At 42.4% G+C, this 288,358-nt stretch overlaps 4 protein-coding genes across 6 annotated transcripts in view; 3 read left to right on the top strand and 1 right to left on the bottom strand.

Annotated features, from left to right (window-relative positions):
• The first annotated feature begins 66,848 nt into the window (after positions 1 to 66,848).
• On the top strand, positions 66,849 to 117,838 carry CMC1 (C-X9-C motif containing 1). The gene is made up of 4 exons (XM_035128761.2): positions 66,849 to 67,006; positions 74,143 to 74,235; positions 111,473 to 111,563; positions 112,903 to 117,838. The coding sequence occupies exons 1-4, from the start codon at positions 66,982 to 66,984 to the stop codon at positions 113,015 to 113,017; spliced, it is 324 nt and encodes a 107-aa protein (XP_034984652.1). The 5' UTR covers positions 66,849 to 66,981; the 3' UTR covers positions 113,018 to 117,838.
• Positions 115,187 to 135,306, bottom strand: AZI2 (5-azacytidine induced 2). 3 transcript variants are annotated; one of them, XM_035128758.2, is made up of 8 exons: positions 135,009 to 135,306; positions 131,830 to 132,059; positions 130,759 to 130,884; positions 129,256 to 129,355; positions 126,470 to 126,618; positions 123,879 to 123,943; positions 118,501 to 118,622; positions 115,187 to 116,936 (listed from the first exon to the last, which is right to left on the bottom strand). In XM_035128758.2, exons 1-8 carry the CDS (start codon positions 135,046 to 135,048, stop codon positions 116,575 to 116,577), a joined length of 1,194 nt encoding a protein of 397 aa, XP_034984649.1. In that variant the 5' UTR covers positions 135,049 to 135,306; the 3' UTR covers positions 115,187 to 116,574. The 3 variants fall into 3 exon arrangements, with proteins under 3 accessions (XP_034984649.1, XP_034984650.1, XP_060136638.1); XM_035128759.2 differs by having other exon boundaries at positions 135,030 to 135,306; XM_060280655.1 differs by lacking the exon at positions 130,759 to 130,884.
• Positions 135,307 to 138,741: 3,435 nt separating this feature from the next.
• On the top strand, positions 138,742 to 185,019 carry ZCWPW2 (zinc finger CW-type and PWWP domain containing 2). The gene is made up of 8 exons (XM_060281055.1): positions 138,742 to 139,028; positions 140,063 to 140,222; positions 167,462 to 167,576; positions 168,791 to 168,849; positions 170,579 to 170,640; positions 172,812 to 172,879; positions 181,833 to 181,948; positions 184,160 to 185,019. Exons 1-8 carry the CDS (start codon positions 138,742 to 138,744, stop codon positions 184,331 to 184,333), a joined length of 1,041 nt encoding a protein of 346 aa, XP_060137038.1. The 3' UTR covers positions 184,334 to 185,019.
• A 21,770-nt stretch (positions 185,020 to 206,789) lies between these two features.
• RBMS3 (RNA binding motif single stranded interacting protein 3) overlaps positions 206,790 to 288,358 on the top strand; it is a 746,746-nt gene continuing 665,177 nt past the window's right edge. Inside the window, exon 1 of the mRNA XM_035130054.2 lies at positions 206,790 to 207,754. Coding sequence (XP_034985945.2) covers positions 207,437 to 207,754 — 318 coding nt within the window. The 5' untranslated portion in view covers positions 206,790 to 207,436. The remainder of the gene's footprint in view (positions 207,755 to 288,358) is intronic.

The following is a 288,358-nucleotide window of genomic DNA, read 5'->3' as shown; positions in this document are numbered from 1 at the left end:
TTGACATCTGATGGGAGGGCATTCCACAGAGCGGGTGCCACTACCGAGAAGGCCCTCTGCTTAGTTCCCTGTAACCTCACTTCTCGCAGTGAGGTAACCGCATGTCATATCCACCTAGTCAAACTGAGGGCCTCCTTTTCAAGGGGAAGAACAGCAATGGAAGAAAAAGGATTTTGTTTGAAGGACGATTTGATTGCCATTATGTATTATTTATTTCCCAGCTCTCCTAAGGACTTTTCAGTGTGGCTTAGAAAAGTGCAACGATACCAAAAAGCAACAACCATTAAATACAAAAAGCAGCAGCAATCAATTATATGGAAAAGCAGCATTTAAAAGTCATACTTATAAAAACAACTAAGAAACAAGTTTTTTAAAAAATTATAATAGTAACCAACAGAGGTAATTATACATGGCAACCAAGACAGTGCCAAAACCAGGTCCAGACCCTGATTGAAATGGTTCTAGAGAATCAGTTTCCTCCCAGATGGCCTGGATCTGGTCAGCGACAATCCACTCAATAACCTTACCCAGGAAGGGGAGATTAGTCACTGACCAGTAGTTACTTAGATTTTCTAAGAGCAGGAAGGATTTCTTAAGGAGTGGTTTTACCACTGCCACCTTCAAGTAGGCAGGGCCCACCCCCTCTAGCAGGGAGGCATTACCGTGTTTCCCACATTTTAAGACACCGTCTTATATTTATTTTACTCAAGAAAATAAGCCTATGGCTTATTTTCGGTGGGGTGTCTTATTTTTTTTAATTAAGCAATCTACATTTTGACCTTTGGAGCTGGGCGCGCGTCATACTTTTTCACCGGTGAGCGTGGTCAGAGCCAGGAGCGCGCCCAGCGCTGCCCGCGCTCCTCCTGGGGCCGCCATGCTCAACTCCCGTGCCCAGCCAACCCAGAGACCCTCTCCTCATTGCCGCCAATGCCGTGGGGCATTTCTTTTCATAGAATCATATGATTCTATGCCTCTCTTCAGGAGGAGGAGGCAGACGCCCGGAACCGGCTGCTGCAGCTGGGCCAGGCGGAGGCGAGGCCGCTGCTTGCCCCTGGGGGCTGCGGAGGCGGCTGGGCGGGGACAGCCGGACCCCAGCCGGGTAGCAGCAGCAGCGGGAGGACGAGCATGGTGCTGCTGCTGGCCACGGCAGGAGGAAGCAGGTGTCCGAAAGCGGCGGCTGCTGCAGCCCCGACAGAGCGCGCAGCAGCGCCGCTCGTCCCGGGGCAGCGGGACCCAGCAGCAGCGCCGTCCTCATCCTCCCGCTGCTGTTGCTGCTGCTGCCGGGCCAGCTGCTCGCCTCGTTCCTGGGGGTCGCAGAGGAGGCTGGGCGGGGACAGCCGGACCCCAGCCAGGTAGCAGCAGCAGCGGGAGGACGAGTATGGTGCTGCTGCTGGCCACGGCAGGAGGAAGCAGGCGCCCGAAAGCGGCGGCTGCTGCAGCCCCGACAGAGTGCGCAGCAGCGCCGCTCGTCCCGGGGCAGCGGGACCCAGCAGCAGCGCCGTCCTCATCCTCCCGCTGCTGTTGCTGCTGCTGCCGGGCCAGGTGGAAGCAAGCCGCTGCTCGCCTTGTTCCTGGGGGTTGCAGAGGAGGCTGGGCGGGGACAGCTGGAGCCCAGTCACGCAGCAGCGGAAGGACGAGGACAGCACTGCTGCTGGGTCCCGCTACCTCGGGAGGAGTGGCACTGCTGCGCGCTCTGTCGGGGCTGCAGTAGCCGCCGCCTTCGGGCGCCTGCTTCCTTGCCGCGGCCAGCAGCACCGTACTCCACCTCCCGCTGCTGCTGCTGCTGCCCGGCTGGGCTCCGGCTGTCCCTGCCCAGCTGCCTCCGCAGCCCCCAGGGGCGAGTAGTGGCCTCGCCTCCGCCGGGCCCAGCTGCAGCAGCCGGTTCTGGGTGTCTGCCTCCTCCTCCCAAAAAGAGGCAGACGTCCTCCTCCTCCTGCGGCCAGTGTGCTGTGTCCCACTGGCTGTCTGGGCGCCAGCGGTCTCACTCCGCGCAGCGCGGAGGTATGGCTTATTTTCAGGGGGTGTCTTCTATTTAACAAATACTTTAAAAGCCTGCTATGGCTTACTATATGACTACGCCTTAAAAAGGGGGAAACACGGTATTCACCTCTCTGGCTCAGGCGGCTGTCCCCTCCCTGATAGTTCTTTTCAGCCAAATTATCTGAGTTCCAGAGTCCAGAGTTCAAGTGGCCGTCCTGACCAATTCAAGCACCTTGCCTGCATTCTTGAGCCTTACCAACTGAAACTCATCCAACACAACAGGATTAGACAGTGTTCTGGATACCCACTGAGCTTCACCTGCTGTAATAGCAGGAGCCAAGGTCCCAGTGGATGCAAGCAATTTTATCTTCAAAATGCTTTGCAAACAAGTCACAGTGAGCTATGGTCAGTTTTTTTGCTAACATATATATTTATATTCACACTTTACCCTAGGATATATATCTCCATATACATACACTTGACTGGAAAACCGCACTCCAAAATTTGTAGAAGTGTGAATTTTGAAGGAAGGCTATGTTTTGGTTCACTTATTCTGAATTTGGTAGGCTCAAATGTTAACTGAATTAAACTTCTCTATCCCTATTTAAGACATTATTATTAATTTCCAGTTATTTATTTATTTGTGGGGAAACACATTCAATATTTTCTTCATCTGTCTCTTACTATTGGAAGAAAATAAAAAGCTGGCCAATCTGAATCTTTCAACCATTAGCAAAACCCTTTCTTTTCCACCAAGCTTTATGTGGCAATGGAGCATATTGGGTTTTTTTTTTTAAAAAAAGCATGTTGCCATAGTCTTTTTCAGTGATTTTAAGAAAAGTATTTTCTTTTGAGTTGTTTTTTTTAATATGATTTTATCTCTGTATGACCTTTATGGTGAAACAGGTTTCACTTACAACAGCTCATGTAAAAAAGATCAAAATAAAAATACGGTAGTAGTCTAAAATATACCATTTCATTCTTCATTTGTTCTTTATAAAATACCAGTGTGGTGTATCATTATATGGACTGTCCCTAACAGGCCTAGCACAAGGGATTCAGAAATAAACTGCCCTGTGAACTGCCCTGAGACCTCCAGGTATAGGGCAGTATATAAATTCAATAAATAATAATGAGGAGGAGGAGGAGGAGGAGGAGGAGGAGGAGGAAGAAGAAGAAGAAGAAGAAGAAGAAGAAGAAGAAGAAGAAGAAGAAGAAGAAGAAGAAGAAGAAGAAGAAGAAGAAGAAGAAGAAGAAGAAAGTGAAAGTATTATACAGTCTGAAACCAATAGGGCCTGTAGCACCCTCAACAGGGCAGAGGGTGTTCTATAGATCACAATTAAGATGGCCTATTTTGTTTCATAGAGATTGGGGGTCTTTAACCCACATTTCAAAGATGATCACTCATACAAAGTCAATCTGTACAGTAGACACTAGTGAAGATGCCAGGAAGACAAGAACAGAAGATGAGCCTGTGTCAGGGGCTGGAGGAATGGGAAATGAGCCCTTGGTCTGATCGGCTCCTCTCAGAAGAGGAGGAGGAGTGGGAAGTTTTGCCCTCCCTGTCTCCAGCAGCCTCAGGGGGAGAGGGAGACAGGGATGAATGAAGAAATCCCGAGTTATGAGATGGGGGGGGGGAGAGTTAGAATGCAGACAGCGGAGACCTCCCTGGAGAGTGTGGGAGACCCTCCTAGTCCAAAGACTCGCAGGTCCCTCCGCATTCAAGGACAGAGAGAATGTGGAGGGGTATGACTCCTGTGACTTTCCGTAGGTTTCCAGGATGTTGTGGGAGACGGAAAAGGAGGGACTCAGAGTAGCCAATGTCTCCTATGTGTGGAGACATGGATCTTTTGTCTTGCAACCAAATGACTGAAAAAAAAGCCATAAAATACGAACTGTTTGTTCTTCTTGACTCTAAGGCTACCAGGGGAGGAGAGGATATTCCATGCCTGACAGCCTGCTAGATCGGCCATTGGCCCTTCTAATCACATCCTCTTCTCACGGTGGCTAGCCTGTGGGAAGCCTGCAAGCAGGACAACAGCACAACAGTTCTCTGCCCACCTGCAATCTCCAGCAACTGGTATGCAGAGGCATTATACTGAGCAGAAGTAGAACATAGTCATTGGGGCTAGTAGCCTTGCCCTCCATGAACTAAATGTAACTGGAGACTGGTGAATCCTGATACAAAAGCTTCCATAACTGCTGCATAAGGCTTCATGGACAGAACATTTCCTTCCTCTGTTCCTACTTCCCCCTTGTGTCTTAAAAATGCAAGAAAGAGAAACAAATCAAAGCCCAGCCCAGCCTAGCCTTCAACGTGCCTAAAACCATACACACACTTTCCTGAAGACGGTACCAGCCAGTTGCCTCTTTTGTTGACTCCTTCCCCATTCATTTCGGATGACAGCTTTCAGTAAACACCATACAATGCCACAGTGCGACATTAGCTTTAGCAACATGTTGATGGAGGGCCAGTAACATCTTTATGCCCAGGAGATATCCAACAGGAAATTGTTTAAACCTCACACATATCCTGAAAGGCCTTTTCATACCGAGTGCCCCAAGACTGCCCGGGCGTCACCACCTTTCTGCACCGAACCCTCTCCGGCACGGTTACAATACTTTAATGCCGAAGTGCAGGAGGCTCTGGGGTGACCGTTGAGTGCACTCGGATTTTACAGACTGTCATATGGCGAGATAGTGGTGGGTTTTGATGCTGTCACCTATTCAGTCAGCCCAGATGAACTAGAATCACCATTTCAGTTATATCATAGCTCGGGGCGAGAACATGTCACCCTCTTTATTTCCAGCTCAGAACAAGCTGCTTAGGCAGATGCTAACTGTGGTCCTCCCTGCCATGTTCTGTAGAGTGGCCTTTGTCTGGGTTAATTGAGCCCCCACTCCATTTAATAGGCTGTTGAAGCCTTATTGAAACAGAGCTAGTGCCGCAGGTTAAATACATTGCCGTGCTCTTGTTAATCCCCTCATTAACAGAGCTGTAAAGCTTGTTGAGAGCTGTGAGTTTGCATATATTAACAGAGAGTTCTTCACTCAAGAGCTATCAATAAAATAACAAAGCCAGTTTGCAAATAGTGAAACCAACAGTGACACAAAGCTAGATACCTTAAAAGAAATAAACAGCTTAATAACTGATAAATCTTATTTTTCACATGAGTGGGATTAAAGCAAAGGCACCTGACAGATTTGGCGTTTTTTTATTGGCTGAAGATACAGTATAGATTCTTAAATGGGTTGAGCTGGTTGAAATGAAAGAGAGAGAGAGAGAGAGAGAGAGAGAGAGAGAGAGAGAGAGAGAGAGAGAGCAAAGGAGAAATCTATTATTTCTCCATCACTGCATACTGGTCAATGAGCCATTTGGGTAGAGCCAGACTTACAAGAAGCCACCAAAAGCAAATGCATGTTCCAAATAAAACTTGAGAGAATCTGAAACACAAGAATCCTCTGAGATTTGAAGCAGCAAAATAAAGGACATGCAGACTTAAGGAAGGAGTTGAGTTGCAATAATTACAGCAGGCTGCCAATTCACCAGTAGGCGGAGCAGAAGGGGCTCCACAAACGTGTGTCCGGGGGGTGGGGGGTGGGACAGCTTATGGCAACTGTGGAGCAGGTGTGTAGAGAACTAATTTGCCAAACTTAAACAAAGAAACCCCATAAAGTTCCAATTCCCACGAGCTGCTTCGCTGTGATATGCTTCCCATGCTGACCTGGGAACATGTGTCTGAAGGAATCACATTGGTAGAAATGGGAACCTCTGATGGGGTTCATTTCCCACATGAGTATCACCTGGCTAGAAAGGGGAGAGTTAGTTTTGAAATGGGAAGGAACCACATTGTCGTCCTGGGTCATGACATCGCTTCATTTCCCTATTCCTAAGGAAAGCTGCTGCACAACTGAGCATGAAGGAGAAGAGGAGGAGTAGGAGTAGTAGTTTGGATTTGATATCCCGCTTTATCACTAACCGAAGGAGTCTCAAAGCGGCTAACAATCTCTTTTCCCTTCATCCCGCACAACAAACACTCTGTGAGGTGCGTGAGGCTGAGAGACTTCAGAGAAGTGTGACTAGCCCAAGGTCACCCAGCAGCTGCATGTGGAGGAGCGGGAAGCAAACCTGGTTCAGCAGATTACGAGTCCACCGCTCTTAACCAATACACCATCCTGGCTCCCTATTCATGTGCATGAATTGGCTGATAAAACTAACAAGTGACCATCTGTGGAACAGTTAAAACAAGATGGGAGCATTTAATTTGAACATGGGTGGAAACGCTATAAAAAACCCCACTCAGTTTATGATGCTAAGTACCATTGCAGAATCAGCGAGATCATTTATTTATTTAAATAATTTACATACCGCTTAATTGCAACCGTATCTAAGTGGTACATTAAGAAATACAATACAGAAAAGATAAAAAATCACTTAAAAGTATAAAATTAGATATCAATTAATACTCCTGCTGGAATATAACAATTCTACAGTAGGTGCCTGACGTTCAAGGGGGAGAGGGCCTGTCTGACCTTAACTGGAAGGGCAATGCAATGCAATACTACATACTGTGTACTGTAGTCAGCAAACTGGATGCCACGGGGAAGTGCATAAATGACAGAATTCAACACAATACAGTCCACTGGAGAAAGGCTATGCCAACGTCAAATTTACATAGCATAGTTAAACCTTGGAACTTGCTCCCACAGTGATGGCCACCAGCTTTGTGCATGACATGTGTGTGTGCGCGCGCGTGCCCACGTGCATGCATGAATAGAAAAGTAGCATACAAATAAAAGGAATGAACGTATGAACTTGGATGGCTATGAAAGGGGGTAAGGCAAATCCATGGAGGAGGATGTTATGAATGGCTGCTACCCATGTTGTTGGCTATGAACTACCTCCAGCATTGGAAGATGTTTTGCACTCGGGTCTTGCTTATGGGCTTCCCATAGGCACCTAGTCACCCACTGCAAGAAAAGGATGGTGGTCTAATCTAGCAGGGCTCTTTTTATGTTTGTCTTTAAACTATCAACATGGTAAAGGTAAAGGTAAAGGGACCCCTGACCATTAGGTCCAGTCGTGACCGACTCTGGGGTTGCGTGCTCATCTCGCATTATTGGCCAAGGGAGCCGGCGTATAGCTTCCAGGTCATGTGGCCAGCATGACAAAGCCGCTTCTGGCAAACCAGAGCAGCACATGGAAACGCCGTTTACCTTCCCGCTGTAGCGGTTCCTATTTATCTACCGTGTTTCCCACATTTTAAGACACCGTCTTATATTTATTTTACTTATATTTATTTTACTTATATTTATTTTACTCGGTGGGGTGTCTTATTTTTTTTAATTAAGCAATCTACATTTTGACCTTTGGAGCTGGGCGCGCGTCATACTTTTTCACCGGTGAGCGTGGTCAGAGCCAGGAGCGCGCCCAGCGCTGCCCGCGCTCCTCCTGGGGCCGCCATGCTCAACTCCCGTGCCCAGCCAACCCAGAGACCCTCTCCTCATTGCCGCCAATGCCGTGGGGCATTTCTTTTCATAGAATCATATGATTCTATGCCTCTCTTCAGGAGGAGGAGGCAGACGCCCGGAACCGGCTGCTGCAGCTGGGCCAGGCGGAGGCGAGGCCGCTGCTTGCCCCTGGGGGCTGCGGAGGCGGCTGGGCGGGGACAGCCGGACCCCAGCCGGGTAGCAGCAGCAGCGGGAGGACGAGCATGGTGCTGCTGCTGGCCACGGCAGGAGGAAGCAGGTGTCCGAAAGCGGCGGCTGCTGCAGCCCCGACAGAGCGCGCAGCAGCGCCGCTCGTCCCGGGGCAGCGGGACCCAGCAGCAGCGCCGTCCTCATCCTCCCGCTGCTGTTGCTGCTGCTGCCGGGCCAGCTGCTCGCCTCGTTCCTGGGGGTCGCAGAGGAGGCTGGGCGGGGACAGCCGGACCCCAGCCAGGTAGCAGCAGCAGCGGGAGGACGAGTATGGTGCTGCTGCTGGCCACGGCAGGAGGAAGCAGGCGCCCGAAAGCGGCGGCTGCTGCAGCCCCGACAGAGTGCGCAGCAGCGCCGCTCGTCCCGGGGCAGCGGGACCCAGCAGCAGCGCCGTCCTCATCCTCCCGCTGCTGTTGCTGCTGCTGCCGGGCCAGGTGGAAGCAAGCCGCTGCTCGCCTTGTTCCTGGGGGTTGCAGAGGAGGCTGGGCGGGGACAGCTGGAGCCCAGTCACGCAGCAGCGGAAGGACGAGGACAGCACTGCTGCTGGGTCCCGCTACCTCGGGAGGAGTGGCACTGCTGCGCGCTCTGTCGGGGCTGCAGTAGCCGCCGCCTTCGGGCGCCTGCTTCCTTGCCGCGGCCAGCAGCACCGTACTCCACCTCCCGCTGCTGCTGCTGCTGCCCGGCTGGGCTCCGGCTGTCCCTGCCCAGCTGCCTCCGCAGCCCCCAGGGGCGAGTAGTGGCCTCGCCTCCGCCGGGCCCAGCTGCAGCAGCCGGTTCTGGGTGTCTGCCTCCTCCTCCCAAAAAGAGGCAGACGTCCTCCTCCTCCTGCGGCCAGTGTGCTGTGTCCCACTGGCTGTCTGGGCGCCAGCGGTCTCACTCCGCGCAGCGCGGAGGTATGGCTTATTTTCAGGGGGTGTCTTCTATTTAACAAATACTTTAAAAGCCTGCTATGGCTTACTATATGACTACGCCTTAAAAAGGGGGAAACACGGTACTTGCATTTTGACGTGCTTTCGAACTGCTAGGTTGGCAGGAGCTGGGACCAAGCAACGGGAGCTCACCCCGTCACAGGGATTCGAACCGCCGACCTTCTGATCAGCAAGCCCTAGGTTCAGTGGTTTAACCCACTGCAACATGGTAGCTTATAAAATAAAAGATGTGCCTGATTATTTCCATGCGACTGAAACAGATTCCTCTATAAGCTCAACATTTTTTTGACCTGCATCTGATTTATACGAACTAAGTAGCCACACAGCAAACACATGACACAAGGCGACCAAGAGGCTATAGTAATACAAGGTTACTATGTAAATGAACAGACATGACACCAAGGGTGCCAACCTGAAAAAAGGGGGGGAGTCTCACCTCACATAATTGAACACAAGATGCAGCACACCCACAATTTGAATGGCAATGCCCATTGACTTGGGTGGGGGCAGACCCCTCAAATATTTTATTGGGCCCCCCAAATAAAACGGTTGGCTCCTGTGCATGCCACGTGAGAGATAATTTCTAGTCTTACTAGGTAACTTTGCTATTATTTTATCACCCTTTCCCCCCATCTCCTCATGCTTAGATATATAGATAGATAATTTATTACAGTCGGAGACCAGCATATAAAACACACTTGGGGGTACAATCCCAGAAGGAACACACAAACATTTAAAACATTGAACAACAGTAAATTTAAAATTTATAAATGCGGTAAGTGTATAGACACTAAAAGCTTTGAGATAAGCTACCGCAGAGAAATGACCCGGAATCACCCGAGGGACCGAGTTTGGGGATTTTCTTGATGAACTAGTTTGGATCGGGGTGGGTGGGTGGTGGTCTGCGCCTACAGATCTGTACACAGAATCTGGTGACCACCCGGGTCGTCTTTTGATCTTTGCCTAGCAGGGGAAGATCAAAATTTTACCAGCAGGGGATCAATGGTCTCACTACATGCCTCTTCATAAAAGGGAAATCTAAAAAAGAAGTGCCCTGGGCTTCCTATCTCCCCCAATGAACAGGCACAAATTCTCTGAGCATATGGGACTTTTTAAACGGATCCTTCCAGGACCGTTGAGGGCAAAGCCGAGCTTCTGGTGAGAGCAAAAGCCCTTCTTGCATTTTTGGATACTAGAAAGAAGAGATTATGCTGCCGGTGCGGCTATATCTCTCTCGATTTCTCCAGTTTTATAGTTGGGGCACCTTGAGCAATCCTGTTGTCTCTTGGTGTCTATGATTTTTTGCCTAACCATAGCTTTTCCTTGGCTCAACCCCAGACTTAGAAGAGCTTGAGGGGCAAAAGCAAAACCCAGTTTCTGAAGGGTGTTCAGGACTGCTGTCTGCCAGCCTGACTGGAACTGTTCGCAGAGGATCAGTGGGGCTATTCCTCGGGGGAGCAGATTCAATGACAGCCATTTGTAGATTGATGTTAGGCAGATATAAGCCTCCACTCTCATCATCCCCGTTTCTAGTCTGACCCATGTGTTTGAGCATCCTACGAGAGCTCTAAGAAGTTTGGATTGAACTCTCTCAAGGGGGGAGAAAGCAGAGGAAGGCGGGCCCAGAAAGGATCCATAGAGGAGCTGTGCCCACATTTTGGCTTTGGATAATTTTAGGGCTGCGGGGACTCTCCTCATTCTCTCCCCCCCTTTTTATACCCATCACAAATTATCCCAGTGTTTTTGCTAAATTTGGATCTTGTCTGCACCAATAATGTGTACTTAACACATTTAGCCAGTGCTGGACTTCTGGTGCTATGAACTAATAGTAATACTTGTTGTGGCACTGGCAGAATACGCTTCAGCTTGAAATCCCCTCAGCCTAAACTTATGTAACTCTGTTATAAAAACTGCAACTAGAATAATTTGTCCTTGAGCTTGTTCTTCCCCTCCTCCCTCTCATTCTTTTTTCCTTGTGTGCCATGTATTTTAAAATTGTGAGCCTGAGGGCAGAGACCATTTCTTAGAACTGATTTTTGTAAGGCTGCTCTGAGAGCCTTTTTTTCTTTTTGGCTTAAATATTTCTGACGTATAGAAGTTACATGTGTTTCATCTCTTTTTAGATGATGTTGATTTTAATAATCTTTTTAGTAATGTTTTTAGATAACCTTTAAAAACTGCTTTCATTGGTAATTGTAATGTTTTGTTTTTGTAAACCACTTAGAGGGGTTCTGTTTTGTTTTGTTTACAGCAGTATATAAATGTTAAAAAATGAACAAACAAACAAACAAATGGTGAGGTATAAATGTCGTAATTTAAAAAAATAACCAAATGAATAACCTTTTGCGGTAGATTTTCATGCATCACTGAGTTTTGCCTTTTCAAAGTCAATAGCCAGATCCAAAAGTGGGTGTCCATAATTTGAGGCACTGGAATAAGAAATTGGTACAAAACGGATCAGTATGAAGTGCAGGCTTCTTGTCAGCCTGCCTGCTAGTGTTCTAAAGAACATCAACATCCAGGAGGAAGATGCAGAAACACAAGAGGAAATGGACTTTAGCTCAGTGGTGGAAGCAGATTGTCCCAGGTACAGTTCTTGGAATCACTACGTAGGGCTGGGAAAGACCTCTGTCTGAAAACTTAGAGCTACTGCCAGTTTGTGAAGACAATAGTAAGCTAGATAGAGAAATAGTCAGAGTTAATATAAGGCATCTTCCTTTGTTCTTAAGAAGAATCAAACAGATCCACCACCCCACGTTGGATTCCCAATGTATACTTCCTTCTCATACTGTAAATATGTTTAAAATGCAGTATGTAATTTAAAAGCATAGTTTCTTAAATGGGATGAAACTTTATTTGAGCCAGGGCTTCAAACACACTATGCAGCCAGGATGATGTTTATTTCCTGGCCATCAGGTTTTAAAGATGTCAGGAAGATTCTTTTGGTTAAATATTGGAAAAGAACAGTTCTAAGAAGGACGGACCATAAAAGCCTTAGGTTTTCAATACCGATATGCCAGTTGCCAGATTTGATACAAAATCCATGTTGACCACACATGCAGGATGAGGTCACTGCAGGTTATTTTCTTTGTCACTTGCTGCGAAAGCTATACAATGATCCATATTGATTGCAGGGCTCCCTCAAAAGAGAGAATAAAGTTGGAATTCTAGCTGACAAGTCCAAACTTCTCCCACTGAGTCAAGAGCGGCCGCTGACTTTGTGGCTTGATGGTTCTAATTGCCTGCGGCCAGGTTCGGCTCCAAAAGCCCAAGGCCCCAGCAGACCCTGTTGCATCAGCTTGATGCAAAACATGACAAGGCCTTGACTCCCCGTCTCTCCATTTCACTTGAGCAAATGTGTTAATAGAGCTAACGCCATCTTATTTTCTCACCTTGGTTCAATAGGAGGTGACCAGGCAGTGAATGTGAGGCTACATTGGAATGAGGAGGACTGGTGAGGTGAGGGTCATAGAGGAGGCAAGGTGCAGAAGTTCAGCAGCCTGCTTGCTGGGAGCACCAACACACTGCAGGTTGTTTCCCCCTCCTCGCCACCCCCAGTCATGGATATTTTATGGTGAATTCTGCCTCAGTTTTCCAGACCCATTCCACCTTGCCTCCTAGCTTTTCTACTTCTACATTCCTCATATTTTAAGCTAATAAGAATAATACTGTTTGCCAACCCTGAAGTACTCTGAGCATGTGCAGCTTTGCATTGTGAATTCACTGAAATAATAGCAGCTACAGGAAAAACATGGAGTTTACATCTTTTGCCCTGATACTTAAACATACTTTGGAAATAAAAACACTACTTTTGCCCTAGATAATGACAGTGCAAAAGTTGCCACCAATGACAGGTGTTGAAGTAAAAATAATCAAATGAGGATCTTGAACTGTGTGCTTGCTTAGTCACCTACCCCATCTAGAGAATTCGTTTTTTTTTAATAAGGAGAAAAATATAACGCCTGTCCTGCAGTTTTCAAAGGGTTGTGATCCCTCATTAGGAAAAGGATCATGCAGATGTAAAATTATATCCCAACTTAAAAACTAAGATCTTGGTATCTAGGAATCAGATCACTGAGAATAGGCTGTAAAGGTAACACACCCATAAGAAAAAAATTCAGAGATATAGGCCCAGATCTCAACAAGTAGCAGAGCTTCTGAACCCCCAATTTCCATATGCAGTGCATCAAGTTTCTGGATGAGTAGGGGGAATTTTCAGAAATAGCACAGTGCAAAGAATCGCTGGAGGGAAACTGAAAGAGTGCCATTTCAGGTTATCAGCAGGGAGGCGGGTGGCACTGTGGTCTAAACCGCTGAGCCTCTTGGGCTTGCTGATCAGAAGGTTGGCGGTTTGAATCCCCGTGGCGGGGTGAGCTCCCGTTGCTCTGTCCCAGCTCCTGGCAACCTAGCAGTTCGAAAGCACACCGGTGCAAATAGATAAATAGGTACCACTGTGGTGGGAAGTAAACGACATTTCCTTGCGCTCTGGTTTCCATCATGGTGTTCTGTTGCGCCAGAAGTGGTTTAGTCATGCTGGCCACATGACCCGGAAAGCTGTCTGTGGACAAATGCTGGTTTCCTTGGCCTGAAAGCGAGATGGGGGCCACAACTCCACAGTCGCCTTTGACTGGATTTAACAGTCCAGGGGTCCTTTACCTTTTTACCTATACCAGGACCAGAGGGTGCACAGCTCTGAATATTAGTTGCCGGAGAACAACAATGGCAGAGGACTCTTGCACCCATGTCCTGCTTGTGGGTTTTCCCAATAGGTATCTGGTTAATTGTATGATCAGACTATATAGATCTGATCTAGCAGGGTTTTACTTATGTTCAGCTTTGGTTGGAGGGCAGACCACGATGCAGAGGGAAGAGTTAACTTCGCTCTCTGGGTGCAAGAGCCCTGATACTGATTGTCCTCCCTTACTGCTGTTTTTTTATTAAAAAAAATATATTTGTTGACTACAACTTTATGTAATTTGGGGCCCTTTGACTCACAGCTAAGTGCAATGCATTCCTGAAAATATTCAACTTATTTGACCATTTATTCCAATGCTTCACATTTTCATTTGGACAATGTACTGTAAACTGTTCAATATATGCGAGGTCCCTTTTAGAAACCCTGGCATACCATGTGCTGAATCCAGCTGTCCTTATTCAGTGTTAGGAAGTCAAAACTCTGCAAACTTCACTTTGGTTGTGTTTCAAGGGAAGTCGGGGGTGGGGGAGAAACATGCTTATCTGAGTCACTTACAATCATCAAGTTTCCCAGAGATCCAGGTTAGAAAACTAAAATGCTTTTAACAGCTGTGTCCTATGGCCAGACTGCCAGTCTCTACATACCATGCCTGCCCTGTGGAGGGAAGCAGGGACTTCAACTTTTTGGCTCTGTCTTCCATTGTTTGCCTTTTGCTGTCACTTGGCGCCTGCCACAGCTGTTACTAAAGATGGCATCTAATGTTGACATCAGGCATAGGGGAGATAGAAAAGACTTCGACTGTATGTGCTCAGTCAGCGGGAGGGAAAAAGCAGCGACACAAGCAACCTATGCCCTCTGTCCCAAACAATGGGCAATTTTTAGCAGTGGGCAATGGTGAACAGATGTTGAAAGGTGCTAAAATGAAATATTCCCCCTTTCCTTCTTATTTTATTCTAGGTCCAGCTCTCCTGCTAAATGAAAAGGTTATGTAAAGAAAAGATTTCAGCTCTGCAAAGAGAAGCAGACCACACTAATAGAGGTTCTTTATTGACCTCTTAAAGTATGCCATAAGAGGTAACCCCTTTGCAAAGGCTTTTTTCTTCTGGGGGAGGTAGTAGTGCTGGTGGCTTGTGTATTTTTCACTAAAGGACCGGGAAGGCTAAGAGGTCCAAATGCAGAGCTTCCCATCCATTCTTCACACATTCCAGTAGCTCTCAACCATTCCATGTAGAATCATAGAATTGGAAAGGATCTCAAAGGAACCTGGTCGACCTCCCTGCCAATTCAACAAACATCCACCATTCCTGATAGGTGAGTATCTAGCCTCTGCTTAAAAACCTCTACAAAAAAAGGACAGTCCGCCACTTTCAAAGGCATCCTGTTCCACTGTCAAACAACTTAAGCTGTCAGCAAGTTCTTCTCCAATTCTTGTAATTGGAACACATTGGTGTGGGTTTTGAAAAAGGGGAAATAAATTTGGTCCACCAGCTACATGACAGCACTTCACGTATGTGAAGATGACTTTCTTATAACCTCTTAATTGCCTCTTCTCCAACTAACCATATCCGATTCTTTCAACCTTTCTTCATAGGACTTGGTCTCCGGCTCATTGACTTTGTCAACATCATCTGAATATGTTCCAGTTTATTCACATCCTTCTTAGATGGTAGTGCTCAGAACTAGATGATCAGGGTGAAGTCCGACCAAAGCAGAATACAATGGTCCCATAATTTCTTGTGATGTGGACACTATACTTCTGTTCACATAAACTACTGTTGTAGTATATACTTTTGGCTGTTGCATCTCACTGCTGACTCATTTTTTTAGGTTATCATCTGGTCTTCCTTCTGCCATGATAATATTGGATCCCTTTTCTGTCTATCACCAGCGAAACATTGTGATATACTGATATATCACAATGTCTGAAATAAGGACGGTGCTATGTAGAGGCATTGGCTGACTTCACTTTTCCCCCTGCATTATAATTTTGGCATAGTGCACATGCACAAACCATCATTCATATTGCCAGCTCAAAAATTATGAAACCAGTATCATGACATGGACTTCAAACTGGTTTGGGACAATTTATCGATATATCACCCAGCCATACACAACACTATATTGGTTTTGGTATGCTCATTGGTTTTTTACATGGCACCATGCTGTCTTCAAGGATTTTATCATCTTCCATCACAGAACTTAGCTTGAAGTCCTCCTGATCAAGTTTGCAAGGCTGTTGCCAAACACATTCTCCCCAATCCTTGTGAGGAGCAACCTATCTCTCACCAGAAGTTCTTCATCATTGCAGAACAGATCGTGATCCAATCCAAATCATTCCTGATGTTTTCTGCATAGTTAGTCGACGTCTTCTGCATAGTTAGTCATTCACTTCGAGTATTTGCCTCTTCATTCCTAGGTCAAAGCCTTCTGCAGGAAAAAGTGATGAAAAAAAAATACTTGTGTCCCAAGGTCCTTCAGCTTCTTATGCAAAGCTTCACTTGCAGTGCACTCAGAGCTGTGTCTGGGAGTATCGTTTATTCCTGCACTGATTAGCAGGAAGGGATATTAGTCACTAGGCTTTATGAGCCTGGCCACATTTCCCATCATATCCTGGATACATGCAGCAGGGAAATGACATATATTCTGTGAAAACATGTCAGAACACCACACCGCTGTCTCTACTTCTCTTAAGAGGTATACTTATTCTCAGCCACACGCCTATCCCGTGGCTATAACCTATGACCACAGCTAATGGCCAATTTGAAAGTCACAGCTCTCTATACTATCATATTTTATTTGTTTTTATTCATGCAATTTCTATGCTGCTTAATACTTCAATGAAGAATCGAAGCTACAGCATTATAAAAATCACAATAACTACAATTAAAATTTCGCGTTTTAAAACAGCAGAAAACTATTCAGTCAGATCCTCTTAGCAGGAGGATCAAAAGGTCAAAAGGAGCAATTAGCACATTGTTATTATGCAATGATATTATAATCTTCCTCGTCCCCCAAAAGAAATTGCCTATTTCATTTTGCTTCGTGAGCATTCCGCCTCCCCTTTTAGTATGTACGGTGCTATACAGTTACAAGCCAGTCACGATACAGTCCCAAATAGGATTCCCGACAATTATCGTTTACAAACCAATTAGAATCTATTTGTTAGAGGAACTCCCATTTGCTGTTAGCTTCCCTGGCTGTCTCTAAAGTTCCCTGAAGCACAAATTCTCTGTCGGATAATTTGGGCAATAATTCTGAAGGAGCACTAAAAAAAGAAGCAAACTGAACTGCTTTTCTAATTTGGGGGCAAGATTAAACTGCTGATACTATTATGTCACAGGAACTTAGTCTGCAATCTTATACACACTTACCTAGAAGCAAGTCCCATTGAGCTCAAAGGGGCTTTATTTATTGTATCGTATTTAAATTACTTTTTATGCCACTTTTCAGGATTATAGAGACTCCCAAAGGAGCTTACAATGAAAGATCGCACCAAAACAATAAAGCATTATTAACTACACAGTTAAAATCTGTACACAATTTAACTCATTGAATATAAAACAGATAAGCAGCAGATACTTTATAAAACCACAAGAGCAGGTAACCTCATTTCTGGCACAGGATCCAATTCAATATTCCACAACTGGCAATCCCAGTTCACCTTAACCAACAGCTCTTGTCTGGTTTAACAAACACCAAACAATGTATGCATAACTCTGCATACATTGAGGCTACTTTTGCTGTGGCTAGGCAGAGACCAATGGTGATAAACTGGTCATTCTCTGGTTTCAGCCTGGTGTTCAAATTGTAGCTGATGTACTCATTGGTTCTATCAGGTCTCAATCACCCAGCAGACTAATCAAACTATACAGTAGACTGGTTCCTCACTTGGAAACTACTGCCAGTATGGAATGCAGCAGGCCACATTCTGTAGAAGGGACATGGCACATTCTATAGAAGGGACATAGAAGGGACATGGCAACATGGGTGGCTCTGTGGTCTACTCTAAACCACTGAGCCTCTTGGGGTTGCTGATCAGAAGATCGGAAGTTTGAATCCCCGTGACGGGGTGAGCTCCCGTTGCTCTGTCCCAGCTCCTGCCAGCCTAGCAGTTTGGAAGCATGCCAGTGCAAGTAGATAAATAGGTACCACTATGGCAGGAAGGTAAACAGTGTTTCTGTGCGCTCTGGTTTGCGTCCCGGTGTCCAGTTGCGCCAGAAGCAGTTTAGTGATGCTGGCCACATGACCCGGATAGCTGCCTGTGGACAAACGCTGGCTCCCTCGGCCTGAAAGCGAGACAAATGGCACAGCTCCATAGTTGCCTTTGACAGGATGTAACCGTCCAGAGCTCCTATACCTTTACCGTACATCTATAGGCTGGTGGGATCATATAAGTCCTGTGATTAGATAATCACACTTATAGCCTAGCAGGATGCAATTCAAGGTATAATGTTAACTAATAAAGTTTTTGCTAGCCTGTGTCAATCATATCACTGGACTAAGAAAACCATTCATTACATGAACCCGCTCATCTCCTAATATCGCCTGATGAAACCATGTTTCAAGTGGCATTTATTTGGGTTGTTTCACTAGCAGCATTTCGAGCAGGGCTGTCTTTGTGCTGTCTCTGTAGCGCAACAAATTTGAAATTAATTCCTGTATATGTCTTTTATTTACAAGAGGATTTCTAAACTGCCAACTCATAAGGAACTATCACGGTGGCGCATGACAAAAGTTTTAAAATATCATAAAATACAGAACGAATGGCCAACTCTCAATCAAATGAATTCTATGAAAAGCTTTGGTGAAATAGATATAAGTTTAGTACATGCTTAAATATTAAATTGGTAGGCACCTTTATGAGTTCAGTAAGAACAGTGTTGCGGTTTAATGATACCCACCAGAAGCGTCTAGGAAGGCTTTTAAATAAAAGTATATTACAATGGGGACCCAGGTGGCGCTGTGGTTAAACCACTGAGCCTAGGGCTTGCTGATCAGAAGGTCGGCGGTTCGAATCCCTGTGACGGGGTGAGCTCCCGTTGCTTGGTCCCAGCTCCTGCCAACCTAGCAGTTCGAAAGCACGTCAAAATGCAAGTAGATAAATAGGAACCGCTACAGCGGGAAGGTAAACGGCATTTCCATGTGCTGCTCTGGTTCGCCAGAAGCGGCTTTGTCATGCTGGCCACATGACCTGGAAGCTATACGCCGGCTCCCTTGGCCAATAATGCGAGATGAGCGCGCAACCCCAGAGTCGGTCTCGACTGGACCTAATGGTCAGGGGTCCCTTTACCTTTACCTTTTTATATTACAATATTGATGAGAATTTCAAATATCATATTTTTATATGTAACAATAATTTGTACATATTCAGAAGAATATAAGAGTCCTGCTGGATCAGATCCCAAGCTCCTTGTTCTTCTATATAATCTCATTTCTTTACTGTAGTGGCAAATGATTGTCAGTCTGCCTTCTGCCATTTCAAGGGCAGGAGTAAAAGTGATTTTTTAACATCAGCCACTCCTCTCAATGGATCTAATCAAACTTGTCACTCTTATGAAGACTGACAGGGCCAGAAACTAGACTGCTGAACTGCAGCCTGCTAGGTTTTAGCTATTCCGTTGGTAGGAGGGTGGATTTTTAAGGCTGGATTTTGAACTGATCTCTGTTTGATATACTGTACAACGCTTGCTGAGCTGTGCTCTATATTGGTGTTTTGATCAAACCAGTCAAGTATACATTGAATTGAAAACACATTAAATTTATATTTGAGTTAATTTAAATAAGGAGCTTGTTTATACACTGGCAAACAACCAGGTATGTACACAAGCAGAGCGTGCTGACTGCTCATGGATTTCCCTTCCTTGCCTATTGAGTTGCCAATTTCATTTTCAGATTATTAAAACATTAAAGTTGGGTTGTGCCTTGGTTCAGGACTTTTGGCAAAAAGTTTTTGCTCAGTTCAACTGCACTCAGCACTGGACTTGCTCTCTTATCTTCTGATATCTAAATAAATCAGTCCTGCATAAAGAGCTGGTAATGTGCTTGTTAACTGTGGCTCATGTAGAGATAACATACTGCAGGAATAGGAAAGAATGACTTTCTTTGTGAGGCAGTATGGTAAGATTTGGCAAATGACATTAGCCATTTAAAAAAAACAAAAAAACCGAAAGTAATCTGGACAGGGGCAAAATAAAACAGGATACATTTCTGAGCGCATGGTTGTATCTCACCTTTTATGTTAACTCTGCTCATAGCAAGGTACAGGCTCCAATCTTCCATAAATCTTTTTGGAGTCTTCTACTTAGGGCTTTTGTTTTCATACCCTGATGGTTGTGTCCCAGCATATGTAAATATGGTATTCTAAAATGTGTAAAGCATTAAGATCCACAAGGTTCAATTTATTGTATAATTGCTTTGTATAATATAGAAAAATCATTAAAATCAATAAAAATGTTTCTAAAAGGTTTGGTTTTTTTAAGCACATGGTGCTATATGTTCTACAGTCCAGCATGGGCATTGCACCGGCAGTCATGAGTGCAAGGGATCCTTAAAAACGAATAGCAGCGGGGGTGGGTGTCATTCGGAAGGAAGAGCACTAACTGAGGAGGGGCAGTCTTTCAAGTGATTCTCTGACAGCTCGAAACATAGCTTTTTTTTCTTTTTTAGGAAGGAAGCCACTTAATCTTTTACACCAATAGCAAATTTTACATCTCTCATCACATCTGGACTTTTAAATGAATATATTTTTGAGTTGTTTCCAGCGTTACAAATCCGTAACCTAAGAGAACACATAGGTGGAAATAATCATCACATATCAGGTAAACATCTAGCTATAGCAAAAGTAGTCTCCAAAGAGCAGTATCAAAGACCTAATTAAAAGCATAAGAATGATACAAAAGACTATTGCCCAAATACTGTATAAGAGGCTAAGGAAAACTACTGCGCTGCCTGATGAAAATCGTACGCAAACACACCAAAAGTAGAAAAATTTACAAAGAGCTTAGCCTGAATCAATCCAGATCATCAGTAACCCATACAGATAATTGCAATAGAGTTAAACCTCTAAATAGGCTTTCCCCAGTGTGGTTTGCTCCAGATGTTGCTGGACTTCCCAGCCAGCATGGCCAATTGTCAGGGAAGATGGGGTCCAGCAAAACCTGGAGAACTGCAGGTTAGCCACCCTTGTTTACAATTGTCCCTCCTCCAAGAAGGATCTTAACCAATGTAAATAAAGCCTTGCCTTTTTCTGAGTGCCATGGGATGATCTAATTTTAGGGCCCTTTAAAATATAAGGGTCTGAACCAACATATATAAAGCTGGAGGTTCTAAATCTGTCAAGGGCTCGAAACACCCACCCACACCCACCTTCCTTTTCTTTCTTTCTCCACCCCCCTCCTCCTCCCCAACTCCTCAGCTGTGGCGCAGCACCTGCCATTAGCTGTGGTGGCTCCTAATTTCATATTGTCTGACAGTAGCAGTTGGACCGAGGTAGAGCCAGCCAGACCGAGAGGCAGACTCCCTGCTTCCACAAAGCTGAATTTAATAAGATGAGAACAGTATGCCAAGATGGTGAGCTCCCTTCTTAGCACTTATCATGACACTAGTCACTCAGCGGGGCCCTTATTGCAGCAGTAATCTGGGTGAAGCTGGCAGAGCGTCCCGCTTACAAGTTCAATATAATAGAACAGCAGGGCCCTGGGAGGGGGGCTGGCAGCGCAGCTTAACAAACTTAAAGCCTATTACGCCATGCTTGAGGAGGGAAGAGAAAATGGCTCGCAAAAATGTTATGCGCCAAGTGGAAAACCTGGAACTGCCAAGTGCGGCACCATGCAAAAGCCCCGTCCACTCCGGTGCATTTGGGAAGTGTGCAAGCAATTAGCAAAACCAACGGAAACGCCTATAATGTGGACTGGAAATGCAAATTTCTCCCATTCTTTTCTTGGCTTTTGAATGTTAAGGCACACTTTAAAACAGCCGTTGAAAAAGCAGCTTGTTGCTCATCTGCAGCTAGGAATTGCCAAGCCCTCACAAATAAAAAGGTGGGTTTATGGAGCTTTCCCATTCCTGCTCCGTCTGCATCATGCCCAACGTAGCAAACAGGAGTCCCCTTTCGGCTTTGCTGTGAGTAGGAAAGCAACATATGTCCACAGACAATGCTGCAAAACCCCCTGTGCTGTTGTATTTTTGCTCTCCCATTCCTCCCTCCAATGGCAATGGCTAGGGCCAGCCTTACCATCAGGCACAGTGAGATACCGTAACTGTTTGAGGCAGCATAAGCTGAGGTGGTGGAGCAGGGATGCGCAGCAAAGTGTTAAGAGTTCAAACTTGAGTGTGCTATAAAGCCAGCCTGGCTGCCCTGCCTCCTAAGTAAACCTTCTGCCCTCCAATGCAGTAGAGGACGATGTCCTGCTGCTGGTGTTGAAGGAAGATTCAACTGCAGATGCAATTGTCCTCTGTACATGGAATTGGTGTGTGTGTGTGTGTGTGTGTGTGTGTGTGTTCCATCTTGGGCTTATCCACACTTACCTGTCCTCCGCTCTTTCCAGGCACAATCTGCAATTTAAAAGATCCTTAGTAGCCAGGTTTCTGCAACATGCAATGAGGATTTGTGACTGTTACGCAACAGCATTTTACTTGTTAGATGCAGATTTTGCCGAGGGATTGTATTGTACTGAACCTTTCGGAATTTTGTCTATATGCCAATAAAGGTTTGAGATTGAAAATTTATAGATATGTGTCTTAGGACCCCCCCTGCCCTACTTTTTTTTTTTGCCCCAGTGGAGCAAATATCAATTTGTGGAACACTGGGATAGACGTTGCTCTGATTCAGCTTTAAAGAGTGGGGTTTTGCAGGGGAAGCTGGGGGCAAACAAATCCAAAGCACGCACACAGACTCAAAGTGTTAAAGCACAGACCTCTGCCTGAAAAGAGGTAAGTGTGGATAAGCCCCTTACAAGAAGAAAAGGTTTTGGGCCAGCCTTGGCAATGATGTGAGAAGCCAGTATCAGCTTTAAACTTCCAGGCTTGTGGAAGCATCCGGTATTGTGAAAGAGGAGATTTCTAGGAGACTTACTGGTGGCATTTGCTGGTGGCTCTGTGGGAGGTAGCCCTGAGTCCTTGTAAATTGAGCTTTCCCCCTCTACAGACACCTGAATCCAAACCACTTCCTCCAAACAGGGAAAGCAAGCCTCCCTCAGTTGCACTTGACATGAAGCTCTCTAGTGCAGCTGAAAGGAGTCAGGCTACCTGTCAACTACTGTATGTTCAGCTGATCAGCACTGACAGGGTAACTATCAGAAACTCTCTTTAAGCTTCTTCCTTCGCAGGAGAGGAGGGGAAATGATACCACACAGAGCCTTCTCTACCAATTACATTTCTATGGACTGCGTGGTCTTAACCCATCCACATGCTAAATAGCAGGAATATGCATTGTTAGATTTGACTGCATATTTCCCACAATCGTATGTGGGGCAAGTGGGCATGAAAGTCTCATCAGAGCAGTGTCTCCAAAAAGAGAGGATGGAAGAAGAATCAGGTGTAACACAACTTCTATTTCACTGGCATGAAAAGTCTGGAAAGGGAGAATAAGGCCATTTCTTCAGATATGTTACCAGGAAGAAGAAGAAAATAACAGGAGAAGGGCAGGCATTAATCTCAAGTGAAGATTAATGGAACTAATTCATTCTGTTCTGATTTAAAACTTTCTTCAGCAGATCTTATACTTTTGTCATGGAACATTCCCATCCTATTTATTCTCTGGGTTTGTAGAGTAAGAGGAACAGAGAAGAAATGCCCAGTGCATTTTACGAGGCAGTGCATTGTACAGGCAAACAGCCTACTACATGGAGAGATGATCTGGTGACCTCCATGTGCAAGTGTTCCATTTGTAGGCACTGGCCTAGCCCTAGATGTTATCCCTCCCCTTAAACTCATCACACTTTGTCACAGGTGGGATGGATGCTCTCAAGTTATTCATGGCAATCTTACCCAGCCAAAGTAAGATGTTTTGGTCAATATTTCAGAATGCAACAGAAGTGAAACAAGAAAGTTGGATACTTTAATTATATTAACTAAATATAAAGGACCAAAGGCTTAAAATAAAGTAGTGGGAAATAAACTAATTAAACGCAGAATAAATTATTGCTGGATCAGACCAAAGGTCCATCTAGATCTGCAGCTTAATTTCATGAAGGTGGGGAAATCTGGGGGGCTGAGGAAGTTGAAATGCTGAAATGGATAGGGTGAGACAAGAAGGAAGGCGGGGGGGAGCTATCAGTTCAGACCTTTGACAAGATTGATTTACCCTTTCCACAGCAGTGTACTGGACAACACACACACACACACACACAGTCGTTTCTTGGTTGTCGAATGGAATCCATTTCAGAAGTCCATTCGACGTCCGAAAACCAAGGCACGGCTTCCAATTGGCTGCAGGAGCTTCCTGCACTCAATTGAAAGCCGCGGAAGCTGCGTCAGGCGTTCAGGTTCCAAAGAACGTTCGCAAACCGAAACACTCATTTCTGGGTTTGCGGTGTCGGGGAGCCAAAGTGTTTGAGTTGCAAGGCGTTCATCAACCAAGGTACGAGTGTATGTGTATCTCTATTAGACCAGCATTCTATTAGGAACAAAGACCAACTATGTGCTAATGAGAGCTTACAGCATGCATGATATGATGGCAGTAGTCTTCCTTACTCTCACGTATCTGGTAAATATTACTTTGAATATGGTGGTTCCATTCCTATCAGTTATAGCCAAAGTTTTATATATATACTATGTAGATCATATGTCAATTTTTGCAAATAATGGGAGTGGGGAATAAGCCTAATTTTTTTCCATTCTACATTAACTGTATTTGAACTCGAAAACATACCCCTAACTGCTGACAAAGAAATGGAAAGTGTATGCTTTCATTATCAATCAGGCAGTAACTTGAAAGCCAAACACCAACAAACAAATTGGCAGCTGGCACCGCAATGTGAAGTGTTAGCCATATGGTGCTCACAAACTAAAATATTTATTTGATTTGTCTTCAAGTGCCTAAGATGGCAGCAAGTGTTTAAAGATGAGGGCATTTTAGGATTCATATTTCTCTGAGTTGGGGCATGCGTCTCTTCCTCAGAAATCCATTTTGCACAACCTAGGGAATGAGTTCTCCTTTCCGATGTGTTATCTTCACTGAAGACAACAGTCTCAGAAGGTTTGGAGTCATTTTCATGTCTTGCTGCAACATGAGCCAAATGGCAGGCTCAGTTTGGTGTGCCCCATTTAAATTATCTGGCAAAGAACTGTGCTCTCTTTTCTTCTTTTTGTGCCAGTGTTTACAGCCCTGCTACCAAAAGAAACAAGGTGCTTCTAAAGGAATTTAATTTGTTGTTGAAGGATTCAATCATTCAATCAATCTTTATTGCGGTCAAAGACCGGGCAGCAAAATTGACAACAGCAACATACGCTTCTTCAGCATCAAGAGGTGAACATAAGTAGAAATTCCCTATAAACTCATTTATATTAAAAAAAATATCACTCCTTCAACTAAAATCTGTGTTCCAAAGTTTAAAATCAGTGCTCATTCATTGGCCATCACTGCCACTGTTGTTGAAGGACATGAACTATGTTAGCAATGGTTCTAGCAGCTCTCTCATGGCCTTGCGTGAAGCCCTTTTATGCACAGAGGAGCATGGGAAACTGCCTTATAAACTGAGTCATACCACTGGTCCACCTACCTTAGTGTTGTCTACAGCATCTTTCCGAGGTTGGAGACAGTGGAGACTCCCAGACCTACGTGGAGATTGAACCTGGGACCTTTGGCATGCAAAACAGATCTTCTGCCACTGAGCTATGGCCCTTCCCAAGTTGCCATTAGTAATTTTGAGCAATGAAGTTATTTGGCAGATCCTGTTTGTACCCCTGATGCACTGCGATACTGCCACTGAATGACTGCACACAAGGGGGTGGCAATTCTCCAGTCCAGAGCATTCCGTTAAGAAAACCTGCTGCTCTACTTTACGGCATCCAACATCTAAAACCACTGGCTTCAAACCATTAATTAGTCAATCCAGTTGAGAAACTGAAAATTTTATTTGTTTTACTGTAAGCGCAAGTGGAATTATTATTATTATTATTATTATTATTATTAGGGAGAGGTTGTAATAGAGCACAGGTTTGTGTCCAGAAAGCCATTGTTTCATTTAGTATTACACACGTGTGTAGGAAAAAGGTTTTAGGTTCAGTTCCCAGCATCTGCGCTTACAGCTAGGAAAGACCCTGTCTAAATTGATGGAGAGCCTCTGCCTGTCTGTGTATATACAGTGGTACCTCGGTTTTCCAACATAATCTGTTCCAGAAGTCCGTTCGAGTTCCGAAACGTTTGAAAACCCAAAACTGAAAGTGGAAGCCTCAAAACAGAAAACTCAAAACTTCTGAGTTCAACTTTTGAGGCATGTTCAAAAACCAAGGCACTTGCTTCCAGGTTTTAGGCGTTTGAGTTCTGAAACGTTCGACTATGGAGGCGTTCAAAAACCACTGTAATACTAAGCTAGATGGACCAATGTTCCTAACTGGAGGTGGACTGAGGGCTCCAATTTCAGTGCAATTCTATTGACACAACTAGAACAATTTGGGGAAACAGCTAGACACATTTGAGGAAACAGCTAGCTAGACTATCTCAATCATTCCTTATGCTGTGATATTGCCCAGTATTGGTCAAACAAAGACAAACAACAAGTGCTCGCCAACCCCTAAATGGTCTGGCTCTCAATGACAGATTGCTGGCTAGTAGTTTTCCTTTCGTTATTTTCTGCAACATGTCTATGTTGGTTTCGCCTTTGTGTGCCAAAGTGGCCAACTTTCTTAATACTTCTGCACAATGTTCTTTAGTGACTGGCCCTTCAATAAGGGTAATTTTAAAAATCCACAGGAAACGTCCCATCACATATGTAAAACAGAAATGCAGAACCTGTGTCCCTTCGGATTGTGATATAACTTCCATAATCCATGACCATTAGTGATACTGACTGGAGCTGATAAGATTTGGAGTCCTACAATATTTGGAAGGCCACAAGATCCTCATCCCTGATGTAAAAGATCCTATTTGCAAAATTATATGTTTTTTATGATTCTTCCATTTTCTATCGTATATAAAACAACATTCATGCACAACAAAAATGGCATAAGTTCAAAGTTGTTTTCTACAGTGTTACATGGAAAATTAGGTTAAGAATATAATACATAGTGGATCCAACATTTCACATCTAAATCTACTTAATTTTTCACTTGCATGCAAGACTGATGAATATTAAAAGTCTAGTGTTCACAGTGTGGAAAAAGAAAAAGGTCAAAATAGGCTTAGGTCAAAATTGAGACTTAGCTTTAGCACAGTTGTAAAACTGCTTTTATGAGAGAGAAAATACTGCATATTTTATACTGCATATTAATAGTTATGTAGAATTATGCCTGAGGGTTCGCCTGCTATGTGGAAGTGCTTTAATTCATTTCTTAAAGGGTTTCTGAAATTATATGCAAAATTCAATCTTTCTCACAGATTTTCTGCTGCTTCTGCTTCTAGTATGAACCACAATTGGACAAATAAACCCACAGAGGAAGTATGTGAATTAACATCGAAAGAAAGGGGAAGCATGAAGCACAACATACTTGCCATTTGTTAGACCCCACCCATACATCTTAGAACAGCCATCTCCAGCCTGGTTCTCTCCAAATATTTGGAACTTCATTCCCATCATCCTCATGCTGGCTGGGGCTGATAAGAGTTGGTCCAACAACATCAGGAGGGCATCAGGTTGGGAATACTGTTTTAGACTATTAACCGCATCCAAGATGGCGGACGGAGCTCTATTCGTAAGTAGAAACATTCGTAAGTAGAGTTATTCGTAAGTAGAGGTACCACTGTACTAGCTTTTGGCTGCTCTTCAAGCTAGAACGTAAACCAGATGCATAGGGCACAAATGGTAAGGAAATGCCATTACGTTTTGCGCTTTACTCTTACAAATAGAATATTAGGCGGCATGTTTGTGGCTTGGCAATGATTTCTTTCCCACTACAAGTGGGAGTAATGCATGAATTAATGCTTTCACACACAAAGGTTTCACTATAGAGAAAACAAACCTATCCAGGAGGAGAGTTCTAGCCTAGGCTTTTCCTTTACATTTGCAACTCCGCCCTATGTGTCAGGAGTCATGACACTATGGATGTCTACTCAGAAATAAGTTCTATTAAATCCAATTGCAGCCTTAATTTTCTATGTACAGGGATTGTTTTGTGTATGTGTTTTTTGTATGTGTTCAGGCATGCATCAACAGCAAACTGAGGTTGTGGCCCTGTAGATGCTGTTGGAATCCAACTCTCATCCCTAACTATTGACCATGCTGATAGGAGCTGATGGAAGTTATACTTCCAAGAGGGTACCATGTTGACTATTGAGCTGGTGAAAGGTGACAAGATGCAAAGGAGAACAGGAGTCCTGTACTTTTAATAGTTGCACAGAGGAGGGAGTTTTGGCAAGTGAATCTTTACTTGCACATGTCATATGAAAAGCTACACCGCCAGAAATTCTCTGTTCTGCACAAGTATTAAAGAAAAAGGAGGCCATCTTCCTATGTGTCTGGTTTTTCCTTTTACACTCTTTCTGCCCCTTCTGTTAAATCTCTTCCCATAAAAATATGCATTCCTCTTTAGGTTAAGAAACACATGAGCCATGCAGATCCCAATGTGTCAGTTGCAGAATAATAATAATAATAATAATATAAAAGGCAACAATGACATTTCACACATTGGCCAAAGGCCCAAATTAATGAAATACACAACCCCTACCACCTGACTTCTCCCAAATTTAGCCAAATCATGCCCCAAGAGCCTTCTATGAACAGTAGCAAAAGGAAGTGCAGGCCCCTTCTGGACCCCTCTGCAATATGAGCACTGCACCAGCATGAGTCAATCATCTTTTTAGCAACCAAGCATGAAACAAATCCAATGCAGCACAAGAAAATGATCGTGTCTGGGAACAAAATTGCAAATGTTTTCCCACAATTTTTTTTGGGTTTCATTTCATTAATTGCATAAATCATCACACCCTCTCTAGGTGTTTTGGCACTATGCTGGAGGTGTAAACCAAGGAAGGGCAGTGCTAACCACTTCCCCACAGATGTATGCAGAAGACATCTACTGCAGACAGCAAGGCTGCATGGTCAGCATTAATCACTTTCAATTAGACACCAACCACATCATTTATGATGCTTTAATTCAACCCAGTGTACTAACGGACATGAGCACACCTATTTTCAGGGGTATTTTAAAAGCTTCCAATTAATCTCTCACAGACAATTGTTCATTTGGAGAGTGGGTTTAATGTGAGCTACCTGCTGCACAGGTATCTGAAGGATAATTGGTTTATATAACACTTGCACTGTCAAGTCTTCATAAGACTGTGTAAGCCTCCCAGACTGTGAACCAAAGGAAAGGAGAATTTGCTGCTGTTGCCATGCCTTTTAACTGTCAACTCTGGAAACTTGGGGTACCACCAGTGGTTCAATAGAGTGCTGACAGTCTTCTCTCTAAGGGCTTTCAAAATAGTGAGTCTTGGCATCTGATAATGACCAAAACTGCTTTTTTATTCCCAAAGGGACCGATCATGAGACAAGAAGAATTGCCAGGTGTGCATGGATTTACAACAGAAACTGAGGTCACCTCTAGGCTGTGAGTATTTAGCAAGAGGAGATCAAGCACATACCTGAAATTTAGATTAAAGTGCTCTTTCAACCTAGTGCAGCAAATCAACTTTTTTCTTTCAATGACTTTTTGTGGTTAGGAAAGCTATGGGAAAATCCACTGAAAAGTGCGGGATGAACAAATGGTTAACAGGGAAAGATATAAACATTGCACAAGCAAATTGGGGTGAATGCTCATTGTCATATAACCTCCCTGCAAAATATCCAGAATGACGGCTCAATAAAGAGCAGACATCATGTAACCTCTGCATGAGCTTTGTGCAAACAAATCAGGGCGAATGCTCAATGTACAGGCCACTTGGAGGAGCCCTGAGTGGGTTCAGCCAGCCAGCAAAGCTAACCAGGCTAGAAAGCCAGCTATAATGACCAGAAGTGGCATGGCAGCTAATCTTCATGCACAGCAAATGGTTCTGCAGCACAGAAGGGCAACCCACAGAAAGACACATCAAGGAAAAAGGAGCCAGTCAGCCAAGTGCTGTATGGAAGATCACCAAGTGATCCAGGGTTGCCAGCATCTCTCCTTTGTTAGGATAATCAAGCATCCCTCCTACCTGGGTAACCCCACTATGGTCAAGGACATTACTCAAGTTTGCCGCTTAGCGGTGCTGCAGAGAGAGACGCCCTAACAACCTCACTAACCACGGACTCTTCCAGATTGGTGGGTTTTTTACAGGTGTATTCTGCAACATGTCATGACACAGCAATGGCATATTAGGAGGGGATTTATAATAGACCGTCCAGTGTGGCGCTTTATTAGTTCTTCTGTGGTGTCCCCCCAAATTACCACATTATTGCTATCCAGAGGGGGAATCTTGCACCATAGTGCAACAAAAGTGGGACAAAAAGAGCCCCATAACATTTGTGGTATAAAACATTACAGGATTTCAGTAGGAAGCAGTTTGGAAATGAAGCAGTATGTCCTCCCTGAAACTTTTGCAGGCACAAACTATCGAAAGCAGCGTAGTGTATTGTTAATTTATGAAATTTATGAAATCAGACTTGCTACATTCAGTGTTATACATGGTAACTCTACCAAGAATAAATGGCTCTGTATACAGATGCCCCTTTATTGCCTTTTACATTTCATACGCTTTGAACCTTTTTAATGCAGCCTACTTTCATATTCTTAAATAATTTCTTCTCAGTCTGAAAAGCAGTGCTTTATTTCATGCAATTAGATATCTTCGTTGTTATGGATAAACACCTACGGCTTGATTCATAAAGGAAAGGCTTACATGCGTGCAATAAAATGCTGTACACACACCACATTGTTGTGCGGCATAGACCCTTGGGCATTTCCCTCTAGATTCACAATGAAACTTGGTTATGGAAGGGAATTGCATATGTGAGTCGAATGGGCTTGAGGCAGCAGCTCAGCTTTATCCAGGAAACATGAAAAGGCTTCAGGGAAACATCATCCCTTGGTGATCATAAAAGCAGCACTTGCCAGCTTCCATGTGGAATATCCTTAGAACCTTGTTCACAAGCTCAGAAAGAATGGAGAGACAAAGCTGAGTGGTTCTGGTACCCAAAGGGATTTCAAATACAGGGCTGCCAAGCACAGGGGCCCAGATTCTTCAGGTAGAGAAAACTGGGCATAAATGCAGGGGTTTACAATCACATCCCTCAGAGGCCAGTTTCAGTGGCCAGATTCAGGCTTTCAGAATAATTCACTCAAGTTGCAATCCACAACTGACTGAAATCACTGGGAAATGGCTGTGCACGTTAAGAGGCAGCCACAAAATTCCAAAGCATTGGATACATTTCATATGAATAGTTTAATTTTACATAGGCTCATGAAGCACCGGCTGATCAAATCACACCGATTAACCAGTCACATTCATTAGTTACAGATGAAACATCTTTAAACCAGTTCACACAAGACATTCCTCATTTTCTATTTTAGTGTTTATTATTTTAACTTAGATACTTAAAGTAAGGTGAACGCAGTGCATGTTCTTACTTTTTATGAAACTTATTTAGGTTCTGTAGGAGAGGCTTTTTATTCCACAAAATATTCTCTGTCTTTAAGCCTGCAGCTGTATTTTTTGCTTTCCACCCAGTTAGATAAGGGGAGGAAGGGGCTGCCCGCTAATTAGTTTTTAACACAGTTTCAGTATGCACTGTAAAAAAGGCCCACGTTATAAAAGGTCTTATAATCACCTTGCTTTGGGGTTTTTTATGTTAATGATGATCACCTTGTTTTAGCTTATTATGATTATTTATATTTTATATTGATTTTGAATTGTAAAGATTTCAAAATGCATCAGAAACATTATCTCTTCTCGACAAACTTATAATGAGTCAGTTTCATCAGCCCTATATAAAAGATGATGTGAACTGAGGGTGACAGGACCTCACCGGGAACCAGTGGGGTGAAGTGGGGACTCAAGCTCAGCCATGGAGCACACTGGGTAAGCATGGGGCAGTGTTAAGAACTGCTAGATGTGTGTGAAACATCTCCATGTGATGAACCGTAGGTTCTCAGTGAAGTAACTTCAGGTGCTGAATTGATCTTGCCTACCCAGGCTGGCCAGTTTGTTCTGCTGGATAGGAAAAAGTATCAGAGAGCCTCCTGCACCAGTTGAGACTTGCTCAAAGCAATGAAGTCTTTCTGAGCTTTGGTATGCTCCTGTATTCTTTATTACACTTCAGTTTCTGATTTCTGGCTTGTTCTTAGATCCTTCCTCCTGGTTCATCTTCCAGTTCTGACCATGGTACAATCCTCACTGTGTCTACTGAATCAAACAGGGCTTACTTTCAGGTAAACTGTGTTAGGACTGTAGTCTTATTCTTTGGTGCTGATTACTGGTTTAACTCAGACTGCTGTCTATGACCCAGGCCAATACCCACTACTATTTCTCAATATATGCCATCTTGAACTCATTGAACAAACATAAATAGTTGTTTGCCTAAGCCTTTGGCTACCTAACAAGTTTGCAGCTGAAACATTATTTAAGCCAAGACTCATACATCACACTTAAGAGCCTCTACACTACAATAAGACTCTACAATAAGAGTCCAAAGGGATATCTTTGTTTTGTACCTTGTTTCGTGTGAGAAAAATGAAACCAATCCAAATATGTGGTTCTGCTTGCTCAACCTCTTTCACAAGTGGAAGCATGACCACTGTGATATAATTTATGGGTAATAGCACAATGTGGACTTTTTGAACAAGTTCCTCCACAAGTGTTTATAGTGGTGGTAGCCAACCTAGTGCCCTCCAGATACTTGCGGCTGCAGTTCCCAATGGCCCAGTCAGAATGGCCAGTGGTGGGGGGTGATGCAAAGGAAGAGAGGGGCAAACATGTGAGCCTAAGGCTTCTTCAGCCTTGTTCTATGTCATGCTCGTAATGCTAAACCATGGTTTAGTGTTGTATACAAATCAGCCTAATATAATGGGAAGTGCACACAATATTGCTTTTACTTTTTTATTGGCCATGCATCTCACGTTGGCACTTCTAAAATATTCTGAACATCATTTTTTTATCTCCATGTTTATGCTATTAGGCCATTCTTCTGCATTATGTCTGATTATGAAAGGTGTATTCCATATTTCAGAATTCATTATTATCTCCCTGCTATCTATCCATCTGCTTATTTTAGCAACCTCTTCCTCACTGTTGGGTTTGGTATAGACTTCCCATCCCTTTGCCTACTGCTTTAAACTCTCCCCCATAGTTCTGTCTATCCTCTCAGTAAGTACATTTGTGACCCTTCTGTTCACATGGAAACTTTCCCACCTGTACAGCCACCATCTGTTCGAAAATGCCCCAGCAATCTGAAGGGGATGGAGAAAATTATCCTCTACTGAACAAAAAAGCTGATTGAAATCTTCCTGGGCTCCAAAGATTTCATAATTCTTCTCAAAAAATAAAATATTTTGATTACTGCAAGCATTTCCTATAAATATTTATCAGAACATCTACCAACTTGTTCCATCTTTTTGCAAGTTAGATTCCTTAGTTGTTATATTTTCAAAACCTGGATATTTTTTACTTATGCTACATTATCTGCAGCTTGTTTCGTCTACTTTTTTCCTCAGTTGCATGGATTCATGTACTGTGCCTGCATGAATGATAAGGCGTAGCTATGGTTTAACTGCATCATCCAACAGCCTACAAAGAGAAGACAACAAGGCAGATTTCACAATGCCACTGGTTACCTTATGCCTGGATAGGGTTGCCAGACTCAATAAAGGACAGGACTTTTGTGCCTTTAATTGCCCTGCTCTCTTTTGAGTCTGGAAACCTTAAAGAGCAGACCCTTTGTTTAATTTCCAAGCAAAGGGTTTGCTGGTTTCTCTTTAAGGTTTCCAGACTCAAAAGAGAGCAGGGCAATTAAAGGCACAGAAGTCCTGTCCTCTATTGAGTCTGGCAACCCTATGCCTGGAGTATGCAAATCAGCTGTTCACTCCATTATCATTTCAAGGGTTTTATTAGTCACTGTCTAGACATATGGTTTCTGAATGCTACTGCAACCCTAACAGTCTACTTCAGGAGTAGGTGTTCCTCTGTCCGACTCAAATTCCTATCAGCCCCAGCCAGCATGGCCAGTGGTCAGGGATGATTGGTACTGGAGTCTAGCAACACCTGGAGGATGTATGTTAGCCACTGGTTTACTTGCTCAGAGGAAAGCAGCGAATAACATTGCAATTCCTTTTCCTTTATCTATATCCACCTAGAGGTAAGCAGAACTGAGTTCAATGTGGCTTACACCCAGGTAAATAAGTATAGGATTTCCTCTCTTTTTTTGAAACCTAAAAACCTAAAAATGCATAACAAATCTGACATGCACTGACCTTGATGGGTTCTAAAAACTGTTTCTGTTCACTCAACCCTCCCCAAACCAGCAACATCAGTAAGACACATTATTTTCATATAAATTTTGTAATACTGTATATTTTAAATACCTTAAATTTATATTGAATACATGTGGTTTTCAATTCGTACAAAGCTTAGGGTAAGTGTAATATAAAGCGGCAGAGAAATGTTTTTATTCAAATTGAAATAAAAAAATAAAATTGTGCAGAAAGGTACTTGAAATTCACACACTTTGATGAGTTCTCAGATCTCAGAACTGAAACTGAGCAGCAAGAAGAAACTGCCCTACTGACAAAGCAGAGCAATGCCACCTTCTGGAGTTGCATGGACCTATACAAATGGGATAAAAGTCATTTCTGCACTATGAAATAAAGGTTTATTAAAGATATGAAGATAGTAAAGTACCATATACAACTGTCTATTGTTTAGTAGTTTCTGAATGCCGTGGAATAAATTATAATAAAATTCAGTTTCTCTAACATTAAAGGAAGGGTCTCAAGTGCTTCAAGTGACATGAAAAGCTAGCAGTAAAGAAAACTGAAACATCACATGTATAGAACTTACTTTCAGATGTGAAGGGAGAAGGATGATGTATCTGTTTCCCCCTCTTCTTCTTCTTCATCATCATCATCATCATCATCATCACCTAAGGTGGGGGGAATGGGAGTTGTTATTTTAGACCATGAAGAAAAAACTCAGCAATTCAAAACAAACAAAAATTGCTACACATATATCTATTAATTCTCCTTAAATACATAATGCCGAAGGGCTATGAGGTTTCTTTTTTTTCTTTTTTCTTTATAGTATTTTAAAAGGTGCATTGGAGATTGTAGAACATCAAACATCTGAAATGTGAGATCGGTAAAGGGATATGTGATTTTTGTAAGTGCTCCTTGTTATTGTGATGTGCGAGGTAAGAGAGCTGCAGCTTTGTTTATCTGGCCCCTGCACAATATTGTCAGGATGCATTTCCATTTTCCAAGTGACTGCTGCCACTGTGCCACAATCTGTGCTTATTTCTCAAGCAGCTAAACCCTTTGACACTGTGGTTTTTAATTAAAATTACATTAAAGTTAATCAGCCAGAAAGAGGTTTCTGTAGAAGGCAGGTTTGATTGCAACCTGCAAAGGGCATCGAGGCTGCCAACTCGCTAAAGATGTGGCGGCAGATGCCAAGCTGTTTGTGCAAGCCCAACCCTAGTTACTGAGATGCTGGAAGAGGTCACTTCTGTTTTCACCTTTATGAACAACTTTCACACAACGGGTTCCTCCTAAGAAATGTTGACCATGCCATGAGAACCGAAACGGAGGCCAAGAGACTAGTAGTCATCTTCTTTTCCTTTGTTAAATGGGTTGTTTTTCCTTTGTTAAAGGGCTGACTAGAAGAAAAAGATTAAAACTAATGCTTAAGCAGAGGTGAAGAACCTGAAGCCTTCCAGATGCTATTGTATTATAGTTCCCATCACCCCAGACCATTGGCCATGATTTGGAGCTGAAGGGAGTCCATCTGGAGAGCCATGGCTTCCCTATCTCTGATCTGTGAAAAATATCTAGTGTGATTGAAGGGGTAGAGTGCCAGGCTAGGTTCATGAAAATGTGGGTTCAAATCCTCACTCAGTCATAAAATACACTGGGGTGCCATCTCTGCACTATATATTTAAAACCCTATCATACTACTTTAAACAGGATGACTTTCCCCAAAGCAGTGTAGTGTGTTCACAGGATTATTTTGAGGAAAGCCATGACTGAGTAAAATGCTTATGAACTACTTTAAATGTATAGTGCAGATGGGGCCAAAGAGACCTTGAACTGGTGACTCTCCATCTAACCTACCTCACTGGATCGGTGCGAGTACAAAAGGGGAGATCATGTATGCTATTTCCTTGTAGAAGAGCAAGACAGAAGATAAGTGTGTAAATAAAGTATATTGTATAGTAGCAAGAGACTTGATATTTGCATCTGTTTGTGCCACATTTGTGTGTGTGTGCGTGTGCACGCACACCCCCACACACCATAAAGTATCTATTGATGAAATTTCCTGTAGAGTAACATTAAATCCTGCAAAGGTAATATCACTCCACAATAGCAGAGACATTTTATTTGTAATTAAAGAGGTACCGGTATGTGGTGTGGGTTTGTCTGCCTCTTGAGGCATCATCATCAACCTTGGCATAAGGGCTCCCAATGTGCAGGTGGTGGACTTTGTCATCGTTTGGATGCCAGCCACTATTTTGAATCAAGATGGTGGATTGAAACATCACTTTGGCATGATCCATTTTGGCGTGATGGGTCCAAACTCACAAATGACAGCATTCACTTAAAAAACAGCATTTTTGGGTCTCTAAAAATTCCCAGGCAGCCCTGGGCACTCCCCACTGGCATCAGATAAAAAAGTCTTCAGTAATAAATCCATATCAGCTTATTATTGATTTTGCTCTGATTTTTGGGCTTATTATTGATTTATTTACTGTCTAGACTAGTCTAACTGGATCCCAATCAAGGTGTAATCACTGGTCCCTTTTTTGAATACCAGTTCACGGAGTTGGGCTCTCAGTGGTTTACTGACAACTCAGGAATGTTGGGAAATGCTTGGTAAAAAAAAAGTTTAAATATTAACTTTGTGACTTCTGGTATTTTCTACTATGTTTTAGCACCAAATGTTGCTTTAAATTCTCCTCACCACCCACCTATCCCCTGGTGTGAAAGATCGGTGTTCTAAGTAGTTTTCCTGCTGCCCTTGAAAAATATTGTGGTTAGCCTTTCCAATGCCCCCTGAATTTGTGCATGAAACAAAGAAGCACTTGGATTGGCTTATCCATTGTACTTCCTACATCACTACTGATTAGGTAACATGTAAGTCTATGGTCTTAGAAAGCACTGCTAATAACAAGGCCAGTGGAAGTGATGATATTCCAGCTGAACTATTTAAAATTTTAAAAGATGATGCTGTTAAAGTGCTACACCCAATATGGCAGCAAGTTTGGAAAACTCAGCAATGGCCAGAGGATTGGAGAAGATCAGTCTACATCCCAATTCCAAAGAAGGGCAGTGCCAAAGAATGCTCCAACTACCGCACAATTGCACTCATTTCACACGCTAGCAAGGTTATGCTCAAAATTCTACAAGGCAGGCTTAGGCAGTATGTGGACCGAGAACTCCCAGAAGTGCAAGCTGGATTTCGAAAGGGCAGAGGAACCAGAGACCAAATAGCAAACATGCGCTGGATTATGGAGAAAGCTAGAGAGTTCCAGAAAAACGTCTACTTCTGCTTCATTGACTATGCAAAAGCCTTTGACTGTGTCGACCACAGCAAACTATGGCAAGTTCTTAAAGAAATGGGAGTGCCTGATCACCTCATCTGTCTCCTGAGAAATCTCTATGTGGGACAAGAAGCTACAGTTAGAACTGGATATGGAACAACTGATTGGTTCAAAATTGGGAAAGGAGTACGACAAGGTTGTATATTGTCTCCCTGCTTATTTAACTTATATGCAGAATTCATCATGCGAAAGGCTGGACTAGATGAATCCCAAGCCGGAATTAAGATTGCCGGAAGAAATATCAACAACCTCAGATATGCAGATGACACAACCTTGATGGCAGAAAGCGAGGAGGAATTAAAGAACCTTTTAATGAGGGTGAAAGAGGAGAGCGCAAAATATGGTCTGAAGCTAAACATCAAAAAAACCAAGATCATGGCCACCGGTCCCATCACCTCCTGGCAAATAGAAGGGGAAGAAATGGAGGCAGTGAGAGATTTTACTTTCTTGGGCTCCTTGATCACTGCAGATGGTGACAGCAGTCACGAAATTAAAAGACGCCTGCTTCTTGGGAGAAAAGCAATGACAAACCTAGACAGCATCTTAAAAAGCAGAGACATCAACTTGCCGACAAAGGTCCGTATAGTTAAAGCTATGGTTTTCCCAGTAGTGATGTATGGAAGTGAGAGCTGGACCATAAAGAAGGCTGATCGCCGAAGAATTGATGCTTTTGAATTATGGTGCTGGAGGAGACTCTTGAGAGTCCCATGGACTGCTAGAAGATCAAACCTATCCATTCTTAAGGAAATCAGCCCTGAGTGCTCCCTGGAAGGACAGATCGTGAAGCTGAGGCTCCAATACTTTGGCCACCTCATGAGAAGAGAAGAATCCTTGGAAAAGACCCTGATGTTGGGAAAGATTGAGGGCACTAGGAGAAGGGGACGACAGAGGACAAGATTGTTGGACAGTGTTCTCGAAGCTACGAACATGAGTTTGACCAAACTGCGGGAGGCAGTGCAAGACAGGAGTGCCTGGCGTGCTATGGTCCATGGGGTCACGAAGAGTCGGACACGACTAAAAGACTAAACAACAACAAGTCTATGGTACCAGATGGGACTGTCAAAACACTTGGCCACTGTACTCAATGGGTTAACTGATGACATGCAATGTACTTAATCTGGCGAAAGCATTTCAAGGTTGGATAATACTTCCCCTCAGATTACCACTTGGTCAATTAGCAACCTTTAGGATAGAGCCCTGTCCGTGTATCCTTTTCTTATCCTGTCAGCTTTCCTTAGCCATTCACCAGTAAAATGGGCCTGCAACTAAAACCGCCCCCTCCCTACCTTCCCCCAGCTAGGGTAGCTGAAAGACCAGTTCCTTATCCCTCACAGAAACTTTCCTGTCGGCAATGAAACAGCAGTTATGTCACACCAGCTCAAAAGGCAAATGCGAAGGGACTGCTCAAGTATAAGATGTTGTCTGGTGAAAAAGAGAGAGATGGGGGTAGCTCATTTGACAGAGCTGTTCACACTTTTCCTGCACAGCTGGGAGACATTAGCTTGATTTCCCGAGATTGGTGTGTTTTCTAGCACGGTGAGCTAAAAGCAAAAATAAAATTAGAAAAAAACAGTACATATATATACACACGCACACACACTGAGAGAGAGAGAGAGGCGGACAGAGAAAGAGAACTGAGTATTTTTTGAGAGAGAGAGATATTTACCTTATGATGTTTTCAAAATCCTGCTTACAGTATATTCCAGCAACCAACCACTTCTGCTTTTAGATTAAGGATTGCATTCAACCAACTTTTACTCAAAGCAGAGCCAGAAGAACCATTGGAAATAATGGCCATGACTAACAAAGCTCCATTGTCTCCAATAAAGTTAGAATTTCATATCACAGTGGGTAGGAGATAGGCAAGCAACGGCATCCTACTTCTGTCGAGGTGTGGCAGCATGGCTCTGACTGCAAGGACCAAGCTGGTTTTGATCAATGCATATGGCTAGATTCCTGTATACAGTATACCCTGTATATATTTAGCAATGTTGTTAAGCTATTGAATTTTCAAAAGCATTAGGCACTCTCAGCATTACATGGCAAAACTGTGCTTGAACTGCATATAATTTGAGAGCACAGATGAGGGAAATCACATGATTCAATATTTTGCTATTCCTTACACGTAGAAAATGAAATGTCAAGGGAGAGCGACTTTGACCTTCTCCCTGGCCATGTTTTTTATAAAACACATTCAAAAAGTATTAAAGCTCTTTCAAGTTTTCTTTGACGGATGCCCTCCTCCAAATCTGAAATAACACATTTATGATGTGATGAAATGTTTGTACATATCAGGCCTAATCATCTTCTGCAAGGCAGAACAATCTGTCCATCAGTATGTAGCCCCATGAAAGAGGACAAGGAGACTTAGAGTGGAGTTTAAATGATGTTCACTAGTCTATCCCTGCCTTTTCTCCAGCAATGAATTTTTGACACAAGGAATCAGAGGATGGTAATATGAGCCGTTAAAAACAATGGGAATATGGTCACACCCTAGTGGCACAGCTTCATAAAACCTTCTCCTATTATTTATATAATAAAAGATGAGTGAAAATAAAATTAACTGTAGTTTCCTTCTTTATGACACGATATATTTTCTAGCCTTATGAGCAAACACCTAAACACATTTTTTTTTAAATCCAAACCTATGCAGGTAAAGAAATGAAAAAAATAAGGTCATCATGCATCAGCAGTTTCTGACATATTTTCAGTTCTTTCCTTGAAAATTCAACTGCTCGTTAATTTCGCCATTCTGCAGTATTATATGATGATGGCTCAATGTGTGATTATAGGTGCAAAATGCTCTGCAAGGGGGTGGGGAGTCTTGTTGACTTGATATATTTAACAGTGATACTCATTTTAAGTCTTAATAGGCAAATGCTCTCCTAATTCAGGCTGTATTTTGAGGGACTGCTATTTTTCTCTCTACTTTTGAGTTTCCATTTACGGTCATCTTTCAACAGTTCCTAGAAATATAGATATATAAGAGAACTGAAGTTTATCACCAGAAAATATTAAAAGCATGGTAGATAAGGCAACCAATCCGCTAGCCATGGTGACTCTGCTCTGCCTTCACAGTCACGGGAGGCAATGCTTTTATGAATACCAGTTGCTGGAAACCACAGGAAGGGAGACTGTTCTTGTCTTTGGGTCCTCCTTGAGGGTTTGCTACAAGAATCTAGTTAGCCACTGTGAGAACAGGATGCTGGTCTGTATGGGACACTAGCTGATCCAGCAGGTAACTACCAATCAGTGAGCTTGACATCAAGACCAGGAAAGATCCTAGAGCACTTAGAAAATGCTGTTATTTCTAAGACCCAGCATGGGCTTGTCAAAAACAAGTCATGCTAGGGGAATCTCATTTATTATTTTGTTGTTGTTGTTGATAGAGTTAAAAGCCTGGTGGATCAAGGGAATGGTGCAGACGTAGTATATCTTGAATTCAGGAAGGCTTTCGACAAAGTTCCCCATTACATTCTTGCAGAGAAGCTGGTAAAATGTGGGCTGGATAAGGTACCGTAACTGTTAGGTGCATATGTAGCTGGTTGACTGACCAAACTCAAAGAGTGAAAGAGTGCTCACTAATTGTTCCTTATCATCCTGGAAAAATGTGACAAGTGGGGTGCTGAAGGTTTCTGTCCTGGGCTAGTTGTTTTCAATGACTTGGATGAAGGTATTGAGGGGGTGCTCATCAAATTTGCTGATGATACTGGGAGGGTTAGCTAATGCCGCAGAAGACAGAATCAGGATTCAAGATGACCTTAACAGATTGGAGAACTCGGCATGGGTGTAACCAAGCCGGGGGGCGGGGGGGCAGCTGCCCCCCCCATCAAGTCAAACAATAGAAATACTTATCTAACTGATCTATCACGTCAGTTCTGCCCCCACCAAAAGTCCTGCCCCCCTAACAAAGTCCTGTCCCTCAAACAAAAATCTTGGCTACACCCATGGAACTGGGTCCCAACTAACAAAATGAATTCCAATAGGGTCAAATGTAAGGTTCTACATTTAGGCAGGTCCCACCTGTGAAATAATGCCCCCCAAAACCCCACACTTCTGATTATGAGTAGAATGGATGGTATCACCATCACGGGGCAAATGAGATGCATTTTAAATAAAAGCACACATTCTACTCATGTAAAAACACCAGGCAGGCCCCACAAATAACCCAGAGATGCATTTTAAATAAAAGGACATATTCTACTCATGTAAAAACACGCTGATTCCTGGACCATCCATGGGCCGGATTTAGAAGGCGATTGGGCCGAATCCGGCCCCCGGACCTTAGTTTGCTTACCCATGTTTTAAATCTTCATGCTGTTTGTTGAAAATTGGCATTTGTTATATGGTATTAAAAGTACAGAACAGAGCGATCTTGCCACATTAATGACAATGGTGATCATAGCACAGGAAACAGACTTAAATGAAAGAACAATGAAAGTCTCCCCCCCCTCTCTCTCTGAATCAATACAGACAGTAATCCAGGTCTATATCTTTCATATTAGCTGAGAGCTCTGGGTGTGATGACCCAGACCTGAACCCTGTTCTCTGCAATCCATACGTATCATTTATTCCACACACAAATTGGTTCATGGACTTGCACATAGAGGCGTGACTCATCTCATAATGCTCAATCACAGCAGGAGAAGAGATAGGAGAAGAGAACAGAGGGATTGGAGAACAGAGAGAGGGAGAGGGAGAGGGAGAGGGAGAGGGAGAGGGAGGGAGAGAGAGAGAGAGAGAGAGAGAGAGAGAGAGAGAGAGAGAGAGAGAGAGAGAGAGAGAGATCCCTTGTGGCATAGCCACTTTGATGGTAGGCCAAGTAGAGACATCTTCACTTCTGTCACAGAACAGTACACATTGCAACTGACTATGCTTCAGGGTTGCAATCAAAATGGTTTGGTAGGACTGTTATCCTTGCATTGATCCCAGGGAACAAAAGCTACAAAAAGGTAGTAGGGTTTTGGTTTTTTTAGGCCCTACAGGTGAAGTGCACCGGTCATCTCTTCCAGGAATAACTTGTTAAGGCACCGGTGTAATGTCCTATTGATGTTCCCACTGATCCTAGTCAACATGGACAGGGATGATGGGAATTGGAGCCAACAACATCTGGAAAACAACACACTGGCTCTGTTAATGTATACAATATTTCTACTTCAGTAAGGCAGGTGGAGGTTGGTCATGCGTCTTGCCTTCGGGACAGTCCTCTGTTTGAAGGGTTATCAGCAAACTATCTGAAAGAGTCCTCTATTTTAAGTGCTGCACAGTAGAAGTCTTTTTTTTTTTAGATAAAGACTCGTTGGAAAGGGTAAGCAGGTGCCTGGAACAAACAGTTAGCACTTCCACAGTTAAACAGAGCAGGTCACATGCTCCAAGTATTGTATTGTATTATATGCAGTTTTTCAGCTTAATTGCTTGTTATGTCAACCGTATTTATTATTTTGTAAACTGCTTTGAGACTTGTATAAAGCAGTATGTGTGTGTGTGTTAGCTAGCTAGCTAGGTAGACATAAAACTCCTCCTCCCTATCATGAGATGCTGTGAATTTCTATTTTAAAATTACATCTAAATTTACATCTATTCACATAAATCGGTTTACGCAATTTTAATATGAAATTTTGGTCCTCTTTTCATTTGGTGATGCATAATTTTCTGCCCTAGATGGAAGTCTTCAACATGAAAACCTATAGCTGTTGCCAAAATCATCTTTACTTTTACTGTGACTTTCTTGAAAGCACAGGTGTCAGGATGCAAAAGAAATTCAAACGGTCAATTTTGATTATAGCTGGATGTGACAAAATAATTTTAAAAGAAAAAAAGCTATGTTTTCCTTTGTTGAGGAACTTTAGTCTCATAACCACACACTCCATGACAAAATAGAAAGGCAGTCAATATACTGAAAACTAGTTTCAAGCCCTTATTTACACAAAACCTTAATACATACCCACCCTGCACCTTAGTCAACTAACTAAGTAAATTATCAGGACTGAGCACAGTAGCCTTATTGTTTCATATTGTAATCACTAAATATGCAATTTTTGTGTGTTACGGTATCAAAATAAGGTTATAGATCAGTTTTATATTTATTTGAAAAGGGGAAAGCTAGAAAGGAGGGAAATAATTGATTTTATCTGTCATCATACTTAACGTCCCCAAGGAATGGATTTGGTGATATCAATATAAATTCGCAGCACTTGGCTTCCCCTGTACTGACTCTAAATTTCATGTCTGAACATGGCTTTCCCCAAGTGATTGCTTGATTAAAGTGCTGTGGCTTATAATTATAATTTATAACTCATTTAACAGACAATATTAGTTAATCCCCAAGAATGTGATGGGAATCTATGAAGACCGTGTCCCCATCCAGCACTGCTGCATTTCTCAGGCAGCCTTGCTGAAATGAATCAGATGTTTATGATGTTTCGTGGATTATTTCCATGCTGTACCATCACCATCACCACAGAGATGTAGGAAGCTTCTTTATCTCGAGTCAGACCATTAATTCATCTAGCTCAGTAATACTAGCAGGAAGCAGCCCTTCAAGGTTTTGCACAGCCCTGCCTGGAGATGTCACAAACTGAACCTGGGACTTTTTGAATTTTCTACCCTTGTGGACAGCCCCAGGCACTCTTAGACCTTAACCAGACAGATAGGTTTCGGAGAGCTAGGCCCACATTAAAAGTACTTACCTATCATCATTACCATTACCATTATTGAATTTTATGAACACCACATACAAATTAGATATAGTGGTACCTCGGTATACGAACTTAATCTATTCCGGAAGTCCATTCTTAAATCAAATCCGTTCTTAAACCGAGGTGCGCTTTCCCTAATGAGGCCTCCCTATGCAAGTGCCCTTCCACCGTTCGGATTCTGTTCTTAGACAAAGGTAAAGTTCTCAAACCAAGACACTATTTCCAGTTTTGCAGAGTTTGTAAACCAAATCGTTCTTAAACTGGACTGTTCTTAAACCGAGGTACCACTGTACTCCCAATGGTCTACAGTAGCGGATCATTAACCTTTTTAGGACTGATGATTTCTAATTTTTAATTTGTAGGGAAGATACACATTAGGTAACAGATGTTTGGTGAACATTGGCTTGAAGACACTAGTACGTAACAAAGATTGTCATTAACTTTAAGCTGAGTTGTTGTTGTTTTTATTTATGTCCATTAATTTATTTCAAAAGTTCTGAAACATCACATTGTTTTAATTAGCTAATGAGAGACGACAAAATTTGTATTTCTGACAAGGAAGACACCTTAGGGGCACTGGAAAGAAACCACATTTGTTTTCTGAGAGTCTCGTGCAATTGATGTCACACTGTCATTTTATGCTATCTCAGCCTCCTACTGCGAAGCAAACAGATTTGATTTTGGTCCATTTTGAAGTGCATTGTTTTATGACAAATTTCGAAGCTGAAGTGGTAAAATAATGTGTAATTTATATGAGGCACTTTTTTAAAAATTAATGTTTTATTTTAAAAGGTAAAGGTAAAGGACCCCTGACAGTTAAGTCCAGTCGTGAACGGCGCTCATCTCGCGGCACTCATCTCGCTTTACTGGCCGACGGAGCCGACGTTTGTCCGCAGACAGTTTTTCCGGTTCATGTGGCCAGCAGGACTAAGCTGCTTCTGGCAAAACCAGAGCAGCGCACAGAAATGCCATTTACCTTCCCGCCAGAGCGGTACCTATTTATCTACTTGCACTTTGACGGGCTTTCGAACTGCTAGGTTGGCAGGAGCAGGGACCGAGCAACGAGAGTTCACCCCGTTGCAGGGATTTGAACCGCCTACCTTCTGATCAGCAAGCCCTAGGCTCAGTGGTTTAGACCACAGCACCACTGATGTCCCCACGGATTATTAAAGTTATTAGCAAATGTTCCCACATGGTGGCATTGCATATGGAATTGTAATGATAAATAATGGTTAGATCTGAGTAGGTGGGCAAGTGTCAAGGGCAAACTTCCCTTCTTCCTTTGGTTTTGCCCCTGTTTTTCTTTCTCTCATTTTACTGCTCCCCTTAGTGTTCTTTGTCCGGGACCTGCCATCTTTCATTCCATTGGCTTTCTATCTGTTGCTTCCTCTGCCCCCTCCCTTCAGGCCTCTGCCACCTCAACTCCCCTTGGATGTGTTGTTGTTGTTGTTTTTTAAGATCTGTGTAATCAAACTGGTGCCTGATGACTCCCTAAGAACAAAAAGCCACAAATTAATGCTACTATGCTCACCCCACTTCTCTGAGAAGTTTGAGGGTGCAGAACTTAGCCGGGTTTGCTTTTCTTTTGACTGAAATCACTGGAGGCTTACTGGTGTTTTGGAATATTTGCCTTCATTTGCAAATACTTTGGTTGAACATTAGGTGGAAAACACTTCAAAGCCCACTGCCCCTAAACCAGGTCTGCAGGGAGACAGCCGGCACCCCAAATTGCTTATATCTCATAGAGTCCAAAAGTCAGCTCTCTGTGACTTTATCCCCCTCTCTCTCAAATTGCTGTTTGTCTTCACACGTGGCAACTAGATCACAGCAGGTGTGAGGTATCTCTCTTTCAGGCATTTCCCTAGGCACTTAAGCCCTGTGTGCACATTATAGCTCCTGTGTTGATGGACATGGGACAAGGAGTGGGACTTTACCCAGCAGTTCAGCCCTCTAACACCCACCCTGTCTGTAAGGAGGTGCCTTTACTCATACAGTTACGCACACAAAGGTTTCCATGGGAACTGGAGCCCAGTTTCCATGAAAGCCTTCATGCAAAGGCCCCTTCCCTACAGACATTTTTACGCTATACATACAGACATCAGGGGAGGTGGGCTTATTATTATTATTAATTGGATTTATATACCGCCCTATACCCAGGGGTCTCAGGGTGGTTCACAGAATAAAATCAAAATATAAAACCACAAAATACCCAATGAGAATAAAAACAACAACCCAATAGCTCCCTCCCACAAAAAACCCACACATTTTAAAAGGGCATAGGATGTAAATTGAATCAACCAAAGGTCTGTTTCAAAAGGAACGTTTTTGCCTGGTGCTTAAAGGTGTGCGATGAAGGCACCAGGCAAACGTCCCTGGGGAGAGTGTTCCACAGACGAGCCACTGCAGAGAAGGTCCGTTCTGGTTAGGATCTGGTTAGGTTTATATGGAAAGAGGTGGTCGTTGAGGTATTGCAGTCCTGAGCCGTTTAAGGCTTTATAGGTCAAAACCAGCACTTTGAATTGGGCCAGGAAACTAATTGGTAGCCAGTGCAGTCGGACCAGGATCTGTGTAATATGCTCTGACTGTCTTGCTCCGGTGAGCAACCTGGCCGCTAAATTCTGCACTAGCTGAAGTTTCCGAACCGTCTTCAAAGGCAGCCCCACGTATAACGCATTGCAGTAATCTAACCTTGAGGTTACCAGAGCATAGACAACAGCAGGGGTAGAGCACACGATCTCAGAGAGAGGGGCTACTTGCTACCTCCATGCCTTGCATCACTGTTCATCAGCACAGGAGCTATGTCACCAGAAGCACGCTGGGCTCCGTTAACCCTCTCCTGTCTAAACCATACCAATTCCTGTCCTGAGACTGCTGAGGCATGCTGAATCAAAAAGAGGTTTCATTTCTATCCTTGGCTCTCCTTGTACTACTTACCTGGCAGCCAAATCTGAGGAAGAGTACAAGGAACCATAGCTCACTGCAGTGAAAAGATTCACAATAGCAGGACTGAGAAAGGCTTGCCTAAGAAATATCTGCCACAACCCTGGAAGATCAGTATCGTTAATCTAGGGTCTTGTTCTTCTTCTTGTTGTTGTTAAAAGCAGCCATGGGGGTGGAATGGGATCATAGTGCTTGGGAAGGCTTAACCCCTTTTCCTGGACTATTTCTCAGTCAATTAAAACTGCCTGCCAACTGCTATTTTCCATGCAGGGCACCTATATGTTTTGTCCCCTGGGAAAACAGATTTAAATTTGGAAAATTGTACAGGAATTTATAACAGCCCCTCCAGAACTGCAGTACCAATCCCAATTGCCCTCTGCCTTCCATGACTACTATTAACAAGGAAAAAAGAAAACCCAGAAAGATCCCATTCATGAATTTCTTATACTGTACCGTATCTACCTTGGTCTCAATATAACATCCTGCTTAAAGGCACCTGATGTGATGATATCCCAAGTGAGCTTTTAATCAGGCACTTCCCAGACCATGCTTTTGCACATTAAGTACTTTTTAAAAAATGTTTATATTTATATCTTGCATTTCCCTAATGGTGGTTTTTTTTACTTTAAAAAAGTCTCCAGTAGTGCCAATGGAGGTTTCCTTTGAAATGCAGCCAGCTGTTTTGGGTGGGGGGGATAATTTTATCAGGACTATGGGTAAAATGGAAATAATTAAACTTTATCCTTCCCCTTCCCATCCCCAAGGCTGCTCAAGATCTTCCTCCGCTGTGCCCCGCCAAACAGATGCTATTTACATACAGGGAAAAATGAATATTGATTGCATTCATACAATTAACATAATGTCTAGTTTGGTTGTTAGTTATTGACCAAGTAGATTATAGCATCTAGCCTGCCCAAGCCAGTCAAATAGTTTGCAAGGTACGTGTGGTTTCACATACGGGGGGGGGGGATGGGACTGGTCAGGGCAGCTGGGTGCTTAGCATGCAGGTAGGTCACTACAGCTAATTCTATCCATCCTTCAACCAAGCACCCCTCCTGCTCAATAGCAGCAGAGCTCACAATGGATAGCAGACATCAAAATAGCACAGAGCTATAAAAGATTCCCCCCCTTCGTCCTCCTTTTATCTCGTTTCCCTTTCAGATTTGTTTTTTCCCTTTTCTTTCATGCCCTACAAGAGCAGTATTAAATGCTGAATCAGACAATGCGTGAGGACAAAGTACTTCTCGGATAATTAGACTGAGCCTCAAATACCTGGCCTGTACACATCTTTGTATACCAAGCGGATCTGAGCCCCCAGTGATTCAGGGCCAAGGGTGGGAGCAGCAGCCTGTAAGAGGAGACTGTGTGTGACTCTTCTTGCTAAAACTGTACATCGCTAGTGCATATTTCATCCATGTTTCAAGGTCGCCAAAGAGATCAGAGGTCCAAACCACTTAGAACTTCTCCATGCATAGAGTGCTAGGAGCCAGCCAGCTGTCATAATTATAAATTTAAGCAGACCTACTGATGGTGCCTGCCTCTATAATGGATTCAAAGACATGAATAAAACTCCTTAATTTTCAAGTATTTCGTTTTTTAAAAATTAATATTTGAAAAGGGGAGAAAGTAGCTTGTTAAGAAATAAGATTTCTAAGGTTTCAGCTCTTGCATTGAGGGATACAGCTTGGTGGCCTCTCTTATTATAAATGTTCTAGTACCCATCTGATGCCCACTTATTTATGGATTTTAGACTAAAAGCTCTTTTTTTGCCAGTTTTCTTCACAAGCACTTATCTCAACATCCTCATTAGATGGTTTTTCTCTTTTCTTTTTTTCCAGGGCCTATCCATGCCCTCGGTACTTCTTTTTGTTCCATTCTGCAAAAGAAATGGCTTTAAATGATCACTCTCCACCAGTTCCAACTTTTTCCCCCTTTGTAATTAGCTTTATTTGAAGGCCAGGAAAGTAAAAGGACCAGAAGGATTTTTTTCTCTCTCTTTCTAAAACCCTCACCGTTGAACAAAAGAGATGATGTTCTTTACTTCAGCCATATGCTGTATGAAGCATGTGCATAGTGGGTCAGCATGTCTCCGTTTTGAAAATTAGTTTTTAAAAAGTCTGGTCCTAATAAAGTCTGCATAAGATGTAAATGGCTATGTGAGAAACTTCCTCTGGATCAGAAATGAGAATTTGAACCACTATAAGTCATCATCCTTGCCACCATCTATGGAAAGCTACCTAAGTAAATGAATTCGAAGAGAAGAATATGCCTCAAAAAAGGGCAAAATGTAGGAATAGATTATCTTATAAACTATCTTCATGCCCCAATCATTAAACACTGTGCTCGTTTATCCTCCCTTTCTTGGAGATGGAGAAAAGCTGTGCCTGGACTGACAAAAGGGGGACAAGTCACAGGGACATGCTTTTTAAGCACTTTTCTAAGCAATAGTGCCTTATGAATGTGGTGGGTGGGAGCAAGCCACAAGTGGGAATCGGTTTCATAGAGGGTCTATATCAGGAGTGGCAGTGCTGACTATGGCTGATGGGATTTGCAATCCGGTAAGATCTGGAGGGCCACAGGTCCCTATGGCCATGGAATATGCATAAATGGAAAATAAATAGAGGAATTTAGGGCCCTTGTGAAATTCAGCTCCTTTGGAATGGATGTCCATTTACTTACCCATGACATGTTCTTTGCTATCATTTGTGGGTATGCTAGCTTAATTTCCCTCTCCCCTGATAACATTTGTGTAACTCCTTCTAATAAAGTGTCTTCATGTACAATCTTTGTCCTCATAATATGTAAACATATTTGTTGAACACAGTCTACATGTCTTTCCTTCAGGTGGGCATAATACAGTCATACCTCAGTTTAAGTATGCTTCGGTTTGAGTACTTTCAGTTTAAGTACTCCGCAGACCCGTCTGGAATGGATGAATCCACTTTCCATTACTTTCAATGGGAAAGTTCGCTTCAGGTTAAGTACGCTTCAGGTTAAATACTCCGTGGACCATCTGGAACGGATTAATCCACTTTCCATTACTTTCATTGGGAAAGTTCACTTCAGGTTAAGTACGCTTCAGGTTAAGTACAGACTTCACTTAAACCGAGGTACACTGTATTCTATACCTTATAGAATACTTATAATTTCTTATAGAACATTATCTCATTTCTTTGCTTAGTAGAGTTATAAGCCTGGTAGATCAAAGGATTGCTGTGGATAGTGTATCTTGATCTTTTGACAAAGTCCCCCATGATATTCTTGCAGAGAGTATATTGGTAAAATGTGGGCTGGACAAGGTAACTGTTAGGTGGATTTATAGTTGGTTGACTGACTGAAGCCAAAGAGTGCTCAATAATGCTTCCTTGTCATCCTGGAAAAAACGTGACAAGTGGGGTGCTGCAGAGTTCTGTCCAGGGCTTGTTGTTTTTCAGTGTCTTTATAAATGGCTTGGAAGAAGGTGTTGAAGGGATGCTAATCAAATTTGGGAGGGGTAGCTAACGCCACAGAAGACAGAATCAGAATTCAATATGACTTTAACAAATTGGAGAAACGGCCAAAAATTAACAAAATGGATTTCAAGGGGGACAAATGTCAGGTTCTTCACTTAGGCAGGAATAGCTAGCTGCACAAATATAAAATGGGGTACAACTGGCTTACCTGTGAAAATAATCTAGGGTCTTAGTAGACCACAAGCTCAACATGAGTTAACAGGGTGATGCAGCAGCAAAAAAAGCTAATGCTATTCTAAGATGCATCAACAGAAATAGTGTCTAGATCAAGAGAAGTTGTACTGCTCTATTCTGCCTTGGTCAGATCACACCTGGATTACAGTGTGCAGAGGAGGGTGGACAAGATGATAAAGAGTCTTGAAAGCCAGCCCCTTGAGGAATGATTGAGGAAACTGGGTGTGCTTAGCGTGGGAAAGAGGAGATATGAAATATCTAAAGGGCTGTCACATGGAAGATGGAGCAAGCTTGTTTTCTCCTGCTCCAGAGGCTAGGACTAGAACCAATGGCTTCAAGTTACAAAAAGGGGAGATTCTGATGCAACATCGGGGGGGGGGGATTCTGATAGTAAGAGCTGTTCAGCAGTGGAACATACTCCCTCAGAAGGTGGTGGACGCTTGTTACTTTAAAGCAGAGGTTAGATGGCCATCTGTCATGGATGCTTTAGTTGAGATTCTTGCATTGTGGGGGGGGTTGGACTAGATGACCCTTGGGATCCCTTCCAACTTTATGATTCTATTGTTATGCGGGAAAATGTGAGAAGCACGGCTGGAGAAGAAGAGAAGTCAGTGGAAAGGAAGGGCAGTAAATTTGGAACATGTGACTGACCTTCACCACTTCCGTTTGGACTGTGCTATTGCCAAGGACATCAACGAAGAGCAGCAACGCAAAGCTGGCTAGAGAGTCTTGCCTGTGATAGATGTCTTTCAGCATTGAAGCTTCCTTGCTGATATGGCTTTTCAAGGCATGGCCAATGAAGGCTGACTCTGAAGGGACACAACCAATGGAGATCACCTCTTTGGGAAGCCACAAGGGGACAGAGGCACGATCCTCTGGATTATTTTGGAAGTTGATCGCAAGGTTCCTGAATGAGACAGGAACCAGGGGTGGAGAACTCCTGTAGTTAGAGGCTAAGGGGCCTGGAAATATGAAAGTGGGGAGTTTACTGTCTTGTGTGGAGGGCCCAGCTAAACATCTACCTGGCACTTTAAAGCAGCATTTTATAGTGCCTTTTGTTGAGGTCAGTACTTCATCATAGCACTGGTGCATTATTTGGCTGCTGTATCATAGTAAAGGTAAAGGGACCCCTGACCATTAGGTCCTGTTGTGGACGACTCTGGGGTTGCGGCGCTCATCTTGCTTTACTGGTTGAGGGAGCTGGCATACAGCTTCCGGGTCATGTGGCCAGCATGACTAAGCCGCTTCTGGTGAACCAGAGCAGTGCACAGAAATGCCACTTACCTTCCCGCCTATTTATCTACTTGCACTTTGATGTGCTTTTGAACTGCTAGGTTGGCAGGAGCAGGGACCGAACAACGGGAGATCACCCTGTCGCGGGGATTCAAACCACCAACCTTCTGATCGGCAAGCCCTAGGTTCTGTGGTTTAACCCACAGCGCCACCCGCATCCCTTTTGTATCATAGTAACTTAACTAATTAAATATATACTGCTCTTCATCATCAAATTTCAGAATGGTTTACATAACCTAAAACAGCACTAAATTAAAATAACAAATACAACAATCCAAATAACAAACATGTTATTAAAAGCTAGATATTAAGATCAGTAATGCAAGTCTTTAACAGGCACTGAAACACAACTAAGGTTATCAAGAAAACCTTTGGGTACTCTTACAACCAGCACTGGGTTTTCTATTTATATTTATAAGAATATTTATCAACTGTCAACCTGTCAACAGATAAAAACATGGCAGTGGACAATAAAGGAATTAAAATATCATAAGATTATAAAAAAGCATAAAATGCAGAACAATAGTGCAGAACAGAAATGCAGAATAATGAGTGACCATCATTATTATTATTATTATTATTATTATTATTATTATTATTATTATGTTTCGTGGAGAGAATGTGGAGGGAATAATATGTTGGGTGATGCCAGAGGGGAGGGTGGCAGGGCCACCCCTATTGAAGTCACCATGACCCGGGGGGGGGGGACTGGAAGTGCTGGAGGTGTTGATCCTGGCTGCTCTAACGTTGCTATCTGGGCTGGTGCTGCTGCTCTTTACTGCCAGTGTGATCCTTAGTAAGATCTACTGCCTAAATGCCCTCCCCTAGAAGTCATCAAGAGCTCTGCCATGTCTGAGAGGGCACTATGTTTTATAAAATAAATATCAAAAACAATTAAAAAAATACCCACAGCAGTCTCTTGCCATTTCATGACCTTAGCTTTCTTTAACATTTACTTACGATTGAACATACCTACATCCAGCCAGGCTTTTATAGCAGTGTTATTGGCCACCCCCAGCAACAGTGTTTTTGTTCCCAACTTGGGTCTTGCAGGAGCATCACAAATATAGATACAGGGTGAGTCTTTTAAAAGAGGCCCCGTGGAACATGTGTACTCTGTATCCACGGGGCCTCTTTTAAAGAACTCACCCTGTACTGTATATAAATTGCATTTGGGTAATGTATCTTGGAGATGAGTGGAATTAAAAGTGCACATAATCACACACAAAATATAGCTTCAGCTTATGGTGGGTGATTATAAAAACAGGAAGGAAGGATAAGACTGAAAAGTTTTGGATAAAATCACAGCCACTATTCACTCTCACTTTATCCACAGTGCAGACACCTAAAAGGTTTACCTCCAGCCTTTCTCGCAGTGCATAAAATATAATTTAAAATGCTGCCGGGGATCCTAAGGGCATTCCAGCACTGCTGGCAAGCACTCCTCCTACCCTAGTAGAGAAATACTCCTCCTACCCTAGTAGGAGAACATAACAATGTTCTTAAAAAATTAAAAATTTAAAGGAATCTGAATATATGCCCCACTGTCAATTCTCTGGGTTGGCATCATGTTATTCTCCAGCGCTCCATCAGCATGGATTCATGGTGAATTGTCTGCATAGCCTGTGGAAAAGCTGTTTGTGCATACAAGGCACAGCATATAAATTAAGATTACACTTGCTTTGGGTTTGTTCTAGGAAAGATACGCTCTCAAAGAGCGCCTCTCAGCATGGAGATAGTGAGGGAAGGGCATAGCAAAATGTATGTATCTCTTGATGTATATTTTGTCTCAAGCAACAGTGCAATTCAAAAGGACAGTACAGTAATGCTTTAAACCCCTCTATAGTAGGCCCAGGTTGCATTCAGTATATGTGTAAATAAACCTTCTATCATAGAGACCCTTGGTAAAGTGCATGACCCCAGGAATCTCACACTGCTGTGGAAACTGGGATGGCATATAACAAAATGCTATGCTAAACTACGGTTTAGCTTTACAAAACCTGAATCTCTCATGCTCTCCCTCTCCTTCTCTTCTGACACAGTCATGAGGCAGAGATTCGAAACTTCAACTTCAGTTTTAGATCAATTGTAGTTCAATACTGTTCATACGCCCTAAAGTGTGGTTCAACTGAATTATGGCTAGTTGAAACAAGTCAACTTCATAAACTATGATTTGAAGTTGGCTTGTTTCCACTAACCATAGTTATGATAAACCACAGTTTCTTCAAGCTCAGACTATATGGCAAATTGTGTTTAAACTAAAATGGAAGAAAAAGCTTTCCAATAACTCACAGCAATGTCAGAGAAGGGGAGAGCATGTAAGCCTGATATGCAAACCAGCCAAATGTGGTGCTAATCCACAGAATTTCCTTGTTCATGGGATTAAAAAGTAACATACAGAAGACTAGAAATCCTGTTTCTTAAATTTCTCTGAGCAGACATGTGTTAGAGATTAAAGCACTGGACATTCTGAAGACATTCTTACTTACCAACCCAACAGCTCACATAGAAGCACCAGTCACTCATTTTTTAGTTTGCATTACAAAATTACTTACTTGCATAGGCATCAAATGGATCATCTTCTGCTTTCCCACATAGCATATCTATCTGAGAGTACATCTATCAAAACAGCTTCAGACTGTGTGGGGAAAAGCATGTGCGCGACACACACACACACACACACACACACACACTTTTTTGGAAGGCAAATTACTTCTAAGCAAAATACGGCAATCTCATTTTAGACATATCTACAAATGTCCCCGACACTTTTTGCTGATATAAGAACAGGGCTTGACAATCCAGTGTATTTATCCAAACTAAAATAGCCACTCGTCTGTGCTTTAGGGCCATTTTCTGTCACGCCAGCATGACAGCACTAAGTGTTTAGTTGGAATAAGTGGTTCCATGTCCTTTGATAATACAACATGGTTCCAGCATTCTGTTCACTACAATTTCAGCTCCATCAGGGGTGGCACAAGGCCCCTTAGTATTCCCAGAGATTTTCAAACTCATGGCACATGTGCTCTTTTATGCACTCAAGTCGTCTGGTCCATTTGGATTGGGATCATGAGGGAATACAATTAGCCAGCCACTTTCTTTACACCGCCTCGCCTGCCAGTCTGTTTTGAGCCTTAGTTATTTTGATTCCCCCCCTCCCCTTTTTTGATCTCAGCAACCCCATATTCCACACTGCACCAGACCAGAACAGAGTAGCCAGATTTGTTATGCTACCGGTAGAACTATTCTCAACTCAAAGCATATTCCGATTACATAAGCATCATAAAAGCACTCTATTATGTTTGTAAATAAGACTCAAATATGAAATTCTGCCAGTAAAGAAGAAACTCGTGGAGTGAATTTTGCTCTCAGTTCTACTAATTCAAACTCTCATGGAAACGTCTCAAAGGACAAAGCACTTCCCACTACAGTGAGTAGAGAAAGCTGATCACATAGAACCTAAGTTCAGACAACACAACAACACACACCAAGGAGTTGACATCATGTAAGTGCTGTTGCTTTCAGTAGAACTTTCAAGGCTGAAGCTGTGCATAGGATTGCAGTTGTATGCCCTATAGTATGTTTTGCAAATGAAGAACATTTTGATTTCTCTTTGGGTGACCTTGAAAAAAGGGTACATCTTCATATACGGTATGAGGCTGGTAAACTAATATATTGTTGCTCTTACAGAAACCAACCTAAATACAATGGATTTAAAAAACGGGACTAGTGCTTTAGATTAGAGAAGGGATGTTAAAATAACTCATCTAGGAAGATCACATGCACCATGCCGGTCTAATAGAATTTAACTTTGATTGGCATTACTTTAGATTCCAAGGTAACATTATCATTTGAGTCAGGGTGGAGAAAGTTTCGGCTTCAAATTTGGAAAGTGAGTGGGACCATCTGCTGGTCAATCACATTATGTCATTGTGATACCACATGACTGACAGGTGGGCAGGCCACCCACCTGTCAAAATCTCCTCTGTGGTTTTGCAAAGTGCCCTTTGAACCAGCCTCTACCTGCCGGTGACTCACAAGGTGTTCATCGTAAAAGAACAGAACAGTGCCAGAGAGGGATGGGCATTAATTCAAGTGACTATCCAGATTCCAGACGAAGCGTATGACCTGAAGCTAGACCACAATTCTGGATTGTGTCCTAAAGCAGAAGAATTATTCTAAGGATACTTAATCCCTACAATTGTTAAAGGAAAAGTGCTATGCAAGAAACATATTCCCATTCAGTAGCTTCAAAATTCAAAACCTGCCCACCATTCACCCCAGGCATTGAAATGCATAAAAAGTTACTGACCTTGCAGAGTTTCTGTGGATAAATCAAAGCCTCAACTAGCAATAATGCAGAAGGATTCAAGTACATGCTGAAGTGTTTGGCAGATGGAGAATGAATATAGCAAAATGAAGTGACAGAAGCCACAAATCTTTATGAAACAGAGAACACTGGCTGAAGAGGAGGCATTATCAGAGCATGTGCAGAGTGCCTCAGCTTCAGTTTGTGCATTTTTGTTTTTGTTTTGTTTTGTTTATGCTTTGTTGTAAACACCAACAAAAACTGAAAAAAACGATACATCTATGACACTTGTTACAACAAATACAAAATAAACAAAAAATAAAATTATTTTTTTGACAGTAAATCTTCTTAAGATACATCTAACTTCCCATCTTCTCCATGCTTCTTTTAATATTTACAAACTTATTGCATAAATCTATCTGTTCATTTTATATTAAAGTATTATTCTCTTATATCTTTGTTTCTTATTTAGTACAACTACAGAAGTTATTTGAAAGCTGCGACTGAGTTCATGCTACCACAATTGATCTTAAGATATGATTTGAAAATCTCCCATTTTGCGATAAATACTTGTCTTGACTTATCTTTCATTTTTTCAGATAGTTGGGCTAGCTCTGCATATTCGGCTAGTTTTTGTAATCATTCTGACCTGGAAGGGATTTTATCACTTTTCCATTTAGTCGCTATTAAGATTCTCGCTGCGACTATGGTGTATAAAAAAACTTCTTTTACATTCTTAGGAATGTCTGATCCCATAATTCCGGGTAGAAATGCTTCTGGTATTTTTTAAAATGAAACACTTAACATTTTTAAAAGTTTTATAGATGTCGTCCCAAAAGTTCTTAAGTTTTTTACATAGCCACCACATGTGAAACATAGTACCAGTTTCTACTCCACATCTCCAACAAGTACTAGATACATTTTTGTACATTTTTGAAAGCTTCCATGGCATCAAATACCAACGGTATTCCATTTTTTTAAAGTTCTCCCTCAAAGTATAACACGCTGTAAATTTCCAATTTACTTTCCATAAATTTCCCCACTTTTTCATTTCTATATTATACCCAAAATCCTGGGCCCATTTGATCATGGCGGCTTTCACCTCCTCCTCCTCGACTTCCCAGTCAAGGAGGAGTCGGTACACCTTTGAAAGAGTTTTCATTTTGGAGTTGACCAAATCCATTTCTAAGCTAGATATTTCTGGTGCAAATCCCTTTTTCTTATCTGTTTTAAATATTTTAAATAATTATTTTCATTACTTGGTTTCTTTATTATCAATTTGTGCATTTCTTGGCTTCAAAGCAGGTGTGTGTTTCTATGAGCACACCTGTTTTACCCAGAATTAAGTACTATGAAATATGCTGTTCTAAGGCAACAGGGTGTTTTTTTCTTGTTTTTTTACAATAAAGGTTTTGTGGCAGTGATGATCTTTGTGAATTTTATTATAGTGGATTGGAATTACTTGACTTTAAAATGTATGGGTTAAAATCTAGACGTTGCTCCATAATCTGATGTTACATTTCAGACAATGATGAAACTCAGGCATCCACAAGCTTATGCCTCATCATGGGAATTGATTCATCGCACTGTAATCAGTCTTTTGGTTCTTATCTGAATACAGATTAAGATGCTGAAAAAGATTTACATCTTTGTGCTGTAGACAGAATGCACAAGAAAAATAGATTTGACTAGTGATAGGGTTTAGCCTCAGTACCAATTACTCAAAAAGGTGACCTGTAAAAGATTATTTCTAAACAGGACTGATGCCATTTCCTTTTCTTTTTTAAGAATGGAAAAGAAGTCTAGAAATAATGCAAACCTTTCCTTTCTCTTCCCATTCTTTACAACAGCAATGTCAAGTTATGGCCTCTCTTAATTTTGTTATAGACCCCTAAATAGCTAAAATGTTTTCCTCAAGTACCCATAGACCTCAGTATCCATATACCCTGAATGCAACCATTACTGTTTTATTGTTTGAATGCATTGTAAACCACCCTGGCATCTTGTTTTTAATAAATGTTTATGACCTGGTCAAAGAAAAGATTCACAAACATGGCCTTTTGCCTGTTATCATGGTTTATGAAAAGGTTAAGCGAGGACAGTGTTTAGGTAACTAGAAAAGAATGTGATGCAAGAGCCATACTGTGAGGTAAGATGCCATGGCAACAGAAAAAGAAACAAGAGAAGAATATGGTCCACAAATCATTTAAATCAGCCTGTGCTGTAATACTGATGTTAGCATCTGAGGCAATACTTTTCCTTCCAGAGTCTAGACCAGAGGTCGGCAACCTCCGGCCCATGAAGGCTGTTCCGCCCCGTGAACTGAGCTGCCCGCTCAGCGAGTCCCCCGCATGCTGCGCTAAACCGGCACAGCGCAGCGTGGGGACTTGCCAAGCGGTGCAGAAATGGTGTCTGCACATGTTCTGCGTAGAAGCGGTTTTCGGTGTCTGCGCAGACGCAGAAGCGATTTCCGGCACTGCGGACATGCGCAGATGCCATTTCCGGTGTCGCGCTGCGCCCATCTGGGCCATGGACGTTTGTGGGAACGATCCGGCCCATGGCCGGATAACCTTGCCAACACCTGGTCTAGACCATGATAGGTAAAGGTAAAGGGACCCCTGACCATTAGGTCCAGTCATGACCGACTCTGGGGTTGCACGCTCATCTCGCATTATTGGCCGAGGGAGCTGGCGTATAGCTTCCAGGTCATGTGGCCAGCATGACAAAGCCGCTTCTGGCAAACCAGAGCAGCACATGGAAACGCCGTTTACCTTCCCGCTGTAGCGGTTCCTATTTATCTACTTGCATTTTGACGTGCTTTCGAACTGCTAGGTTGGCAGGAGCTGGGACCAAGCAACGGGAGCTCACCCCGTCACAGGGATTCGAACCGCCAACCTTCTGATCAGCAAGCCCTAGGCCCAGTGGTTTAACCACAGCGCCACCTGGGTCCCCAGACCATGATAGACTACTTTTAAAATAATGATCAGCATAAAACATAGCTTGGCAATCTTACGCTTGTGAACTCATTCCTTCACCCATGTTCTAAAATTTTCTCCCTTACTTCTTAATCTGTGATAACTGCAGCTTGTGCCGGTATCTGATAAACTGTAGCCTGATGTGGCATCTCTATTGGGCAAACCACAGTTGCCATAAAGCAACCTTCCCTAACCTGGTGCCTTCCAGATTGTTTTTGACTACAACTCCCATCAGCACCAGCTAGCCCAGTTGTGCTGACTGGGGCTGATGGGAGTTGTAGTCCAAACCATCTAGAAAGCAACAGTTTCGGGGAAGCTGCCACAAACCATAGTTTGCCTTCAAACTGGAATTGGAAACCTAATTCAGACAATGATTTTCAATGTTGGTTTTCTGAAGAACTGAATTTTGCCTAATTTTGATGTCATGAGATACTATTGTTATCACAAAGAATGGATCAGGGAACTGGAGCATACAACGACATGAGGCAAGTCCCAGGCACAGTCCTATAGTCAAACTAAACCATGATCTCTTTCATTTCAGCATGGGTCACAATCAGGTATTATGAGGTAGTTCACACGGTCTTTGTTCCAGTCAGCCAATCACTGGGCACAGAAGTGTCTGCTCATTTGAATAACTAGCCTTATATAAGAGTTTACCTCCAATGTAGGTTCAAGCATTTGCAGGCAGGCAGTTAGACAGGCAGACAAGCAGTCTTGCAGTCTTGGTGTATGAAACAGAATGGCTTCACGGAGACAAATGCGTAGGAGGCCACGGCCACGACCACGGTACAGGGGGAAGGCCAGGAGAAGGCACACAGTCCGAAAGAGAACTATAAGGTCTGTGAAAAGATACAAAAGGCAGAAACCAAGAATTAGAACTGCCTCCAAGTTGCCAAGGACGATCTGTCGTAACAAGTTCCGAATGACCAGAGATGCTTGGGGCATGTTGCACTCCTATGTAGACGGCATCTACAGGAAAGTGTCCGGGGAAGCTGAACGCCTAAGGAGAAAGGAGCGACGCCCCTCCATAATTTCCTCCGATGTGCAAACTGCCTTGAGGCAAGTCATGCCAAGAAAATACACCAGGCGAATTGCCGTAAGCAAGACTCGTTAGAAAAAGTATCCTTTCCCTTCTCTATGGCTGGCTTATTAAGGCTAAGAACAGAAAAGAGAAAGGGAAAGTACGGACACCAGCCTGAGAGAATTTACAATCTTCTGCCTGCCTAAAAAAGATTGAACACGGCCTTCAAACTGCCAAGGAATCCTGTAATCTACCACATTTTTTCTAAACCAGCCTCACTACCAACTATTGTTTGAAGATGAAGAAGAATCTGGGAGAGACCAGGCCCATCACTACAACAACAATGGCACCCTAATAAAATCAACCTTCTGTTTAGGTATTTTCTGTTATGCGTGGAAGCAACTATCAGACTATGAAATACCAAAGACTTTCCATCTTTGTGAATCTGAGTCAGCAGAGAGAGATCAAGCATACTTAGAAATGAAAAGACTATGTGAGGTGTTTCCTGAAGGGGCATTTCCCTTGCAATAAAACAGGATTAGCAGGATTGTTCATTGCACGTCTCTTTTTTTATAATGGGGTCTGAAACTCTGTGTGTGTCAGGGTTGGGGAATAATTTAAGGAGAAAGAGTTTTATTGAATCGGGGAATCATGATGGAAGATAGGCCATCACTGAGGGTAACAGAGGAATCACCTGATAAGACCTGACTTTCACATTCTTTTTTTCTGATGTGAAAATAGCAAGGTTGTAACATGGTGGTTATGTAAAACAGCTTTCAAAGTTAGGTCTCATGAACTAAGGGTTATTATGAATTTGACAAAAATTAAAGGGTTCTCCTAAGCATCAACAGGCTGCATATGGTCTTCATGGTGCCATATGCTGAAAGTTCCATGGTGCCATATGCTGAGACTGCAACAACTGAAGACGGTAATTGGAATCTTTAGTTTACAAAAAGGTGGGCAACCAGTAGGTCAGATTCTCACTCCATAGGCCAACTTTCACAAGTTGACACAATAGCCCACCTGACATTATTATGACATCAGATGATTGAGAGATGGCTTGTCCCACCCACCTGTCAAACCCCATTGGCTAGAGCAAGTGTGGGGAACCTTTGGCCCAACAGTTGTTGCTGAACTACAATTCCCATCATCCCTGGTCATTGGCCATGCTTACTGGGGATGATGGGAGCTGTAGTTCAGCAACATATGGTACAGAGCTTCACAAGCACCTGACAGCCAGCTGGTTGTCACATGCTTAGGAATATAATCAAGCAATTTCCTTTGAAACCACTGCCTAAACAGAGCTTGGTGCTTCTGGAACAAGGCATACTTACCCTGCTCATTAACTCACTTTAAGTTATTATTCCTTTTTTGGCACATTAGTATGTGCCCCTACCCTGATGATGTCACATATGATGTCATGTGAGCATGGTTTAAGAAAAACTGCCTCACAGACCAGAAGGGGAGGGGCTGGTGAGTCAAATGTGGCTCACCAGCCAAAGGTTCCCCATCCTTGATTCAGAGCATATTATAAACTCGCAAACCCATGCCACCATACTGGTAAGAAAACAACTCTCATTTCCTGGGTTATATTTTCTTGTTAAAGAAAACATAGTACAGTATGAGAAAGTTTAGCAGACATGGAAGTGATATTCCCCCCCCAAAATAGCCTAAATCAAAGTTGAAAGGCTTTTTTTCAAATTAAGTTATTTACTTGCTTCCTGGCTGATGAAGCCTCTAAGCCTTAGAATCCCAAACAGGGTGTTAGATTCCCAGGAACTCCTGCCCACAAATGTGTTTAAAAATTTACATGAGCAGCCAGTTTTGATAATACACTTTTATTGTGTATGCTCCAAAAGTATTCCTAGAGGAGACACTATCAGAAGACGCCCATAATCAGTAAATGCTGTAATTCTGAGTAAATGGTGCCCGATATTGAACCATTGAAGTTGGTCCTGGCTCCTGGTAATTTCAGCTAAAGGTTCCACCATGCCAATAAGTACTTATCATGATACAATGCTAAAAACAGATAGCATGTGTACAGACGTGTTTGCTAAACCTGAATAACCACCACCACATCATCTTATATCCCACCCATCTGACTGGGTTACCCCAGCCCCTCAGACCAGCTTCCAATAAATTATAAAGGGCCAAACAAAACATCAAACATTAAAAACTTCCTGAAACAGGGCTGCCTTCAGATGTCTATGAAAAGTTGTATAATTGTTTAACTCTTTAACATATGATGGGAGGGCATTCCACAGGGCTGGCGCCACTACTGAAAAGGCTCTCTGCCTGGTTCCTTGAAACTTTGCTCCTGGGAATTACAGGGACAGAGCTACCTAAACTGTATAGAAATTTATTTATGTATCCTACTACAGCAGCAAGAATGCTACTTGCCCCAAAGTAGAAAGAAGCAGAAGTCCTAGCAAAAGAAGAACGGATACAAAAACTTATGGAATATGCAGAAATGGCGAAACTTACCGGAAAAATAAGAAATCAAGATAACAAACTTTTTATAAACGAATGGAAATGGTTTATTGAATATTTACAGATAAGTTGCAAATAGATAAAAACATTAGCAGGATTATTGTAATAACCTGCAGTTTCATAAGAGTATACCGTATATTTAAAGTAGATGAGCAAATTAAATGAATTTGGGTATGCAGAAGATATTAAAAAATAAATTTAAGGAACCAAAGAAAGAGGAGGAAGGAAGTCAAACTCTGAAATGTTAAATTGATTGTAAAACTAATGAAATGTGTAAACTTGAAAAGTATAAATAAAAACTTAAAAAGAAAAGAAACTTTGTTTCTCACAATGAAGGAACTGCTAGAAGGCCCTCAGAGCTGGACCTCAGTGTCTGGACTGAATGGTGGGAATGGAGACACTCATCCAGGTATCCATAAACAACTTAAGCCCAGCACCGGGGATGGGGAACCTGTGGCTGGAGCACTTCCATCATCCCTGCGCATTGGCAGGGTTGTTTGGGGAGTTGTGGGTCCGACAGCATCTGAAGGCAGGCTCCCCATCCCTGACCCACATTATTAAGCAACTGCACCCTCTCCATTGCTGATGCCTGTTCTAGCCCTCCCCTCCCCGTTCTTATTTTTCTGCCCCACGTCTCCAAAAATAACCAACTGGTTGGGTCTAGTCACCATTTTAATCTCCCACAATGCCCCTGGCATGTTATCTCTCTGGGGCTGTGCTACACCCCTATGCAGTGCTTTTTTGGGGGGGTATGCAGGGGTACACATACCCCCTAAACATTTGGGAATCTAAGTTTGATTGAGGGGCAGTATTTCAATGAGTAGGAAAATGTGAGTTCCCCTAAACATTTTTTTAAAAGCACTGCCCCTATGGAAAGGACACATCAAAGAGGTCATGCTCTATACTTCAATAGGCGCAGACTCACCTCAGCTCCGCTGCATATCAGGCTTTCTTCCACAAATGTTGCTTCATATTTTACATTTTCACCCCTGGCCCGAATTCTTCCCAGCCCCAAGTCCCTTTAGCAGACATCTTCTACAAAGCGTTGTGCGTCCTTCAGAGCATCCGGCGTCTCCATTTTCTCAGTCCCGGCTCCTCAGGAATAAGTCCCAAACACTGGGAACAGCCAGTTCCTCCCAGAGCTGCCTCAGGGAAGGCTTTCCCTCAAAGAGATCCTCTGACTCCATGTCCGGGGCAGGATTGAACCCACGGCTCCTCCTAGACAACCACGGGGAGGAGCAAAGTCTGTTGACACCCCACTCTAACCACATTCAGTGGGGCTTGTGAAATAGCCTGAAGAACACACACACACCCCACAGGGAAACAAGAAGAACTTTTCTCAAATCTCTGTAGAGACTCCTTATTTAGGCACCCATTCTTCCCCCCCATGTCTCCACCAGGCTTCATTCAGCTCCCTGGGACATTTTATATACCCTCTTTGTCTCCCTTCCCTTCAGCCGAAGGCACTGCAGCTGGGTTCCTTCCCAGCCACCAGGCAAGCCGATGGAGAAGGCACAGGAACCAGTGAAGCCCTCATAGTCCATCACAGGGGCATTGTGGGGGATTTGCATGGCAAGTAGGCCCAGATTTCCCATGCTGCTTAGCAGGCATCCCCAAACTGTGGCCCTCCAGATTTTTTCGCCTACAACTCCCATGATCCCTAGCTAACAGGACCAGTGATCGGGGAAGATGGGAATTGTAGTCCAAAACATCTGGAGAGCCGAAGTTTGGGGATGCCTGCCTTCTTAGAGCATGCTGTCAATGCCAGTTGCCTCCACATGAGCCCACATGGGTGAACTAACGAAGGACGGGGGCCAGCAAAGAGTGGTTGGGAAAATAATGATCAAATTGTGATCAATATATCAGAAAAATGCTATTGCTTCTCCAAAGACTCTCAGCTTTTTAATGCCATTAAACAGTTCAGTTCTGCTGCGTATTTAAAGCCTGTTCACATGTCATTAGGACAGAATGTGTTTCATAAAAACAGCCTGGGGGGGGCAACCCTTAAACACAGTTCAACAAACTGTCCAGAGTGGTTTGAATATATTTTATTATTGTTATTATTTTGATAACTGAACCTTTGAACAGATTATAAGTTCTCCTTTATCTCAGAAGCAAAAGGTGTGGAGACTTCTGAAATAGATAATTAATCTCCATTGCTATCTATAGTTTCATAGTTAACACTGTCTTGCTTGAAGTGTAAAAACACATTCACACTTTAGAAAATGGATGATTAACTAATCAAATGACAATATGAATGGTAGACAAACAGAGAAATGACTGCAAGCAGGAGCTATTTATGCTCAGCCACATTTTGTGCAATGGAAAATATATTCTTTGTCATTGCACTGCACTTTTCAGACATCTCAGGCGGTTCCTAAAACTTTTTTTTTTGTACATGTGTGTGCACCTTTGTGCATGTGCTAGGAAACTCATTCTGGCCCAATGCAGACCTAATTTGGGAAAGATCTCTCTTCAGCCATCTTTTCACAATTTAACAAACTACAGTACTACAATTCTCACAGTGCAATCCCATGCACAGTTACTCTCTGTTCGATATAATTTGCTCCCTCCTAAGTACTGTATTAGGGACCCAGGTGGTGCAGTGGGTTAAACCACTGAGCCTAGGGCTTGCTGATCAGAAGGTCGGCGGTTCGAATCCCTGTGATGGGGTGAGCTCCCGTTGCTTGGTCCCAGCTCCTGCCAACCTAGCAGTTCGAAAGCACGTCAAAATGCAAGTAGATAAATAGGAACCGCTACAGCGGGAAGGTAAACGGCGTTTCCATGTGTTGCTCTGGTTTGCCAGAAGCGGCTTTGTCATGCTGGCCACATGACCTGGAAGCTATACGCCGGCTCCCTTGGCCAATAATGCGAGATGAGCGCGCAACCCCAGAGTCGGTCACGACTGGACCTAATGGTCAGGGGTCCCTTTACCTTTAAGTACTGTATATAGATTTTTAAGGGACACAGGTGGCACTGTGGTCCAAACCTCTTGGACCGCTTGCCAATCGTAAGGTCAGCAGTTTGAACCTGCGTGGCAGTGTGTGCTCCCGTTGCTCTGTCCCAGTTTCTGACAACCTAGCAGTTTGAAAGCACACCAGTGCAAGTAGATGAATAAGTACCACTGTGTGGTAAGGTAAACAGCATTTCTGTGCGCTCTGGCATTTGTCACAATCCTCCGTGCGCCAGAAGCGGTTGAGTCATGCTGGCCACATGACCCGGAAAGCTGTCTGTGGACAAACGCCGGCTACCTCGGCTTGAAAAGCAAAATGAGCTCCGCACCCCATGGTCGCCTTTGACTGGACTTAACCATCCAGGGGTCCTTTACCTTTTACCATACTGTATATTTTTAGGATTGCAGCCTTAACACTCTTTAACTTCTGTACCTTAATAGAGAAGTGAAAATGAAGGGACTCTTGACACAGGGGTCACAATGACCTAACTAGTTTTTGTGAACAATGCAGGGGTAAACCTGCCCTACCCCACCCCAATCCAAAAAAAAAGACTGCTGGATAAACTAAAGAGAAATCTCATGGGGCCAAAGCCCCAGCACTGCTCCTTAAACATGAAGTCATAATACAAGAGTGGGCCATGTTCTTCTCAATAACCCCCTAAATAATTGAGGCTATCCTCAGATACAGTACTCATGGCTGTTAAGAATCTAATAGAGCAGCAAAACCCAACCAGACTGACCCCCCCAAACTATAATATTATATTATATTCGGGTCTGTGAAAGGTGTTACGTTATGAAAGCATGTCAATACTTTAGTAATTGTTGAGCTGATAGGTTTGGTTATAATGCCTGCCTCTTTTCAACGTTCACATTGGTCTATCTCTTTGATTATTAGTTGCTCTCCCTTCTATTAATGGATGTATTTATTAAAAGACTTGTGTGTGTAATAAAAGTATGGGTGTTTGTTTTGCCTTCCTTGCCTCACAGGGAACAGTCCCAACAGCCCCCTTCCCAACTGGGTTTAAGATGCTCTGCAGGCGATAATCTTGTCACGATGATGTCACTATCGCTTTATCCTCCGAAGCTCCTCCCATTAAGAAGCCGGTCTAGAAGACGCCCCAATAGGTAGACCCCGCCTTTTCCTTTGCCAGCCTTCAACGCGCACGCGCCTCCCCACGCAGTTCGTTCTCCTCCTTCTCTTCCGCTTCCTGCTCTCGCCCTCCCTCTCTTCGACGCGTGCGCCGTAGTGCCGTTAGGCCGACGGGTCGCGCGCTGGAGCTTCGAATTCCGCAGCCGGCGCATGCGCCGAGAGAGTGGGTGGCTTTAAAACACAAACCCAAGGTTGAGGGACTGTGACCATGTTGTTGCTGCCGCCGCGACTTCTGTAGCTACTGAGGTGCTTCCCTCCCTGCCCCTAAAGCAAGGAAGCTGGTACATGGAGTCTGCCCCTGGTGCAGCAGGTAGGGGCGGTTGCTACCCCCTCCTCTTGACGTGCCCGGGACACGTGCAAGGGGGTTAGGCTGAGCCAGTCCAGACCCGTGAACTTGCTCCTTAGTTCACGTGTTCACGGGTTTATTACCGACTCAAGGGCTCCCAGCCTTCGCGTGCTCTTAGTTCCCTTCATTACTGTAATGAAATGGGTGTAGTTGCTTGACTTGCCTGACTTAGAAGATGATTGTTGAGATTCCTGCACTGCAGGGGGGTTAGACTAGATTCCCCCCCCCCGGGAATCCCTCCCAACTCTACAGTTATGTGATGAATGCCTCGGAAGGTTGTTCCACTTTAAATTTAGATGAATGAAGAACACTCAACATTACCTCTACAAAATAGCCTGGTAGTGCAGTGTGTCATTTCAGGGGTCAAAACTTAATTTTTGCAAACTTCTTCAGTGAAGGGTCTTAAAAGTATGGGGGGGTTAAGTGGGGGGATTCAAATCTGCTATTATTATTATTATTGTGACAGAACAGCATTTAGCTTGGTAAATCTACGTTTGGTGAAGAAGCACATAAACTGCTTTTGGAAAACCAAAGAACTCAGTTTTACCTTCTGAAAATGTCAGGCAATGCTACATAATAGCAATAAATAATAATAATAAATAATATATAATATAACTGCAATCATTTGTCAGTCATTTTTAATTATTTCTATGCAGTTTTACACACATTTTACTTACCAAGCAAAGCTAAATTATATTAATTTAAACAAAACATCTTTTGAATTCCCAAGTCATGTTACAACTTTTAAGCCCTCCTCATTTTTGGAGTTTGAAAGTTGAAAAATTCAACATGCTTTACTAGTAAGGGCCTTCTTGGTTAGTGGTATATTGGTTGTGGATTACGCTCCACAGAAAGATTTTTCTGTCTCCTAACTTGTTCTTCTGATGACGGACACAGACCTTTTTGTTTCCCCAAGCTTTTTAGATACTATTTTAATCCTTTCATAGCACCTTAAAGACCAACGTTTTATTTTGGTATGAGCTTTCGTGTGCATGCACACTTCATGAGATATGCACACGAAAGCTCATACCAAAATAAAAACTTAGTTGGTCTTTAAGGTGCTACTGAAGGAATTTTTTTATTTTGTTTCGACTCAGACCAACACGGCTACCTACCTGTAACTATTTTAATCCTGCTATCTGTTTTATACTGTTTTCACTATTTTATGGGTTTTGGCCTCTCTCACACACTAGTATTTATATTTTAACTGACTTAATCTTTTTCAAAACCACCTTGGGAATGTAATTGTAGTGTAGCATTAAAATAAATATAATACATACTAAGGTACGCTTAGTAGTATTATCTTTTGTAATGCAGATAGTGGGACTGAGGCTAGAGAAAGCTGCTTACCTAGTGAGTTCGTGGCAAAGGTAAGATTTGAACCAGAGACTTCCTGATTTGTATAGCCCAGCTACGCTATACCAATTCTCAGGTGTTCTAATCTAGATTGTGTTGGTGCTAAAAGGGTACAGTGAACTTGTCATTGTATTTCAGGACTAGCTTGATCCTTTTCAACTTATTTCTTAGGATTCATAGGGACATGTTATTTGTGCTTTAGTAGTGGCTTTTGACTACAATTCTTGCTTCTATGATACCATTACTGCTAGTTATAGTTTGTACAAAGTTAGCATGTAGGCAAAAACACCTGGGAACATAGGAAGTTGCATTTCAGTAGAGCCAGTTTGTCTGTCTTTTGCCTGTAGGTTTGTTTATGGCATTTATAAGTTATCCTGTAACAAGTTTTCAGGATAGGGCTGTTTTTTGTGTTGTTTGTTTAAATTTTCTCATTCATTTGCAACTGGTGTAGATAATCTTTAACTTGCATAACACCATAATCTTAACCTTTCCTATAGTTTCATAACTTGATGGTTTTGCTATATAAACCAATTGCACCATTTGTTCCTATGTAAATAGCTTCAGGAAGGCAATTTTAATCTTGACCATGGGGTTTGGGTTTGGGTGGAAGTTAAACTCCTCATGCAGAGGTCTCGCCTACTGTACCTCACCCCAGCTTCTATTTACCTTTTAAAAAAACTGACACATGATTTGCATTCACACAAAAAAGTTGCCTCTAGCTTTACTCTCAAATTGGCCTGTTAAAAATTGAGATGATTAGCCTACATCTATGGGACTCACAAGGGACACGGGTGGTGCTGAATCCCCGCGACAAGGTGAGCTCCCGTTGTTCGGTCCCAGCTCCTGCCCACCTAGCAGTTCGAAAGCACGTCAAGTGCAAGTAGATAAATAGGTACCGGTCCGGTGGGAAGGTAAACGGCGTTTCCGTATGCTGCTCTGGTTTGCCAGAAACGACAAACGCCAGCTGCCTTGGCCTATAGAGCGAGATGAGCGCCACAACCCCAGAGTCGTTCGCGGCTGGACCTAATGGTCAGGGGTACCTTTATCTTTTATGGGACTGACAAACAAACTCCTATGGGTTTGCTTTCTATGGAAGTAATATATCCCAGGATAATGGCTGAGTAGCAGACCTCACAATTGGTCATCAGTTTTTCTTCACTCTTGAATCTCCAAAATTTATTAGCAGCTCTTAGATGCCTATACAATATGCCTCACATTTGCCAACTTTTCTGTGTCTTTTGACCAGGGAAGTCTTGAGCAGGTCGGGCGCCCTGGCGCTGAGGGGCGAAGATCGCTCCGGCGCCCCCGCCCTCGCAGGGTGCAGCATGGTTTCCGCGCGGCTTTGTCGTGCAGCGCTACACCTACCAGCCCGGCGCCCTGGCACACCGCACCACCGGGACTCTACCTAGAGCCGGCCCTGCTTTTGACTCCCTTTGTATTTCAGTTCTGTCTCGGATTATTTTTACTGACATGAGGAATCATCTTGTTTATATCTTAGAGAATACGGATCAAAATGTATTGTACCCACTCTTGTCTAAAGCTTGATTTGTTGGCTTTAAAACAATCAAGGCAGTTGACACCAAACTTAAATATGGTTAATACTATAGTATTTGAAACTGGTTTCAAGACACTGGCTAATAGCAAACCCAGGCTAGCATTAACTGTGGCTAAGATTAGTGCCCAAGTTTTAACCATGTTTAACATGGGGTGGGGAAACGACCACAGAAGAGGGGCGTCAATACAGTATGTAAGTCCGAGGCCTGCTTCTGACTCCTTACACCAACACTCTAGTTGTGAACCACCCTGAGATCTACGGGTATAAGGCAGTATACCAATATAATAAATAATAATAAAAAAGCATAGACCGGGTTCAGCAGCACTAGCTGCACTCCTTTCTATTCTTCCCATCCAGAATCCAGCTACATGTTTTATGTTCATCGCTTAGCTCTCATGTTTATTTGTTTTGTTTCTCCCCCCCCCTACTACAACAGTGTCATACCGGGGGGTGCAAACCTTCTCTCTCATGTTTTCACCTTTGCTAGAAAAACACTTTTTTATTTTTGAGGAGTTCTACATGCCCGGTTCTGTCAAGGCACATTCTCACCTGTGGTTGGTGATGTGCTAATAAGTGTATGACTGATACATGGTTGCTGGAGATCTTCCTCCTGGGACTATTCTTTCCAGCAGCAATATGTGCTGAAAATGTTGTGCTTGGCTTTGGCAATGTTAAACTCTTTAAGTGACTGCCATTGCCACTTTACCTTCGCTGTCATGTATATCTATCTTTGCTTGAGGTTACAATGAAAGTGGTGACGGTGGTGTACTTATCATACAGAGAGAAAGACGCTTTGCATTTAAGAAAGTTGAAGAACTTGTACTTTGCAAGCCAAAACACTCAGTCTGAAATTCCCTGTAATTTGCTTGGTTTTATGACTTTAATGCTGCAGTCCTTGGCATACATTCTTAGGAAACAAGTCCTGGTAGGGAGCTCTCATTGCTCAATGTGTCATTTCCCCTTCCCCTGCTGGAGTTTGTTTTAGGGTGCTCAGGCTCGCTGTATTGATTAGCATTAGAATATGTTGGGGAAAGCTACTTTTGCTTCTCAAGCTTTTACCAGCCTGTGACAAATCTGGACATGCGTTTCCAGTTCAGCCCACAATTGATCAGTTCGAAAAGAAGTCAGAGGTTAAGTATAGTGTGCCACTCTAGGGCATATGATAGGATGCTATGTAAGTAAGGTGGTTAAACTTGGCCTTCTACATGCATGGCTCAGAGTGGATTTGTTTGGGGTGGGTGGGTGTTTTAAAAAAATTTGGCAAAAGGCAAGAAGAGAATGCATGGCTGTAAAATGTAGTTTCTGTGCAACAATATTTTCTCTGAAGCTCCTATAATTCCCAGGGGATGTCTGATCTGCCATCTCTCAGCAGTTAAGCTGGCTATTCTGAGATGACTGTAGATAAAACAGGTCAGATGAAACTACTTGCAGAAACAACAACTCTCCCCCTTCTCTACTGATTATATTGTTTTGTATCTGAATTAGTCAGCATATGTAGTTGCGCTCTCCCTCTGTTCATGTTTTTACTTTTATATTTCCCCAAAATTTTACAGAACCTGATCCCCAAACTACAAGAATATAAGCATTGTGACTTTTTTTTTCCTTTTTAGCAAACATGCTTGTCAGTATTCTCATAATCCAGTACTGCTATATTGCAAGAACACATGAGCCCCAAAGCAAAATGTAAGATAACAGATTCAGCCAGTGAAAAAGGTGAAAATTGACTTCAAGGTGATGATAGAATAGTGAGAAGTTAAAGCTTTGAAATTTTCCCCTGGTGTTGTCATCCTTACTCTCTCTCTTAATTTGAATTGATGCGAATCTAAGGTAGTACAACCTCAACATTTGAAACTTATGGAAAACACAAATGTATACAATTTTCTGGGCTATTTTTAGAACCCAAACTACATAAAAGCAGCTAAAGGAACTACTAAAGGAACCAATCCTGCGTATGTTTCAGTTGCTGGGAAATTTCCCTGAATTCAGCGGGGCTTACTCCCAGGAAACTGTGCATAGGATTGTACCAAGCTGCATAGTGGTTAATAGAATGAGAGTTTCACGGTTCTAATAAGCCACTCATATGTAGCAATCTCTGCCTCCCATCAACTTCTGGCCTGTTTTATCAGAATGCTGTTTGCAGGTTTTTCTTTGTCAAGGAGAAGAGCTAAAGTCCCCTAATATGCAACCTTTTTTTCAGGTACAACTGCTAAACCCTTTCTTCTTCTTTAGTTAACTTTTTTTTTAGAAAGTTTTCAACATAAAATACAATAAAGGTCAAAGTAGATAAAGAAAAGAGGAAACAAAAAAAGAATTAAAGGCCCTTCATCACAATTATATCATATCCTTTATCCATACACAGAAAGGTAGATCCTCGCAGCTCCCACCTGGGAGCCTGTTTCTTCCCCCAGCCTCCCACCCTGGGAGGCCCTGCCTCTCAAACAGGGACCACCACCTTCCAACTTACCTTCCTGTGGAACAAGGTACGAGGGCTAAATTGATGTTTGGAATGATTAATGGACTGGGTGAAGGTTGCTAAGCTGAAGCTCAGTCCTGAAAAGACAGTATTGACGGGTAGTTCGTATGTTTTGGAAGTTGGTGTTCAGCCTGCTCTGAATGGGATTGCACTCCCTTTAAAGTAGGGGTGGTGCCTAACCTGTGGCCCACCAGATGTTGCAGGACTGCACATCCCCACCATTCCTGACCATTGGCCATGCTGGCTGGCACTTATGGGCACCAGAGTCCAACAACATTTGGAACACCACTGGTCTTAAGGATCAGGCCTGCAGTCTGAAATGCTGATTGCTCCAACTCTGCCATTGGAGACTTCATGGCATGCCTCACCTTTTACCCGGTTAAGGAAGTATACCAGCTGCAACGCCACCTAGGTAGAGATAGCCTGGCCACAGTCACCCATAGCTTGGCAACCTCCAAATTAGATTAGTGCGGTGCATTATTAAACCTTTGAATACATTTCAGAACATGTAGTGAGTTCATCTTACTGCTGCCAACTGGCCCCAAAGGGAGCACATCATGTCACATTTGAAACAAGCTCACCATTCTGTCAGTCAGTTTCTGTGCACAAACTGAAAATGCTTTAAAACAATGCTTTGCATGTGTCATATTAGCTATAGCAGGGGTGGGGAACCCGTCGCTCTCAATATGTTTGTGGACTACAACTCCCATCACCCCGGCCAATGCATGTGATAGTTTGAGGCTGATGGGAGTTGGAGTCCCAACTGCAGCTGGAGGGGTCATAGATTCTCCCCCCTGAGCTAAAGTGATGGAAAGGTTATTGCTCCTGGATCTCATATTGTGAAGCTATCTGCTGTTCTTTATTCCTATAAATATGAATGTTATAATAATGCTTTTTCTGTGTGATTGGTTCATATTCCTAAAACCTGCTTATGAATATATTGCCATGAGCCAGTGTGGTCAACTAGTTAGATTAGTGCAGGCATCCCCAAACTCGGCCCTCCAGATGTTTTGGGACTACAACTCCCATCATCCCTGACCACTGGTCCTGTTAGCTAGGGATGATGGGAGTTGTAGTCCCAAAAAAACCGGGAGAGCCGAGTTTGCCTATGCCTGGATTAGTGGAATAAGGCTATGGAGAATGGAATTCAGATACTGGTCACTGAACAGCCTTGGACATGTTAGCCCTTCAGAGGATAAGATGGGAATGACCCTGGTGTGTCAGACTTCTTAGCCATATTGTTTGCAAATACAGCAAATGAAAGTATTGGGTGGGAGTCAAATAAGTTGTTCTGTGCTTGGAATGAGATCCACTCACAGGGCAGGACTTCCCCTTCTGCTCCCCCCACATACCACTGGATGCTGCCTAAATCATTTTGGGGTTTTCTCTCAGTCCTCTACAGCAGAAAATTATGTGGGAAGACATGCAGGAGAAGGAGGGGGTGGGAATTGTACAAGCAGACCTTCTATGTTGAATTCCACCCATTGTCATCTTCAGTGTTACCTTGACATATTTGCCAGTGGAAACCCAGCCAGATGGGCGGGGTATAAATAATAAATTATTGTTAATTGTTGATAGGATGTTATTATACATTGATACATGTGTTTTGTTTCAGAACTCTGAATGTATTAACATCCCTTCTAAACAGCATTCTTGTTCTTTCAGTTCACCTGCGACTTGCCATCTAAACATAGAAATGTTTTTGTTCTCTTGCAGAGGAGCCCCAGCTCAGGCACGTAGAAAAGGATGTTTTGATTCCAAAAATGATGAGAGAGAAGGCCAGGGAACTATGTTCTGATAAAGTGCAAGGTGAGAGTGAAATTCATCAAAATACGAAATCTAATCACTTATGTGACCTGAATCTTATCATTTTCCAAGCTGTCACAGGAGCAGTGAACATAGGTGTGTGATTTGTATCTCTCTTCTTTATTGCATGCTCAGTACTATGCAGTGTAGAATGCTGGGCTGAAATAATTTGCTGAAAAGAGTTTGCTGCAACGCGGGCACCATACTGAAGACAGGAAGCATTCTGTACTTTTCTTTGGGACGGATAAATACAGGATCATAACAATGACTGCAACACAAAATAGATGAAAACAAATTAGGCATACTGTTTAATCTATCTGAGGCTGAACCCAGTGATTAACATCAATGGCAAATATTCTCATTTAATTTGCACTGAAGGGCCAGGATATTGTTCCCAGCTACTTTGATTGCCAGAAGTCTGGAAATCTGTGAGCATGTGCACTTGCTTACAAACTCCTAAACAGCTTGTTTCCTTGTAGTGTCTTTTCTGCCTTTCCTTTTAGTGTCTGTATAACAACACAACGACATATTTGCAGAGAAGTGACATTATAATTTTTGAAGTTGTCAGATGCTTCAATCCACCTGGAATCATTAACCCAGTTCTATACTACAACTCTCATTGAGGCAAACACATAATGGTCAGGTACCTTAGAAGAAGCTGATTGGGGTTATCCAGTATTATGCCATCTAAAATTCAATTGGAGTGGTCTTGAGAATGCTGTTGTACGCGGCATTGCACCCATGAATGTCAGGCCATGAAAGATCCTCCTTCACAGGCATTGATAATATATAATCTTTGGATTGAAGGTGGAGGAGATTCCAGTGGCTGCCGGGAATGTATCTCCCTTTGCAGAAAGCAAGCTGGAAGCTCTTTAAGAGCAGGAACCTGCTTATATTTTGCCTCTTTGAATTCTGTAAGGAGCCATATACACAGACAGACCTGTATAAAATGATAATAACTGGCAGAGATCTAAAATAATAAAGTCTGTATTTTTCTTTGTTGCCTTTAGTTAACACTGAGCTTTATACAAGTTAAATTTGTTTTATAATAGTGCATGGCTTTTGAGGGAACGAGAAAATGGCATAAGACTCTCACCTCTGCATTCAGCTAAACTGCCAACGTGCAGAGCAACTCCCCATATGTTTTGGAATTACAGGGGAAAGAGGTGTGATGTTGTGAAAATTGCAAAATAACCTAAGTCCTGTGAACAGGAGAAAAATAGAGAGGCTGAAAGCATTCACTCAGGGGAAGTAGGTCATATAACTGGGGGTAGTTCCTGTACTTCCAGACGTCGTAGCTGTTACCTTGGGTATGCAGATCAGCATAAAGGACAATCAGTGGTTTGAGACCTTAAAACTATTTCAAGTATTTATCATTGAAACGTTTGACACTTAAAGAACTTGGGAACATGATTCTCTGTGGTGTTAGCGTATGAAGGATAGAAATAGCTCTGTACTACAATACTTTTAATATGAGATGTAGCCAAATAAATTGTGTGTGCATTGGATAATTCATTTGATTTGTCAGAAGAAAAGCCAGTAACACACTTTTGAGAGTTGCGCCATGTTTAACAGAAAGCAAAAGAACAATCATGTTTCTATTGAAATTGCATATTCAAGACCCTGTTACAATTCATGGACTTTTTGGCTTAACATCTGTGGTGTGTTTTTTCAAGGTTACCCAGACAAAGTAAGATTGTATTCTGTTGTTTGATGCACAATAAATATTGCCAGGTTAAGCACTTAAGGATAACTGAAAATAGAATCTGTGAAAGAATAACTAAAATAAACTAAAATAATTGTATATTTTGGGTATGAAAATATATTGTGCATATAAGATTTTTCCTAAATATTTAGTTTTTATCCTGGTGTATGAGTATCATGTTTAGCATACCATATTGAATATAAATCCCAATTATACTCATCAGTAGGAGCTTATCCATTGACTTTGATAAGATAAAGATTTCCAGAGGGGCAGCCATGTTTATCTATTTATTTATTTATTATTATTATTTTATATCACCCTAGTCTCTTGCAGCAAAAAACAACAGTTTTGTGGTACCTTAAAGACTATGACATTTTCTGGTGGCATAAAATATTGGTAGGTGGTATAGAGAATGGTATTCTGGAGTTAGCTGCTGCCTTGTGGGGCATCTTTGGGAGAAGAAAAGGCTAAGGAGTAAGACCTACAGAAATCCAGAGTGGAGTCCCTAAGACGGTTGGATGGTATCTTGTATGCCTCCTTCCAGGAACTCCTGCAGCCAAGCTGGTGCCAATTCTGCTTTCCTCTACTCTGCTCTGCTCTGCTCTGCTTTCCTTTGGACCACACCAGTGAGGCCGAGAGGGCAGCCCAGGACCTCTGTACACACTGCCCAGGCTTGTGTCCTGAGGAGGTCACTTCACTGCAGCTAGCACAGTGATTTGACTTTACACCTGGAGGTGTTCTCCATTGTCTCTCAAGACAGATGGATGCCAATCTCTCTCTCTCTCTCTCTCTCTCTCTCTCTCTCTCTCTCTCTCTCTCTCTGTGTGTGTGTGTGTGTGTACACACATACTTTCTCTAGTCATCAAGACTTCATCCTAAAATTATTACCCCAATATGCTGCTGACATCATGAAGGGAACTTATTAGGAGAATGTGTAGCTTTGAAGTAAGCTACCTCCCTCTTCCCTGAAAACCTGTTCCCTAAGAGTTAGGTGACCCTTGGTAAATAATGTGTTGCCGAGGGGGAAGTTGGGCAGAAATTGACCCTCTGTGTGTGAGTAAAACAGCAACTTAAGATCCAAGCCATTGTATAGGTAAAGGTACCCCTGACCGTTAGGTCCAGTCGCGGACGACTCTGGGGGTCGCACACTCATCTCGCTCTATAGGCCGAGGGAGCCGGTGTTTGTCCACAGATAGCTTCCGGGTCATGTGGCCAGCATGACTAAGCCGCTTCTGGCGAACCTGAGCAGTGCACGGAAACACTGTTTACCTTCCTGCCGGAGCGGTACCTATTTCTACTTGCGCTTGACGTGCTTTTGAACTGCTAGGTGGGCAGGAGCTGGAACCGAACAACGGGAGCTTACCCCATCGCGGGGATTCAAACCGACCTTCCGATTGGCAAGCCCTAGGCTCTGTGGTTTAGACCACAGCACCACCTGCGTCCCTAAGCCATTGCGTGTTCCATACCAAATACAGTGGAACCTTGGTTGTCGAATGTAATCCGTTCCGGAAGACAGTTCAACTTCCGAAACGTTCGACAACCAGGACGCAATGGGCGGTTGGCAGTTTCAATGGAGAAACGTGCCTCAGAAGCCATTCGACTTCCAAGGTGCATTCGAAAACAGAAGCATTCACTTCCAGATTTTCTGCGTTCGGGTTCCGAATCATTCAGCTTCTGAGGTGCTCGAAAACCAAGGTTCCACTCTACTGGTTGGTTTCATGTGACAATAACACGAATGTATGTATGAATGCTTCATCGACTATGCAAAAGCCTTTGACTGTGTCGGCCACAGCAAACTAGGCAAATTCTTAAAGAAATGGGAGTGCCTGATCACCTCATCTGTCTCCTGAGAAATCTCTATGTGGGACAAGAAGCTACAGTTAGAACTGGATATGGAACAACTGACTGGTTCAAAATTGGGAAAGGAGTACGACAAGGTTGTATATTGTCTCCCTGCTTATTTAACTTATATGCAGAATTCATCATGCGAAAGGCTGGACTAGATGAATCCCAAGCCGGAATTAAGATTGCCGGAAGAAATATCAACAACCTCAGATATGCAGATGACACAACCTTGATGGCAGAAAGTGAGGAGGAATTAAAGAACATTTTAATGAGGGTGAAAGAGGAGAGCGCAAAATATGGTTTGAAGCTCAACATCAAAAAAACTAAGATCATGGCCACTGGTCCCACCACCTCCTGGCAAATAGAAGGGGAAGAAATGGAGGCAGTGAGAGATTTTACTTTCCTGGGCTCCTTGATCACTGCAGATGGTGACAGCAGTCACGAAATTAAAAGACGCCTGCTTCTTGGGAGAAAAGCAATGAGAAACCTAGACAACATCTTAAAAAGCAGAGACATCACCTTGCCTACAAAGGTCCGTATAATTAAAGCTATGGTTTTCCCAGTAGTGATGTATGGAAGTGAGAGCTGGATCATAAAGAAGGCTGATCGCCGAAGAATTGATGCTTTTGAATTTTGGTGCTGGAGGAGACTCTTGACAGTCCCATGGACTGCTAGAAGATCAAACCTATCCATTCTGAAGTAAATCAACCCTGAGTGCTCACTGGAAGGACAGATCCTGAAGCTGAGGCTACAATACTTTGGCCACCTCATGAGAAGAGAAGAATCCTTGGAAAAGACCCTGATGTTGGGAAAGATGGAGGGCACTAGGAGAAGGGGACGACAGAGGACAAGATGGTTGGACAGTGTTCTTGAAGCTACAAACATGAGTTTGACCAAACTTCGGGAGGCAGTGGAAGACAGGAGAGCCTGGCGTGCTATGGTCCATGGGGTCACAAAGAGTCGGACACGACTAAACGACAACAACAAATGCATGAATGTATGCTGTCTCTAACACTGATTTTGCTGTTACATTGAAAAGTTGCATTCTTATTCCCCACTGCATTACAATCTGTTATGAAAGCTATGGAATATTGAATATAGGTGTTCATATAATTGTGATACATTGTTAAATCCACAGTATTCCAAGTTTGCACTTCCACATATGTTACTTGATTGTGTTGCCTAGGTGTGACTAAAACACAAACAAGGAGAACTCCCTTTCTGTATCCTTTTATTAATCTGATTACTCTGCTGTAAACAGTCTTTTCATTTTCTCCCTTAACATCAGAGATTAAGCGCTATTGAGTTACAAGCTCTATAATGTATTGAGCCAACTTTGTTTACAGGGTCTGTCTCAGATTTAGACTCTCAATTCAAGTATGTGTAATGTGTACATTAACTATTTTCTTTTTAAACGAGCATTTCAGTGCAAGAATGTTCAGATTCCACTTAGGTACAATCCTTGGTGCACTCCACACTAGTGAGTATGCAAACATGGTCTCACCTTTTCCTGTGCTAGGCTCACTTTCACTAAAGCCTGAATACCCAGGTTACAACAATGATTGTGCATGTTTTCGATAAAGTGCTGAAATAAGCATGTTTTCGATAAAGTGGGGAAATAGGAGTTTGTGTATCTCTACACCTGATGACTCTTTGGAGACTTTCGCATGCGCACAGTCTTCTGTGGCCTGCCTTCTGAAGGAGAGAGATCAGAAGCTCATTACGCCTGTTTTCAGTCCACTGGCTTCTGTTGCCATGCAGACTCTGTTGGAGGCACTGATGAAGACCTGTAAAGCCCAGCACCCCGTCCTCCCGCCCTGTGATCGACCATGATGATATTTAAGCTCAGCCAGCAATATTATCATAGATAGGGAGCGGGTGGCGCTGTGGTCCAAAACATTGAGCCCCTTGGGCTTGCTGATCAGAAGGTTGGCGGTTCGAATCCGTGCCACGGGGTGAACTCAATCTAGCAGTTCAAAAGCACACCAGTGAAAGTAGATAAATAGGTACCACTGCAGCGGGAAGGTAAACGGCATTTCTGTGCGCTTTGGCACTTGTCACGGTCTTCCTTGTACCAGTAGCGGTATAGTCATGCTGGCCACATGACCCGGAAAGCTGTCTGTAGACAAAACGCCAGCTCCCTTAGCCTGAAAAGTGAGATGAGTGCCACACCTCATAGTCGCCTTTGACTGGATTTCACTGTCCAAGGGTCATTTCCCTTTTTTTATCTACACAGAATCAGAGAGTTGAAAGGTACCACACGGTTCATCTAGACTACCAAGATAGCGCTCAAACCTTTGACCCTGAGGTTAAGAATGCCATGCTGTACTCACTGGCTGATTCGAAAAAAATACTGGGGAAGCTTTAGGTTGTACTGATCCATATTATTTGTAGGCATTCATTCAGGCCAGCCTTTGCTTAAATTAACTTGTAATATTTTCCATTTGATGGGGTAAATAAAATGAGAAGAGAGAGAGCAAATTAGGTGAGAAAACAAAAAACAAAAAAAATCTTTTTTGCTTGGGGTTCCTGCTAACTAGAAAGTCTGGATAGTTAATGAAGGAAGACAATTTTGAAATTGTAGTCACCTGATATCATCTGGAACAGAGTAAGAGATCTCGGAATGCTGGGAATCATTTTAAACACATGGCAAACAATGCTAATGTTGGACAGTCATTCCCTAGGTTACCCAAAATATACATTATTTTCTTCTTGGGTTTTATCCTTAATAATTGGTTATTGACATTTGGGGTTTTTTTTAAAGAAAATCATGATGGGATTCAAAAGGGGAGTTTATTTCTATTGTTATTAGGTCTTCGTTGATGAAATGGCCACATTTTAATAAAAGCAAGTGTATTCTGAATATTTAAAGTGTGCAGTTGTGATAGTCATAGACCTAAAGATTGCAGAATAACCCCATACAGTTACAAGTACTTGGCCAAGCCGAACAGCTATACAGTACTGTAATTAGGAAAGTATTCTGGCAAAGGCTGTTTCCAAATGCCACCATTCTTCCTCTCCCCAGGGACTGCATTGATACTTAGTAAAGTTGATGGGATGAAACACCACTTCGGGCTTTCCTAAAGTAGAGTAAGGCCAATGTCAACCATTGTTTTAGTAATACACACTTAATCAACAGTCCACTAGTAGCTGGGATCTTATCTGTCCCTCTAGGGGCCACCTGCACCAGAGCATGACCCTTGCACCTGACACATCAAGCTCCATAAAAGGAGAGCAATTCCAAATCCTTGGGCATATGTTGGCACTGCCTGTTTAAATGCCCAAGGACACCTGAAAAAAAACACCACTTTATAAATGTCTTGTGTTCTCTCATCAGAAACACAGATAAGGAGATGTGTGAAATACTTAGTAGCATCATGCTGGGATAGGTTTATGCCCATCACTTATACTCTCTATTAATTAAAAAAAAAGGGCCAGGTTCTATTAACTGAACATAATATGTGTCGGAGGCTAAGATAGAGGAAATGTCTTGGCACAAGTACATGGGGATCTAAAGTGCCGTTAACACAGTTTGATGCAAGGACTTGAGGTGCTAAGAGAGCCAGAGTAATATAGTTTAGAGTGTCGGGCTAGGAACTGGGGAAGCTTGAGTTCAAATCCCCACTTAACCATGAGGGTCACTGGATAGTACTGGACCACTCACTATCTTTCAGCCTAGCCTACCTTGTATGGTCATTGTAGGGAAAGAATGGGAAGTGGAGAGCACCACATAAAGGTAAAAGGTAAAGGACCCTGGATGGTTACGTCAAGTCAAAGGCAACTATGGGGTTGCGGCGTTCATCTTGCTTTCAGGCTGAGGGAGCTGGCGTTTGTCCACAGATAGCTTTCCAGGTCATGTGGCCAGCATGCCTAAACTGATTCTGGCGCAGTGGGACACCATGAGGGAAACCAGAGCGCATGTAAATGCCGATTACCTTCTTGCCGCAGTGGTACCTCTTTATCTACTTGCACTGTTGTGCTTTCAAACTGCTAGGTTGGCAGGAGCTGGGACAGAGCAACGGGAACTCACCCTGTCGCAGGGATTCTAACCGTCCACCTTCTGATTGGCAAGCCCAAGAGGCTCAGTGGTTTAGACCACAGTGCCACCTGCGTCCCTAGAGCACTATTGGTATGTATGCATGCCACCTTGAGCTCCTTAGAAGGAGATAAATTTAATGGATAAATATTTTGAGAGCTTGAGATACTAGTGCATTAGCAAGCTGCTTAAAAATAAATAAATAAAAAACACCCTGTAAATTCACTTCCACATTTACTGTTACTTTGGTTTCTCATTTCTTCAGTACAGTAAGGCCACTGTTTACGTGCATTTAACTTGTGCCCATTCAGCTTCACGTGGTTGGCAAAATAGTTTTAGAAAGCGGGCAGGTGTCCAGGGTAAAAATACATTGGCAATCCCATCTGCCATTGAACCCACTGTGCTTTGACTAGTATGTGATTTTGGCTTTAGATGTGATCCCCCAAATGTAACCCCCATGTAAGTTGCGGGCTTACTGCATTGCAAAATGCTCAACTGATACCAGTACTTTTTTTTTTAACCAAACAATGTATTGCAGATTTCCTCTTTTAATTTTCAGAGTATGCTTTTAATCAAATGCTGCTGGTGGCATCACTATTATTCTTTTGTTTCATTCTAATTCTGTTTTCATAAAGTATGGGATAAAAGAGTGGAGAAAGATGCACATGACTGGCATGAGCCCAAGTGAGACGCATGCTTGTGCTATGAGTATAAGTTTTCCTGAATCTCATTTTGTTGTGTTTTCTTGTCTAGAGATCTTGGTTTGTCACAGACTCTGGTCAGTTTCAAAGCTAACCAATTTCAAGCCATGGTTTATGAAGCTGGCTTGTTAAACTGACAGCATGTTTGGCTATACACTAAATATTTCACATGTAGCCGTTTGAACTCCCCACCAGTAGAGTAGCTTCATGCTACATATCTGCATTTATCATTGCATCATGCAATCCAGGGAGCATGGTGAAATAAACTCGTATAACCACATCTCATCTTACGAGTAGACAATGGTATGTGCTAAAGCTTCAGTGTGCATTCTTCGATACAATATTGTAATGTGTGAAGCATCCTAGAGAAACTGTGTGAAAACTACACTTCAGACAGAATTCCTTATGCTGTGGGTGATATCACCTTCTGCATTAAACAGTTATACAGTATGTTGCTACAGTTCATTTGGATATTTGTGTTCATTGATGGAGAAAACCTAGATACTCATAGGCCAGTATTAGGGATCCCAAGGAAAGTTGGTTGAAATGAAAGGTGTGGCTGAGCAGAGACTTTCCCTGTTTGGTTTTTCCATGTCATTTCAACCCAGCTGATCGCAAGAAATGGGTCAGGCAGCTAACATTAACACTGCGACTGCATGTATTTTTTTTTCCTTAAAGGGAATGGAACAGCTTTTGCAAGGACAAAGAGAAATGAAATCACTTTCAGTGAAAGAAAGAGGCCTCATTATAGCCACCAACAGCAGTTATTGACAGCTACACTTCCTATTAACAAGGAGCATTTAAGAGTTTGGCTGTTGGATCTTTGGACTTGATCTAATTTGCTAGCATTAATTAGTTTCTTTTGAGCACAGACACTTGGTGCTCACAGCTATAGATTTAGATGACTAATTAGGACAGAAAATTGAACAGAATGGGGTAAGGCATTAACCTTCAACCATTACCAGCTGGGGCTCTTTTAAAGACGACAAAGTCCAAATGCTTCCTATTCATATAAGGAGTATCCTAATGAATATCAATTTCAGCCAGGTTGCCTTATTCCTATCAGCACTGTCTTAAATTTTATATTACCTTCAATAAAGTTTTAATTGCATCTCTCTCATTATCCAGATTTTTAGTGTAATGTCCAAAGAAGGCAAGCATGATGGCAGATTAACTTATATCTCCTCAATTATCTCTCATTTTGGTTCTTTAAACAATTGACATTGGTCTAGGGCTTTAACCAAGACTTGAATAATTTGGGGTCAATATGCCATTACTATCTTAATCATTATAATGTAGGTAGTTAAGCCATCAAGTTAAAACATCGCCATTAACTGAGAGGTGTTTAATCCTGACACATTCCCTGAATATATTTGCATTAATATCCACAGCAAGAACTCTGATACAACCAACTCCTGAGGCTTAAACAGTAGCTTGCTAATTAAGTACATCTTTATCATTAGCTATTCTAATGATATGCGAGCAGTGTGGTGATGTGTTAACAGGTTCAGGAGCAGGAATATTCTTTGGGCCCATAAACAACATGCATCCTATGCATGCTTACTTGAAAGTAAGTCTTCATTGAGTCCCATAGGTAAATCATAAGATTGGTTTGTAAGAACTGACAGTCTCATATCCATAGAAGAACAATACTGTGTCCTTTAAGAGAGAAAGTATTGAAAAGCTTCTCAGTTTCCCCAGTGAGAAGAGCTTGTGTGTTTTAGATGACACTAATGCTGGTACCCAGGTGGCGCTGTGGGTTAAACCACTGAGCCTAGGGCTTCCTGATCAGAAGGTCAGCAGTTCGAATCCCTGTGACGGGGTGAGCTCCTGTTGCTTGGTCCCAGCTCCTGCCAACCTAGCAGTTCGAAAGCACATCAAAATGCAAGTAGATAAATAGGAACCGCTACAGCGGGAAGGTAAACGGCGTTTCCATGTGCTGCTCTGGTTTGCCAGAAGCGGCTTTGTCATGCTGGCCACATGACCTGGAAGCTATACGCCGGCTCCCTCAGCCAATAATGCGAGATGAGCGCGCAACCCCAGAGTCGGTCACGACTGGACCTAATGGTCAGGGGTCCCTTTACCTTTTAATGCTGGTAGATTCTTCCACACTGGGGGGAAGTTCAAACTTTCTCTGTTTCTTATTCAGTAACATCTTTGGAAAATTGTTGCTGACATGTAACACTGCTTTTCTGGGATGACTTCTGGAATATAATCTAGGCCAGTGTTTCCCAACCAGTGTGCCTCCAGAAGTTTTGGGACTACAACTCCCATCATTCCTGACCACTGGTCTTGCTAGCTAGGGATGATGGGAGTTGTAGTTCCATATCTGGAGGGCCAAGTTTTGCCACCACTGATCTAGGCTGTTCCTTGTGTCCTGTGTATTGCCGCCATTATGATCTTTCTAGGAGATAAATGGGTTTTAGTCCTGGTAAGAAGGGAAGCAGGGTTTCAGTCAAGGTAGGAACTTCATCGATGCTCCATAGTGTTTCAGTGGATGGAGAAAAACTGGTGGCCAGGTTCAGAGTGCTTTTAAAAGGGGTGAAAATCTTTGACTTTCATATAATGGTCATCATGCTGAGATGACCACCATCACTGTGTCATCTAGGTTTTAGAGTTAGACACTGGTCACTGCTTCATCTCTGGTTTTAAAATCCCCAAACGTGCCACAGCTTGTAACCTTTATTTTTGACTCAAATATGTATTTTCCTCTGATTTCTCTTTACTTTCACTGATGTTGATTAATGCTCGTGGTTCTTGCACAAGGCTTTACTGTTAAGGTGCTTGGCCTTTCAATTGATGGTTAGGACGAAAATTGAGCTTCATACATAGAATTATATTGCTAAATCCATTAAGAATGTGATGCAAAGAGAGGTAGCTCAATTTTTTTTTTTAAAAAAAACCACATTAAAAGGGCTATACGTTGATTTAATAAATAAGCAGTGGCTCAAAAGGGTGGGGGGGCTGAGAAGCGTAAGGATTGAAGGCACTACTTTCAAAGGATGGTGGATGAATGGGGGAAATTGCTCCTCCCCATTCTCTCTACAGTGTCTCATTTACATTGACATCTTCCTGAGGCACCAAAATACTTCCAACAAATACTGACACAGAGATACTTTTCTGATGCTGTATTCAGGTTGCGCTCCTTCCTCCTTGGAGACCTCTCCCAAGCCCTCTTCAGATGCTGAGAATCAAGTAATTAAGCAGGGGTGCGATAAGGCAACAAAAGCATACAAATTCACATCCTCCCCATTTGGTCACTGTCTCCAAGTTGGAGGGTGACTTTCTGAAGCAGAGAGCTTACTCCTGCAGGCCTTCTGTGGTTGTAGAACCCTGGAAAATCTACAGCAGGCATCCCCAAACTGCGGCCCTCCAGTTGTTTTGGCCTACAACTCCCATGATCCCTAGCTAACAGGACCAGTGGTTGGGGAAGATGGGAATTGTAGTCCAAAACATCTGGAGGGCCAAAGTTTGGGGATGCCTGATCTACAGGTTGTCCAAAGTTCATTCTAACCAGAGTAAACCTATTGAAATAAATAGACATGACTAACGTGGGTCCATTAATTTCAGTGGGCTTACTCTAAGTAGAACTTGGCTGGCTACAACCCTAAGCATAATCATCACTTTGGTTGCTTTGTTACGTGATTACTTCACACAGTTTCTGAATGCCTGAAGAATCACTCCAATCTACTGTCTCCCTGCCCCTTAAAGCGTTTAAGGCAGGGGTAGGCAACCTAAAGCCCATGGGCAGGATGCGGTCCAATCACCTTCTCAATCCGGCCCACGGACGGTCCGGGAATCAGCATGTTTTTACATGAGTCGAATGCGTCCTTTTATTTAAAATGCATCTCTGGGTAGTTTGTGTGGCCTGCCTAGTGTTTTTTACATGAGTAGAATGTGTACTCAGGTGTACTTAAAATGCATCTCTGGGTTATTTGTAGGGCAATTTGTAGGACCCCTGGTTTAAGGTGTGCAGTATCTGGCAGTGCTTTATTGTAAAACTTTGCACAATACAGTACCTTTTTTTTTAGTCCAGTGATGATATTTATTGGCTAGCATAGCTATATTTGAGGATCTTATTAAATTATATTTGTGTCTTCTTTCCAGACAGCATGCAGTGCTGTTTTAGCTTTTTATAGCTTTTAGATGCCCTCGCTATTGTGTGTAAGAGGTTGTCTTTGTCGGTGTGTACTTAGCAGTGTGTAAACGCAATAGCTTTTTAAAAATTGTGTGTAGGTAGGGGTGGGAATTCTGATTACGTGTGCTTGTCGCTACACTCCTTCATGTGCTCTGTATCCACACATGCTGATCCCAGCTTGCATAGGATTCGCTTTCATGACTTGTACAGCATGGCACCGCAATGTACAGACCACAGCTCTGTGGGTTTGTCTCTGTACAGATGTCATAATCGAAATGTAGATGTTGTGGGTGGAGTTAGCGGAATCATCACAATTCTCAACTCCCCAGTGAACAGTTGCCCAGAGCTACTGCCACAGAATCATCTGGTTGAACCCCCTTTCAGGCCTACCATGCCGGAAAAGAAAATTCAGTTGTGTGTAAATATACAATGCTCTCTTTCCCCATCACCCCATCTCTAGATTTTTCTGTTTTGACTTCCGCTGCGGAGAGATGAACAAATCCTTGCATACACTCTTGTGCTAACTCACTAGTGGAGACGCAAATTCTCTTTTTCCTTTTCTCTCTTCATCCCTACACCAAAGATTGAAGGGTTCTGAACTGGAGGCTTTACATATGCAGAGCACATGCTCTACCGCTGAGTTATATAGACATTCTTTGTTGCTTCCACTCTTGCAAAATATTTAGAAGTTGTCTTAATAAACCATAAAATCTGCTCAAAAAAAGGCATTTGGAACATGGAGGCAGCATCTGCTGATTCCCCAGTCCTCTCCCCGCCTCCCCAAATGTATCACTTGGTTACTTGTTTACACTAGTTAGTCTGTCATTGGTGGTGGTTTGAGGATTTTACTTGGTTTTGTTTCAGAGCAATTAATATTGCACTTCTAAGTGAGAATAGAAATATCTGCAAATACTGTGGCATATGTCACTTCGACACTCTAAAAATAATATAGCAGTGACATGTTGCTAGGATAGCTGCATATGAATGTGTATTGTTGATGAATGCTTGCAACAGTAATATGAAAATAAGAAGAAAGGGGGGCTTCTTTCTCCTGTTTTGGCAATGACATATGCTTTGCAGTCAAGAAATCTGCTTTATAACTGCTACATATGCCTGACATTAAAGAAATCTGCAGAAGCTGCTTCAGCCCCCCCCCCAAACTTGTTTCATTCTACATTGTGGACTAATGCAGTTATCTGTGTGTTTGTACATAAATAAATTTCACCAGGAAGGTCCTACTATGTTTTCTGTACATATGTGTAAATATTTATATAGAGTATAAATTATTAACACTGCCCTAAGGTTACTTTCACACTAGAAATAGGTTGTTTTTCTACTGTTGAATCTGACGCATCTTTTCGTGGAAATTATTTATTTTAGTGTTGGAAAACTGCTTCTGCTTTTGATCCAAAGAGCTACCCATTTAAGTAATCCTTGTTTTACATTCAAAGCTAGCAGTCAATTGAATGGCTTTCCAACAAATGGTGTCAGTGGACCTAATAAAGGAACCATTATTTCTCTCCAGTTGTCAACAGTTTAAGCAGCCCTCCTAACCCCACCTACTGTACCTGGGGGTAAGCCACATTGAATTTTAATTCTTTGCGGACCTCAGACTGTGCTATTAGACTATGTGCCTTCAGAATTAAAAAGAATCACACTTTCTAAATTACAAAATTCCAAGTTTTTAACCAACAAAGTCCTGCAGCACCTTAAGATTGGATGAATTTGTACTGTGGTTCATGAAAGTTTGCTGTAATAAAATCTAGTCGAAACAAAAGAAAAAAAAATCCTTCCAGTAGCACCTTAGAGACCAACTAAGTTTGTCATTGGTGTGAGCTTTCGTGTGCATGCACCCGAAAGCTCATACCAATGACAAACTTAGTTGGTCTCTAAGGTGCTACTGGAAGGATTTTTTTTCTTTTGTTTCGACTACGTTAGACCAACACGGCTACCTACCTGTAATAAAATCTGTTAGCCTTTAAGGTGCCACAAGACTCTTGGTTGGTTTTGCCGCAAAGGACCAACATGGCTGCCTTTCTGATAAGCTGTAAATGCACTTCAACTACATAAATAAGTTTAGTATTAACCTATAACTGTAGATACTGCAAACAATAACATGCCTATCAAGCTCAGACTCTCTGCACTATAACTGATGGCACTATTCCTCTCCAATACATGCTTAAATCTTTTCTTTGCCCACATACATGGGGCAGGTGTAGAAGAATGAGATTTGACATGCCTGAAGCAAACCACTCAACCAGACCTAGCCTAGCGAAAAATACAGTGTACCTTTTGGGTTATTGGCTTACAGGACATGCATGTTAACCAAACATTAACACATGGTCTTGGACCACCAGGAAACTGGTGCACATTCCTCAATAAATCTTGTTGAATCTCTGCACACTTGGCTTTAAATAAGGCAGCAGGGGTTGGGAACTTGGGGGGGGGGGGTTCCTCCCACCCTGGATGTTGTCGGGTTCCAGTTCCTATCGCCTCCAGCATGCATGGGCAGTGGCAAGGCATTATGGAAGTTGCAGTCCAACAGCATTTGGAAAGCCAGTTCATTGTCCCTGGTTTTATCCTATAAAACGGCTCCAGAGATGCCCATGCCAATCTAATTGTAGTTGCTTGTAAGAGTAAACAAGAAGCATAGAATCATAGAATTGTAGTGTTGAGAGAGGTCCCGTCTAGTCCAACCCTCTGCAATGCAGCAATCTCAAGTAACGCATCCATGACAGATAGACATCCAACCTCTGCTTAGAAACCTCCAAGGAAGGAGAGCCCACCAGATTGCAAGGGAGTCTGTTCCACTGTCCCAACAGCTCTTACTATCAGAAAGTTCTTCCTCAGAATCTGCTTCCTTGTAACTTGAAGCCATTGGTTTTAGTCCTGGCCTCTAGTGCAGCTATAGGCAAACTCCGGCCCTCCAGATGTTTTGAGACTACAATTCCCATCATCCCTGACCACTGGTGCTGTTAGCTAGGGGTGATGGGAGTTATAGTCCCAAAACATCTGGAGGGCTGAGTTTGCCTATGCCTGCTCTAGTGTAAGAAAAACACTGGGGCCTCATTTGATTAGTAAAATTTTGGGGCAGTGCTTGCTTGTGTGTTATGCTCCAGAATCAGCCCCTCCATTCAGTGTGTTCAGTTAAGAATGTCAGTTAAGAGGGACCAGCTGCCTCTTCTTGCTTCTTGCCTCAGACTTGCCTCATGTTATTGCATTTCATTTCATGTTGCTGTATTTAGTTTCTCTCATTACATTATTTTGTTACAGTATTATTAAAGCTTAGTTTACCTTTACGTGAGCCACTTTTTTCCCTCAAAGAAAAAGAAACTGCTGAAGAATGGTGGAATATCCCAAAGTTGGGTGAGTAAGGGAATATTCCCAGTTTGCCAGGAGCATTGATTTTGTTAATCATCCTCCCAACTCCACAACGTCTAGAGCAGGAGAAAGCAAGCTTGCTCCATCTTCCATGTGGCAGCCCTTTAGATATTTGAAGGTGGCTATCGTATCTCCTCTCAGTCTCCTCTTTTCCAGATGCCTTCGACTGTTCCTCATAAGGCTTGGTTTCCAGACCCTTGATCATCTTGGTCACCCTCCACTGAACATGTTCCAGCTTGTTAATATCCTTCTTAAATTGTGGCCCCCAGAACTGGATATAGTATTTCAGGTGTGGTCTGACCAAGGCAGAATAGAGTGGTGCTATTACTTCCATTGATCTGGACACTACACTTTTGTTGATGCAGCCTAGCATAGCAGTAGTTTTTCTACATGTACTTTAATTCCTAATATTTAAAGTGGTGCCAATCAGCTTTTTGTCAAATGGAAAATACTTCTCTTTAGCCAGCTTTTAGAACTACATTTTTAGAACTAGATTTTGCTGAGCAACTGAAAAGGGAAAAATAGTCAGTAAATTGGTAGCACTTTTTGTCAGTCCATATGGCTTCCTGTCTAAATCAGCTGCTGCTACTCACTGACAAAGTAGGTTTCTTTATTGAAACCTATGAAGTGTCCTGTAACTAAGCCCTTTACTTCATTTAATCTTTGTATGATATTCTAAGGTCTGTTCCTTTTTTAAAAAATAAAATAAAAATATTTCCATGCATTTTCAGTCTTAACATTACACTGTGCATTCCAGCACAGAATAAATGGAGTGAGTTTTGCAGTTAGTTGCACAGAAACTTCAGAGTCATTCCTTCATCACACTTTATTCGTCAGTTTATCCATCCCAATGATATCTGGAACATCTACAATTGCTGCTGTTGACGCAGCTTTCTAATGGTGAACTAATATGGTCTTACCAGCAACAACAAAAATAGTTTGCAGTGATAACTTAATAGCCTGAAAGGCGAATAGTGCAAAAGAAAAATAGTCCTTTTTTAAAGTCTTGCACCAGTTATTTGAAAAAATACCACTTGTATTTAGCTTTCTAAACATTTGCTTCATTGTGTCATTTCCAACACCTAAAAATATATTAAAAATAAAATGGGAAGACTGTTGGTTGCTTAATTTCTACTGTACAAATTAGGTGACTTTGAGGGAAATAGTCTGATCAATATATTCCACCATTTTCTGTAATGGAAGCTATTTCATAAATTCCATGCCAAAAAATAGTCACTCTGTCTCAGTCACTAGTTTTAACTACTTCTTACTTCTCTTTCATTCCAACTCTTTTTTCCTATTTTAAAATTGTTCACCCCCTAATGATTTTAGGCAGTTCACTTCTCAACCCTATACATGTCTACTCAGAAGTAAGTTCTATTGAGTTCAGTTGGGCTGGTTTCCAGAAAAACACATGTAGACTTGGAAATAAAGCATTGGTGAAATTTAAGACATTTGGGTTGGGGGGGGGCTTTTAAAAATAATTAAGGAACTGATTGTTTAGGCCTACTCTGAAACTTAGTTGCCCTCTAGAGGTTTTCATATAGCAGTACAGTGGAACATATATTGTTCATTTGTCTTTTTTAAAGCGAGAGAGAGAACCGTCACAGTTTAAGGAGATAAGATTTATATAAAATAAAATGGACACACACTCATTTAGCTGTGTTAGGAGGTATTAGTAGCTTTTTATTTTGACAACCTGGAAATACTCTTTTATCAATCTTCATGCTAGTTTGGAAGTGCTGAAGGATCATGTTTCAAGTATTTATAATGTGCTCTTCACCTGATGGGCTCATGTGCGTGCATACTTCGTGTATGTCTCAGATAGGTATCATTTCCATTGTCCTTTTAATGCCTGTTGGAGCCCTTCCTTTTTTTTTAGCAAGTGGAAAGATACATCCCAGACTGTATCTTCATTGGCCTAGAGATGGTGTTTAATATATGAAATTGTGTGGCTGTTTTTATTGTGCAGTTGCTTTCAGATATTTTATGCGAAGGGATTAATAAATGTGTTTTTATGCTTATTGCATCATCTTTTTAAGTGTGATGCTTCATTAGTGTAGAAAAACATGTGGTTGAAGATTTCTTTTTAATCCCAGTACAGTGGTACCTCGGGTATTGGTTTCTTTTTGTTCTTATTGTGTATTTTGTGTTTTTTATATTGTAGTTTTATGCTGTGAACCACCCTGAGGTCTGTGGATGAACAGCAGTATACAAATTTAATAAATAATAATAATATGTGGAGAGCTTCTGTTTCAACTAAATCAGTGATGGGGAACCTTTTGAGCTTGGTGTGTCAAAATTCGCCAAAAAACCCGAGCATAATTCAGGTGGTGTGTCACTTCGAGGAAAAAAACCATAATTTTGCAATCAGGGTGGATTTGATTTAAATCAAACTGATTTAAATCACGATTTAAATCACGATTTAAATCACTAGTCAGTAAGGCTTGATTTAAATCACAGTTGATTTAAATCATAAAGACTAATTCTTGCTGGTATAACTTTATTATGCAAGTAGATGAAGATTTTTAGAATAACAACTTTTCATATTAGTTTTTTTATCCCCAGTTTAATAGGTTAATCATTCATATTTGGACAACTTTACTGTTGTACTTAGGAAGGAGAAAAATAATCATTACCTTAATAATAACAATTTAAATAGATTTATTCAACTGAAACAATAACATTTCAGCAAATGTTATTTGCTTAAACAAACATCCATGTTTGTTAACTAATTTGGCTAAACAAAAACAATATATATATATTTTAAGAAACTTAGACTGTCAGCCCAGCCTACACATGAAAAACTTAAATACTGTCCAAACAATCAGAAAAATATTGTTTCTATTCTATTCACTGAACTTCTTGAAACTTAGCACTGAAGGGGTTGCTTCTGTATTCATAGGTTTGTAGAACAATAGGATTAAGGTCTTTTTCTCAACTCTGTTCATGTTATAACATTTTTGCTGTGAAGAAGAGGCATGTGATCTCTGTTGAGTCAAATTCAGTTTTGAGAACTGCAAAAGTAAACCAAGCACCTGTGATAGTATCTTGTAGGCAGAGAAACTGCCCAATAATCTTACAAAAACCTCTGGAAGAGGTGAATGGATTAATGGAATTTATTTACCCCATAAATTAAACATATACAACCTTATACTACATAATTAAAAAAACTAATCTTTATTTCATGATGGAATAACCTTTGGATGGTAATATTCTTTCCTCAAAAAGCATTTTATTTAAAAAAATCCAATTTAAAGCAAAAAAATCGATTTAAATCAAAAAAATCCGATTTAAATCAAAAAAATCCGATTTTTTTGATTTTTTAAAAAAAATCATTGATTTTTATCCACCCTGTTTGCAATATTTATAGTTTAAATAACAAAAATGTATAATTGTTTCCCCTTTAAAAAAGGAAAAGGGGGAGAGAAAAAATATTAAAGTTTTTTTTTTAAAAAAAATATTTAAAAAGGGGGAAAAATAAGGCAAAACCCAGAGGTCTTTCCCAGTGGGACTCTGGGCTCAGGCCTTCCTCCAATGGGTCTGCCGCTGGGGAGGTGGGCTAGGGTTGGGCCTGTGCCTCCTTGTGGCCCTCTTTAGCCCACCTCTCTCCTCAGTCGGCTATGCTTGTGCAGTGGCGGGGCAACAGGGAAGGGGTTTCAGTTTACTGTATTTGGGTGTCTCTTCTCTCTTCCCGGGGTGGTGGCAGTGGTGGCAGCAGCGAGGTCAGGGTTCTTCTCCCTCCTCCAAGGGCCCCCTCCTCTCCCTTGAGGCGGGGGCGACGGGGACGGCAACGGAGCGAGCGGACCCCTGTTCTCCCTCCTTACTGCGGGGGCAGTGGCAGCAGGGCTTCCTTTTTCCTCCTCCGGCCTCCGGAGTGCCTTCTACCTACTAAATGGTAGAAGAGGCTCTGTCTTCCACCTTTTCTATTGAAAAGAAAGCCTTCTGTCATGAAAAGTAGTAAAAGATGTCAATGAAACATGGAGTTATATGCCACAGAGTGGTGGCTTTAGCATGAGTTTGGAATACAAAAGCCTCTGTATAGATAAACTATTTTAAAGGCATCGGTTAAATATACAGTAATCTGCTTTATCCCCATCTGGTGGTGAAAAGAGGTGTGTTCACCACCAAGCATCTCATGGGTTCCCCCCCCCCCCGCCTTGCATACGGACACAGCCTTTTGAAGACCAATTTAGGCTGCAGTTAGAAGCCTTAGTGCTACAAACTGTCTCCGTTTTAGATTCTATATTACACTCGCTGTTGCCCAACTGTAGGGCACTTGATCCTACAGGATATGGGGAAACTGAGACTGAGGCTATGTTGCCGTGTTGGAGTTTGACACAGGTTAACGTAGCAATAAGCACTGATGGGAGATAGCTGTAGGGGAACTTTGTGTGTGTTCTAGTTCTGCCTCTTCCAGACCCTGGTGCTATGATGCTTGATGTCAAGAATTCTTACTATGGAAACAGGAAACAAATCTACTGGTGCTTTTGAAAGGGACCAGCCTAATAGGCGAAAAAGGTATGTTTGTCACAAAATATAGACCTCTTTCTTGACAAAGCCTGCTTCATTTTTACAGGTATTGGGACGTGAGAAAGGAAAAGTCTATAAAATGAGTATTTTTGGAGAATGATATCCCCAGTGGGCTTGTTTAGCCTACTAAAAAGGAGGGCACGAGGGAAGAGGGCATGTTCACACATTCTCTAAAAACATTGGAGGGCTAAATGCATTGGAATGTGGCAACTTTGTTTATGTTAGTAATTTTGAAGAGAGGCCACCTGTAGTCAGTTCTTAGCTGATGCAAGGATTCAATGAGGGTACTTTTCCTCAGCACTTACCCACAGGCACTTGACGAAACCAGCTCTCGTAGGTCTAATATTGTGGTGCCAAAAACCAGTTGGTTTTAAGATACAGCAGGGCACGTTTTCTGAGGGATTTCAGTATCTCTCAAACTGTGTTGTGGTCCCTTTGGCTGTCAGAAATGTCTCCAACTTCCAGTGTGTGGGACAAAGGTGGCCACAAGACAAATACAGTCGTACCTTAGAAGTCAAATGGAATCTGTTCCAGAAGTCCGTTTGATTTCCGAAACATTTGGAAACCAACGGGCGGCTTCTGATTGGAAGCCGCGGAAGCACCGTCAGATGTTGGGTTCCAAAAGAACATTTGCAAACCGGAACAATCACTTCTGGGTTTGCGGCATTTGGGAGCCAAAACGTTTGACTCACAAGGCGTTCCAAAACCAAGGTATGACTGTAGTCCAAAAGAACATTTTTTGTTCACGTACACATTATACAGGTATTATAAGAGGCACAGCAAGAAACTAGCAGGGAGTGGACAGCATGGCTGGGTTAGGCAGGTGAATAATGTCTCCCTGCAAGAAGGCGTGATCCCTGCCTCAGAAAACCCTCCTGGGATTCGGAAAATCGTAAGTAATTGCCAGCCATTTGCCAAGCTCCCCTTCTTGGGCAACTTCCTCAAGTGGGTGGCTGTGGACCAATTCCTAGTGCTCTTGGAGGAAACTGATTTTCCAGATCCATTTCAATCAGGATTTAGGCCCAGTTAGGCACAGAAACTGCTTTGGTCACCCTGTATAATGACCTCTATTGGTAGAGAAACAGGGAAAATGTGTCCTTGTTAATTCTTCTCAACCTCTCAATTATTCTCAACAGGCCTTTTCTGCAGTGGCTCCCAGCTTGTAGAATGGTCTCCGCTGGGAGGCTCGCCTGGCACCTTCATTACATAACTTTAGGCGCCAGGCAAAAACATTTCTCTGGCTAATTAAACCATCTGTGGCCTTTTAAACTGTGTGTATGTGGGGGGGGGAGGTAATTGTTTTGATTTGTTATCATGGTATGTATTTTAGTGTTTTTATAATTTTATAATTTAATGTTTCTATAATGCCCTGTGACCTTCGAATGAAATTTAATAAATAAATATCGCTCATTTTTTTGCTACGTCTTTCTCCAATCAGTCTCTGCTTCTGCTGCCTTTTGCTTGCTGTTGTGTGTTCTGAACCCACAGCACAGTATCTTGTTATACACTTCTGTTTCTTCAGCGAGGGTTGCAGTTGTAAATGATTGCATTAGATTGATCTCCATTATATTTTTAGTTTCAGAGTTGATGTTGCTCATTAACCTGGATTAGATCTGCAGACGTGCACCTTGGAGAGGGAAACTTGGTGCTGTCAGATGCTTGACAGCGCCAGTCACCTGCACAGAATTAATCTACGGAACCTGGGTCTGTGATCTCATATTTCAGTTGAAATTTCTCCTTGAGTCAATGTTGCTTTCCCTGTAATCTTTTCATAAACGTTACGCTTGTCCCTCTGCCTGACATTTCTTTAGGGCCTACCCCAGAGGCACCCCAAACAACGCATATCTAACTGCCTGGGCTAGTCTGGATTTGAAGCAGGAAGAAGAATGGACTCTTTGCTGCCTGCTGTTCACTGTTCTGAGATTAGTGTGCAGGCTTTGTGTGTAAATGAGGAAGGGCCTTGAAGCTAGTGAGAGATGACTAGCAAATGCAGTTCTGTTAAAAGATAAAATGGTGTGAAATGCCAGGAGTCTGCTTTTTCTGAAGCATTTTGCATTGAAAAGAGAGCAGGAAAGTCTGTAGCTGGGGACCACCTTCTAATAGGACCCCTTCCATCCCCTTAGTCCCCTAAGAAGTGTTGCATGGTATAGGAGCTTACCTGAATTTGCCTGGTGCTAACGCGGGTGGCGCTGTGGTCTAAACCACTGAGCCTAGGGTTTGCCGAATCCCCGCGATGGGGTGAGCTCCCATTGTTCGGTCCCAGCTCCTGCCAACCTAGCAGTTTGAAAGCATGTCATACTGCAAGTAGATAAATAGGTACCGCTCCGGCGGGAAGGTAAATGCATCTAGTGTGCAAATGCCTCTAGTATTGCTTTTTCAACAGTGACATGGATGGCTCTGTTTTGAAGGAGAAGAAAGTACCATATGTTGTAAATGTTCAGGAGCCCTTAAGCTGGGGGACCTGGCAATCAGCAAGTAAATGACACTCGAAAAGAAACTGAAGACTTGGAACCAACCCTTTTTCTAGTTCCCCTATTGTTCTCTCTGTGTTGGTGTAACTCTCCTTGTACGGTATGTGTTAGCTGAAAGTCACTGAGGATGGTGTGCTTGTGAGTTTTCCCCAACCTTGCTGTGCTGCACACATAAAATGTGTGGTTCTTTCTGTGGGTAAATGCCAGGATCTGTCCAGGTCTTCTTAGGCCCCTATGCCTGGGCAGGACGTCTGGAACACCTTCAGCATACACCCGGGAATCATGGACTCATAACTGGGCTTTATGAGCACCAAATCAGCAGTAAACAGCAGAAGCATTTGTAGAGGTTTCAAAACATTCCTCATTTATTTCTATTAACTACTGCATATTTACAGATCTGGCTTTGTGAATGTTACAGCCTCTCACTTAGCCATCTTGTCTACAGAAGATATTAAACTGCACACAGCACACAGCAGAGAGCAGAGTCAGGAATGAAAAACAACAAAGTAACAATTCCTAACTGTTCCCTCCCAACAGCAGATATCACCAGATTTTCAGAATGGGAGGGGTGAAAATGCTCACAACCTCCCCCTTTTCATTCTGACCATTATGAAAATCTAGCACAAAAGCAATTTCTTTACATATATACCAAGTTGTTCCTTATTAACAGCTTTAGTCAAAGCATCAGCAGGTATTTCTTTCCCTGGCATATATGAGACTTTTACAACTCCTTTCTGAATGCATTCTCTGGCACGGTGCAATTTGATTAGCAAATGTTTTGTTCTTTGCTTGCACCCTTCTGAATGGATTAGTTCTATGCAGGCTTTGTTGTCCTGATAAACTTGAACTGGACAACAAATTTTTACTCTCATATCCTCACATAGTTGCAACAACCACTCTACATTCATGAGGGAAAAATTTAAAGCGTTGAGTTCTGCTTCACATGAACTCATGCTTATTGTTGCCTGTTTCTTACAAGACCAATCAAATAGGCACTGATTGTACAAATAACACACACCTGAGGTGCTCTTGCCATCAGTTGTATCACTACCAAAACTGGCATCGGCATAGATCTCAAGACCTCCAGATTTTTGGCTAGTAAGCTTCAACCTGTAATGCATAGTGCCTTTTAAATACCTAACTATGCGTTTCAGTGCCTTCCAGTCTTGCACTGTAGGTTGATTTACATATCTGCTGAGCAAATTTACGCTAACAGCAATGTCTGGTCTTGTGCACCTTGCTATAAAACTAAGTTTACCCAAAACACTTCTGAACAATGTAGTGTCAGGAAAAACATTAGCATTAGTATCATGTTGGTACCCTGTGACCATGGGGGTGTCTACAGAATTGGCATCTGTCAGATTTAATTTTTCAATCACATCATTTATCTTACGTGATTGATGCAGCAAAACATCACCTTGCTTATTTCTCTCTACTTCCAGTGAGAGATAATTGCTGACTTCCCCTAGGTCTTTCATATCAAAATGCTTTTGCAGTTTTGCAAGAGTGGTTTTGTAAATATTTGCATCCTTCCAGAAAAACAAAATATCATCCACAAAACAAATGCAGTACAATTTGTGCTGGTTAGATTCTTTAACAAAAACACAAGAATCAGCCTTTCCTTGCTGGAAACCTAAGGAAAACAGCACTTCTGTCAGCTTAGTGTGCCAGCATCGAGCACTTTGTTTTAGACCATACAGGGATTTTTTTAATTTACACACCATTCCCTTTTTTATCTGCACTCCGTCTGGCGGTGACATGTAAATACTCTCATTGAGAATTCCGTACAAAAACGCAGTATTTACGTCGTGATGAGATATGGTCATGCCCTCTTCTGCAGCAATTTTCATCAACAGCCTAACTGTCTCAAATTTGACTGTCGGTGAATATGTCTCATGATAGTCCTGATCAGGAACTTGAGAAAAACCACGTGCAACTAATCTGGCTTTATATCTGACCACTTTACCAGTCTGATCAGTCTTGGTTTTGTAAATCCACCTGCTGTCTACAAGTTTCATGCCTGGTTCTACTGGAACCAATTCCCACGTGTCATTTTGCTTTAGGGAATTCAATTCAGCTTTCATGGCATTAAGCCAAGGTTCGGCATCTTTTTCAGGTAAATTTTGAACCTCTTTGTAGTTAGTTGGTTCAAAAACTGAGTTTGGATTGCTAGTGGCAGCCATATCTGAAATAGCAGCTTTAGCAAATTCTTTAGAAAATCGTTTAGGTGCTTGTCCCTTGGTAGTTCTCTCAGATCTACGCAATACTCTGGGATCCTCTGGGTCTGGTTCCTCCTCCTTGGGAGAATGGTGACCTGTATCTGGCAAAGATTCTACCTCTAGATCAGTGTGAGACCCATCTGATTTCTTAAAAGAGGTCTTTTCATTCTGATCATCTGTATCAGTGTCAGAATCTGTGCTACCATCAGCATCAATTACAGGTTTTGCCTCTTTGTTAATTGGTTTAACCACCTCATCATCTGAAATGGGATGACATTGAAAAATGCCAACTTTGTCCCATTTTGGATTACAATCCATGCTTCTGGTCAGCCTAATTGTGTTTGTGTCTGTCATCAGCACACGATAGGAACCTTTTTCATAACCTAGAAAAATGCCATGTTGACCAGATTTGCTCAGTTTGTCACCTTGCAGAGTGTGCACCCAAACTTCAGAACCGAAAATTTTTAAATGTTTTACAAACGGTTTCCTTTTGAACAGCATTTCGTATGGGGTGCAATCAATGGCTGATTGATACCTGCGGTTGTAAATATAGGTGAAACACGATAGAGCTTCAGCCCAGAAGGGGTTGGGTAGGCCTGAATCATGCAACAGAGTTTTAATTCCTTGTTGCAAGGTCTGGTTTACTCTTTCACATAAACCATTCTGCCATGGAGATCTGGGCGTGGCAGTCATGTGCTCTATGCCCTGTTCAGCAGTAAAGTTTTCAAACTGTTCTGAACAAAATTCTCCACCCCTGTCAGTAAAAAGACAACGTACATGCTCATCGTGAACATTCCTGAGCCATGCACAAAATTTTTGAAACTTGGAGAAGGCTTCAGACTTCTTTTGTAACATATAGACCCAAACATATCTAGAATAGGCATCTATCAGAACCAAAAAATAACATGAGTTTCCTCTAGAGAGTGCTAGAGGTCCAACCAAGTCTGCATGCACAATCTCATAAGGTTTCTTAACCTCCCTCCCAGATTTTGTACCTTTGGGAGCTTGCTTAATTTTGTTCTCTGCACATGAGACACATTTCATATGATAAGGACACTTTTGAACTTTCATGCCCTCAACCATATTTTGCATTTTACCTACTGCCTGGAAATGCAAATGACCAAACAAACGATGATAATCATGAATACAATGGTTATGCAATTTCTCATTCTTATCTACTGATATATTACAGCATGCCTTTTCAGTTTCTTTAGTTGCTCCAGCAGCTGTACCTGTAACAAAAGGCAATACATATAAACCATCAACACACTTAGCATAAAGAATGAGTTTGTTATCTCGAAGAATTTCACACCGAGAGTTTGCAAACACCACTTTAAATCCTTGAGCGTCTAGCTGAGAAACACTCAAGAGATTATCCTGCAAATGAGGAGCATACATAACATTTTTAACTGTTGCATTAAGGCTCTGCAAAGAAACCGTTCCCTGAGCCAAACTTTTAATAGTCGTTCCATCCGCTTGATGAATTGCTCCTCCCTGTTTCTCAAGATGAAGAAAGAGATTTTTATCATTGGCCACGTGCCTTGTGGCTCCTGAGTCGACAACAAAAACAGAACGTGTGAGTTGATTAGAACTGCGTGAGATCAAAGCCTTTGATGCAGCTGGCCCTTGGGGTTTTCGGCCTCCTCCCCTTTTGCCTTTGAAGTTGCTCTTCTTCTTTGAAGAGTTTTTACACTGATTTTTAAAATGGCCGACCTCTCCGCAAGAAAAACAGCGGCGCATTTTAAGAGCTTTTGCAACACTTTCACTTTCCCCTGTTGAAGGCTTGTAAGCATTTCCAACAGCCTTGTCCCTGCTTTCTCTAGCAGTCTGTCTGCGATCCCACTCATTCAAGAGCACGCTAGACACATAATCTTCTGTTAGACGGTCATTGGGCAAAGACGACAATTGAGCAGCTACAGCATCATAAGATTCATCCAAACTGTTTATGATAAGCATTGCAAAAACAGCTTCTGAAATATTTAAGTCTCGCTGGACAAGATCCTGTCTGAGACGTTTTAATTGGGCTAGATGGCTGGGCAAATCACCATCTTTCTGCAATTCCAGCCTACACAGCTTTTTAAAGAAAAGCACACTGGATCCTGCATTTTGTCTTAGATGCATATCTCGAAGTTTATTCCAAACAGCCCGTGCAGTCTGCTGGTTCTCCAAGTTGACCAACAACTGGTCCTGGACACTCAGAATAATTGTCCCCCTGGCTCTCATGTCTGCCTCATGCCATGCTGGCCATCCATCATCATCCTCATTAGGGGGGTCATCTTCTATAATATGGTAAAGCTTTTCCCTTTGTAAAAGTGCTTTCATTTTGACCTGCCACGTAGGATAGGTCTCTGGTGTAAGGAGAGGAAAAGATAGAGACATCTGGCCAGAATGTGCAGAAGCCATGCCTGTGTTTTGTTAACAGCAAGACACTTCCCTTCATGCACCCCAAATACTCTTGACTCTCTCAGCAACTTCTCTCCCCACTCAGCACAATTAACAGGCAAACTGGAAAAGCGTCTCTGCTGTCTTCTTGGCAGCCAGCAACATACCTTTCTGTAAATCAAACAGCAGCTTGAAAAACAGCTTCAGCTCACAGCTCAACTCCGATGTGCAGCATCAGATGGAAATGGATCAGAAACATCCAATTATCCAACCATCAATAGCCATCTGCAACCACCAGTCTGCTACCAGCAACCATCCGCCTGCTACCATATGTGGGTAAATGCCAGGATCTGTCCAGGTCTTCTTAGGCCCCTATGCCTGGGCAGGACGTCTGGAACACCTTCAGCATACACCCGGGAATCATGGACTCATAACTGGGCTTTATGAGCACCAAATCAGCAGTAAACAGCAGAAGCATTTGTAGAGGTTTCAAAACATTCCTCATTTATTTCTATTAACTACTGCATATTTACAGATCTGGCTTTGTGAATGTTACAGCCTCTCACTTAGCCATCTTGTCTACAGAAGATATTAAACTGCACACAGCACACAGCAGAGAGCAGAGTCAGGAATGAAAAACAACAAAGTAACAATTCCTAACTGTTCCCTCCCAACAGCAGATATCACCAGATTTTCAGAATGGGAGGGGTGAAAATGCTCACACTTTCTACACCTGGGGAAGGCAATACAGGGTTGTACAGCTGTCTTGGACTACAGTTCCCATCAGCCCCAGCCAACATGTTGAGGAATGATGAGAACTGTAGTCCACAACATTTGGAGAACATAATCCTGGGTACTCCTGCCCTAGAGTGACTAGTACTGTGCCATTTAATTGCAGCTGCTGCTCTAGTGCTGCAAGCTGGTACAGTGGTACCTTGGTTCTCAAACTTAATCCATTCCGGAAGTCCGTTCCAAAACCAAGGTGCACTTTCCCATAGAAAGTAATGCAAAATGGATTAATCTGTTCCAGACGTTTAAAAACAACCCCTAAAACAGCAATTTAACATGAATTTTACTATCTTAACAAGATCATTGATCCATAAAATGAAAGCAATAAACAATGTACTGCAGTCAATCAATCAATCAGTAGTTGAACTGGGTTCCACACAAAAACAAAACAAAAAAGGCGCAAAACAAAAATGTAAAATAACTAACAAAAACAGACAGACCTCAGCGTAACTCTCAAAACGGAAGTGTGGCACTCAAAACGGGGCATGTTCAGCTTCTGAAAAAAGTTCGCAAACCGGAACACTTACTTCCGGGTTTGCAGTGTTTGGGTTCCAAGTTGTTTGAGTACCAAGGCATTTGAGAACCAAGGTACCACTGTATTTGCTGGTCAGGGGCTTCAGTGTAGTATATGTAGTAGGATTGGCCTACAATAGCCTATAGCTCAGAATACCCCAGTTTACCAGAAGGAAATAAAGTGTCTGCGTTGTGGAGTAAGGTTAGATTGTTTGAGCAGGATTTGATTTTTAGTAGGCTTTTGATCTTTCTTTCTCCTGTCCTCCTAGAGTTTCCCACACATGTGCCAATTTCTGAAATGGTTCTGTTAAGGAAGATGTGCTGGGTTTGTTATAGGGACTTTGTTGGAGGTAGGATCATTATTTAATATGGGATTATGAACATAGTATGGCAGGCATGAACGCGAAGGCAAATGGATGTTCAGATCTGACAAATGAGGTAAATTTTTAGAGAATAAGAGTTTATGCTATGTCAATCTTCTGCTTGCCCTATAATTACTTCTTTCCATCTCGTCATATTCGGATTTAATCTTGTTTTTTTCTATATGTCCTTGCTCAAATTAGAATAATTCTTTAATCAGCTCTGTTATGCATGCCATAGTGGGCCAAGCTGGGAAAAGCCACTCCTGGCACACGGCGATGTGTGTATTTTATTTGTTGCTATAATTTAAAAGTAAAATAAGAAATATTGATTTCTACTTGACTGGAGAGATGATTTAGTTTGAATATCAGTCTGATCTTAATCAGGTGAGAATTAATTGAGTTGGAGGTATTAGATATTCAGTGATGTTAACCGAACCGTGATCAATCTACAGAGAAGCTGCCTTTTGTACTGTGTCAGAAATATCAAATAGCTCACACACGACAATTCAGAACAGTCTTTTCATGTTTGCCGTACCTTCTACTTGCCTCATTAAATGCACCCGTAAATCCATTCCTTGCACAATGTGTAATCTTCAAAATAACAAGTTAATAAATCACAATTTAATACAAAGTCAAAGACATAACTTTGTTTTTATTTTATTTTTTAAAAATCAGCATGTTTATAGCTTCAGTCATTAAGTGTGAGCCTTTGTATGTCTTACAAAATGCATGATTTCAAATACCCAATACTTTGTAGCACCTAATCACTCCAGATTCTCTCTCCCCACCCCCAAATTGAATCGTACAGCAAAAAAGAATGATGTGAATCTTAGGGGATATACTTTTTTTCCTTTCCTTTTTTTCTTTTTGGTTCAAAAGGGGGGGGGCTAACTTTAAGCTTGTTCTGGTGCATGGTAGATTTTCTTATTTTAAGAGTGTGATAGCAATATCATAAGTGTTGAAGAAAATATAAATGGTGAGGTAACACCTCCATAGGACCAGCTCTTAAGTAGTAAAATTGTAAACCCTTTATATATAAACCACAGAGGCAGGTCCTAAGATCGCCAGTGTTACTTTGGCAGTGGTTTACTTGCTAAGTGTATAGGGGAGAATTACAATTAAATAATAAATCTGAGTGGGACACTTGCTTATTGCATTATGAACATTTTAAAATTTGATATATTTCTCTAGTGTGAACAGCAGCAAAACTTTTATTAGCAAAGTAGCTGAGAATGGTACTATTCTCCATTGGTGTACTTCCATAGACTATTTGAACTTTCCCAAAATGAATGCATATCCTGGTTAGTTCCAGGAAGGCCGTTCTACAAGGTTTGTTTATAAGTTGTTTGATGTTCTTTTAAACTATACAGCCTGCCTCAGTTAAATAAATAAATAAATAATATAAAATAAAATAAAAATTGCATAAGGGAATAACAACACTGACCTACTTTACAAGGCTGGTGCAGGGATTGTTGGAGATGTTACATTTTGAATATTCTCAGAAGTAATAATGCTAGTTGGCATGAAGTAATTTGACATGAGACTAGCATCAGTTTTCTTGTTTCAAAAACAACATTGTTGTTGTTGTTTAGTCGTTTAGTCGTGTCCGACTCTTCGTGACCCCATGGACCATAGCACGCCAGGCACTCCTGTCTTGCACTGCCTCCCGCAATTTGGTCAAACTCATGTTCGTAGCTTCAAGAACACTGTCCAGCCATCTCGTCCTCTGTCGTCCCCTTCTCCTAGTGCCCTCAATCTTTCCCAACATCAGGGTCTTTTCCAAGGATTCTTCTCTTCTCATGAGGTGGCCAAAGTATTGGAGCCTCAGCTTCACGATCTGTCCTTCCAGGGAGAACTCAGGGCTGATTTCCTTCAGAATGGATAGGTTTGATCTTCTTGCAGTCCATGGGACTCTCAAGAGTCTTCTCCAGCACCATAATTCAAAAGCATCAATTATTCGGCGATCAGCCTTCTTTATGGTCCAGCTCTCACTTCCACAAAATTGACACACCAAAATAACCAACAGTGGGATAACTTTTGGCATATTAAATATTATAGGACTTTTTAAAAGGCATCAGTTTTAAAAGGCATACACAACAACCACTTTTTGAGCTTTCCTGGCCTGTGAATCTTGCCTTCTTTAAATAAACAAAACACCATCCACTCTGTAGTTGTGCACTGAACCTCCTTCTTGTAGAAACCTGAGTGCTATAAAGTGGGATGCTTGGCTGCAAAGATGCCTATTAACTTGATAGGTTTGGTCAAGCCACACACACCTGCTGAATTGGCTCATTAGCTGTAAAACAGCGAACACTACCCATACCTTTGCAGGGTGGATGGTTCTCTGTGAGGGCAAATAGTATAGCTCTATTAAAGCACATTAATTGCAATATATACACAGTGCCATCTTCAAATACCTAAAGGGCTGTCACATGGAAGATGGAGCAATCCTGATTTCTCCTGCTGTGGAGGCTAGGACATGAACCAATGGCTTCAAGCTACAAGAATGGAGATTCTGACTAAACATCAGGAAGAACTTTCTTACAGTAAGAACTATTCAATGGTGTAACAGACTTTCATGAGAGGTAGTGGACTCTCCTTGGAGATTTTTAAGCAGAGGTTGTCATGTATGATCTAGTTTAGATCCTGTCATGCAGGGGGCTGCAATAGATGTCCCTTAGGGTCCCTATGATTTTATAATTTACTTCAGTAAGTGACTGACTAGTTGCCATGGAAGCTCAAAATGATTCAAACACTAGAATTAACCAGATTACTTGGTGGGGCAGATATATGTAGATTCAAAACTAATGATTCCTAAGTTCACATAATATAAGTGTTACAGTATACAAATTTAATAAATAAGAATACTGTAAATAAAAAAATGATGTTAATCTCTAAATATATATATATAAATGTAAAAAGGACATGTGGGTGTGTTTCCACTTTTCACCAAAACCGCTTGACCGATTGAGGTGAAATTTTGACACAACATCACATGCAAATTTCCGAAGGATATAGGAAAGTTTGCTAAGACAGATGTCACACCTCTGCCATGTAACCCCCCCCCAAAAAAAAACCTGTTCCAGAACGCACCACTCAGCCAAAAGTGCATGCTGGGAAAAGAACCAGGTTGCAAACCAGCGCCCTCTAGCGGTGGCTACACTGGTAGCGCACCTATAAAATCTTCCCTCTCAACAGCACCTCGGCTCCTGTTTACATACTAGGCCGAAGCCTTTACAGACTAGGCCGAATGGAGGTAGTGACTCGCCTGGATGGGGGTTGGAGGGAGGAGGGGACGAGATAGGTCAGGACACGGTGGGACCAGTCACAGGGATGAGCCGAGGGTGGGAGGAAGAGGGGGCGTGATACGTCATGGGTCAGGACAGGGTGGGGGGAATCACAGGGATGTGCCAGCGTAAACAGAACACACGTAAAACAGGGGGACTCTGCAGGTGAGGGGAGTCTGAAGGGGGACTGAGTCTCCATTTAACAGACTGAGCCACAGCAACGTGTGGCAGTGCCAGCTAGTATCTACATAAAAATAACACGTAGCTTTTTTCTTCTGTTTAGCTATTACTCTTCTAAACATAGCTCTACACCCATGAAGGCTGGAAAAGCAATTTGGGGTTTGTTTTTTTTAATGAGAAGCAACGTTTCTAAACCAATAAGCCACACAAACGTGCAGCCATACAGAAGCTGCATGTTTTTCACATCTGCTATATGGTAGCTTAAAAAACAAAAATAAAACCACAGCAAGCTAAGTTTCATTATTTTGCTACAAACCTTGTGGGTGGTTGTTCTTTCTTTAAGAGTAGGCTCAAAAATAAAAACGATGGTTTATGGATTATTGGATAGCCTTGTCCCTCCTTTTCTTGCAGTGCGAGACTAGACTTGAAAGGCCAACTGTTCCTCACTCAGCATGCAGTATATGTCAGCAGATTGCCGCCTGATTGTGAAAAGGGTAGTGCCCTCCAGTTATTATCTCAATTGGTAGCTTGTGGAAAATACTGTGAAAACATGGGGAACGCAATATTCATCTTTGGTCTGTCCTCCAAGTAGATGAGCCTTCTATTGACAACATGGGAAATAAGTAAAGCTGAACAGGGAGTAGGGGTTGATTTCCTGTAACTTAATCTTAATATTTGGGAGTTGTATACACCTGGTATTCTGTTTGATTTCTGAATCAATTTTATCCCCCTCCCTCAAAGTGGATTTCAATTATAGCTTTTCTGAATTTTCTGCATGGAGAAGAGAAGCTTCAAAATCGGTTAATAAAAGTGAGAGGTGCAGCGCTTTTAGACTTGAATCTAGTTAACATTTGTGTAGCTAGCCTGAGGTAGCTTCTCTCCCCACCCCCCTCGTATTTGCGGGATTTAAAAGGGTTTGGGATACAGAAGCCAGCAATTAAGCTGTGTGATACATCTGCATGGTAGGATTCTTATATCCCCGTGCCTGCTCTCCCTCCCCATTTCTTTTCCTTTTTAGTTAGCATTAACAACATTAAAACCATATAGCTGGAAGCAGTTTTATCACTTTGTAATGATGCTTCCTGTGTGCGTAGCCATGGCTGTGTGTAGCTCAGGCAAGGCTGCTCAGAAGCTGGGGTGTGCTCTCTGTAGCAGTTCAGTCTCCGTTCACTAGGACATCACACCTTTAACCAACTGAAGCTGGTGAGCTAACAAGTGAGAGGGACCTCCTGTTGTCTTCGGCTTTTATTTTATTTTGTGTGCATGTGGGTGTATTTTACTTCACAGCTTTCAGGGGGAATGATTGCAAAAGGAAGAAGAAAAGCTGGCCAGTGCCAGTGGGAAAGCAGAAATCCAATTGCTACCAAATGTTGGTACCAAATGTTAAGCTTAAGAATCCCTTCAACATTTTTTCCAACTTATTATATCCACTGTGTTTATATGAAATGAGAGAAACAGTGTATATCTATGATACACATTATATTTTAAGAGCCAGCGTATAAGATGTGAAAAGCAGGGCTTCAACATTTTTAGGTATCTAGATTCCTTAGTCTTGCTTTTGGTTACCAGCACAGAACTTTGACATGTCTAAATGCAGAGCACACTCCTGTAGGATTGTCACCGAAGAAAATACATTTTACTTTTGACAATGCAATCCCAAACTGTTTACTCCAAAGTAAGACCTACTACACTGAATGGGGTTTACAACCAGGTAAAGCATATATAGCATAACAGCCTGAGTTTATTAACTCATTCATTCATCAGTTGAATTTGCATATACATAAGAACAACAGTACTGAAGAAAGAAGAATCATTTATTTCTTTTTTGGGATGATTTGCATATGATCGTAGCAGGCACTATTTTATTATGTAAGCCACTTAGAGATATTTTGATTAAGCAGCATATAACATCTTAGAGGCATTCCTTATTGTAGGATTCCCCCCCCCCCGAATGATGTTGGCCTACAACTCAATATTAATCCCTTACTATTTATTGGTCATGCTGTCTGGGGCTAATGGAGGACTTGGGAGTTCAATGACATCTAAAGGTCCACAGGTTTCAGATCCCTGCCTTACTGTGTGTGAGAGAGAAATGTCCTGTAACCCGGTGCTTGCCATTTTCAGTGTTTATGCAGACATGTAATTTTTTTAAATAGATCTTATTAACCCAATGCCCAATTAAGCAGGTTAACATTGTTCATTGATCAGAAGTGCTCTTTATTTAAACTATCCCCATAAACACCAGAGCTCTCATTTATATTCCTTATTCAACACTGATCAGAACTATTGCAAGCCCACTAGGAGATGGAGTATGTTGGCGTTCCTTTTTCAGGAATTTCCTAGAGGATAAATAATAACACTCTTGCCATCTGAGCACTTCTGGCTTCATAGAAGATGCCAGGAGTGCTTTTTTGCACACCAGAAGTCCTGGGTGACAACCATACGAGAGCTGGTCACCTTCTGGGTTTTGCATATGGCAAAATACATGTGTGTGTTTATCGCACGTCATGAGACACAATGGGCTTTCAGACACGGAGGTTGTATCTGCAAAAGAAAACAGGCTTGCGTGAAGTGGTCCATCGGAATCAGCGGTGCAAAATGCTAATCAAAGTCTAGCTGTGTTATCACACGGGCCCTGACTTGTTGAAAGCAGTATGAAAAGGAGAAGGGTTTCACCTCCTGAATTTGTTACAGAATAAATACTGTTTCATAAATAGTTTAGTAGTATTGAAGATCCCTCCCAAGTATGAGCAGTGTTAATTTGTTACACAGTGCGAAGGCGGGGGGGGGGGGTTGCCTAATTACAACCTTGTTGCTAAACAAGTGAGAAAGACCTTACAAAAAGCTCAAGGCAGCAGGCCAGGAGTGGCTAAGCTTGAAGATCAGAGCGGTCACTGAGTGAGAAAATACTTCTCTGCGAAGGCTTATTTTATTCTCGACTAATACAATCAGGCATTATCGGTGACTTGGACAGCTTCCCAATGCAAATTTTAATGGCTGGAATAATTTGATGCATTTGGAGAGTAGCGATAAAACAGCCTTAAAAAAAACAACCATCAGAACAGTGGGGCCCTTCTCTCCTCCCCTTGTGCTCCTGCACTTGTGGGCTTCCCCTGGGCATCTGGTTAGCCACTGTGAGAACAGGATGCTGGACTGGATAGGCCATTGGCCTTATGCAGCAGGGCCCTTATGTCCATATGTTTTCAGTGCACCAATGTAGTGATGGCAGAGTTGCTAGTCATTTGAAGCTGAGCAGCACCATGGGTTGATCATCAGGCAGCCTTGAGACCTGCAGCTACTGCTGGAAGATAAAATCCCTCTTGAGCAAAGTTTGGCTCCTTCCCTTTTCAGCATGGAAAAGTGATATTATTTAGTGAGACTATGTAACGGATAATATCTGGCCGGGCTTCTTGGGAAGGGTTAGAGAAACCTTGGAGTTTCCCCCATGTGCTCTAGTAAGGACGTAAAGTTGTATGGGGAGGGGGATAGGTAAAGAGCGGAAACCTTGTTTAGCAAGCTTAGAGTGATGGCAGGGTATTACAGTACTGTGCACAGGGTTTTAAAATGCCCACAGCTAGTCCCTTTCAAGCCCTCTTCCACTACTACCCTAGCAGAAGCTAGCACAATCAAAAGGTCAGGCTGTGTGCATGTATAGCCTACAGTGTGTTTATTATTCATCCAGACTAAGGAAGATTTTATACCAAACCCATTTGACATAGAACAGCTGGTTTATTGGGGCAATGTGGACTGCTTTGTTTCGGCCCCAATATAAATGTTGCTTTTTGTTTTGTTTTCTTGAACTATTTTGGGACAGGTACAGTAAGTTTAGTCCATTTTGTATGGAATATTACATCACTTTGTAATAGGAGCAAGTTTGTTGTAACAGTTAAATTGAGTAAATTCATGGTGCAAAGATGGAGAAGAGTAATTTACTAGCAAATGAAGGTGGGGTGGGTGTGTTGTTGTTGCTGTTTTAAACACTTCTACATGCTGTACTGTGGAACAGTCCTTGAGATTGTGCATTGGCAAAACTGCTTGTTTGAAAATTATCTAAATCTTCCTACACATAAAGGGGTTGCCTATTGGGCAAAATGTTATGTAATATGTATAGTACTGAAGGAGGAGATGGTATTCAATTTTTTTTCTTGAATACACTGGGCATAGGCATTATCATCAGATTCTCCCTTCATCCCTCACCATTGGCCATGCTGACAGGGGCTGGTGGAAGTTGAACTTCCAACATCTGAAGGGTCACAGGTTTATCACCTCTGATGTAAAACTCTATTCCTAAATCAAGCCAACATCCCTGGAATCCAATACTGTCTCTAATACTGTGGCCAGTCAATAGCGCAAAAACACTCCATTACCAGTATTGAAGAGGTACCATTGGAATATTCTGCTTTAGTGCACAAAGCAGTTTTCAAACAAGTGACATTCCACACGTTCAGACTGATAGTTGTGTGATAGGCCTCTACCACAATTACTTATGCATTCCAAGCATTTATTTGCATAGACTCTGGTAATGCTTTTAGATGGACTACCTGTCATTTTCCAGAAACTTAAGTATACTACTGTGCTGATTGTGTACTTTGCTGCAGTGAAGTCGTTTTAGACTACTGATCAAGAGCAAGGGTCACAACCTATTTACACGTGACACGTTATTCAGTATAACCCCAATTGTCCCAAATTTTGTTTCAGCCTTCACCAAATGTTGCCAAGAGTCAGGCATTCTGATGGTGGTAAAATGCAGAGAAGAAAATGCAGCCCTGAAAGAATGCGTCACTGGCTAGTAAGTACAAAGCATGGAGATAAGTCCACACCAAGCAATAAGTTAAAGGAAGTGTAATTTAATACCTCTTGCTGTGTGTGTTTGAGTGAGCTCTAGAAGCTGACAAGATAGATAATCTTAGTCTCAATAGGTAGTATTTGATACACAATCTAGATGTATCTATACTAGCATAACCAGTGCTCTTTTTTTGTAACAAATGAGTTGCAAGTACTCTTATATTAAGTGTCAGGTGTGCCAGCACAAAATGGCTGCCATGGCAAGCAAAAAAAAAGTTACTCCATACTATTGAGTACTTTAAAAAAATGCACCTTCTGTCATAAGACCCAGTCCTATGATGAAAAGTTTAGGCTGGAGAAGAGATGATTAAGAGGTGATATGACAACCATTTTCATTTATTTGAAGGGATGCAATGTAAGATGCAACTGTATGTTGCTTCAGGGTGTAGGAACTGAACCAATGAGTTCACATTACAAGAAAGGTTTATTTGACTAAACATTCAGAAGAACTTCCTGTCAAGTGTGAGAACTGCCACTTTCAACAGTCAGAGAGACTTGCTTGGAAAGTGATGGAGCCTTCCTGCTGTAAGTTTCTAGGCAGTTTTAAGAACAAAGCAGCTATTGTGAAATGCATCCTTCTGCTCTGAGGTTGCCTGTTTTGTTAAGGGGGCGCAGGGTTAAATCCAATGTTGTGTGAGCCTTAGTTCCCAACAGCGCCTTCATCTCCCCCCCACCTGCACATGCCTAACCCTTGTGAGGGTGTAATGGAGGGTTGCAAGGTGTAATGGAGGGTTGCAAGGCAGAGAAACTGAAGTTCCATTTTGCAAGTGCACAGACCCTAGAATTTCTCTCGTACTCCTCTTTTTGTACGAGTTGGGACCATATATTGCATTCTACACCCCTCCCCCATCATTTGTAGTAAGATGAAAAGAGAAGGTCCAATTGCGAAGTATTAGAAGGAAGGTGATTCTCTCTCTCTCTCTCTCTCTCTCACACACACACACAAACACTCACACACACACACTCACACACACACCCTTGCAGGCAATTCAACAAGAACTATCAAATTGTGGTTGTGGGGTGTAGGTATCAATGCGGTCTCCTACACACATTTCACACATCTCTGCAACAGCAGGCTAATGAGTTAGTTGCCTTCTCTTAAAAATGAGCAAGAAGTAAACATCAGCTGTGGTTGCACACTCACATAGAATACCTACCACAGAATCAGTATCGCTGTTGTTGCTTTCCCTGCACCATTTCCTACATGTTTTTAAGTAGATTAGTAACTAAAATCGAGTCGAAAAACTGTTAGACCTAATGAACGCATTTTGCCTGTCTTCTAGCTACAATGATCCATCGTTTTATGAAGAATGCAAGGCTGAATATTTGAAGCAAAGGGAAGAGTTCAGAGAAACAGGAAATCGTCGAAAGCAGCAGAGGCTTCCTACAAGCATGTAGTCAAAGTCTTAAATGTTCTGGCTTACACTTAAACTTTATATACCTTTGATATCATGGAATTGAATAGATCTTAAAATCACTTTTCCTTAACCCACTTGCTGAAATAAATGGAGCTTGTATGCTATCATATTGTAATACAGGAAGCCAAGAAAGCATGATCCTCTGCTTAAAAACCTCAAAAGAAAAGTTGACCAAATCAAATTTAAATCAAAACTTTCCTAAGTTATTTTTATTTTTTAAAAAACCTCCTGCAACTAACCCATTTGCAGAGACATCTCTTTCAACACTTCTGGGAATTTCCAACTTTCACACCTACTTCCATATTGATCAGACTGGCTGGATTTGTGTACGAGGAGGCAGCCTTTAGACTTTCTATGGTACCTCAAGGCAAAAAGCCAGAGCAGGAAGCCTTTGGTTTTTTAAAAAGTAGAAAATGCTTAAAGGGGGCAGAGCCTTATTTGTCTAATTGAAGACCTTGCTAAAACAGCAATGCATGAATGCTTCACAAACTCACAAGTTCCCAAGTGATTTTAAAACTCAAAAGTTTTGCTTGGGAAGGGAGGGAGAACTGTGAGAAGCAACTGAATGGCAAATTCAGATTACAGCCATTCTTCCCCTTCTAAAAGCTAAAAGTTTCCCTCCTTAAATTAGCCCCATATTTTTTATTGCTGTATCCCACAGCAGTGTAAAAAGCCATAGGAAGTTGCCCTTAGGCTAAGCTTGTCCACCCACCCACTGTTATCTATGTGAAACAGCAGCAGATGCCAAGGGGGGTGCCTTCCAGCTGTTAGTGGACTACAACTTCCACCAGCCTTAGCCAACATGGCAAATGGTCAAGAATGGATGGAATGTGCAGGCCAGTAACATTAAAGGGCACTGCATTGGCTATCCGTGCTCCAGGGTTTCTTACAGGATCCTTCCCAACTTTATAGCCTGGAGATTGAGTGTGGCATTTTCTGCATGCAAACACTTTATACTATTGGACTTCTGCAGGTTAGGACTCATGTAGCACAAATCATGTAAAGTAGGCTCAAGGATTCCTTGGTATGGTAACACCTAGACTAGAGTATCAATGTGTGGAATGGGAAGGTGAAAGAGAAAGAATAACCACTTCAATGAGTAGCTCACCTAAAGAAACTGAGCTGGTTAATGTTCTTACTACATCATGGCACCTCATAAAACATACAAGTCTCCTCCCACTTAGGAATTCATTTACCTACACAATGTATTTAGATGACTATCGCTATGCACAGTAAGGGAGCAACAAGCAGCCCAGCAAGAAAAATAAAAATCTACGAAGAGATTGCTGAGGTGTAGAATTATGCACCAGATATTACAAGTTTCATTCATGCATCTTGCAGTTGTGGACATTTCTGAGGTACAAAAGCTACGTAGCAGTCAAAAAAATAATGACTACTTGCATCAATTTATAGAAAGCCATTTTCAAAGAAAAATAATTTATTTAAAAATACGACCATTTCTCCAGTACATTGTTTAAAATGTTAACTGTGTCAGTGTGCTGGACAGTGATACTTATTCAAGGCCCTGTAACCCCAAGAAGCAGCCTTGAAAAACACATCAGAGCTCTGCAGCCACATGAGAAATGGCTTTTGCTGCTTTGTTATTACACAGGTAGTTGGTTCTATCAGCTAAAGTCTAGTGACTTGGATTTATTTTATGCATATTGGATTCTGTTCTATTACTCTCCAGGAGATTGTACTCCCTTGAGTCAGCTATGTTCATTGGTCAGAATAAATTCCAGCATCTGACACCATTTCCATTAATCACAGACAAGCCAGGTTATGTGAGCGAGATAAGAGTATCGGGTGAATGGTATGTACCTTATTTATGTATGCCGTTCACTAACACAGTAGAAGTCATCCTTTCTCCCTCTTCCACAGATAAAACTCTCTCCAGTATGAGACAAAGAATAAATATTTAAACTGCAATGCAAGGAAGGGAAGACTTAGCCACGTTTCTTTTTTCAGAAAATCACTGATATGCTTGCACTGCTCTGGAACACAGCACCCAGGCAAGTGATTTTTATCATTTAAGAACATGCATCTTAAATGGGGTGAATAACCTTTTTTTCTTCTCTCTCCCCCCCCCCCCCGGTGTATCTGTCAGGGGCCATAGGCCAAAAGCAGGCAGGTCCAGAGTCAATACTGGGTGTGGTTACACTTTTCCTCTCCACTCAGCAGGTTACTCTACCAGATGATATGAACATCAGCAGAGGGCTTTTGGAATTGGGCCAAGGCTTGCAGGTTGCTCACTCCTGATCTCTTGGGTCCAATGCAGATTTTACTTTTCCCTAGTCATGTTTCAAGTCCCAAGTTGGGAAGGAAGGAGGAGGGTGGCATAATGCATTAATTTGTAACCGTTGAAATGATCAGATGAGATTCTGGCACAGAACTAGGGAAACCTCGGAGCTGATATCTCAACTGTGTTGTCAGCCCTCACCAGCCCTTTCCAGCATGAGAGAATCTTACTCCACTGCATCTCAAAAGGCCAAAGAGGAAAAATTATTGCTTGGAAACCTGGACATTAACAGGCTCTGAAAGCATCCACTATTCTCTACTTGGAAACAAATCAATAATGATTAATAGGTTTTGCCACAAAATATTAATTTCAGCTAATCAGTAATATAAGGTAGGGACCAGGAACTTAAGAATTATTTGACTGGCAATAGTTAGAATATTGAGTGACTATGTACATACAGGTAATGTTTCTGACACTTCAATGCACCTTATGAATATAGGACATAAATTTTATCATAGATTAAATGCATTTATCATATTACAGTTCTTCCTGCTTAAGGCGCCTGGAGGTTTCTACATCAAAGCAGTCAGTGAGCTTAGGAGTCATAAAGCAAAGTTTTTGGTAACTGGCAGATAGGCACCCGAACGGTCACTGCATTTTGGCTAGGATCATACCAGAACACCACTATCTATGAAGGAAGGATTTGCCATTAAGTTTTTAAAGATTTCTACTCCATTTCTACTACCTCAGATTCTTCACTGCAAGGCTAAAGATGATACACAGCTGAGACAGCAAATCTACTCATTTGGCTTATTGTTTTAGTCACAATCACTTCAATCATTTACCTCTTCTTCCCAGCGCACATCACAGAGTATGGAACAAAAACCAGACGCTGTTTCAGAACTGGAAGTAAAACCTACATCACATTCCATTGTTTACCTGAGAGGCCTGAAGGAAGAGACAGTGTCAAAAAAGGAGAGGGGGAAGGACATTCTCGAAGCTTTGTAGAAATGTCTGAAGATACTGTATTTTTAAGCAACATTCACACAATTAGCTGCAATGTACAGCTTTTGTTTTACTCTGAGGCTTAATACTCTAGTAATTTGCAGGAGTGCAATCCGAAGACTGGCTTGTGACTCGTGTATTCTAGGCCTTACACCATATACCATTTCTTTTGATGTATATGGCCTGCTTTCAAAATTAGACAAGGGAAGAGTAAAATCACCCTCCTTCCCATTAGCTACTTTCCTCTTACGTCTATGGGAGCCCATTCGGAGCTAAATCAAGTTCCACAGTTCTTAGCTCTTGTGCAGGCAGTTTTGGTTACAGTGATCCAAACTGTTCTCTGGAAAGTTTAAGTGAGACGCTCTGTTTTTCGTTTCCCAAAACACTGTCTCACTAGGTTTTGGAGGGCTTGGGAAGACCCAAGAATTATCTTCCAGAGAGCTCTTTCCGTACGAATTAGGTTCCTGAAATGGAGAGTCGTGAACTGGGATAAGTCTCTCGTCAGTGCACGAGGGGGAAGACACAGCATTGCTGAAAATGTGGTCGCTCGGCGGAAGTAGCCTCTTTTTGTACACAGCTCCAGAAACAGCTAAATAAAGATCTGTGGTGTCCCTTTCAAGGTCTTCAATACACTGAACAGGAGCACGCGATGGCACTGTGGAAACAGCAGAAAATACCTAATTAACACAAGAGACACTCAAAACTGATACAATTATACTTCATTTCAGTAGTCAAAAGCCAATTACTCATAATGCATTTCTTAACTTCTGTCCATTCATTTGGCTTTACTGCAACTTAGTTCTTCAAGAACCTCAATACCCCATTGTTTAACTCGTTGAGAATTAAGTACCGGTACATCACCTACATAGGAGAATAAATCCAATCTTCTCATTGAATGGGACTTCTGGGGTTGACAGAGTAAAGGAAATGGCAGCTTCTTGTTGTGGTTTCTTGAGGGCTGCTTGTTCCTCTCCAGGCTGGGTCCCGTACGTCTTCCTGCTTAGTGAACACACTCACCAGTTCAGCTATAAAAGTGTGTGCGTGAGGAAGAAATGCTAAAAAGGAGGGTGACAGGAGAAAAGCTCACCCTCTCCTCTACTTTAACAGTCCAGCCCTCTGCTGCTCCCCTCACATCTAGATAAATAAGCAAAAAGGGGGGGAGCCTTAAAGCAGCAGAGCATGGGATGTAGAGTAGGGGGTGGGTTTTGGTTCCATCCCTGTAGGTTAACAGTTAACACTCAACCCCGGCTTTATAGCTGAACCAATGAGCCTGCACCAATTAGCTGGTCCAACGTTGCATGGAAATAGGTGACTGCTTATGTTCTTGAGCAGGGATGACAAAGCTGTGCTCTCCAGATGTCGACTCCCAATTTCCATTGCCACCCAAACAGGAAGGCCCATAGACCAGGGATGATGTGAGTTATAGTCCAGCAAAAAACATAAGCGCATCTATGGTGGAATTTAATGTTCTGCTCTTCCAAGTGATCCACAAAGAACAATACCCTCTCCTCCCCCTGAGCACTATTCTAGGGGTTCTGTACCCGCAAAAATAAAAATTGGGGGAGCACAGGGAGAAGAGAGGAAATCCCTGTGGAGCAAGTGGACGTCCTTGCACAGGGCTTCCCCTGACATGGCTGGTTAGGTGAACTTCACGCCTAAATTGTAGAAGTGCTTTCTGGGTCAAGGTTTGACTGTGTATAAAGCAGCCCTGAGGATTAATGAATTGTCCTAGTAAACAGCTAAGGAAAATGTAGCATGCATTTTCTTTTGGGGCGAGGGGGTCCACCTCACCTGCTTTGGTTTTGTTTTAAGAGAACACTATTTGTACAAGAATGCATTTGAAAAATGAAATGTCTGTTGTTGCTTTTTCCAATATGAAGTACTTGTGGTAAAAAAAGGTCAAATGCAACTAAACTTCACACCTCAGCCTTGTACAAATAAGCAACACTTGACCGAGGAAAAAAGCCACACGGGGAGAGAAAAACCACATTTTTTTAAAAAAAAAAACCATCAGCAACACCTTTATGTGTTAAGTTGACCATTATGAGACGGAAGTCAAGGGAGAAAACGGGGAGGTAGGCACAATAACAAAAAGGGGGTTTCTGAGCTTCAACTGATGAGGTTTTGAAAAGAAGTAATAGGATGCTGTATTTCAAAATGATGCAGCTTAGGTCAGCAACTTGCATTTCCAAGACCTCATCCTGCAAACTCTGACTTGCCTTTCTTGGTTGCAGATGGGATCAGTTTCAGTTTTCTGAGCATTTCCGCTTGCACTTCCGTCACCAGATGCAGATTAGACATCTCCCGCTTCAACTCCCAGTACGCTTGCTGAACGTTTTCACTGAAACATTTTAGAAGTTACAACATTTCAGCTTTGCTATATGCCTCAGTTCCTGTACTACTATGAACTACAAAAAGCTGCTCTAAACAAAAGTAGTTGGGGGGGGGATCTCACAGCACTATTTCCATGTAAACAATTGTACTCAAAATTATTCAACCCCCACTGCAAATCAGGTTTATTATCAAAATTTACAGACTTTCAGCTGTTGGCAATGAGCAAATCAAACAAAAGCAACGGAAATAGCTCAGGAAATAGCTGGATATAGCAAGTTTTAAAATCTAACAATCTAATCTAATGATTCAAATTCCTGAAATAGCCAGGCTAGTTTCCTAGTGTGATAATGGCCCTCTATGGGTTGTTAAGGTAACAAAGCAAGTGGCGCTGTGCCAGATGACAAATGGATGAGTCCCCCTCCCTCAACATGCTGGTAGTTAGGAAAGACAAAGGCCAGAGTTGAGGGGTGTGTGGGTGTAAGCTAGGAGCTGAAGGAAGAAGCAGGTTGAAGCCTCTGAGAGGGAGATATGCCTGATTTCTGCTCACATCCAAGGCTGTGACTACGGGTGTAGCAAGACCCGCTTGGGGTGTTAATGCTGTGATACTGTCAATCAGAAGCTCAGGTTGTATATATGTGTAAACCATATATCATAAAGACGGGGGAGCGGGTGGCACTGTGGACTAAACCACTGAGCCTCTTGGGCTTGCCAATTGGAAGGCTGGAAGTTTGAATCCCTGTGACGGGATGAGCTCCCACTGCTCTGTCCCAGCTCCTGCCGACCTAGCAGTTTGAAAGCACGCCAGTGCAAGTAGACGAATAGGTACCGCTGCGGCGGGAAGGTAAATGGCGTTTCCATGCGCTCTGGCTAAACAGAAGCACTCCTTTTGCAGGAGAGGGATACATCCCAACAAGTAATTAACTGAGTGATATTTAACCAAGTCATACTCCTAGTATGTCTTAAATCCACTAATTTCAATGGTTCCCCTCCAAGTATGACTAACATTGTATCACCTGCTAACTTTGAAGTGGTGTTTGGCATTACAAATCCCATGCAGAAAGAAAGCCTTATTCATGAATGGAAGAACACCTAGTTTCTGTGAAAAATGCAATTTGTAGCTTCTTGCAGAGTACTTTCAAGCACAAGACGTTGCTCTTGTACAGACTATGACAGTCTGAACCCTAGATAAAACATTGCTCTGCTTCAGACTGCCCAGCAAAAAAAAAAATCAGTCTCCGCATAACAACTCAGTTGCTTCTTATATTACAAAAAGGCAAGAACTCTGTTCCAATGTGGATCGGGTCATATATGTCTATCATCTGGCAGAAGCCCCCCCACACTCTTTGTGTAAAGAGTTCCCCCATAAATACAGGAAACTGCTTTCACCGGTCTTTAGGAAGATAACAGATCGGCCACACTCAATGCGGACAGAGTTCTCGAGAAGCAGCATTTCATGTACGGTAATTACAAGTATCTCCTTCAACCCAGAAATGATAGAACAGAAGTCAAGAAGCACGTAATAATAGGCAAATACACAGGTTTACAGTCAAGTAGAGACCACGCTTAGTTGCAATGTTTGATGACCAGTCTAAGCAAACAGCGCGCCCAACTGCTAGCTTAACTTAGCTGCTAACCCTGTATTTCTTTGTTGAAGCAAGACTTTTAAAAAGCAGGATGCTGTCACACAAGGGAAACATCTTGAATATTCTTTTCTCTCACTGATGGACTTACGTTCCAACTGTGTATCAATATCCCTTAAAACTCTCAATTACTGCACAGTTTTCAGTTACTGTAGTTCTCTCCAAACTAGGAGCAGCATAATGAGTTCTGCTGCTGTGCTTTGTATGGGTGGATATATTATACCCCAGAATCCAAATCTCAACTGAAAAATGAAGGTGCAGAATTCTGGCTTGAGACTGGGGGGGGGGGGGAAACCAAGCAGGAATCCTGACACTGCAAACAAGCTGAAAGGTATACAAAACTTTCTAGAGAGGTAATAAGGGGAGGTCAGGTGTTATATCCTGTATACACCTATTTTTTCTCAGTCGCACCAACAAACAGAAGCTAATAAGATGCAAACTTTTGTATGTTGCTTTTCTTTAAAGCTATTGCAGTGTCATTCAGTGTTACTCAGTTTTGCTTTAGTTGAGATATATTAAAGTGCAGTGTGTGTTTTTTTTTGCTTACGACTACCATCATTGTGATAAAAGCAATTATTAAGAATTCGCCACCACAAATTCTATGAATCGAGTCAAAATACGGTAATTCCTGTTGGCAATGAAGTCGCCCAGCCCTATCTGCAGAAGTGCTTCGCTGCCGATAAGCAACAATTCATATTCAAAGAATCTCTTGTGTCACTGACAAGTGACAAATATTTCACAAGAATATTAGGTAAGTGAATATTGACATTAATATTAAAGCAAAGGGTACTTGCTGAAAGAAACATTTCAAAGAACTTCCTCTAGGTGTGAAAAGAGCTGTGGACTTGTTTTCACAGTCGATGTGAATTACATAAAATAGTTGGATTTTTAACATAAAAGTCTGTATGTGCTAATTTACATACTAGGCTGTTACCAGAGAGATGCTTTTAAAAAACTTCTTTTAATAGAGTGAAGGGCTAAAAAGTGTCACTTAGCAAATTACCTATTTGAACATTGTTCTGGAGAAGCAAAAACCTTAGCTGGCTAGCTCATTAAGTCGAATAAAGGATATACCATATGGGTTATTAACATAGTGGAGGCCAAATGAACTGCCTTTCCTTCCATTTTTCCCAATGCAAGCTACGAAATAGCTACCATGTCCTCTTCTAACCAAGTCCTACTTCTCCCTCATGTGGAAAACAAGGAAAATGCATTTCTGAGGACTGAAAACATAAATAAGAATCTTACTCCTTTTCTCAATATTTAGAGGAAGAAATGGGGCTTGGTTAGAAGAGGCTTAACTACATCAACTGTACTTTGAAGAGGGAGAGAAGGTCCCAGATTGGGCTGTGTGTGCTCTCTATACAAATTGTCTCCAGGACAACTGCTACAAGAGTAGGAGCAGGCAGTGCAGACTGTAGGTTATTTCTGTTCTGCAGCTGTACCGGTTTCTCTTGCAGTTTCCACCCGGACAATGTGATGGACGTTTGCTAGGCAAGAAGCAAATGCTGAAAAACAGGACAGCCCTGTGCAGCATTCCAAATAAGTGTTTCAAGTAACACGTTACCATATAAAGTCTTACAGAAAGAGCAATTTAGCAATACGGTAGGGACAATGTGATGGATTCCCTTAATTTCACAATGCCTGCATTATTTCTTCCAACGTGCTTCAAGTTTGGTTTCATGCACATTCAGTGTTGACTGCAAGCGCTAGAGAAAAGCCACTCTTTCTCATAAGCCACCTGAACTCTGACTTGAGTTTTGTGAAGATGTTTCACATCAAACTAGATCTGATGTTGCAAGAGGGCCAAAGAAGAACACAGCAAATGCTTAGGAAGGTTGCACCACAAAGGACTTCAACTTGCACTTAGGAGTGGAACCTCAGGGAGGTGCCTTCAACTGCAAATAGGATTTTTGGATCCTTTTAATGTGATCCACTATATAACTCTACTGGTTGGATTCCCTTGTACTGTATCAGATATGCTGCAACCAGTTTATCATTTGCCTTCAAAATCTGAGCCATTGAGTTTTATGCAATGTAGTGCTATGGTAAACAATCCACTAACGCACAGATTTCTCCCTGCACAATGGGACATTTCCTCCCCACACATCACCTAAATTTGTTCTGGGGAAAACCGCATGTGTTAACAATAAACCTTGCACCAGCACAAACTATGTAGTTGCATCCTGTCCATTGCTCATAACTGGGTAGGTTTTCCACAATTAACAACTTATTTTATCAACACAGATTGCTTGTTTATTTTAAGATACTTCTACTCCACATCTTTTGATCAATAAAAATCTCAGTATGCAATGGAAGAGAACACAGCAGCAGCCAATGAAGAATGAGAAAAGCACAGCACTTAATGTACTGTAAATATGAAATGTAATTATTTTCACTCATCATCTACACAGGGGTGCCAAAACTTTTTTCAAAGAGGGCTGGATTTGATGAAGTGAACGTGCGTGAGAGCCAACCAAAGTTGACCATTTTGAGGATTGAAGTTGTTGAGTTTTTTGGGGGATTTTACCCCAGGAAATAAACTGCCACAGGGGCCGGATTAAACCGACCGGCAGGCCGGATTAGGCCCCTGAAATGGATTTTGGACATGCCTGATCTACAGGCTTATCAGGATCACAGTGACACAAGCCTCCTTGGGGAGAGAATTTACAGCCTCGGTGCTGCCACTGAAAAGGCATGTTCCATATAATTGCCTACTGTACTTATGATGTCAAGAAAACACAGAGCAATACCTCCGTAGATTTCTTGAGTGATTGGTTAGGCTCCTATGAGAGAACACTATGCTAAGGTTATCTGGTCCCGGACTGCTCGGGGCTTTCAAAAGGGACAAAATCTGCACTTTGAATTCAGCCAAAATCAACTACAGTGGTACACCTCTACTTACGAATTTAATGCGTTCCGAACACACATTTGTAAGTCGGAAAAATCAAATCCCATGGGAATGCATTGGGAGAAAAAATTCGTAAGTCGAAGCAACCCTATCTAAAAATTCGTAAGTAGAAAAAATCCTATCTAAACCGCATCCAAGATGGCGGACGGAGCTCCATTTGTAAGTAGAAAAATTCGTAAGTAGAGTTATTTGTAAGTAGAGGTACCACTGTATAAGCCAATAAAGCCATCTCAAAATGCATGTTACATGCTTCAGATACTCCTCCCCTGCTTTTGCATACAGTGGTACCTCAGTTTGCGAATGCAATCCGTTCCGCGGAGGTGTTTGCTCGCCGAGGCATTCGCTTGCCAAAGGCATGCTTCTGCGCAGACGCGAAGCGCCGATAGAGATCGCGGCTGCGCATCCGACGCTGCGGAACCCGGATGTAAACACTTCCGGGTCTGCGGCGTTCGTAAACAGAGGTAGTCGTAAACCGAGGTTCCACTGTAATGGGTGAACTGTCAGTTCTGAATACTCTTCAAAGGTAGCCCCACTATGAACTACTTTAACATGCCCTACCTGGATGTCACTAGGGTATGACTGTGTTCATACCTTCCCCAATTTAGCATGTCTTCAAAGTAGTGCCTTCTTTGGACTTAAGTAATCTCACTTAGAACTAACACAGAGGTGACTAACCTAACAAAGTTAAAACAAGTTCATGGGATCTACATACCTATGAATGCTTATCTGCTGTTGGATACACTCTCCATTTGTTAAACTTCCTTCCTGGGATACAACCTGGGGGGAAACAAAACACTTGGCTTTGAAAAAAGAATGGGAAAAGTCTGCCTTGAAGTAAAAGGAAAAGAAAGGTTTAAAAGCAAAGTTGGAAAGCTTAGCAGGCAGCGGTAAGGTAGGCTTTCAATGACATTTTGAATCAACCAAGTGTTGATACTTCATTGACTCCACCACAGTGATACTAAGTGGCATGGGACTTATTAACATGGCAAAGTAGAGTACAGTATTGGAAGCTTCAAAGTCCTGTAACAAGCACTTTTGAGGATAAAGCTGGTCCCCTCCATGCCAACCTAGAAGCTATTGTGATAGAGTTCTGGTAAACATGTTATTAGAGGCAAGAAAGCTTCCTTCAAAAAAGGTATTGTCCAAACGAAGAGAACGAAAAGGAACATATTTTAGTAGCATATGTTAGAAGTATGATAACATGGCATATAGAAGAACAAGCATTACTGAATCTGAGCTGTCATGGCTTCTACAAGGGCATGTAATTTCTCAAGAACCTATTAGGGTTCTTTGAGAGGATCAACAAGCATACAAATAGCAGTGAGCTGGTTGACACAGTGTACTTGATTTAAAAAAGAAAATGATGTAGCTCAACCAGGATTTCTAAAAGGAGAGGTCCTCTTGTGGCTCACAAATTGGTTAAGTTGCAGAAAACAGAGTAGAAATAAATGGGCAGTTCTCCGAATGAAGAAATTAGAAAGTGGAGTCCCTCCAAGGATCAGTATTCAGACATGTCCTTTTTAAGTTGCTCATAAACAGGAGAGAGCAGTGAGATGGACAGGTTAAAGCAAAAAGAATTTCAGAGGGACCTCTACAAATTTAGAAAACGGGTGGGAAATGGAAAATGCAATTCAATGTAAGAAGTATAAAGTGATGCCGGTTGGGACAAAAAATATTAATTCCACATATATGCCCGGCAGGTCTGAACTGGTGGTGACTGACTAGGAATGAGGGTGTCAAAGCAGACAACATGAGGAAGACATCAACCTAGTGGGTGGCAGCTGTTCAAAAAGGCAAATTCCGCACTAGGGATCATTAAGAAATGAATTGAAAAGGAAATGTTATCAAAGAAATGTATGGAGCAGCTGCATTTGTAATAGTACTGTAAATAGAATTTTTAAAAAGTATTTTTAATGGGATAAGTAATGTATGTTGACTTCCCTTCCAACTTGTGTTTGATATTCAATAGATCTGGTGTGCAGGGGTGGGGTGACAGGGCGGCGGGAACAATTCTAGTCCTTGACCCTGTCAAGGTTAGTTACACCACTAGAGTCACATGTGAGTAGGGCTCATTTGATTACTATCATAAAAAAGGATCACTCACACAGGCTAATCACATTAGATAAACTACATGTGCAAAAATCCTTATTCAGAAGCTGGTGACAGATGCAGTTATCCATTCTGAATTTTCTTCCAACCAGCGGTTTCATTCTAAAAAAATCAGAACTTCCTAGCTGTCAATAGTGCTTGCATTTAGCTTCAATATAATCATAGTGATTATAGGGTGAACTTGCTTGAGTCATACTACACTTACAGATGGGAGTTTACCGAAGTAGAATAGTGTGACTGTGTAACAAGAACCCACACGTAATGAAATTACGTTTCAATCAGCTTCTACAGGGAAACAACTGGAAGAAAGGATTATTTATGAATAATCCCACCCAAATCAGCAGAACCCACAAATAAGCACCATAAATTACATGCTCGGTTCAGCAAATTTTAAGCAATGGGATTGAAAAGGAGCCAGTTTTGATATCTGGAGGGCTAGCTAACAGGAATTCAAGCCAACATCTTGTGCTTAGCTCCATCTAGTGGAGCTTCTTGAAATTTGCAATCTAGTTTCTGTTATGTGAGAGACATTTATGTTAAACCAAGTTGTCATGTTAAACCAAAATAATGGTAGATGTAATCAGCAGATTCACAGATTAGCCATCAAACAAAACCAAAGTGAGAGACAGGGCCATGACATTCTATTTGCCTTCCCTCCCAGGCTGTTGGCAATTTTGCGGCTTTAAAACCAATTGAGACTGCAACTTGAGGTAGCACCTGCTAATGTGTGTAGTTATCTAGGCATGAGGAGGCCAGAAAGATCAGCATCAAAACAGAGCTGAGTAGCATATCCATTGCATTCCCCTCATGCAGATAACTAAGTACTAAGGAGGAAAATACACTACCTGTATAGTTGTATGAACACATGTTTCGCAGATAACTGGCAAGAATTTTTTAAAAATGAACAAACCATTAGTTCTGCAAATGCAAATAACTCTGGGAGGGTGAGAGAGGGCTTGCTCAATCACATGCCAAACCTCTTTTGAAAAGACTTCAAAAGCAGTCTGGCATGGAAGTCAGCTGTTCCCAGAAGCTGAAAATCTCACCAAGTCTTTTAAAGCTTTTAGGTGTGCTTCACAACAACTGCCTCAGCCCCGGCCAATACCTTTATAATAGTTTTCCACAGCAGAAGGGCATCAACATTAAATTTTACATTTTCACATCTCCGCAACAGAAGCCATAACGCACTAGTACCTTCTGAATAGATTTCTGTAGTTCTTTTCTAAGATCATTGCATTCTTCCCTCAGCTTCTCCAAATCCTGTTCCAAACTGTGCACTTTTAGGGCATTATTCAGCTTGTCTATTTCCCAACTCGATGGGGTAGAGTTCAGGCTCTTCATCACTGCAAAGAAATATTAAAAAAAACACTTATTATTCAGTCAGAACATAATCAGACATTAAGAATGGTGGGGTTGGATTCAAAGCAAAGGCTCAAAATTCAAACCTCGGACATTTTTAGATTTAATTAGAGTGATCACATTATTAAGAAACATGTGGCACTGAAATAATTCACAGATGTTCATATGTACAACAAACACCATGTATTACGTTATGGGTCTTTTGTAATATGCTATAGGCTGTATATGTGGCTCATTTCATGCGGTTTTGACCTCTGGAGGCATTCATTACTTGGGATAAGGATACCCAAATAATAATGAAATAAATAAATAAATAAATTACTTTATTTATACCCCTGCCATCTTTCTGGGTTTCCCTAGCCACTCTGAGTGGCTTCCAACAAAATATTAAATATACAATAAAACATCAAACATTAAAAAGTTCCCTGAACAGGGCTGCCTTCAGATGTCTTCTAAAAGTCAGATAGTTGTTTATTGCCTTGACATCTGATGGGAGGGTGTTCCACAGGGCAGGCACCACTACCGAGAAGGCCCTCTACCTGGTTCCTTGTAACATCACTTCTCGAAGTGAGAGAACTGACAGAAAGCCCTTGGAGCTGGACCTCAATGTCCGGGCAGAACGATGGGGGTGGAGATGCTCTCAAAGAACATTCTATCTATGTGTGCCATCATTCACCCAAGAACCTTCTTTGGATGCACCAAACCTCTGAGGCATAGATTGCAGGGGAAAGGATATACACGGTGCTGGCACAACCATGAAATGCTCTTCCAGGTAGCCTCACCTGGCACATACATCAGTGTCATTTTGGCGCAAAGCAAGCATCTTATTTTACCATGCTTTTTAATCCTGCAGACAAGCTCCTATGCTGCTTGGTTATAATCTCTCTAATACATTTATGGCATTTTATGTTCGTGTACTAATGGCTTCTGTTTTTTTACTGTAATGTTAATGTTTTGTAAGCCACCCTGGGAACTCACTGAAGGGCTGGGAGTAAAAATCAAGACTTTTGAAAACAACGTATTTTTCTGAAAGGGCTTTGGAATGTGACTTTTTAAAAAATAAACAATGTTTGTTTGCCATGTTTACCGACGGTTTGACCAATTTTATGATTACACCTGTGCTGCATTTTGATGTTGCACAACACTTTACTATTTTTCCTAGGCAAGTGGTGTTAGTTTTGACAAGGTGTAGTAAGATGTGGAGGGAAGATTTCAATGTGCAAGAAGCGGCAGTTAGATCAATGCAAACATATGGCAGAAGTACTGTACATTCTTGCATTGCATTCTTTCAGCTGCTACGGTGCCTATAGCACAAACATGTGATCTCCTTGCATAATCGGTCCACATCAGCAACTTGTGTGCACGGCTGATGTAAACATAAAAGGAAACGCAAAAGGTTTCTTCCCATTGCCAGAGGTCATCTCAGGAGGTATTTCTGGGAATTCCCAGATATGCACATGTACTTCCTGTATGAAAATACACTGTCAATGCTAAGTGGAGCATGCAAAGGGTGTTGCTATACTAATGTAACACCCGGTGGGATTGCCAAAGGATTAATATGGCTAACAACACAGACCCCGCTCCTTGTTAACCTGGCAGACCAAGATACATCGTGAAATGTGGCATTGCTGCAGATTTTTTTTAAAAAAGGGAGACCTTGGGGCCTGTAACGGCAGGAAAGCGCTCTCTCTTTCTCTGTGTGTGTGTGTGTATATATATATATATATAACTGTAAATATATAATTCGAAAAGTTGTATGCCTTTTGTCTGTTCTTTATGCATTTGGATACTCCTCAAGCTACTGAAACCAAATTTTGTATGATGGTTTCTAGTATCAGTGTTTTCATCTGTTTGGCTACAACCGGCTGTCGTTCTGAATCAAGATGGCAGACTGAACCTGACCAAACTGCCCTGATTTTAACAACTTATTTTTTAAAACATAATTATTTTGGGGTTTCTCAGAGTTCCCAAAAAGCGCACACACACACACACACACACACACACCCTAGCCTTCCCACCATTGTGAAGCAATGCATTACTTGGCAAAGTTAACAGCCAAGATTATGAACCAGGCAATGGGCCTTCTCGGTAGTGGCGCCCGCCCTGTGGAACGCCCTCCCACTAGATGTTAAGGAAATGAACAACTATCTTGACTTTTAGAAAACATCTGAACGCAGCCCTGAAGTTGCTCTTGTAATTATAAATGGGGGCTACAATATCAAGGACTGCTTTGTTTGGCTGTTTTACTGTCAATTTAGCGCTGGCTTTTGATGTTAGCGCTGTTATAAGTAGAGATTTTACAAAGTTTTACACAATATTCAGCTTTGTATTTTTAACTATGTCGCTCAAAATGTTGATTATAAATCTTTCAAAATAAAACGCATAAATGAAACTGACATGAGCAGCAAATGCAGACCCATCCTCTCCCTCACACATCCATAATTGTCTAAGAATGAACACCATAATGTTTTGCTTCTGAACAGTAATGTGTAATAATATTCCTTTATGCAAATTGTACACATTAGCAGAAATGCATGCATACTGGCCACAGGCCTTTGTATACGGAGGTACAGCTTCGTAGTCTAGCACAAAAATTTTACACTCTGAGAGACAAGGAGCACCTTGTTGAGTTTCCACTTCAGTTCTGAGCTGCAGGAGCTCCACTTCTTTGGACTGCAACTGCTCATTCAAATGTTTCAGGGATTCGGTGTTCTCTTTCATCTAGTTCGGAGAAGGAACACATTGCCAGGATTTAGTCTGTCCAGCTTTCCAATCAATAATAAAAATCCATACATGCCTAACTCTTAGAACTAAATGCTAGCTAGCTCTACTTCATGAAGAATTGGCCAAGCTGTCAGATGCTTGGTTTCTAAAGCACCGAAGTCAAGATCAGATATAAATGCCACAACCCTTCAGAGTATGAAATACAGCACTTTTTCTTTAGGCACAATACCAGATCCTGTGGCTATGAGGTAAGGCTCTCCAACTGAGATCAATTAGTTAGCAGGTTTTCCAAATTAACTACCCCTTTTCTTTGTTTGTTATTCTTTGCTTTTATCTGTTCTCTGCCTTCTCTGCACCACATGGGGTTTTTCTCTCCAGTTGTCACTGGCTGCACACTGCATCTCGGGAAGGATTCTGTAATCTGAAACTTCTGTAGCATTTCCTTTAATAGTGAACACAGGTGGTTGAGTGTTGACAGAGTTGGAGCCAAACGTGCCCACTCAAAGAAGACTGAGACATGAGAATAGCTGAGTGACTCCTGAAGAATGCAGAAGTAAAAACACGGACACACAAAATTAAAACCAAAAGGTTGCCAAAGAAGAAAAGGAAAAAGGAAAACTTTTTAAAAGGACCAAGCATGCTCAGTGGCCTCCAGTAAGCAGAGATGGCTGAGTGTCAACTGGAAAAGAAAATAGTACAGTACATCAGAAAGGGAGGGTAAGCAGGGAAGAGTGATCTGGTACTCCCCCAATGTTGTTGGGCTACAACTCCCATCATCCCGGACTTTTGCCCATGCTGGGTGGGGCTGTTGTGCAAGGGGGGATGATTGGGTTGTCTTTTTTATTATATACAGTCATACCTTGGTTGTCGAACGGAATCCGTTCCGGAAGTCTGTTCGACTTCCAAAAACCAAGGCGTGACTTCCGATTGGCTGCAGGAGCTTCCTGCACTCAAGCAGAAGCCGCGTGGGAGGGTCAGCTTCCAAAGAACATTTGCAAACCGGAACACTCACTTCCGGGTTTGTGGCGTTTGGGAGAGAAAACGTTCGAGTCGCAAGGTGTTTGGGATCCAAGATACGACTGCATTTTGTAGGGGGTTTTTATATTGTGTTTTTAAGTTGCAAACCACCCCAAGAGCTACAGGTAAAGGGTAGTATACAAATTGAATAAGCAACAGCATCATCTTTAAAAACAACATTAACATCTGGAGGGCCACAAACTCCCTACCCAGCTTAGTATCACAGAATCGCAGAGCTGAGAGTTATCCGGTCCAACCCCCTGTAATGCAGGAATCATGAGGGAGAGCGTATCTGGCTAGAAACCTAACATCAAAGTCACAATATCCTTTTATAAACCGCACTCACATAGTATCTTTCTTTTAACCTACTGCAAAGCACGTACCATTTTATCCAGTTTACTTTTCAGATTATCCCGTTCAATACAAGCCTCTCGATATGCTTGGTAGGCTTTGTTAACCTGCTCACGGCCTACGGAGCTTGTGCTTTCTTCCAAATGGGAGCCAAGAACCTAGACGATTAGAGGAAAATGCCAAAATTACATCTTTCCTAGCTTTGTTACTCGAAGAGCATCAAATTTACGGTAAGTACTTCAAGTGAAAGAAATTAACTGGCAGCCAGTAAACATGGGTCATTGTACACAGCATCTGCTTTGCATACAGAGCAGCTCAGGTTCAATCCCCAGTATCTCCAGGTACAGCTAGGGGAGAACCCGCTCTGAAATCCCAGAGAGCTGCTGCCAGTCAAAGTAGACAGAACTGGGCTGCATAAACCAATGGTCTGACTCAGCAGAAGACAGCTTCTTGCAATATGGTGCATAATTTTTTTATTAAGAAGTCTCCTACCATCCCCTTTGTGTTCAATTATCCTACTCGTTGCTAAAGAACAACAACCAGGTACTAATTACGGTATAATCATACCAGAAAAGTAATGTTTTGCTATTGAAACGTTTGGCAATTACTATTTTCACAAGAGGAGACTCTTGAGAGTCCCATGGACTGCAAGAAGATCAAACCTATCCATTCTGAAGGAAATCAGCCCCGAGTGCTCACTGGAAGGACAGATCCTGAAGCTGAGGCTCCAATACTTTGGCCACCTCATGAGAAAATAAGACTCCCTGGAAATGACCCTGATGTTGGGAAAGATTGAGAGCACAACAAGAAGGGTACAAGAGAGGACGAGATAGTTGGACAGTGTTCTCGAAGCTACAAACGTGAGTCTGACCAAACTGCGGGAGGCAGTGGAAGACAGGAGTGCCTGGCATGCTCTGGACACGACTAAACAACAACAAATTTTCACATTTAAGTGCACAGGGAAATCCTAGCCATGTCTACAATGGGTTCCATAGGAATCCCTCCCAGCTAAGTGTGCATAGCACCGCAGCCTTAAGGTACCTTATCATTCCCCCCCCCCCCAAAAAAGGCATGTTTCTGTGAATTGGTAAACAGTTACTTACCTTTTCTTCTAACACTCTTACTCTTTTCTTTAAGAGGGAGTTCTCCCTTTCTGTCTCTTTCAGTCGTTTTTTGATATCTTCATAAGCAGTGACAAGTGCAAAATGTGAAGCAACAGACTCTTCGCCTGAATACACGGGAGTAGGAATTTCTCCATCTTGCTTAGGATGAGTGTCTGCTTTTTCATGGTTCAAAATATAAATGTCATCTTCGGCTAGTTCATCCATGGCAGCTGAATAATAAAAAAAAAAGCATAATGTTATGAAGCATCCTAAGTATATATCACAAGCATTTAATATCTTTCACATTGGAAGAAATGCTGCAGAGCATTTGTTATAGTTTAGCCTCTACCACAAAATGTCACCTCAAGCTTAGAATAATTTTCCCACTATAAAATTATGAAGTGGTTCTCAGATGACAGTAAAGTACTGATGATAAAAATGGCTATTTGATTGTTTTTTTTATCAAAAACATATTGGAAGGGATCCTTCCACAAAACCTCCATTAATATGCTATAATACAGTGGGCAAGCAGGAGTGGGCATTTGAAAGTGAGCCTACAGCTTAGAATCCATACAGCATCAATACACACTTCAAATGAAATTTGATTCTAAACCTGCTAGTTGATTCCCCCTCTCCCTACGGATTTAGTGTTTATTATTTTTCACTCTTGGCGAGTTACATCTAGCTTTGATTCAGTTTGAATGCATATTTTGAAATCCACTCATGGTGTTGAAATGCCTATTTTAAAGTTTAGAAGAGAAAGAGAGGGCCCAGGGAATTTCCTTTTGGTGCAACTTCCTTTTGGTGAGATCAGAGCATAATTTAAACACATACATAAACCACAGCCTCCTCCTTTCATGAAAAAATAAAATAAGCTAATGAAAAATGTTAGGTACTAACATTTAGTACCTAACTTCTAAAACAGGAAGTTCAGCAAGAAAGCTTCGGTTTCAAACCTGTCTTAGTAAATAAAGTGTTCGAATCATATGTTTACAGTGCTCTTAGACAAGAGATGCAAGAATGCTGTTTGGTGGAAAGGAAGGTAGCTCAGCTGGTTAGAGCGTGGTGCTGGTAACACCAAGGTTGCAGGTTCGATCACTGTATGGGACAGCTGCATATTTCTGCACTGCAGGGAATTGGATTAGATTATCCTCAGGGTCCCTTCCAACTCTACAGTTCTAGGATCTCAGAATTTTAAGTTGAAAAGAAGGACTCTTTGGAAATATTTATCTGAGAAATGGGATTCTGCACAACATACGTAACAATAATGTTATGAAGACTTTACAGTGCAGTTGTTGATGAGGTCTCTGGATTATACCTCATTCAAAAGTTCTAAAGTTATATCATGGCCTGGAGAAGCAAAGCTTGGGAACAAGTGTCTTTAAAAAAAAATCTTCTAATGATCGTACTGTTTACATAAGAACTTCTTCAAGTAAACATTCCCGGAGTAAGAGCCAAGTCTTAGAGAAAAAATATATCCTCACCAAATCCCTTCGGCTACTTGCGCCCATGTCAAAGTCTCAAGTCCTTTCCCATTTTATATAGGTGTTGAGTTTTCTGAACAGTATATGGTGCATGGGCTAGCTCCAACTTTCTTCCCTTTTTTTTTTGGCAAGGGTGCCAACTTGATCTAGTAAAACTCCATATCTTTCTTAGGTGGGAGGTTGGAGAGGAAAAATGAACACACAGCTGAGAAACCATCCCAGAGTCTCCTGCAACTTCACAAGCAACCGTAAAGCAAGTCACTTGATTCAAGGATAGACGCAAAGCAGTCGGAACTAGGAGCAGAGGTCAGTAGTTTTGGAAAGAAACCTTGACAGTTGCTTTGACCCATTAAGGCACGAGAGAGAAGATGACAGTGTTCTTTGGGCATGGACTGTGGGCAAAGACTTCTCCACTGATCTCCAATTCCTCGTGCCACAGAGCTATTATCAGACAATGAGAGGGGCATGGAGCTATAGATCCAGGAAGAAACATTGTAGACTGTTTTACAGAATTGTTTTTTCCTATGTATGTAAATATTTCAAGGCAAGGAAAGCAAGTGTTGTGAGTCACATTAAAAGTTTAATTCAACATATTGAATAACTTAGTGAAACACTTCTTTTAAGTTGATTTACATGTCCTTTAAAACATGTTGTGTGTTGGGGGTTATTGTTTTGTTTTTGCTCCTGTTTTTATTAGATCTTTTTTAGGTGAATGGCCGAGATCTTTGGGTGAAGGGCAATATACACCTCTATATTCACACACACACAGCAGGCAGTCACCATCACAAAATTTGTCCCAGCTTCCCAGTCTGTAGCAAAAACAAGCACATTTCTTCAGCAAGATGTGAAATGGCTTCTGCTTCCCATTTCAAACAAGATCTAGAAAGGTTCCAGATTCTTAAGGCCAACATATGAGATGGGACATTTGTCAGAGCTGCAACACTTCACATGACCCAGCATTTATTTAAGACACACAGGTCTTACCAAGGTGCTGCACTACAAACAATACCAAGGTGCTGCACTACAAACTTACCGTAGGATCCTTCTGCTCGTGGTTCTCAACGTGGGGCACACGCCCCACAGGGGGCCAATTTGATATTTAAGAGGGGCAATTCGAGAACGAATTATTAACAGTGGCTTCCTCCACGTGAATAGGAGTTCACTTTTTGAATAATAAGCATTATATGTCGGGGGGAGGGTGCAATCGGGATTTTAGAGATGCTTAGGTGAGGCATGCCCAAAAAATAGTTGGGAACCACCGTTCTAAACCTTTTAAACTCTCTACACACATCGGCAGCACATTCGGGGTGAAAAGGCTAGGTGAGAGGTTCACCGACATGCTAGTTTCCTCCATTCGCTTGTTTTGTAGAGGGCCGCTTAGGTTGCCTGCCGTCCGAGAAACAAACCATGGAGCGTTTACCTTCCATTCAACATGACGGGGCTTAGTTTAAATGTGAATTCTATGAGCCACCCCCTCTCCCACCCCCCTTACGGTTTGCAGCAGTTGCAACCAGACACGGGTTTGTCCTGCCCCGTCTCGTGAGAAACAGGCCACAATCCTGGTGGTGGGCGATGCGAATTGCGGGGGAAGGGGACGAGGATACCACCCTCCCCCACACACACCAGGTATATCCGGGGGAGGGACGGGGGGGGGAACGAGGCGAGGCGCGCCGTGAGGGAGGAAAGGGGTATTACCTGCAGCCAGCGAAGGGTTACCTGCGGACAGCAAACTCATCGCGGGCCTTTGCCAGGGCTCCCTCCCTCAGCAGCTCGACGTGGCCCTCGCTCCGAAGCCCCAGAAACTCTTCCTCCTCCGCCGCCGCCGCCTCGCAACGGTCATCGTTCTCCGGCCAGCCTCAGAGTGGAAGCAGTAACAGCAGCGGCCGCGGAAGAAGCAGCGGCAGCAGCCAATAGCGGAAGCGCCCGCAGAAGTCCTTTTCTCTTTCCCTTTCCCTTCGCCGCCTCCCTCGATGCAGCGCCGGCTTCCGCCCTCTCTCGCCCGCCTCACGTGATCCCTCACAACTGCCGCCGCCGTCCCACCTCCGCGCTGGAAACCAAAGCCTCGCGACGGTCCGAGCAAAGAAGCGAGTCACGCCGGGATTTGTAGTCCTTGCGCGGGGGTTAAACAGACGGCGAAGGGCGCTGTTCCCAGCGTGCAGCGCGGGCGCGCGGAGCATGGCGGGATTTGTAGTGCCGAGTTTCTGTCAGAGCCTCGTCTCTGGGGAAGTTGTGTCGTGAGGGGACGCTGTTTCTCGTCTCTTAATGCAACGGCCGCGTGCACCCTGACCTTGGAGTGCGTCTCACTGGAATGAGTGGGGCTTACTCGCGAGTAGGCATGCATAGGTCTGTAGTGCCAGGATGCTTCCAGACAAAGGGCTTGGATGCTTGTTTTTGTTTTATTTTTAAAACACTTCTTTATAATGATTTGTAGTCGAGAGGATTTCAAAAGGCGTAAATATTATTTGCAGCAAGACAACATTTTAATAATAATAATAATAATAATAATAATAATAATAATAATAATAGGCATAGTGCTTGGGAGACCATGGTGCAAGTCTCCCCTCAGCCATAAAGCTTGCTAGGTGACCTTGGGCCAGTCACCATTTCTCAGCCTAGCCTACCTCCCAAGGTTGTTGTGAGGATTGAAATAGAGAGGAGGAGGAGGCAAACCTTGAGCTCCTTGGGAGAAAAGGCAGCGTAGAAATGTAATGAACACCAACACCCATAGCACTCACGGGTCAATGCCCAGGAAAATGCTTGGGCAAACTAGTGTTTCTCTCTCATATTATATATATATATATATACACACACACACACACACACACACACACACACACTGTATTTATTTATTTATTTATTTATTTGGTTTTTCAGATTAAAGTTCTACTATCACATATCCAACATACAACATAAAAACAAGATTCCAAAGAATCTCCTGGACTTCCCTCCTCCCCTTTGTGGGTCCTATTGTAAATCATTTCCTCCTGCATCTTTTATAATAATCTGAATCTTTTACATCCCCATTATGTCCAAAATTCACCATTAAACTACAAGTGTTATTCCAATCCTACTAACAATTTAAGCTGCTTACAATGATTTTTAAGATAAATTATAAGTTTTCCCCATTCCTTATTTAAATTATTTTGGACTTCTGATTGTTCTGGTCAAAAAAAAGAAAAGGGCAAACTAGTGTGTTTTAAGCATGGGCTAGAAACACTATGTAGTTGTTGGAGCTAACCTTACCTTGGCTAGGAGAGTATTTCACAAGGTAGCTTCCACCACAGAAAAGGCTCTCCTGGTTTCCATAGTTTGGTGCACAATCAGAAAAGTGTCAGCTGAAGATATTGGTGAACGGTGGCAGGTCTATATAAAAGAAGGTGTTCTCTCATGTAACATGACCCAAGTTACTACAAGTGAGCCATTCAGATGCCACAAACAGGCCATTGGCATACTATTAAAAATAATAATAGTGGCTTTTATTTTGATGCTGAGGATGCATGGAAGTTGTAAAAAACTTACATGTGTGAGCAGCACCAGTAAATGGTGCACCCTAAATCACCCGAGTTCCCAGGATAAAAACCCTTCTAGAAACTCCTGAAATCACCTGGCTTGTTTTAAACCAGTCTTCCACAAGCTGATGTTTTCCAGGTCTATTGGAATCCGTCCCAGCCATCGTAAAAACTTCCAAACATGTCGGCTTGGTCATGTGGGAGGGGGGGGCAATTGAGCCCAAGGCTTGCAGCTTATTCATGTTAATGCTATACTTGTCATATTGCAGCAAGAGATCTTGGCTGGATCATCTGTGCAACCAAGTTCCACACAAGGAAGTCAATCAGGCAGGTGGTCGCTGCAGAAAACCATTTCCCAAGCCCTAAACTCGACATGTTTTCTGAGCATAAGGCTGGCAAGGCCCCTTGTGCTGCAGTTCCCAAGCACCTGGCAACCGGCTGGGTGGGACAACTTACCTGCCAGTTGCCAGATGTCAATATGACATCAGATGACTGGCAGGTGAGTTGACTGCCCACCTGTCAAAGTTGACCCGCAGGGATGGGGACAGATGACAATGTGGCCCACCAGGCCAAAACCAAGGCTTAGCACGGTATTTTAATATAACCAGTGAGTTGAAAAGTACAGCTTGAATTTGCAGCTTGCAGATTGACAACCTAAATACACTCCTAAGAGAGAATTTATTTATTTTTTGGTATAGAATGTTCATTCCCCTCTTTTGTGGTATTGAAATGGTAGACAAAATATGAAAGTGATACACCTCTTGCCCACCAGTTTTTGAGTTTCGCAGTCTCTCTTCACTGAGCTGTGGTCTCTGTACCAGTCATTTGTACTCATTTTGTCTCAGCTGGGACTTCACCTGCTTTACTACTACCAGTATCTCTAGTCTCTTGTGTCCTAGCTTTCTGCTAACCAAGGATTCCACTTTCTCTGGCTAGAACCTCATATAATGACCCTGTTTCTATAATCCTTTTTGGCCTACAATAGTCATGGTTTTTAGTGAGCAATGGCCACACAGGCATCAGTATGTAATGAAGATCAATCCCTGCAGATCACCGTTTGCTAAGGCAAGGGCGAGGACCCTCTGTGGTTCTCCAGATATTTGAGTTCAATATCTGGAGTTCAACTCCCATGAGCCACAGCCAGTGTGGCCAATGGTCAGGGACTATGGGAATTGTAGTCCAAAACATCTGCCATAGATCGGAGAAGTCTAGTGATACCTTAAAGGCAAACAAATTTTATTATGGCATAAGCTGTCATAGACTAGAGCCCACTTCATCAGATGCATGGAGCAATGCTCCCCCATTTACCATATGCATATAAAACATGATTGCAAAGGAAGGGAAAACGTAAAGGTTGGGGTTAAATGGCAATATAATGCAAATACTAGACAACTGAGTTAGAGATTATATGCAAAATGACTTTTCACAGAAACAGTAAGTAATTGGTTGTTATAACAACCAACAGCCTGTGGAGGGTTGCAGGATTTTCATCCTTGTGCTAAGGGAAGGAAGGTGTCGGTGCAGTCATTTACTATTCACAGTCTTCATTTCTAGGAATGGTATAGTGATGAAGGGTTGTTGGCATTTAATTTTGGTATCTACTTTGTTCTTTTAAAGTTCACCCCTTCCTCACCCCTTTCACATAATTTTTCTTCATAAATGTTTTGACTAGTAGATGTTCTAGTTTACCCTGGAAATAGGTCGATATGTGCTAATTTTCTGCAGTTTCCATCAAGCTCCAGTCAACAATCACTTGCTTTTGAGAGCTTAGCTAGGGCTTTATGATTAACGGAGTTTAATAGTAGCTATTTGTTTTGGGGCTTTTGGATTTGTGTTAATTTGATCCTGTTCTATTCTTTATATTTCAGGCACAAGTATTCATCAAGTGGTGACCTGTAAGAGTGAAGATCCTATATTATATGGATTCTATAACAGAACCTAATTTTTATTTAGATAAAGTATGGGTGCAGTGTGAGAACAGCAACTGTTTAAAATGGAGACTCTTACCACGTGATGATGCAACGCATATTGCTCCTAATGAACCATGGTATTGTTATATGAATCCTGATCCTTGGTTTAACAACTGTTCTGTTTCTGAAGAACATTTTCCAGGGGAGTCTCAGTTTCAAAAACATGGATTAAAATATGTGTATTCAAAGCTTCCCCTAGGAAGCTTAGTTTTGGTGAAAATTTACCCATGGCCAAGGTAAGGTTTTAAAAAGTTAACATTTAATTGCAGGTAACACAGATTCGCTGTATATTTTGAATGCAGTAGTCTGAGAAGACATAAAAACAAATCCTAGCCTTGAAGAATGGGGGACAAAACAATTTTCCATTCTACTCCAGTTATTCTGTTCTGATATTGTCTCAGGAGGCCTAGTTAAAAAGTATACCAAAACAGTATGCTTCAGAAAGAAATAGGAGAAAGTGGAAAACAAGTTTGTTTGTTTGTTTGTTTTTAAAAAAGATTGTTCATGATAAGCACAAGCAAATCTTACCTCCAAACTTGTGACAAGAACAGGGAAAGCAAGTAGAGGAGCAATCCTAAACTCCCCATAAGGCTGGCTAAAGAGTCATAGGAAGTGACAGAAATGCTGCTCCACCAGCAGAAAGGGCGTTGTGCCAGCAGGTCAGCCCTGGAGGTTCCACGCCAGTGTACCTGTGGAAAGTTCCATGGGTGTAAATGTATCACTAGCTTTGTTCCCACTAGTGGTGGGCTCCAAAATGGGGTATTCCAACAGCTTGTCAGGCATGGGCTTGGACCTGGATGACTTAAGTATTCCTCATTCTCCCAACATGCTCCCAAAGTGAGCATTTAACTATGACAGTTGAGGAGCTGGCATGGTTATTTTAGGATTTCATTTTATTTTTTTACAACATTATGAAAGCATCCATGTACACACAGCTCCTGCCTGGCCATGCCAAACTAGCAGACTGTGGATTTGTGAATGCTGTACTTCAGATCCCCATCAAGTACATAGGATTGCTCTGCAATGTGCCTTTACAGTATTTTGAAAGACAAGTTATTAAAGATCTCTGTGCTGGTGTGTGAGTGTGTGTGTGTGTGTGTGTGTGTGTGAGAGAGAGAGAGAGAGAGAGAGAGAGAGAGAGAGAGAGAGAGAGAGAGAGAGAGAGAAGTTGCCAGTTATTGATGTTTCTGAGTAAAAAAAAATTCAGAGCATATGTATTATATGCTTTTTCTTTCCCTGAACTGATTTTTTAAAAACATTTTATTTTAAGATGGCCTGCCATTCTTTGTCCTGATCCTACTAATGGACAGTATGTAACATACGACTCGGATGGAGATGTTGAAAGTCATCATGTAGAATTCCTGGGAAAACCCCATTCTAGGATCTGGGCTGCTATAAAAAACATTAGCATTTATCCTAGCTCATTTAAGGTAGGAGCTTTTAAAACTGTATTTTTTTCTTATTGATCATAACTTTAAAACTACATACAGTAATACATATCTTATAGGTATGAACTTCCCCCATAACTTTAAAAAAAACAACACCTAATAGAAGCAGAATGTTGGGATGCTGAAAATTTAGAATTGTCAACAAATTCTTTAGGGTTATACAGAACACCCAGAAGCATTACCTCTAACTTATAGATTCTAATGTACGGCAGCTGACACCTACCACTTGAATGGTCAGCAATGTAATTTTTTGAAATAACTAGTTTTTATTTCTTTATTTATTGCTTGCTTTATTCTAGGCATTTGTACCCCGACAGCTGATGAATTATTAGGCCAAAATTCCACCAATCCTCTCTTTGAGGTAGCTGGAGAAATGAATTTGGTTTCTCCCTTTCTCCAAAGGATGGTTGATATTGTTGGAAATGACTTCACCACCCATATGTTAAATAATACACAGATTCAAACTTGCAAGAATCACAGTTCTGTTTGGTGGCTGTAGATTTAGTTTAAAAATTCCATGTACTTCTGTATGGAAAACGTTCTGCTTTTATAAACCTTAAGAAATCTATGTAAATGGCATACGTATATTGAGCTAATAATGTGAAGCCTGTTGGGCCTGATTTACCTGGTGGGGTCTGTAAATATACCAAATTCTAAATTGGTCTAAAGAAAATTGCCACAGGTGCAGCAACTTTCACGAAAACTACAGATGCACTTTATTCAGGAGTGCCAAGGAAGGCAATCTTTCACTGGTTTGGTGAGGTTCTGAGCAGCGTTTAAAAGGTTATTAAGATTCTCATGTCCCATCGTTGAGGGCTTTGGCAGCAACTGTGGGCAAAAAAAGGAAGATAGGATATGCACAGGTTGATTTTTGAAGCAGAGTTTTTGCCAGGATTACAACAGTATATAGAGAAGCTACATACTGGGTGCTCTGTGCAATGCCTATTTGCAGTATTTAGTTATGAAATATGACAGGGGTGCAATGGTTTGGCAAGTGTTTGTCAACCTTTAGAAATCTGAGACATATTTGGAAACCTGAGATGATTCCCTGTAACAAGATTGCTCTAGCATTGCAGTCAGGCTCTGGTGCTTCATAAGGCAATACAGGACTAAGACGTGGGGCATTTTTGCTGATCCTAGAACTTCATCCTCACCATCTGGATTTGGCTTAAAAGACCAAGGAAAAGTATGGGAGCATGGAGGGTAAGTTGTAAGTAAGCACAATTTGTGATATTGCATTACATCAGTATGGTGTGCATCCATTATGTGGTATATCAGCCTTCCAGTTTCCTAGCTTTGTGGAGCCAACATGAGAGAGCCTTAAATCTGGTCCTAAACTGGATTTTAAAAATAATGATGATGAAGAAGAAATAGTAACAGACAGAGTCACAGTAATGTGGTACTCTTGTAACCCCAGACAAACATTTATTTCAAGCTCATACTGTGGCAAGAAGTTGAAGCGGAGGAGAGCAACCAGCCTTAGCTTGCAGTTTGTCTAGATAAATTCTAAAACTGGAGAATTACAGTTCATTCACTACCTTTAATGCACAAGATTTGACTTTTGGAATTCAGAACATGCTTTGCTCATCTAGGCCAACAGCAGATAGATGTCCCAATTATATAACTTTATTCCAACGGAGATTAGGCAATCCTCATCTCTTGTTAACTTTAAATTAGCTTAAAGACGCAGGTTTATTTCATTTTATGTAAAAAAAATTATATACCACCCTTTGCTAAAAGGCCACAGGGTGCTTTACTGCACAGTATCATGTTAGCATAATTTAGATACATAAAATAATGTCCACAAAATACAAAAAAAGAGTTATATAACTGCTTCATAATAATAAATACATAGTTGGCCACAGTGTTTAATTATTCACAATGTCAACACAGCAAGAATCCACAACTCAACCCCTCCCTGCAAAATACAAGAGTCTAATAACATATTGTTATTTACCCATCTCGGGTTCAACTGTAAAATATAACATGTTTAACAACAGTAGTATAACTATAGAAAAGCCTTTTAACCTAAGATATTGAATGCGGTTCTTCTGGGCTGTTCTGCTAGACAAATGCCTCACAAGACGAATTTTTCGCAAGACGAATGCGTTTTGCGATTTCAATGGAGACTCGCAAGACGAAGTTTCCTATGGCGCGCTTCGCAAGACGAATTTTTCGTCCCATAGGGTGCCTCGCAAGACAATTTTTTAAATTCATCTTGCGAGGCACCCTATGGGAAACCGCACTTCAATGTGTTCCTAACGAATTTTTCGCTATACGAAACGACTCACGGGACGAATTAAATTAGTCTTGCGAGGCACCACTGTATGTGGCTTTTTGTTTCGGTATGCTGGACTAAATGGTTTTGGGATGGAATTGGATACATTAAACTGTTTAAAATAATGTTGCTGATGGATTTTATGGACATGTATTTGTTTATGGTTGTAAACTGTCAGGGGGACTCCCTACAGGGAGCCTCCCCCGGTCATCCTGACCAGCACTTCGCCCAGCAACAGCGCTAGCAGCGGGTCAGGAGGAGAGAATGAGGAATGGAGTGGTATGGAGGGAGGGCTCAGTGAGGTGTCCGAGCCCTGGCAACGCTCTGGGGAACAGAGCGGGCAGGAAGGGCTCAGAGACGCGTCAGAGCCTTGGCAGCGCTCTGGTCGAAGGAAAGCGGGTGAGGGACTCAGTGAGACATTGGAGCCCAGGTATCGCCCCAGCCAGCAAGAGGGGAGACCTCTCCTTCCGGTGCCCGAATTGAGGCACACGCCCACATGTAGGGCTAAGGGGCGGCATTTCGGGGTGCCCAGGCTTTTATGCTGGCCCCGAAGCAGACGGAAGCCATTGCCAGATTCTGAAAGTGACTAGGTGGTCATGTTTTCTGCTTTCTCTGCACTGTAAATAGTATGCACAATAAAACTCTTAAAGACAGCACGGACTGGAGCATCATTACTCGAGAGTAGCCGCAACAACCCCCTGACATAAACCATTTGGGGAAACAATCTTGCCTAAAAAGCAGTCTAAACGTCTATAAAATAAAGGATGAATTAATCTGTCAACATGTAATGGTGCTGGTTGCTTTCTCATGAGTAAGGCACTCCAAACTCTGTGTCTGGTATTTACAGAGTTTTATCATATACATATGTACAAGACAGAGCATCAAAATGCATGACCGTTCAGTCCGAGTCAGAAACCGGAAGTGCCGCATGGCCGGACTTCCGCCAGCAAAACACCCTTGGTGCCTTGAATCTCCTTCTCTCCTCGTGACGCTTCTCCCCTCTACACTGCTGGGGTGATGGGGCTAGTGGAGCACTCCTCCCCCCTGAGCTGCTCAGCTGTTGAGCCGGCGCTGTCTCCCCCGAAGCCTCCCCTTCCCCAGGGCTCTGGTCTGACACTCCAACCCCCCCCCCCGGACACCTTGCACTCTCAGCATCCCTAAGCTGCTGCTCTGCTTCCTCTTGCTCTGCACCACTTTCCAGAGGATGTTGCAAGGCGCTAACATCCCGGGCTGCTTCCACCTCAGAGAGCCCTGGTCCCACCTTCCTGGACTCTCCGCTGACCCCTGGTGGTCCCCTGACACAACATACCTTTACTAACAGTTTTGAGCAAGTTAGCTGTCTACCAACAGATGGATTTTCCATACACATGCTAGCTCATTAATAGGGTGTCTATTTTGCATTTACGGATTTGGTTTCTACTAGTCACAAGGGCTATATGTTAGCTTCAGGATCAGAGGCTGTGTATACATTTTGTTTCCTCATTTGCACATTGTTGTACATGTTAGAACAGTTGCATATGTTTCCACATCACCTGCTGTAAGTCCGCATCTGTGGCTGGAGAGGGTTTTGAGGAATATATTTCAATATATTTCCGGAGTCCCAATTCAATTTATGTGGTTAGTTGCATCACAGTTGGGAAGTTTTGATTGTAACCACTTTCCCATTCAATCTGATGAAAAAACTGTAATGGTTTTAAGTTGATTTCACCACTCACTTGTGTTGAGCGATTGTGGTGTGATGTTCTTTTACCTCCTTAATATTCAGCTGTCAGCAATGGTTTCCAAATAGCAAATGTCAAGATCCATTCACTTTTTTATGTTATCAAAGTTAAGTGTTAGTTTTGGTACAACATAAAAATGCTGCTCAAATCTTTTCTTTTGCTCCTTTTAGTGTGGGTAAAGTTTCTTCCTATTTATTGTATGAACTCTTCTGTAGCTAAATCTCCTGCCAATCATTTAGTAGTTTGATAAAACGCCCTTAAATCTCCTCTTATTTCTGCCATTTCCACTTCAAATGCCTGCCTATCAATAAATGCTCTTCTGTCCTCTGATTGATCTTTTAAACTCCATCATATTTTTTTCTTTATTCTTCCTTTCATTCTCTACTTTCTTTTTATGTGACATTGCAAATCTACTCCTTTCTTCTTCGCTTACCAAATTCAAGGACAGTCACTGTTGACTAAAGAAATGACTGATGACTGTTCTCAGGCCTTTTCCATGTCATTATCTGAGAGACGGAAAAGCCTGAAAGCAGATATACACAGTCAGTCTTTATTTGGCTGTTGTCATACTGTCTCCACTCAAGGCCATAATCTTATAGCTCTATTTGCAGGAAGTAAATGTGGCTTAGCTTCAGCTGCACCAGCTTACAGTCTTTGTCCAACCTTTCTTGGAACATGCACTAGGCTAATGATCTATTGGTTTCACAAATTTGTGTATTCATAAGCCATATTTTAGGACAGGAATGCCCAACCTCTGGAAATGCAGGTTCACATTAAGAATTATGTAGAAGAGGGAATTTCAGCAGATGCAAGTTGTACTGCCATAGCACTGCAGGTGTTTGAAAAGCTTTGTCGCTTGAAATGCCCCAATGCTAAAATGCTTGTTATCACTGCTTTTAAAAGTTTCCTGGCTTTCTTTAGGCAGCTACACCAAAAGCTGGATATGAATACAGTAATGTGTGTGTGTGTGCGTGTGTGCGCGCGCGTGTGTGTATGTGTATTGGCGGCACAACATTTGACCTCTGCCGTAACCCTCTCTCTGAATCCTATTTTCAGGACATTCCTCTTTGGGAGAGCTTTTTGATTATGTATTATAGGGAAATGGTTGTGATTCTCTGTCTCAACATGTAATAAACAGATGACTTAACGGCCAGCTAGGTATGGGTTGGGGGTAAGCTTCTACTGTTGAAGGAATACTCTAGCTCAGGCATCTCCAAACTTTGGCCCTCCAGATGTTTTGGACTACAATTCCCATCACCCCTGACCACTGGTCCTGTTAGCTAGGGATCATGGGAGTTGTAGGCCAAAACATCTGGAGGGCCGCATTTTGGGGATGCCTGCTCTAGCTGAATGGGTAACCATAAACAATTATAGGTAGGTAGCCATGTTGGTCTGCCATAGTCAAAACAAAATTTTAAAAATCCTTCCAGTAGCACCTTAGAGACCAACTACCGTGTTTCCCCCTTTTTAAGACACCGTCTTATAACTTTTTTCCCCTCAAAAAACACAGGGTGGCTTACTTTCGGTGGGATGTCTTATTTTTTATTACCGGTACGGTTTTTACGGTTCAGGGCGCTGGCTCAGGGCGCTGCTGGGCTGTCTTGAGTGCTCGGCGCTGCAGCAGCCCCCAGTTCCGGGTGGCGGGGTGGCAGGCGTCTTTGGCCGGGCCAGGCAGAGGCCGCTGGCTCATGCGCTCCGCCTGCCGCTGCAGGGCGCTCCAAGCTCCTTGGCCGGGCCAGGCAAGGAAGAAGCAGTGAGCCCAGCAGTGGCGGCAAGCACGGAAGCGGCAGGGATGGCGGTGGACGAGAAGGCAGAGCGCGGGGCTGCAGCCAGCAAGGCGGGGGCGCGATCAGCTGTTAAGCGGAGCTCTTGGAGCGCCTCTTCATAGCTGATCGCGCTCCTGCAGTGCTGGCTGCATGGAGTGACTCTGTGAGTGGAGGTGCCTGTGGAGGTTGGTTTCCGCGGCACGGAAGTATGGCTTATTTTCGGGGTATGTCTTGTATTTCTCAAATACTTAAAAACCCTGCCATGGCTTACTTTATGACTACGTATTAAAAAGGGGGAAACAGGGTAATACCAATGACAAACTTAGTTGGTCTCTAAGGTGCTACTGGAAGGAATTTTTATATTTTGCGGCTTCCGATTCGTTGCGCTGGTGAAGTTGGACGCAGGGACTTCGTGCTCTGAAGTCCCTGGCTTCGTGGAGGGGGGGGAAGTCCGCAGAGCGAGCGGACTCCCCGAAAAAACACCGGGTAGAGAGTCCCGGTGACATAGTGCCCAGCTGTTTGCTCCGGACGCGAATCCTCTGCTGCCCGAGAGCTCAGTAGAGCAATCGAGAGCCAGCAGAGTGGAGTCGCGGGAGCCATTTTTGGGTTTCATCTTACCTCCTTGAAGTGAAGCTCCGAGTCCTCAGCCTGCAAGCGGCGGATTCTTCCAAGGAAATAAAAGACTTCTTCAAAGTAAGTCAAATCTCCATTCGGATCTTAAAAATTTTAAATTTGAAGATAGGAAGAGATTCTAAAGTAACGGAAGCCGATCTCTTCCAAATGGACAATCGGGAGGCGCATTAAATATTCCCAAGCCGAAAAGGGAAAACTTCTTTCAAGATTGCGGACCCGAGAGAAAGAAAGACTTTTCCAAACCTCCCCAGCCCCCGGTGTCGTTGCCCCTTGAGGTTCAGCAGCAACAAGGGGGAGGACGCTTTGACAGCTGTCAAAAGCTGTCAAATTGTTAAAGGACTAAGAAAGACGATTTTATTCCTGTGAATTGGAAAAATTGATTCAAAAGGTTTTAAAAGGATTTAAGTGGACTGTAAATTTGAAATCTGATGAGGTTAAAGACAAAGGATAAGAACAGCCAAGATGGAGCCGACAACGTGGTAGAGAGGAATTTTCCAGTACCCTTCTGCCCTTATCTCTGGTCTGCCTGTGGTCAAGTGAACTATGAAAACAAAATTCTCTCGAGCTTTCCAGGAGGCTGTGCTGGGCTATCTACAAACATGGGAAGATATTTACAAGGAAAGGCAATGCTTCAATCCAACAGAAAAGGAGAATGAGGTGCAAGAGCAAGATTTAGAGGACAATTTTGATTATGAGATTGTGTGTGAGGAGCAACAATTTGAGGATAATTTGGAGACTGATTCAGACCATAAAAATATGTGTTTGATGATGAAAAACAAAGATCAGAACAAAGAGATGAGGCCGACAAGGAGAAGCAAAGTGAAGAGAAGATTGATGGAAGTGAAAATCCTGGAGAGACTGAAATGTTGAATGGTGTTAGTGAAGGGAGGGAAAGGCAGAAAGAGGGAGGAGCAGAGGTCTGGAAGTGGATGTGGGAAAGAATTGGTGTGGGGTAAAAATTTTAGTTTAAGGTACTTTTTTTGGTTTATGAACAACGGTGTCGGAATCTTGGCCTGTTAAAGGATATGCTGATCCAATTGGGAGGGGGGACATTGGGGGGGGGAAGGAGAGATTTTTATAGTTTAAGGTTAAGAGCTTTCTGGAGGGAGTAAAAAGAATGGCTGAGGAAATGTGCTTAGAGTTTGTTTTTGAATAATTTTGGTGATCAGGAGGTGTTTGGGTGGAAAACTGCCTGTCTCCCCCTTCTTACTCTTGGTACCCAGTGGCAGGGGGTGCCTTGAGGGGAGAGGGAAGGGTGGAGGGAAACCCAGACACAAAAATGGAACCTTTTGACTGCTGGACTCCTCGGGCTACCCCAGTGGCAGGGGGGGGGGGCTCAGAGGGGGACAGCATGAAGAAGGAGGAGGATTGTATTAATATTATAAGAATAAGATTCTGAATTGGATTAGAAAACCCGCCATAACTATGTAAAGAGGTTGGGAAATCCAGGAGGAGGAGAGTCGTGGAAGCCATTAATATTTTTCCTTTTTCCTTTTTTCCCCCTCTTCTTTCCTTCCCCCCCCTTTTTTATATTTTTGCTTTTTTTTTTCCTTTTTTCCTTGTTTTTCTTTTTTCCAGTACAGTGAAGAAATAGCTGGGGGATAAGCCAATCCCCAGAGATCCTCCGCCTTTGTCCTCTCAGTGGCAGGGGGGGATGAGGGGGGAGGAAGGAGGGGGGAGGTCAAACCCAGCTTAAAATGGACCCCTTTGTTCCCCAATACCCATGGGGCTCACTGGTGGCAGAGGTGGGCTTGTGGGTGGAGGGAAAATGAAGGGACAGAGTTTATGTTGTATACTTTGTATGTGTTTTCTTTTTCTAAAAATTAATAAAAATTATTTTTTTTAAAAAAGGAATTTTTATATTTTGCATAAACAATTATACTTTTGCAGCAGAATTCTGAAATATATTGCTCCAGAATTAATAGCACAGGTAACAGCTTATTATTTTATAGTTTTTAGGCCAAGCTTCCTCAACCTCAGCCCTCCAGATGTTTTGAGACTACAATTCCCATCATCCCTGACCACTGGTCCTGCTAGCTAGGGATCATGGGAGTTGCAGGCCAAAAAACATCTGGAGGGCCGAGGTTGAGGAAGCCTGTTTTAGGCTATACTGTACAGTTATTGGAATGGCTCCTCAAATGTATCCAAGCAATAGTGCTACATTTTGATGGCAGAAATGAGGGTGGTTACAGAGCCTAGTTGTAGGGTTCATAGATGATTCAGACAGCTTCTAAACACAGGATGATGCTCTGTTGATCAAGAAGTGGCTCTGCTTCAGGCATCCCCAAACTTCGGCCCTCCTTTTGAACTACAATTCCCAGCATCCCTGACCACTGGTCCTCTTAGCTAGGGATCATGGGAATTGTAGGCCAAAACATCTGGCGGGCCGCAGTTTGGGGATGCTGCTCTACTTCATAAGCAGACAAGCCTGCTATTAAGATTAACTCAGATATAATTACCACAAATTGCACTTGAACCAAAGCCTGCTTGACATTGTGAATTCCTTTGTTGGCTTCTGAAATTAGCCTGTTCCTGATATTTTTCTTTATCCCCAAGGGATTTACTGTCTTCACAGATATGAAAACACCACAGAATAATAACAAAGCACACTATAGTGAAAACAACAACAAGTAAACATTCATGTCTTTTAATTACTGGCCAGAATAATTGCACATGCATAAAGTAGATTAGTCTTAAAAATAGAGCTGGCAGAGATAAAATGTGAAACCTAGAAACATTACCAATTAATAAATTTCATGTTCATGTACCAATTAATACTTTTCATAGATATTTAGAAATGGTAGTCTGTCTTAAAGTTTTTATGTGTTTATATGCCTACCACATTTTTAAACTTAAAATCCATTGTTGTATATTGTTTTAAATGTTTGTTTTGCCTTTCGGATTGTAGTTCCATTTGGGTATCACAAGCTGGTCTCTGACTGTAATAAATTTCATGTTCATGTACATAATTTTCAGAGATATTTAGAAATTGTTATCCTAGGGGGCTTCCGGTCTAGCGCCAGCGCCGTCCGGTGGGGTCTGCTTCGAGCTCCGAGGCGGCCCGTCTTTGCGAGGGGGGGGAAGCAGCGGGAGCGACGCTGCACCCCATAGAACCCAGTGTCGAGCGTCACTGGGGCAAATGCTCAGCGGAGCCCCAATTCCGACTCCCCAGCTCGCCGGCATGCTCTAATAAGAGCGCCGATGCAGGAAGGGTTGAAGTCGTGGGGGCCATTTTGAGCACGATCGTTGCCCTCGCGGAGGGAAGCTCCGAACCGGAGGCGGAGAGCGCTGGATACCTTCCAAAGAAGGGCTGAAAAGATTGGGAACCGTGAGTAAAAGGACTTAAAAACTCTTAATTGACCTTAAATTTGGAACGGGGGTGAGACCTATAAACGGAAGCCGATCTCCCCCCACTGATGAAAAGAAGAAGCAGTAAAAGGAGAATTACCCGATGCCAGGGAAAGGAAGCTTGTAGCATAAACAACTCCAAGGATTGAAAAAATAAAATAAAATTCTCCCCCAGAGGCAGGGCAAAGGGGGAGAACTGTATTAAGGTTGGAAAACCCCTGCAAACAGTGGAAGTTAAAGAGAGAAGCCCCTCCCCCTCTCCCGAAAGCGGCAACCCGGACAGAACAGCAAGCGGATGGGGAGGATATAAAAGAAATAGTGGAATGGACTTTTAGAGGAATGGACTTAATGCATCCAGTTGGCAGAAATCGGAATAGCCACAATTGGTGACCACTTCCTGTTATTCAAGTTCTGCTCTGTCCTTGAAGAGCTGGGAAAATGTCAACAATGGACTATGCACCTGGTTTCCAGAGAAAAGTCTTGAGACTCTTGTGGGAAATAAAAATTAGCATGGATAAGACTCAACAGCAAATGGAAATAACAAATCAGGATGTACAGAAACAGGACATAAGTGAATCAACAGTGAAAGAGATGATAGGACATATGAATCGAACTACAATTTAATCAAAGAAGACGAGGATGGTGTAGATATGCAAGAGGAGAAAGATCAAATTCGGATTTGGAATACCCCTCCTTTTGAGGGGGTGGAACTAGAGCTGTCTGAGGGGAAGAAAACACACAAGGAAAACAATGTGCAAGCAAGATGGGAACATTGGGGGGAGGCCAGAGACATTTGGGTTGTAAAACATGTTAAGAAAGGGGAGGGATGTTATTCATATTATCAATAGAATTTTTATTGGTGGATATCAAAAATGAGGAGGAAATTGAAGGAATTAATGTGAAAGATAAAAATTTGAAGATAAAGGCTTTTGCGGATGATATGATTGTAATGTTAGAAGAACCAGAGATTTCAATCAAAAAATTAGAGGAGATATTAAATCTTTTTGAAGGAATATCAGGATTAAAGATTAATGAAAAAAAGACAAAAATGATGCTGAAAAATATGGGACAATTGGACAAGAGCAAATTGCAACAAATTTCAAATTGGGAAATTGTGAATAAATTTAAATATTTGGGTATTACAATTAGTACAAACAATATAGATTTATATGAGAACAATTATGGAAAATTATGGAGGGAGATAAAGAAAGATTTGGCGAGATGGAGGGGTTTAAATCTCTCCTTCTCAGGCAGGATAGCAACAATAAAGATGGCAATTCTACCAAAAGTTCTATTTTTATTCCAAATGTTACCTATATTAGGAGAAAAGAAGATTTTTGAAGAATGGAGGAGAGATTTAAGTAAGTTTATATGGTTGGACAAGAAACCAAGGATCCAGTACAAACTACTCACGGATGTTAAAGATAGAGGGGGTGGGGGGTCCCAGATTTGAGACTTTATTACGCATCGTCGTGTATGTGCTGGCTCAAGGATTGGCTAATATTAGAAGATGAAGAGTTATTAGAGGTGGAAGGATTTAGAAATGTTGGGGGTTGGCATACATATTTATTAGAATTAGAGAAAGGGAAAAATAAACAATTTAGTAACCATGTGATTAAAAAATCAATATTCAAGATTTGGAAAGAATTTAAAAATTTAATGGAACCGAAGGTACCATGGTGGGCCTCGCCTTTCGAGATGACAGCCCTAGGGAGAAGGTGGAAAAAAGGAAGATGGTTGACGTATCAAGAGATTTTGGTGAGTGAAGAGGGACAACGGAAATTAAAACCATATGAAGAGATAAAGCAATATTGCAACAGTTGGTTGCAGTATATGCAGATTCAAAGTCTTTTTCAGGAACACAAAAAAATAGGATTCACAATTGGAAAGTCAAAATTACAAGAATTACTAATAGAAAATAAGGAGAAGCCATTATCAAAAATATATAATTTTTTGTTAGAATGGGAGCTAAAGGATGAAGTAGTTAAAGAGGTAATGACGAAATGGGCACAAGATTTAGGGAGGCCGATCTATGCGGCACAATGGGAGAGCATATGGAAAGTTTCAATGCGATTCACAGCTAGTACGAATATAAAAGAAAATATATTAAAACTCGTCTATAGATGGCATCTGACCCCCAGTAAATTAGCCAAAATTTATAGGAATGACTTAGATAACTGCTGGAAATGTGGTGAAAAAGGAGGAAATTTTTTCCATTGTTGGTGGGCCTGTGGAAAAATACGTAAATGGTGGGACGAAATTTATGAAGAAATGAAAAAAATGTTGAGGTTGACTTTTAGAAAAAAACCAGAGTATTTATTACTGAGTATTATCCCAGAAAATATTCCTGAGAATAAGAGAAATATATTCTTGTATGCGAGCGTAGCAGCAAGATTAGTGATTGCTCGGAAATGGAGGAAAGAAGATCTACCCACAATCCAAGAATGGCAATTAAAGCTAATTGAATTCATGAACCTAGAGAGAATGACTGCAGCAATTCGAAATACCTCTAAACAGAAATCTAAATTGGAATGGGGAGTGGTAGAGGAATATTTTAAAAGAATTGGTGTTAAAACAGAGTTGATGATCTGTTTAAATTAAATTAGATTGTCATGAGGAAAATTAGAATTTGGAAAACAACAATATGATAAAGTAAAAATTATCCAAAATTGAGATAGATATAACAAATGAAAGTAACGCAAATTTAAAATATATTTAGAAGGTAAGCGGTGGGAAATGACTCGGAAGGTAATTCTTTTATCCTTCCTTTTTCTTTTTTTTCCTCTTTTTTCTTTCTTGTTTATTCTTTTTTTTTCTTTTGATTAGGAATATGTGTATATAGTATTATAAGACTTATATTCAATATTATGACTGTATGATTATAAATTGTTATGTTTTTATGAAACCTAATAAAGATGTTTTTTAAAATTTAAAAAAAAAAAGAAAGGGGAGGGATGAAGGAGGATGGAATATACATTGTTTACTAGGATGGATAAAAAGGGATTGAAAACTGGATTGCTGACTTTGGAACTTGTTGGAATGGAAGGGAATAGCCGTGATCGGGGGAGAGGGAGGGAAAATTGAGAATAATTGATAAATTAAAGATTGGGAAGGTAAAAAGGACCTAAAATAAGGGTGTCCTTGGAAGAAAATTGTGGCAAGGGAGGGAACAAAATTGTATGTTTGTTAGAATCAGGAAGTAATAGTAATTGGGAGCATTAGAAAGATGTTTTTGGCAAGATGATTTGGAACGGTTGGGTGCTTCCCCCCCCTTGTCGGTCGTCCCCGGGCTGGGGGGCCCTGGTGGCAGGGGGGGCTTCTGGGGTGGGGGGGACGGGGAGGGGGGAGGGATCCAATTGGAAAAAGAATCACTCCCCTGCCGCTTTCCGTCCTCTGGGACTCTTCGTGGCAGGAGGGGTTCTGGGGGATGGGGGAGGGAGGGGGTGAGAAATGGGAATAAAAGAGAAATTATTAAAGAATATGGATAGTATATCAATATAAGATTGGAAAGATTAAAAATAGAATGAGGAATATGATAAGAAAACTGTTAAATATGATTCAAAAATGAAAATCAGATAGAAGGGAGATCGGGGAAGCCCACATAAAAACAATGTTTATGAAAAATGATTAGTTAATAATATTTTTTTTCTTTTTTCTTTTCTCTTTTCCTTTTTTTTTCTTTCTTTTTTTCTTTTTATTAAGATTGGATAGATGGTTGGATGGATACCCACTTGCGTCCCTCCTGCAAACCTGGAGCCTCTTTGTGGCAGGGGGGGGGTGTTTCTGGGGTGGGAGGGAGGAGTGGGGAGAAATTCAATCATAAAATGAACCACTGTCGACTGCCAGTTTTCCGGGGTATCCTCTTGTGGGAGGAGAGGGTCCTTGGAGGGTGGACAGAAGTAGGTGGAAAATATGATATGTTTGCTTGTGTATGTTGTTTTCTTTTTCTTTTTTACTATGCAAAAATAAATAAAATATCATTATTATTTTTTTAAAAAAGAAATTGTTATCCTATGCAATCTGTTAAGGAAAGCTTAGTTGAATAAAATTATCTTAACTAGATCTAGTAAAAATATTAACTAAAGGCTTGATGTATCATGTTTTAAGTCCACTCCAGCTTCTGGTTCTGAAACATCTGAATACCGTACTTGTTTTCAGTGCAGCAGCTCCTGCTTTTGAGTTTGTTGCTTTCGTTGGCACAGCTCCAGGAAAATGCAGGTATCTTTTTATTTTTGTCAGTGCTGGTAAGTCAATTGTACTGCACTTACCCTACTCACTGGTGTGAGATCATAACACTTGAATGAGCATCTAAAACATCCATCTGGGAGATGCTGCCATTTAGGGGCCCATATAGCATTTTACAGTTTATCTGTCCTTTAGTTTGAATTTTGGCTGGTACATCTTTAAGCATTTTAATTATAAGCTCCTGAGTTATTCCAAAGTTCAAAATAAAAGTTTGAACATTCAGTATTAGGATCTAGCAATTGCTTTTCAGAAATCAGTTGCTCTTTTCTCCTGATCGCACCTGCCCAAAAAATTCTCAGTGACAGTTGCCAGGTCAATTGATTTCAGTGAATTTCTGTTCCATACAGTATATAAATCCAGGTTACAGGTAGGTAGCCGTGTTGGTCTGGATCGAAGTAAAATAAAAAAATTCCTTCAGTAGCACCTTAAAGACCAACTAAGTTTTTATTTTGGTATGAGCTTTCGTGTGCATGCACACTTCTTCAGATACAGTGAAATGGAAGTTTCCAGGCACTTATGTAGAGAAGGGGTGGGGAGGGGTGGGGATGGGGAGGGGGGATCACTCAGAAGGGTGGTGGAAATGGGTGATTGACTGACTGATAGCTGTTGATGACCGCAAACGACTGCAAATGGTTTTGCATGAAAAAGCAAGGGTTGAGATGGCTGAAGATCGCTTATCATGTATAATGAGATAAGAACCCGATATCTCTGTTCAAACCAGGTCCCTCCATGGTTTTGAGCTTGGTGATAAGTTGCAATTCAGCAACTTCTCTTTCCAGTCTATTTCTGAAATTCTTTTGTAGTAAGACAGCTACTTTGAGATCTTGTATAGAATGTCCTGGGAGATTGAAGTGTTCTCCTACTGGTTTTTCTGTCTTCTGGTTCCTGATGTCAGATTTATGTCCATTTATCCTTTGGCGTAGGGTTTGGCCTGTTTGTCCAATATAGAGAGCTGAAGGGCACTGTTGGCATTTGATGGCATACACAATGTTAGAGGATGAGCAATTAAATAGTCCTGAGATGGTATGTTGGATGTTGTTGGGGCCAGTAATGGTGTTGTCTGGGTGTATGTGGCAGCAAAGTTGGCATCTGGGTTTATTGCAGGCTCTGGTACCAGTGTCCATGTTAAGTCTGGTGGTTGTATTATTGTGGGTGAGGAGTTGTTTAAGATTGGGTGGCTGTCTGTAGGCAATGAAAGGTCTTCCTCCCAGAGCTTGAGAAAGGGAGCGGTCATTGTCCAGGAGAGGCTGTAGATCTCTGATGATGCGTTGTACTGTTTTAGCTTGGGAGCTGTATGTGATGACTAGTGGTGTTCTGTTATTTTCTTTTTTGGGTCTGTCTTGCAGCAGGTTCTCTCTAGGTATCTGTCTGGCTCTGTTGATCTGTTGTTTAACTTCATCAGGTGGATATTTTAGTTCTAAAAAGGTTTGCTGTAGATCTCTTAGGTGAGATTCTCTGTCTGTAGAGTTGGAACAGATGCGGTTGTAACGTAAGGCCTGGCTGTATACGATGGATTGTTTGGTATGTTTGGGATGGTAGCTAGAAGCATGTAGATATGTTTGTCGGTCAGTTGGTTTTCTGTATAAGGTGGTGTCTATACGTCCATCCTGTATTTTTATAGTAGTGTCCAAAAAATGTATTTCTTGCATAGATTGGTTCATTGTTAGGTTGATGGTGGGGTGAAAGTCATTGAATGTCTGGTGGAAGGTTTCCAGGGTCTGTTGTCCATGTGTCCAGATAATAAAAATATCGTCAATGTATCGCAGGTACAGGAGAGGTTTGAGTGGGTAGGAGTTAAGGAAACGTTGTTCTAAATCTGCCATGAAGATGTTGGCATACTGTGGGGCCATGCGGGTGCCCATGGCTGTGCCGCTGATCTGGAGGAACAGGTCATCACCAAATTTGAAGTGGTTGTGGGTAAGGACAAAGTGGCAGAGTTTGGTAGCAAAGTCCACTGTGGTTTTATCTGAAATGGTGTTCCTTATGGCTTGTAAACCATCATTGTGTGGGATGTTGGTATATAGAGATTCCACATCCATAGTGGCTAGTATAGTATTGTTAGGAAGATTGTTCAAATATTGTATTTTCCTCAGAAAATCTGTGGTGTCACGTACGTAGCTGGGAGCACTGATAGCATATGGTTTCAGAACAGAGTCCATATAGCCGGAAACACCCACTGTAATGGTGCCAATACCTGAGATGATGGGGCGTCCTGGGTTTCCTGGTTTGTGTATTTTGGGTAGAAGATAGAAAGTTCCTGGCCGAGGTTCCGCTGGTGTGTTTGTGCAGAGAGTGGAGAACTCCATCAGGAATCACCCGGCCTGGCAGAAGTTCCACAAGGAAAAACAAACCATTTACCACTCTCAACTGGAGTTCTGGACTCTGTTCTGAAACCATATGCTATCAGTGCTCCCAGCTACGTACGTGACACCACAGATTTTCTGAGGAAAATACAATATTTGAACAATCTTCCTAACAATACTATACTAGCCACTATGGATGTGGAATCTCTATATACCAACATCCCACACAATGATGGTTTACAAGCCATAAGGAACACCATTTCAGATAAAACCACAGTGGACTTTGCTACCAAACTCTGCCACTTTGTCCTTACCCACAACCACTTCAAATTTGGTGATGACCTGTTCCTCCAGATCAGCGGCACAGCCATGGGCACCCGCATGGCCCCACAGTATGCCAACATCTTCATGGCAGATTTAGAACAACGTTTCCTTAACTCCTACCCACTCAAACCTCTCCTGTACCTGCGATACATTGACGATATTTTTATTATCTGGACACATGGACAACAGACCCTGGAAACCTTCCACCAGACATTCAATGACTTTCACCCCACCATCAACCTAACAATGAACCAATCTATGCAAGAAATACATTTTTTGGACACTACTATAAAAATACAGGATGGACGTATAGACACCACCTTATACAGAAAACCAACTGACCGACAAACATATCTACATGCTTCTAGCTACCATCCCAAACATACCAAACAATCCATCGTATACAGCCAGGCCTTACGTTACAACCGCATCTGTTCCAACTCTACAGACAGAGAATCTCACCTAAGAGATCTACAGCAAACCTTTTTAGAACTAAAATATCCACCTGATGAAGTTAAACAACAGATCAACAGAGCCAGACAGATACCTAGAGAGAACCTGCTGCAAGACAGACCCAAAAAAGAAAATAACAGAACACCACTAGTCATCACATACAGCTCCCAAGCTAAAACAGTACAACGCATCATCAGAGATCTACAGCCTCTCCTGGACAATGACCGCTCCCTTTCTCAAGCTCTGGGAGGAAGACCTTTCATTGCCTACAGACAGCCACCCAATCTTAAACAACTCCTCACCCACAATAATACAACCACCAGACTTAACATGGACACTGGTACCAGAGCCTGCAATAAACCCAGATGCCAACTTTGCTGCCACATACACCCAGACAACACCATTACTGGCCCCAACAACATCCAACATACCATCTCAGGACTATTTAATTGCTCATCCTCTAACATTGTGTATGCCATCAAATGCCAACAGTGCCCTTCAGCTCTCTATATTGGACAAACAGGCCAAACCCTACGCCAAAGGATAAATGGACATAAATCTGACATCAGGAACCAGAAGACAGAAAAACCAGTAGGAGAACACTTCAATCTCCCAGGACATTCTATACAAGATCTCAAAGTAGCTGTCTTACTACAAAAGAATTTCAGAAATAGACTGGAAAGAGAAGTTGCTGAATTGCAACTTATCACCAAGCTCAAAACCATGGAGGGACCTGGTTTGAACAGAGATATCGGGTTCTTATCTCATTATACATGATAAGCGATCTTCAGCCATCTCAACCCTTGCTTTTTCATGCAAAACCATTTGCAGTCGTTTGCGGTCATCAACAGCTATCAGTCAGTCAATCACCCATCTCCACCACCCTTCTGAGTGATCCCCCCTCCCCATCCCCACCCCTCCCCACCCCTTCTCTACATAAGTGCCTGGAAACTTCCATTTCACTGTATCTGAAGAAGTGTGCATGCACACGAAAGCTCATACCAAAATAAAAACTTAGTTGGTCTTTAAGGTGCTACTGAAGGAATTTTTTTATTTTATATAAATCCAGATAATTTTCACTTTCTAAAGGCAAGTTTAAATAATGTTGCCTTTGAAATTTCTGGGTTGGGCTCTATGTATCAATTCTGGATTGGAATCCATGTGCTATAGATGTATAGCTGTTAGGTGTTAATACATGCATTTTGGAGATTGGTGAATTTTCCACTGATTAAAAAGTACTGGTACTTAAATCTGTTTACAAGCAAATATGAGGCTCAGATAATAAACCCTTCCTGCCAGCCACACTTTTCTGGTTGCAGTCTCAGAAAGCAGCCAAGGTAGAAAGGAGGGAGGCCGCTGGTATATGCAGGGAGTTCGTTTCTGAGACTGCACACCAAAGAAACTACTGTAGTACTGAGAGCAACTACTACTAGGGACCCTCAAACTCCAACAGTAGCTTCCATGGGCGTAACCCTTCAGAACAGAATTAACCAAAGATCGTAATTTGAGCTGTGAAAGAATTTGTGGTGGGTTTCTGATGCTCATCTCCAGTTTGAAATAAGCATTGCCAAGCCCCCAAAGTTAATTCCCAGGCTGAGCCTAGCAAATTTCAGTGGCATTGGTACCTGAAATTTAAAAAAGGTAAAGGACCCCTGACAGTTAAGTCCAGTTGTGAACGACTCTGGGGTTGCAGCGTTCATCTTGCTTTACTGGCCGAGGGAGCCTGCGTACAGCTTCCAGATCATGTGGCCAACATGACTAAGCTGCTTCTAGTGAACCAGAGCAGCGCATGGAAACGCCATTTTCCTTCCCGCCTGAGCGGTACCTATTTATCTACTTGCACTGTGTGCTTTCGAACTGCTAGGTTGGCAGGAGCAGGGACCGAGCAACAGGGGCTCACCCCATTGCGGGGATTCAAACCGCTGACCTTCTGATCGGCAAGCCCCAGGCTCAGTGGTTTAGACCACAGCACCACCCACCTCCCTGTACCTCAAATTTACTTCAGTTAAATAATAAATGATGCCTCATAATTGAAGCTCCCTTGCACCATTAGCTCATTTGACATGGATTTCCTTTAAAATGCAATATTTGAAAGCACTTCTTGAATAGTTAAGTCAATTTCTGGAAGTGTTTAGTCACGTAAGCAGATTATATCTGCCTGTCAAAATAGCAGTACCCTGGTTTAAGCTGAAATGACATTTTTAAAGATATCTACTTCTAGATATTTGTTTCATCTTTTTGATATGTTATAAACACCCCCACACACAGAGTGAGAAATAAGTTTTGTAGAGGAAAAATACCCCAATGTGAATAGAATAATCAATACAAAATAGGATAATTCTACTAAGTAGAATATTTGAAAAGCTTTTTATTTTAAAAAGTAAGTTTCATTCTGATTCCAAAATCATTTACAGCCTGAAATACAGTTCAGTTAAACCTAAGAACTTGGATTTAAACATATACTGCATAATCATCTTAGATCTGTATGTCATCTTAATTGGATAATGGATTAGAGTTTGAAATGGCTAAGCTGGAATACACAAATGAGGTATCTTGAAAGTGCTATAGTGAGGTTTTTTAAGCCCTAGGAATTGCTTTATTAGATTAGATCAAATGCCTACGTAGTTGCGCATGCTGTTTAAAACAGTGAGTAAGTCAGATATTTGGAAGTTTGCAAGCTGAGTAACCATGGAGATGGCTATCTTCAGTAATTTCCCCCAGTATCTGGTCATTAAAAGTATGATGCCTGAATATGGAGGCTCTATTATTATTATTATTATTATTATTATTATTATTATTATTATTATTTTACTATCACAGCTAATAGTCTTACAGATCAATGACTTTCTGTACTAAGTTTCCATCTAATTTAGCAGCCATCACTGTTTCTTAGCTATGGTTTGCACAAGTTGATTCCTTTTGCTTATTTTAATTGAAACGAGTGAGCAATTTTATTGGATGGGCTGGGGAACTAAAATTTAGAGAGAGAATAATTTATCTACCTATTTCAACATTTTATGAATCTATATCATGTCTCCCCTTACTCATGTTTTCTGTCATTGTAAAACCACTGCTTTATTTCCCTAATCATTTTAGTTGCCACTTTCTGTACCTTCTCCAGTTATCCTTTTAGAAATTGAGTTACCAGAGGTGTACACAGTGTTCTGAAAGGCAGTGCAGCTTCTACTAACAGATTTGGATAGGAAGACTATCTTTAGCTGTTTTTGTCCCAATGGATATCTGAGATCAGATGTAACTCCTCTTAGGGGAGAAAATTTGGAAGAGAAACAATCTGAGGAAAGAACAATTTGAGGGAGAAAGTCCAGCATCCTCCTCACCATGGATGTAGCCAGCATTTTTGTTGGGGGGGGGGGCAGGCCTTTTGTTAGAACTTGGGGTGGAGGCACAAGTTTCCTACCCTTAAGTTAGGCTCTTTCGTGCCTCAGATTCCTTGCAATCAAATTTTAAGATGATCTTTTAAAATGTTTTTTTAAATCCTTCCAGTAGTACCTTAGGTAAAGGTAAAGGGGCCCCTGACCATCAGGTCCAGTCGTGTCCGACTCTGGGGTTGCGGAGCTCATCTCGCTCTATAGGCTGAGGGAGCCGGCGTTTGTCCGCAGACAGCTTCCGGGTCATGTGGCCAGCATGATAAAGCTGCTTCTGGCGAACCAGAGCAGCGCACAGAAATGCCGTTTACCTTCCTGCCGGAGCGGTCCCTATTTATCTACTTGCACTTTGATGTGCTTTCGAACTGCTAGGTTGGCAGGAGCTGGGACCGAGCAACAGGAGCTCACCCCGTTGCAGGGATTCGAACCGCCGACCTTCTGATCAGCAAGCCCTAGACTCTGTGGTTTAACCCACAGCGCTACCTTAGATACCAACTAAGTTTGTCATTAAGCTCTACCAATGGCAAATTTAGTTGGTCTCTAAGGTGCTACTGGAAGGATTTTTTTTATTTTGTTTCGACTACGTCAGACCAACACGGCTACCTACCTGTAACTTTTAAAATATGTTTTTCACCACAAGGTGGCACACACGTATATTGAAAACACACTAGCTTGAATCCTTTGTACTGTAAATAACTTTCTTGGAAATTCATTATTTGTATGCTTGTATTGTCAAGAAAATATCTTAAATCAAGTAATACACATTTCATCACAATGTCATTTTTTTAAAAAGTGTGCATTACTGCATTATGTGTGCACATAATTGTTGCGCATACATTACTATATCAAACAGAAGAGGTTGTGAATGACGTCTTCCCTTGTAATTAGCATTTATCCGCCTTGATAGACACACAAAAGGATGACTACTTTTGCTATCATAATTATAGTTTTGTTTGTTTTTTTAATTACAAGTATTCAAAGGGCAAACGGCTCTTTCATTAGGCATAGTTATTTGGAGCAATTAAGGGAATTAAAATAATTAGGAATTTGTGTTAGCTTATTATATTGCTGTTCTGAAAAAAGGTGATTTTTCAGGAAGATTATGTTAATTGAACCAACTATGGAGATCTAATAACACAATTTATTTTAATTTTTGCTCTTAACACTTGTGCTTGGGTTTTAAAAAAATATATATTGAAAGATTGCAAACAAACAGTGTAGTTCATTTGGTTTATTAAAATAATTACCCTTTTCTATTCTGTGTATGCTCCTATAAAATATATATGCTCCTATAAAATATAAAGTTGCAGGTTCAGGGGGGACCATGCACACAAGCAACGAGGATGCAGAGCATTACTTGCAAAGAGCAAGTAGTTCCTTTTGTATGGTGCATATCATTAAAAAGTTAGCTTCGCCTATTTGAACAGCTTCATGGTTTGGACAGCTATACAGAATACGTAGGGTTGGATTCAGAGATAGTCATGCTTAAAGTAGTCATGTATTCCAACTTAATCCCCTTGATTTTAGTGGGTCTGTGCTAAAGTTGACTTAAGTTTCGATTTCATCCCATTGCTTTCTCTGGGTCTGTTTAAAAAATACTAAACTGTATTTAACTCAGAGTTTAATAATAATAATAATAATAATAATAATAATAATAATAATAATAATAGGAGTTAAAAGGATGTTAATAGAAAACCTTGGCTTGGGGTAAGAGCATTATTCATCAAGTATTACTCTGAAGCAACACCATTCATTTTAGTAAGACTTGTACGTAAGTTTAAGACAACGGATTGCACCAGAAACTGAAGTGGGTACAAAAATAAAAAAGCAATACTGGGAACACCTGCGTAATTGTTGTGGGTCACGCTAATTTCCCCAAACGTAGAGACGAGAATGGGAAGCTGAACAGCTGCTCAACCTTGCTAGATGACACCAAGCTTGGAAATGTCTCCTAAAGCTACAATTCTAAATGAATTTATATGTAAATAAAATCTAATTCAATCCATTTGACCTTACTTCCAAGTAAACATGCACAGCTCCAATTTGTAATCTCCCCCCCCCCCCCAAATTGTAATCTTAAGTGATTCTATGGAAAAACTGGTGTCTTTCCAATGTGTTGTCATTTTCGCTGAGGTTGGCTTGGACTAACGTTATTCCCCTTCATTTGTTTGTTGCAGGGCCATTTATTTCAGAAGTTTAGGAAAGCAAAAACAATTTAATAAAGTGTTTGTGTGCTGGGTGCATATGTTGTCCTCTTTGTTGTGATCCGTGGTATTACTGGCTCTTTGATTATTTTTTAATGTAGTAGTGAAAGCTAAAGGCCAAATGAGGGCATGATTAATAACATTCCCACATCTATTCCTTTTGAAGCCTTTACCAACCCAGAATAAAATAAGAATAAAATCATGCCATTGATCCTATTTGTGCATGAGATCTTAACAAAACCTTAAGGAAACTTCTGGATTCACAACATCATCTGTGAAAGTGCTTGCATTCCCAAGGCAGAATTGCTAACCAAGGTTGTGTGCACGTGTTAGGAGTCCAGTAGCCGGCTTGGTAACACAGCGACCGTAGTTAATTTAAAAGGTTGATTTATTGTCAAAACAAACAGACAACTCGGGACAGCTCTAACACGGCCCCGCCATCATTAATCATGATGACCCTTCTGAAGCCTACTTCCAGCGAGATCAGAAGCAACTGAACTTTCGCTTCATACGTATTTTTTGCTTCCTATCTTGGAGCCCTCCCATTCGTTGAGACCTCAGACTGAGTGAGTCAGCTCCCTACTCTCCCCCATTCTCTGTGAGGCTGTCTCTTAATTCTTTCCCTCGTGTTTGTGCTTCTGGCATTCTCGCTGCCTCACCGCCATTCCCTTATCAGCCGGCATTCCAAGGGGCGGGGGACTTGGTACGAGCAGATGCTGATCCTGCGTGGCAGTTAATCCTCTCTGTTCCTTGCTGCTGTCTTCCGCTGGCTGCAACCCTTCCCTGGGAGCTGGCTCATTCGTGACAGCACATTACTGGTTTAAAATGCAACCAGGTTGTTATTTTTCTCAATTTGGGTCAAAGCTGGGCTGGAGAAAAACACATCAAAACACAGTACTGTAATTCATTTTTTAAAAACACCAGATCGTGTCTAATGTTGTGGGTATACCACTTCCCAAAGTATCAGTCGGAGTGCATTGGGTGCAGAGTAAATGAGAGTGTGTACACAGCCTAAGTCAGGCATAGGCAACCTTGGCTCTCCAGATGTTTTGGAACTACAACTCCCATGATCCCTAGCTAACAGGGCCAGTGGTCAGGCATCATGGGAGTTGTAGTTCCAAAACATCTGGAGAGCCAAGGCTGCCTTTGCCTGGCCTAAGTATTGGGAAATGCCATGGTTAAAATGTTTTTTTACTTTTAAAAACACGTTTCCATTTGTATTTTGACTTTTAAAAGTCTAAGCCAGTGGTTCCCAAAGTGGGTGGGTGCCACCCCCTGGGGGATGGTGGGATTACCTAGGAGGGCACTAAGAGGCATAGGGGCAGCAGCTGGAGATGTAAATGACTATAGCATTTGGGTTTTGAATAAGTGTGCAATTAATTAATTGGGTTTTGAATAAGTGTGCAATTAATTTTTTTACTGTGTTGATTTTAATTGTGTGATGTTCCTCAGTGGGTCGTGCAAACCACTATTTAGAATAATATTCTTTTTTTACAGGGTAGGGGGCACTGGGAACTTGATCTAGGCCCTATGAGAGCAGTGCTTGGAAGCTTTACTTGCAATGGTTGAGGTGGAAAACCTTTCGTAAATGCTTTTTGGTTTTGATTTAGAATGTCACTGTGCACACTAATTCTCCCAATACTGGCAGTTGTATAGACACCTTAGATCATCTTTGCATGGACCTAAAAGTTTGAAGGCTGTCTAAAGAGAAACAGGGAACCCAGGACCATATGTCTACAAGGCAGTGCAATCTTAAATGTTTCAATAACAAATGCTTTTAGCCAGGGCTTTTTTTCCCCCAGTTGGAACTCACCAGAACTCAGTTCCAGCACCTCTTTCTCTAGAAAAATAGCACTGCTTTTAGCCATTTTACTCTGCTTGGTAGCGCATTTGTATTTTAAAGGAGTACGTGAGAGCTGGATAAAGAGACAAGTCTATTGTGAAAGGAGTATACCCAAGACAGGCGAGTCAGCTTGTATAAGAGAAATAGATGCCACCATTTTTGAGAGGTAGGAAAATGAAATTTATTTATTTTTTGAAAGGTTCAAAGTGACCTTGTGTATCAGGAGTTGATTGTTTCAGAATTCCATAAACCCATGAGGGTACTACCGGTATAGTTGAGTGCTTTATTATCTCAACTTTGAACTGGAACTCTAAAGTGTTTCTCAGGCTGCTTTTATGCCTTAACTGCAAGATGTACAGTAGAGTATCCATAAATAATTTGCTTGTTTGCTTTACTCCATTTTTCCAGATATAAAATGTGTTTCTTTTTATAAATCCACATTTGCTTGAATATGAGTGGTATGATTTGTTTGCTTGCTTGCTTGCTTGCTTGCTTGCTTTGTGGGGGTTCCAGAGAACATATTATGGGGCATCTGTATAAATATAGTAAATCAATAACTAAATAATTGATAGGGCAGATACTCCTGGTCAAAGGTAGTACAGTAAGCCTGCAATTTAGGTTCACCTTACCTACGCGATCTCAATAAATAAAACACGGGGGGGGGGGAATCAAAATATTTTAATTTATCTGCACTTTTGACTCAGATAACTAGTAACTGCAGGGGTGTTAGTTGAAGAAAATTATGTTGTACAAGTTTAATATTTCATAGTACCGCATGGGTGTAGCAAGGATCAGAACTGAGCCAACACAAGCTATTTTGCTGCTTGAAGAAAAGGTCAGGATTGCACCCTCCCTGTTCCAAATGCAAAAGCCAGATCTTACTTGGTGAAAGGACCACATCCTCTCCCCTACCTGAGGGCAACAGAATAACTTAAGAGGTGCAAAGGAAATGGTAGAAGGATTCCCATCTCTAACATTTGCCACCCGAGGCAGCTGTCTCACTCTGTCTAATGGTACCAGTAGGAGCAGCCCTGGAACTAAAGAAGAGCAGGGCCCAAGACAATAGTCAAGAAAGCATGCAGAAACTGTTTCCTGCCCTTCTCTGAAGAGATAACATTGGTGAAAGCAGCCTTTTGTCTATAGAGGACTAGATTGAGATTCCACGCTCCCCTACACATGCTGTATCTTCCTATAGGAAAACTAATCCAACAAGTTGTGCTTCAAAAAATAGACTGTCTGTTGACAATATGATGGTAAAAAGAAAGAAAATATTAATAACTTCTAATCAGTTCTCTTTTATTATCAAGGAGAATGCAATTTACAATTTCTGCCTAAGCAGGGATTAGATGTTGAGTTTAGTTACTGGTGCCTAGCAACAAGCTAAAGGCATTTCTGTTAGATTTGCTTTTTATAATATTAAGGTAACCCTCTAAACTTAAATCTCTTTAATCATAATAGCCTATATTTTGGGATTGTATAAATTAAGAATAGGAGCCTTTCATCTTTGCCGCTAAAGACTTCTTTTTTCCCAACGTTGATTTCAGTTCAGTAAATGCAAATACAGTACTAACAAACAGCATTACCAAGTTGCAATATAATGTTTGATCAGCAAGTACTGCATTGAAGTTCATTGTTTCAAAGGTTCCAGGTCATGCTCATAGTTTTGCTAACTATTGTACCTTAAGCCTACAAGAGAGATTGCATAACAATTGAAATAGTACACAATAAATGGCTCTGTACATAGCAGAACTGGGCACGTTCAAGAGCATGCGAAAAATTGTGTGGCTTCTACAGTTCAGCTTCCACAGGCCTAGTTCTCTTTAAACTACAGAGTCTCCTTTTGTCTAAACTATGCTGTATTCCTTTTTTCATTAATGCAGGGGACTTCTTTCTCACCTGTGCTTCATCACACCGGAAGTCCTCAAAACAGCTTTATTTTTACTTCACTTTCACTTTATTTCCCTTTCCACTCAAAGCAAGATAATTCTCAAAGACCTAGTTATAGTCAGTACAAAACTTAGTAAAACAGCATATTTTTATTGGTTTGGGCTGAAGTCATAGATACAATTATTTGAACTCAATAGGGCTTCCTTCTGAGTAGACTTGTATAGAATTGCACTGTTAATCTGTTATTTCAAATGCCCATGCTAAAATTACACAGTTGTAAATGACATGGGTTTTTTTTTTAAAAAAAAGATTGATTGCATATGTAGTTGATACTGGATTTCACAGGTAGGTGTGCGTATTTACATTTATTTATAAGCTCCCAAAAATGAAGAGTTCAAAACTCTACCAACAGGATCTAACCCAGGACCAGGCAAAGACATTTTGACCTATGAGACAAAATCAAATTATCCTCCTCCTCGTTTAAATGGGAGAAATAGACAACTTGTTGTCCTTTAATGTCACCCCAAAACTGCCAAATATAGGTCAGCTGTGTGCGTGACTGCCTCATGTAAGTTCTAAAAACTGATATGGACATCTATTTTATTTTTTATTTTTTAAATGGGTGTTTCCATTTGGGGGAGGGTTATTAAAATGGGTTCATAATCTTACATTTATGAATATATAATTATATATATTTGCAACAGCAGGTGTATGTACCGCAACACACCCAAGACTAGCTGAGTCCATGCATTTTTTTGCACGTATTTGTAACTTCAGAAACATAGTACTAATACTTTGAAAACTAATACAATGTGTGTGTTTTTCTGCAGGCAAATGTATACAAGAGGGGAAAAGTCTGGTATGAAAGTGCATTAGAAGAAGCAAACAAATTGCTGGCCTGTTCTGCTCAGCAAAGGCTTGAAATGTGCTACCTCTCAAAAAAGGGTACAGTTATCTGGCTTTCTGTATCTAAATACTGTATTGACTTCATTGCTGTATTTGTTTGTATGCAAAGAGGATTCCTTCCCTAGTAATTGTAATATAGTTGTACAGTAATTGTAGTATACGGTAATATAACTATTTCAAATTATTAAATGAAAACTAAGGCTTTATATGTATAAGTGCTTCATGCAGATTGCTTGTGACCCTCGCTCCTTTATCTGTCTTCTACTTGTGGTGCTCATTCATGACATGCACCCGTTTGATATGTGGGGGTTGATTCTGCACAACATGTGTCCTTTCAAGGAGTGCTGCCATGATCCTCCGCACATGATGTTTTCTGTAGATGCCTGCCTCCATGTTGACCGTGTCGTAATCCTGAATGTAGATAGTGAGGCTGGTGCTGCTTCCTGGGAGGAGGGGTGCGGCGGCAGTCCGTGAGGTCAGCATGGTGCGAAGGCGCTGGCAGAGCCATTCTGGCACTCCTGGCAGTGGACCTCCACGACACTAACCTCCCCACCACCTCCCCGCTTCCCTTCTACTTTCCAGTAAGCAGCAGCATAAGCAAATGGAGGTCAGGTGAGCAGCAAAGCCCCCCAAAACCATCCACTGCTGGAAAACACGACCACCAGAGGTGATAGCACTGTGTAAAACAATTCCACGGGTGGGGGGGGGGCGCAGGTAAGCCCCACCCCACATAATTGATCACAAGTTGTTGCACATGCACACCATTTGAACGGCATTGACCTTCAACTTGGGGGTGGCTCAGCCCCCTCAAATATTTTATGAGGGGGGCAAAGGGACCTCAGCCTATAGGAGTTGGCTGGTATCCACTGGTATCCACAGCAGATTAAACTGTGTGTGTTTGGTGCACATCTGGAAATTTTGTGCAGGTATTTATAGCAGTACAGAAAGCTACCATGCAGTCCGCTATAATATACCTATATATTTAATAAAATAATGTATCAGAGAACAGGATCAGAATAACTATGAAAAGTATCTGAAGAAGTGTGCATGCACATGAAAGCTCATACCAATGACAAACTTAGTTGGTCTCTAAGGTGCTACTGGAAGGATTTTTTTCATTTTGTTTTGACTACGTCAGACCAACACGACTATCTACCTGTAACTAGAACTATGAAAAGTAATTTTATTTGCCAGTAAACTATTTTTACTCAGTTATTGCTTTTGCTCATTTACCAATGTTTGGTTTTTTTTAGATGCAGTAAAGAATAAAGAAGCCGAAACAAAATCTGACATGATCATTTGCAGAAAAAATGTAAGATTTAATACGTATTCTTACATTCTTAATGGATTGGTGGATCCTACTTTTTTGCAAACCAAAGTTACACTTTCAGCTTCAATTTGTTGTTGTTGTTGCTGCTGCTGCTGTGGTGGTGCTGTTGTCATTATCTCAGTGGCATTTCCTTGATAGTGGAATTCACTTCCTGGGGAAGTGCAGTTGCCTCCCACGCTATTAATTTTTAGAAATCAGCTGAAGGCATACGAGTTTTCCCAGGCTTTGGGAAGGTAAATCTTCCTTAAATCTAGCAGTGTTATTGTGCTGTTGTGCTTTAATGTTGTTTTTAGCTTTGTAAGCTTTTAGACGTTTAAATTATTCTGTGTAAATGGTTGTTTTTATTATGCTGTGCACCACCCTGGAATCCTCCAGGCGAAGGTTAGTGTATAAACACAATAAATAATAATAATAATAACCTGTCTGACACAGTTGTTTCATTTTCACCGATCTCATACCTGATTTTTTTTGCAATCTAGTTTGAGATACAGTATTGTCCTTAGCTTGTTTAAAATCTGCTTGAATTTGAGGTTGGTACCATTCGTTCATACATTTTCCTATTTTCTCTGTGTGTTATGCTTAATCAAAAATTTAAGTGAACAATTTTGGGGGAGGGGATGAGAATTTAAAGAGATAAATATAGAGAATAAAGAGATAAATATAGAGAGAATTTAAATATGGAATCTCACTTAGAAATGAAACAACATAACACTTCTGTCACCTTACCATGGTAACACTTCTTGACATTATACAAATTGGTAACCAGCATACATTTTGGACAGGTGTCGACCGAAATATGTGATGGGAATGAAGTGGACTGGAGGGGGGGGGGAGCAGTGATTTTATGAGTTTATGAATTCTAATACAATACAGGGCACAACAGTTTTGACGTAGAGGAGAATCAGTTTCACTTTTGCAGAAAGAGTAAAGAGCTGAACTAAACCTTCAACAAAGGTATTGTCAAACACACACCCCTTGGTGAATTTCCCCCAGCCAGCTGTTTCAACTAGTAAAACTCCCTATGTGAGTTGTGCTACCCAAACTGTAAGATTCTCAGGCCCCAGTCGTTGTCTGTGATGGCTCCTGGTGAAGATGGGGGAAATGACCAGGTTGACCGTGGCTCATGTCACAGGTGCAGTAGCGGCTACTCTAGAGTAACGACTCCTCACAGCGTTGCATTTTCATGCTTTTATTAAGTGCACACTATTTACAGTGCAGAGTCAGTACTATGTACATGTTGTCAGTCTAGGTCAGAACCTCCGAATGGAGATTCGCGCGTCTTTTTCCAGCAAAGTAGTCTGGGAATACTGAATCTCCGCCCCCGTCGCTTCTTGCGCAATTCCGGGACCGGCGGGAGCGGTCTTCTTGCCGCGCTTCCCTTGCTTCCCCCTTCCTTTCCTAAGTGGGGCAGTGGCTCCGCTACTCTGCCTGAGCCATGCCCTCTGCTTCCTGATTCCCTGCTGGAGACATCCCCCTCCCCGCTCCCACTGGCGCTGGGAGAAGAGCTTGTGCTTAAGATGGGAGGAGGCTGTCTGTAGCTTCTGTCCCTCACAGCTCACATTTTGAATCTTACTGAAACAACACGGCTGGGGTGTGCACGGGAAGTTCAGCACATTCATACTGATCCCAGCAGCAAACATAACATCGTGTTAAATAAAAATATTAAATACAGAAAGCTTCAAAGTTGTTTTTTTTGTGTCATGTTTCTTAGACAAGAACCTGGACAAAAACTTGTGGAGGGGAAAGTAGTTGCAGAATTGGAAGAAAGAAAAGGTAAGTATTGGGTTAGTTTGACTTTATTTGGTTACTTTTTTAAACCATCCCTTTGGCAGTCTATTAACACTATGATTACTGTGCCAAGTTGTGTTGTTATATGATGGTGGCTCCCAGTATGATTTTTCTAGAAAAAGAGGAGCTGGAACTCACCATGAACTCCTCCTTCTCTTATAATGGCAATGGTGCCTACCTGAGAGGTACCAGTTCTGGTGAGTTCCAGCTGAAAAAAAATGCCCTGGTGGCCCCCGAGGGAAACGATTTTTGCACGTGTTTGCACTTGGCATTCATTCTGATTTGCTTGCACAAAGTTTATGTGGTGGTTAGACCATGTTCAGTCTCTACTGAGCATCTGTTCTGATTTGTTTGCAAGGCGGATGTATGAATTGGAGCATACATCATGATTTGTTGGTGGGGTGCTTATACGCAGGGGTGGAGGAAGGGAGGGTGCGGTGGGTGCCCCGGGTGTCATAACTGAGGGGGTTGACAAAATGCCAGGCGGCACTCACTATGGGGCCTGCAGCGTGCCTGAGCCATGTGTCTCTCCTGGGAGAGACGCAGTGGCTTGTGCGCATGCAGGCTCTGCGCTGCCCAAACGGTTCCCCCGCTGCCTCCCCCCCCCAGCTGCAGGGTGGCTGAGTGGAAGGAGGCAGACAGACTCCAGAGCCCCCAGGGTGTGCCCCACCCCTATGGGCAGCTCGCCCCGCCCCTATGGATGGCTCATCCTGCCCCTGGGCACGCCACCCCAGGCACCCGAGTGGCTTCCTCTGCCACTGCTTATACATCTTCCTGCTATGTTCATCGCATTTCCCCTTTACATTCAAGTCCACAAAAGTCCAGTATTTTAAAAGTGCATTTGTTGTGCTAGAGCAGGCTTCCTTAACCTCGGCCCTCCCAGATGTTTTGGGACTACAACTCCCATCATCCCTGGCTAACAGGACCAACGGTCAAGAATGATGGAGTTGTAGTCCCAAAACATCTGGAGGGCCAAGTTTGCCTATGCCTGTGCTAGAGTAACAAAATATTTCCCTACTCTTTCCTTGTGGAGGGGGGTGATCTGTTTTCAATAGGGAGGAAACTTTTCAAAAGCAGGAAACTTCAAAACAGATGAAGGAGCAAGAGTGTTTCTCCAACCTTACTTCTGAGGTTCTGGCAGGGTGCTAAGTGGGCAGTTAAATTGCCTTCGGATTCCCAACCCCACTCCCACTTCCTGTTTAGGATCAAACCCCACAATACTTAATATTCATGCTTATAGATTAAACTTTCAACTTGTCTCTTACAAGCTTTTATTTTTGTTTAGTTAGAGCAGATGGTCACTTTCACACATAATTTAGACTATTTATCTATCTGATTAGTGGATACAAAATGACTAAAAACAGTGACTAAAATTTAGTTTGCAATTATTGTTTAAAGATTTAGCTCAATACAGCTATAAATAAAAATTGCCCCTTCTAGCATTTTCTCTTATCAAGGGGACACCAAAGGGACATAATCCTATTAATAAATTGTGAGGGACAGGGGATATCGCGAAGTCCCTCCCCTCCTGAGTTCAAGCCCATCCCCGAGCACAGGGGAAAGCAGAGAGAGTTCCGATTCCAGTGGGGAAGCAGGAAGTCGTGTCCGAGGCTCAGGCAAGGTAGAGGAGCCAGGGTCCCAGGCGGGACCGGAAGGGGCGAATAAGGGGGGGAGACCCATCCCCCCAACTCCGGAATTACGCAGAAAGAGGAGGGGAAAGAGGATGGGTCTGCCAAAGCTTTTGTGTTGGAGAAAGACGCGCCAAAAGCCATTCGGAGGTTCTGAAACCGAATGACCACATCGTTCCTTGTAAATAGCAATGACTTCAGCACTGTAAATACGCAGCACCAATAAAAGAATAAAATGCAGAGCTGCGTAGCGTCGTCACTCTGAAGTAGCCTGATCCGGCCTCTGTGACATAAATGATCAAGTGGTTTGTGATAAATTATGCCTACAAGTAGTAACCGAAAAGGTTTTAACGATGAGGTGCTTTTCACAAATACCTAACAATACTTTTCTCATATAAAGACAGGATTTGAAAGAGAATGCTTTCTGCATATAGAAGTATATGTTTTAAATATTATCTGATTCTTCTTGATTAGATATTCACAACAAATACATCAACTTTCTGTGTGTGTGTGTTTGTTTGTTTTTAGGAAAATAACATTAAGAAGTTCATTTGAAATAGCAGGCTCAGAAGATGTATTGTCAGATGAAAATCTAGGTTTGTATAAATGTGTAGCAATATATTATATCAGGACAGCCATATTTTCAAAGTATTTATTCATATCTAAGTAGGATACAAGACATGTACCTTTCACTGTGAAAACTAGTGCTTGTTTCTGAAGAATAGTACAGTATTATGTCAGTCATATATGTGTGGTTATATGGAAAGAAACTGGGAAGTGTACATAGGCCGTAATCCTTCCTGGTTAAGGAAGGATGCAATCCTATGTGCCACAGAACTAAGTTACACTTGTTTCTGTGTAGATACTGTATGTATAGAACTGGGCTGTAGAAGTGTAATTTTTTAAAATAAAAAATATTAAAAGATTGGTATTTTCCAATTTTGAGACATACATTTAATTGGCTGTTGATCATAGCTGCCAAGTTTTCCATTTTCTCATGAGGAAGCCTATTCAGCATAAGGGAATTTCCCTTAAAAAAAAGGATAACTTGGCAGCTATGCTGTTGATCAATGTGATGTTCAATGGGGAATGGTAAATTCTGCCAGGTAAGGGAATTTAGGATTGCAACTTCAGTCTCTCTCCCTCTCTTCCTGGCCTCTGCTGCCCTTCTCATTTGTCTGATTCCTGTGTCCCTTGGTGTCCCTTCCTTCTTAACAGTGTATAATTATACCGGGGGGGGGGGATCTTGTTCCTGTTTCCATTTTCCATTGTTTGCTGTCCTTTCTCTTTCACAGGTCCTTTTCTCAGATTTTTGCTTCAAAATCCATCACATACTGATACTCTTTCCATCCTTTGTTGGCTACCTTGCCCACCTCCGTAGTCCCTCATCTCCAATGCCCCCTTGCCTTTCATCATCCCATTCTTTGACACTCGCCAGTAAAGAAACGTCACCTCTGCCTCTATTTTCTACCTACAGTGTACAACCTCTCTTGACTCCTAGAGCTGTGTGTGTGTTTTGTTTCCCTCACCCCACACCCCACCCCACCCCCGCTATCCTCTCAGACAGACTTTTCACTTCCTTTCACAGAAGCTGCATTCTTTCTTTGCCAAAATTCAAAGGTTCTGTAAACAAATATCAACGTAAAACACAGCTAGGTCATCCTTTTAGTCAATTCAGATTGAAACTGGTTTGGGGGGAAATGCATCAAAATGCAGTATTTCATAAGAAATGGCAGGATAGATATGGATTGTGGCTAATTTCATGTGTGGGAGGGTGCTGGATGCAGAGTAAACTAGCTTAAGTCCACAGCCAAAGAGTAAGTATTTTGCACACAGAAATTAAAATGTACTTGGATATTCCATGGAATCACAGCAGCTCAGCCAATGGCTGGGGAAAGACTCACAGTTTAAAGAGTATTTCCATCTTGATACATTTGAACTCTTTTGCAGTTGCAACTTGATTTAAAATGACATGATTGCTGAATCAAACTTATAAAAGATGAGTGAATTCGAAAGGGTTTTTCATTCTCTCTAATTTCTACCTAATTTTTAAAAAATCTTCAATTTGTATTGAGCAGCCATTAAATAAATATATTTAAAATGCTCTACAATAAAAAAAACTACAGAAATGAAGATAGAAAATATTATCATGGACTCACGGAGAGTTTATTGAAATTGAAAAAAGATGATAAGTGCTTATCGTACTATTACGGTAAGTTGAAAAACCTGATAGGAAGACAGTCACAATTTGGCAACACACAGAATTAGACATGGTTCACGTTCTTGACTCACCTGGAGCAGTCTGCTGAGTAGACTTCTTTGGTTTTGCATTCTTTCCACCCTCTTACCACCAACTGGAAGGACAGTATGATCTAGATTAATATGTATTAGTTGCTAGAGGTCTAAACCCAAACAGACAGTTAAACCGCCAACATCAGACAATCCTAGATTTTGGAATTGCCTTACTTGGAGACTCCAGCCCCTGCCCCACAAGCAGAGTTTGAGTGGGGCAGGGAGCAGAAGGAGAAGTGATTTTGTGCAAGCAGAGTGCTGCCCATGGAGCATTGGATACAATCCTAGGTTAGCAGATCTCACCCCTGCATCCTGGTTTTGGATTATATAGCTAAGTAGACAGGAGGGGAGTCCAATTGCTTTCTGTAAATCAGTACAGGGTGGTAGCAGCTTATTATGGGAAGTATTATGGGGCAAACTTAGTGCAGGCATAGGCAAACTTGGCCGCCCAGAGGTTTTGGGACTACGACTCCCACCATCCCTAGCTAACAGGACCAGTGGTCAGGGATGATGGAAGTTGTAGTCCCAAAACATCTGGACGGCCAAGTTTGCCTATGCCTGACTTAGTGGATCAGCTAAGTGATTGACCTGAATCAGGGACCAGGGCCTTATAGAGGACCTCTCAAATAATACAAAACAGTTAAAGTAAATGTGTCAGCTGGGCTAAAGGGGCTTGGCAGTCAGATTTGATTATAAAGCTGGCTTTCTACAAAGTTCAGAGAATGCTTTCTAATATTGTACTTCAAATTAGGAGGCGTGAAATACCAATATCTAAGCATTCATGGTTGTAGCTAAGGCGGGGCAGAGTGACAGCTGCCGTCCCCTAAATAAAGTAAATCAGTAAAAATACTTAACTAACTGAGGTTCTGCCCCCCAACATAAATCCCAGCTACTCCCATGTAACATTAACTAATAAATTTCATTCATTATCCTTGGTCCCTGTTGAACTGGCACATCTTCAGTTGGGTCAAGGAACAATCTTATTGAAAGGGAGCAGGGAAAGGAATAGCTGCTGTTGTATCATCTGAGTCTTTTATTATAAAACTGTGTTCAATCGGGAAACGGTAAGAGCAGTACACTCGGCAAGATGAGGTTGTTTGCCAGCCTTGCCAGCCTGTAGACTGCTTATACAGGATCCCCCCCCCCCCCATCCCAAGGTTTAACCATGATCATGTTTACATTTCCCTCCATTGTCAGCTCAATGCAAATTCTCTAATACACCCTCTGAGTTGCTGCAAATCCAAGCTATTTCAATGCTGACAAGTTCAATTTTAACCTTATTGTATAGTTTCAGCCTAATGTATCTAAGGAATATGATATCCATACTGCAAGGCAGGCCCTTCATAATGAGCTCCCAGGCTATTGCATCTGTTACCAGCTATGGAAACATACAGATCACAGCATGCATTGCTAAACATTATTTTTAAAATACAACCCATCCCTTTTAAAGTAAAACATGCACAGTTGCATATCTTCTGACTATTCTTCTCTGCTCGGTATCAAAGACCAGATATTAGCTATTGCCCTGATGGCAGAATTTTTAACAAAGATGCAGGTGACAGAGATAAAAGAAAAGGGGGAGGAGAAATCATATGTACAAGGCGAAGGGTCAACAGCAGCATTGCTGTGATTGCATGCAGATAATAGCAAACTGAACATGATTCAGCAATGCTGTATTTGTGGAACAAAAATACAGTGCTATCTTGGGTTATATTATGAGCAGCCTGATAGCAAAAAATAAATAAAAATAAATAAATCAGAGTAAAATAAAAAAATTCCTTCAGTAGCACCTTAAAGACCAACTAAGTTTTTATTTTGGTGTGCATGCACACGAAAGCTCATACCAAAATAAAAACTTAGTTGGTCTTTAAGGTGCTACTGAAGGAATTTTTTTATTTTACTTCGATCCAGACCAACACGGCTACCTACCTGTAACCAAATAAATCAGAGAAAGTGAAAGAGAAGCTGTCTATTCAGAACAGGTTTAAAATACTGATTTAATAATGCTATGTTCACTTTTTAGCTGAAGGAATTTAGGTAGTATATTGACAATTGGCAAATGGTTCAGAAGTGGAATTGTGACATATAGATAAAACATACAGGTAACATAAACTATAGATACATTAAACGCTTAGGAAAACATCATAACTTTAATAAATGATCAACAAGCGGACAAGCGGACAAGGAATGAAGCTGAATTTCCTTTCTCAGATCCTTTCAGAAAATCCTATATCTGGAATCTGTCAGGGAAATTTTAGGCATGAATTCTATTTTTCAAGCAAAGAATATACTCCATGCTTTATAAGTGAGTTTCCTTCCAGTTCCACATGCATAAAACATTGGGAAACATACTGCAAATTATTATAATCATAAACATTCTGAGATATATGCAACATTTTGAAAGTTGCCAATTTGTACATTCTGGATAGTGTAAAGGCACCTTTCAATCTTGATTTCATTCTACCATGTGAGTCTTCTGTAATGCTCTAAATTGGCTGAGGTGCAAATTCATATATTATTGCAAACCAGCTGTTTTTCCTAGTGCAGGCATGCCCAACAGGTAGATCGTGATCTACCGGTAGATCACTGGATGTCTGCGGTAGGTCTCTGGTAGATCATTGGCTCCGCTCAAAGAAGCTGAACAACTGTGGCTCCCCTAAAAAAAAAAAGCTCAACATTTTACCTCCTCCCTGAAAAAACTCAACAACTTTGACCCGAAGCTCCCCAAAATGGACCTTCCTCCTTCCTAAAAAAAGCTCAACTTCTTTGACCTGAACCCCCCAAAAGGGAGTAGATCACTGCCAGTTTTTAACTCTGTGAGTAGATCACAGTCTCTTGGGAGTTGGCCACCCCTGTCCTAGTGGATTCACATAGCCATTTTACACAGTGATAATTATTATCATGTAAAGGCTTGAATTGACTTCTAGATACCTTTTAAATATGTATAAAGTGTAAACAATAGTGATTGAGGGGAGTAAAGCTTTGTAGGGCATGATGATTGAAATAACCCACGTATGCAAATTATCCTATTACCGTGAGAAATTACATTATATTGATTGTTTAGGCGGGTATTCTACATTCAGGAGAACTTTTAATTATGTTAGCTAGCATGAGAGTTGTTGTGATTTCCCCAGCTTTCCCAAAATAAAAGTGTGTTACAGGTAGGTAGCCGTGTTGGTCTGAGTCGAAACAAAATTTAAAAATTCCTTCAGTAGCACCTTAAAGACCAACTAAGTTTTTATTTTGGTATGAGCTTTCGTGTGCATGCACACTTCATCAGATACCTTCTGATACCTGATGAAGTGTGCATGCACACGAAAGCTCATACCAAAATAAAAACTTAGTTGGTCTTTAAGGTGCTACTAAAGGAATTTTTAAAAGTGTGTTGTTAGGCTCTTTTAATGGTGTACAAAATGTTTGCTTAGCATGCTGACAGCCATACTTGCAATAACTACAAGAGGCTCCTGTAAATTAAACGCTTCCTGCTGCCCCAGTTCTTCTAAATCACAGCAGTAGGGGTATTAGCTAACATTAAAGCAGACAGAAGTAGTATCTGCTGACTACATTTATTAAAGTTCAGCTTACAGCCTTAACTCCTCTCTACTTTCCCCATCAGTTCAAGGCCAGGGCTTTTTAAAAGGGAAATTTAGAACTGCCCAGTGGTATGTGATTATAATTTGCAGGCAAAGCATGTGCCACTACAACACACCTGTGTATTTTCCTTGTGTGTACACACATGGTTTCCTCCGTAATAATTGGGAGAAAATTATCCAAACTTGGAATTTGACAGCTCTAATGCAGAAGGATTGCTTTCATATTAGGAATACTCTGTGGAGAGAAGCATTGGATTATATGGACACTGCCTTTGGCAGGGAGAGGAAAAATTGATATGCTTGATCAGCGTCTGGAGTCCTAGGGGAGACTGGAGTACTTAATTTACTTTTCATATTGTTGACACTTTTTGCATCACTTAACATAAAACGTCTACATGACTTGAATTTTTGAACTGCTCATTCCCCCCCCTAACTGCCCATTCTGGGTTTGGCTGCCCATTAAAAAAATTCCTGGTTCTAATATTATGTCTAGTAATAAAGGGCACCAGCCAACTTCATTAAAAGGCATGCAGATTATGCTGTTGATTTCAGTGGGTTTTGAAAAATTTGGCATAGCAAAAAGCTTAAAGAATTCTGGCAACTATAAATGGCCTTTAGACATAGTTGTGGTTTCTGTCCTGTGCCTGTATTATGCAGGAGGTTTCTAGATGGGAAAGCTATTAGGCAGTGGATATTGAGAGAAATGTAGCATGGGGGGCAAGGGTTCCCCCCCCTTCAAGACTAGATTTTGGAATTGCCAAATGGGTTTCAAAGAAGACAAGAATTTGTTTTTATAGTGAAAAGAATTGTGAAGCACTTCTTCAGTGTGATATCAAAGTAGCATTGAGCTTGTGAATCCCCAGAAACAGATTTTTACATCTCCATTGAAAAGAACACATAACCTACAATTCTTAATTGCTAGGTAAATGGAAGTCATACCTTGACACACTTGTAACTAGTGTGACTAATGGTGCATAGAGGTTAACACAATAAGTACCAGCTAAATAAGCCATAAAAAATACCTTTTCAGTGTAAAGCCTGCTATCAGTAGCTTCTGAGTGTCATGCACTAAATTGACTAGATATCTAACACATCTAAAGCTTTCCTAAGGTAACTTTAAAGGATGACACCCGTGAAAATTGGATTAGATTGTATCTAACCCTAACTGTATGGTTTTATTTGATGCTTAATTAACTCTGGCTTCCAAGAACACAACTGAGACTTTATATTTCAACCAATAAAGTTACAAAGAATAATCTTCTATCCTCAGATTGATTTATTTGGCTTGTTTGCTTTTACTTCAAATATAGTTGTCTTCTAAAAATTTCAAAAGCTAATTGTATCATAATGAGAATATTGTTTACCCCAAACACACTGAACATGGTTATCCTTAGTTCACCTCACTTGTAACCAAAGTTTGGAAAGTAAAAGATTAAAACTGTACACAAGAAAGATGGGTTGGTGAGAGGGTAAGAAGTAAGTGTAGCTGTGGCAGAACCTTTCTATCTTTTTTAAAAGAAATAATGGTGGTGGTGATTATGACAAATTAGACAATGTTTTATCAGAAAAATAGATATACAAAGGCAGAATCAAAGAAGACAAGATTAAAAATTATAATTATAATAAATAAACACAGGGTTGTATTCAGACTAACAGCACAATCCTATGTATGGGCACGATCCAGCACAGCACAAGGAGTGTCCACCACGAGCACTTCTCTGTCCTCTCCACCCCATTCCAGCCCCCTGCCTAACTCAAAAAAACTGTTCTGGTATTTTTGAGAACCGCCAGAACATATTTATCTTTCTGGGGAATGGAGGATGGTGGGAGAAACTGGAAGTGCCATTGCACTAACAGAGGCTACAGCTGAATGTACATAATTGGATTTTGTGACTAAGGCAGAGGGCCTTCTCTGTAGTGATGCCCGCCCTGTGGAATGCCCTCCCATCAGATGTCAATTAGAAGACGTCTGAAGGCAGCCCTGTTTAGGGAAGTTTTAGTGTTTGATGTTTTATCGTGTTTTTAATATTCTGTTGAGAGCCACCCAGAGTGGCTGGGGAAACCCAGCCGGATGGGTGGGGTATAAATAAATTGTTGTTGTTGTTGTTACATTAATTTAGTGCATCGACTCTGAGTAAAGGTTAGTTGGATGCAACCCAATATTTTTGGAAATGATTTCAGGGTTTCTTGGGGGGGGGAGTTCCCCCCCATAATCTTTATTTATAACTTAAATGCAATTAATTAATTTTACAGAAATTTTACATTCATAATTTATTTTTATTCATACTTGGGATGTTATCTATCCTCCAATACTTTGTGTACATTACTCTACCCATTTCAATCATGTGTGCAATAATTTCACACTGTGTCAACAAAAGATTTTGGCTTTTTTAACCCAAGTTAGTGAAATTTATATTTGGATTAACTCTACCACAAATCAGATCATTCTGTTTGTTGCTATTTTAATATCAGACCAAAATTGCATGCTGTGTGTCTGCCAAATATGATAAGAAGTTACTATTTTTGTTTACATTTCCAAATAAATAAGATTGTAATTACTAGTAATTTCTATCTGCAATTCATTTTAACTGAAACAGTTGGAATAATGTTCATTAACTTTATTTTGGCACCAATGCACTCATTTAATCTAACTCTATGTTTCAGTTGGTTGAGTTGTAGGATCTGTCTTTCACATGGCCATCCTAACCATGTCTAGTCAAAAGTAAGCCCTATTGAATTATGTGGGTCTTACTTCCTAGGTAAGTGAGGTTAGAACTGCATCCTTAAATTGTTAAGTGATGCGTACAAATGGGGTTTCCACCAGAAGCCAGTCAGGTTGACCCCAGTGAGAGCACTTGCCTTCATTTTGTTGCATAGGTTCTTAAACTTTTGTTGCATAGGTTCTTAAACTTAATCTGTTCCGGAAGTCCGTTCCAAGACCAAAGCGTTCCAAAACCAAGGCGCACTTTCCCATAGAAAGTAATGCAAAATGGATTAATCTGTTCCACACTTTTAAAAAACAACCCCTGAAACAGCAATTTAACATGAATTTTACTATCTAACGAGACCATTGATCCATAAAATGAAAGCAATAATCAATGTACTGTACTATAAAATAAATAAGACAGCATTGTAAATGATAAAAATTAAAATTGATTCTTTTTCCTTACCTGCACTGATGATAGTCATTGTTTGAATGGGGGGCTTTTATCCATTTCCGCAGTCGCACAATCAATCCGCCAGTAGCTGAGCTGGGTTCTACACAGTCACAAAAACAAGTTAACCGAAAAAGCCTCCAAAACAAAAATGCAAAATAAATAGCAAAAACAAAAGTGCCAAACTGAATCCATTCCGGAAGTCCATTTGACTTCCGAAATGTTTGAAAACCAATGTGCACCTTCTTATTGGTGCAGGTGCCCTGGAAACAATAGCTGACAGCTGCATCGGACGTTCGGCTTCTGTGGTTTTCAGCGTTTGAGAAGCAAAGTGTTTGAGAACCACTGTAATGTCATAGGAAAGACTTTTCTTTTCGTATGTAGAATTAGGATGCTTGCCCGTTCCACTTAACACTTGTAATCCAAGCAGTTGACTGAGCAATAAATAGCATTGCATAAATGTACAATGTATACGTTAGCTAAATTATTAATATTGCCATTTTTATTAGTTGAGACAGAAATGATACTAAAAGAATTGGACCACATTCTCCAGCGTGTTGCAGCCCCCTCCTACGCATCTTTGGCATCATTTGTGGATGGAGAGAACAATAATGGGAGAGAAGAGGTATAAATTATTCATAGTTTCTCTACTAATTACTAATGATTGGAAAAACCACTTTAGTAGAATCCTTATTTTTGGCTAAGAGACACAACCTGAAATGTTTACTGATCTTTTAATGTACTTACAAAAAGCATCCACACCAGGCGCTAAAGGGTTATATATTAGGGAATTGTAAGACTGTTTGAAAAATGAAATAGTTAAAGTGTACGCCCTGCAATAAGTAGAAGCACATGCATCTAACAAGACCATTTTTGAAATTGATATTTATCACTGGGATCCCAGGCCAGGGAAGCTGCAATCACTGATAACCTTGTTATTATTTGTATTGCCTATATCTGCATACAAACAGGCAAACCAGCGACCACTATAATACTCCTCTGCCAAGTCACGTTCCATATTTTTTAAAGGGGTAGAAGAACTTGCGGCACTCTGAGAATTTTTAGTTCTTTGTTTTTATGGAAGGAAGAGTAAAATATAAAATAAATTATCATTATTATTACTATTGCAATATAATTCCTGAACATTTTACAGACGTTACAATTATTTAGATCCTTATGTAGCATTTTAGCAACTTCAGCCTAGTGCATGCAATCAAAAGCTACTCTATGCAAAGTGTTCTGACTGTTTCCAAGAACACACAGAAAATGTAAATTATGTTGTAGGTCAGGGGTCGGCAAGGTTTACCTCGCCTGAGCCGATTCACTCCAGCAGAGATCCCTCTGTGGGCTGGATTGTGCCACGTGCATAAGTGTGCGCGTCCACAATTTCTGGCACCTATGTTTGCGCAGATGCAATTTCTGGGGCTGCAGAAGTGAATCCCCACGCCGCACTGCACCAGTTTAGCGCAGCAGGCGGGGACTCGACGAGCGGGCGGTTTGGTTTGGTGGTGGCTCATGGGCTGGATAAACGACCCCCGTGGGCCGCTTGTGGCCCATAGGCCTTAGATTGCCAACCCCTGTTGTAGGTCATAGAAGGACTTGTACTAGTAGTGGACCTTGGTAATATGCCACCCTGTGCAAGGCCAACATTTGACGCCCTCCTCCCAGCCCTTGTGGCACTGGCTTAAGCCCAACTTTGGGAAGGAGACATTAGGCTCTGGCAGGGTCCTAGAGCCCTCTTACCTCCATCCCAAAGCCCAGTAAGTGCTTGTGCATCTTTGGGGAGGAGGCAAGGCGATTCTAGGACCCTGTCAGAGCCCCCACACCTCCTTCCTGAAGCTGGACAAGTGCTTGCACCAGGCTTTGAGAAAGTGCTCTCCTTGGCTATGCCCCATATCTGCCTCTGTATGTATCAAACATGATACAATGCCATTCAATTTTGTTCTGAGATTTGCATGGCTTTCTTATCCAGAACCAGGAAAATAGCAACCTTTTAGTATGAGTTTGCAGTTAATTTTTTACTAATTATATCTTAATTACATTTGTGTACCACTTTCCAGCAAAGCCCACAATTATCTTTCTTGCCATTAATTCATCCAATATTCTGAATCAGAAAACGAAATGAGGGGAGGGATTATAACCTTTTCCCCCCTATTGACCTTCAACAACCCACATGAGGTTATCCAACAGTGTGAGTGTATAAGAATCCATCAATCAGTATTTGCGGCCTGTTCACATAAGAGTTTTGTGAAAGATTTAAAAAATAGCATTCCGCTTTTCTAAAAAAAACAAAAGCGATTTAATGTTGTCTGTTCGCATATGATGTGTACACATGAACTCACATTTTTAGGTGCATAGGAAGCTGGTGTATATCGTTAGACCATTTCTCAATCCAGCTCAGTGTAGCTGCAACTGATTGGCAGGAGTCTACCCAAACCAGGACTGGAAGTTGAACCTGGGATCTTTTGCATGCAAACAATGTGCTTTGAGTTGTGGCCCTCACCCAATTTTCTTCCATACATTTTAGAGTATGGAGATTTGAAGGTTAATTTACCTTCAAACATAAATTAGAAACCAATGACCTTGATCCAGCACTAGTTGACTGCAACTATTTTAATGCAAGAAGAGCTTATGGATAAGTGTAATAATTCTCATCCACATTAAAAGAAATAATAATAATAAAGCACTACTAGCTGGTGCTAGATAAACAACTGCATTCAGTTTGGTGTTCCATGTGTCTGCTTCTCTTGGTAGCTCTCCATTCCTGTATCAGGTGAAGATTATCTGTTGCAAAATTGTATTTAATTTTAGAATACGAATATTTTCCCTCTTTTAGGTAGCTAACTTCTGCTTGGAGTATTCTGAAAAAAGGCCAATGGAAATCAACGCCCAAGAGGACTGTATTATAATTGATGGAAAAGCTTTCAAGGCTGGAGAGTGCATTGAGAGTATAACAGACAGGTTTAAGGAAATAGAGTCTTTAATGGCTGAATTCCAAGACAGCTTGTAGCGCTGATAAGAGAGAACCTATTATACTATTTACAGCTTTAGAGTGCATTCTTTTTCATATATAGAGGGAGATCCTTAACAGCAGTTCAACAATATAGTTTAACAATATATATTTTTTGCCTGCTCATTGATAAAATTGATATCAAACTTAGTCTGTGTTCAGATTAAAAAGTGGAATCCAATAGAACAGTCATGCACGTTTAGATGTCTTCCCCTGACAATTATTTTCTCTCTCTCTGGCTTTAAGCAAATTGTAGATTTCTGTAAATCAGAATGAAATAAAGAGCTATCTTACTTGAATATAGAGAGATTCCAAGCATTGCATTTATCAGGCTTTCCAAAAAAAATAAGAGTTGTTTGCAACTCTTCAGGAAGTCATATAAAATATATATTATAGGAATTTTTAGCTGAAAGTTCAGTTTTACATCCACAGCCATATGACTTTTCTAGTATGAACCACTGATGATGCCTCCTTTATTCCACATATATAATTACAATTGGGTTGTTCTCAGTGAGATTCATCTGTAGACAACACAGCCTTGGAGGTTGAATATTTTGTTTAAAGGTGTGTCCTTTCATAAACGGCAGTCATGCTTTACATTTTGGATAGATGCTGAAAGATGCGTAGGAATAATCGTGACAAATTCATACTGTTGTCCATGGTATTATAAGTAGGAACCACAGGTCAATTCACAGTATCTTTTTGTATGTGTTGATCTGCAACTCCATGTATCACTTGACTTGGCTAAAAAGATTCAGAAATAGGTTAAGCCAAGATGAAGGGAATTGTGATGTAGTGACATATAACAGTACCCACAGCATCAGTTCATTATGTGAGATATCAATTCGTGAAGACTAGACCACACGAAATACGGTCCCATGACCTATCTACATGTCAGTCGCTGGGCCTCTCCAGACTGGTGTTATACTGTGGTTGCATTCTGCAATATATTATTGGCACAATAATTGTGCATTAATGGTAGATTTCTTCTGCTTTAGTTTATTCTTTGATGCTTCCCCAATGCTACCACATGGTTGCTGTCTGGGGCTGGGGCCACCTTGCAACAATATATAAAATCTTACAGGATTTCAACAGGAATTTATGTGATATACCAGGCATCCCCAAACTTTGGCCCTCCAGATGTTTTGGACTACAATTCCCATCATCCCTGACCACTGGTCCTGTTAGCTAGGGATCATGGGAGTTGTAGGCCAAAACATCTGGAGGGCCGCAGTTTGGGGATGCCTGTGATATACACTAATTTGAAATGAGACTGTGTGACCACCCCCAAACTTTTGCAGGCACAAACAGTATTAAAAGCAGGATCACATGTGGCCATCTTGATAGCATTTTAAGCACAAATCATGAATGTGCAATAAAAAGGCTTTATGAAGGAGCCCACTTTTGGATGAGGAAAAAAACCCCAATATTTTAAAGTTCCTACCTCCCCACCACCAAAAATAACCCCGCCAGAGCCTATAAGTTGTGAATAGGTCTACATCTCACAAAAATAAGTAGTTAGTTTCCTGAGCTGCTTCAGACCTTTTAAAAAGATGTTGTTTAGTCGTTTAGTCGTGTCCGACTCTTCCTGACCCCCATGGACCAGAGCACACCAGGCACTCCTGTCTTCCACTGCCTTTAAAAAGATAAATAGTACAAATGGTCTTTAGAGGATTAATGACTTGCCACAGATATTTATAGAAATATTATAGCATAGAGACAAGTGGGTGAGGAAGCAGTTGACCATGCTGAGTGTATCATACCAAAGGAATTTGGTAGTATCGCGATGAGCCTAACAAAAGCAACCAGGAGCCAGAAATCTGCCAGAATGCAAAAGAAGAGCTGGACCACTGTTAACATCAGGATCTGGGAGGCAAAATTTTGCAGGACCTGAACTGAGAAAGCCACAGAGTTGGAAGATAGGTAAGCAAGACTGCCAAAGAATTTGAGTCAAATAACAGGCTAATAACAGAATTTGAGTCAAATAACAGGAGTTACTCTAGGAAGTGTGTGTGTGGTGGTGGGGAAAGGTCTAAGAAGAAATTCAGTGATACATGATGAGCACAAAGAACTTCAGATGAGATCTGTTGACCTGCATGCCCCCAACCCCATCGCAACTGGGCTTGAGTGAAAGCCAGTGTGGTATGATCGTTTCCTTACAGAAGTGAAACATAGTCCAGTGGCGAACCTGAGGGTACCAAGGCAGTAGCATAGTGGGGTATTTAGTCCAGAAAAGGATTTTGTTTCACTGAGCTGTATATTGAATTATGCAATCATTTAACCACACACCTATTCCTGGAACATTATAATCTGGATAATTTGAGTTGTTTCTATTAGGGGTACATAACATGTGGCATAGACGCTGATTAATTTGTGGACTAAAGGGAATGAGGAGCCAATCAAAGAGTGTAGGGCTTTGGATCATTTGGTATTCATCCACTTCACTCAGGTTTATTAAGATTTGAAACAGTGCTAAATGCTGAATATGTCTCCATACACAGGATGACTGGCTAAATTTAGGAGGTCTCCTATCTAAATTGTGATGTTAATTTTTTAGCTGTGTGAAATAGAAGAGGAGCCAATTTGCTGCCATAGGTTAATCTGGACCCTGCTAGGACTAAGGAATCATCATCTAATGGAGCATGTTGGAAAAGTACATCTCTATGCCATTTTGTGGAAACTGGAGCTCTTTCTAACTCTAAATGACAGTTGTGTGAAACTCTGGCATATTGAAGTGATTAGAACCTGATGATAAGGAAAATGGAAAATCATACCTATTAACAGTGCTATTTTTCTAGAAAAAGAGGGGCTGGAATTCATCATGAACACCTTCCTCATTCTCTTAGAATGGCAATGGTGCCGGAACTGAGTTCTGGTAAGTTCCAGATGGGAAAAAAGCCATTCCTATTAAGCTGCTATAAAGAATACCCAACATCATTACAATGGATATGGAATTATAAACATTGTTGAATTGTTTGAAAGAAAATGCTGGAGTATTTCTAAGTGATTATGACCTAAATACAGAAATACCAGAAAATAAGGATCCCCGTTCCTTTCCCCGGTTACATTATGGATATTCGTAGGTTGCATCTTAAGGGAGCATTGTCGTAAAGGGTAGAAAATTATATTCTAGTCCCTGATCAATTAATGGGTATACAGGGAATAATTCCCCCCCCCTCTTTTCCCCAGTTGCTGCCTATCCAGCTCTTTTTCACTTGCTCTCCCCCAGCTCTGTATGGTTAATTATGAGCTTTATTCAAAAAATGCTATGTATCATAGGGAACTTAAAAATTTGGATATGCTGTGAAATTTAGAAAGTCTGTTTGCTAAAATATATGACCATATCTTCAATTAGAATAGGAATCAGCAAGCCCAAGATTCTCACTCAAATAGCTTTTATTACTTTGTCAATGCAATTATGCTGCTATTATGCAGTTTCCAATCCATATTGTTTTCTAAGTACTAAATTGCTGTCTTAGATAATAATATGATTTGAATGAAGCATTGTAAATCAACAAACCCAACTGATTTGTTTCAATTACTGTCTGTGAATCAGTGATCTTTTATCACTGGTTGTCTTCACTTCCTGACCCATTGAGGTTGCTAATGTGCAAATCTGAACCCTGATTAGATCACTAAATTAACACAATATAAAGCGGGGAAGAACGAATGGACTGGTGTTCTTCACTCAGGTTTGTTAGGATTGTGTGAAGGTGCTAAAATGGGTAGGGAACGTGTGACCCTCCAGAGGTTGCTGAACTCACATCACCCCTACCATTGCCCTTCCTGTCTGGGACCGATGGGAACGGCAGTCTAGCAACATCTAGAGGGCCACAGGTTCTGAAAGCCTATGCTAAAGAAGAGTTGCATATCATCTCTAGAATGAGAAAACCAACTAGAAGGCAGAATAGATCTATTTACTTGCACGACCACCATTCACGGCTAAATAAGAAAACCCAGCTGCTCCTGCAGAGACAGAACATCAGTCAACATGGCTGGAACTGCTGACAGACATGGTTAGGATTGCACTGTTGAGGCCGTGGGCTTCGGATACAACCAATGTTCTTTGACCAGATCAGACTCATGAAAACTATCCAGTCTTGCTTCCTAACTGTGCCTCGATCCTCCCTTAGCTAATTTCTCAAGCTGTTCCTGTTTCAAAACCTACCTTGTTCTTTGACAACCTATGGCTTTGTTCCATCCTTCTAATTTGGTGCTTTGTTCCACGGGCACAAAGCTGTGACTTGATGTTTACCCTGTCCTGCTGCTTCTATTTCTAATTCCCTTTTCCTTTATTTCTAACACTGACTTCTAAACGTCCTCTGCCTATTCAGAGCATTCTCCTCCTGCAACCATCAAGGCAACATGCAGATGCCTTCCCTAGTCCTAATGCTAAATGGAACATTTCATACCAGATTAGGCTATTTTTCCCAGCTAGGGGTTGGAGACAAGTTTGATTCATTTCACATCTAAAGGTGAACCTGCTTAACCCACACATTGCAAAACCATACAAGAACTAGAACATGTGTTTAGGTGTTTAGCACATTTTTTAAAAACATGTAAGCCATTGCTGTATATTGTTTTAAATGCTTTGCTTTTGGGAGTGCTGTCCCATTATGTGTTTTACAAGCTGGTATCCGACTGTAATAATAAATTATTATTATTATTATTATTATTATTATTATTATTATTATTATTATTAACTAGAACACAGTTGACCTTCAAAATTCTGCTAATTTTGTAGCGCAGTTCTCCAGTCCACTGTGAACAAAAAGACAGGTACTGGGATAAAGCGCACAGGGGCGTAGGAAGATAGGGGCGGTGGGGGCGGGGCGCCCCCGGCAGCGCGATCCCAGGGACACCATCGCGGCTGCCCGCCCCACCCTCAAAATGCACACCCCGCCCCAAACCGTGCGGCACATCCCTGCGCGCGGCACGCCCCACCCAAATTGCCCCACCCCTGTGCATGGTGCGCCCCGCCCCCAGAACGCGCGCCCCGCCCCTGCACGTGGTGCGCCCCGCCCCAGAACGCGCACCATATCCCTGGGGGCAGCGTGCCTGCTCTCCGCCCCCGGTGGCGGAGCATGAAGCTCCGCTCCGGAAAGCGCACATAAAAAATGTACACATTACTGAAAATGATATACAACAATGCATTATTTTGGGGGAAATTGCTTTGCAAAAAGGTGTACCTTAGGTAAATGGCGTACAAATGTTTCTATTAAAATGCTGATTAATTTTCATGAGAGCATTAAAAAATAAATAAATCACAAACTGAGGTGGAACTGTGGAGAACTGAACTTCAGATTGGAAAAACAAGAAACCAAAGCAGACACACACCCGACCCCAATACTGCTTATAGTCACTGGCAGCAGTTATTCAGGCAAAGGTCTTTCACATCACCTGATCGTTTGAACTGGGGATACTTAGGGCTTGAAACTTAGGATGTTCTACTTGCAAAGGATGCGCTCTAATACTTACCGATTGGTTAGAATGGAGATTGAAAGTGTGTTAAGAGGTAAATTGTTATATCTATGCAGGTATTAAAAGTGAGAGTGTGAGGGCATTTTTTAATAGGGCACCCCCAAGAATGCATTTTTGATGCAAGACTTGGCAACGTCCTTTCAAAAGCATATGTACTTTTTATCCACTGCTGCTTTTGCATTTAAACTACAGATGAGGGAAACAGAAGTCCTGTTTTTTTAATAGAAAAAAGAGCCTGTTGTTGTTGTTGTTGTTGTTTTCATTACCAAATATCACATGGCTTAGGGCAGGGGAGGAAGATAATGTTCTTGTTGGCCCAAGTCCATAGTGATCTGATTGTAAAGTCTTACATCACATACTAATGTTCACTTTTTTATGTTGCAACAAACTCCCTGAAATATGGCTTATTAATGGCATGTATATAACAGGGAGCCTCTGTGTTGTTGGACTCCAATTCCCAGCAGCCCCACACTGCGTAGCCAATGGCCAGGGATGATGGGTGCTACACAGTCTACCAATATTGGGAGTGCCACAGGTTGCAAAACGTAGACAGAGAAATAAGAAGGTGCTTAAGTTTCCCTTCCCTTCCAACGTTTGCTGGACAAAGTGCTGTAGTTCATCTCTAATGCTATTGTTATGCTGCAAATACTTTCCTGCAAATGCTTTTTGGCAAAAGCCATGAACCCATGGGTTAGGGCGCCAAGGGCTCATTTTATGGCCTACTGTGGTATGTGTGGTTTGCACTGCCAAGCGTTGCAGGGGACGATTTGCAGTTGTTTGACACCGTTTTCGAGTGAATTGGACAACATCAGGTTTTTGGCAAAAAACGTGACCTCGTGGCTCATTTACTGGCTGGAGAACAGCACTGCAGAATTCAAAGATGTGTAAATTTCAAAAGATGGCTCAGTTTCAGTTCACATATGTTTGGGAAAAAAGCAAATGAGGTTTGCCTTTAAATGCAAATTGAATCATGTTTCTCTCCCACCCGTAGTAGCCCCATACCAATAATAATATTAATTTTTCTAAGGTTCTTGCCTAGATCTTGGGAATTACCCTTAATATCTTATGCATATTATGCAAACATGCGTTGGATTATGGAGAAAGCTAGAGAGTTCCAGAAAAACGTCTACTTCTGCTTCATTGACTATGCAAAAGCCTTTGACTGTGTCAACCACAGCAAACTATGGCAAGTTCTTAAAGAAATGGGAGTGCCTGATCACCTCATCTGTCTCCTGAGAAATCTCTATGTGGGACAAGAAGCTACAGTTAGAACTGGATATGGAACAACTGATTGGTTCAAAATTGGGAAAGGAGTACGACAAGGTTGTATATTGTCTCCCTGCTTATTTAACTTATATGCAGAATTCATCATGCGAAAGGCTGGACTAGATGAATCCCAAGCCGGAATTAAGATTGCCGGAAGAAATATCAACAACCTCAGATATGCAGATGACACAACCTTGATGGCAGAAAGTGAGGAGGAATTAAAGAACCTTTTAATGAGGGTGAAAGAGGAGAGCGCAAAATATGGTCTGAAGCTCAACATCAAAAAAACCAAGATCATGGCCACTGGTCCCATCACCTCCTGGCAAATAGAAGGGGAAGAAATGGAGGCAGTGAGAGATTTTACTTTCTTGGGCTCCTTGATCACTGCAGATGGTGACAGCAGTCACGAAATTAAAAGACGCCTGCTTCTTGGGAGAAAAGCAATGACAAACCTAGACAGCATCTTAAAAAGCAGAGACATCACCTTGCCGACAAAGGTCCGTATAGTTAAAGCTATGGTTTTCCCAGTAGTGATGTATGGAAGTGAGAGCTGGACCATAAAGAAGGCTGATCGCCGAAGAATTGATGCTTTTGAATTATGGTGCTGGAGGAGACTCTTGAGAGTCCCATGGACTGCAAGAAGATCAAACCTATCCATTCTTAAGGAAATCAGCCCTGAGTGCTCCCTGGAAGGACAGATCGTGAAGCTGAGGCTCCAATACTTTGGCCACCTCATGAGAAGAGAAGACTCCTTGGAAAAGACCCTGATGTTGGGAAAGATTGAGGGCACTAGGTGAAGGGGACGTCAGAGGACAAGATGGTTGGACAGTGTTCTCGAAGCTACGAACATGAGTTTGACCAAACTGCGGGAGGCAGTGCAAGACAGGAGTGCCTGGCGTGCTATGGTCCATGGGGTCACGAAGAGTCGGACACGACTAAACGACTAAACAACAACAACAACAACAACAACAATCTTATGCATGTAGATAAGATAAAGAAAGAGGAGTTTTGAAATTTTTCTTTAACAGACACATTACCCCCTGGAACTACTGCAGGACCAGGATCCTTGCTTTCCTTTTTGCAACTGGGAAATTTTGGAGCCAAAATCCTGAAAGACCTTTTAAAAAACAAAACAAATTATTCCAGATATGTCTGAATCCGTCTCTGAACTCAACACTTCAGACATTTTGCAACATCCCAATGAATACATCCACTTAGTTAAGCTAGAATGTGCTGCATTGGAAAAATAAAAGGAGCTGCCAGCTTGATTTCATAGAACTTGTAAGAGGGTGTGTGTGTGTGTGTGTGTGTGTGTGTGGTGCAGCCTGGCCTTGTGTGAGAAATCAATAAGGTGCAGAGCCACTCAAAACTGCCAGTAATCTCTGATACTTTGCTTTAACAGAACAGCGGGTTCCCCCCCCCCCATACCAATCCTCTAGCTAATGCAGGCCCCCGCAATTTACAATAACAGCCATTTCTCCTTCTCTCCTGCTCTCCAGGCAATTCTCTCATATTACATGAATTAAGTCAAATGCACTAGATCACCGTATTGTTCAATTGTTTTATTAGGCTTCAATTTTCACGTATTGCTTTTTCCCTTTGAAAAAAAGAATGTGCCTCCAATACAAGTGAGTGAAAAATGGAGGTATATAGCTCTAAATTTGCTGCTTATAAGTAAATGTGGGAAATAGAGACGTATAATATGCAATTTTCACCACACTTTTTTTTTTATAATGGGGTCATAGCACACACTGTGTGGGCTGCTATGTCGAGTCTTATAGTCATTGACAGTTGAAAGCTCATGCTACAGTGTTGTCTATGAGCTGGTTCACTTGACATGGTAAGTCAGATATGGCTTACCAGGACCATGTGAACATGCCAACTCCTAGAGAGCTGGTTGCAGTTGCATTGCAATTCTCTGTTCTTAGTTTTCTGCTATATTGGTTTGAGCTAAGCCGCGGTTTCTGAAATGGGATTCATGGGAACCCCTCCCCTCACTAGGGATAGAGAACAAATTCAGTTAAGTTACCATTTAAGGGCAAACCTACCAAATTCATGCTTTTGGAAACAAATTGCAAACTGAAGCAGACATCTTTTGAAATTTTCACTTCCCAGAATTTTGCAGTGCAGTTCGCCAGTCACATAAGGTGTCCAAAAATGCATATACAAGGGTAAAGTGTGTAAAAATCGCACACATTAATGACAATACAGTGGTACCTCTACTTACAAATTTAATGCGTTCCGAATGCACATTCGTAAGTCGAAAAAAATTGTAAGTCGAATCCCATAGAAATGCATTGGGAGAAAAAATTCGTAAGTAGAAGCAACCCTATCTAAAAAATCGTAAGTAGAAAAAAATGCTATTCAAACCGCATCCAAGATGGCAGACAGAGCTCCATTCGTAAGTAGAAACATTTGTAAGTAGAGTTATTCGTAAGTAGAGGTACCACTGTAATGTGCAAAATGCATTATATTAGGGGAAATCACTTTGCAAAAATGTGTTTATTGTTAGAAATTGGCACTAAAATGCTGATGAATTTCCATGAGGATTTATTATTATTATTATTATTATTATTATTATTATTGCTAATTGTTACAGAAATGCGGAGTACTTCATTTCCGACTGGAAAACTGAGCACCTGAAATGTACAGAAGCACCAATCCCTAGTCTTCACTAGCCACAAGCTTCAGTCAAGGTTACCTTACCTGCATGTGTCCATCAACATCAGGTCATGTGTGAGTTGGCTTTTGTGTGTGTAGATTCCTTGCCAGTAAAAGTAATGAATGAACAAAACTCTGTCAGTGTGAACAATTTGCATCCTATAAAAGGAAAGGTGGGTTTGAGTATTAACCCTCAAGGCTTTCAGGGTGTTGACAGTGTCATGCCCCACTTAACTGCACATTTCACTTGATCTTTTTTATATTTCAGTTTCAGTTTACATCCATTACTGTGTCTATTTACTTTCTGTCTGTCCTCAAAAGGCCTGGTCTTTGGCTAGTTAGCCTGACTGTTTCCATATAACTTCTTAGGGAGTAGGGACATTGTGTGCTTCTCAGGCATTACAAAAATCCTTCAAAATTAAAACACTGCTTTCTGAGATAACTAATGGGGCTTTGAAAAGATCAGGGGAGCAATCCTTGTCACTCATTACAGTACACCTAACTGACATTTGGCACTCTGGCTCTCAAAGCTATTGATGAGTTTTCAGCACTGAACTGTTGCAATTATCTTAAATTAACTTCATTGAGCACAGTTTGCAGAACAACAGTCACAATAAGCTCGCTTTTTTTTTGCTTTCTGCAAAATATGCATGCGCCTTTTAATCTCCCCACCTGCACAGTAAGGACTACAAACATTTTCCATTAAGAAATACAAATCCCACCAGCATCTTCCTTCCCAGGGCAAACAGCAACTCAGGGCAGAAAATATTTTTGTTGGGACCACATAGGGAAAGGGTGGTTGAGTTAAACCCCTCGCTGTATGCTGGCCTGATCACTCTCCCTATTGACTGTCATTTAAAAGAGAGGGGGAAAGGCAAGTTAAATTGCACTGATCTGAATACAGGTTGCCCTCAAATTTAGGTCGCACTTACATTTCTTGTAAGCCAATTGGGGGGTGGGGTAGACGTGCAGCCTATATTTGGGTCAATATGATGTACATCTATTTTGGTCCCAGCAGCATGGTGCACCTGCAGTGTCTCTCACACTCTATCTTCTCATTTTATGCCTGTTTTATGTCTTTGAAAAAATCTATCTATGTATCTATAACCTATCTATCTGTCTGATTATCTATCTATCTATCTATCTATCTATCTATCTATGTATCTATAACCCAGTGTTTCTCAACCAGTGTGCCTCCAGATGTTTTGGGACTACAACTCCCATCATCCCTAGCTAGCAAGACCAGTGGTCAGGAATGATGGGAGTTGTAGTCCCAAAACATCTGGAGGCACACTGGTTGAGAAACACTGCTATAACCTATCTATCTGTCTGATTATCTATCTATCTATCTATCTATCTATCTATCTATCTATCTATGTACTTATCTATCATTGTTCTCTATAGGTTATCACTAAATGATGGGATGTTACAAGACCAGAAGGACAATTGGTGCCTTTTTTGTTATGTATTGGGATAAAATCTAGAAGTGCCTGCGGAACACTGAGGATGCAATCTTAAACCAGCTTACTAGGGCAGAAGCCCCATTGAACTGAGCGGGGCTGATTTCTGACTGAAGCTGCATAGCTCCGGCAGCCTAGTTAAACTAGGCATTCCCTAACTGACCGTAGGCATCACCTCTTTACCATGCACATATCCTTTTGCCCAAGGAGAAATAACAATGAAATGTAATGGGGCAAATCCAAAAGGGGAAATAAATTGATCAAATGATGGAAGAAATTGCCCAAATGAGCAATACGTTTAATGAAAAATATGTAAAATGCGTGTTTATGTTCAGATAGGTAATAGAAGGCATATAATATAAATCACTCATTGTGGTTCAGCTCGGAGAATAATCTAGCCCCAGATTATGATAGCTTTAAATAAACATCTATATTCTAGACTGAAAAGTAGAGGTAGACTTTTAGAAGACATCTGAAGGCAACCTTAGGGAATTTTTTTATGTCTGATGCTTTATTGTGTTTTTAATATTCTGTTGGGAGCCAGCCAAAGTGGCTGGGGGATAAGTTGTTGTTGTTGTTGTTGTTGTTGTTGTTGTTTTCATGTATTACTGTTATGTTTGCTTCCAACTCATCCTCCATGGAGCACTGTTTCACACTCTCAAAAAATGGGAACTTTAAGATGAGGCATAGTGACTTTTTCCAGGACAAATATATTTATATATTAAAAAGGTCAAGTAGCACCTTAGAGACCAAGTTTGCTCTTGGTATAAGCTTTCATGTGCATGCACACTTCTTCAGATATACAGGGCAGGACAGACCATCAACTCCATGCCTACACTTGGATTCAAACTGGTATTTTCAGCATCTCGTCCCGATTTTGGCTACTGCATGCAGACCCCCCCCCCAATACCATAGACTGCTATAAAATACTTGCTATTCAATCCAGGTATTTGCAGAAGAGGGAACAGTTGGAAATGAAGAGACCAGGATGCTTGTCAGATTCTCAAAGGCATCTGGCTTGCTACTGTAGGAGACAACTCTCAGAACTGGACTGGGTGAATGGATGGGACTTTAGCTTTCCTGACAGCAGAGGTTGGGACTTGATGACCCGCCAGATCTTGTTGGACTCCAATACCCATCAGTTCCAGCCAGCACGTCCAATGGGGAAATATAATGGGAGTTGTAGCCCAATAGCACCTGGAAGGCCACAGGCTCCCCATGCTGCCTAACAGATTTATGTGTGGACTTTCAGTGTGCAAACTGTATCCATTGTTCCTTGTGTTTATATTGACTGCTGCCCCATAGGATAGATCCCTGTGGGCCTTGCTTTACAGATGACACACTGAGGCTTCAGAGAAGGAGATGGTGCACAACAGCAGGCATTGAACTCATCTGCTCTTGGCCCTTATTGCTTTTCTTAACCTTTCCCCCCAGCACAGATAAGAGCTTCTAATGCTGCCTTAGGTAGTTTATGGTTGCTGTATTCATTAAACTGCTCTTGGCAGAGGCATCTGATGTGGGCAATATGTAGAGCAGATGGTAGACTTGCTGAGGGAATGGATTGCGACTAGTGTATACGGTAATCTACAGGAAAGCGTTTCTGACACTTCCTGCTGAAAATCAAACGGGTGCCATGTTGGCTCTTTGAAGAGAGCTCAGAGAGCTGAAGCTCTTTGTACTGGGAGTCGCCATGAGACATCCTGTTATCAGCAAACCATCCCTTAGGCTATCTATCCCTTAGAGCAGGTTCAGATATCATTTGTGAGTACATCATTTGATGCTGAATGATCACAAAGGGTCCCGGCGTGGTGCATGATTACCAGAATCCCTGTCCTTGCTTACCCTCCACGCATCCAGCCAATCTGTAATTTGGGAGCAATTTGGCTTCAGATCCTTTCCCCACACATCCACCGGCTCTTGTTTATCAAACTATTAGGCTACCACTCCATACCATAAGCCCCACGAAAGTGGATACCCCCCCTCTCATCTATTCTAAACAAGGGAGGAGTGCAAAGAGCTGCTGTCTGTGAGTGAGCACGGCAGTGGCTGATATGGGTGCCTTAAAAAAACAAAAACCCTGTTGATTGGGTAGTTGGTGGAAGAGCATGCAGGCACCATTTTGTGTCCTGCATATTCTGCTGGTTTAGATGTGACGGTGTTACACCATTTTGTGACTGGCTTCATGACACTTTCTTCAAAATTCAAAATATGCCCACTGGCCCAGAAAAGGTTGCCGATGGCTGCCCTTGTGGATTATGTTCCATGTTTGTTAATGGAGGAGAGGTGTTATTCCTATTCCTCCAGTGTAAGCGATGAAAAAGATTAGAATACCCAAGACAGTTAACTTATGCAAGATTTTTATTTTTATTAAACAGAACTCAGAAGTGAAGGGAGGAAAGTTTTTCAAAACTACTCGCCATATATACATCAACTTCATAGTTACTTCAGCATTCTATGAAGTGCTGTTTTTTAAAAGTTACTTCAGCATAAAAATAGTCATTGAATTAGAATATATTTGGTACAAATTAATGCAGGCATCTGAAAAGGAAGGTGCCAAATGTGATTCAACTATTCCTTCAAAAAAGCCAAAGCCTTCAAAAATGCTCGAAGCATCTTCAGAACATCAGGGCAGTTGAGTATTTTTCAATTAAGTTGTGTGAATACCTCTCCATTTTCCTATCCCTGTTTAACAGATAAATCAACCTGCTTATAATTAAGCAGGATTTCTAAAGGTACACTATCCCAAATCCATTTTAATATTGTAAAGAACTCATACCCTATGTGCATTGTCATTTGGAATAATGAATACGTTGCTATGGTAAACTCTTGCCTTCTGCAAGACATGAGCTTTTGTTCCAGTATTTAATATATAGGATAAAAATAATAATACTTTATACAGAAATGTAAATGCAAAACGGCTGAGTACAAAGAGAAGGGAAAGTTCCTACCTACACCTTAGGACCATTAATAACAGTACAACATACTCTGATGAAAATTGAAAGGAACTAAAACTCTGCTGTGTACGAACTAGAGATAACTCTCACAGATGCTCACCACGTGCAGAATGTACTCAAATATATGCTTCCTCTGTGTCTCAGCAATTTGTTTTTAGTTTCAACATCTCTCTGTATCAGATGTGGATGGTTTCATTGAGATTGGGGACCCCTTTATAAAATTTGAATGGCAGCCACCAGATTCACAAACTTGCCTTTGGTAATACCTAGTAGACTGAAAATCTGTTCCATGGGTAAGAGTAACTTCATTGTATCTGTACCGACTTTCCTTTTGTGGATCCTATATTCTGAAAAATCAACAAAACTTGTTATATTAAAAAAAAATCTCGGTATCAGATGTGGAGAACCTTTGGCCCTCCAGATGTTACTGAGCTTCAACACCCATCACTCCAGGCTATTGGTATGCTTTTATGCCATCTAAATGATAGTCTAATATCTGTAAGTACTGAAGTTACCCTAATGTTTCAGTTCTACAAATGAAGTACCTTCTAAATAAATACTGTAATTTGTATTCTAACTTATTAAGATAGTGCTAGGTTCTAGTTTGTAGATTTTTTCAACTGCTGTTTTGAATTATTGGTTTTATTGAAACACAACACAGTATTTGATGGTTGTTTTTTATGTAAGCTACCTTTTCTGACGGCTTTGCCCTGAAAGGCAGCGTGGAAATCATTGTCTTCTGCAAGGGGGCTAAGAGTTGGCTCAAATGGAGGGGGGGGGGATAAAACTTGTGGGTTTCATTCCTTCGTTGCCCCACAACAACCAGCACTGATTTAACTCTTGCCTTATATACGGATAGGCTGGCCTTGAGTTATTCTGCTAAACACAATAGATCACAGCCCTTTAAAAAATGAGCAGAGGCTTCACAGAGGTACTATTCAAAAAACAAAACAAAACAAATGTGAACATGAATTAAATCCGCTGGTGTTGTTCACATCAAAAGAAATCTTAAGTCTTTGCCCCCTGTGAGAATTGCATAAGTTTGGTGGTGGTCTTTCCCCCTGTCCCTGGTAGAGTTGGGTTGTTCTGCATAATATTTCTGTCAGGTTAGCAGTCTGGAAATGTAGACAAAGGCATTCCTCAAAGGCAAATCTCGGGAGGCCTGTATGTAAAAGCTCAAGCATGACAGTATCCTCTGGGCTGCTGGACGTTTTGCGGGCTTGCTAGAAAGCCCCTCAGAGGAGCCAAGATCGATGGATGGGGAAATGACTCAATGTAAATCTGTGTCATCTGCTTTGAAATGTATAGTTCAGAGGAAATTATCGATAAGGCCGACTTGTGCTTGAGGAAGCAGCCCTGCCTCTGATGCACATCCCAGACTGCAAGAGCTGGGAGTGCCAGTTGACAGGTATGGTGGTGTTGATGGAGGCCCCAAGGAGTTTGAATCAACACGAGGAAGTCTTTGATTTATACTGTTTGAGGGTAGTAAAAGGTCAAAGCGATTCAAATGCCCATTGTGGCTTCTACACCCTGCGACACAATGCAAACGCCAAAGAAGGTTTTGTAGTCTTTATGTTTAGACAGCCCCATCAAATACAACCAACGTAACAGAAGAACGCCTGCCGGTTGTACAATTTGGCTTTATTTTAATCTGGTTTTTAATTCGCTACACTGCTTTTTCATGGTGTTAATGGAGAAGCGCCTGGGTTTAACGCCTGTCTCGGCCCCCAGGAGGCTCACACGTGATAAAAGGGCAGTGCAGAAATCAAAAGGAACAAACAAATATAACCAGAAAGGCAGAGCATTTCATTTGTAGCCAGATGAAGGGCTGCTTTGTAGATGGTATTTCTCTCTTGCGTGGATACAAAATGCTTCCCTCTATCAGCCATGTGGAGTCAGCTCTCAGAAGCTGCCCCTTGCTGCCAACGATGCACCAGAGACTTGGTTTTACTGTCTATCAAAACTGTCGGTCTTGGCATAGAGGCTCAGGCACCAACTGGGAGGCAGAAAAGTGTCTCTGCATCATTTGAGACCCCTTCCCAGACTGGCCAGTCTTTTGATGCCTCTCTCTCCTCTGCCACATACCTGGCAACATGTGAGGAAGGCCTTCAGTTCTAAAGACCAAGAAAAGCTTGTGTTGTACTTTACAGTGCAATTCCCCCACCCCTCCACCATTAAAGTAAAATAAAATAAAATCCAAAGTTTTAAAATTATTCAAACTGAGCAATTTTGAGTATGGTTTAATCCCCCTCCCATGTTCCCACTGTTATGCACCATAGTATTTGGGATTGTTAATCTCAGAGAGTTTGGCACTGAAGTTCGAACGCAACCTTATTTTTATTTTTAGTTAACAAAGATTGTAAGCCTGCGGGTACAGAGTATCTGGTCTTGGTTTTATGTAAATCGCTCTGGGAGTCTTTTTGGCTGAAGAGTGGGGTACAAATGCTATAAATAAATAAAACAAATAAACCCATAAATCTATTTTGGTAGTCTCTCTGGAGCCTGAGATTCAGCAGACATTTACAAAATAGCATTTAGTTGCATAGTTGAAGCCATTACAAAACATTGCCCGCATATATTCAGGAATATCCTCAAAGCATTGAGAACAGTACCACAATTCTGAATTTTTATTTTGGCATTCCTGTGGAATTGCACAGACCATCACAGCCTCACAGGTAAGGGCCCAATTTGTGTGATGTTCCTTTGCCCTCTTCCTTTTGGAAGGAATCTGGCTTTTGTACAAAGCTAGGGATGGGCAAATCCAGGGCTTTCCCTCCCAGCTGGAACTCACTTGGGGGTGGGTCTACACTCGTGATTTATAACGTCAATGAGGTCTTATTAAAATGTGACACCAGAGGACGCTGCAGAGCAGCGAGCCACCAGCAAAGGGAAAATGTATGTCAAAGGTTATAGAACGTTATACCTAATATCGTCCTAATGACGTTTAAAATGGCACCATTGCCATTCTAAGAGAACAAGGTGAGTTACGGCACCTCTTTTTCTAGAAAAATAGCACTGGGCAAATCTCTCAATTCCATTTTCGCTGAATTTCTCATTTTTCCACTCTTAAGCTTAGTTCACGTCAGTTTGCAAATTCTTTTTTTTTAAAAAAAAGTCATGAAAATTCATAAGCATTTTAGTACAAATTTCTCCTAATAATATACATGTGTTTGTGTGGAATTTTTACCTAGTGTACACCAGCTAGATTCTGCCAGATTTCCAGATGTGGATTTTGCATCGTGTGAAAGATCAAACAAAAGCACGAAAATTAATAGGTAAGGGAATGTCAGGAATAAATTGCTATCTGAATGCAGCAGCAGACTTACAAAGTTCTCTCTTGAAATGGAATGCCTACATGCTCTTTCACCCACACATGTTGTTCCAATAAAAGGCAGCTGTTGTCTCATTCTCTTGGACCAAGACAGGGAGAAGTCTTCCAAGCTGATTCTCTTAGGTCATGGATTTGCACAGTTCTGTTCAGCTGACGCCGGAATATTGAGCTGAATTGGCTTGTGCTCCCATTTCCCCACTTCTCCGTTCATGTGACATGCCAGTCGTTGTTGTCCACAACAGTTTTCTCTTTGGAAATGGCATAGCCAAGGGTTCCATCCAATTGCCTGCCATGTTTGAGCTGCAAAGGCAGCCAATGTTTTACAAGCTGATAAAAGACTACGAGTCTCACATTTCGGCTCTACGCCCACTTCTTAAAGGTTGGATTGCAAAGTGTGATGGAATATTTATGTAAAGTATAGGAAAAGAAAAAAAGAAAAGAAAACAGGCTCTAAGCTGTAGTGCTGAAAAATAGCTCCTCCAAATTTACCACCGCAAATTCTGAGGATAGATAATGGGACAATAAATGTTTTATGTTTGACATTTCACATTGTGCGTTAAGAACCAGTGTGGTATGACTGGGCTAAGACATAGGAAACACTGGCTAACACCCTGGGCAGTAATGGGTGAATTGCTGGGTTCCTGGGAGCTGGAGTCCAACAGCATTAGCAGGGGTTGAAGTTAGCCATGCCTGCTATAAATCAAGGTCCTTGCTAAAGAAATGTACAGTAAGCATTAGACCAGGGGTCAGTAAACTTTTTCAGCAGGGGGCCAGTCCACTGTCCCTCAGACCTTGTGGGGGGCTGGACTGTATTTATTTTGGGGAAAACCAAATTCTATGCCCCACAAATAACCCAGATAAATAAAAGCACACATTCTACTCATGTAAAAACACCAGACAGGCCTCACAAATAACCCAGAGATGCATTTTAAATAAAAGCACACATTCTACTCATGTAAAAGCACCAGGCAGGCCCCACAAATAACCCAGAGATGCATTTTAATTAAAAGGACACATTCTACTCATTTAAAAACATGCTGATTCCTGGACCGTCTGCGGGCCAGATTTAGAAGGCGACTGGGCCAGATCCGGCCCCCGGGCCTTAGTTTGCCTACCCATGCATTAGACGATGCAGACCAGAAGTCTTTTCCAAGTTAGCATTAGATATCATTATCCTCTGAAATATAAACATGGGGTGGGGGGAATCTAGAATCTGACTGTGCGTGGACCACCCAGATTTTTCAGAAGATCCTTGTTGACATTTGGGGTTAAATGTTTCAGGATCAACCGTGGACTCCTCCTTCCTTGTGGCTTTTGGAATGGGCTTACCCTGGCGCTCTGCCAAAGCCCGACTCTAGTAAGTTCAGGCACATACGGTAAGATGTTTATATTTATTTTAGCCGTTTTCCTGGTTTTCGTTTTAGCCTCGGGTGCTGGAGAATTTGGGTCTGATTTTATTTTCGAACAACAAGAAGACACCAATTCTTCATTGTCCCCCCCATTACAGAGAGACTTGGGTGTAATTTATCATTTTATTAACTTTGTAAACAAGTGGCTAGCAACTATGGCAAAAGTTGCTGTGTAAATCAATAAAGCAACAAAGAAGACAACACTTTTAATTAGCTTTAAAATGGTATTAGTTGCACAATCTGTCACCCAGTTAATGTTTGGGAGGCTGCACATATTAGCACAATTTAGGTCCAGGGTGGCAGAACCGGGTGCACCCAACAACGAATATTTACAGTAAGACATTAAACAACTCCTCTGAGGCAAGTCTATGGAAGAAACTGTGAACAGGCCAAAAACTGTTAAGCGGCTGGCAAATTCATGTTCTACATAGAATTGCAGAGCTGAAAGGGACCCTAAGGAGCATCTAGTCTTGTGGTCTTGTTGTGAACCGCCCTGAGACCTCCGGGTATAGAGCAGTGTATAAGTTGAATAAATAATAGTAGTAATAGTCCAATCTCCTGCAATGCAGAAATATGCAGCTGTCCCATATGGGGATTGAATCTGCAACCTTGACATTATCATCTTTGTATGAAAAAAAGAGGATTCTCTGGATAGTTGCATAAACAACCTAACAACACTAATTTAAATGGGGATATAGAAAAAAATAGTTGTTGTTCAGGGCACGACAGCAGTGTCAGAAATGATTATAAATACCTTAAAAAAAGGTTTAAACATTATGTATGTGTTTGAATCAGCCTTGTAAATATTAATAAACCCACAAAAGTTACTAGCCAGAAAAACATTACTGACCTGCTAGAGGCTAACACAGAAGGTATAGCTCTATCACTTCTCCAACAGCCCCCTGTATTTGTATTCTGGGTCCAGAGGAGGGACAGAGTGCTCCACCTCTCCAATGCCTGCCTGCATATGTGACTTATTGTAGACGGTGTCTAGTGCTTAAGTACATAGCTGATAGAACATACACACACTTAGGAAGACCTTCAATATTTAGCTGAAGCAGAAGGAGGAAGCCTTGAAGTACAGGCATTTTAACTACTTGACAATGATTTACAGATGGCATCTAAGTCCGAGTAGACTTGCAAAGATGTATAAGACTGAATCAGATAAGTGTTGGAGCATTCTATCATATGTGGTGGACCTGTAAAAGGGTAAAAGAGTATTGGGAAATAATCCATAATGAATTGGGGAAAAAAAGTTTTAAAGTACTTTTCCAAACAAACAAACCCCAAGTCATTTTTGTTGGGGATAAATCAGATGGAAATTCCCAAGTGTCAAAAAAGGTTATTTATGTGTGCCACTACTGCAGCTTGCGTTTTGTTAAAGAAGATTGGAAAATGTTTACTGAGTATATGGAGGGAAACTGTGTTTATTTGAAAACGTGGACAGCATTAAGATAAATTCAACAGTGTAAATAAGTTTTGATGGATGCAATCATGGAATATTGAACGGTATAGTTTTTATAAAACATGCAGGGATTTATGATATGTAAAATGAACCATGGAAAGAGAAGAAGGGAAGTCATTGATATTTTTAAGGTTGTTTAAATGAATATTCTAAAATGTAAAACAGAAATTTTAATAAAAACTGTAGGGAAAAAAGTAGAAGTACAGGCATTTTGATGGGCTTTTAGGAGGAGAATGGTTTCTCTTTTAAATGCAGCTTGCCTTTTTGAGGGGGGTGGGGTGGGTTTATGATGGATCTTTGGTGGGGGGGCACTGCTAATGTTTCATCCCTGTCTGTCTTCCTTTCTATTTCAGTTGCAAGATCTGCCAGTGTAGATGCAAGCTAACAAACTATTTTAGCCATTCTGGACCTAGAAGCAAAGTTCCATAGGGATCCATGTCATTGCTACACAAAGAGCATTTTCTCGGAATATCCTTGGGTCAGGGCATCAGCTGAGGCAAGCAGTGTTGAGTGTGAGTTTCCATGAACTGGGAAAATATTCTACAGTTGCATGGAATGAGACATTTTCTCCTTAGAACCATGCATACTGTGGATCTTTTCAAAAAATGTATGCTAAAATTTGTCGGTGTATGTTTCCAAGTAACATCCAAAGCAGCAACGATAGCTCTTGCAATGTTAGCTTATATTTGGAAATTTATATTTAGAAATGCAACCTAGTTACCTGATAAACGAGTCTTGATTTAAGAATGATCAGATCAAAGCTTGGCTTTCATTCAAGAGAACACTTTTACACTATTTATTGGCTTGTTGGAAACATCATACACACGGGTACTTTTCAAGTTGCTGAAAAACCCAGAGGCCAAATCTCCATTGGAGCACCCTGCTCAGTTCCTATCCAAGCATCCTGCGTCAATGCCATCCCTCCTCAATTGGACTGTAAAATTTGTCCGCGGTGATGTGTTGTCAGAGTTAATGTGTTGTCAAATTGCAGAGTTGGAAGGGACCTTGAGCGCCATCAAGGCCAACCCCTGCAATGCAAAAATGTGCAGCTGTCCCATATGGGGATTGAACCTGCAACCTTGGGATTATCAACACCAATGAAGCTATCCACACTGTGGTATCGATGATGTTTGTTCCAGGCGCAACTGCCCATACAAATTAAAAACAATTACTGTTCTCCCTCCCCACTCTTTTCTACCATTGGTAAAAAGGTAAAGGTAAAGGAGCCCTGGAAGGTTAAGTCCAGTCAAAGGCGACTATTTGGTGCTGCACTCATTTCGTTTTTCAGGCTGAGGGAGCTGGCATTTGTCCACAGACAGCTTTCTGGGTCATGTGGCCAGCATGACTAAACCGCTTCTGGCGCAACAGGACACTGTGACGGAAGCCAGAGCACACGGAAACGGAGTTTACCTTCCTGCCACAGGGGTACCTATTTATCTGCTTGCGCCAGTGACAGGAGCTGGGACAGAGCAACGGCAGCTCACACCGTCGCGGGGATTTGAACCACCGACCTTATCAGCAAACCCAAGAGGCTTAGCGGTTTAGACCACAGCGCCACCCGCATCTTATTTTACCTTTTCCACCATACAAGCGGGTGGCACTGTGGGTTAAACCAGAGCCTAGGGCTTGCTGATCAGAAGGTCAGTGGTTCAAATCCTCGTGATGGGGTGAGCTCCTGCTCACCCAGTTCGAAAGCACATCAAAGCAAGTAAATAAATAGATACCGCTCCAGAGGGAAGGTAAACAGCGTTTCCTGTGCTGTTCTGGTTCGCCAGAAGCGGCTTCGCTGGCCACAAGACCTGGAAGCTGTACGCCGGATCCCTTGGCCAATAGAGCGAGATGAACGCCGCAACCCCAGAGACAGTCACGACTGGACCTAATGGTCAGGGGTCCCTTTACCTTTACCATGCAAGCTTCTTTCACTGTTTTTTTTGGGGGGGGGTACACTTGTAAAATGGAAGGTTTTTAAGTTTAGGTATGAGACCACCTGGAGCATTTCTCTGGGGACAGAGTCCCAGGAGGAGAGGCCCTCTGCACATGCCCAGAGGCGCCCATCCTGATGACTCCACATTTTCACAGCTGACATTCCAAAGAAGCCCCTGAGCTCGGGCTCCCCTTCCTTTCAGGAACAGCAACTACAGTATTAATCTGAAGAATCAATCACCAGAGCTCATCAAGCAGCGCGTGCGCGGTGAGGGGGGCGTCTCTCTCGCCCCCGCGCGCGCTCCCCCCCTCCACGCCCGCCCTTTACTCCAGTTCCTCATGCGTTGCGCTGAGTAGCGCTGGCCGTCTGGAGAGGGAGCTCCAGTTGCGCATATATGTATAGATGCACGGAGAAAGGAGCGCGCGCGCGCCCACACAGCGCGGGGATTAGCATCAAGGAGACACAGAGGCTTGGGAGAGGTGGGTGGAAGCGAGGGCCCCCCCTGTCTCCTCCATAAACCAGCCTCTTTCCCCTCCACTCAGGACTGAAACCAGCGGCTCCCCTCACGCGCGCCTGCCTGGGGTCCTTGTGGCCAAAGGGCGGGGGGCGCGAGGTGCGTTTGCGCGCGCGAGAGGCGTTTTAACTTTTCCTCGACATTCTCCTCAGGATACCCCCGAGTTTCCCTTCCCAAGCCCCTCGGCGGCTTCTCTCCTTCCTTCACGCCGCCTCGAACTTCTCCATTCAAAGGCTCCCCTAACGCCTCTCCAAAAAGAGAGAGAAACAGAAAGAAGAAGCGTCGGAGGAGGAGGAAGGGGTAAATTCAATAAGAGAAACCCATGCAAAAGGCTTGCCCGGGCCTGGAAGCCCCGGCTGGCGGTAGCACCACCACCAAGTCCCTAATCCCCTCCGAGGGAGGAGGAGGACGACGGTGGGAGTTGGGTCTGGCAAGGGGCCGCGCGCGCTTCGCGGGCGTTTTCGCTGCTAAGGGGCGGCTGGAGGCCACCGTACCCGCCGCCGGCAAGACAGCGAGGCGCACACGTTGGCTGCAAAAGTCTGGAGGATCTCAAGTGTGTGTTTGTGCATGAGATCGCAGGCGCCGGATCGGTGCAGGAGAGGAACCATGTGAGTGTGCCCCTCGGCTTCCTATTCTTAATGCCAAATAAATGCACGCGCATAACCCGGGAAAGGGAATCAAATCCTAAGAGAGAGATTGGAGAGAGAGAGAGACGCCGGGGTGGCGGAAAGTCTCGTTCTCTTTGGCTGCTTTTGTTTGCAAATCCGGCGGCTTGGAAGATGGAGATGGATGTTCGGGGAGTTTCTCCGTGCCCGGAGCCCATCCCCCACGCCGCGCAGGGGTCTGGAGGCTGTCAGCAGCAGCAGAATGGGCAGGCAGGGGAAAGCGCCGGTGACAGCGCGCAGCAGCAGCAGCAGCCGGGGAAGAGGCATAGCGGCGAGCAGGAAGACAAAAAGGTAGGTTCCCCCACCAACTCTGCGTCCTTCCCCCTTTGCCGAGGCGGAAATCGCCGAGCGCGCACAGGAGGGGTGGGGTTGGGGAAAGCCGCCTTTAAGAAACTGTGAGTGTCGAGCGGGTGGGGGAGAGCAATCTGGATATAGGAAGCAAATTATCGTGGATGGGGAGTAAAAAAAGAAAAGCCCTACGTCTCTCCGTGCAGAAATTGTGCCTTGGATTTTAAGCCTAAATGTATGCATTGTATGCATTTTTTAAAAAACTTATATTTTAGAAGTGTTCTTGTCATTCCCCACCCGCTTTGATGCTTTTATTTTCTTCCTTCCCCAAATGGAAAACAATGAGTTATTCGGCGCAGACAAGGGCGGTCCTAAATGTGGTTTAAGGGCAAGGCAAGATTAAGAAGTCTGAAAGAGCCACTTGTTAAGGGTGGGACCCTTCTCTGTAAAGGATTGTGGTTCTTTTTCAACAGCGTTGTTCTGGGTCCAGTGTCTAGGGCGCGGTGAGGGGTGGGGCTTTACGAACTGCAACGATAACGGAGGAAAAACTGCTGGCTCAAAAGTTTGCTTTAACAGCATATCCCTTGCTGAAGTGTCTCCTCTGGTATATAGGTAGGGAACACAGGCCTAGAATGTGCTGAATACATATCAAAGGGAGAGAGGAGGAAAGCCTGCACGGTTTTTTTGCTGCTACATCCTTGCTGTGTCATTGTAGATGGGCTGCTTCATCCTGTACCAAGAGCAAAAATCCTTTGGCAAACTGAAAGAAATGGTGCTGATAGATCTCCTGCTCTGCAAATCCTCTGAAGCTGGCTTCCAAAGAAGGGGGGAGCGTGTCCCTGCTAAAGATAATGCTACTGAAACATATTGATCAGTCCTCCTGTCTGTAGGCATGCCTGCCTTGCCAATAATGTTTCCCAGCATGGGTTTCATAAATGGAAGGACTGGTGTGCTTTGCAGCAGAGATGCTCGCAGTGGCCTGAGCTTGCCTAAGACGGCAAATGTGGACTACTGATCGAGTGAAGACATTTGCATGCTGCAAAAGTTGACTAAGGTTTCATTGGAGTGCGCGTGCAGCCTATCCACGACTGCGGCATTAGTAGTAGGTTGTTTCCTTCTTAAATATGAATGGCGGCACTATCTGGGAACTGGTGTGTTTTCATGGTGTAGTTTTCACCTTCGTGGGAGAGTTCCGGTGCTTGTATTAAAAGATGTGTAAGGAAAGAGCCACTCGACCAACCAATGGGGAAACGGATAGCAGCCACAAAAACTTATGCATGGGTCAAAGGAAAGGGAATCCAGTTACTTCAATGAAGTAGCGTTTATGAAGCAACAGATCCTCTATTGCTTAATAAATTCCAGCTGCACCTGGAATTAGATCTTTTCTGATTTATGTCAATTGAGTGCCACCACCGTGCTGTGCTATATAGTTAAACATTACGCACCAAGTATATAGGACATTAATTTTTATCGTCAACAGAAAAGGATACTCATTCTACTGAGTTTCTCTCTCACACACACACACACTGGAGGCTGTTGGTTGACGACACTACACCTAATTCTCGTGCCTGTATTTGTATTGGTTACTTTCTAACATTGCTGTTGCTGCTATTCTTATAATTACTATTATTAGGATCTCTTTCCTCCCCACTCTCAAAAAACCTGGAATGCCAATTTTGCATTCTTGCTTTTAAGCTTCCTAAGGTGTCCTGTGCTCTAGTAATTTTTTTGACTGTTCAGGCCTACAAAACCATTCCAGCATTGTGCATATTCCCCAAATATTAGCTTGAACGCATTAATTAAATATACAGCGAGAGCTACTACTGAAATTTATGGCGGCTGTGCCAAACAACGCCTTCAGCATTTCAAAAGCATGCCATCAGCAGAAATCTGTGATCAGTAGTTACTTCTAGATGTACTGTGCACTCTGCCTAATGTTTTACTAGCAGCCGGTAGCAGGAAGTCAAATAATGTGTGCCTGCGGGTTGAAAGACGACACTGATGATGCTTGGTTAGATTCATAGCTAATTAAAACATACGTAATTGAGCCTTCCGCTGAGATGGGTTTTCTGTTGTGTTTGTGAGCATCTACTTGACACAGTTAACAGTACAGCTTTTCCTCTGGTGCTGCCTTTCAAATAACATGATGACAGCTTTCCTCTTGGTGCCCAGTATCAAAGCTGAATTTACCTTATTTATTGCCTAAAGAACTCTGTTTCTGGGACTGGGGGGGGGGCGGTGGAGAAGGGAACTACTAATCAATTATGGGTATACAGTGTTTTCACCAGTGCTAAACTGTTCCAGGTCTTCTTTAAGAATACCACTGATTGTGAACAATCAAACCATTGTAACTAAATCACATCTGTTTTATTTATTTCAAAATATTAAACAGACCATTTCCCAAATTGATACATCATGCGCACATATGGGCACGCGCGCACACACACGCACACACACGCACACAGTCTTTCTTCAGTGTATTGAAACGCTGCATAATTAGTTGTTCTATAGCACTCTTAGTGTGAAATCTGTGCGATGCTCACTCCAGTCGTGCTCAAAGCTATCTTGTGAAGTGAGTCAGTAAGGCTGCAATATTACAGATACTTTCCTAGAGTAAACCCCTGTGAAAACAGCGGGATTTACTTAGAAGTACATTTGTAGGAATGTGCTGCAATACTGCCTTTGCATAAGACGAGGCTAACTTCCGCTTAAGCCAGGCTTTAAATCCAGGTCTAAGGAACAAGGTAACATTCTGCAAAATCATGTTTTTGAATTCTTCTTGAGTGCAGAAAACGGTATATTGGAGAGAGAGAAAACTAAGTCTCCCCGGAGAGCTGGCTTTCTATAGGAAAGTATTCCATATTTGCCCTCTTTGCAAGGAGTGAATGTTGGTTTTCCAAGTGGGGTGGTTGTGGTGGTAGTTTCAAAGGTGGCAACTGGGAGGCAGGACAGTATTTCTGCAGGTTCTGGTAAGGTTTCCAGACAGTCTATAGTAGTACAACCTGCAATGAGTTGTTGATATTTAAGGAGGCATATTCAAAACATCTGTGAACCCTATTGATTTGTAGAATGATATCTCAGTTGGTAGAGCGTGAGACTCTTAATCTCAGTATCGTGAATTTGAGACCCATGTCGGGCTAAAAAAAGTCCTGCGTTGCAGGGGGTTGTAATAGATGACCCTTGTGGTCCCTTTCCAACTCAGCCATTCTATGATTCTCAAGCCAAGGCCTGAAAGCTGAAGAACATGCTCCAGTCTTAGAGCTGGCCTAACAATAGATATGAATCTATTTATACCTAAAGAATTTATATACAGTGGAACCTTGGTTCTCAGACGGCTTAATTGATGAACAAATTGGCTCCCGAACGCCAAAACCCCAGAAGTAAGTGTTCCGGTTTTTGAACGTTTTTCGGAAGCTGAATGTTCAACGCGGCTTCTGCTTGAGTGCAGGAAGCTCCTGCAGCCAAACAGAAGCCGCACTTTGGTTTTCGAACAGTTTCGGGAGTCAAACGGATTTCCAGAACAGATTAAGTTCGAGAACCAAGGTTCCACTGTACTTCTTTTCAGGCAGACCTCAAAAAGTGGCTCATCAATGACTAAAGAGGTCTTCAAACTATGAAACAGAAGAAAACAACACCTTTCAGTACAAGTCATTTCATCAAAACGTAGCTTTCAAAAACTTCCCCAGACATTAAAAAATGTTCCGAATTGTAATTTGCAGGTTAGCATAAGCATTAGAAGCATCACTCTTGCCTTGCAGATCATACAGAATAAAGTCTTGACAGCGGGAAGAGAAAACGAGAGGGAGGGACTAGAAGGGGACCAGGCCTTGTACCCGAACAGAGCCCCAGCAGAGATGATGGGCAGGGGAGGAGAAGGAACTCTCTCTCATGGGAAACAAAGGTGCTGAAGCAGAAACATACAAACCCAAGTTTGTTTGTTTTTTAAAAATGTATTAAAGGTTTTCTTGGAGGGGGGGAAGCGGTTTCAGAGGCAGCGTAATGGCCATGGAGGAAGAGGTTCGGGGGACCCGGGACCTTTTCACTTGGCAGCAGCAAAGAGTAATTAAGGGAGGTGGTTTATTTGACAGTGCAGAAGACAGTAGCCAGATTGCTAGGGATTAAACAGAGTTGTGGGAAAGAAAGTAGAGACGGTTAAAGCAGGAAAGGGCTCACCCACTGAGGCAGTCATAGCAATAGCCTCCTGGCAGCAGTGTCAGCTGGGAGGGTGGGGTGGGTGGGGGGCTGCATGGCTCACCAGCAGAGTCAATCCGGCATTCCCCTTTGTGTGCTACTGGAAGGTCCTCTGGTAGCAAGGCACCAGGGCTCCACTACCAGAGTCGCTAGCTTGACCCTCCCAGAGTCTTACAGGGGGTGTCTAAATAGGGTTGTCCATTGGTTAGAGCAGGCACCCCCAACCTTCGGCTCTCCAGATGTTTTGGACTACAATTCCCATCATCCCTGACCACTGGTCCTGTTCACTAGGGATCATGGGAGTTGTAGGCCAAAACATCTGGAGGTTAGAGGCTTCCAAGACTTCATACCAACATTGTTCTCTGATCTATCCATGCTTGTTCTTCCTGTTACTGTGCAGTCCCTTCCAGCATGTTGGGATGAAACGCAACCAGAAGTAGGCTAGGGCTGGTGTTCAGGTTGTACTGAAATATGTTCACTATGAGTATGGAGTCCAGCATGGATCTGAGCTGAAGCTTGTGTCAAATAGTGAGCTAAACAAAATTAAAAAATTGCTAATCTATAATACTTGAGGAAGGATATTTCCTGTTTTGAATAGAGCATGCCTTCCTTGACCCGTAAGCTCTGGTTACTCTAGATCAGGCATCCCCAAACTTCGGCCCTCCAGATGTTTTGGACTACAATTCCCATCTTCCCCGACTACTGGTCCTGTTAGCTAGGGATCATGGGAGTTCTAGGCCAAAACATCTGGAGGGCCGAAGGTTGGGGATGGCTGCTCTAGATCACCAAGACAATTTGCAGTGTACACTGTCATGTGTCTTCTTTTGGAAACCTATTAAGACATGGGGTTTCCAGTAGGAAATCATTACCTCTGTGTTTCAAGTTAATTCCTGTGAGAAGGACATTTTTTGTTTCTATATTCTTTATTTCCATGCGCTGTCTTTCGTTACCATTTCAAAATTGCTTTTTTTTTTGCTCAGTCTAATAAAATTGGTTCGTCAGCTTCTCCCAAATGCAGAGAAATGATGTTAACAAAAGAGGGTTCTTGCAGACTGAAGCCGGACATGGTTAAGAATCCGTCTCTGAATTATTTTAAATTGAGCTCACGCTGCAGACTAGCAGAGAGAGCCTTTGGTTAGACTTCATAATGGCTTTGTCAAGTCTCATACAATGTTGGGGGATTCTGCAAAGGGACTAATAAATACACTATTTTTAAAAATTACTTGGTCGCTGAAAAGAATTGCGGAAGCATACTGAGCATGAACAGCTGTTTGAATTTTTTTCAGCCAAATGATCAATAAGTGGATGAAGCTTGAAAAGCCACTCACACCGATGATGATTCCTGGGGCGAGTGCAGAAAATGCTATTGTAATGGGGGTGGGGGGGTGGGAATCTCATTAAAATAGGTACTATTTTGAGTAGAGGCGATCACAGAGTGGAGTGAGGTGTGTCTGTGAGTGTTTGTATGCATGGGCAGAGAAGATTGATTATATAAACATTTGCACAGTTAGAAATAATGAACAAGAAAGAGACCACATGGAGAATGACCTAGAACACACATTTAATGTAACCACAGCTTTGTCTATTAACACGTGAGCTTTTATATTCATGCCCTGGAGCTAAGGGTGTATGGATTTTCATTCTTAACTCTTGTTTTCTCTTGTTTATGCATCACTCTGTAGATTAACTTTTAAATGACCCAGGAATGTGTATTATTTACCCCCAATGTGCATTTACTTACCCCTAAAATGTGCATTTTGTATGATGCATTTTAATCCTAGAATATAGACTTTTGTATTCATTTTATCGTAAAACAGGCATTTGCATGTGCATATTAACTACTGGCAACCCAGCCATATGGGTGGGGTATAAGTAATAAAAATTGTTATTAAAATTTATTATCAAATGTACATTTTATCTGCTATTTTTTTGCACGTTTTTAACTTGATAACTCTACTGCAAAATTTGGCGGTGTGGAAACTAAAGGATAGCTGGACTTTGATTAGTCCAGGAAGTGCCAATGAGGTCCTTAAAAATGTCGACCAAATAATTCATTGAGCATTCTGCACCTGAAGCAAGTCTGATATTTTCAGTATAATTCAGTAGGGGCTGGCAGATGTCCATTGTTTTAAAGGGCACATCTTACCACAATAGAAAACCACATCTGTCTCCCCTGAATTCAGCTGCATTGAACTAATAGAACAAATGGCAGCTCTTCAACCTCTACTTGAGTGTCTGCATATGCTTGCTTCTTAGAAACTTGGAGGTGGTGTGGTATCTCCTGCTACAGCCCAACCCATTTTCACCCTTTCCCCAGTCAGATACCCTATGAAAAAAGCAGGAATCAATCTCTTCTGCAATATACATTTTGCAAAGTATCTACTACATTTTGATGTGTCTGCCATGGATAATGTCCAAGGTGAATAATACAGTCGTCCGTCCCCAAACACAAGACTTGCATTTGAAACGACATTTGACATTTTTAATGTGTGGATTTACAAGAAAAAAAATTGCCCAGTTTTCATTCAGAGTGAAATTAACTAGACCAGAAGCTGCTCTTGATCTTAGCTAGTCCATTACACTTCACATTTTGATTTTATCAGGCTACGGAGAAGAACAGACGCTTGCCCTTGCAAAGGTTTTCATCCCCCTCCCCCTTTTCTTCTTAGTGTTATCAAGGTGCTGATGCCAAATCAAGGCTAGAGCGATAGGAGCAGGAACAAGTAAGTTGCACTCCCAGGAATTTTGCAACGAAAAAATAATGTATCTCTGTACAGGCACCCAAGTATTACCTTCTGAAAACCTTGCAGGTTCTGATTTCATATCTCTGCTTAGCCTGCTGTGTGATGCACTAGTGATGGCTGGTGGGTTGGGGTATACTGCAGTACCAGCCACTGCCACTGAGTGGCAACCAAGAGGAAGGGGTTCCACAACCTCAGTCCTAAGTGTTGAATGGCATGGCAGTGGACTAAATGGGAAAGGAACTGGCTTGTAGAAGGATTACCTTTCATCACTGGTTCCCCTCACTGTCTGATGTGTATCGGGGACATCCTGGGAAGAGGGCCGCCTTATTTGTGGCATCCTGTGTTTGGAACAATCTCCCCAGAGAAACTCACCTGGTGCCTTCGCCTTTTCAACAACCTCTTTCTGTTTTCCTTTTGAACTCCCACAACTTGTACCTTCTGTTCTTACAATGCTTTTGTTGTTGCTTTATGATTTTATTAGGGTTTTTTTTTTAAAAAAATATTCATTATTGTTAGCTGCTCTTGCTACCTGTTATTGAAGGGTGGAATCGTGGTTTGTGAAATAAATTCAACCATGTGCAATCCTGTGCACAGTGGGACTTCTGTGCAAAGTTGCATAGGGTCACCTGAGCATTTGTGGCATGCATGCTTTTTACTGCTAAACTATGCATGGTGATTTTATATATAGCAACTAATGCAACAGGTAGTTTGTCCACACCAGAGATTTGTGGACAGAGTTTTCATGCCAGAGAGCCTTTGTCTAATTACATTCCAGTCTAAACAACATGTTTCAGTTCCTTCTTGAACATTCCCTACTACATATGAGCATATATTCCTAATATAATTTCTGATAAAAGTAGTGCAGTTCGTCTTCCAAAGCAAAGTACTCATCATGCAGGAGCTGTCCACCAGTTTGGAACAGATTGACACCAATTAGTGTTTAATGCTTCTGAAAATGTTGCTCTGTAGTTCTGAAGAGATTTCAGGTCTTTTGTGCTTGCATTGAACCACTTAGGATCTGTTTCACACATGAGGTTTAAATCAGCAATGTTTTAAATGGGCTATTCGTTGCAATTTATATTCAGTTTTTCTTCTAAATTTCCTCCTGTATATACAGCATTCATTTGTGACACTAAATTAATGAAAGTGGCTTAAATGTGCTTCGTAGATTGCAGTCCTATGCGCATTTATCTGAGAATACCACTGAAGTCAGGAGGATTTACTTCTGAGTAGATATTATTTTTATTATTATTACTGTATTATTTATTGAATTTATATACCGCCCTATACCTGGGGGGGGGGTCTCAAGGTGGTTCACAGAATAAAATCAAGATATAAACCACAAAATACATAACAAAAATAAAAACAACAACCCAATAGCCCAATGCATAAGATTGTGCTGTTGATGTACCATCACATATGCAAATGTACTTAGGCTGCCGTTCTCAGCATATTTTCCTAGGAGCAAGTCTATTTGTATTCAGGGGGACCTAATTCTGAGTAATGTTTGGGGTGGTGTTGCTAGGTTCAAGATTGCGTCTATGTTGCTGGGATATTTATCATCCCATGGAAATACAATAGCCAGTAAGCAATGAAAAGAAAAATGGTAAAGGGACCCCTGACCGCTAGGTCCAGTCGCGGACAACTCTGGGGTTGCGCCGCTTATCTCGCTTTACTGGCCGAGGGAGCCGGCGTACAGCTTCCGGGTCATGTGGCTAGCATGACTAAGCCGCTTCTGGCAAAACCAGAGCAGTGCACGGAAACGCCATTTACCTTCCCGCCTGAGCGGTACCTATTTATCTACTTGCACTGGTATGTTTTCGAACTGCTAGGTTGGCAGGAGTAATGGGAGCTCACTCCATTGCAGGGATTCAAACTGCCGACCTTCTGATCGGCAAGCCCAAGAGGCTCAGTGGTTTAGACCACAGTGCGACCTGCATCCCTTCAGTAACTAGTGTAGGTACTCACAAAAGAAAATAAATTAATTCTACAGCTCAGATCTCCCTATACTCTGGCTGCAGGAGCACTGCTTCTATGATATTTTGGTTTGTGTCTTTAATACCTGTGTGGCATGCAGCATCCTCTGCTTTGAATTTTTTATAATTGTGGGATTTTCAAACTTCTGCAGAGTGTATCTGGCCAGATAATAAATAAACTGCCCCCCCCCCAACTTGAAACCAAGACGAAGGCATGATGCCAAGTGGGTCCCTGGCTGGGAGAGAGAATAATGTTTATTACTGTGCTTCAACTTCTCCCAAAGAGTGAGTTGCTCAATAGGGTGTCATCATTCAATACAAAGGAAGTGAAGATACACAGTTGATAAGGATATTGAGGGAAATCCGGTCCATTGTCTGCCGCTGCTCACTCAAGAGATACACAAAAGCTTCTTAATATGTGTGTGTGTGTGCATGTGCGTGCGTGCAAGGGTGAGCCCATGCCTCTCTACCATAGCTGCCAAGTTTTCCCTTTTCTCGTGAGGAAGCCTATTCAGCATAGGGGAATTTCCCTTTAAAAAAGGGAGAACTTGGCAGCTATGCTCTCTACATGTAATCCTTGCAATTGTTTTTTCATGCAGAAAACCTCCAAACCTGCGTGAGAAAATATAGCAAAGCCATTTTCCTGCTGAGCAGCCTGTCTGTTCTGGGTTCATCTGGGGTCTTCTTTTATTTCTTTGGCGATCACTCATAGGCGAGTAAGATTTTCTTTCATAAACACAGTTTTAACAATGAGTCCGTAAGTGACTGTGGAGGCCAATTCTGGATCCACACATCCTTCCATAGTGGGAGCATAGGGTTTTTTTTTTGGGGGGGGAGTTGATCGCGGTGTGGATTTGCCAAGTGTGCCTTCCTCTTAGCACGTTTCTCCCTTGCATCCTGAGATTGAGCATCTTCAACGCGCACAACACCTTTGGTAAAGGCTGTTATCCAATTGGAGTGTTCGCAAGCCAGTGTTTCCCAGTTGCTGGTGTTTATACTACATTTATAAAGATTTGCCTTGAGACAGTCTTTAAACCTCTTGTTGACCACCAGCTTTACGCTTTCCATTTTTAAGTTCGGAATAGAGTAGCTGCTTTGGAAGACGATCATCAGGCATCCGCACAACATGACCAGTTCAATGAAGTTGATGTTTTGAAGAATCATAGCTTCAACACTGGTGATCTTTGCTTCTTTCAGTACACTGGTATTAGTTCGCCTGTCTTCCCAAGTGATGTGTAAAAATTTTTGGAGACACCGTTTATGGAATCTTTCGAGGAGTTGGAGATGGCGCTTATAAGTGGTCCATGTTTCACAAGCATATAGTAAGGTTGGTAGTACAGTAGCTTTGTAAACAAACATTTTGGTCTCCTGGATCATTACTATGTGGAAGGGTCATAGTGTGTTCCCCAGAAACTCCCTGGTTCAATCCCTACCCTAGTATCCCCAGTTGGGCAAATCCTGTAGCAAGGGAAGGGGAAGCCCCGGAAATCTGCTGCCAGTCAGAATGCACAGTACTAGGTTACATGGGCAAATAGTCTGACCTGGTATAAGGCAGCTTCCCGGGTTTTTAATTCTGCAATGGCCAAATGAGTCTATATCAAGGCACAGGAGTATAAGGTCCAGAGGGGGTAACGACTAGAGTTATTAGTGAGCATTTGGAGTACTGCCTTGCTTAGGAGCGAAACTTTGTGCCCCACTGTAGCTCATTACTTTCATGTCTACCTTTGCGGTCTTTCTTTATCTAGTGCAAAAAAAAGGGTACGATTTTCATCCACATAGAGGTTGATCATCTATTCAGCACTGCCAGTTGTACGACTCTTTGTGTGGCCCAAGATCAGAGTGAGTGGAAATAAAACCCATTAACACCTGCAGGATGCACACCTGAGCAAGGGCAAGGAAGCTGCAGTCTGGGGTTGTCGCTATCTGTCCACTTGTTACTGACTGCAGTGTGTTGCCTTCCATGGGAATTCAAGAACAAAAGTCTGCTTAGGGACCGGGAGTTGAGAAATCATGGCTAAATGCTGTTATTAATGTGTAAGGAATATACAACAGTAGATCTAACTGCATGAAATAGAATATATGGCCATATTTCCTTCCTTCAGATAGGCAGGGATGTCCAATGGGTTGATCGCGATCTACTGGTAGATCCCCGGGAGATTTTGGTAGATAGCGGTCGATCGCCGGGTCCCTTCCCTTAGCGTTGGTAAAATAGAATCCGGCTCTGCCCCCTCGCCCCGCCCTTCATTGCTGTACGATCTCCAGAACGGAAATCAGGGCTTTCCTCCTCCCTACAAAAAGCTCAACAACTTTGACCTGAACCCCCCAAAAGGGGGTAGATCACTACCAGTTTTTAATTCTGTGAGTAGATCACAGTCTCTTGGGAGTTGGCCACCCCTGATCTAGAGAATCCCAGGGACAAACGAAGTACTTAACGTGGTGAACCTGATACCACGTGGTAAGGAAAGCCTTTGCAGAGTGAGTGCTATGCATTAGTAGTATGGGGCCTATATACATAGGATAGGTTCTCTTTCTCTAGCAGAAGCATCTTCTTCTGATGAAAGAATTCCTTTCTATGATGGAAGGAGAGCGCCTATAAGAGGAAGACGTTTCCCATCTGGTCAGGGATGGGGAATCTGTGGTCCTCAGGATATTGTTAAGCTCCAGCTCCCATCAGCCCCACCCAGCAAAACCAATGCTCAGGGATTATGGGAGTTCAGTATGAATGAATGATGGGAGTTGTAGTTACAGGTAGGTAGCCGTGTTGGTCTGAGTCGAAGCAAAATAAAAAAATTCCTTCAGTAGCACCTTAAAGACCAACTAAGTTTATATTTTGGTATGAGTTTTCGTGTGCATGCACACTTCTTCAGATACACTAGAAACAGAAGTGTCAGACCCTATATATATACAGAGGGTGGTGGGGGTGGGTGGGAATGGGAGATGGGCTGATGGGAGTGGTAAACCTGTAGATGGGTGTTAATGGCTGCTGATGGCTGCAATTAGTCCTGGGCTGAGGTGGGAGTTGTGTTTCATTGACAGCAGGAGAGCACCAGGTTCTGCTTCATCCCTACTTTACAATCAGCCCATAGCCTCGTGCTTTCACAAAATCTCATACTGTGTTTAGATTGAGAATCAAAGGTTTGGATTCCTGGGACTTCTGGCAGTTTTACACCTTTGTCCCTTGTGATGTGACACACACACACACACACACACACACACACACACGTATATAATCTCTCTCTATATATATCTTTTATTCATGCTGCTTTGTGTACAAATGGTGATGAGTGGTAAACAGAGCAAAACGGAAATATTAAGTCAATTGTTGTTATGTGTATATCTGTCTGAAGCCATGAAGCAAACTTAATGTTTAACAGCAAACATCTTTTCTTGATTTTATTGTTTTACCTTTTTGATAACCTGCTTTGAGGTAGAATCAAATGGTTTATAAAATTTACGAAATAAATAAAATACAAATTGGATATTGTAAGGGTGACTCCCTACAGGGAGCCAGCCCCCACCATCCTAACGTCCACCTCGCCAAGCACAGGGAGCAGCAGTGGGTCTGAAGCAGCCCGGGGGGAGGGGAAAGACTCGGAGGGAGGGAGAAGCCAGTGTGCGGAACGATGGGAAAGCTCAGGGGAGGAGAGATGTAGGCAAGGGCTCAAGGATGCTGGAGAGCCCTTCCACAGCCTTGACTGGGAGGAGACTGAGAGGGCATCACTCCTTCCGGCACAAGAGTTAAGGAGAGCACCGCGACGCAGGTCAAGGGAGAGGCCTTTTGGGGCGCCCCAACTACTTTGCTGGCGTAGAAACAGACTTACGCTGTTATGTTGTGAGTGTGATTTCAGCTCTTCGTGAAGTCAGCTCAGAATAGTGATTCAGCATACTAGCAAGGATCTGCTTTTGTTGTTGTTTAGTCGTTTAGTCGTGTCCGACTCTTCGTGACCCCATGGACCAGAGCACGCCAGGCACTCCTGTCTCCCACTGCCTCCCGCAGTTTGGTCAAACTCATGTTCGTAGCTTCGAAAACACAGTCCAACCATCTCGTCTAGGAGTCAAGTATAACAAGAACAGTCCTCTTTATTGCAGTAGGAATCTTGACTAACTGGAGGGAAAGGGTGAGCTCTTTTATACTCTCAGGAGCAGGGGTTGGGGAAAGGATACATTTAGATTTTGGCGGGAACCTATCAGAGTGAGGATCCAAATTGTGCTAACAAGTTAACCAATAGCAACTGTCACCGCACCCATTTGAATCGCCCAGGAGCAGGAAAGGTAGTTACAGGACTAGCAGAGAAACTCATGTACACAAATTAAACCAATACATAACATACGCCATTGCCGGATTCTGATTCGTACTGAGAGGTCATGTTTTAAGCTATCTCTGCAGTGTAAATACTTTGCACAATAAAAGTCTTTAAAGACAAACTGGACTCAAGCGGAGTTACTCTAGAGTAGCCACGACGACCCTCTGACAGATATTTTATGATAAATAATTTTAAATAGGTACTTCTGGGTTCAGGAAGGGCTGATTTAGGGGTCAGTGGTCACCTGCTTTCATGGAAGAAGGCACCACACCATGATAGTCTGCCTGCCCGCCTGTCTCTATGTGTGTGTGTGTTTGTATGTGTGCGCACACACACAAACAATCCCTTTTCTTTTCATATATGCACACACGTATGCACAATTAAAAAATACAAACTACAGTAAAAAGCAGGTGCAACTTTAGGAGCTTTTGTTCGTTCATGAACTGAAATTTGTAGACCATCCAGCTTGGTGCTCTCTAGATGTTTTGGGCTACAACTCCCATCGTCTCTGACTATTGACCATGCTGACTGGGACTGATGGGATGTGTAGTCCAAAACATCTGATTGGCACTACTTTGTGGGAAGACTTCTGAATTGTGGCCCTGGCCATGCTACCACGTTGCCACATCTAGAGACGCGCACGGTGAAAAACGGCCTGCTGCAGGCTTTTTTTGAAAGCCTAAGCTACTTCCCTTGAGATGGGCTTCTAGAGATTTGTAGGTTTTTCTTTAGACAGGCTTTGGTACTTTATGGTTTCTGCTGGTAATCTTAATTTAGGCTTGCAGATTTGGAGTGGGTTGTTTGATGGAAGCTGCCTTGAGCTATTTAAATGGAAGGGACAGGTTAGAAATTTAATGAACAATTATTGGCAATAATTGCTCAAGGGTCGTTGTAGTTACACTGTAGTTCTGTAACTGGAGTAGTCAAGCTCTGTGATGAGGACTAAACAAGGCCCACCCTACCAAGTGTGTGTTGAGACGGTCTTTTTCCATCAAAGTGCTTTTGCGCCGGCCAGCTCTGGGCTAGTTTTCTTTGCACACCTCTTTGTAACATAAGAAGTTACCTCCAGACAACCTGCTTATTTGAGCATTCATCCTCATTTGCCTGCACAGAGCTTGTGCAAAGTTAGACTGTGCCCACTCTGTATTGAGCATTCATCCTGATTTGTTTTGCAGGGACGTTATATGACAATGGACATTCATCCTGGTTAGCTTTCCCAGTGTATATATACATTTTCCTATTTATCATTTGTCTACCCTGCACTTCTTAGTGAGTGCATAACAAGAAGAAATCCTTAAAAAAATTTTTTTTAAAAAAAATGTTGCGCTAGGGTGATAGAGTGCCTTAATCCACTTTAATTGCACAAGCCTGAATTTCTGCTGTGCATTGGGATCTCTCCCGCAAAATATTGACAACCAGCCAATTTGTCCTCTTAGCTTAGCTTGTCTGTTCTGACTGGTTGCATTGTTCCAGTGTCTCAGGCAGACCTGTTTTCTGCTACCTTTCCTTTTCATTAGCAGTGCTGTGGAGTGACCCTGAGATCTTCTGCATGCCAGCCATGTGCTCTGATTAAGCCACAGTCCCACCTTTTCGCTGAAGCTGGGAGTGATGGCAAATCCACACGCTCAATGCAGAATGGGGTTGGTGGGAGCAATGGCAGGGAACAATTCCCCAAGAGTCACTTTTCGCGCTCTTAGCTGCTTGTCTTCCATTTTTAACATTTTGATCTAATTTAAGTGTACAATAAGGAGGTGTATTTCGGCATTCTCTTTCTCTACATTGCACCTAAGCTTCTTTTTTTTATAAAAAAATCGCATCTTTGGGCGTACTTTTGGGACGGAAGCGGAGTTACAGCAAAATGTATCCAACTAGTTACAGGAGTCATCATTAGCACGCACAGCATATTGGCCTAACAAAAGAAATAAGGTGTTTGAAGTGCCTTGGAGAATAAGGATCCATGTTCTGAAGTTGAAACTGTCACTAGAAATAGCGCATTTTTGAGTGATATGTCTTAAAAAGCTTTTCCATTAGAATAAGCTCTTTCATGTTCCGAGCACTTTCTCCTTTTGCATAGGAGGGTCACATAAAATGTCAGATGTCGATATTGATGTACTGCACCGGGTTTAACATGTTTAAAATTAATGTGCATTCAACGCTGTGCCCTAATGTCATGTGCGGGAATGTCTGTGGTATATCAAACAGACTGCGGGAAATGAAAACCCCTTTTATCGGCATTTGGTAAGGAATCTGAACAGGAGGCCGGATTCCTGTGACCACAACAATATTACAGTTTAAATACACACACACACATTTCAGTCAAATGTTTTCATTCATTTTGGACCTAAGGAATCTCTTTCTCCAGCACCTTTTTTGGACGAGTGCCTACCTATTTTTTAGAAATTGTTGCAACATATCCATTTCTGCATTTCAAGGGTATGTTTACCTGGGAATAAGCAGAACACAGTGGGACTTACTCCTGTGCAAACCCATACACAGGATCATGCTGTTAACGCACACCCACGGACACCCACGCTGTCTATAATTTCAGTATGGCTACATAGGTGGCAACCCAGGCTTTGTATCAATCAAAACCTTTGTTGGCATCACCCAGAAACATTCAAAACAAAACGAATTGGCCAGTACAATCACGTCGCCATATCATCAGTACAGTCACTTGCCTAAAGGAAGAGGAGGCCAGCAATCTATTTCACCCAGGCTTTGCAAAAACCAAAAACTCCCAAGCACAGGTGAAGCTCCACTCTAATTTCTATAAAGGGATTTCTCCTAAATTTGAATTTATGGGGTGCATTCAGAGCTCATCTTACATTCAATAATCAGTCTGCCATAATATATAGCGGGACTGTCTAACTTAGTATTTCAGCCTGAAAACCTTGGCAACAGCATCGTTATTTTTATGCAAATTGAGAAATTCGGGAGATTATAAAGTGAGTAATTTCTGTTCCGTAGGCACTGACAGCGCAATGTTTTTCTTTGACACTCTATCTGAACATGCAGCGGTGAATTAGTCAAAAGGCAGCTATGGCTTTTCTGGATGAAACTAGAGACTTTCACAGGGCCGGCTGAAGACGTTTTGGTACCTGAACACAGGGCAAAATGGTGCTTCCTCCCCTTTCTGTGTACAGAAGCAGACTGGACTGTCACTTTCATCTTCACTTGTTCACCCAGTATCCTCCACCGCCCCTGAGGCTGCATATGGCAACAGAGGGGGGTGCCTGGGGGCTGCTGCTGCCCCTCAGCATCTGATGCCCGGGGTAGTTGTGTTTGCCTGCCTAATGGTGGAGTTGGCTAGACAATTCTGGCCAAATTGGTTCTGTCCACTGCATATTGTTCACTTTTGGCTGTTGAAAAACCAGTGAGAGCCATTGAAAACCAAGCCTTCCCATATCTGCATAGTTCCACCCCCTTCATCTGCATAAATTGTGGGGGTTTTGTTTTTGCTCCATGCTGGAGTATGGCAAAACATGGCACCTATAACATCTACATAGACAGTGTTGTAGGGTTTGTGTGACCTCAAAAGAACCGTCTTCACACAGCCTGCTCCAGTTGTTTGTCCCAAGATTTCAGAAGTCAGGAAGCACCTATTGCTCTTTTCCTTCATACTGCCATGTTTGCTGAGAAAACAGGAGACCCAACCTCCATATGCCTCTCACAGGAAGCTCTCTAAGTTGGTTCCCATTTCCTTTTCCAATCCCTACACTCTACTTGAGTGGGCTCTTGCTCGCGACTCTGCCTTTCTTTTCAAGTGGGTTTCAGTCTTTGCTTCTGGCTGAGGAAGTGTTTCAGGCGCTGCTGCCTGTAGCCCCAGACTTCTTTCCCCCCTCTCCTGCCAAACTACCAGAAATGCATGACGGCCACCAAGGCTGGTCCAAGACAGTTTGTTATCTGAAACAGAGCTGCAAATGGTGTTCCCATGTTCTGCAAGTCAAGGTGCATGAGACCCAAGGCTGATCAAACGGTATTGCCGCCTGAAGCATAAAATTCTGCAAGCATGTTGTCCTCACTCTCCCTGGCAGGGAAATTAAACAATTGATTGCCTTTTCATGACTCCTCACATCAGCCACTCGAGGCAGTTGCCTCACTTTGCTTAATGGTAGAGCCGGCCTGCCACAGCCAGTCAGCTGTTCCCTCTAGTGGCTCACCTGTTGGCTCCCCATCTCCTTTGCCCCCTTCCCCACATTCCTGTATCCCATGGCGTTGGTACAGTGGGCTTATCATTTAGTTGCATTGCCCTCCTACAAACTCTGGCCACAATACAGGAATGCTATCAGGAAGCCTGAGTTAACTCAGACAGGAAATATTTCCTATGGTTCTGTTTCCTGTTCTTTATTTTATGAGCACCTTCATTTCTTTTATATATCTATGATACAGCACAGTGCGATGTCCCAAAATGAACCAAAAATGATAGGTGCATAAATTGTGCAGCTGAGCAACTGAAAATGAACAAAGTGTGTGTGTGTTTGTGTGTATTATAAAGAGCTTGGCACATGGTACATTTTTCTCTATTGCTTGTGCCCCATTAATACAATGTCTTTCCCAAGGAGAATTGTTTTATTTATTTAATTAATGTATATACTGCTTCATATTTCAACAGAAATCCGGAAGCAATGTTTACATTACACTTTTGCTTTGACAAGCGCTTCCAGCTGGAGGAAAAGGTCTTAGGTGCTGTAGGTACCCATTCTGCATTCCTTGTAAAAAAAAACCCTGTATTTAATTTTTATTTTTATTTTGCACTCATATCAAAACTATTTTTAGCTGTTTTGCTGATATATTTGTAAATTTCCTTGAGACGCATGTGGAAGCCGAATCATAATTTAGAAGCTAATAACATTATACCCACAAAAAAGAGAAGCAGTAGAAGAAATACAATGCAATTTTCACATTCAAAATCAAAGAATGGTAATGCTAATAATAATAATAATCATCATCATCATCTCACATTTTAAGTAGCTGTTATTAAATGCCTCTGAACAATGATCCTAAGTAGAACAACTCAGAACCACAAAACAAACGACGCCAAAATACATCAAACTACAACTTCAAAATGCAACACAAATGCATACATGTCATGAAAATCTCACAAACATTGCAATCCCCTGCCATATAATAATACAGTCACCAAAATACTCATACATATTCACACTAAGCAGTAAGAGTGCAACTTATACGATATATTATCTGACAATGTTTAAGTTTAAAACAAGCCATAACATGACAGCATCGTTGTGCTACACAGTGTATTATTGGCTAGTAGAAGCTTCCAACAATATACAGTGCAATGACGTGATGTCTGGGCTAAAGTAGACCAGGGACAGCCAACATAGTGCCCTCCAGGTGTTGCTGGACTACAAATCCCATCATCCCTGAGCATTGAACATGCAGGCTGGGGCTGATAGTTTTTGGAGTCCAAGAACATACAATGATTGCTGTATATTGGCAATAATGGAGCCAGACATTGCAAGGGAGTTAAGAAGCTAATGGGTTGTAGCTGTGCTGTGCTGTGTCTCTCATGACATCTCATTCCCCCCCTAAAGCTCGGAGAATGGTGCATTCAGTGCGAACAATTGTTTTGGAGGCAATAGTAAAGCTGTGCGCAACAGCAGTGTCAGTTTTGTTGCCTGAAAAGGCCTCCGCTCCATACAAAACTAGCAAGCGTTCCTTTCTCATATGACCTCCTCCCATAACAGCCTAACCAGCTCAGCCTTCAGTGGCTGAGATACCAGGCCCATTGAATCACAGGCAGCGCTGCCTGTGATTAGGGGCTGTCACAATAAATTTAGCCCTCATTTGTTAGAGCAAAAACCAGGTTAAAGGTCATTTAATGCTTTTATTTGCTCTAATTGAAAATTATAGTCAATAAGAATAATTTAGAAACCCTGTCTGACTCAGTGACTCCATTTAAAATGGTGGTTGCTTCTGCCAACCAAGGAACGGTAATTGCAATAAGCTTTATGCCATGTGATCATAATAGGGATCAAGACATTAATGAAGTGCACCATTCTCCATTTGCAGTTGCCAGTAAAACCGGGTGGGTGGGTGCATTGAAAAGTCAGTTGCTGCAAGCACAACTGATTACACTTTGGCTAGCTCCTTCCTTTCATTGTTTTATCGCAGGAGATGAGAGTCCCTGGCTAGTCTACCTTAGCAAAGCATTGCTAATAATTGCATCCCCGCTTCTCTGTTAAAATAATAACCAAAGCAACTTGCAATGAAGTAAACCCCCCAAATAAATTATATAGGGTTGCAGACCGAATGAAGTTAATGGACAGGACAGAGGGGTTATCCACACTTCCTCTCGTTGCATTCCCCTCTTTATTAGTCTATCGGAGCAAACAGCAATTTGTGATTTCTCGAACTTGACATTTGCTTCGATTTAGCTCTGAAGAGTGGGCTTTCCCTGTGAAAGTAACAGGGCAAGTGGAAAACTGCACAGCTCCGTGTTTTCTAGGCAGGGGACAAGTGGAAGCATGGGCGCGCCCTAACTTAGGTTCATTCATTTCATTGGGGCTTCTTTGAGTAGCACTTGCATTGGATACAACCCAAAGTGAAAACACACACACACACACACAAATTTAAATTACATATTCATTCAAACAACCTCATAAACAACAATACTTAAAACCAGCAAAAAGCAACACAATAAACTCTGTAAAACGGTGGACCATTCTGTAAAAGCCACCTTGGCTTGATCTAGACGTATCAGCGCGTTTAAGGAAGATGCGTTCTAAACTTCATAAAGGGAAATCACGTTGGAGAAAGACGGAGCTCCACAGCGCCATCTGTTATAACGCATGTAAAGCAGTTTTTCTTTACCGATGTAGCTGAGCCCCTTGTGTGGAGTGGGTTCCTCTTACCTTCTGATGGGGACAAGAGGGAACCCCCTGGTGTTCCATAGCTGAGAAAGCCTTAGCCCAAGCACCCCCAACCTGCAGCCCTTCAGATGTTTTGACCTACAACTCCCATGATCCCTAGCTAACAGGACCAGTGGTCAGGGATGGTGGGAATCGTAGTCCCAAACATCTGGAGGGCCAAAGGTTGGGGATGCCTGCCTTAGCCTCTTGTACTCACCTGCTTAACATCATGTATGAATGGGATAGACAGCAGAGCCTCCAAGTCCAAACTATGGGCAGGTTTGTATGGGGGCTGGTAGTTTGGAACCTAAGCCATTGAAAGCTTTAAAGGTTAATACTAGCGCTTCAAATTGAACCCGAAAACAAGCAGGCAAGCATATGAATGCAGGTTTTGTATGCTGGAACTCTTTGCTTTAATTAAAGCTATGCAGTTTCACTTGAGAACATAAGAAGAACTCTGCTGGATCTATGTAGTCCAGCATCCTGTTTTCCAATGTAGTCAACTAGGGACACGGGTGGCGCTGTGGTCTAAACCACTGAACCTCTTGGGCTTGCCGATCAGAAGGTCAGCGGTTCGAATCCCCACGACAGGGTGAGCTCTCGTTGCTCTGTCCCAGCTCCTGCCAATGTAGCAGTTCGAAAGCACCGCAGCGCAAGTAGATAAATAGGTACCGATGCGGCGGGAAGGTAAACGGTGCTTCCATGCACTCTAGTTTCCGTCATGGTGTCCCGTTGCGCCAGAAGCTGTTTAGACATATTGGCCACATGACCCAGAAAGCTGTCTGTAGACAAACGCTGGCTGCCTTGGCCTGAAAAGGAAGATGAGTGCTGCAACCCCATAGTCACCTTTGACTGGACTTAACCGTCCAGGGGTCCTTTACCTTTTCCAACCAGATGCACCCAGGAAACCCCCACAAGTGTCCCCCAGCAATGGGCATTCAGAGGCATGTTGTCTCTGATTCTGGAGATAGCATTAGAACAAGCCATCAGCAATCTTGTAGCCCTACACATGTTTCAGACTACAACTCCCAGCAGCCCCAGCGAGCTGTAGTCCCAAACAACTTTCCGTTGTTGGGGAGTTGCTTCAACCTCGTTTTGGTTGCCCTTTTTCTGAACATTTTCCAGCTCTACAATCCCCTTTCTGAGATGAGGCAACCGGAACAGTTTTCCTAAATTCCCAATACTTTGCTCATGTCATAATCTTTAGGAATGGTTATACCCCATTTAGCCAATCATTCTGGTGCAGGAAATGCTTAAAAAGAACAATTGCTCCAACAGAATTTTTAATTTTTTTTTAATGAGCCCTTGTTGTGCTTAGTTGCAGATGCAGAAATATATCATTTATCCCACACCCCCATGCTGGGTTCTCCCAGTTATCGGATCGAGAGCTATTGTAGATAATTGCCCAGATTTCCCCACCCCACCCCCCGCCTTGCTGTCTGTCCTTATGGAGGTTTAGATTCTGTCTGAGGATTGAATAGAATCAAAGCTCTTGCAATCTTAATGACAGGTATTTCTAAGTGCTGGAACATATGCACATATGATTCTCTGTTGGAAACATATTAATTAGCAGATGTAGCCATTTTTTAATTAGAAGTTATATTGTTAGAAATATTGCGTATTATTCTTTCACTGCCAAAACACCACTATGCATCAGTTTCAAGGCCTAAGGCAAAAATACAGAACAGTAATTCAAGAAAGATTTAATAACAAAGTGAGGGAGGGCGAAAAATATTATTGCATCAGATTTTATATTTGGGGAGGGATGAGAGGTAGAGCTATGACTTTGGTGAGAGATTTATAGCACAATCCTGTACATGTCTACTCTTAAGTAAGGAAGGGGGATTTTTAATGCAACTCTTAATTAAAAGCAAACCCACCTTATTTGCACGTTCCAAATCAACTGAAACAGCCTTTGAAATTCTCACTTCTCCAAATTTTGCAAGCAGCTCTCCAGCCAATAATGTGTACAGAAGTGACAATAAAATGCATATATTAGTGAAAGGAACCATGCAAATGCATTGTATTGGAGAAATGGCATTGCAACAATGTGTATATTAGGCAAAATTGCATATTAACCCATGTGAATTAGGAATTGGAACAAAAGTGCTTAACATTTTTCATGGGGATTTAAAAAAAACTGATGTGGAAATGTATATATTTTATTTTGGTCAATGACCGGTAGAGAAGATAGGAAGAAAACACAGCACATAAAACATGTTAAGTATACCATTAAATGTAGAGCTAAAAACAATGTAAAAGATTGCTCTAAGATTAGATGGGTTAGATTAGATTAGAAGATTAGATAGATCAGCATCAGAGTCATGTCTTGGGACCATGGTATCTGAAGGATTGCCTCTTGTCGCATGTCCTTGTGGGTGCCATGAGATCATCAGTGGAAGCCTTACTGGAGTGCCTCCGTAAGGCTTGATATTGCATACCTTGTACCTACAAAAAAAAAAACAGGGCCTTTTCAGCAGTGGCTCCTCATTTATGGCATATCCTGCCCAGAGAGGCTTGCCTGTTGTCTGCTTCAATGTCTTTTTGGTGCTAGACTTTTTTATTCTCAGCACCTTTTAAAATCTGATCCCTTTAATCCTGTATTGTGCTGTGATTTAATAAGGCTCTCTTACTTTCCCTAGAGTTATTTTGCATTATTTGCTGCTTGGTATGACTTTCAAGCTTTTCCTCTCTGTTTTATAGTAATTGTCTTAGCGCTGCTGAACAGAGCATACAGTTCCAATATCTTTAGTGGGCCTGAGTAGCATTCCTAACCTAGCACTAATGTCTGTTCACACTAGATCAGCAGGTGCCATCCTGTACATTTTCAGTGCATCTGAGTGGTATTAATAGTAGTGCCAATGGCACAGTGCGAGCCTCCCCTAGCTTAAATTTGATCTCTGTTGGACACTGTTCTTCCCGTTTAATAGCAGAGCAGCCTCAGGACTGGTCTAAAATATGTGGGCTTCTGTTTTCATCATTTAAAAGTCCTTGAGTCTGCATTTGATAAATTCCGTTAGCAATGATGACAGCTGCATTACCGGATTAGGATATTGGTTACCATACTTTATTTATTTATTAGCAGTCTTTTTTATACTGCCCAACAACTGACATTGACTGATGTTACATTAAGTATAAAATGGGAAAGCCGTAAAGATTAGAACGAGCAAAAATTTGGACTACAATAGAACAAGCACAGTGTGAATTAAAACAAAACAAAAAAGATTGTGTGTGAAATAACTCTTTCCTGTGTTTGAGTGTGTTGCTGTTGATGTCTACGACTTTGCTACAATTTCAACATCTCACCATGAGACTGCCCAAATTGTATGTTTTATATCCTATACACACCCCCCCCTTGTGCAGGGTATGTTGCGGGCCTTGTAAGATTAGGCTGTGGGTCAGAAGCAGCCTAGGGGGTGCAGATCACACATTTCTGAACCACATATAAGAAAAAAAGGCATGTTTATTGGAGACTACACATACTGACTGGAGAATGTGCATATTGCCTAGAGAATGCACAAAAAGTACACACACACATCCCAAAGCCTGTTGGAGATTATGTAGAATTTACAAAACACAGCCAAGATGTACACATTCCCCAGGACCTAGGAGGGATTATGCATAATGACCAGTACAGAATTCCACCTATATGTGAACATTCTCCAACGCCTGCTGAAGATAATTCATGTCGCCTGTGAAATGTGGACAGTTCTCTCTTCATTGATGAATTGTGTGCACATTCTCCGCGAGGTCTGGCTCATTGTTACGCATATTAACTACTCAACTTAGCTCATTTCCCTTAACACATACACACCTATCAAGTCAGGTGCTAAGATACATGTGTTCCCTGAGTATTTAGAACACCCTCCTAAACTTCTAAAAGGGGCTTCTGATTTGTTGGGAGTTCAGGGCAGCATTTCTGCAGTTCCTTTAGTTCAGGAGGAGGAAGAGGAGGTGGTGGTGAGTGTGTGCTGCCTTTCCACAGTTCAAACCATGCTCAATGGAGCTTAGAACGTGAAAAAAAGCATAACAAAAGCAGTCATAAACAATAACTAAAACATTTTAAAAATGCACAACCAAACTGAACAATCACCACATAAATTGCAACAAGATCTAAAATAAAGTTGCAAAACAATGGCAACCCTCCTCCCCAGCCTTTTTGTAGCTGGAGTCAATCTTCCCAGGCGAGGTGGAAAAAAACCCTGAAAAGCAGGCAGCAGGATTCACAGCCCATGGATGGAGCAGACTTAGGAATAAGTGCATGTGAAGCTATATCATGGACTGGAAATATACCGATCTTCCCAATACTAAGGACTAAGGAGCTGGGATAAAGATGGAAAAGATGGGCTTTGAGGAAGGATTTGCAGGAAACGAGAGGTGGCAACATACTTCCTGGGTGACACTTCCCAGGCGTAATGAGCAGCAAGGGGAAAAAGAGATGACTTTGCATAAACCTCATACACACAGGCTTAGTTTGCAACAGGGCCAGCCCTACCATTAGGCAAACTTAAAACAGCTGCTTGCTGGGTTGTGAGTTTGGGGAGACATTGATAGCCCCTCCAGCCTTTCCCCTGAGCCACCAGGCCATTTACCTCTGCCTGAACTACCCATGTCCCTCTTAGTTGAAGTTGCCATCAGCTGTAAGTCCAGTTGGCTTCTGCACATGGAATAGGGTTGTCTGGAAGCAAACTGTCTTGGACCAGCCTTAGTTCTCGATTCGGTTTCAAATTGTTTCGGGCTGCTTTTAGGAGTCACACAGCACCAGCATCAGACGCCTGCGTTCAGCTCTATTTATTTGTCTTTGTCTATTGATTGCCTGTCATTGTTTCCTGTATTCCATTTGTTTTTCCTTGAGTTTAAAAGACCAGAACATTGAGTGGTTGATAAATAGATTTGAAAAGTTGCCTTAGTTCCATGGCGGCTCCTCTCAGGAATCTCCCGTTATCCTCTGGTGAAATGTTACCAGGTACTTTGTTACATTAATGGTCCTCAGTGATACATAACAGGTATTGTTCTGTCTCAAACACAAGCAATGCTCTTAGAGGGAATTGTTCGCCCTTGTCTCAGAAGAACATCCATTGCCACAGAAGTGGATACTTGACTGGAGAGCAGTTGCCATGATCAATAGATCATGTCAGCTTCCCTTCTCTGGAGCAAACCTTCCTGGTTTTTAATTGTACACACACACACACACACACACACACACACACTAGTTCCACACTAGTTTACATGTGTCTTGTAATATGTAATGTGAGAAGGGGTGTATATATTGAGCTTCTCATAGAAATTCAGAAGGAATGTGTGTGTGTGTGTGTGTGTGTGTGTGTGTGTGTGTGTGTGTGTTTGTATCACTTTTTCATCCCTGGCTAATACCTTCCTGATTTTTATCTCCTGGAAAGCGATTTATGTATCCAGCAGAGAAAATCATGCACAAGCTACCTAAATCTGATGTGCAATTGACCATGTGCATCTAGGATTTTGCCAGGAGTAAGAACCTTCCGGGGGGGGAGGGAGTGTATCGCTGAATCACTGCTTTTGCTGTAAAGCCAGTTGAGTATGAATGAGTAGCAGGCTAACTGGTGCAATTTCCCCCCTGAAGATTATCCAATCTTTCCCGAAGATTATCTTCAAACAGGTGTTTTACTACTTTCGGCCAAAGCTTTTTGTCAGTGTTTGATTGGCAGAATGGCTGTTGAGATTCAGTGGCAATAAGGTTATACAGTACATGCTTGAAGGGGGGGATGTTCACATAGCGAGGTGGCATCGTTTAAACTGACTATGGTTGCTGGTGGTATAATAGTTCACAACTCAGCCAAGTGCGAAATTCAACGTTAGGGGTGATTACATAGTTATATGCTTGTAAGTTCTCTCAGAAGGCTGGCATCATTGAGCAAGTGCCAAGGCCCTCAATATAAGCAAGAGCCCCAGTGCCAGATCCCCAAAATTCCTGGCTTTGCACTGTAAGAAGGGCTGGGCTGGTGCCCACTGGGGCTACATAGTTATATAGGTAGTGTGGTTATAAAATCTGCCTCTTTGCTGAGAACTTCATTAAAGGTACTGTTCTGTCATTGGAGATGAGCGAAGTGGTTCTGGGAGAAAGTGCCTTCTCAGTTGTCCTGTCCCAATTGCTGAACACGCTCTGGGAAAAAAATAGCTGAACCATGCACCAGTAATGTGTCTGTTTTACAGTTTTTCTCCATGCCTTTTCTGTTTTCTTGCTTGGTTTTTACCACTGCTGGCTTTATTATTGCACTGTAGCACAGTGTTTGTTAAGGTTTGAGCTTTTTATGGCATTGTATGCATTAAATACCTTTCTATCTTGTTGTTGTTTAGTCGTTTAGTCTTGTCCAACTCTTCGTGACCCCACAAAGAGTGACCTTTCTATCTAAATGCAAGCAATCTTGGCAATTAATTGGGAAAATGGACTATAGTTATCTAAGCTGCACTGAAAGTATAAACTGGGGCAAATATATATATATATGTGTAATCAGTGAGATATAAATGTGCATTCCTTATTTTTGTGGTTTGACAAAGCCCAGATTTAGTGTGCTTAAGTTGTACTTATAGAGTTAGACATACTGAAATTAATGGCCCTAACATAGTCATGATCATTCATTTGAGTGAGACTTCTCTAAGTAAGACCTGGCAATGATATATAATTTATGACTTCAGGTTATACTTCTAAACCAAAAGCAGAACAAGCAAAAGTTAGAGTATGACTTTGAATTAATATTATTTTTGAAAGGCTGAAAAGCAACCAGTGGCCACAATCCAGCCTTAGTCACGTGCAAGTCATCTCTCTCTCTCTCTCTCTCTGTCACTCACTCACACATCCCCAGAGAAAATTGAACCGAATGATTCTGAGCAACATTTCGTTGCCCTGGATGCAATATGGATCAGCTGCAGGCACGCAAACCTGTTTCTGCATGCAGATCTCACTTGCCGGATCAGGTGAGTGCATAATTCAGTTTGATGGATGAGTTCCCCGGTTGTTGTTGTTTTGCCAGCGTTCTGAATACGAATATCTAAAATGTTGCTCTTCTGAGGATGTGTCTGGGGAAAAAACATGTGTGTTTGTGTTTGAGGGAGTGCAGAAGAGAAAGAGGGAGGGTGTTGAACCTCATTATGAGATGTCAAATGTAGGGGCGGGGCATTTATATGCGAACCTACTTCATTCACTCTTCCCCAAACAGTACACAAGCCAAATCATGACTAGCCTTCAAAATGTGCCCTTCTCCAAATTTTGCAGTGCAGTTGTCCAGCCAAAGAAATGTGGGAAATGTGCATTTTGAAATGGATGGATGCATTGGTGAAAATGGCATTGATAATTAAAAAACGACAACACGCATTACATTAGGGGAGCTTGTATATGTGTATATTAGGATAAAAAGGCATCATGTGTATATGATAGGACAGGGGTTCCCAAACTAAGGCCCGATGGCCAGATGCGGCCCAATCAGCTTCTAAATCTGGCCCGCGGACGGTCCGGGAATCAGCATGTTTTTACATGAGTAGAATGTGTCCTTTTATTTAAAATGCATCTCTGGGTTATTTGTGGGGCCTGCCTGGTGTTTTTACATGAGTAGAATGTGTCCTTTTATTAAAAATGCATCTCTGGGTTATTTGTGGGGCATAGGAATTCGTTCATTTTTTTTTCCAAAATATAGTCCAGCCCCCCACAAGGACTGAGGGACAGTGGACCGGCCCCCTGCTGAAAAGGTTTGCTGATCCCTGTGATAGGAGATGTACAGGAAAATGCTGATGATTTTTACAAGGATTTGGTTCAGGGTGGGGGAATCACAAACTGATTTGGAAATATGGACTGAATTAAAGATTGGGAAACAGGGAAATTAAGAGAATACAAGTGTGACAGACTTGGCCATTCCAAGTAAAATGACACCTTGCGAGAGGAAAAGAAAGACCTTTGCATAGCAAATGGTTTGCAATGGAGAACCTCATTTCCTGCCCCTTTGTTATCAGGCATGGCCCAGCCTCTTCATTTCAGCCAGTCAGAATGTAGATATTTGCATAGTGAGGAATATGCAGTTATTTCTCATTAAGCCAACTAGATTTCTTGCTCCCGCGGCATGCATTGGTTCTGTTCCTCTTCACTAGGCCTCAAAGCACTGGAAGAAAATACAGAGCAACAAAAAGGGCCTGAAAGTATATGTGCTGTTGTGGCAATTAGAGAAGTGTTATGAAAGAAAGAAAAAAGAAAATATTTTAAACATTAAATGCTGTAAAACAGTCTTTAAAAAGTGAAATAAACTAATTTCAGCATAAAGCAGTAGCTAAAGTGGTTAACAGACCACACACATCAGTGTGAGGAAATACATAAGGTCTCATGGGCAAAACATGGGAGGTGGAGTAAGCATGTTGCATATGAAACGGTGGCGAATGACAAGTTAAATTTCAGTTTGGATACACTATATTTTTTAATATGCTAGTTGTGATAATTTTATGCCCATTAAAATTCTCCATAGTTATATTTTATCTTTCTAAAGTAACAGAATGACTTTCAATCTGGAAAAGAAAAAAGAAGTGCTAATGTAGTATTTTTTTCAATTTTTCCGAAAATTTCCGTTTTTCCCTGGGAAAAAAAAAGAGCTTCGAAATTTCCGGAACTTTTACATCTCTACTCCTGCCAGAAACCCGGTTGAATGTCCTGTGGGTGGGGGCTGTTGAGCTTTATGAATAAACAACTCATCCGCCTTTCCAGCATCTCGTTCAGCACCGGGGGATTATTATGACTAAGGTAGAGCTCTTAAAATGCAACTACTGAGGCTTTAAAAACCCTTATGAGTGTGCAATGGAGAATAATCCTTCCTGAGCTGTGGGGAGGGGGTTTGAAAAGGCACAGGAGACAGAGGATCAAAGAGGTTAGCAGGAAGAGAGCACGTTTCAGCAATAATGAGGTTGCTCTCTGTCAACTCAATATATTAAATGTACCCTAGTTTGACAACCCTCTTGGCCTCTGCTGGTTGGCTTATTTAGCCCTAGGTGTCTGCAAGGCTTGCCGCTGTATCCAGCCGGAATGAGGGCCTAAATTCTAATTGGAAGCACGGAGAGCAGGAAGAAGCTTGTGGACTCATATAAGGCACAAGTGCTCTTAAGTTATTATCCTAACCAATGAATTGATCCATTCCACTGCCTTTGCTGTTGGGATTATTATAGTGTGTTTCCTTGCTCAGTGCCAGGAAAAGGAGCCAAAGTTCTCTGATTAAAAGTATTCGTCTATGCTGACCTAAAATAACTTGCGCTTTTCAGAACTGGGGGATCCAAGAAAAATGTCCCGTTTCCCTTAATAATTCCTTACATTGTGGTTTTCACCAGAGAAATATTATCAAATTTGAATGCCTTCTTGTGCTTTTAATTAAAATGTACTTTAAAAAAAATATTAAAGATTTTCTTGGGTTACAAAAGTACACACACTGTCTCTGTTTTCAAATTATGAAAGCTCCTTTACTTTTTTTCTGGGGGTATTCAAGCATACGCAGTACTGGAACCTTTTGTTTTGTTTTGTTTTCCTAGAAGAAAAGCACTGGTGTGAGTGAACACAGGCTGCCATTTTTGGGGTAAATGTTCGTATATGCATTCATTTGCTGGCTTTAACTTTTAAAAATCTATGCTGTTTCCATAAAAGGGTATGAGATATTTGTGAAAAATAGCAATAAAATAGACTTTAAAAACAGGAGATGTCATATAATCATCAAAATATAGTTAATAGTTTGTTTGTTTTTTATTAAAACCCAGACATTGCTGCCGCATTAACCATTTTAGGATTCGACGCAATGGTTGTACCTCTGCAGTGTTAAGGCATGGCATCGTGCATTAACCCAAGAGTGTCATTGCACCCACACAGTCCTGCTATGATGGAAAAAAGCTATGATGCTATGATGGAAAAGCCATCATAAGGAGGGCAACTGTTGTGGCTGGGGTGGCCTGGCATGTGTTTTTCTTTTTCTTTCCGCCCATGTGCCAGAAAGGTAAAGATAAGGCCAATCTCCACCTGCCCAATTTTTGCTCTTTTTTTTAGCTTTACATCGGGGATGGGGAACCATTTTCACCCTGGGAGCCCCTTCTGAGCAACTTTCTTGGGAGCTGCATGCTAGCCATGGGCATTAGATTTAGAACGTGGAATAGTGTGGTAGCTTTTTGTGTGCTGTCTTTGCGCTGCTTATTTTATATCGGTCTATAGGCAGGAGCAGAGTGACAAATACGAATTTACCTTTGTACAGTGTTGTAGTTTCTACACACACTCATGCACCTCTCTGTATTCTCCTTCCAGACAAACAAGAAGCATTATCATAGTTCAACGCTGCATTACAGCTAGGCAGAAACATTCAGTGAGGGTGCAGAGCAGCACCAGTGAAAGGAGTACAGAGCTACCAGCAGAAGTCACAGGGTGGTTTAACAGAAAACTTTGGGAATTGTAGTTCCCTGGGGGAATAGGGTCCTCCTAATAACTCTCAACACCCCTAACACTCTACAGCTCTCATTGGGTTGGCAGGGGGGAGCCATGACTGTTCAAAGTGGTATCATAGTGCTTTAAAGGTAGTTTAAAGGCAGTTCGAAAGCATGCCAGTGCAAATAGATAAATAGGTACCACTGCGGCAGGAAAGTAAACAGCGTTTCCGTGTGCTCTGGTTTCCGTCATGGTGTTCTGTTGTGCCAGATGCGGTTTAGTTCTGCTGGCCACATGACCCGGAAAGCTGTCTGTGGACAAACGCCTGCTCCCTCGGCCTGAAAGCGAGATGAGCGCCGCAACCCCGTAGTTGCCTCTGACTGGACTTAACTGTCCAGGGGTCCTTTACCTTTTTTAGCTTTTACTTTTGTCTGCCTCCTATGATCTTCTCCCGGAATGTGCATATCTCCAAGGTAGTGCGAATGCATTGACATCCTTCCAGGTTGCATATGGCAAAGGTGAGAGGCACTACAGACGTGGCCGTCACTCCAAACACATCTTAACACCTTCTGCAATGTGCAGTGGCGCTCCATGGCAAATTACCAAAGGGGTTGCTGCTGGACTGTAGAAGTGAGAGGAGGAGGTATTCTTCGATCTCTTCTGCTGCCCATCAGAGAAGCAAGGTCTGCCAAATCAGCTGCAGCGCCTTTGTACAAGTATGAGAATACCTACCTGGTTCCAGGTGGCTATAGATGCCATCACCACTTTGTTCCAGTGTTACCCACTGGGTCTTCCTTCTTTAACAACAACTCCATTCCCCTTTCCTTGTATAGCTGCTCCGCCCTCTTGTTCTTTATTGATGCGAACCATTCTTTGGTGACGATATATGGCTGAACGGTGGGATAAAATATGGGGAGTTCTAATGGGATTGTTATATGCATTTTCATAAACCGAAAGTTAAAAATATGAAGAATACATACACACACACACACACACACACACACACACACACAGAAATAACTAGAAAAATAAAGCAATCCCTGAGGATAAGAAGGCTTCTTCTTCTTCTTTTAATTCATGACATGGGCTTATTTATCATGGCTCCTGTAATATAGATAGATAGATAACTAGATATTAAAAAACAAAACAAAACACACAGCTTAGCAATGTTTTACGGCACTGCAAGCCTTTTGAAGCTTCCTGATAGCAAAAGGTTATAACTGCATGTGAGGGACAAGGGGTACAGGGAAGACACTGCAGCAAAACTCAAGATTGAGGTTAAAGTTTTGATTTATTAATTATGACTTTGGTTGCCACGCAGAATAAGAACTCTGAGGTTCATATCTCAAAATATAGTCCGGCCCCCCACAAAGTCTGAGGGACAGTGGACCGGGCCCCTGCTGAAAAAGTTTGCTGACCCCTGTCTTAAAAGATGTAGGGAACATAACTTGTGAAGTACTTTATAACATTTATATCTGCCTCAGAGGGCAATTACGTGGAAAGACTTTTGAAGTGATTAAGTTCTAAGCCAGGTTTTGACTACAACTCTCATCATCTCTAGCTTGCGGGACCAGTGGTCAGCATGATGGGAATTGTAGTCCAAAAATGGCTGGAGACCCGTTTGGGAAGCCATGTTCTAAGACATGGATGGGGAACTTGTGGCCCTCCAGATATTGCAGCATTACAACTCCCATCGCCTCTAACCATTGACCATGCTGACCTAGGGCTGATGGAATCTACTGCCATCTGGAGAGTCACATATGCTCTAAGCCCTCATAAATTGCCTTAAAAAGGTATGTATGCTGCTTGTGCAACATGCTTAACAATATGTAGACATGGGAGTTATGTCAGATATATCATGTGTTCTTTCATATTCTGATGGAAGCCATCCAGAGTGGCTGGGGCAACCCAGTCAGATGGGCAGGGTACAAGCAATAATAATAATGTTGTTGTTGTTTGTTGTTGTTATCAGTGAGTTCCTTAATGTGTGGTTGCAGCGTAGAGTCCCTCCCCATATACTGTGTATAAGACTAGGTTCCCCCCCTAAAGAATAATGTCAAAAATTAGGGGGTGCCTTATACATGGGGGCCATCTCCCCCATTTTCTTAAATCTGAGTCCCCCAAAATAGGGGGTGTCTTATACATGGGGGCTTCTTATAGACTGAAAAATACGGTATTTAGGCTAGTTTGGGCCATGCAGAAGCAAGTGTTGAATAGGAGAAGAAAGCGATGGATAATCGCAGGCAAAGAAGTACTTTGTGGTGCGTATTGTTAAGGCAGAGACTAAAGGCTCCTTTTCAGAAGTGACAGGTTTAACAGATGGGATGGTTCTTGAAATTGTGGGATAGGAAGATGTGGTGATATTGGGAACAGCACGAAACAGATGCCCTAGAAAAGGCCAAGAGAGAGGGTCAGATGCAATTCCTTTAGGAAAGTCGTTCAGAAGAATGCATTAAATTTAATGAGTGCATAATGGAGTGCTACAACAATTCTGTACGTGTTGTTACTAAAAGCTGGGAGATCTGATAGTGTGAAAATCTGCAGGAAGGTGCAAGAAGGGACAGAGGCCACTATGAATACTGCATTAGAAGGGAAGGTGGGGGTGAGAATGGGCATATGATGTGACATGCTGCCAAGAGAAAAATGTGCAGGTAGATTCAAGAAGGTACAGGTTAGCTCTTTAAGTACCAGGAAGTTGATATTCTCACCCTGGATTCATCCCACTCTGCTCTGGTCATGTTAGAATACAAGAAGGTCAAGGTTGTGTTGGTGTAATGGTCAATCAAGCTCAGTGTTGTCTACATTGACAGGTAAAAGTTCTCCAGAGTTTCCAACAGTGGTCTTTCGCAGCCTTACCTGGAGATGCCAGGATTTGAACCTGGCCATTGCCTTTTGGATACAAACCTTATGCTCTAAACACCTTCTCTTTCTTTCCTAGCCATTTGTCTACTCAATCCATTCCCCTAGCTGCTCTTTTTCCAGACGGATGGAAACATGTAGATCCATGTATCTTTCACATTTGGGGGAGAAAAGGAACCAGGGGTAGGGGAATTTGAGGCACAAAATGGCTGTTGGGGAAGAGAGCGATAAACCAGGGGAAGCCAACACGGTGCTCTCTAGGACTACAAGTCCCATCAGCCCTTAGGATGGACAAGGTTGAGGGATGATGGGATTTGTAATCCACAATATCCGAAGGGGGCCATGTTGGGTGTCCTTGGTTTAAACCAGCCCCTTCTCTGCCCTCTACCCTGCCACTTAACCTGACGCCACCTTTTCATAAGACAACTACAACAAAACTACATTGAATTGTAGAACAACAACAAGAAGAAGATGAAAGAAGCTGGATGGGAGTTGGAGGAACCAGAATTATAGTCCCATCTGTAGAAAATCTCCTGAATTGTAGATACATAGGCATTGGACGGAAATACACGGCTGGTCATAAATGTCAATTTTCCATCGACCTTGGCCACCAGTGCATTTCTTCTTCAGAAGGAAATTTTAGCTGAAGCTGCAATCCTACTTGATTAAAACAAGATAGAGAGAGAAGATGAACAGGGAGGAGTCAATAAACGCAAGTAAAGGGCAATGTCCAGAAATTTGTATTTTAGATCTGAACCAGGTTATTGTTTCTTAAAATTTGACTTGATGCAAGGTACATGTTCTGATTAATAAAGTACATCAGAGGTCTTTTGGGGAGAGAAAAAAAATTAAATGATCCCCGCAGTGCTATAAAAGCTAAATCAGAAAGAACTACACTGCATAGCAGAATTTTGTAAGATAAATCAATAACTCTACATGCTCCAGCAGTGCTTTGTAGGCAAAAGCCAGAGTGCCCTTCCCAGTAATCCACTGAGGATGGCTTCAAACATTATGCATTTCCTACAGGAAGTGTGAAATTGCTGTGTAGCATGTTCCATTTCAGTTATAGGTTGGGGGAATTTATTTTTGCAAGGCAGGGAAAAAGGATTTTGGAACAGGCTATAGCTTGATGACAATAATAATGGTAGTTTATAACTACAGCTATTCAGTGCATAGAACCAGTGAGCTTGCCAGGCATGTACGTGCTACAGAGGAACAATTACAGAGCTCTGAAATGTGGGGAGCCCCTGGTCTACACTTAATGGTATGCCTGCTTGGTAGACTTCCTCATATTCCATTGTTATGGTATCTGCTGAGCAGGGTTGCAATGTTTAGTTGATTAGCTGGTTAGATTAATTAACTAAAAACATTTGATCCACTAAAAAGGTGCCCCTGGTTAAGTTGGCAGCACATTGTTTTAAATAAACAATACTTATTTTAAATACATGTACTTATTTAAAAAATGCAGATCACAGGCACTGTCTTAGAAGAGGCTTCCCCACTTTTAAAGGAGCTGTAGATATCAGGTCAATTGCTTCCTCTGCCTGAGTGATGTGCTGGTAGTGAGAATGTGGAACCTTTCTCCCTGCTGTTGGATTCCTGACAGGAAGGAGCCGGCAGTAAATCACACTGCAAGTTAGGGTTAACTCTTCATTAGCAAGAACACGATCTGCACAGACTTGGAGGAGTGTCAGGCCTAATGAGCACAGAAGCTCATCCCTAGGTCTTGCCCCAACAGCTCAGTTGCTGAGACTGAAAGTCCCTGCCTGCCCACACCATCCCTCCTCTCCAGGGTTTTCCCCAAGCAATTGGAGACTGCACCTACATGAAGACAACCTCTCCTCCACCCTTTCTGATGCCTCTTCTGGTTCTGAGAGGCAGAGGGGAAGGGGAATTTGTCGCAGGAAGAAGGCAAGACACCCCTAGGGCTGCGTAATAACTGGTTTTCAGTATCATGATATATCACCAGCTAAACATCATGATATATCAATATATCATTATATCTGAATTAAGGAAGGAACTACGCAGAGACAATCAGGACAATGGTGATACGGTTTAGCTGGTGATATGGTGAGGTTTAGCTGCTGATAGCATTGCAGTGTTTAGCTGGTGAGTTATCACAATGTTGAAAACCAGATATCACCTAGCCCTTACACACATTGTGATTTGCGATATATTGCCAGCTCAAATATGAAAACGTTAACACGATGTGAACTTCAAACCAGTATTGTGATGATATATTTATATATTGCCCAGCCCTACACCAGCCTGACTCATCTATGCCTCTTAGCCTCCCTCCTCTCCCTGCTTCAGCTTCTGCCTATAATTCTGGTCTTCTTTCTGCCACAGATTCTCCCTGCTCACTAAGCCCTGTTACCTTTTCAGCTTCCAACTCTTCTCCCTCTGACCACTCATTGTTGTCCCACCGCCACTCTCTGGGCCCTGAGCCACCTTTCCCTGGTGGTTCCCCAGCTGGTTCCTCCCACCATTCTTCTGCAGCCAACAAGTCCATGACATTTCCTTAGTTTGAGATCCCTGGAGCCTTAACCTGGGTTCCTTTGTAACAATAAGAACTGGGAACGCATGGGCAGAGACTGGAGAAATCCCAGAATCAAGAGATTCCTGTGAAGTGGGTGCAACTTTATGTCCCTTCCAGTCCCTCTCTCCATCTGGTTATCAAGAGCAATGTAAATTGGACCAATTTGCACCAGTTATTCAGTATTGTATATAGTTTGAGGCAGTGTGTGTGTGTCTGCAAAAAGTCAAGAGCAGGCATAGGCAACCTTGGCTCTCCAGATGTTTTGGAACTACAACTCCCATGATCCCTGACCACTGGCCCTGTTAGCTAGGGATCATGGGAGTTGTAGTTCCAAAACATCTGGAGAGCCAAGGTTGCCTATGCCTGGTCAAGAGTTTCCTGTTCCTGCTCTGTTCTTGCTGAAGAGAGGCAATGAAGTTTTTGCCTTGGCTGCTGTGACCTTGACAACAGGGATTGATGGGAATGGGTGTTGCTTTGCAACATGCACCTCTTAAAAGGCTATATTATTGCAACCTTTGCGCTCTAGGAGCATTTGAAAGATCTGCAGTTAAGCTTTTAAAAAACCCTATCAGAAAATACTCGACCAAGACATGTTCATTATTTCATTAACCAGTGATTGAAGATGCTCTCTCCCTTCTGTCAACTAGAGTTGCCGCATTGCACTATAAACCTGAGGCAAAATATTACTACAGGCCTCATAATGCACATTATCCTTTTTTTGTTTTACCTTGTGCTTTTCCTCTATAACTTGAAGCACCAACACTTTCTGTTGAACCTGGTAGCGCAACCCTGAACGATTCCACTTCTTAAAGCCAAGCTGTAATTTGCTCTCAAGTTCCTTTTCCAAATCTTCATAATTACACATTTTTAAACAAAATTCCTCTAACTCAAGAATTACAAGCACAAAAGGACCCCAGGAAACAATCAGATAAGTATTCATTTATTTAACTCAACATATAGAATTATGTTGCCAATAGTTTTTTTTTAAATAAAGTTAAACTCTTAATTAGCTAAAGAAGGTTTTAAAACTTTCTCTCTCTTTTTTCAGAGATTCGCACTGAAATCCTCAGGAGTTCATTGGCTATGGTAAGAAATGACCACCATTAAATAAATGTTTCTGTGCCAGAGTTCTCTTTGGCCCCTCCATATACTGTACCTCCCAACGAATGAGTTGACTGTAAACACATTTAAATCATCTGCTTCGGCTACTGGACATGAATGAGAGATGGGTTAAACCTGCGAGTTTTCGTTTTCATTTCCATAAGCCATTTCAGTTTTCAATTGGCACTTCTTCATCAAGCATAATCATGCAGCTTTTGTGTTTTGGGTGTGTGCTTCTAGGACTAGCAATAGGAATATGAATTAGTAGGTCAATGCATTTCTGTGCTGCTAGGGAAAAAAATATTTGGAGAAATATACACACCCTGCTCTCATCATTCATGGGGCGTTATGTTTGCTGAGCTATCAGAAATCCGGAAAGCTCTTTACAGACTCAAAAGTCCTCATTTGAAGGCTTAGGATTTCTTTGTTTTGTTCTGCAATCTACTTAGTATAGCTGAACATGTATTACAGGGAATCAGGAGCAGCACCAGAATCACGCCAGTTTCATTTACTCCCCCCCCCCATTTGAATCTGCTTGTATCACAACTGAAAAACCCAAAGCTCTCAAGAATTGATTGTTTTAGGCCAAATCAGTGTGTAAAAATCAGACCACTCTCCAGTATTTCCCAGGAACCGCCTCTCCCCCCTACCCCGGCTGCTTAGGATTGCCAGTTGACAATACAACAATTGCAACCAAAACAGCAACTTAGCCTCAGGGCTCTTTGTCCCTTAGCTTCCTTTGCGCCCGGGGCGCACAAGGCTAGGATGGAGCCAGCAAGTGTGCGCCTATTCCATTCCAGTCTACCCTTGGAGATATGTGTGCGGAATCTGCAAACGTTTCTTTGCAGGCTGGCTGGCTTGAATTCATGGCAGGCTGCAAAGGATCATCCCAGCAGAAGCTGCAGTCAGCACTGCTTTTCGCCACGGATCAGCTGCACCCAAGAGATCCAGTCAGGAAATCCTTTGTTGGAACCATTCCCAGTGGGGCTTGTGATTGGTGCCAAATTTAAAAGATGCCAAATGCTAGCCCTGCTTTTTTCTAGGGACAATCAGGAACACGATTTAAGACTCCTCCTCCTCCTCCTCTTGGAGATGTGTCTTCACTTGCCACATACCTGACATTGCATATTATTTCATTACACCTGGATACGATTTGGGGGAAATGGCCTCATGGACCAAAGATTGGTCTCACTGCTGCCTTTAAAGCTCTATAAAACTCTAGTGAGCAAAAATAACAACCATGTTATTATTATTATTATTATTATTAATTTTAAAAATGGCTCTTGAATTTTAGCAATCTTTATCTCCTGCAGAGCTTCACTTTAAATGTAATGGTTTAGTAGAACTCTTTATTTAGGTCACATCTACACTATACTTTTAAAGCATTCTCGTACTACTTTAAAAGTCCTGGAGAATCCTGGGAGCTGTAGTTTGTTAACAGTACTGGCAATTGTAGGTCCATGAACATGCAAGTGTCATACTCCCTCAAGGACACAACAGGGTGATAAGATCCCTTCAGAATCCAATTTTGCAGAGGAGACTTGGTGAGACACTCCTTTGTTGGAGGAGATCTGAATCTTGTCTCATCATGCAGGTTCCCGTGAGGCTTAATTATTCCTGCGAGGCTTAATTCCTATACCAAGTTTTACCTATACCTGTCCTTGCGCTCAGGTGTCTCCAGGCCTGTGCAGTAGACTAACAACCACACACCTAGCTTCATCTTGCTTTTCTTGCTGCCTCTGTGGAGTTCCCCTGAAAACTCCATCATTTGCTGCTGCTGCTGCTGCTGCTGCTGCAGTCTGTCCTAATTTCTCCTTCCTCCATCCCGTCCCTCGCCTCATATGCATTCAGGGGCTGAGCCAACATCTTTAGGCTGCTCTGGCAGCCAAGTTTCATCCTCCTATGTCCAGCTGTGTCAGATCTAGTGGAGTGTGGGAGTCGAGGCTGTCCCTTCTCCCCAACTGAGAAATGCTGATGAAGGGTGTCCCCTTGTTAATATTAATATGCAGATGCCACCAAGTTAGCACCACGTCTGAAAAAATTACCATGCCATTTTCCTCATGAGTTAGCAGCCCTTTTGGACAAATCAGATGAACGTGCTGGAAGAAATTAGGTCGGTGTTAGGAAACATGTGGCTCTGTAGATACAATAGGGATCCATCTTCCATCAGTCCCAGGAAGGACAGTCAAGGATGTTCGCTCAGGGGGTTGTCAATAGATTCCCCACCTCTGAATCAGAAAATGCCTGGTCTGTATCTCCACTGTCTAGACCAGGGGTAGTCAGCCTGGTCCCTACCACCCACTAGTGGGCGTTTCAGGATTCCAGGTGGGTGGTAGGGGGTTCTACAGCACATGTTACTGCAGCACTGGTGGGTGGTAAGGACATTTTACCATCAAGAAAGATGCATTAGTGGGCAGTAGGTATAAAAAGGTTGACTACCCCTGGTCTAGACCATAAAATGAATCTTTGTCTTCAAGCTATTTATATTGTTGAAAATACAGATTTCAGACTGCAAGCCTATACCTGCCTACTTGATCGTAAGGCCTATTGACCACAATGGCACTTCTGGGTAGACATGTCTTAAGTCTGCATTACTACGGTAGTTACTCAAATTACTGTTTAAATCATTCAAACACATGCTATTTTTAAAAGCCAGACAAAACCTTTATCAGCAGGTATCTTACCTGACTGCATAATAGACCTACCTAAATATGAAACCTTTAATAAACCGCCTTGGTATATAAAAGTGTTCAGGTATGAGCAAATGCCATTGTTTTCTTCCTACTTAACTCCTATGGAATGGATGCTGTATTATTTAGGAAGAAAACTCCCCCATGAATTCTTCCTTTGGGAGATTTCCTGCCTTCCTGTCTCTGCTCAGTAGGATAACTTGGACTTCAATTCATGTTTTTGCCTCCAGTTCCTGTGCAACACAATTCTTCTAATTATTGTGATTACTACATCTGTTCAAGCTTTTGTGCCCCTTTCTAAAGAGATTTATCACAGAGGCACACCTGCTGCCTTTACATTGAACTTGATGTTCTGGTGTTAATTTCAGCCAGGAATTTAATTGTATTGTTCTGCGAAGATCCAACCCACCTGGTTGTAAAGGACAGGGACATCCATGCATGTGTGTGTGCAGACAGGTTTCGACCAACCGAGAATCAAAACACGGGTGCAACCATTAGTATCTCACCCATCCATCCTTTTGTGAAACTTAGGTATGAGGAACCTTTGGCCTTCCGGATGTTGCTGAACTGCAACTCCCAACATCCCTTGCCATTTGCCATGCTTGCTGAGGCTGATGGGAGTTGCAGTTCAGCAGCCTTTGGCAGGCCTACTTGGCCTTATTCAAGACAGAGTCTCTCTCTGCCCATGCCATATATGAGATCCACAGACAGTGGGATATCCAGTATACCTGAAGGAGCGTCTCCACCCCCATCGTTCTGCCCGGACACGGAGGTCCAGCGCTGTGGGGCCTTCTGGCGGTTCCCTCGCTACGAGAAGCCAAGTTACAGGGAACCAGGCAGAGGGCCTTCTCGGTAGTGGCACCCGCCCTGTGGAATGCCCTCCCACCAGAGGTCAAAGAGAACAACAATTACCAGACCTTTAGAAGGCATCTCAAGGCAGCCCTGTTTAGGGAAGCTTTTAATGTTTGATGGATTTCTGTATTTTAATATTTTTTGGGAAGCCGCCCAGAGTGGCTGGGGGAACCCGGCCAGATGGGCGGGGTATAAATAATTATTATTATTATTATTATTATTATTATTATTATTATTATTATTGGTCATCTGGAATGTTGGGTGAGTGGCAGGTGATGTCCACAGAACTGTAGCTTATTTAAAGCAAATATGGCCTACACATTTAACATTTAATGCTGGTTTTTTTCCCTGACAAAGGCTCTGTGCACAACAGGCAGAAATGCAGCGAGTGCAGACTTGCTTAGCATGGGATTTGTGCTGGGGAAAGCTTCACATGGGAGTTCCTGCGAAAGTTTCCCTTTGAAAGGAAAAGGTAGCAGTCCTCTCACAATGTCAGTAGAGCATCATCTCCAAAGGGGCTTCCAAAGTTAACGACTCAGCTCCCCACTGTGGCATTTTCTCATTCATACAATGCATTCAGCTGGATTTTTCTTTAAAGCTATGAGCCTGGAACACTAAAACAACTTCCACTAATCAGTTTTGAACTGTGCTTGGAGTTGCTGTCTTTTTCCTACCACTGTATAGAATTTAAGATAGCGTGGTAGGTCTCTTTCATCCATGGCTGTATTTGAGAACTAACCCTGAAATATCTACCTGATGGCTATGTGTATTCAGAAGTTGTGTGTTCATTGCTAGAGATCTGACCACTGTGTTTTAAATCAGAAGCCTCTGGGGTCCTTCAGTGTGGTGGGTCCTAGGTCTCCCCCCCCCCTCGGTTTTTTCCCTTTAGGAAGTTTTGGTTCTCTATGGGCTAAAGCACTGTGAAACTACTGATACTGAGAGCCCCTGGGGAAGTTGCAACCAACTTTCCTAGAGCAATAGTTCCTCATCTTTCAGTCTTCTGTTTGAAGGGCTGTCTGAGGAAGGCCCTATGTTTGAGGGACTGTCTGGAGAATGCCCAGCTTAAAGATGAAGAACCATTAGAAGGGGACAGCACAAGGGTATTGGGAGTTCCCCATCAACAACACCTGGACAACAGATGGAGCCGGCCCTGCCATTAGCCAAAGTGCGGCAACCACCTCAGGCAGCAAATATTGGACAGCAGCAATGGCAGCTCCCTGGCTCTTCTTTGTAAGCATTCCTTGGGCATCTCCGTCTGTTGGAGGACAGCGCTGTACTTGCCATTTGTCCTACCCGCCCCCAAACTATCCAGTGTTGAAGTAAAACTAAACTGCCAGTCCTTGCTTGTGGGATGAAGAGGGAGCAGCAGTTTGTTCTTCCCCTCAGGAAGCAAAATATATTGGGCCAGCCCTTTGATCGAAACATGGAACATGGGTCACCCAGTCACAGCCTTTCCCACTATGTATGGTGAGGTGCATGGTACAGTGGAACCTCGGTTTATGAACACCTCGGTTTATGAATTTTCAGTTTATGAACGCCGCGGACCCATCTGGAACGGATTAATCCACTTTCCATTACTTTCAATGGGAAAGTTCGCTTCAGTTTATGAACGCTTCAGTTTATGAACAGACTTCCGGAACCAATTGTGTTCATAATAAACCGAGGTACCACTGTACTGTCATTTAGGTTTAAGTAATTCTTTCCAAACTGGCAGCTATGCAAATTAATTAGCATATGCACATTATATGCAAATCAGCACCTTCCCCCTTTTGAAAAAATCCTCCTATGGGGGCAGTGCTTAAGTGACCATGCTACTAAGAAGCTCTTTGGATTCCATGCCAGAGATCCCCTCTGCTCCTACTTCCATATTATGCTTATTTCATCGGAAACGGCCCCAAGCACATTTGTAATGTGAAGTTAATGACTGGGGCCAAAATAGTTGCTTTAGGCTTGATGCTTTTGAATTATGGTGCTGGAGGAGACTCTTGAGAGTCCCATGGACTGCAAGAAGATCAAACCTATCCATTCTTAAGGAAATCAGCACCGAGTGCTCACTGGAAGGACAGATCGTGAAGCTGAGGCTCCAATACTTTGGCCACCTCATGAGAAGAGAAGAATCCTTGGAAAAGACCTTGATGTTGGGAAAGATGGAGGGCACTAGGAGAAGGGGACGACAGAGGACGAGATGGTTGGACAATGTTCTCGAAGCTACGAACATGAGTTTGACCAATCTGCGGGAGGCAGTGGAAGACGGGAGTGCCTGGCGTGCTATGGTCCGTGGGGTCACGAAGAGTCGGACACGACTAAATGACTAAACAACAACAAAAGCTTGTGCAAACCCAGTGGGACTTTTGCCATTCCCCACCCACCTGTGTCATTCTACATGGTGCTTTGACATTTCTCCAAGTTTCTTGTCAACTGTGCAGCCATCTCAGAATGGTGGTTGGAGCAAAGGCATTCATGAAATCTGAGTCCAGAGCCCCTTCGGGCGTATGGATTGATTCAAATCCTACCCATCATCATCATCATCATCGTCGTCAAGCAAGCCAGATGTTGCCTTTCTGCAAATTGAACCAAATTTCCACCTTCTTTGTGTTCACTAGTTGTTATTTGAGAGACTGGTGCACAATTAGAGCAGGGTCAGTGTCTGTTAGGGTTGCCAGGCTCAATAGAGGACAGGACTGCTCTCTTTTGAGTCTGGAAACCTTAAAGAGAAACCAGCAGACCCTTTGCTTGGAAATTAAACAAAGGGTCTGCTGGTTTCTCTTTAAGGTTTCCAGACTCAAAAGAGAGCAGGGCAATTAAAGGCACAGAAGTCCTGTCCTCTATTGAGTCTGGCAACCCTAGTGTCTGCTATTATTATTATTATTATTATTATTATTATTATTATTATTATTTTATTTAATAGGGTCTCCTTGAATTTTCTTTAGCTGAACAAGAAGCTACTACTGTTTACACCCATCCTTTCATTCCCCCCTCCAAAAAAAAAAGAAGGGGGGAGGCACTGAGGTTACTATTGAAGTTAAAACAGCCTTTGCATAGATCAGGCATGGGCAAACTCTGGCCCTCCAGATGTTTGGGGTTACAATTCCCACCATCCCTGACCACTGGTCCTGTTAGCTAAGGATCATGGGAGTTGTAGTCCCAAATATCTGGAGGGCCGGAGTTTGCCTATGCCTGGCATAGATTATATTAGGGGAACAGAGACAAGGATGGGGTAATCGCAGGAGTGGAGCGATGGTGTGATTAGCTGATGGTGTTGGAATCACCTTAATGAGGTTAGGATTGATCAGGGAGATCATACCTGCCTTTACTGATTCCTCTTATGCCTTGCATAAGCTTTTCAAAGCCTCTTCAGATCTAGCTTCAGAGAAGACACTTCTCCAGTGGAGATCAAATCATTGCCAAGTGGAGCAATCTGCCTGTTAGGGATGATGCTTCTGCTAATGTGCGGCAGAGGGCATTTGCTATCCTTGCAATGTTCCTGTTTGCGATTCACAGCGCCTCATCGCATCCTTTTGACCAACAGCTCTGCTTGGTTCTTTACCATTCATTTGTCACTTGGGTATTTATTCTTCCCCAAGTGAAATACTACTACTTTTATTATCTAAAAGCATTTCTAAACCACTTTATACTTTAAAATCTCCAAGCGTTGTACAAAAATAAAACGTGGAACAATGAACAATTTTATAAAAGAACAGAAATGCAACATAAAAAGAAGCCAGTTAAACAGTATTATAAAAATAGGAATTTGGTAATAACAGGGTCCAATCTTATAAGCAAAAATATATGTCTTTAGAAGATGCCTGAAGCAAATGATGGGTGATGTTTCACATATGGTAGAGGGAAGGGTATTATACAGTACAGAGTCAGTAGAAGATGATGCCTGTTTTGGGGTGTAGTACCATGAATCAAACTTCCCCAGATGATATAAGATGATATACAGGTCTATAAAAGGGCAGGTGGTCTTTCAGATAATTTGTAGCTGATTGACAGTTCCCCCATCTCAGGTGTAATCTGTAATATACTCTATGTATCTAGGGTGCCAGGTGCAAAAGAGGACGGGGCTTCTGCCCCCTAATAGTTGTGCAGTTCTACACAACTATTAAAAGTGTAGCAGCCCTGTCGTCTGTTACCTCTGACCATCCTATGTATTTTCCTTTCGTAGAATTTCATTCCTCGCTTACTGTCCCAAGTTACCCATGTTGGCAGAATCATTCTGAAATTCTAACCCTGCCCTTTGGTCTTCCTCTGGAGTCAGACAAATGCACTTTGGTCATAAACTTGTGGGAACTCCTCACTGAAATTTCTCTCCCAATATGAAACCTGCTTTTAAATCAGTTTTTGTGTCTTTCTGATTGCAAGTTGCCTTTTGCAGTTCTGTTAAAGCTTCCAAATGATTCGATTTGGTACATAACAGCTTGCTCATTGCTTTGTAGCTGCTGTGGAAGAATGTGTGTTGGTAAGGTACCGTAACTGTTTTCTGCTAGCAAACAGTGGCATTCCTCAATTTATTCTTAGATCCCCTTTTTCCCCTCCCAAAAGAAAATTGGGTTATTTCCAACAAAGCCATTGCTTGAGTGGAACGACTTCCACTCGCACAAGAGAACTTCCCTTCCCCTCTCCTCCCTCACATGCTCCCCAGCCCAAATCTGTTCTGAAGGATCCCCAGTCGTGAGAAACAGATTTAGGGCCTCACGGAGCATGAGGTGGGAGGAGAAGTTATCACTCACACCATGACTTCGCCGGGTACAACCCACTGAAATTGCATACTTCTCCAGATTTCTGGCTTTACATGCTTTTTTCCCACCAAGATCCTTTCTGGGGTTCACATTTAGCCAGTTCTTCTGCTGTAAATTCATTCTGAATAGCAGAGAGATGGGTATGTTCACTTGACTAACATTTCCATTCTCTTTTCTTCTCTTTCAGGAATATTGTTGAAGGATCCCTAACCGGAAATAGCTCCCAGAAGAATTTCAAAACCTGCGACCAGGCGGGCAGGGATATATTGCCAACCTGTTTCAAGTGTTAAAATCAGGAAACCAAAAGTGGACAATGCCCTCTGAAACTTTTTATTCTATTGTAGCGTACAATTTGTTTTATCTAATGCTATGTTAATTTTTTTTACAATATTGTCAAATGAAAAATCACATTACAAAGCCAGTGTTCCTCTTTCATCTGAGACAACGGCATCAAGTTAAATAACCCAAAGTAATAATAACGTTTTATTCTTGGTTCTGTTTAAACTGACTGTCTGTATATAGTAGTGTGCATATATATATATATTAATTTATAGAGATATCAAGAATAAAATACAGGCCTATGTTTTTAGTTGTAAAGTGCATTTACATTTCTCCGGTAGGGTTAAAATGACTCTGGGATCTGAAATGGTTCATGGTGGCGTGAACATTTCAGCTTGCTTCATCAAATGCCGGATACAGATAATAGCATTACCTGAGATGTGAGTTGCACAGTATGTAGATCCAGGTAACAAAAACACACAAATATAACACAGTGACTCTGAAATATTCTGTCACTCTAATTCCAGTACTTTAGGTTGCAACCCTGCTCTCTGATACAAGGGAATAAGTCCTATTGAATTCATCGAGGTAGACATATATAAGATTGTATGGGACACCTAACTCTCCAGCACACTGCAGGGCTTCGGCTCAATCCTGATTGGTTCTGCCAGCCTCTGGTGGTGCAGCAGAGGCCTTTCCCTTCCCCATGTGCACAGGCTTTTGCACTGGGGCTCTTGACATGGTGGAAGTCACCAACTCCCTCCAAGCCCAGCGATTTGGATTGCGCTCTTAACAACCCATTACCATACCAATTGTTGTTGTGAGGCTAGAATTAGGGCGGGCTGTAAATGCCACCTTGAACTGCTTTGAAGGGAAAGCTGGGATATACCTATGTAATGATAAGGTAAGTGGCTGTAGGATGGCAACCTCTCAGAGCTGTCTCACCATAGTGAGGAAGAGAGAATTTGAGGTGGAGGAACCGTCGTATCTTAGATCACCTGGGCGGAAGATGGAGAGAGGCTGGATCCTCCCAGATAATTTTGGTGCTGTTGCCTCCTCCCCCTCCAATTTATCTTTCCGTTGGCTTGCATGGTTTTCTTGCCTTTCTGGGTGCATGCCAAGGAAATGGTGAGGCACTGGGTCCTTTAGCATCCAAGCATCATTGCAATGCGCACACTCTTTTTGTGTCCTTGTGCCACTGGAGTACTGAAGGTGGACAGAGATGGCTGCAGAGGTTTCCACAATAAGGAAGCTTCCACAAGTACACCTCCTCTCCTCTGCAGGTGGAAGGGGAAATCTGCTGGGATGTCCTTCCCAGGGACCAAGGGACTGGTCCCTTAATAGGCTTAATTTAAATCCTTTTGAGGCAGTCGTTTGGGGATATACCTGATAATCTCGCACTTGAACAGGAAAACACCATTTGACTGACTGTTAGATTAATTAAATGTGCAAGTGTATAGCCTTCCCCCCCAAAAAAAGTCTTACACAGCTTCCAAAAAATAAGAAAGATAGCCTAATGAAAACTGGATTGCAGCAGTATAAACACAAACCTGGATAAAACCCAACTAAAACCCTTGAGAATAGAACCAGAAGTTATTAAAAAATGGTGTTGTGTGCTGCATTAATTATCCTTAGAGAACAGCCATTGAAAATAATGGGCATGACCAGCATGGGTCTAACATGATTAACATGTTAATTTCAATGGGTCTGTTCTGAGTAAAACTTTGCTGGCAACAACCCATCATATTCTGGGGTTAAAATCTGGTTTTGCCTGGTGCCAGAAGGGCATCTGCATCAGCGCTGCTAGGAAGCCTAGGCAGGACGTCCCACAAATTGGATGGGCCACTTGTTCCCCAGTCACCCCTACCCTGCTGCATCTCAAGATGTAGGAGATGCTTAAAAGGGGGGGGGGTCTCACTAAGGACCACTTCTCCATTCCCTCATCTAAAGAGATGACAGCTGCAGCTGTTGCATACCCAGCCTTTGCAGAGTTTAGGGAAATCAGTTCATCTCCAGTAATTGCTCATTCTCCACACCCCCACACCCCTCTCCTTGCTTTCGTATGCACAAAATCCTGTCATTTCAAAGTCACACACCCCTCTCTCTCTCTCTCTCTCTCTCTCTCTCTCTCTCTCTCGTCATATTTCTGGGGAAATTAGTCACTTGTATAACTGTCTGGCATATTTTACCAGCTTTCTCATCTTGTTCTATCTTGTGGGGTGTTTGGGTGCTCTGGCTTTGTGTGTGTGCGTGCGTGTGCGCGCGCTTCAGTTAATTTATTTGTCTATGTGCAAATCAAAGTGACCTAGAGACGCATAGTGCAGATATGGAAAACGCCCGAAGACTTAGACATAAGGCAGCTTTTATTCATTCAACATGGTCCAGCAAAGGAAATAGTCATCATGGGAGATCGCACACTGTAGGTGTACTTTGTCGCATCAATGATGGTTTTTCAGTAGAGCTACTTCCTATTTTCGGCCTCAAGCACCCGCTTGGAGAGTTGACTTCTTCTATAAAGCGTGGGAAGGGAAATAAACCCTGTTGAATGATTGCCGCTGCTGCTGGATCAGGCCAAAGGTTGATCTACTACAACATCCTGTCCTCGCATTAGCTAGCCAAAGGCCTGTGGGAAGCCCAGGCAGGGTATTCTCAGCGATATTATCATCCTGCTTGGATTCCCCAGCAACTGGTATTCAGACACATACTGCCTCTTATGCTGGAATAGTATATAGCAATCTGTGCTAATAACTCTTGGTAGCCTTATCTTCCATTAATTTGCCTAACCCATTTTAAAAAGCATTCCAGTTTTGTGACTGCTATCACTACATCTTGCGGTGGAATATGCCATAGTATCACTGCTCTCTGGGAAGAAGCGCTTCCTTTTGTCTCTCCTGAATCTATTCAAATTGGATTTCCTCAAATAATATTTTTAATACAGTCATACCTCAGGTTGCAATCGCTGTGAGTTGCGTGTTTTCGGGTTACGGATGCGCTGAACCCCGAAGTACTGGAACGGGTTACTTCCGGGTTTCGGCGTTCGCGCATGCACATAAGCACTAGATCGTGCTTTGCGCATGTGCAGAAGCGCCAAATTGCATCAATGTGTGTGCGCAGACACGGCGCTGCGGGTTGCAAACGTGATCCGTGCAGGAGGCACGGTCGCAACCCAAGGTTCCACTGTATTCTGTTGGAAGCCACCCAGAGTGGCTTGGGAAACCCAGCCAGATGGGCACGGTATCAATAAATTATTATTATTATTATTAACCCCGGGTACCCTTTTAAAATACGTTTGGGGGGGGCTATTGGGTTGTTATTGTTTCTATTTTGATTACTGTATATTCCTGCATATAAGACTACTTTTTAACCCAGGAAAATCTTCTCAAAAGTCGGGGGTCATCTTATACACCAGGTCGTATTTCTTATATGGCGAGTATATCCCAAACTTTATATTTTAACTGGAAAAGTTGGGGTCATCTTATACGCCCAGTCGTCTTATATGCTGGAATAGGTATGTATTTTGTGGTTTTATATTATGATTTTATTCTGTGAACCGCCCTGAGACCTGCGGGTATGTTGTTGTTTAGTCTTTTAGTCGTGACCAACTCTTTGTGACCCCATGGACCAGAGCACGCCAGGCACTCCTGTCTTCCTGCGGGTATAGGGCAGTATATTAACAATAACAATAACAATAAGTATTGTGAGAGGCGGGCGGGGGGGGGATTACCCCTGTAATCCCTTACTAGTCCATACTAGAAAACTTCAAATGATGTAGCCTTTCCTCACAGGGAAGCAGTGCCAGCCCCTTGATCGTTCTGATATCCCAATTCTGTGCCTTTTCCAGCTCCACAATATCTGCTTTGAAATGCAGTGACCAGATCTGTGCACAGTACCCCAAGTGCAGTTGCAACATAGATTTGTATAACGGCATTATGTGCAGCGTTCAAAGTTTGCTGGGCACATTTTGCACCTGGCTATCGGCCACTTGTGACCAAGTGAAGATGCCTGGGCAGCGAGATGGCATCTTCACTTGGTCTGTCTGGAGGTGCATGCCTTGGGGATCCTTGGCTCTTGCCTGCTTTCACACAGTAACAACACATCCTAGATAGAATTCTATCTGTGCAGATAAAATATCACGATCAGGACAAATTTCAGGAACCAAAAGGTAGTATGGGAAAATACGGCTTTTTGAGCCACCTGGCCCCCAAAACAGAAACTAGACGTACCATTTTGGCGGCTGTAACCCTGGTTTAAGGAGTCATTTGGCGCCTAGCTTGCACATCTGAATTTCTAACACTTGTTTATGTGAGGCTCTAGGTGGGAGACCCCCTCCAATGCCGAAATTAGGCTTGAAAGAAGCATTCTGTTGCAGCAGCTAGAATACTCTGCAGTGCTTGATTGCGGGGTATATGTGGCGTCCATATCAGTTTCTTTGGTTTTGGAAGCTTTCCCACGGCCCAAAAAGTTTGGCAACCCCTGAAACAGAACCTCTAACAGATGGCTGCATATGGTTGACCCTAATCCAAAGGGAGGAGTTGTTTTTGTATTGTATGTGTATACGTATGGGTTGTAAGCATCTGTATGAGAATGTTAATGTGTTATATGATTTTTTTGATATAATGTATTTATGCTTTCAAATGTAAGTCATGTGGAGACCTTGGTAACAAGCAACAATCCAATAAATGATAATAATATAGTATTTTTAATATTATTAATAGGTATGAAGTGGTAGCACCCCACACGGTAATAATAATAATAATAATAATAATAATAATAATAATAATAATAATAATAATTTATACCCCACCCATCTGGCTGGGCCTTCCCAGCCACTCTGGGCAGCTTCCAACAAAATATAAAAATACCGTATATTTCGGCGTATAAGACGACCCCCGACTTTTGAGAAGATTTTCCTGGGCTAAAAAGTACTGTAGTCTTATACACAGGAATATACAGTACAATAAAACACCAGACATTAAAAACTTCCCTAAACAGAGCTGCATTCAGATGTCTTCTAAAAGTCGGGTAGCTGTTTATTTAATTGACATCTAGGACGTTCCACAGGGCGGGTGCCACTACCGAGAAGGCCCTCTGCCTGGTTCCCTGTAACCTCACTTCTCGCAGTGAGGGAACCGCCAGAAGGCCCTCGGTGCTGGACCTTAGTGTCCTGGCAGAATGACGGGGGTGGAGACACTCCTTCAGGTATACTAGGCTGAGGCTGTTTAGGGCTTTAGAGGTCAGCACCAACACTTTGAATTGTGCTTGGAAACGTACACGGTGTTATGATAGTTGCAGATCCTGTTGCAGTAAAGTTAAAAGTTGCATCCACAACAAACCCAGGGACATGCATCTCGTATGGTTATTCCAGGTGTGATTGCACTCCTGCTTCTCCCCCCACCCCTTGGCCTCCTCTTAGCCTAGCAACTGATATGATTAATGGGGAGTGCTGGGTTAATGCCTTCTGTTTTGGTACTTAAATTACCCAAGCCATTTTGAGTAAAGCTTTTAGTCAGGATGTGAGATTGGAGGATATTTCGAAGCACGCGATTGGCTGGAACCCCTCACTTCTATCATTTTTGCCATAAATCAGTTGTGAATTATGCTTCCCCCGCCCCCATGGTAATTTTTCACGAGATTGGAACTCCGGTGATGAACATTCCTGTTTCAGAGGGAGAAAAAGTGTAATTCCCCCCTAAACCAGACCTTTGTTGGAAGGAATATCATGATTTATGAAAGGAGGCAGAGGCAAAAAATGAATTACACTTTTACCTGCCCACCTTATGTACCTGTCAGTCTGCTCTCTCTTTCTCCCTCTTGAAATGCTCAAATAAAGCTGCTTCCATGAGGATACTTGGTATTACTTTCGCTGTAAGGGGCTGCTTATGATCAATCATTTTCTGATGCTTGACACCCAAGAAAGCAGTACGGTAAAATTAAATACAGTGGTACCTCGGTTTAAGTACACAATTGGTTCCAGAAGTCTGTACTTAACCTGAAGCGTACTTAACCTGAAGCGAACTTTCCCATTGAAAGTAATGGAAAGTGGATTAATCTGTTCCAGACGGGTCCGCGGAGTACTTAAGCTGAAAGTACTTAAACCAAAGCGTAATTAAACTGAGGTATGACTGTATTGTACTTGCTGTGTTGGTCATTTAGCAGTATCGTCCGACCTGGTTAGGTAACATGGTAGAACATTTGTCTATATGATTATGGCGTTTCTTTCTTTTTAAAATATTGAGAGAGATCAGTTTTGCACATGTAATAATAATAATAATAATAATAATAAAGGTAAAGGGACCCCTGACCATTAGGTCCAGTCGTGACCAACTCTGGGGTTGCACGCTCATCTCACATTATTGGCCGAGGGAGCCGGCGTATAGCTTCCAGGTCATGTGGCCAGCATGACAAAGCCGATTCTGGCAAACCAGAGCAGCACATGGAAACGCCGTTTACCTTCCCGCTGTAGCGGTTCCTATTTATCTACTTGCATTTTGACGTGCTTTCGAACTTCTAGGTTGGCAGGAGCTGGGACCAAGCAACGGGAGCTCACCCCGTCACAGGGATTCGAACCGCCGACCTTCTGATCAACAAGCCCTAGGCTCAGTGGTTTAATTAGGCACCCTGAAAACCCCAAATAATACCTGGCGTATTGGAGCAGACTTTGCCAACCTAATGCCCTCTGGAGGGCTACAGCTTGATGAAGGCTTTAGTAGAGGTTCATCAGCAATAGGGTCTACATTAATTGTAGGAACATAAGAAGCTGTCACACTACTTGCCAATGAAGACAAGTATTGCCTACTATAGCAGGCAGCAGACCTCCAGGGTCTTAGGCCTTTCCTATCACTTCCTAAAGTCGGGTTGGAAACTTTAGCTGGCGCAGAAATTTGGCGGCCAGGTTGCTCACCACCAGGACAAGACGATTTGAGCATATTACACCGATCCTGGCCCGACTGCACTGGCTGCCAATTAGCTTCCGGGCCCAATTCAAAGTGCCGGTTTTGACACTATAAAGCTGGGAATGGCTCTCAGGACCACAATACCTCAAGGACCGCCTCTCCCCATAAAACCGGCCTGGACTCTGCGATCATCTTTCGAGGCCCTTCTTCATGTGCCGCCTCTATGAGAGGTCCAGAGAGGCAACGTGAGAAAGGGCCTTTTCTGCAGTTGGCTCCCGTTTGTGGGATGCTCTCCCCAGGGAGATTTGTCTGGTGCCTTCATTTTACATATTTAGGCGCCAGGCGAAAACATTCCTCTTCATTAATATTAATATCCTATGGCCTTTTAAATGTGTTTGTAGGAGGGGGGTATTGTTCTGTTTTGTTTTTAACTATTTATTTTGTGCTTTTATTGTGTTGTGAAAGGGACGTGGGTGGCGCTGTGGTCTAAGCCACTTAGCCTCTTGGGCTTGCCAGTCAGAAGGTCAGTGGTTCGAATCCCAGTGACGGGGTGAGCTCCCATTGCTAAGCCCCAGCTCCTACCAACCTAGCAGTTCGAAAGCATACCAGTGCAAGCAGATAAATAGGCACTGCCTATTTCCATGCTCTCTGGTTTCTGTCACGATGTCCTGTTGTGCCAGAAACGGTTCGGGAGCCAAAACGTTCGACAGCAGCTCTCCAGTCACGCAAGGCCTCTTCCAGCCCTTCCTTGAGATACCAGGAAGTGAAACTGGGACATTCTGCAAGCAGAGCATGTGCTCTACTATTGAATTATGCCGTAAGTCACAAAACGCTGAAAACACTGTCTGCACCCAGCATTCAAAAGCTTCTCCTAGGCCTAGTTTTGTGTACAATTTTAATGCATGATATTTAGGAGACTCAGCAGATGCATTTTAAATAATTACCAAATTACAGCAAAAATCATTACCACGAATTCAACTGTACTTTTAAACTAAGACTTTTTATGGTTTTTTTTTACTTTTTAAAAAAACCCATTCTCAATGACGTTTCCATTTCCTTAATCTCCTAAAGCAATTTCCCTCCATTATAGCAAAAGAGTAGTATGCAATTTTCAGTAATTATTACCTGGGGTGACACCTTTCAACACTGAAGGAAATAAACAGGTGGAGTTAATTAGCTCCAAAATAATTTACATCTTCATTATATTCCTTGTGAAAGGCTATGAAAACTTTTAGTAGCAGGAGGGGGAACATTTCAATGCCATCTTTGGTCTCGAAACTGTTTTGTAATATTTAATGGAACTTTCAGGGTTTAGGAATGGCTTCAACTTGATGGTCTCCTTTGCAAGTCATAAAAATCTATTTATTGTATAATCCTGTGCATGTCTACTCAGAAGCAAGCCCCAGATTTTGCAATGCAGTTTGTTGTTGTCGTTTAGTCGTGTCCGACTCTTCGTGACCCCATGGACCAGAGCACGCCAGGAATATTTTAGGGAGAAATGTCTCAAAAAGCATTAAACTTTTGCTATGTTTTTATATGCTATGTAAGCCGCCCAGAGTGGCTGTGGAAGCCTAGCCAGATGGGTGGGGTATAAATAATAAAATTATTGACATTGTTGAAATGCATTGAAAATTGCACATTTAATGGGAAAGGTGCATACAAAATGTTCGTAAAATGTTTGTTTGTTAATTGCATTTACCTAGTTGAGGTAGCTTAGGCCGTAAAGCAGTGACTGGTCCAAGGTCACTCGGTGAGCTTTGCGGCTGAGTGGGGATTCGAACCCTGCTCTTCCCAGTCATAGACTGACTCTCTAACCATTACACTACATTGGCTCTAATGAGAGGGAACCTTGCCGCCTTAGGGTTTGCAGATGCAGAGGAAGCTTCTAAACACATTTGACTGGTTGCACTTCAAAGCCCTCTTCAGACCTTTGTGCTAATCTGAAGAGCAGTTAGTGTGCCCAGGAATGCAGAAGCTGTGTGCACGGCCCATCTCTGTTTTTACACATCTCATTTTCAGGCACACACTGGAACGCGTATTGTTGACAACGTATTTGCACCGGCAGCCCCTTGTTAGTCATGGTGTATTTCTGCAAGGAGCATAAAAGAAGCAGGAGGACTGCATTAATTTTCTGGCATGTTGCTTCCCCCCTCCCTTTGCTTCCCCCTGCCCTTCCCCACCTCCTTCAGTATGTAATTATATGTGGGTTGCATATGCATTGAATACTAAAAACCATATTGACTTATATTTCCATTTACACTGCTTCCCCTGTGCAGATTAAAATCATGATTCTTTGGGTGAAACCCTCCACCCTAAAACAAAAATACAAATCATGTGCGTGCCATGGAAAAGGATAGGAATAACACCTTTTGCTAATTGAGGGGCCTTTGGAAAATAATAATAATAATAATAATAATAATAATAATAATAATAATGTCAGCAGTTTATTAACTGGTTAGCCAAACATCATAGCAGCATAGCTACCAATTTTTCTGCATTCCAGCTTCCCCTCCACCCCCGATTAAGAAGGAGTGGTACGGTATTTTCCTACTTTTTAACCCAGGAAAATCTTCTCAAAAGTCAGGGGTCATCTTATACGCTGGGTCATCTTATACGCAGCCACAGAAGCGATTTCTGGCGCTGCAGACATTTCGGAAATGGGCAGCGCGACGCCGGAAATTGCTTCTGCGCATGTCCAGACACAATTCTCAGCTTCTGGACATGCGCAGAAGCGATTTCTTGCGCTGTGGACATTTTGGATACGGGCAGTGCAGGCATGTCCGGCCCACGGGTGATTGTAGGAAGAGGGGTAGTCTTATACGGCGACTATATCCCAAACTCTATATTTTAACTGGAAAAGTTGGGGGTCGTCTTATATGCCCAGTCGTCTAATACGCCAACGGTAATTTCTGAGCACAATTCAAAGTGTTGGTGCTGACCTGTAATGGGGCATACCCCCATCAGCCCAGTATGCCTGAAGGAGCGTCTCCACCCCCATCGTTCTGCCTGGATACTGAGGTCCAGTGCCAAGGGCCTTCTGGTGGTTCCCTCGCTACGAGAAGCCAAGTTACAGGGAACCAGGCAGAGGGCCTTCTCGGTAGTGGCACCCACCCTGTGGAACGCCCTCCCATCAGATGTCAAGGAAATAAACAACTATCTGACTTTTAGAAGACATCTGAAGGCAGCCCTGTTTAGGGAATTTTTAATGTTTGAAGTTTTATTGTGTTTTTAATATTCTGTTGCGAACCACCCAGAGTGGCTGAGGAAACCCAACCAGATGGGCGGGGTATAAATAAATTACAGTCATACCTCGGTTTAACTACGCCTCGGTTTGAGTATTTTCAGTTTAAGTACTCCGTGGACCTGTCTGGAACGGATTAATCCACTTTCCATTACTTTCAATGGGAAAGTTCACTTCAGGTTAAGTACGCTTCAGGTTAAGTACGGACTTCCGGAACCAATTACACTCATACCTCGGGTTAAGTATGTTTCAGGTTGAGTACTCCGCGGACCCGTCTGGAACAGATTAATCCACTTTCCATTACTTTCAATGGAAAAGTTTGCTTCAGGTTAAGTACGCTTCAGTTTAAGTACTCCACGGACCGTCTGGAACGGATTAATCCACTTTCCATTACTTTCAATGAGAAAGTTCGCTTCAGGTTAAGTACACTTCAGGTTAAGTACAGACTTAACCTGAACCAATTGTGTTTGTAAACCGAGGTACCACTGTATTATTATTATTATTATTATTATTATTATTATTAACTATGTCATACCATTTGGTCTGCCTAGCTCAGTATTTTGGACACTGATTGGCAGCGACTCCTTGGGGTATCAAGGAGTCTTTTCCCACCTGGTGGCGCCTGAGATTGAACCTGAGACCTTTTGTGTACAAAATTTATAATGTGCTACTGAGCTGCACTCCTTCCTCTCCCTCCCTTTGTTCCGCGAGAGAGGGTCTGCATTTTTAATGACTATATGAATAGCAGAAATTAAATAGATGCAGCGTTCCCTGTCATGGCATCATCACGCCGGGGAAAACTTGCCTACTGTGATAGAAACAAAGATGGCCAGGTGTGTCGTTAAGAAAGCAGAACCAATGGGTGTAAGAAAGATGTATTAACCAACTGTTCCTTATTTTCTAGTACGTTATATGTACAACACGCTTCTCTCAGTTTGCAAAACATTGTCTTTATGGCGATCCATAGGGTAAATTCTATACCCACTCACCCAAGTAATTTCCATTGAACCTAATGGGGTCTACGTATGAGTTGACATACATAGGGTAGTACTGCAAGGCTGCTATTCTAAGCACAGCTATCTGGAGGATAATGCAGGTGCGCTGTGGTCTAAATTAGCCTCCTGGGCTTGTCGATCAGAAGGTCGGCAGTTCGAATCCCCAAGACGGAGTGAGCGCCCGTTGTTCGGTCCCAGCTCCTGCCAACCTAGCAGTTTGAAAGCACATCAAAGTGCAAGTAGATAAATAGGTGCCGCTGCAGCGGGAAGGTAAACGGCGTTTCTGTGCGCTCTGGTTTCTGTCATGGTGTTCCGTTGCGCCAGAAGCGGTTTAGTCCTGCTGGTCACATGACCCGGAAAGCTGTCTATGGACAAATGCTGGCTCCCTTGGCCTGAAAGCGTGTTGAGTTGCCTTTGACTGGAAACCATCCAGGATTCCTTTAACTTTTACCTTTTTTTTATCTCGTGGAAAATCTAGCTGAACTCAATGGGATTTCTATATCAGGAGACATATCTATAGGATGGCACTGTTAGAATAACAGCACTGCCACTTCTTTGGGGCTACGAGCACATGCAGCTGTACATTTGTATGCGTCAAATAATCCAGCAGAATAGTATAAAGATTATTTCAATATTGAGGAATATCAGCCTGCTAAATGTGGTACAAAATAGAACACACTTAAAATGTTAAATAAAAACCCCCACTAACATCTCAAAGCAGAGGAACATTTTTAAAACAAGAGCAGCAGTAAAACACAATAAAATAAGTAATAGAGCAGATAAAGTCAAAATGATCTTGACATGGCAGCTAAAGGAGAACAAGCAAAGCACCAAGCAGACCTCTCTAGGGTTGATGGTGTTCCATGATGTGGTGCCACTGTTGAAAAGGTGCTGCTCTCCCTGCCATTGCCCACCATAGGTAGGGTTTCTGAAGAAGGCTATAATGCCCAAGGCAAGATAAAGAAGCCAGCCTGAAACCCTGAAGAGTCATTGCCATGCAATGTAGATAGCACCAAGCCAGAGCTGTCCCAGTGGTTTGACTTTGTATAAAAACAGTATGCAGAGTGCCAACCCTCCAAGTGTCCCTATTTTCCAGGGACGTCCCAGATTTGGAAAAACCATCCTAGTTTCTGATTGGATCCTGGAATGTCTCAGTTTTCATTGGAGAAATAATGGAGGGTATGGAGTTATCTGACCCCCAAGCCATATGAAGGCGATCCTGTATAGGGAAGAGTTGTTGTTGTTGTTGTTGTTGTTGTTGTTGCGATTCTGTATAGGGAAGAGTTGTTGTTGTTGTTGTTGTTGTTGTTGTTGTTGTTGTTTGAATTTATATACCGCCCTAAACCCAGCGGTTGTTGTTTGAATTTATATACCGCCCTAAACCCAGCGGTCTCAGGTTTTTTTTAAAAAAAATGTTTACTTTTTTTATTTTATACATACATATTGGGGCAACCCAGTAAGATGTGTGGGGTATAAATAGTAAAATTATCATTATGGAATGGGACACCCCTATTTCCATCGGAGAAATGATGGAGGGTCTGAGAGTGGGGGAGGGAGTTTAATATGCAGAAGTTCAGTCTTACGTCTACTTCCCAGTAGAAGGAAAGTGGAGGTATAAAATAAGTGGAGGTATACAGTGGTATCCTTTTGAAACTCCCTGATGATGCACCTGGGAGAATCAGAATACTTTGGACATTAAACTTTTCCTCCTCTTACCTCTTTGCTCCCTTCTTGCAACCTCACCGCCCCCCTGCACATTTGCCTGGAGTTTATCCCTTTCACTGCATTGACTTCATATAAGGCCAGTTCCTGTGGGAGCAGGCATTTGTCCTCCTCACCTAAATTAAGAGATCAGTATTCTGACAGGACTCGTCCTCCTTCAGTTTACTCCTGAATAAATTAATTGTCATAAAGCGCATTTCATTTATATTTCCCTAGTTACTTTGAAGCTGTCTTCTCCATGTCTTGCACAATAGCCACTTTTCAGTCGTATCAGCTGAGGTCAAAGTGGCACGTGCTACTTTTGTTTCAGCTATGTGTGCCCACCACCCAAAAAATAACAATGCACGTATTGATCGGTTGGCTCTGTTGCAATGAATGGGGTGGTTTTGTTGGGTAAAGATGATTGCCATTTCAGTGCTCCTGTGCCTGTAAAAAAGCAGAAAAAGGCCCTGGAGCCGAGCCGTTCTAAGCATCAGAATGTGTCCTGTCTCTAAAGAGATAGCACACCTGCCACCTAGAATTGAAGTAATACCAATATCTCTTGTATCCTTCAGATGCTTTTTATAAAAGCACAGTGTCATTTTAGCAGGAAAAGCTGTAGGTGTAAGCCTGGAGCTTCATGCTATATCTTCCTTAATTAATTTCTTTCATCTAGCTTGTAAGATGTGCCCTGCATCTTAATTTTTAATGCTTTCCTCCCTTTTGGATGCAGTTTTGTGTTATTGATACTAGAATAAAATGTCAAGTGATTACGAGTGTAAATAAAATAATAATAGAGAGGGTGCTAATTTCGGGTCACGGTACAAGCAAAGTCTACAAATAACCACTCGCAGCCTACAAGTAAAGTAGCTGCTATCAGCATATTGTTACTTTTTTCTGGTAAAGAAAGAACCGGACAGATTTCCCCCACTTCTCATGCTGCTTTTACGTGTCACATAGAGGATGACCAGATGCAAAAGAAGAGTGTGGGGCTGGGGCTCCTATATCTTTAATAGCATGAAAAACTACACCTGAAATTCTCTCTTCTACAACTATTAAGGGTGCCTGTGAGCCACAAAGCAATGCCAATATTTCCGTCTAGCAAGTACACCTGAAACTGAAAGACCATGTTTATATTGATGGATCTTGCATGACAAAACGGGCTGGTGACTACATCCACGCTTCATGTTGTAAAAAATAAATAATGGCATCCCTCACGTTGTTCCTTGGCTGTGGGGAATGTAGCCGTCCGTGTGGGTCTCACTTTTTGCAAAGCTTGCAGTGACATCATGAGAATGAGCAATGGCAGTAAATTATTCCCATTTATGAAAGCATTCTTCTGGGCAGAGGGCTATTATGACACCTTCAAAGATTGGGTGGGGAGACCTCAAGGTTAAGTGCCTGTTTCCCATAATTCCCTTTTGTGGCTTTGTAAGGAATTGGTTCCTAGCTCTCGATTTTGCATAATTGTACAGCAACTGGCATGCAACTTAGTTTGCACCTTTTTTTAAAAAAAAATTTGTCTGCTGCCAAATGCCTTTGGCTGAATTTTGTAAAGCTGCTGAACTTGCACATCTTCCTGTTGCTTTGCTGTGTTCTAGAGATGCTGGTCGGCAGAAATATCAGTGAACTGGGCTTCTTTAAAGTTCACAGTGACCTGGGAAGTATGAGCAGCTGTCTGCTGTTTATTACTCATCCCAGATTGTATCTGGCTCGAAACATCAGTTTGGTTGAACAACAAGACAACCTCTGTCTTTTCTTCTAGGGATTACTTTTCAGCTAATATGGTTTTCAGTTAACAACGTTTAGATAAGATAATATCTTAGGGTGTGTACAGATGTCCATAATTTGAGCAGGGCACCCAGTGTATCGCTTAAGCAAATCATTTTGCTCATATGTACAATCTTCTGTCCATGACTACACTCAGGGAAAGTCAGTCTGATGTGTTTACAATAAATGTTAGCTGTGTGCAGTGGTGATTGGCAGGAGACCAGTAACTCTGCAAACCAGTTTTTGCTTCCCCCACCCTAAAAGGATGGACCCTCCCATTAGCCCCTGCCATTATAACCAATGGTCAGCGTTGATGGGAGTTGTAGTTCATCAAGCAGCTGGAGAGGGTACATGTTCCCTGGCCCCAAAAGAGCTAAATCACTGGCTTATGATTGGCAGTGACACCATATAAGGATGCTAAGCTGTGAGGAGAATTTAGCAAGGAGCTTCTGGAGCTGACCAGAGTAAGAACTGCCTGCAAGCCTTGATCAAAGGAAACCAGCTTGATCAAAGGAAACCAGCTGGATACAGTGGTACCTCTACTTACGAATAACTCTCCTTACGAATGTTTCTACTTACGAACGGAGCTCCGTCCGCCATCTTGGATGCGGTTTAGATAGGATTTTTTCTACTTAGGAATTTTTAGATAGGGTTGCTTTGACTTAAGAATCTTTTCTCCCAATGCATTCCTATGGGATGCGACTTACAATTTTTTTCGACTTACGAATGTGTGTTCGGAACGCATTCAATTCGTAAGTAGAGGTACCACTGTAGCTGGTTGTGAGATGTGAGATTGATGGGGGAAGAGGGACTAAGGGTAATTGGCATGTAAATTAAATAGGGCTAGGAACTACACTTTACCAGGCAGCCACATAAAACCTCTGTAACTCTCATTTAAATACAGTCAAACTGAATGCCTCCGTTTTGGATCGTGTCGGCTCCCAAACGCGGGAAACTGTTCTGGTTTTTAAATGATTTTCGGAAGCTGAATGGCTTTTGGGGAGTTTTTTTCTTTTTCTTTTTCTCCATTGATTTTGCCGGCCGCCCTTTGATCCTCGGTTGTCAAACGTTTTGGAAGTCGAACGGCAGGGGCGTAGCCAGGATGAAAATTAAGGGGCAAGGGGCGGGGCCAAGGGGGCAGGGCCAAGGGGCGGGGGAAGGGGCCACAGTGGGGCAAGGAAAGCTCCCTTCTCCCTTGCCAGCTTTCCCTCCACCCACCCCGGCGATCACAGAGGGGGAGGAGAGGATCGGAGCAGCCCAATTTCAGGCTGATCCTGGCGCCCCCTCGCCCCTGCCGATCGCGGAGGGGGAGGAGGGAGTCGGAGCAGCCCAAAGCTGCGCAAAGCATTTGGCTGGCTTTCCCTCTGCCCGCCCCACAGCCAGCCAGGGCGATGAGAGACGGCACCGGGTGGGCAGCGGGGCAGGCTGGCCAGCGGCCCTGCCTCTAGGGGGGAGCAACTGCCCCCTCCTGCCCCCCGCCTACGCCCATGTCGAACGGTCTTCCGTAACAGATTACGTTCGGCAGCCAAGGTTTGACTGTAAATATTAACCGTATTAGAGCAAACATGAGTCTTACAGAAACAGAAACAAATTGCAAGTATATTATTTACCTCATTTACATTTCTATCTCATAATAAATAATACGTTGTTAACTTTTATTTAATTGTAGAAGTGTGTCTGGCTGGTTTTGTATCATAACTAAAATACCGCAGCTATATTTAAAAGCATCGGTAAGCAGTATAGTACAAATACCGTAATTTTCCATCTATAAGACACCCCCATGTATAAGATGCCCCCTATTTCGGGGGACTCAAATTTAAGAAAATGGGGGGGAGTTGGCACAGAGTTGTTGAGCTTATTTTGCGGAGGATTGCCCAGAGTTGTTGTGCTTTTTTTTGCCCGGGGTGGGTGGGTGGGTGGGATTGCTGAAAATCGCTCACACACACACATCGCGAAATCAGCTTCCCGTCTGTCCCATTGCCAGCAGAAGCTGCCAATTGCCCGCCCAACTGCCGGAGCGTCAGCCAATCAACACCACCCATTAACGCAGCAACCAATAACATGCACAATAGCTGCTGACAGCCGCAGCTGCAACCAATCAAACATCCACCCTATGCACTAATCCATGTATAAGACGACACCCACTTTTTATAATGATTTTTAAAGAAAAAAAACAGAGTCTTATACATGGAAAAGTACGGTATTTGGTGGCAGTGGGTTGAAGGGGAATCGGCTGGTTCTCCACATATAAAGGAAAGGTGAACTCTCAAAGGGGAATGCATGTTTATACCTCTGACACTTGTGTGGCTGGAATGTCACCAAGCATGCAAAGACATTGAGGGACAACATTGCTCCGCCCATTTATTGCCTCTACCCTGACCCACTACTCATATGCAACCCCGAGAAGGTCACCCACAAAGCCATGGGCTGAAAACGGCTCCCCTCTCACAGGGCTACTCGATGGCAAGAGGAGACGTTATGCCAATATGCCAGATTTGCCTTGCGTTGCAAACTGCTGGGCGTGAATCTCTTTCAAAATAAATAAATATTTTCTGCGAAATTTTGACGGCACACTGAATGGTGCTGCTAGATTATAGTGCTTAAACCGGTCTAGTTCAATTGATGCAAATTATGTTGTTAGTTAGCTTCATTTATGTCAATTACGCAGACAAGTAATGTGTTTGCAAATCCAGCCTGGAAAGTCTTTCCACTGGCAAGATGTTTGTGCCAACTCTGGCTGCGAGGTACAAAACATTCTACCCAGAAATTCTCTCGCTGGCATTATAATTTCTTTAGAGGTTTTCTCGGAGTGGACAATTCGATTATTAATTATGAATTATGTTACCCATTAAGTCTCTGAGCAGATTTCGGAATCTTCGTGGAAACAGAGAAACGCTGTTATGTTAAAAGGCAGTTGGTACAATGGGGCAGTAATCTTTGATTATTGTACTTTAAACACTGAAAAATATTTAAACATTTTTGTAATTTTATGCTCACAGTTCTTCCACTGAACACAAAGCCACTTGTTCAGATGTGACTGTCTCTCAGTTTGAGGATTGTAAAAGCTGTCTTTTCCGACTTGCATTGTTTTATTCCTTTATTCGCTGTTTGTACTTATAGTCTGCCCACGGTGAGTTACAAAAATACTGCAGTGAAAACAAGCACAAATTGTAATAAATTTATAAAATAAAACGATAGCCAAAAAACAGAATTAGTTTGTGATTCTGAAAATCTGCAGGAATGATTGCCTGCAGCGGAACTAATACTAAATAAATAAATAAATAGGAATTGAAAACAACAGACTTAATTTCAAATCTCTTTATTTGCATAAAACATGAATTAGAGGCAGGAGTGTTTATGCTACCAGGAAAATTCAGGGTTTTAGACTCCTTTCTCTCATCCTGATCTACATGATAAGCAGAATGAAATAAATTCCCTGTACAAAGAAATCTAACCGGTCATGGAGCAGACTATGGTAGAATCCTTTCCCCTGAAATGCTCACATGAGCAGGGCTTTAAAAAAAATGCATATGTGGGAATTATTCAAACACAGACTGAAATAGTCCTCTCCCCCATGCTTTTTAACATCTATATGCAGCCGCTGGGAGAGATCATCAGGGGGGTTGGGCTGGGTGTTCATTAGTATGCGGATGATACCCAGCTCTACCTCTCTTTCAAATCAGAACCAGTGAAGGCGGTGAAGGTCCTGTGTGAGTGCCTGGAGGCGGTTGGAGGTTGGATGGCGGCTAACAGATCGAGGTTGAATCCTGACAAGACAGAAGTACTGTTTGTGGGGGACAGGAGGCGGGCAGGTGTGGAGGATTCCCTGGTCCTGAATGGGGTAACTGTGCCCCTGAAGGACCAGGTGCGCAGCCAGCCTGGGAGTCATTTTGGACTCACAGCTGTCCATGGAGGTGCAGGTTAATTCTGTGTCCAGGGCAGCTGTTTATCAGCTCCATCTGGTACACAGGCTGAGACCCTACCTGCCCACGGACTGTCTCGCCAGAGTGGTGCATGCTCTAGTTATCTCTCGCTTGGACTACTGCAATGCGCTCTATGTGGGGCTACCTTTGAAGGTGACCCAGAAACTACAATTAAGCCAGAATGCGGCAGCTAGACTGGTGACTGGGAGCAGCCGCCAAGAACACATAACACCTACATTGGCTCCCAGTACGCTTGAAAGACCTACATTGGCTCCCAGTACGTTTCCGAGCACAATTCAAAGTGTTGGTGCTGACCTTTAAAGCCCTAAACGGCCTCGGTCCAGTATACCTGAAGGAGTGTCTCCACCTCCATCGCTCTGCCTGAGGTCCAGCGTCAAGGGCCTTCTGGCGGTTCCCTCGCTGCGAGAAGCCAAGTTACAGGGAACCAGGCAGAGGGCCTTCTCGGTAGTGGCCCCCGCCCTGTGGAACGCCCTCCCACCAGATGTCAAAGAGAAAAACAACTACCAGACTTTTAGAGGACATCTGAAGGCAGCCCTGTTTAGGGAAGCTTTTAATGTTTAATAAATTAGTGGATTTTAATATTTCTGTTGGAAGCCGCCCAGAGTGGCTGGGGAAACCCAGCCAGATGGGCGGGGTATAAATAATAAATTATTATTATTATTATTATTATTATTATTATTATTATTATTATTATTACAGTCCAGCAAGAAACATGCCATGTGTTTCGGCTGATTGTGCGGCTCTGTTCTTTCAGCCTGGGTGAAGTAATAGTGCAAACAACAGCATATCCGTTATCTGTTAAATGATCTGAAACAGTATCTATCGAACCACTGAATCACAGTGTGCATATAAATATATACAACTAATATCATGTGCATATAAATTTCTAGCTCAGTGGGGAGCGGGACTTACAAAAATGCAAAAAGTACAGAGAACTGTCGTGTAAAAATGTGCAAATTAGGAGAGGTTCGCAATGAAGTCCTAATTAATTTTCACGATGACTTTTTTAAAAAATTGTAAACAAGGAAATGTGTGGGGAACTGAACTTCATTGGGGGGGGGCGACCCACAAAACTTAGAGAAACAGAAATTGACATATTCACCTATCCCCATATACTGTACAGGGAAGAATTCCTGTCTTAGGACAACTGTTCACAGATAACTTATAAATTTTGCTTGTGTAAATTCTGGATCAAGTCTCTGATTTCAATGGAATTGCAGCAGCATACATCAGTGTTATATGACAAACTACCCAGCTGTATCTTTCCATCACATTATTTGCTTAGTATTTCATCTGTAGTTAGGTGTGGAGACGTAGTTGCTTTCTAAAACTATTCTGCAAAGCTTGTTTGCTTCTACTGAGTGATGGCGACTCCACACCCATTACCCTTAGGAGAACTAATTATAGTAGCTCATAAGGGAAGCCAGAGATCTTGGGTAGGCAAGCTGGGGAGCATCTCTAACTGAGAAACCAGACTGTGATGGACAAACATTTTTCAGCACTTCCCTCTGTTTCCTACATCCAGGTAGCTTACTATTTTTGTTACTTACTATTACATGAGATTCCGATAATAATATACCGTATTTTTCCGAGTATAAGACTAGGGTTGTTGTTTTTAAACCAAAAAAGTAGGTTTAAAATTGGGGCTCGTCTCATACACGGGTAGTGCTGAGAGGTTTTTTCTTAATTTGGAATCCCCCAAAATACGGGGCATCTTATACACGGGAAAATATGGTACATCCAAGGAATACACAGAAGGGATGGGTAGCAATACCTTTATAGTTTTCTTACACATTTGGTTAATAATAAGCCTGGATAAAGAGTAATGGGCTCACATTCAGTTTAAAATAATTGCTGATGGACTGGAATTCACTTAATTGGCATCCTGATCAATGCTACACTTGCTAAATATACAATGAATCATGTTGTGTGATGCATCTCAATTGTGATGTAGATCATACAGTGTGTTAAAGCAGTTTGAATGTTGAAGTGCCTTATGTTGCCTGTCATGAGGTTTGAATAAGAACGAATAGGTGAGAACTGGAGGGCTCAATACCTTTTATCCCTGCAGCCTTCTTGATGGTTTTGTCGTTGTTCAAAAATTGCTGCTGGCATCTGCCTGACTCGAGAGACAATGGAGCGCATGTCCGAGAGGGAAGTCAAACTGCTGCATTAGCAGCACTAAAGTCACCTTCCTGGGGCGCAAGCCTGGGCAGTGTGTATGATAAGAGCCCCCTCTCAGCCTCACTGATGTGGTCCAAAGGAAAGCAGAGCAATACGATGGGCACCAGCCTGGATGCAGGAGTTGCTGGAAGGAGGAGGAGGAGGAGGAGTTTGGACTTGATATCCCCCCTTAAGGAGTCTCAAAGCGGCTAACAATTTCCTTTCCCTTCCTCTCCCACAACAAACACTCTGTGAGGTGAGTGAGGCTGAGAGACTTCAGAGAAGTGTGACTAGCCCAAGGTCACCCAGCAGCTGCATGTGGAGGAGCGGGGAAGCGAACCCGGTTCACCAGATTATGAGTCTTAACCACTACACAATGCTGGCATACATGGCATGCAAAGTGCCATCCAACCATCTTATGGACTCCACTTTGGATTTGTGTAGGGCTTGCTCCTTAGCCAAAGATTTCCCGCAAGGCAGCAGAGGTTTAGGATCAGAGTATTCCTTCTCCTAGATGGGCTCCCTTCCCAGGTTGACGAGCCCCATCTGCCCCTCACTTCCCTCTTCAGCACAGGCAGATGCCGCCACCTTGACCATTAATGGATACTCTCACCTGGTTTATCTGACCAATTCCAGCCGTTCCTGGGGTGTGGCTGCTGTCGCATACAGGCAGCTTCTAGGAGCCACAAGTGAGAGCTGAGTGCAAGGTTGATAAACTACCCCGGGAGGAGCATGACGTGCCCCACACCAGAGATGCTGCCCCTCCCCTAACACCCCATATTAGGAAATGATAATTGCACATACGTATGTGTACGGAGTGGTCAAGTAGAGCTCGTCGGGCTTGGAACATGGAAGTGTTGGGTTCAAATCCTAGCTTTGTGTGTTTGTGAAATGTACTAAAAAAAACCACACCACTAGCCAAAGGCTGCACCATAGCGCCTGGTTCATGAGGCAAAATGTTATTGGGATCAACTGTAGTCCCTTCTGGTCAGTATGCCAGTAGAAGACAACTGCAGGTGAGTATAACAGCATTGTCTCTTGAGATCAAGAGGGATTTTCTACTTCTAGGACAGTGATGGGCAACCTTTTGAGCTTGGTGTGTCAAAATTTGCCAAAAAACCCCGAGCATAACTCGGGGGGGGGGGTCACTTTGAGAAAAACCCCATAATTTCACGATATTTATAGTTTAAATAACAAAAATGTATAATTGTAATATATAACTGTATTTAATAAACCAAAAACTAATTCTTTAACCAAACCAAACCAAACCCAAAACCCCTTATTTATCACAAAGTGCCCAGAGTTGTTGAGCTTTTTTTGGGGGGGGGAAGCTGCCAACCTTTGGAGGTTTTTTGGGGGTGCAAAAGTTGCTTTGCTTTTGGGGGGGAAAGAGAACAAAAATAAATGACGAAAAATACCTTCGCTGGAACTAACACGTAGCACCGACATAGTCTGCCAAAGCGCCAGAAAAAAAACAGCACAGAAAGGGTTAAAAACCCATCTCTGGCTACCAGCAGCAACAACAAAAAAGGATCTGGGTTTTAACAGCGTAGAGGAGACAAGCTGTAGGAGGAGCGGGAGAACAAATGGGGTGTGTGTGTGTGAAACAACAACAACAGTGCGAATAGGCCAATGGGGCGTGTGCCAGCAGTGAGTGCTCTGCGTGTCACGTCTGACACGCGTGTCATAGGTTCGCCATCACTGTTCTAGGATACTCAGTCTTCCTTTTCAGAAGTTTTGTTTCTGTGCCTTCATTCCTTGGCAACCCTCAAGGTGGGGTTCACTGGATTCCCAGGTAACTTCCTATCCAGGCACTGACTAGATCCAGACCAGCTTAACTTCCGCAAGATTGCTGCATCAGGTGCTTTCATATTACACCCAGGACTCGCAGTTGCCAGGAGGTAGTCACTTTGAGAAAGGTTTCCTCACACGTTCAAGGGTTTTGAGATACCTCCATGCTCACACATTTACAGTGTTGTAGAACCAGCTTCCCCGTGGAAAACGAATTCCACCATACTTATTTCTCACCTTTGATTGATTTTTGAAGGCCAATCGAGCCAGCCAGCACTTGCCTCTTTTTGTATTCTATGATAATTTGTTTCTCTCGCCTCCTAAAGCGAGCCGGGTCATTCCCTTCTTCCATAACAGCAGAAACAACTGCTGGCAATATAATAGGGAGCAAATAAAAAGAGCTGGCACACAAAGTGGGATTTCCTATATAGAGAGGAATTTGGTTCCCATGTGTAATTGCTACAATTTTCCCCTTCTCGTTGATGCAACAGTGCAGTGACATTTGCGAAATTGGAAATAGCGATGAATGGGAAAACTCTGTGTCTTTCCCATTACTTAGCATGCCTGTGAAATGGGGCTCTCTTATTATATGTATCAAACCCCCCCAGATGGCTGTGTAGACATCTACATTCAATTGTATCACGGCTTTGCAATAGATGTGCAGTCCTATTATTGTCTTTTAATATGTAATTGTCAACCCCCCCCTTCCCCCAGGACAAGCTTCATAGGCATGTAATGATGTGCTGTTGCTGAATCTGTTTTTCTAAAATTTTATTTTAGAAGTAACCTTCCTTCATCTGACAACTCACTGCCGACATTGTCGAGATAATGAAGTCCCTCCTTCCTCCCCATCTCAAATATTGCTAGTGACAGTGATAAGAATCATTTTGTAACTTTAAAAATAACCACGATTCCCTCGACATATCTGAACAGAAGTGAGGAATCAGTTGGAAGTGTAAAAGAACATGAGTTATGAGAGCTTAGGAGCAGGAGGATATGCACGGGAAGGGAGGAATTGGGAGAGATGGATGAGTTTCCTCATTCTCATTTCCTTAGGAGCTGTCTCCTCCAAATTGAAATCTGCACTTTAACTTTGAGAATCCTTTGAACACAATTGAAGGTTCTGTGTGGATGCTGTTGAAGAGGAAATGGCATGGCACACACTTCTACATCTGCCAGGGACACACACACATCCAGACTTACGCTCTTCCTATTAACGTTTTGGGTACTTCTGTGCTGATATTTCCCCCATGTTCTCTTGAGTTGGAGAACTTGCATGGCATTTTCATGGGGGCTTGCAGGTTGTGTGTGTGAAGGTGTTGTCTTTTGCACTTACATTAAAAAACACAATGAGATGGCCTAGTTGTGCATTTTCTAGCTTTTGCACTTTTCCTTTATAGTAGTTTCTTGTTGACCTTCCAGCTTCTCGAAATGCTGGTTTGGAGGATGTTATCTCAGGAGACACCTTTAAGAGGGCTTTCCAAGAAGGTGGGCTGGCTGGCCAGGAGGCAGCCTCCCGAAGAGCTTCTGGAGGATGGATCTGTTGTTATTTTGAAAAGGAGAGCTGTGGAAGGTTTGTTTGTTAAAGACAAGTGAAATTTTACTTTTAGCAAGATCCTCAGCTGCTCTCCTTACCCTTCATGGGAGGATTCCTCTTGCAATGATACAAGGAAGTGTGGGGAATATTTTAGTTAAAGGACCACATTGTCTCATGGGCAACCTTCAAGCAAGTCTTCGTGTCACTGGTGGGCATAGCTGCCAAGTCTCCCGTATTCCCCGGGAAACCCCTGTTTTTCCAGCTGTTCCCAGCCGAAAAAACGGATTTTTTTGTTTTCCCCGGGTTTATTCTGGGGCGACGGCCATTTTGGAACAGGGCACAGCAGCATCAAAAGTAGCTTCTGAGCATGCTCCGCCCAGTTCCAAAATGGCGGCAGCGCTACTTCCGGTCCAGTCCCTTATTTCTCAGGCCGGAACTTGGCAGCTATGCTGGTGGGTGGGATAACAGATGTGAAACATACCTTTATACGGTAGGTTATTTTCCAACTATGAAATAGCCATTATCTGCACAAGCACACCTCTCTCCATCCAGGCAAACCAGAGTTGTGTGTGTGTCTGTTGGAGTGTGTATAATGGGTTTTAGTGTGGGGTAGGATATGTGGGGGCAGTTGTAGTGTGAGATAGGGAGTGGGGAGATTCTCCACATGGGGGAGAAATCTGGGGTTTTAGGGTGTTTGTGGATATGGTGGGGGGGAGGGTATTTAATGTGATGATGGGGCTCTGCATCTGTGGCATCAGTATGGGGCAGGATATATGAGGTTTCAGTGTTTGAGCTGTGTGTGTTTCATATGATATGGCTGTAGAAAAGCTGGAGGCAGGGAAGATCAAAGTGTCAATTGTTAGCACGTTTAATCTTACTATACCTGTGGCATTTTATATTGAATTGGCTTGAATTGTGGCACATGTTGGAGATTCATTCCCCGTGTTTGCATTCATGGGATTGTTGTCTATCACATGACAGTGTATGTTTACATTCCACAGAGTCGGAAGTGACGGAAACAGGACTTTGTTGTCCTTTGTTCATTCTCTTTGCTGCCTGATGCTAGAGCGGGAGGGAGCCATGTTGCAGTGCTCCGTGTGTGTTTATATGTAAATAAAATAGATTAGCCAAATGCTGAGTTGCTGAGGTCTGTTACGCAATTGCGCAAACTCTGCAGATCCGTAAGTGTGCTGATGTCAGTTGGCATCAGTCGCTGTGCTGTTTGGGCTGGAGAAAGCTTTTGAAGCTCCTGAACAATTGACCAGGAGGGAGAGAACATGCCAGTCGGGCATGTGTCTCTGCCAGGGTGCTACTCGAGAGTAAGAGATCCTAACAGCACATTCATAGACCTCATCGGATTGATGATATATATCAGTAGGGAGCAGTAGTAAGAGCGCTTGACTAGGACCTGGTAGATTAGGGTTCAAATCTCCAATCTCAGTCACAAAGCCCACAAAGTCACTGTCTCTCCACGCACCGTACTTCACAGGGTTGTTGTGAGGATCAATGGATGCTGTGGATACACAACCTCACTGATTGCCACCAGGCACTGTGTTCATCTGCAAGGGATTCCCACATGGTGGGGTTCATGTTGCCAGCCTTCGTGCCTCGTTTGCAGACATCTTTGTAACACAGAGTTGGTTTGCCAGCGGGCCTGGTGCCTGGATCCTGTTAGCTGAGACCACATAACACTGGTCCTGAAAAACCTACATTGGCTACCAGTACGTTTCTGAGCAAAATTCCAAGTATTGGTGCTGACCTTTAAAGCCCTAAACAGCCTTGGCCCAGTATATCTGAAGGAGCTTCTCAATCCCCATTGTTCAGCCCGGACACTGAGGTCCAGCTCCCAGGGCCTTCTGATGGTTTCCTCCCTGCGAGAAGTGAAGCTACAGGAGACCAGGCAGAGAGCCTTCTCGGTAGTGGTGCCTGCCCTGTAGAATGCCCTCCCATCAGATGTCAAGGAAATAAACAAACAACAACAATATTATTATTTGTACCCCGCCCATCTGGGTGGGTTTCCCCAGCCACTCTGGCCGGCTTAAAACACATAAAAAATTGTGAAACATTAGACATAAAAAATTTCCCGATACAGGGTTGCCTTCAGATGTTTTCTAAAAGTCAGATAGTTGTTTATTTCCTTGACATCCGATGGGAGGGCACCACTACCGAGAAGGCCCTCTGCCTAGTTTCCTGTAACCTCGCTTCTTGCAGTGAGGGAACCGCATGTGATATCCACCTAGTCAAACTGAGCGCCTCCTTTTCAAAGGGAAGAACAGTAATGGAAGAAAAAGGATTTCATTTGAAGGATGACTATCTGACTTTTAGAAAACATCTGAAGGCAGCCCTGTTTAAGGAAGTTTTTAATGTTTGATCTTTTATCGCTATTATTATTATTATTCTGTTGGGAGCCACCCAGAGTGGCTGGGGAAAGCCAGCCAGATGGGCGGGGTATAAATAATAAATTATTATTATTATTATTAGCCATTTTGAGTAGGTGGTGTGGCGCTTAATATGAAATAATAATAACCCAATATGTGAACAGGACCTTCTGCCCACGTTGGGTACTGGTGTGCACCAAGCATGGGTGGAATATATCATGATCTTTGTAATTCATTATTCAACAAAGAATACTAATAATTCAGAAAAATCAGCTAAAAGACACAGAGAATAACACCACAGTGGTTGAAGCGAGAAGAAACAGGCACATCAGTGGTGGTGGTGGTGGGGAGGGATGTTGTTGTTGCCGTTTGCGTCCGATTGCTTTGGGCAAAGAACGAGGATTCTAAGCAAATACAAATGACTGGGAATTTGCTAACAAATAGGTAATTTAGGTCTCACTTTAAATTGGTTTCCTTTCATAATGTATATTGCTCAACATTTTAATTGATTTTGCCATGAATGTGTCCAGATGAGTTAATACATTGCACACACTTTGTGTGTACACTACATAAATTTTGAAGTTCCACAATGCAGAGATTACAAAGAGGAGAGAATCAGCCACTGACTGAGAAATTCATAAACTTAATAAAATTAATGTTCCCCCCCTATCCTTATTAATTTATAATCATAACACAACAGATAAATAAGCAAGAGCTCTGCAACAATAAGGGATGAAAAACACCCTGCCCAGTTCCCTTTCTCCTTCCTCTGGATCAGTTCAACTATCATGCCAAGTCACAATGTGTGAACTTTAACTGGGTCTTGGTGCAGCATCCAAATGGGCAACCCATGGTTTCCCCCTCCCCAACGGGAGGCAGTAAGCCTCTGAATCGCAATGGCAATCACAAATTAACATTCCGGTCTTGCTTATGTGCTTCCCTTTGGATGGACACCGTGAGAGCAAGATGTTTTGAATGCTGGACTAGGTGGGTCTTTGGCCTGATCTTGGTCTTCTTAGGTTCTTATGTAAAGTCATGGAAGTTAAAAAAAGTCTTTGCCTCTTTCTTTTTGCTTGTTTATCAGAAATTTTAAAATAAACTAAGTAGATGTTTTTGAGTAGGCAGAGGGCCTTCTCAGTAGTGGCACCTGCTAATAATTTATTATTTATACCCCAGCCACTCTGGGCAGCTTCCAACAAAATATTAAAATGCAGTAATCCATCAAACATTAAAAGCTTCCCTAAACAGGGCTGCCTTCAGATGTCTTCTAAAAGTCTGGTAGTTGTTCTCTTTGACATCTGATGGGAGGGCGTTCCACAGGGCGGGTGCCACTACCGAGAAGGCTCTCTGCCTGGTTCCCTGGAACCGCCAGAAGGCCCTCAGTACTGGACCTCAGTGTCTGGGTAGAACGATGGGGGTGGAGACGCTCCTTCAGGTGTACTGGGCTGAGGCCGTTTAGGGCTTTAAAGGTCAGCGCCAAACACTTTGAATTGTGCTCGGAAAGGTACTGGGAGCCAATGTAAGCCAAAGTAAGAGTCCAGGGGTCAGCAAACTTTTTCAGCAGGGGGCCGGTCCACTGTCACTCAGACCTTGTGGGGGGCCGGACTATAGTTTGATTTTTTTTTTTCAACAAATTCCTATGCCCCACAAATAACCCAGAGATGCATTTTAAATAAAAGGACATATTCTACTCATGTAAAAACACCAGACAGGCCCCACAAATAACCCAGAGATGCATTTTACATAAAATGACACATTCTACTCATGTAAAAACATGCTGTTTCCCAGACCATCCGTGGGCCGGATTTAGAAGGCGATTGGGCCACATCCGGCCCCCGGGCCTTAGTTTGGTGACCCCTGTAAGAGTCCTTGGGGCAGCAGAGGGTGGCAGAATTGACTTGGTGTAATGATTGTTATTTGCATCCAATTGTTCCAGAAGCGATGGAAGGATCTGTCAGTTTCAGTTCTCCCAGTTTCTCACGCTTCCAAAATTAATTTCAGTTCTGTAGTGTGGCACTTAATAAACCAAGACTTGCAGAGCTCTTAAAAGATCTTCTTTGGCAACTATTGCTTACACAATACTGAAGCTACTGTATATTGTGAAGTATGTTATTGTGTGTTGGGCGTGGGGGGGGGGAAACACATCACAAGCAACAGATGCTGTGCTTCTAAGCTATCTGAACTCTCAGATGTTCTTTCGTCTTTTGATCTGCGTTGTGCCACATCCCCTGTCAGCCTGCTCACGAGGCAGGGAAATTACCATTGATTCAAGCGAGGTTTTCTACTTCTGTCCCAGTACTTATTGCCTTTGCCTATTGCACTTTCACGAATTCTAATCTAAATCCCCTACAAAACTAATAGCCCTGGGAAAGGAGAATGTAATGGCAGACTTTGTATCGCATTACAAAGCCATCTGCTGCCGGGCCAGGAATAGGCAATCATGAATAACAATTTCAAGCGATTCAGGACACAACCATGAAACTTGGCCACTTGCTTGGCTGGTATCAATAATCTTGACAGATATCACAGCCAGCCATCTTCCTTTATAGCTTGGAAGTACTGTATTGGTGTTACCATCACTATATTGGTAATGTTAGTTGTCACACTCCTATCACATTTCCATGCTGCTCAGAATATCATATCCCATACACTACTTTATCCCCAGAACTGTAAGGTCGGTTAGGCTGAGAGATGGTGACTGGCCAAGGTCAGACAGTGAGCTTTATAGTGAACAGAGATGTCAGACACCATCTCCTGGTCTCAAGTAAAACACATCTTATCTGATACATTGCAGTGGTTCATCGGATTGTAAATTGAGTGCAATTAAACACAGCAGAAGAGAAACTTGGTTGGGTGAGATCCCAACCAAGTTAGTCCCTTTCTAGTGCTACTGAAATTAGTGAGCCTTGGATAGAATCATAGAATCAAAGAACCATAGATTTGGAAGAGACCACAAGGGCCATCCAGTCCAACCCCCTGCCAAGCAGGAAACACCATCAAAGCATTCTTGACATATGCCTGTCAAGCCTCTGCTTAAAGACCTCCAAAGAAGGAGACTCCACCACACTCCTTGGCAGCAAATTCCACTGCCGAAAGAGCTCTTACTGTCAGGAAGTTCTTCCTAATGTTTAGGTGGAATCTTCTTTCTTGTAATTTGAATCCATTGCTCCGTGTCCGCTTCTCTGGAGCAGCAGAAAACAACCTTTCTCCCTCCTCTATATGGCATCCTTTAATATATTTGAACATGGCTATCATATCACCCCTTAACCTTCTCTTCTCCAGGCTAAACATACCCAGCTCCCTAAGCCGTTCCTCACAAGGCATTGTTGTGACTAACTTGCCCCATAGGTTTTACAGGGAGTAAATCATGACTTAATTTTAGTCTAGATCCACATTTCCCCCTTGAACACAAATGCAAAGAATGGGAACCTTGAACAGTGTTTTTTAATAGGCATTCTAGCCACCCAAGCAATGCTAGATGGTTGCAGCTATAAAAGTGTGTGTGGTCATCATCATCATTGTATTTGTATTCTGCCATGCCACCTTTCCATAGTTAAAGCCATGCTCAAGGCACCTTGCAACATGAATTCTATGTAATTACAAAAGAAGTCGTAAACAAACAAAACACATCAAAAAGTACACAACAAAACTGAACAATTTCTACATAAATAATAAGATATAAAAGTTAAGATATGGAATAACTTCAACAACAAAAATCCTAAATGATATCCCAGGCTTTGAGTCTGTTCAGCAGCCTCAGGATTTGTAGCTGGAATCAGGGCCCTGCTCTCCCAGGCCAGATGGGAAAAGCCCTGCAAGGCAGGGTTCAGGCCTTCCAGGACTCACAGCCAAGATGGCCCCTGGCCTCTTTAGCAGCCTCAGCTTTTGTAGCTGGAGTCAATCAGGGCCCTGCCCTCCTAGGCCAGGTGGTGCAAAGCCAGCAAGGCAGGGAGCAGGTCTGTAAATGGCAGGGAGGAGGCCTGAAGTGGGATCCAGGCTCCTGAACACAAAGCAAGGAAGATGAATTGAAATTGGACCATAAGGCATACCTGCCAAGTTCCTGTCAGAGAAATAAGGGACCGGACCGGAAGTAGCAGACCGGAAGTAGCACTGTTGCCATTTTGGAACTGGGCGAAGCATGCTCAGAAGCGACTTTTGATGCTGCTTTGCCCAGTTCCAAAATGGCCGCTGTGCCAGAAGTCGCACTGCAGCCATTTTGGAACTGGGCAGAGCTGCATCAAGCTTCTGAGCATGCTCCGCCAGTTCCAAAATGGCCGCCGCGCCAGAATAAACCAGGAAAAAACAAAAAAATCCTTTTTTCAGCTGGGAACAGCTGGAAAAACGGGGGTTTCCCGGGGAATACGGGAGACTTGGCAGCTATGCCATAAGGTCATATTTTAGAATTATATGAAGGTGATGGCAGCACAACCTAGGGAAAAAAATGTTTTGCCGATAAAGGTAAGCCACGTTACATTATAATACAACGTACAATTGTAACTACAGCCAGCATAGTGTGGTGACCATGAGACTCGTCTCACTTAAATGGGGGAATCTCCGCCTACTTCACTATTAATGTTTTCAGGGGCAAAAATCAGGCACGGGTGTGTTACAGATAGAGGTGCATTTGCTCGAATGGCTTAGGTGATTAACAGGAACCCAGTCCATAGGAACCTTTTGGTTATTGTAATCTGCCTGCCCTATCCAAGCCCTTTGCTGATTACCACAATGTAATTTCATTTGCTTTTATTAATTACAGCTTTCTTCTTTCACTGTCAGATTAATCTGGAAATATTTCCATTGTGCGAGCTCTTTAACCTCCCTCCCTCCTATCCATAGCAGATAATCAGTGCAATTTGATTAAAATGAGATTCTGGCTTTTTGATTCATGCTTCCTTTCAAAGACACTGGAGGAGGGAGAAAAATCCAGTCCTGTTCTGAACTGAACTGCCTAAAATACTAATTAGGGTATCATGCCAAAGAGAGCCTCTTGGTATGACTAGCATTAGCATATTTGCTCCCCTCTTGTATTTGTTCTCAACATTCATGTTAAGCAATGTATTGTGTGCGTTTGCCTGATGTGATGTTTCTCAAAGCAAAATTTGAGGAAGAGATTGAGAGAGAGGAGGGAGAGAGCACTAATCTAATTAGTGGAAGCTCTTGTTGCTAAGAAATCCCATACGTTGTAATACAAAGGCGTTTGCCTTAGCGGGACGTGAAGGATCCAAACTAAACAATTCAATGGATATATCAGCAGTGAATAAACAGCCAACATTTTTATATAGTTTGAGACTTTCAAAAGCAATTGGCCAAGTAGCTCGTGACAATGAAATCATATAGTGATGGATTAAAAGCTGGTTAGAGGAATTTGAATGTAGTTGTGAGGGACAGGGGATATCGCGAAGTCCCTCCCCTCCTGAGTTCAAGCCCATCCCCGAGCACAGGGGAAAGCAGAGAGAGTTCCGATTCCAGTGGGGAAGCAGGAAGTCGTGTCCGAGGCTCAGGCAAGGTAGAGGAGCCAGGGTACCAGGTGGGACAGGAAGGGGCAAATAAGGGGGGGAGACCCATCCCCCCAACTCCGGAATTACGCAGAAAGAGGAGGGGAAAGAGGATGGGTCTGCCAAAGCTTTTGTGTTGGAGAAAGACGCGCCAAAAGCCATTCGGAGGTTCTGAACCCGACTGAACACATAGCTCCGTGTATATAGCAATGACTTCAGCACTGTAAATACGCAGCACCAATAAAAGAATAAAATGCAGAGCTGTGTAGAGTCGTTACTCTGAAGTAGCCCGCTCCGGCCACTGTGACAGCAGTGAAAGACAAGCACTGTGTGGCTTTTAGTTCTGCCCAAGGACTTTTCATCTTTTTAAAAAAAAATTAAAAAAATCATGCTTAAAAACAGAAAAACAAATTTGCAGATGGCAATTATTTTAGTTCGACATGGCTACTCTCTGGGAAGCTGCAGCGGGAAAATAGCAGGAGGAAACGAGCAGTCAAAAACCAAGGTGAAAATTTGGAGTTGATAAAATGCAAGGTAATAAAACAGTGAATTCAAACTCAGCTAGGATCAAAATTAGATGACGCTGCTTAGAAATAGCAGGGCTGGGTGTCTAATGGGTATACATTGGCTCAGGGTTAAAAAATTACTCAGGGTCCCCCCCCCCCAAATGGGTTTTATTTGGTGGAGAGGGAGGTTTTCTTTTCTGCACAAGTTTTCTTTTCTGCACAAGAAAGGCTATGGCACAAGAAACCTGGAAATTTTTGGTGAGGTACTGCAGCTAAGTAGTAGACAACATTCTTCTTTGCAGAAGGTCCCAGATTCAATCTCTGACATCTCAGGTAGCAAGTGATATGCATGACCTCTGCAGGAGACCCTAGTGAGTGGCTGCCAGCCAGAATCGATAATTCTGGGCTAGCTAAACAAATAGTCCAACCTGGTCTAAAGTGACTTTCTTTCAGCTTCTTTATGGTACTAAAGGACCATAAGAAGCTGTTTCATCCTCAGTCAGATCCGTGGTCCATCTAGCTCAGTGTTTCCCAACCTTGAGTTCAAAGTGTTGGTGCTGACCTTTAAAGCCCTAAATGGCCTCGGTCCAGTATACCTGAAGGAGCGTCTCCACCCCCATCGTTCTGCCCGGACACTGAGGTCCAGTGCCAAGGGCCTTCTGGTGGTTCCCTCGCTGCGAGAAGCCAAGTTACAGGAAACCAGGCAGAGGGCCTTCTCGGTAGTGGCGCCCGCCCTGTGGAACGCCCTCCCATCAGATGTCAAAGAGAAAAACAGCTACCAGATTTTTAGAAGACATCTGAAGGCAGCCCTGTTTAGGGAGGCTTTTAATGTTTAATAGATTATTTTATTTCATTTTTCTGTTGGAAGCCGCCCAGAGTGGCTGGGGAAACCCAACCAGATGGGCTGGGTATAAATAATAAAATTATTATTATTATTATTATTATTATTATTATTATTATTATTGTCATTGGGTCTCCAGCTGTTTTTGGACTACAACTCTCATAATCCCTGGCTAGCAAGACAAGCATTCAGGGATGATGGGAACTGTAGCCCGAAAACAGCTGGAGACCCAAAGTTGGGAGACACTGATCTAGCTGGATACTGTCAACACTGACTGAGAGTTGCTCTCCAGGATTTCAGATACTTTTTTTCTCCCAGACCAACCTGGACATGCAGGGACTGAACCGTGGGCCTTCTGCACACAGAGGAGGTGCTCTGCCACTGAGCTACGATTTATGAAACAATACCTGCCCAGACCACTGTTCACACTTTTGACACCAGCAGAATCCTCGCCAAACCTGCCTGCAGCAATGTGATATGTGCAGAGCCAAGAAGCAAAATAAGCCAGATGTGAGCCTCCTGTAAATTAAGCATTTCTGTTTCCCGCTTGAGACCACTGGCTGGGAGTTCAAAAGCAGTGGCTTTTCATATGCCAGATCCAGCAGCAATGTAACTCACACCTCTGTTTTGGATGAGTTACAAGTGGGGAAGATGAGCTCAAGCTGCGACACTGGCCGGGATCCAGATTTCAGACGTGGCCTACTGGATCTAGACGGTCTAAAAATACGAAGTTAATCAGACCTCTTGCCTGTTTCTTTTAAACAGGTAACCTGCAAATCAAAGGCATGATATATAACCCTGTGGTTTTCAACATGAATGTGTGCAAAATGAGGGATAGTCTACATTAAGATCTAACAAGACGTTTACATAAAACGAAGGTGATGCAATGAGAGGCTGGATGGCCAAACACATTGGAACTGCACATGGCCAGATCACAGACAACTATTGACTCACGAGGCTGCTGCCATTTGGATGAGATACAAATGACGTAAGCTCTGTGGAATAAGACTTTGGTTTGACGGGAACAGGGAAATTGATGGTAGTACTTGGAAAAAGCTGTAAGAACATAGTAAATATAAGATGGTTCTGTGTGTTGAGATGTTCCCCTCTTAAATACCATCCAGCTGCATCTCTTAATATAGTGCCTAGCTTCCGGAGTGTACTAGATTTATATCTAACACTTGTCAGCCATCTTTATCTCTTAAGCCAGTATTTTATCTGTTCTTTTATTCCATCTGACAACATTGCTAGCGTGTCTTCTGAAGTTCTGATTTGCACACCAGATGGAAGGATATATGGCGTTGTGCTAACTGAACGATACATATGTAACATGACAAGGTTCATCATCGTCGTTAATAATCACACTGTGATATCAAACTGCATGGCAACATGCATAGATGTGGGCTATCTCACATTATTCTCAGGGCAACCCTGTTAGCTAAGAAACGGTGAATGGTCCAAGGTCACCCAGTGAGTAAACTTTATGGCTGAGCAAGGATTTGAATTTGTTGTTGTTGTTATCATCTTCTGAGACCCTTCTTTGGGTGCCTCCACCAAATCAGGTGAGGCAGATTGCCATTGTGGAGGGAGCCTTTTCAGTAGTGGCACCCCAGTTGAACAATACCTAGCAGAACCAGGATACCTAGCACACTGCCTCCCATGCAATAGGATACATTTATCTTTGCATTCCTCAGAGGAGACCCTGACATCTTGAAACCTTGAGCAAACAGGCCTTTTCAACTGTAAACACCCCTGTGAGGGACAGGAGCTATAGACTACCCCCTCCCATCGTGACAAC

This window comes from Zootoca vivipara, chromosome 12 (genome assembly GCF_963506605.1).
Source record: "Zootoca vivipara chromosome 12, rZooViv1.1, whole genome shotgun sequence".
Taxonomy (NCBI): domain Eukaryota; kingdom Metazoa; phylum Chordata; class Lepidosauria; order Squamata; family Lacertidae; genus Zootoca; species Zootoca vivipara.
The sequence above is the reverse complement of the archived record's forward strand: the minus strand, read 5'-3'. Positions and strand labels throughout refer to the sequence as shown.

Coding starts and splice junctions, on each gene's coding strand:
- AZI2 (XM_035128758.2), bottom strand. CDS start 135,048: ATGAGTTTGCTGTCCGCAGGTAACCCTTCGCTGGCTGCAG. Junction 123,944..126,469: donor TACAGAAATCTATTCAGAAG/GTACTAGTGCGT, acceptor GTTTCCCCCCAG/GTTGTATCCCAGGAAGGAAG. Junction 116,937..118,500: donor CCCATCTGCAACCAAGAAAG/GCAAGTCAGAGT, acceptor CTGTTTCCACAG/TGCCATCGCGTGCTCCTGTT.
- ZCWPW2 (XM_060281055.1), top strand. CDS start 138,742: ATGGATTCTATAACAGAACCTAATTTTTATTTAGATAAAGTATGGGTG. Junction 167,577..168,790: donor GTGCTACCTCTCAAAAAAGG/GTACAGTTATCT, acceptor GGTTTTTTTTAG/ATGCAGTAAAGAATAAAGAA. Junction 170,641..172,811: donor AGAATTGGAAGAAAGAAAAG/GTAAGTATTGGG, acceptor GTTTGTTTTTAG/GAAAATAACATTAAGAAGTT.
- CMC1 (XM_035128761.2), top strand. CDS start 66,982: ATGGAGTCTGCCCCTGGTGCAGCAG. Junction 74,236..111,472: donor ATGTTCTGATAAAGTGCAAG/GTGAGAGTGAAA, acceptor ATTTTGTTTCAG/CCTTCACCAAATGTTGCCAA. Junction 111,564..112,902: donor AAAGAATGCGTCACTGGCTA/GTAAGTACAAAG, acceptor CCTGTCTTCTAG/CTACAATGATCCATCGTTTT.